General features: G+C 37.5%; 5 protein-coding genes and 1 pseudogene across 17 annotated transcripts; 3 read left to right on the top strand and 3 right to left on the bottom strand.

Annotated features, from left to right (window-relative positions):
* The first annotated feature begins 67,923 nt into the window (after window positions 1-67,923).
* On the top strand, window positions 67,924-69,123 carry HTR1F (5-hydroxytryptamine receptor 1F). The gene has a single exon (XM_063630524.1). It carries the CDS (start codon window positions 67,924-67,926, stop codon window positions 69,028-69,030), a length of 1,107 nt encoding a protein of 368 aa, XP_063486594.1. The 3' UTR covers window positions 69,031-69,123.
* Window positions 69,124-129,635: 60,512 nt separating this feature from the next.
* On the bottom strand, window positions 129,636-133,597 carry CGGBP1 (CGG triplet repeat binding protein 1). The gene has a single exon (XM_055260367.2). The coding sequence runs from the start codon at window positions 133,595-133,597 to the stop codon at window positions 133,094-133,096; it is 504 nt and encodes a 167-aa protein (XP_055116342.1). The 3' UTR covers window positions 129,636-133,093.
* On the bottom strand, window positions 129,636-136,999 carry LOC129471596 (uncharacterized). Of its 2 annotated transcripts, XM_063630525.1 has the most exons (4): window positions 136,740-136,987; window positions 135,933-136,137; window positions 135,132-135,233; window positions 129,636-133,620 (listed from the first exon to the last, which is right to left on the bottom strand). In XM_063630525.1, exons 1-2 carry the CDS (start codon window positions 136,970-136,972, stop codon window positions 136,053-136,055), a joined length of 318 nt encoding a protein of 105 aa, XP_063486595.1. In that variant the 5' UTR covers window positions 136,973-136,987; the 3' UTR covers window positions 129,636-133,620; window positions 135,132-135,233; window positions 135,933-136,052. The 2 variants fall into 2 exon arrangements, with proteins under 2 accessions (XP_063486595.1, XP_055116343.2); XM_055260368.2 differs by lacking the exon at window positions 135,132-135,233 and having other exon boundaries at window positions 136,740-136,999.
* Window positions 136,968-227,956, top strand: ZNF654 (zinc finger protein 654). Of its 11 annotated transcripts, XM_063630518.1 has the most exons (10): window positions 137,146-137,427; window positions 139,399-139,446; window positions 163,771-163,916; window positions 192,915-192,996; window positions 209,457-209,592; window positions 212,122-212,324; window positions 212,999-213,138; window positions 218,379-218,520; window positions 222,024-224,364; window positions 224,957-227,956. In XM_063630518.1, the coding sequence occupies exons 1-10, from the start codon at window positions 137,242-137,244 to the stop codon at window positions 224,962-224,964; spliced, it is 3,432 nt and encodes a 1,143-aa protein (XP_063486588.1). In that variant the 5' UTR covers window positions 137,146-137,241; the 3' UTR covers window positions 224,965-227,956. The 11 variants fall into 11 exon arrangements, with proteins under 11 accessions (XP_055116335.1, XP_055116334.1, XP_063486588.1 ...); XM_055260360.2 differs by lacking the exon at window positions 139,399-139,446 and having other exon boundaries at window positions 136,968-137,427; window positions 224,957-225,385; XM_063630517.1 differs by having other exon boundaries at window positions 137,151-137,427; window positions 222,024-227,956.
* Window positions 172,890-173,612, bottom strand: LOC129471594 (chromobox protein homolog 5-like; annotated as a pseudogene).
* A 4,687-nt stretch (window positions 227,957-232,643) lies between the features above and the next one.
* On the top strand, window positions 232,644-241,325 carry C21H3orf38 (chromosome 21 C3orf38 homolog). 2 transcript variants are annotated; one of them, XM_055260366.2, is made up of 3 exons: window positions 232,644-233,442; window positions 236,480-236,721; window positions 239,381-241,325. In XM_055260366.2, exons 1-3 carry the CDS (start codon window positions 233,310-233,312, stop codon window positions 239,990-239,992), a joined length of 987 nt encoding a protein of 328 aa, XP_055116341.1. In that variant the 5' UTR covers window positions 232,644-233,309; the 3' UTR covers window positions 239,993-241,325. The 2 variants fall into 2 exon arrangements, with proteins under 2 accessions (XP_055116341.1, XP_055116340.1); XM_055260365.2 differs by having other exon boundaries at window positions 232,886-233,442; window positions 239,378-241,325.
* Window positions 241,326-288,358: the final 47,033 nt, after the last annotated feature.

The raw sequence follows: 288,358 nt of genomic DNA, 5'->3' as shown, positions 1-288,358 counted from the left end.
AGTAGCACCAGTCAGAATGACTATTAATAAAAAGTGAAAAAATAACAGATGCTGGTGAGGTTGCAGAGAAAAAGGAGCACTTATACACTGGGAGTGTAAATTAGTTCAACCATTGTGAAAGACCATGTGGCAATTCCTCAAAGACCTAAAAATAGAAATACCATTTGACCCAGCAATCCCATTACTGGATATATACGCAAAGAAATATAAATTGTTCTGTTATAAAGACACATGTATCCATACGTTCATTGCACCACTATTCACAATAGCAAAAAAAAAAAAAAAAAGGAATCAAGTGCCCATCAATGGCAGACCGGATAAAATAAATGTGGTACAATAAATACACCATGGAATACTATGCAGCCATACAAAAGAATGAGATCATGTCCTTTGCAGCAACATGGGTAGAGCTGGAGACCATTATTAGGAAACTAACATAGGAACAGAAAACCAAATATCACAGGGATCATGGCAGACAGGAGGCAGGACTAGATTGCAGCTCTGACTTGCACGGACAGAGCAGCATGTGGAGGCTCGCATCATGAATTTTTGCTCCAGAACGACTGATGGAATAAATCAGGAAACCTGAGAGGCTCCACAGACCCCCCTGAAGGAAGCGGATTGCTCCTGCAGGACCCAGCAGACACCACAAATACTGTGATGCCCAAACTGTGGAAGTGGGAAAGGGAGATGGCCGGACGCTGAAGGCCTAGATTACAAGAGAAGATTTTGACCTTACCTGGAGCTGAGTCAATTTAGAGAGCCCAGCATAATACAGGGGTAGAGGAGGCAGCAGGAAAACCCCCGGAAGCTCGCTGGGTCCCCTACCAAGCCGTTTTTGCCTGACCTCACAGAGGACCTTCAGGAGGGCGGCCAGAGGCACTGGGAAAAGGCCACACGGAGAAGGAAATCTCCAGCTGAATTTTGTAACAATTAGAACTGATAGAAAAGCCTCCTGGCCAGAACTCCGCAGAGGTCATGAATCCGATATGCAGATTCCACGGGCAGGGGAAGAATCAAAGCCCTTTTCTTTCAAAGCTGAGGCGGTATCCTGGGGCAAGTTCTCAAGCCCTGCTCACCCACGGCCCAGAAACACACAATGCTGTTAGAGGAAGCAAGGTGCAGGTCAGACCAGCCTTTCTGATTGTTTTGGAGACAGGTGAGGCCTGTAACTGCCAGCTTTCCCCCCCACTTCCCTGACAACCTGCATGACTCAGCAGAGGCAGCCATAATCCTCCTAGGTACACAATTCCATTGACCCGGGAACCTCACCCCCATCCTCCACAGCAGCCCCAGCAAGACCGTCCAAGGAAAGTCTAAGTTTAAACACGCCTAGCCCTGCCCCCACCTGATGGGCCTTCCCTACGCACCCTGGTAGCTGAAGACAAGGGGCATATACTCTTGGGAGTTCTAGGGCCCCACCCACCACTGTTTCCTCCCCATACTACCACAACTGATGCTCTCTGGAAAGCACCACCCCCTGGCAGGAGGCCAACCAGCACAAAAATAGAAGATTAAATCACCTAAGCTAAGAACCCTCACAGCCTATTTCACCCCCCTACCACCTCCACTAGAACAGGTGCTGGTATCTGCGGCTGAGAGACCCAAGGATGGTTCACATCACAGGACTCTGCTGTGCAGACGACCAACCCCCAGTACCAGCCCAGAGCCAGGTAAATTTGGTGGATGGCTAGACCCATAAGAGAGACAACAATCACTGCAGCTCATCTGTCAGGAAGCCACATCCATAGGAAAAGGGAGAGAGCACTACTTCAAGGGAACATACTGTGGGATAAAAGAATCTAAACAACAGCCTTCAGGCCTAGACCTCCCCTCTGACAGAGCTACCCAAATGAGAAGGAACCAGAAAACCAACTCTGGTAATATGACAAAACAAGGTTCTAAAACACCCCCCAAAAAATCACACTAGCTCACTAGCAGTGAATCCAAACCAGAAAGAAACTCCTGATTTACCTGAAAAAGAATTCGGGAGGTTAGTTATTAAGCTAATCAGGGAAGCACGAGAGAAAGGCGAAGCCGCAAGGAAACCCAAAAAAATGATACAAGAAGTGAAGGGAGAAATATTCAAAGAAATAGACAACATTAAGAAAAAACAATAAAAACTTCAGGAAACATTGGACACACTTACAGAAATGCAAAATGCTCTGGAAAATCTCACCAATAGAACTGAACAAGTAAAAGAAAGAAATTCAGAGCTTAAAGACAAGGCCTTTGAATTAACCCAATCCAACAAAGACAAAGAAAAAAGAATAAGAAAATATGAACAAAGCCTCCAAGAAGTCTGGGATTATGTTAAACAACCAAACCTAAGATAATTGGTGTTCCTGAGGAAGAAGAGAAATCTAAAAGTTTGGAAAACATATTTGGGGGACTAATCAAGGAAAACTTCCCCAGCCTTGCTAGAGACCTAGAAATCCAAATACAAGAAGCACACAGAACACCTGGAAAACTCATCGCAAAAATATTATTGCCTAGCCACACTGTCATCAGGTTATCTAAAGTTAAGATAAAGGAAAGAATCTTAAGAGCTGTGAGACAAAAAAACCAGGTAACCTATAAAGGAAAACCTATCAGATTAACAGCAGATTTCTCAGCAGAATCCTTATAAGCTAGAAGGGATTGGGGCCCTATCTTCAGCCTCCTCAAATAAAACAATTATCAGGCAAGAAATTTGTATCCAGCTAAACTAAGCATCATACATGAAGAAAAGATACAGTCTTTTTCAGACAAATGATGACAGAATTCACCATTACCAAGCCACCACTACAAGAACTGCTAAAAGGGGCTCTAAATCTTGAAATAAATGCTGGAAACACATCAAAAAGGACCTCGTTAAAGCATAAATCACACAGGATCTATAAAACAAAAATACAAGTTAAAAAGCAAAAAAAAAAAAAAAAAGGTACACAGGCAACAAATAGCATGATGAATGGAATGGTACCTCATATCTCAATACTAACATTGAATGTAAATGGCCTAAAGGCTCCTCTTAAAAGATACAGAACTTCAGAATGGATAAGAACTCACCAACTATCTGCTACCTTCGGGAGACTCACCTAACACATAAAGACTCACATAATCTTAAAGTAAAGGGGTGGAAAAACACATTTCATGGACACCAAAAGCAAGCCAGGGTAGCTATTCTTATATCAGACAAAACAAATTTTAAAACAACAATGGTTAAAAGAGACAAAGAGGGACAGTCTATGATGGTAAAAGGCCTTGTCCAACAGGAAAATATCACAATCCTAAACATATATGCACCTAACACTGAAGCTCCCAATTTTACAAAGCAATTACTAATAGACCTAAGTAATGAGATAGCAACACAATAACGCTTCAATACTCCGCTGACAGCACTAGACAGGTCATCAAGACAGAAAGTCAACAAAGAAACAATGGATTTAAACTATACCCTGGAACAAATGGACTTAACAGCTATATACAGAGCATTCCATCCAACAACCATAAATACACATTCTATTCAACAGCACATGGAACTTTCTCCAAGATAGACTACATGATAGAGCACAAAACGATTCTCAATTTTAAGAAAACTGAAATTATATCAAGCACTCTCTCAGACTACAGTGGAATAAAACTGGAAATAAACTCCAAAAGGAACCTCCAAAACCATGCAAATACATGGAAATTAAATAACCTACTCCTTAATGATCATTGAGTTAAAAATATATCAAAGTTAAAATTAAAAAATTCTTCAAACCAAATGAAAGTAGTGAGAAAACCTATCAAAACCTCTGGGACACAGTCAAGGTGGTGCTAAAAGGAAAGTTCATAGCCCTAAATGCCTACATCAAAAAGTCTGAAAGAGCACAAATTGACAATCTAAGGTCACACCTCAAGAAAATAGAGAAACAAGAACAAAAGAAACCCATACCCAGCAAAAGAATGGAAATAACCAAGATCAGAGCAGAACTAAATGAAATTGGAGCAAAAAAAAAACAAAAGTTAAATGAAACAAGCTGGTTCTTTGGAAAGATAAGTAAAACTGATAGATCGTTAGCAAGATTAACCAAGAAAAGAAGAGAGAAAATCTAAATGAGGTCAATAAGAAATGAAACGGGAGATATTACAACTGACACCACAGAAATGCAAAAGATCATACAAGCCTACAATGAACAACTTTATGTGCATAAACTAGAAAACCAAGAATAGATGAATAAATTCTTGGAAAGATACAACCTTCCTAGCTTAAACCAGGAAGAATTAGATAACCTGAACAGACCAAAAACAAGCAGAGACTGAAATGGTAATTCAAGAATTAACAACAACAACAACAAAATGTCCAGGACCAGATGGATTCACAGATAAATTTTACCAGATATTCAAAGATAAATTGGTACCAATCCTATTGACACTATTCCACAAGATAGAGAAAGAAGGACCCCCTCCCTAAATCATTCTATGAAGCCAGTATCACCCTAATACCAAAAGCAGTAAAGGACATAACCAAAAAAGAAAATTACAGACCAATATCCTTGATGAACATAGATGCTAAAATCCTTTACAAAATACTGTCTAACAGAATCCAACAACATATCAAAAAGATAATTCATCATGAACAAGAGGGTTTTATACAGGGATGCAAAGATGATTTAACATAAGTCAATAAATATGATATACCACATTAACAGCATTAAAAACAAAAATCACATGATTATCTCCATAAATGCAGAAAAAAGTATTTGACAAAAATCTAGCATCTCTTTATGATTAAAACTCTCAGCAAAATTGCTATATAAGGGACATACGTCAATGTAATAAAAGCCATCTATGACAAACCCACAGCCAACATATACTGAAAGAAGAAAAAATTAAAGCATTCCCTCTGAGAACTGGAAGAAGACAAGAATGTTTACTCTCACTACTCCTCTTCAACACAGTACTGGAAGTCCTAGCCAGAGCAATCCGACAAGAGAAAGGAATAAAGGCCATCCAAATCAGTAAAGAGGAAGTCAAACTGTCGCTGTTTGCTGATGATATGATCATTTACCTAGAAAACCCTAAAGACTCCTCCAGAAAGCTCCTAGAACTGATAATTTAGCAAAGTTTCCAGATACAAAATTAATGTACACAAATCAATAGCTCTTCTATACACCAAGAGTGACCAAGCTGACAATCAATCAAGAACTCAACCCCTTTTACAATAGCTGCAAAAAACATAAAATACTTAGGAATGTACCTAACCAAGGAGTCTAAAAACCTCTAAAGGAAAACTACAAAACACTGTTGAAAGAAATCATAGATGACACAAACAAATGAAAACACATCCCTTGCTCATGGATGAGTAGAATCAATATTGTAAAAATGACCATACTGATAAAAGCAATCTACAAATTCAATGCAGTCTCCATCAGAATACCAACCATCATTCTTCACAGAATTAGAAAAAAAAAATCTAAAATTCATATGGAACCAACAAAGAGCCCACATAGCCAAAGGAAGACTAAGCAAAAAGTACAAATCTGGAGGCATCACATTACCTGATTTTAAACTATATTGTAAGGCTGTAGTCACCAAAACAGCATGGTACTGGTATAAAAATAGGCACATGGATCAATGAAACAGAACAGAGAACCCAAATGAACTCAAATGCTTACAGCCAACTGATCTTTGACAAAGCAAACAAAAACATAAAGTGGAGAAAGGACACCCTTTTCAAAAAATGATGCTGGGATAATTGGCTAGCCACATGTAGGAGAATGAAACTGGATCCTCATCTCTCACCTTATTTAAAACTCAATTCAAGATGGATTAAGGACTTAAATCTAAGACTTCAAACTATAAAAATTCTAGAAGATAACACTGGAAAACCCCTTCTAGACATTGGCTTAGGCAAAGATTTTATGACCAAGAACCTAAAAGCAAATGCAATAACAACAAAGATAAAATCCTGGGACTTAATTAAACTAAAGAGCTTTTGCACAGCAAAAGGAATAGTCAGCAGAGTTAACAGACAACCCACAGAGTGGGAAAAAGTCTTCACAGTCTATACATCTGACAAAGGGCTAACATCCAGAATCTACAACGAACTCAAACAAATCAGCAAGAAAAAAAACATTCCATCAAAAAATGGGCTAAGGACATGAATAAACAATTCTCAAAAGAAGATATACAAATGACCAACAAACATATGAAAAAATATTCAACATCACTAATAATCAGGGAAATGCAAATCAAACCATGATATGATATCACCTTACTCCAGCAAGAATGGCCATAATAAAAAAAATCAGTAAATAGGAGATGTTGGCATGGATGCGGTGAACAGGGCACACTTCTGCACTGCTGGTGGGAATATAAACTATTACAACCACTATGGAGTACAGGGTGGCGAGTCCTTAAAGAACTAAAAGTAGAACTACCATTTGATCCAGCAATCCCACTACCGGGTATCTACTCATAGGAAAGGGAGTCATTATACGAAAAAAATACTTGTACACGCATGTTTATAGCAGCACAATTTGCAATTGCAATAATGTCGAGCCAACCCAAATGCCCATCAATCAATGAGTGGATAAAGAAATTGTGTGAGATATATATATATATATATATGATAGAATACTACTCAGCCATAAAAAGGAATGAATTAACTGCATTTGCGGCGACTTGAATGAGATTGGAGACTATTATTCTAAGTGAAGTAACTCAAGAATGGAAAAGCAACATCCTACATTCTCACTCATAAGTGGGAGCTAAGCTATGAGGATGCAAAGGCATAAGACTGACACGATGGACTTTGGGGACTCAGGGGAAAGGGTGGGAAGGGAGTGAGGGATAAAAGACTACAAATAGGGTACAGTGTATACTGCTCAGGTGATGGGTGCACCAAAATTTCACAAATCACCACTAAAGAACTTACTCATGTAACCAAACACCACCTGTTCCCCAATAATGTATGGAAATTAAAAAACAAGCATATCTCTGAAGATAAGCTACTGCAGGACCCCGGAGAAAATTTAAGAAAAATATTCTGCATGCCTCCCAGGATATAGGACATGGCACCTGTATTTTTTAAAAAAGAAATGATATGGAAAAAAAATCATGACATGTAAGACAATAAGGTAGCTTTTGAGGGGAGTAGTTATTGGAAAGGAACATAAAAGGTGTTTCTGAAAGATTTTTAAAAAAGAAAACCAAATATCACGTTCTCACTTATAAATGGGAGCTAAATGATTGCACACATGGACACAACAAGAGTAAGAACATACAATGGGGCCTACTTGAAGGTGGAGAGTGGGAGGAGGGAGAGGAACAGAAAAAATAACTATTGAATACTAGGCTTAGTATCTCAGTGACAAAATAATCTGTACAACAAACCCACATGATGTGAGTACCTATATAACAAACTCTGAACATCTGCCCCTGAACTAAAAATAAAAGTTTTTTTAAAAAATATACTTTTTCTAACTAAGATGATACTATGTCCTCTTGCTTCTCCTCTTTCTTTCTGAGTATCCTTTCCTTAGGTTTTTAATTTACTATCTTACTATCTCACATATCCCCCTAAAGCTCAATACTTGGTCTTTAATGTAATTCTACATATTATATACATGAGTCAGTGTTTCATTATAACTGGAGAAATGAGCTTATCTTTCATATTTGTCGAACATCTACAAGTAGATGTCTATTGCTAGAGGTCGGGGGTGAATCATTAAAATTCAGATTAAACCGTTTAACATATCAGAACATAATTCTGATTCTTGTGTTAACAGCCTATATCAAAATTGGAAATGACAGGGCATCTAATGTTTAAATATATTGATTGGATTTACCTTACACTCTTTCATGTGAGAAGTAGATTATAATTTATCACAAGAATTTAGTTTCTGTTTGATATTAGCCACAAAAGCAAAATATTAACTAATGGATTATTGTATAGTTTATGTGCAAGGCAAGTTCCAGAAGGTCATGAAATTTTAACTTAAAATATAACATGCTTTTTTTGATACATGATATAATTGTACATGTTTATGGAGTACAGTGTGATAGATATATCCATACACATATATAATCTGTAATGATCAAGTCAAGGTAATTAACATATCCATAACCTCAAACCATTATCATTTCTTTGTGTTGGGAAGATTCAAAACCATCTCTTTAGCTATTTGAAACTATATAATAAATAATTGTTAACTATCATCATTCTATGGTGATATAGAACACTAGAATCCTCCTATCTAGCTTATTTTTTTATTTGTTAACCAACATCTCCTTATCCTCTCTCCTCTCCACCCTTCCCAGGCTATTATAACAACTATTCGAATCTCTACTTCCATGATCAACTTATTTACCATAAAAATATTAAGTGAAAAAAACATGGCATTTGTCTTTCTCTGCCTTGCTTATTTTACTTAACAGAAAGCCTTCAAGGTTTATCCATGTTGCCAACAGTGATATAATCCACTTTTTAATGAATTTTATTTATCCATTCATCTTTTGATGGACGCTGAGGTTGATTACATCTTTGCTGTTGTGAATACTGTTGCAATTAACATGGGAGTGCAGATATCTGTTTGACATACTGATTTCCTTTCTTTGGATACATACCCAGTAGTGGGATTGCCGGATCATATGGTAGTTCTACTTTTAGTTTCTTGAAGAAAGTTCATACTGTTTTCCATAATGGGCATACTAATTTACATTTCTACCAGCAATGTATAAGAGTTTCCCTTTCTCTCCATCCTACTTAGAATCTGTTATTTTTGTTTTTTGTGTAATAGCCATTCTAACTAGGATGAAATGATATGTCATTTTGGTTTTCATTTGCATTTTCCTGATTAGTGAGGTTGAGCATTTTTTTCATATACTTCTTGGCCATTTATAGGTATTTTTTCAGAAATTTTATTTATATCAGTGCCCATTTTGAAATCAGATTTTTTTCTTTTGAGTTGTTTAGGTTTCTTCTATATGGTAAATATTAAGCCCCTGTCAGATGAATTGTTTGCAAATATTTTCTCCCATTCTGCAGATTTCCTCTTCACTCCGGTAATTGTTACCTTTGCTGTGCAGATGTTTTTTAGTTGTGTAATCCCATTTCTCTGTTTTTGCTTCTGTTACCTGTACTTTTGAGATCTTATTTATAAAATTCATAAAGTTTTTGCCCAGGCCAATGTCCTGCAGCATTTACTTTATGTTTTCTTCTAGTCATTTCACAGTTTTGGGTCTTACATGTAAGTCTTCAACCCATTTTGAGTTAATTTTTATATATAGGGAGAGATGGGGTCTAATTTCATTCCTCTTCAAATGAATATCCCGTTTTTCCAGCAACATTTATTAAGACTGTCTCTTCCCCAGTGCATGTTCTTGGAGTATTTATCTGTCCGTTGGCTGTAAATCTGTGGATTTATTTCTGTGTTCCCTATTCTGTTCCATTGGTCTATGTATCTTTTATTATGCTAGTGCTATGTTGTTTTGGTTACTATAGCTTTTTAGAATATTTTAAAGTCAGGTAGTATGATGCCTCCAGCTTTGTTATTTTGCTCAGGATCCCATTAGCCATTTGAAGTCTTTTGTGGTTTCCATATGAATTTTAGAATACATTTTTATTTCTGTGAATCATGTTATTAGTATTTTAAGAAGGATCACATTGAATCTGCAGGTCTCTTGGGGGACATGATCATTTTAACAATCCATAAACATAAGATGTTTTTCATTTTGGGGTCTTCATCAATTTCTTTCATCAGTGTTTTATAGTTTTTATCAGAGATTTTTTTTGGTCCTTGATTAAATTCATTGCTGGATATTTTTGTAGCTATTATAAATGAAATTGCTTTCTTGTTTTTTTTAACTAGCTTGTTAGTGGTTTCTAGAAATGTTACTGATTTTTGAATGTTGATCTTGTACCCTGCAATGTTACTGATTTTTTCTCAGTTATAAGAGTTTATTGATGGAATCATATATGACCTTCATTGTTTTGAAGTATGTTTCTTTCATACCTACTTTGTTGAGTTTTTATAATAAAGAGATATTAAATTTTAGCAAATGTTTTTTCTGCTTCTGTTGAGAAGATCTTATAATTTTTCTCCTTCCTTCTATTTATGTGATATATCACATTTATTGATTTGCATGTGTTGAACCAATCTTGCATCTTTGGGATATATCCCGTTTGATCATGGTGTATACCATTTTTGAAATGCTGTTGGATTTGGCTTGTTAGTATTTTGTTGAGGATGTTTGCATCGCTGTTCATTGAGGATATTGGCCTTTAGTTTTCTTTTTATTTTATGTCCTTGTCTAGTTTTGGTATCAGGGAATGCTGGCCTTGTAGAATAAGTTCGGAAGCATTCTCAACTGTTTGATTTTTTGAAATAGTTTAAGAAATACTGGTAGTAGTTCTCCTTTAAAATTTTGGTAGAATTCAGCAATAAAGCCATTTGGTCCTGGGCTTTTCTTTTTGGAAGACTTTTTATTAATGATTCAATCTCATTACATGTTCTTGGTCTGTTCAGGTTTTCTGTTTCTTCCTGTTCAGTGTTGGTAAAATTGTATGTGTCCAGGAACTTACTCATTTTAACTAGGTTTACCAATTTGTTGATGTATGGGGAATTTAATGTTTACTTGTAAGGTTCTTATTGATAGGTTAAGACTTGTATAATTTCATTAATTGTTTTTAGTTTGTTTTGCATAGTTTTTTTTCTTATTGCTTGTCTTTGCAGTTTTGTGACTTTCTGTAGTGACAAGGTTTGATTCTTTTCTTTCTCAGTTGTATGTCTGCTCTACCAGTGAATTTTATATTCTCATGTGTTTTCATGATGGTAGTTATTGTCCTTTTGCTTCCAGATCTAAGAGTTTCTTAAGTATTTCTTGTAAGGCTGGCCTAGTGGTGACAAATTCCCTGTTTTTTCTTGTCTGGAAAAGACTATTTCTCCTTAGTTTCTGAAGGATAGCATTGCTGGGTACACTCTTCTTGGCTGTCAATATTTTTCTTTCTGCACTTTGAACATATTATCCATTGTCTCCTGGTATGTATGGTTTCTGCTGAGAAATCTGTCAGTCTAATGAGGATTCCTTCATACGTGATTTGATGCTTTTCTGTTGCTATTTCTAGAATTCTCTCTTTGTCTTTTACTTGACAATTTGACTACAATGTGCCTCAGAGAGGACATTTTGGGGTTGAATCTATTGCAGAATTTATTAGCTTCTTGGATCTGGATGTTTTTAACTCTCTCAAGACTTAGGAAATTTTCAGCTATTATGTTATTAAATAGGTTTACTATGCTTTCTTAAATTTTTTTTATTTTTAGTCTCTTCTCCTTGGAACTCTTTTTTTTTTTTTTTTTTTTTTTTTTTTTGAGGCGGAGTCCTGCTCTGCCGCCCAGGCTGGAGTGCAGTGGCCCAATCTCGGCTCACTGCAAGCTCCGCCTCCCGGGTTCACGCCATTCTCCTGCCTCAGCCTCTCCGAGTAGCTGGGACTACAGGCGCCCGCCACCACGCCCGGCTGATTTTTTTATATTTTTAGTAGAGACAGGGTTTCACCGTGGTCTCGATCTCCTGACCTCGTGATCCGCCCGCCTCGGCCTCCCAAAGTGCTGGGATTACAAGCGTGAGCCACCGCGCCCGGCCGGAACTCTTATAATGTGAATATGGTGATCCCTAAGTCCCAAAGGTTTTATTCTTTCTTTTTTTTTTTGTCTCTTCATGATTTCTTCAGCTGTAATCAACATCAGTGGTAACTGTAAATGCCTCAGTGACCTAGATTGTGGGTGTTTGTTGAGGCAGCAGTGTGGCTTTGTGAAGGAATAGGACTGCTGAGCAAGCCAGTTCTTTGGCTCTGGAAGACTCCACTGGTCAAGGGAGTGGGGCCACCAGTGGTGGCAGATGCTGGGCAGAACAGTCCTTGGGCTCTAGGGGGCACATACAACAGCTTTTCTGGTTGTGGAGGCTGTTGTGGGTGCTGGGTGGTCAGTTCTTGGGTTCTAGGGGATGTCATGTCAGTTATGTGGGTCTTGGAAATGACCTCCCAGCTGTACTGGACCACTTCTTTTTGGGGATGCAGGGCACCGTGTAGCCTTAAGTGCTGTGGTCACATTTGTACCACTGATCTAGCTAGGGTCATGGTGTTCTGGCCTTTGGCATGGGCATAGTGAAATAAAAGGAGGCTCTTGGGAATGTGGAGATGCAGGGGCTCCCAGGTTACAATGCCCCATAACAGTGTCTCTGTTCTCAAAATAAAGTCACACCATAGCAGCTTACATCTTGGAGAGTAGTAAGCAGGACCCTGCACGGGTTTCTTCTTTGGAGTAATGCAGCCACTTGGACTCCAGGGATCTTCTTATATGGCTCAGGGCCTGCGTGGAATGTGATCTTTTTCTGTAGCTATGATTGCAGGTATTGGTAGTGGTAATGAACACTGCTAGAGATCTCCCCTTTACCATTTCTCTATAATCCTGGCTTGGTGCTTTACTTCTCTCTCTATGCTGCCATCTTGAGTTTTTGTACTTCAGAAAGCTGTGTTGCTTCTTGCTGAATTCCAGTGTTCTCCCTTAGATACTTTACTTGAAATGTAGTTATGTATTTGTTGTTTTTGTCATTTTTTAGTGAAGAAAGACGAGCATTGGACACCTCCAGTCAGCTATCTTGATGACATCCATTACTTACACTTTGCTTTTCCTAAAAGCAGATATTTGTTTCATATTTTAAGACATAGGCTTAAATCAATCTTTTTTTTTTTTTTTTTTTTTTTTGAGACGGAGTCTCGCTCTGTCGCCCAGGCTAGAGTGCAGTGGCGCGATCTCGGCTCACTGCAAGCTCCGCCTCCCGGGTTCACGCCATTCTCCTGCCTCAGCCTCTCCGAGTAGCTGGGACTACAGGCGCCCGCCACCACGCCCGGCTAATTTTTTTTGTATTTTTAGTAGAGACGGGGTTTCACCGTGGTCTCGATCTCCTGACCTCGTGATCCGCCCGCCTCGGCCTCCCAAAGTGCTGGGATTACAAGCATGAGCCACCGCGCCCGGCCTAAATCAATCTTTTTTTACAGAAATATAATTGTATTTACATATTCACATGCTTTTGACATTACTGAAGTGAAAGTATGTCAGTGGATAAAGTTGGTATTAATAAGTCTTCTACCTTAAGTTATATACAAGATCCTTTAAAAAAATACTGCAGTTCATTCAGTATTGACTCTCAAGTTTAATAGGGACTTTAGATTAACTAAATATTTTAGACAGTAGGATATGCACAGAGATAAAACTCCACTTGGAACATATCTTTACTATTTCACACTTGTCAGCACAGCATCATGTAGATGACTCTCCTATATGCTCCCACAGCATTCTATTTTTCTTTTTATCAGAACACTAGTAATAGCCTAAAGATTCATTTATTTACATGTCCCCTAATCTGTGAGCCTATTTTGATGAGATATTGTTCATTAATCTTTGTATTTTAGACAAAGCATCAATGCCTAATACCTAGTAAATTTCAAAGAGATCAGTAAATGAAAAAGTATTATTAAATAACATTGATTTCTTCTATTTTAGTCCCTGGGAAAAACATTGCCCTCATATAGTATATACTGAAAGATCGTTTTATACTGAAAGATCTTTAAGCTAGAAAAAAATCATTGACCTCTACTGGTAAGATTTATTGTCACTGTACTCACTTGGGTTCATATTACTAAATTTTATAAAATGAAAAAAATATTGTTTCACTTAGGAAGAGTCGCTACCCATACCTGTTCAACAATCGGGAAGACAGGGTGATAGGTAGGGTATCCTGGCACTGCTGTCTTCTCTTCTGAAGATTAATCAGTAACATATTTCTCCTCAGGATCTACTAAGAAACCTAAGTTAGTTAAAATGGCCCAGAATTAAGTCTGAGAATTGGGACAGGTGACAAGAAGGGCAACAATTGCTGCTTTGGTAGAATCTGCTGCCACTGCTTTGATGAAAAGAGAAAAAATGGCAGGGGAGTGGTGGAAAGCCACAGTGTGGCTAGAGGACTCTCAGAAGACTTGCCCACACTCAGAGATTCCGAACTGTCAAACAAAAAACTAGTACCATGGGTATATGCCACAACTTAAGTGTAGATCATCACCAGTGAGTCTGCAAAAGATGTAGTTACAATAAGTGCCTGAAAAATAGCTGATGGACTAAAAGACAGTTATCTCCTGCAGCACTAGAGAAGACTGTGAAAGAAAGGGAAAAACAATACCCTTAATGTTGATCACATGTTGTTTCATGTTGACTACAGAAAAATATTTATTCATCTTAGTTTTAAATGTAAATATAACTTCTTAATTTTTTAAAAATATGCTCAGCAGTCCATATTTTGAATGTTCCCAGTGAAAAGAAGTGCATGTAATACAGATCCAGAAAATGTGTCTTAGAAAAATCAGGCTTCAATTGATCTCTATAGTCACACCAAAAAAATGTATATTATATTATTTGGGTTTCCTAAATGGTATATTATATTTAGAAATCTAAATAATCACATTTTATAGAGCTACCTTTATTTGAAAAATGAAAGAAAAACAGAATATGAAGCTTGTAATATAAATTTATTCTGGCATTTCTTTCTAATCATTTGTACCACCTCTACAAATACCAATCAAATATCTCAACTAAATTATTGCATTTATTTATTTATGCAACACATACTTTTTCATGACTACCTGTACAAAGCATAGTGCTAGTTACTGGAGATACACAAGTAAATAAGACAGATGCTATCATTCTTCTCACAGGGAACAGTACATAAATATTAATACTAGTTAAATAATTTTACAGAGGATGATTCTACAGTGCATAAAAATTTTTATATCATGGTAATCAAGAAATGTGTAAATAATCTCCATTGGTGGCTTAATAAACTTAATAAATGATTTCATAAATCACTCACTGTGCCTTAAATTGCCTGCCTGTACAAATATCAACAGTTCAATATCTTTATTTGCTTTTTTTTTTTTTTTTTTTTGAGATAGAGTCTTGAGTCTTGCTCTGCCACCTAGGCTGGAGTGCAGTGGTGCAATCTCAGCTCACTGCAACCTCTGCTTCCCAGGTTCAAGTGACTGTCATGCCTCAACCTCTGAAGTAGCTGGGACTACAGGCATGCACCACCACACCTGGCTAATTTTTGTATTTTTAGTAGAAATGGGGTTTCACCACATTGGCCAGGCTGGTCTCGAACTCTTGACCTCAAGTGATCCACCTGCCTTAGCCTCTCAAAGTGCTGGGATTACAGGCATGAGCCACCATGCTAGGCCCTTAATTTACTTTCAATTGAAAAATATGTATGGTTTCTTCAACTATATGATGAAATTTGTGAATTGAACATTTTATTTGGACAGCTCTAGCATTTCTAAGTAATAGTATAGGCGATTTTCTATCACTTGTTCATATACTATTTTATATTTTTTATTTCATGATTATATATGATTTTGTGTGTCCCTAAAAATCAGTATTTTCACTTAGACACACTCATTTGCACAATCTATACACCAGACCCAAGTCCTGCTATTTGCCATGGTGCATACATAATTATGTGAAGCATTACTATCAATGCTGAAATGAACCACCTTCCACAGCTTTTGATTCTCCTACTTTACGTTTTGGTTTTGGACCATTCATTCTATATGTATCCATTTGTCTTTTATTAGCTTACTTTTATCTCTACAAGATAACACAGAAACTAAGCAAGACCACTGATAAACAGGAGAAGAAAAGGAAAACACTAACTTTTAAAGAGGGAAAAAGAAATATACATTCTGTGTGTAAGGGTACAACATTTCAGTTCTAGTGTAATCCAGGTACCAAGAAAGCCATCAGTGAAAAAGAGCTGTCTAAGTCTAAAAGCTAGTCTAAGCAACTCAACTGGTGATAATGTGGTAAGAGCATATCCATTTTTATTTTCAAGAAGGTAGTGTGTTAGTTTGGAGAAATGAGACATTTTTCTCTTCACATCACCTGTCAGCTGGAGGTAAAGAAGGACATAAAGTATGACAGATTTAGATTTGATGAGTAAGAAATCAAGTCTGACAGGAATTAGCTATTGTCTGGAAACAAATTTAAATAATTAAGATGTTCCCCCCTTACATGATGTTGGTAGCTGCAGTGAGTGTAAAAGTAACCAACAGCCAAGAACAGAAAGGACATGGCACCTGGCATGTCACTAGTAGAGAAAATGCATTGGTTCTCAGCAAAACAGTTATGAAGTTCTTCATCAGGGCAGAGCCTCTTTCCGTTGCTGGCTCCATAGTAATATAATTGTATACAAGCACCATACAACATATATGGCAACCAGATTACTTATATCTGGTTTCACCTATTTTCAGATGAAAATCAGCTTCAAAATTTAGTAGCTGTTTAACCTTGAACAATTCACTTAACTTCTCTGTATTAGGAATAGTAATAATAGGATATACTTTATAGACTCAAGTTTCTGCATATGGGTAGCCAGTTATCCCAGCATCATTTATTGAATAAGGGGTTCTTTCCCCATTAATCCTTTTTTGTCAACTTTGTGGAAGATCAGATGATTGTAAATGTGTAGACCTATTTCTGGGCTCTCTACTCAGTTCCATTGGTCTATGTGTCTGTTCTTGTAGCAGTACCATGCTGTTTTGGTTACTGTAGCCTTGTAGGATAGTTTGACATCAGGTAACGTCATGCCTCCAGCTTTGCTCTTTTTGCTTAGGATGTCTTGGCTATTTGGGCTCTTTTTGGGCTCCACATGAATTTTAAAATAGTTTTTTCTAGTTATTTGAAGAATGTCATTGGTAGATTGATAGGAGTAGCATTGGATCTATAAATTGCTTTGAGCAGTATGGTCAGTTTAATAATATTGATTGTTTCTACCCATGAGCATGAAATGTTTTCCCATTTGCTTGTATCATCTCTGATTTCTCTGAGCAGTGTTTTGTAGTTCTACTTGTAGAGATCTTTCACCTCCCTGGTTAGCTGTAATCCTAGGTATTTTATCCTTTTGGGAGTGCCTTTCTGATTTGGCTCTTAGCTTGGCTATTGATGTTGTATAGGAATGCTAGTGATTTTTAAACATTGATTTTGTATCCTGAGACTTTGCTGAAGTTGTTTATCAGCTTAAGAAGCTTTTGGGCTTAGACTATGGTGTTTTCTAGATATAGAATCATGTCATCTGCAAACAGTGATAGTTTGACTTCCTCTCTTCCTATTTGATGCCCTCTGTTTCTTTCTTTTGCATGATTGCTCTGTCCAGGACTTCCAATACTATGTTGAATAGGAGTGGTGAGAGAGGGCATCCTTGTCTTGCACTGGTTTTCAAGGAAAATGCTTCCAGCTTTTGCCCATTTGGTATGATGTTGACTGTGAGTTTGTCATAGGTGGCTCTTAATGTTTTGAGGTATGTTCCTGCAATACCCAGTTTATTGAGAGTTTTTAACGTGAAACGATGTTAAATTTTATCAAAAGCCTTTTCTGCATCTACTGAGAGACAATCATGTGGTTTTTGTTTTTAGTTCTGTGTATGTGATGAATCATATTTATTGATTTGTGTATGTTGTACCAACCTTGCATCCCTGGGGTGAAGCCTACTTGATTATGGTGAATAAACTTTTTTATATGCTTCTGGATTCAGCTTGCCAGTATTTTGTTGAGGATTTTTGCACTTTATAGACTTGGTGAGGATTAAATGAATCAGTCATATACGTAAAATATTCAGAACAGTGCCTAACACATAATTATCACTATATACATATGAACTACTACTATTACTATTATTTGTTTACATACATACCATACATATACACTCATTTACATACACACCTATACTATTGTTGATGTTTTACAAGAACAGAATCATATTACACACTTTTACACATCTCAGTTTTTCACTCGAGAAGTGAATAAGACCTTCTGGAAATTCCTCCAAGTCAAATAACTCTATGTCATTCTTTTTAATGACTGCATACTGTGCCATAGTCTTTCTTTAAACCAACACATAAAGAGATTAATTCCATTCCAGGTTTTTGAAAGTCATGGGCGGTAGCATGCTCTGCTAAGATACTTTCCAGCCTATAATGAGAAGATAAGACTTCCTGGGATCAGCCTATACATGTATTCCACTGGCATCATTTTCTGTATTGCCACCTCAAATTTCTATTGGCCAGGTTTTCCAGTCCCTGGGAAAACTGTTCCTGCTGTGTGTCACTTCATAATATCTGGCTCATCTTTGGCCCACATCCCTAGTCTTCTTCCCCATACTTCTTTCTAATCCACAAGCTATTCATCAGTGAGCTATCTTGACCTACATGAACCCCTGTACAGTAACTGTTAATCAAAGCATATCAAGAAAACACTAGGGAAGTAACAGTAACAGAGAATGAATGAAAGAGAAAGATGGTGTGAAAAATAACAATAAGGGTTAGCACATGCTGAGAGTTTAACATTGCCAAGCAGTGTGCAAAGTTGTAGCATACACTGTTCGTGTTCCACCTTAATCCTGTCATATCACTAATACCCACCCTCTGTCCCCACTCCAACAGTCCACATCTATGACTCTCCATGGAGGACTGCCCTTGACCACCTGGAACTGCTTTGTCTCTGTAAAAAGAACCAGAAGTGCTTGGGAGTTTTTATTCTCTCATCTCAAGGCAAAAGCTAATGACTGGCTAGTGCAGTCATGAAACTCCAGCTCCTGTGCATCAGTCATGACAATTCTAAGGTGCTATTTAGGGTCATGCAGAAACTAACTTCAGTGGGACTTTACAAGAAGTCACACCTTTGCTTGACTTCGTCTCTGACTCCTTTGTTGATTTCTCCCAAGATGACTTCAACAATCACTTCCATGCAAATCTTCATTCCAGGATCTGTCTCTGAGCAATCAAACATAAGACTGAAGCACTTTGCAATGCTGTATCTCTTTTAATCTTCACATCACGCCAAGAGGGAAGTTAAGCAATTTACCTCACAGCCTAAGAAGTACAGAGTTGCATTAAAAATTCAGAATGTCTGAATTTAAAGCTCATACTCTTAACTGTTTTTGATTTTCATTTTGAGACAGAGTCTCATTTTGTCACCCAGGCTGGAGTGCAGTGGCACCATCACAGCTCACTGCAGCCTTGACCTTCTGGGCTCAAGTGATCCTCCCACCCTGGCCTCACAAGTAGCTGGGACCAAAGCCCTGTTCCACCAGACCCAATTAATTTTCTTCATTTGTTTATAGAAACACTACATTGCCCAGGCTGGTCTTGAATCCCTGGAATCAAGTGATCCTCCTGACTTGGCCTCCCAAAGTGCTGGGATTATAGGCGTGAACCACCATCTCTGGTTCTTAACTGTTACTTCACAAAAGCTGGACTCTAAAAGCAGAGGCAACAACATGAGAAGCACTAACAAGGACCCAAAAATTAAGAGAAAAGAGAGGGATTGTGGGTAGCATCCTACTTCCTCCATACTCCCATCATTGTCTCTCGCCAACAGGTTCCATTGTTGGTGACTCTGCATTGCACTGGCTGCTCTTTGAGAGTCAATTTCAGTCTTATTTCCTCTCAAAGGAGAGCAGGGAACTTATCTCCATTTCCCCCAGTTTTTACCTAAATAATTCCACCAGGGTGAGGCTCCTGCAAGTGTCTTATCCTCATTAAAGATCTTCCACTAAATGACAAAGAAAAAAAAAGGTCTTCCACTAAATGAAACTGCTTCACTCAGCCAAAAGACCTACCTCCAAAATTGGAAATCAACTACTTGAAAATCCTAACTGGGTTAAAATTTTCTATCTAATGTACTCAAATTAAAATTTAAAGTTAGAGAATAATCTAAAAACAAACCATTTCACTGTTTCATTAATTTTCCATTTTGTTGAAAAATATTCTGAAATCATAAAATTATGAGAGGTTTTATTTAACATCTCTGTGTTAGAAGTTTATTTAATGGGCAGCAAGTGAAATGCTTTGGAAAAAGAAATTATTTTCTCTGAAAAAAATTTGGCTTAATAACATTTCCCCACATTTTTAGGATTTTTTTTTTTTTTTTGATGGAGTCTCGCTCTGTCACCCAGGCTGGAGTGCAGTGGCATGATCTCGGCTCACTGCAACCTCCGCCTTCTGGGTTCAAGTGATCCTCCTGCCTCAGCCTCCTAGGTAGCTGGGATTACAGGCGCCCACCACTACGTCTGGCTAATTTTTCTGTATTTGTAGAGATGGGGTTTCACCATGTTGGCCAGGCTGGTCTCAAACTCCTGACCTCAAGTGATCCTCCCACCTTGGCCTCCCAAAGTGCTGGGATTACAGGCATGAGCCACTGCACCTAGCCTATTTTTAAGATTTTTTAATATTTGTTGATGCCTTCGGTCTATCACACACCCCAAATAATATATTTATACTTTGAGAAGTTTTACACAAGAATAATTTTCTAAAAGAATACAATTGTGCATTCAGTATGCTAAAATTAAGTTTTTGTCTTCTATTGTAACTTCTTAAATATAGGAAGTTAAGCAAAGATTTGTAAATGGCACTATAGAATACAATTGTGTTCAACTGAAGGATTAATAATTTTGCTTTCTTCCTCTAAGCCACTTGAGTCTCCATGACTGCTTTAGGACTTATCTTTTTAAAAATTTTATCATCTAGTTATTAACCACATTGCAGAATATAATAAACATTTAATTTTTTAATAAATGAATAAATAAATTAGAAAAAGATAATTTTTGTAACACTCCAATAAGATACCACAGACTGGAGGTAAAATCTGTGATGTTTCTGACCACGGTTTCAGCAAAAGATCTGTAAGATGGTAAATTATGAAATAAAAAATAAGAGCTAGAGTGAACTTTGGAGCACAACAATCTATAATTTAGTTGATTTCATACATTAAATCACGGAGCATAAACAACTGAAATATTTTGTTTGGGGATTCAGGACAGCCAGAGCTCTTAGTAGCAAGCCTGTTTACTACCCACTAGGAGATTTACACACACAAGTCCATTCATTTGACTGAGATACTCATTTCATCTCTAAACACCTCTATGCACACAAACTAGAAAACCTAGAAGAGACAAATAAATTCCTAGACTCTACACCCTCTCAAGACTGAACCAAGAAAAATTGATTCCCTGAACAGACCAATAATGAGCTCCAAAATTGAATCAAAATAAATAGCCTACCAACCAAAAAAATCCCAGAACCAGATAGATCCATAGCCAAATTCTACTAGATGTACAAAGAAGAGCTGGTACCATCCCTGTTGAAACTACCCAAAAAAAAATAAAGAGGAGGGACTCCTCCCCAACTCATTCTATGAGGCCAGCATCATCCTGATACCAAAACCTGCCAGAGACCAACAAAAAGAGAAAACTTCAAGCCAATATCTTTGGTAAACATTGATGCAAAAATCCTCAACAAAATACTTGCAAACTGATCCCAACCAGCTAATGCTGGGAGTTGAGGACCACAGCTTTCTGCCTCTAGTCGGCCCTCGGCTTCCCCAAGAAAATTGAAAGTGGAAGCTCGTTCTAGGCAGACAAATGCTCCCAACCCAGAAGGGTTGGGGGTTTTTAGAAAGCCCTGAGTCTTAAGTCTAGCAGGCATGCTAATCGTTTTTAACTGGCTGACGGGTGCCCAGTATTTTCCTCGAATTCTAACGAAGGATAGGACAGAATAGCAAGTGAAAGTGGTCAAATATTACTCACCACTTTAGAGGTCCCTTCATTGTCGCCAAAATGTTACTGGGGGGGTCCTTGCTCCCAGAGCTCCCAAGATGGTGGTGGGCCACTTCCAAAATGGCGGCAGGCCACTTCCAAGATGGTGGCAAGCCTCGTGTTCTCTGATTTGGGGTTCTTGGCCTCACAGATTACAAGGAATGGAACCTTGCGGCATGCAGTGAGTGTTGTAGCTCTATTAGAAGCCATGGGTCACGGAAGAGAACCGTGGAACCCAGTGACTAGTGTTCAGCTCCATTAGGATGAACACAGGCACTTAGCCATGCAGGAACAATGGCAAGCCTTTAGCCAGATCGGGAGTGGCAATGGGCGCCTCGCTGGATCAGGAGCACAGCAGACACCCTGCCAGATCCAGAGGGGTGGAAGTCAGCGGCGGATGTGCGACAGCAGCAAATGGCAGTGGTGGATGGTGAGCAAAAGCTCAGCTCAATCCGTAAGAAACACGGACCAGAAGAGAGTGCAGTTGCAAGATTTAATAGCGTGAAAACAGAGCTCCCATACAAAGGGAGGGGCCCCAAAGAGAGTAGCCTGAAAAATAATTTAAAAATATAATCAAATAAAAGAAACTGAAGTCTTGTAACCAAAGAACATAACATTTTCTAATAGGCAAAAATCATTTATTTTTATTTATAAGAATAAAACAAATACAAGTTTTTCTAATTTTTCTAAAATCAAATGCTTATCTACACTAAAGAAAATTTAATGTACCTAATACATATAGATGAAAAGATAGAGGTAATTTACATATATATATATATATATATATTTTTTTTTTTTTTGAGGCAGAGTCTCACTGTCATCCAGGCTGGAGTGCAGTGGCACAATCTCGGGCTCACTGTAACCTCTGCCTCCCAGTTCCAAGCGATTCTCCTGTCTCAGCCTCCCAAGTAGCTGGGGTTACAGGTACGTGCCACCACACCCGGCTAATTTTTGTATTTTTAGTAGAGTCGGGGTTTCACTGTGTTAGCAGGATAGTCTCAATCACCTGACCTCATGATCCACCCACCTTAGCCTCCCAAAGTGCTGGGATTACAGGCATGAGCCACTATGCCCGGCCCATATATATTATTAAATCAGAGAAAGGAATGAAGAAGGAGCAATAGGTCTGTCCCTAAATATTCTGAAGAGTTAATTTTATTATTTAATCATTGTGTTGAAATGGTTGTGAATATTTTGAATCTAAGAATAAATTTTGCCTTTCTTTTCAAGTGTGTCTTTCAATGAGTATCTTTGAATTCTTATTAAAATAAAACATTTTAAACTTAGCAATTTGTGGTGTTTTAACATATTTTTGCCTTTAAAGTAATATTAATGCTATCATAATATTTTCTTCTCATCATTCATTCAGAGAAGTCTGAAATTTTTATTACTGGAAGGACTATGCTAAATAGAAGTCTTTTCTTTCAAATCTTATTAACTTAAATGTTAAAGTACAGGAAAAAAGTGGTTTGGGCAGATAAGATGACATCATTATATGTGGAATACTAGAATAGTTCTCTCTTAACAAACGAGTGAAAAATAAATTTTTCCTCTCAAAGTCTGAAGTTGTAATTTTTTAAGTGTAGGGGGGTATTGATAATTTCCTTTTTTTAATGAACTTTAAGAGAACTATTTTCATATACAGTATTACATAAAGTCATAACATTTAGAAACATAGAAATGTTACTGTTAGTTATAACCACACATGTCAAAGGCACAAAAAATATGAGAGAGCATCTATAGCATGGTATGTAAAGGCTTGAGTAGTGGACCCCAAAAGGCCAGCAATAGCCACTTCCTAGTTGTAATCCATTGGGTAAAATAAGATAATAACATCCACGGTGGAGGATTTTGGGGTGAAGATTAATTGACATAATGTATGTAAAAACTAAAATGTTTGACACAAAGTAACTGCTCAAAAATATTCATCATCTTTATATTTATTATATCAAAACTATTGTTTATTGATAAGCATAGTTATTAAATTTGATTAATGAAATGCTAATATATCTTTCTTAACACACTCAAATCGAATAATGTTGATATGTCACTTTAAATTTGTCTTAATAGTGCAAAATCAACATTTGAGTTTGTCAGGCTGAAATTTTCTGCTATTTTTAAAAATGTATTAAACCACTCATATCCTATGTTTTTGTCAAAGAGTGAAAAAAAAATCCTATCTAATATTACTAATCTTGGATGTTTATTCCATTGAAAAATATATATTCTGAAAAATTTTATGAAACATTAAGGCTTATCCTATCATCTTAGAAAAGTAAAGTAAAATAAAGTATTTAGCCTTCAATTTTAAAGATTCTGAATCATAAGTTTGACTATTTTCAGTGCCTCATTCACTTCGGCTGGCCTGCCCCCAATTTTCAGAGCATCCTAATTAATTATTATAATACCTTCTGTGAACTAAATGAACTTGAAAGACCAAAAGGTAGCTATAGTTAATTAGAAAGGAGAGGTCACTAAAATAAAGAGGCAAAAGGTAGCTATAGTTAATTAGAAAGGAGAGGTCACTAAAATAAAGAGGCTCCAAGACATTGTATTTTATTGTATCTAAAAATGTATTTATCCTGTTAAATTACTTCTTCCTAACATTTATGCATAAATTGAAACTCTCAAGTAAGAGGAAAGTCACATTTCAATTCTCCTGGCAGCTAGAATTCTTTTTTATACGTTTTTTTTTTTAAGACAGGACCTCACTCTGTTGCCCAGGCTGGAGTGCAGTCGCATAGTCACAGTTCACTGCAACCTTGACGTCCTGGATGCAAGCAGTCCTCCTGCCTCATCAGCCTCCCAAGTAGCTGGGACTACAGGCTCACACCCATATAAGCTAATTTTGCTTATTTTTTGTAGAGAGGGTTCTGCCATGTTGCCCAGGCTGGTCTTGAACTCTGGGGTTCAAGTAATTTGCCCACCTCGGCCTCCCAGCTTTGGGATTCCAGGCATGAGCCATCTCGTCCAGTCTTTTTTATATACTATTATTTTAATATTAGTATTTGAGAACTATTCTGAGAAGACTTTAATTTTTAATGTTATGCCATGTTTGTAGTACCAGTAGCCATATTATAGAACGTTGCTTTAGGAGTACTGACTAAAGCACAACAACCCTCTTGAATCTGTTAAACACTAAAATCTTATTCAGCAGTGTATTTATTTTCAGATCAGTTTCATAAACCATCCTGTTGTAAACCAAATCGCATATTTATTTATATTCTATCAATGTTTAGCTCAGCTGAGATTTTGGAAATGACTGTTTAAAAACATGTCTCAAACTAGACTTGAATTTGATAAAGTGTATATGTAAATTTGTTCTTCAAAGCCAAAAGAGTTTGTATATACACAGACAAACACACACACACACACACAATGATAGAAGTTAATTGTATTGCCAAGTAGAGCAAAGATCCTTTAGGGTAGTTTCTAACACTGTCTTACAAATAATTTCATTTTAACTACTTAGGCAATTATTAATTACTTAAGTATCTCTACTTCTGACAGCTCAGTCAGTTTCTAATAGCAGCAGCTTAAAAGTCTGACACTGCATATCTAGAAAAGGTCTTTGTAAGGTATAAATCACAGCTTCTTCTACCCAGTCCTTAGCAGAAGAGGACTCCTTCAGAAAGATGGGCTCTTTTAAAGGAATACAATTTTCCTTCAAGTCTGATGTATGCGTTAGGGAAAGAAGTGACATTGAGAAAGCAAACAGTTTAATAGCACGTTATAAAGTTCAAATAAAAGCCACAATTATCTCTCTTTTTTATTTCTTGAATCCAGAAGGGATGGCTGACGGTCTTTTTGTTTCTTATTGCCACTTCCACATCTTTGCCTTCTCACCATGACTCCAAAATCCCCTCCCTCTTGAAACCCACACCATCTCCTTCTACATCACCCTTCCTGTAACCACTCTAATTACCATCTACTGACCTAAATATCAGAGGCCATAGTTTTCAAGTAAGTCTTCATTTTCTTTCATTTTCTGTGAGAGCCCTTGGGAATTCAAAACATAAGACAATGTCACCTCACAGTTCCCAATTCGAGCAATGTCTTGGTCTACTTTATGTTGCTAAAAAGGAGTATCTGCAGCTTGGCAACTTATAAAGGAAAGAGGTTTATTTAGCTCATGGTTCTGCAGGCTAGACGAGAAGCTTGGGCTGGTATCTGCTCAGCTTCTGATGAGCGCTTTTGTGCTACCTCAAAACACAGCAGAGAAAGTCAAAGGGGAAGCAGGCATCTATGAGGAGGAGCTAAACTGAAGGCACACCCTAGCTTTGTAACAGTCTTCTCTCCCAGGAACTAATTCACTCCCTTGAGAACCAATGTATTCTTGCAAAAGCAAGAACTCTTTCACTACTTCAAGAATGGCACCAAGAAATTTATAAGAGATCTGCCCACATGACCCAAACACATCCCACGGGGCCCCACCTCCCAATACTGCCAAACTGAAAATAAAATTTCAACATGATATTTGGTGTAAACAAATAAACAATATGCAAACCATAGCAAACAACTTTTGTATATATTCTATTTTATCCTCTCACAAGTTCTGTCTTGGACTTCCTTATTACATCAATCTAATCCATTGAAAACCTAATTCCAAAATCTGGTACTCTAAAACCATCTTTTTTTCTTTCAACGCTTCATTCATACGTAACCAAGTCTTGACTCCCTCTGCTCCTTCACTTGATCAGGATGGCCTGATGTCATTTTTTTACAGATTTATCTTAGACCTCAATAATGATAGTGTCAACTTTAAAAAAAGGAAGGAATAAAGAGTATTATTTCTAAATATATTGAGTTTACTTGAGAATAAAAAGAATGATTATAATCTGGAATACATGGAATGGCAAGCCATCATTGCATTTGGTATGGGAAGGGGAAAGGGGAGCTTTTACTGCAAACAGAAAAAAAATTATATATGCTGCTTAGAAACAGAGTTCATTGGTTTCAGCGGTTCGAAGTCAGAGTTGTTGTCAATTCATTGGTGGAGATGTCATTACTGGTCAAGTGTTCTTTAAGAACACTGTCTGAATTAATACAGTCCTAAATAATGTCTAGTGATAAGCCTTATCAAAGCAGGAAATGCATTAAGGGTATTTAGACAGTCCTTGGAAACAAGTTCTTATCTCAGATATAAATGCAGCTCCTCTCTTTCTGTCCTTCCTGGCCCTATTTTGTCTGGGTCTAACAAAAGTGATTTCATCCTGGTATCTGCAACTTTCACATTAGTTCTGCTTTCAGAAGCCTCCACTGTTTCAAATTTCCCCATCCAACAGCCAACCTCCGAAACTTGGAAAACCCTAACAACTGTTTTACTCCCACTCCGATACTGCTAAGTGCAAGAGGATTCAGGTTATATATGATCTCTGTGATTTCAGACTGTAAGTTTTTGCATACCATTCTATCAAAGATATCAAGCATAATGTCTAAAACATATTATTTATAACAGGATTACCATGAACAACAATAGTTATATATTAAAGTTTACTATGTGCTAGACACTGTACAGTTTGATGTATCATTTTAGTTAATCCTCTTAGCAATCCTATGAGGTCAATACCATTACCCTTCTCATAATAAAAATAAGTAAAATAAGCATGAGGACGTTGACACCATTCAATAAATACTTGCTAAAGAAATTGAAGTGTGTTGGTACATTACCCCAGAATTGTTTTAATAGACTTTATTTGTAGAGCAGTTTTAGATTCACAGGAATATTGATTGGAAGTTACAGAAATTTCTCACATACTACCTGCCCCATACATGTATAGCCTCTTCCATTATCAACATCCCCCACAAGAGTAGGATATTTGCTACAACTGATGAACCTACATTGACACATCATCATCAAGAGTCCATAGTTTACGTTAGGGTTCACTCTTGATGTTGTACATTCTGTAGATGTAGGCAAATATATAATTACATGCATATGTATATGATGGATATATATATCCATCATTTTAGTATCATACAGAGTAGTTTCACTGGCCTAAAAATCCTCTATACTCTGCCTGTTCATCTCCTCTTGTTTCCTGGTAGTGATCTTTGTACTGACTCCGTAGTTTTGCCTTTTCCAGAATGTCATGTAGTTGGAATAATGCAGCGTGTAGTATTTTTGGATTGGCTTCTTTCATTTAGTAACATGCATGTACATTTCTTCCGTGTCTTTTCATGACTTGATAGCTTATTTCCTCTTAGCACTGAATAATTGTCCATTGTCTGGATGTACCACAGTTAATCTATTGACCTACTCAAGGAAATCTTGGTTTAGTTTTTTTTTCAAAGTAGCATTAACTCATATCCTCTCAAGTTGAGTCCTGATATCAATATTTAAAGTAGACAAGGTCACATTCTACATTGACTTAGGTAAGACTTGAATGAAACATGTTTATATTTTACTAACTTGCAACAACAAAATGTAACTATTTTAAAATTTATTTTTTAACAACAGCAATAATTAGACCTTTTTAATATTTATCAGTTTTTATACCTGGCCTTATAGTTTCTAAAGCATTTAATTCATCCCCAAAGAGGAACTGAGGCTACCAGAATTTCAGAATCTCATTAATACAATACAATACAGATGCTGATATGGAAACAGGCAGACTTGGGGAAACCTCTTTGAGCCTCACTTTTCTCATCTATAAAATGGGGATTAAAAATAGTGTCTTCCTCATAAAAATATTTTAAGATTTAAAGACAAGTACAAAAAGTGCTAAAACATTGTCAGCATCAGTAAATTGCAATCAGCCCTAAGGGCAATAAAGGAAATGATATCTTCATGTAGAAATTTAAAAACCTGTTTCTCAAATTGTTTTGCATCATTTGCAATTTACACGTGTAATTTCTGACAAAATTCTGAAAATCATTAACGCATAGAATAAAGCAAGTCACCAGGAACTTTTTTTAAATATTTGTAATCAATATAATGCAAGCTTTGTGATGGTGAAAAGCAATGGTCTAAATCCCAATTGCTTTCTCCAGAGGCAGCTACATCTATGCCTTTTTACTTGTTTTTTTCTCATGCTAATTACACTACATTTTCAGCCATACAAGGACACATAAAAGTTACCTCATGTATATTTTCTACAATTACTTGAGTATGTTTTTCATCAAAATAAGTAATAACTAAGAAAAATGAGTATACAGGCTTACAGAAATCATGTAATCAATCTATATATCTCAACGTATATAAAAATCAACTCAAAATGTATTAATGTATTAAAGACTTAAAACATAAGACATGAAACTATAAAACTACTAGAATAAATATAGGGAAAATATTTCAGGACATTAGTCTAAGCAAAGATACTATAACTAAGACTTCAAAAGCACAGGCAACAAAAACAAAAATAGAGAAAAATGAGGGTATATTAAACTAAAAAGTTTCTGCACAGCAAAGAAAACAATCACCAGATTGAAGAGACAACCTGTTGAATGGGAGAAGAAGTTTGCAAACTATTTATGTGACAAGAGATTAATACCAGAAAATATAAAGAACTCGATTTAACAGCAAAAAAAAAGAAAAGAAAATAGTGAGCAAAGGATCTGCATAGACATCTTACAAAAGAAAACATACAAATGGCCAACAGGTATATGAAAAACTGCTCAACTTTACTAATCGTGAGGGAAATGCAAGTCAATGAAATATCATCTAACCCCAATTAGAATGGCTATTACCAAAAGGACCAAAAAAAAAAAAAAATGCCAGCAAGGATGCAGAGAAAAGGGCATACTTATATGTTGCTGGTGGGAATGTAAATTAGTACAGCCATTATGGAAAGCACTGGGAGATTTCTTCAAAAACTAAAAATGGAACTACTATGTAATCTAGCAATCTCATTAATAGGTATTCATCAAAAGCAAAGAAAATCAGTACATCAAAAGGATACCTGCACCCCCATGATTAATGCAACGCTATTCACAATAGCCAAAATATGGAATCAACCTAAGTGCCCATCAATGGCTAAATAGATAAAGAAAATGTGGTAAATATACATAATGGACCATTATTCAGTCATTAAAAGAAGGAAATCCTGTCATTTGCAGCAACATGGATGAAAATAAAGGTCATTGGCCAGGCGTGGTGGCTCACGCTTGTAATCCCAGCACTTTGGGAGGCAGAGGTGGGCGGATCACGAGGTCAGGAGAGCGAGACCACGGTGAAACCCCGTCTCTACTAAAAATACAAAAAATTAGCCGGGCGTGGTGGCGGGCGCCTGTAGTCCCAGCTACTCGGAGAGGCTGAGGCAGGAGAATGGCATGAACCCGGGAGGCGGAGCTTGCAGTGAACGGAGATTGTGCCACTGCACTCCAGCCTGGGCGACAGGGCAAGACTCTGTCTCAAAAAAAAAAAAAAAAAAAGAAAATAGAGGTCATTATGGTAAGTAAAATAAGACAGACATACAAAGACAAATGTCAATGTTCTAACTTACATGTGGAAGTTTAAAAAGTTAATCTCATGGAGGTAGAGAATAGAATGATACTTACCAGCGACAGGGAATGGGTGGCAAGGTGGTGGGCAGGTGGAGACAGCATAGAGAGGTAGGTTAATAGATACAAATGAACAGTCAGCTAGAAGGAGTAAGTTGTAGTGTTTGATAGCACAGTGAGATGACTATAGTTAACAGCAATATATTGTATATTTCAAAATAGCTAGAAGAGAAGATATGAATGTTCCCAACAAAAATAAATGATAAATGTTTGAGGTGATGTATATCCTGAATCACTTGACTTGATCATTACACATTGTATACATTTATCAAAATATCACTTGTACCCTATAAATATGTGTAAATATTATGTATCAATTAAAAAGTAGGAAAACTAGAAGCTCTAAGAAAAGCAAAAGCTGATAAAGAGATGTATAATATTAGTAGCCACTGGTTCTGCAATAAATAATATTTACATAGACACGATTGTGTATTTGATTTACAACTTTTAGATTAAACCTGTTCTAAGCTATGTAAACTTCATAATGATAAGAAAATTGAGAAATATTATGAACTTCAACAATGTAAAAGTAGAAATTCTATAGTATAAAGCAAAAGAAAATTTAAGGGATCAACAGGGGTTGATGAATATCATTTCACACAGTACAGAGTCAAAAACTACATTTGTTGTTAATGAAAACAAAGAGAAAATTGATAGAGTGTTACTGAAAGCCACGAAGATAACCAATTAAAACATTTTAAATACTGATATAAACATGTAAGGAGAATGGGGCTTAGCAGGTGGAATAATGGAAGTAATAAACTAAGTCATCATCTATCACAGCAAAAATTCAATAGGTTATTTCTGACACAAACTTTTTTAAAGGAGTGAAAGGAACTTATTAAACTTTCAACTCATTTTTCTGTTTTCAACCCCATTTCAACGTCGCAAGTAGTGTTTGTAGATCTTTCTGGTGTCTCCAAGATAAACTTGCTCTATTTTATGCTATATTCTGCTTGGAGAATGTTCTGGACTGTAGCTACCCCTGCTTTATTGTCTCAGTTATTTGGTGTCCATCTGCTTTGTTTTTTGCCTCACCTACTTTATTGAGGAATAATTTGCATAAGATAAATTATATCAATTTAAAATGCAAAATTCTATGAATTTTAATGGTTGTGTATATCCTGAGGCCACCACCATAATCAAAATAGACATTCAAACCACCTTTAAAAGATTCCTCAGGTTTCTTTGCAGTCCTTCCCTGCCTTTGTCTCTGGACCCTGGTAACCATTCATCTGCTTTTTCACACCTATATTAGTTTCATTTTTATGTAAGTAATATAATACAAAATGGACTCTTTTTATGTCCAGCTTCTTTAACTAGGCATAAGGATTTTGAGATTCATCCATGTTGCATGTATCAGTAGTTTCCTGCTTTGTACTAACTGATAAGTAGCATTCAATTGTATGAATGGCACATCCTTTTTATCCATTCACCATTGATGAACTGGGTTGTTTCGAGTTTGAGGCTATTATGAATACGGTGAATATTCATGTACAGGATATTCTGTGGACATATGCTTCCATTCCTCATGGGTAAAGTCCTTGCAGTGGAATGGCTGGGTCATATTGTCAGACATCTTTGTTTAGCCTTCTTTAAAAATGCCAAATAGTTTTCCAAAGTAGTTGTACCATTTTATATTACTATTAATAATGCATGAAGATTCTGTATGCTCCATATTTCCACCAGTGTAAGTATTTTTAATCCTTTTATCATCAGCCATTCTAATGAATATAAACTGGAATTTCATTATCATTTAAAATTGTATTTCCCTGAAGACTGTGATGTTGACCATATTCCCTGAGATTTGGACTATTCAAATATCTTCTTTTGTGAGGTATCTCTTTAAATTTTGTGTCTATTTTTAAGTGAGTTTTTTATGAGTTATTAGTCTTATTGTTAACTTATAAGAGATCTGTATATGGTCCAGATACAAATATTTTATCATGTAATTAATTCCCAAGTCTTATGGGTATTGTCTCCCATTCTGTGGCTTGACTTTATTTTTTAACAGTTTTTTAGAAATCAGAAGCTTTATTACACTTTGGTAAAATCAAATTTAATGATTTTTCTTTCACAATAATTTGTATTCCTTTATACTAAAGGGACCTTTGCTTAATCTAAAGTAGCTAAAATTTTCTCCAGTGTTGTATTTGATATGTTTTATAGTTTTGACTTTTATGTCTATGATTCAAGTTAATTTTTGTGTATCTGTAAAGAATTGATAGTCATTATTTTTCATATGGATAACCGGGTATTTAATAGACTTTCCTTCACTCCAGTGGATTATCTTGGCACCGTCTTCAAATATCAATTGAACATATATTTGTGAGTCTATTTGAGGACTCTTTAAATATTGCTATGACCTATATCTCTACTCTTCACCAATACCACACTGTCTGTATTATAACTTTAGAGTAAGTCTTGAAATCAAGAATTGTGCATCTTAAACTATGTTCTTTCTTAAAATATGTTTACCTTTCCATGTAAATTTTGGAACCAGCTTGCCAGCTTCTAAAGACAACCCCACTTGAATTTTGACTGGGACTATGTGGAATCTATAGATCAATTTGGGAATAATTAACATTTTAATTATACTGAGTCTTTAAATATATGCCTTCCATTTATTTAGGTCTTCTTTAAATTTCTCTCAACCATGTTCTATAATTTTCAGAGCAGATGGTTTGTATATCTGAAAAATTAATTCCCAAGTACTTTATGATTTTAGTGTTCTTAGATATGACTTTTAAAAAATTCATTTACCAATTATTTGCTGCTATTATATAAAACTACAATTGATTTTTATTAACGTTGTATCCTGCAACTTGGCAAAATTTGCTTACTGTAATAGTTGACTTTTAGATTCCTGCAGATTTTCAAAGTAAATAGATTCATCATTTCCAAATGGAGACAGTGTTATCTTTTTTTTCTGATCTTCATGAATTATTTTCTCTTGCATTTTTAGCCAGGTCTATGACATACAATGCTGAATAGAAATGGTAAAAGTAAGCATCTTTGTTCCCAGTCTTAGGAGAGTACCGTTAAGACTTTCACAAGGAAACAGGACGTTAGGTGCAGATTTTTTATAAATGCCTCTTATCAGATGGAGGCAGTTCGTTTCTGTTCCTACTTTTCTCAGAGTTTTTATCAGGAATAGATGTTAAATTCAATCAGATGGATTTTTTTCTGATTCCAGTGAATTGATATCATGGTGTATCTCTTTCATTCTCTTAATATGTTAAATTATATTGATTGATTTCTTAATCTTAAGGTAACTTTGCATTCCTGAGATAAATATCACTTGGTCAGGATATGTTATCTTTTATAAATATTGCAGGATTCAGCTGCTAACATTTTGGTAAAGATTTTAACATTTAATTTCACGGGGAGAGTGCGTCTTTTTCTGTTTTTGTTTTTTGTGTCTTTCTCTGGTTTTGGTCTCAGGATAATTATGAAATCAGAAATTCAGATGAAAATTTTCTTTCTCTTCTATTTACTCAAAGCATCTGTATTAAATTTATATTGCTTCTTTTTTAACTATTTGATAGAATTTACCAAAGAAACCATATGGAATCAGAGTTTTCCTTTTGGATAGGTATTTAATGACTAATTAAATAAGGTTCTCCAGCTTATCTATTTTTTTTCAGTAAACTTTAGTACTTTGCATCTTTCAAGGAATTTGTCCATATAATCTAAGTTGCCTAATTTGTTGACATTAGTGTTCTTAATACTCTCTTTTTATCCTTTTAATATTCATATGATTTGTGCAGAAAACCCATTTTTCATTTCTGATATTGCTGATTTGGCTTTTCTAAATCAGTCTAGTTAGAATTCCATTACTTTTGTTGATCTTTTTAAAGAAACATCTTTTGGCTTTTTTCATTTGTCTGTTTTTTATGTCTTTGATGTCAGCTCTTATTTTATTATTTTATTTCTTCTACTTGGATTTAGTTTGCGCTCCTCCTTCTAGTTTATTAGGATAAAACCATAGGTCATTGATTTCTAATACAAAAATAAGCTCTAAATCCCCTCTAAGAATAGTTTAGTTGTCTCCCAAAATTTTGACATACAGTATTTTTATTAACTTTCAGTTAAAACTATTTTAAATTCCCCTTGTAATTTTTTATTGGAGTCATGGATTATTTAGATGTATGCTGTTCAATTTTCAAATACTTAATATTTTGTTAAATATCTTATGTGTATTCAGTTGTTGGGTGTTCTAAATATAAATTAGACCAAGGTGGAAAATTGTGTTGTTTAGATCCTTTATATCCTTACTGTTTGGGTGGTGGTTGTTTTTTGTTTTTGTTTTTTGCTTTGTTTTATTTTCTGGTCTAATTGTTCCATTATTAGCTTAGAGAAGAGTTTTTTAAAACTTCTAATATGTTGGAGTGACTGTCTGTCTCTCTTTAATTCTGTGTGCCCTTGAGTACACTGAATCCCCAAGTAGGGTTGTTAGCTCATTAAAAACATGTAAAACCCTTGAACAGTGCATGGTTTATAGGAAGCACTCCACAAACATTAACTAATTCTAAACAAACACTCTTTGTTTACTCAGGAAGCTAACCTAGTCTCCATTTTAGCCCTACAAGGATATTAAAATCATTCTTTAGAAGATTGCTAATGACCTTCTAACAGCCAAATCCAGTATCCCTTTACCCACACTTTATCTAGTCCAGTTCGGCTGCATTTGACACTGCTATCACCATTCTTTTCTTAAAAATGTCTCTTCCCTTGGTTTCTGTGATGCAGTCTCTTTGTTATTTTGCCATCTCTCTTGCCAATCCAATTGTGCCTTATCTGCTTCACAATTAGAGGTGTTCCCACAGGATCATATGTTAAAACTTTTTTACTTTATATTTCCTCCCTTATTTTATCCACTGCCACTTTCTCAACCACCACCACCATGCATTTGGTACTCCATCTTCCTCATCTCTGAACTTTCAACTGATTGTCAGATCCATATTGTCAACTGACTAATGAATATTTTATCAGGGTAAAATCCCTGCACCCAAATTAAATATGTCTAAGTATAAACTTATTACCTTGATACCTTACTCTGAAACTTTTAATTTACTTGAGTTACATATCTATGTTGTTTGATGTACTTAATCTCTTAGTCACTCAAGCAGAAAATATCACCATTCTGAGGAAGGCAAGTGCGTATAATGGTTAGTACCAACAGCTCTAGAAATAGACTGAGTTCAAAACCTACTCTCTGGGACTCAATTCTTGCATTTGTATGGTTGGAATAGTACCTAAATGCTAGTATTATTAGGAGTTTAATGAGACTGTGATGTATAGGGCAATTAGTACACCATACATTTTTGCCCTCCTTATAATATCCGAATTCTCCCTTGCTTCCTACATGTATTCATTGCCAAAGCCTGGCAATTGGGAGCGCTTTGTTTTCAACTGATTGTATGGTCACTTTGTTACTTTAATATTTTAGTGTATTATTTCTAGTAGAAATCTAATAGAGCCTCTTTTACTTCAATTTTGCCAATTAGAAAAAAGTAACATCCAAAATTAAAGAATGGTTTGAAAAATACTGTAGTTACATCAAGAAAGTGGTACTTAAATTCGCTTTGTTAAACCTCCAACAATGTCAATATGAGACACAAATATGAGATGTAAAAAGTGCACTGTTGAAAGGATTTAAGACGCTGACTTAGGCATAGCTCATGCTGTTCTGATAATGTGAATTTCTTAGTGTAATAATTAAATCTACACTGGGATATGATGTGAGACCACCATGGGTTTTTTTTTGAGAATTATGTGTTTTACAGATTAAATAAGCATGACTCAGTAATCTAACTAGTGAAATAAGCACATATTTAAACAGGTTCTCCAAATGAATACAAGTATCATTTATATAGAGAAAGATATCAAAATTTAAATTGTTTATTCTCCATCTGAAAAAAATCCTTAAATTCAGCAGCTATTCAAAAAATTAGGCTTGTTAAATAAATAGTAACATTATTTCTTTTACTTCTTTATGGAAATACTTATATTCTCATCTTGATCCCTAAAAAACAATAATTCTCAGCCTAGCTACACATTAAAATCACCTAGGTAGTGTTTTAAAATCCCAACGCCTATGCCATACCCCAATCAATTAAACTGGAATTTGTGGGGCTGAAAAGCAGGCATCAACATTTTTAAAGGTCACTAGATGATTCCAGTGGCAGCCAGCATATTGAGAACAGCTGCCTTTTCACTACTTGATGAGCCTTCATTTACCCCTATGAGTGGTTACTAATACGTAATTTGGAAAACATCCTAAATAAGTCACAAAAAGAAGTGGTTATTGTAAGTATCAGATAATAGTAGCCGCCCAGATGGTTTATAAAGGGATGAATCATTGCTTCTTTCGACAGTAATTCTCAAAACTGAAGGAGTAGTCTGGGTCCTTCTAGGAATAGCAAAAGCCAAAGGAAATTGACTTTAAGTAGATTTTGTGAGTAGGGAAAGAATATGGGTTTGAAGCCAACAGAACCTGTATTGAATTTCAGCTGTGCCGTTTTAACTGATTATGTTACAATAAACAAATCACTAGACCATTCTGAGCTCCCTCATCTACATAAGGCTATATTTTTGTTGTGAGGGTATTATGAAGTCAAAATTTATATAAATTATATAAAAGCATCTTGCATGGATTCAAGTACCATGGTAAGTGCACAACAAAGATTAGTTCCAAATTTGTCCTACCTCTATGCCTTTCCTATTCTCTGTTACTTGGACTTGGGTTTATTAAATTTAAATTAACTCATCTGTAATCAGAGTGAGCCGTTTGAAGTCTGTCATGTTTTATGCAGCCTGACTTATATTGTGGTAGACTGGTTACTAACGACTATCATGCTACTTTACTCTTTAAGCCACCTGTGACCTGGAAATCAGATGAAAAGTAGCTGGAACCCTCTTTAGAATTTCCTGTGTTTTCTAAAACTCTGAATGTCACAAAAAATGTACTTGGTATGGTGCGCGCACACGCGCACACACACACACACACACACACACACAAACTTTCTGATGTCAAATAAATTAGAGAAAAGCAGTATACTGGGGTTCCCCTATTAGAGATGTCCAGTGAAAAGTGAAATACTGAAGTTTCAGAGAAGTTCTTCAGTTGAGATGCCTTTTTACCCAGGATTTCCCAATTTTATTTGACCACCCTGCCCCACTGCAAGCACCAATCAACAATTATAGTAGTCCAAGTCCAAAGAGCATAGATTGAGAATACTAATGAATGATATTATTGATGACTAGTCAAAAGCAAGAAAATTAATTTGATATGCTCCTCCTTTGTCATTGCAAGAGACCTCATTCCGAGCCAACTCTAATCAAAGGAGGAAGCCAAAAAGGTGTGGGAGAGATTTTAAATTTTGAGATGAAATGTTAAATTAGAGATTTAAAGTTGAAAGTGTCATCAGTATCCTGGCTACATGTGCTGTTAAATTTTTTAGAACTTCAGCTGGGCTTCGTGGCTCATTTATAATCCCAGCACGTTGGGAGGCCTAGATGGGAGGATCACTTGAAGCCTGGAGCTCGAGACCAGCCTGGTCAACATAGTGAGACCCATCTCTATTCTAAATGAATGAATGAATCAATGAATGAATGAATGAATGAAACATAACTTTAAAAGTTTTTTTGAACTTTAATGTATTACATGTGAACATAGTATCTAATATCTCACCCAGCAAGGCAACTTCACTGTGTGACAAAAAATTATACAATCAAATCCATTGTTTTCTTATTTTGTAACCTGAAGAATGGAAAGTAATGGAGGTAGTATAAAAGAGAGGTGATAAGATCTAAAAAAAGCATAAAAGGTTTGCAGAAATTCTGCCAAATATGACAAAATGTATAAGGGTTGCCAGATAAAATATAGGACAGCAGGCTAAATTTGAATTTCAGATAAACAATACATATTTTTGTCAGTATAACCATGTCCCATGCAATATCATAGACATACTAAAAAATGATTCATTGTGTATCTGAAATTCAGATTTAACTGAGCATTCTTATTCTTTCATTTGCTAAACCGGGCAACCTCAATGTGCTATCTACATTGCATCAAAAATGACGTACATTGAATATAAGCAAAAAAAAAGATACTTTTTTAGTTTTCAAACATTGGCATGCCAAAAGTAATAAAGAAAGAGAGACAACTTGGATTTTTTGCAAACAAATGATAAAAATTAGGACCAGCCTGAGAATTCAGAATAGCTGATTTGGCTACTACTTAGGATAGTAATATTCAAGGGAGAAAACGGAAAACTAAAAAGCAAATCTTAATTAAATTTTGCATGAACTGCGTAGAGAAATAAAGATTGACAGTGTGAAAAATAGGTACAAAAGCTATTTCAAACTGCAATTTATTTGTGTTATGAATCAATAAATAGCTTTTATTTGAATAAATTTAAAATTCCTTTAGCATAAAACTGAAGATAAGCCAAGAGAGAAATTTATGCACAAAAGAGACAACATAAACTTCATTATACTTAAGTCAACATGTGAGAATTGTGCTGTCAGAGAACTATTTCTAAAAATAAAAAAGTTAAATGTATGCCAGTGTTATGAATTCATTCATTATAAATATGAGATGTTTTCCTTTTATGTTTATATTAGAAGGATATGAAGTAATCAGAAATTCATTTGAAAACTAAATTGTACAAATGGTATTGATTTGTATTTTATTTTAATATTTGTACTCTTCAGTTTTATATATACAGAATCTCTGAAGTATCTAACTAATGGGAAAAAATAGAAACACAGAATACAACTGACAATTTACTTTGTCCTTGCTTGGAAAGAACATTTTAAAATAATGAAAATTAAATTATTTCCAAATAACTCTTAAACAAATGCAGACAACCTTCTCCTCACCAGATATTCTCTCTTTGGTTGTAGTTTAACCTAGTGATACTAATAGACAATAAATATCATTTTAACAACCCTGAAAATTATGTATTTTTTTTACTTTCTTGATAAATTCTTAATAGAGCAAATAATCATGTGTAATTTAATCCTCTTCAGTAATTTGCTAAGATTAAAAATACTGATTTATACTCTGATAATATTTTACAAAATTTGTTAATACATGGAAAATTAATGGTCTTGGGCAAGGGTTAGTGACATTTTTAACCTTCTGGTCAAATAAATCTACCAAATGTCAATTATTGGACTTCTTCTTTATTGAAGCATCCTTGTTTTCTTGATTTGTTTTTCACAGTTGATAATTTAATGTACAAGCCAAATCTATCCTGATAATATTTTCCTGTGCTTCTGGACAATAATCAGAAACAGTTTATACTATTTCTGAAAAAGTATTGCACTATCAGTAGAGCAGTTCCTGCCACAACTATCTTTAGGAAAGCTTCTTATAATACATTAGTCAAGAAGAAGATGCTGAGTTATCCTGATGTGCCTAATTGCCTAAACATGAAGAACTTTTAAAACTCAGACTTACTTTCACTAAATCTTTATTTGTCCCAAAAGTGAAGCCCCACAAGGAATAAAACAATGAACCATTTGCTGTGTATTGTCCTCCAAGATGACAATAACTATCCTCTCTCCTCCAATGCGGCAACCTCCAGATTCCATGCCTTTAGACATTTCTGTGGGCCTCAAACGTTTTCTACAATATTAGGTCTTTGCAGGAAATCCATAATTTTATAGTTCAGAACCAAGAAGCTCTGAGTTTATGATCCCTCAACTTCTCAATGCAGGTGAAAGGATTTGAGAGAAAACATCTATGCTGTCACCTCAGGGTTAGAGATCTTAACTTTCTGTAAATTTGTGGCGTGGTTTATCCCAACCTATCTCGCAACATACGTGCTTTGTCTTTCCAACTGAGTTGTAAACCCTTTGGAAGCAAGGTCTATACTTCATTCTTACTCTTCAGAGCCCCAGAGCACCAGGTTTATACTTGCTGGGAGATCATTAATAATTCGGAAATTAATACTAAGGAGTCAAACGCATCTTTCTTTCATTTATCTCAGGAACTTTCTCCAGTCCAGGCCAGCTTTCCTTGCATTCCTTGCAGCAAGACTCAGGAACCCAAACGAGTGTCTTTTTCCTCTAACACCCTCACAAGCCCCTTGAGGCTCTTTTTCCCTAAAACTCGCTGCCGGGTGCTTTAACTCAATTATTACAGGTCTCCACTGACTTCCACTTAAGGATTTGGATTAACTATAAAACTGCTATATAATTGTCCTTGAATATTAGAATATAAAACTATAATATGTTCCTCACCCTTAATCTGAATTCTTTCCTTCTGGGTAGACATGGTGCCAAAGTAAATCACTCCTACAGCTCTATGTCATTTATTTACCCATAAGCATACCAATAAAAATAAGCAACATGGAGTAATTAGTAATAAAATTCTAAAATACTATTGATATTTAGAGTTAATCAACATAGTTTGGAGTAATCGCTCCTTCTTTGAAATTCCTTTTGCTGCCCTCCTCCTCCCTGAGCCACAACTCCTGACTCCACTCTCCAGATGACATCTGATAGCACCATACTCTGAAACCAATCCAAACCCTCTTCTCAGAGTTTACAATAGGACAGAGTGCTATTGAGTAAATTAACTGGGGTATGAAGCCAGGCAGTTGAACAGAAAGGTTATAAAACACTGGGGCCAGGACTGAAAACAGAAGGTTAGTAAAGGGAAAGAGGAGCAAAGAAAAATGTAGATGGGAGAGACCACTAGGATCTGGAAAGATAGTAAGAGATCTTCCTTTCCAGTCTCCTTTCCAGTCCTCTGAGTAGCCCAGCTATACTTTGTTTCCTGCCTGATATGATATGGCTGTGTCCTTACACAAATCTCATCTTCATTGTAGCTCCTATATTTCACAGGTGTCATGGGAGGGACCTGTAGGAGGCAATTGAATCATGAGTGTGGATCTTTCCCATGCTGTTCTCATGATAGTGAATAAGTCTTATGAGATCTGATGGTTTTATAAAGGGGAGATCCCCTACACAAGCTCTCTTGCCTGCTCCCATGTAACATGTGCCTTTGCTCCTCCTTTGCCTTCTGCCATGATTGTGAGGTCTCAGCCACACGGAACTGTGAGTCCATTAAACCTCTTTTTTAAAATAAATTATCCAGTCTCAGGTATGTCTTTGTTAGCAGCATGAGAACAGACTAATATACTGCCCCTGTGTGATGTGAAGTCACTTGTTGATGACCTCTTTTTCTTAAGCTGATTTAATTGAATTTCATTTTTTATAAACAGTCATGCCCTTCATAAACCCAGATTAATTCAGTTAATAACATGAACTTGCAGAAAGTCTGAATTGGTGACATATATTTCTAAGCGAATAATATTCTACATTATGGAGTCTAAAAAGATGTTTCAAAATCTGTTTGATACACATCTCCTATCATTTTTTGCACAGTTCACATACTTTTCATATATATTGCAAAACTAAATATCAATCCAAAGGATATAAGTATTGTCAAATTATGGAACAGGAGGATGAAAATTGTGAGATTAAATTGGACTACAGCAAGATTTGAAAATGACATATCATTTCCTTTTGGACGTTCCATACAGTTAAAAAGTCTTTTGATAGTATGCTGGCTTCTTAAAAATAAAGTCAATAGACATATTCCAGGGACACTAGATAATAATGTCTTTAGGATAATAATCGGCAACACACCTTATTTGGAACAACTTTTGCAAGAAGATACTAAACAACCAGAGGATTAACACAAATGCCTGAGATTATATCCACAAAGCACTAATTTTAGATGGCTTACACAACACAAAATTTAGCAAGGAGTATTAAGGCAAGGAATGTGCCTGTGAATTCTTCTTCAAGTCAATGCCAAAAGCTTATTGACTAAGGCTGTTTATACCCGGATTAGAGCCACATCAGCTGAAACTAACACTCCACCCTCTTCCCTTAGTTCCCTTGCATCTCAGATGGCCTATTAAATTCTTTACTAAAATGTCCTTTAGGGACTTCATATTATGTCTTCCTCCTCCTAGACATAATAGGACATTAGAAGAGTCTCTTATTGCATTCAGACTACTATAACAAAATTCCATAAACTGAGTGGCTTATAAACAACAGAAATCTATTTCTCACAGTTTGCAGGCCGGGAAGTCCAAGAGCAAGTCACCAACAGATTCGGTGTCTATATTCCTCATAGACAGCCATCTTCTCACTCTAACCTCATGTAGTGGAAGGAGCCAAGGACCTTTCTCAAGCCTCTTTTATAAAGACACTAATCCCATTCATGAGGGCTTTGCCCCCATGACTCAATCACCTACCAAAGACCTCCCCCCCTCCTAATACCATAACCTTGGGAATAAGGATTTCAATGTATAAATTTGGGTAGACATAAACAATTCACACTGTGGCAGAAAGATATCAGAACTGTTACATAACTAACTTCTGGATCAGTCTTTCCTACTTTTGTGAGCTTTTTCTATCCAAAGAAGAAAATTGATGGCTAAATGTGATGTCTTATGTCTGTTGCATGTTAAACTTCACCTTTGATAGAAAAATAATGGTCTGTCACATGAACACTTTTTGCATTGTGATTTCTTAACCTCATTTTATGACAATTAATATTGGGCAGAAAATGATATATTAGTTAAATTTTAAGTTGATGACTCAATTCAAGTGATTTTTTTCATCTTCATTAGTGATCTAAGAATTAAAATAAATACTTGCTGATTAATTACATTATTTTACATACTTCTTAAGACTCGTAAGATAAAAGATAACTGCTTTGTCAGGGCATGGAAAATTTCTTAAGTACATTAACTCATATACTCTTAATTAGTTAAGAGTAGAATACCATCACACATTTTACAAAAATACCTTGTGCTTCCCCACAACAAGACATATAATCCAACAATGTTCCTTTTCTACTCTCATACGGCTACGGAGGATTTCCAAGAAATAATTTGCATTAACTCATATACTCCCACTTTATACTCTTAATTAGTTAAGAGTATATGAGTTAATGCAAATAAATTAAACCTACAAATGAAGTTTGCTTACAGAATTATTTACATAATTTATTGACTTTGAAAAGTTCTACTACGTACAATGAAAATATTAAGTCTATCCTAATAGTAAAGAAATTTAAATAGAAATTGGTTGAATGACATTTGTTTAACTCTTTTGCTTATAGTACCTCTTCTGAATGAAAACATCAATACCTCAGCCAGGCACAGTGGCTTGCATCTGTAATCCCAGCACTTTGGGAGGCCAAGGTGGGCAGATCACTTGAGGTCAGGAGTTTAAGATCAGCTTTGCCAACATTTTGAAACTCTGTCTCCACTAAAAATACAAAAATTAGCCGGGCATGGTGGCACACTCCTGTAATCCCAGCTACTCAGGAGGCTGAGGCAGGAGAATCACTTGAACCAGGGAGGCAGAGTTTACAGTAAGCTGAGATTGTGCCACTACACTCCAGCCTGGGTGACAGAGTGAAACTCTGTCTCAAAAAAAAAAATACAGGGAAAGTGGTACCTCGAGGAGTGATATGGCTTGGCTGTGCCCACCCAAACCTCAAATTAGAGCTGCCATAATTCCCACGTGTCATTAGAGAGATCCGGTGGGAGGTAATTGAATCATGGCGGGGGTGGGGGTAGGTCTTTCCTGTGCTGTTCTCATGATAGTGAAAAAGTGTCACAAGATCTGATGGTTTTATAAAGGGGAGTTCCCCTGCTCATGCTTTCTCTCTTGCCTGGCACCATGGAAGACATGCCTTTCACCTTCTGCCATGATTGAGTGGCCTCCCAAGCCATGTGGAACTGTAAGTCTATTAAACCTCTTTTTCTTTATAAATTGCCCAGTCTCAGGTATGTGTATCAGCAGTGTGAGAACAGACTAATACAGCAAATTTGTACCGGTTTAGTAGGGCGCAGCAGTAAAGATACCTGAAAATGTGGAAGCAACTTTGGAACTGGGCAACAGGCAAAGGTTTGAACAGTTTGGAGCGCTCGGAAGACATTAAGATGTGGGAAAGTTTGGAACTTCCTGTAGACTTGTTGAATGGCTTTGACCAAAATGCTGATAGTAATTTAGACAATAAAGTCCAGGCTGAAGTAGTCTCAGATGGAGATGAGGAACTTGTTGGAAGCTGGAATAAAGGTGACTCTTGCTATGTTTTAGCAAAGAGACTGGTGGCATTTTGCCCCTGCCCTAGAGATTTGTGGAATTTTGAACCTCAGAGAGATGATTTAGGGCATCTGGCAGAAGAAATTTTTTTTTTTTGAGATGGAGTTTCACTCTTGTTGCCCAGGCTGGAGTGCAATGGCACGATCTTGGCTCACTGCAACCTCCAGCTTCCAGGTTCAAGCAATTCTCCTGCCTCAGCCTCCCAAGTAGCTGCAATTACAGGCACCTAACATCACACCCAGCTAATTTTTGTATTTTTAGTAGAGACAGGGTTTCACCATGTTTGTCAGGCTGGTCTCAAACCCCTGACCTCGGGTGATCTCCCACCTTGGCCTCCCAAAGTGCTGGGATTACAAGTGTGAACCACCACACCTGGCCAGGCAGAAGAAATTTCTAAGCAGCAAAGAATTCAAGAGGTGACTTAAATGTTAAAAGGATTCAGTTTTATGTATTCACAGGATATGGTTTGGAATTGGAACTTAAGTTTAAAAGGGAAGCAGAGCATTAAAAGCTTGGAAAATTTGCAGCCTGACAAAGTGGTAGGAAAGAAAAATCCATTTTCTTTTTTTTTTTTCTTTTTTTATTATTACACTTTAGGTTTTAGGGTACATGTGCACAATGTGCAGGTTTGTTACATATGTATCCATGTGCCATGTTGTTTTGCTGCACCCATTAACTCGTCATTTAGCATTAGGTATATCTCCTAATGCTGTCCCTCCCCCCTCCCCCCACCCCACAATAGTCCCCAGAGTGTGATGTTCCCCTTCCTGTGTCCATGAGTTCTCATTGTTCAGTTCCCACCTATGAGTGAGAACATGCAGTGTTTGGTTTTTTGTCCTTGTGATAGTTTACTGAGAATGATGTTTTCCAGTTTCATCCATGTCCCTACAAAGGGCAAGAACTCATCCTTTTTTATGGCTGCATAGTATTCCATGGTGTATATGTGCCACATTTTCTTAATCCAGTCTATCGTTGTTGGACATTTGGGTTGGTTCCAAGTCTTTGCTATTGTGAATAGTGCCGCAATAAACATACGTGTGCATGTGTCTTTACAGCAGCATGATTTATAGTCCTTTGGGTATATACCCAGTAATGGGATGGCTGGGTCAAATGGTATTTCTAGTTCTAGATCCCTGAGGAATCGCCACACTGACTTCCACAATGGTTGAACTAGTTTACAGTCCCATCAACAGTGTAAAAGTCTTCCTATTTCTCCACATCCTCTCCAGCACCTGTTGTTTCCTGACTTTTTAATGATGGCCATTCTAACTGGTGTGAGATGGTATCTCACTGTGGTTTTGATTTGCATTTCTCTGATGGCCAGTGATGAGCATTTTTTCATGTGTTTTTTGGCTGTATAAATGTCTTCTTTTGAGAAGTGTCTGTTCATGTCCTTTGCCCACTTTTTGATGGGGTTGTTTTTTTCTTGTAAATTTGTTTGAGTTCATTGTAGATTCTGGATATTAGCCCTTTGTCAGATGAGTATGTTGCAAAAATTTTCTCCCATTCTGTAGGTTGCCTGTTCACTCTGATGGTAGTTTCTTTTGCTGTGCAGAAGCTCTTTAGTTTAATTAGATCCCATTTGTCAATTTTGGCTTTTGTTGCCATTGCTTTTGGTGTTTTAGACATGAAGTCCTTGCCCATGCCTATGTCCTGAATGGTATTGCCTAGGTTTTCTTGTAGGATTTTAATGGGAAAAACCCATTTTCTTAGGATAAATTTAAGCTGGCTACAGAAATTTAAAATAACTAATGTAGAGCCAAATATTACTCTCCAAGACAATGGGAAAAATGTCTCCAGGGCATGTCAGAGACCTCTGTGGCAGCCCCTCCCTTCACAGGCCCAGAGGCCTAGAAGGCAAAAATGGTTTCCTGGGCTAGGCCAAGGGCCCCCCTGTTGTGTGCAGCCTAGGGACTTGGTACTCGGCATCCCAGCCACTCTAGCCATGGCTAAAAGGGACCAAGGTACAGCTTGGGCTATGGATTCAGATGGTGCAAGCACCAAGCCTTGGCAGCTCTCACGTGGTATTGAGCCAGCAAGTGCACAGCAGTCAAAAATTGAGGTGTGGAAACCTCCACCTAGATTTCAGAAGATGTATGGAAACACCTGGATGTCCACCCAGAAGTTTGCTGCAGGAATGAAGCCCTCATGAAGAACCTCTGCTAGGGCAGTGTAGAAGGGAACTGTGTGATTGAAGCTCTCACACAGATTCCCCACTGGGGCACTGCCTAGTGGAGCTGTGAAAAGAGGACCGCTATCCTCCAGACCCTGAAATGGTAGATCCACCAACAGCTTGCACCTGTGTGCCAGGAAAAGCCACAGACACTCAGTGTCAGCCTGTGAAAGCAGCCAGGAGGGAGGCTGTACCCTGCAAAGCCACAGGAGCAGAGCTGCCCATGGGAACCTACCTCTTGCATCAGCATGACCTGGATGTGAGACAGGGAGTCAAAGGAGATCATTTCACAGCTTTAAGATTTGACTGCCCTGCTGGATTTTGGACTTACACAGGGCCTGTAGTCCCTTTGTATTGGCCAATTTCTCCCATTTTGAATGGGTGTGTTTACCCAGTGCCTTTACCCCTACTGTATCTAGGAAGTAACTAACTTGCTTTTTATTATATGGGATCACAGAAGAAGGGACTTGCCTTGTCTCAGATGAGACTTTGGCCTGTGGACTTTTGCGTTAATGCTGAAATGAGTTAAGATTTGGGGGAACTGTTGGGAGGGCATGATTGGTTTTGAAATGTGAGGACATGAGATTGGGAAGGGCCGGGGTGGAATGATATGGTTTGGCTGTGTCCCCATCCACATGTCGAATTGTAGCTTCTATATTTCCCACGTGTTGTGGGAGGGACCCAAAGGGAGGTAATTGAATCATGGGGGCACATCTTTCTCATTCTGTTCTCATGATAGTAAATAAGTGTCAAGAGATCTGATGGTTTTATAAAGGGAAGTTCCCCTGCACATGCTCTCTCTCTCTTGCCTGCTGCCATGTAGACATGCCTTTTGCCTTCTGCCATGATTGTGAGGCCTCCCCAGCCACGTGGAACTGTGAGTCTTTTAAACCTCTCTTTCTTTATAAATTACCCAGTCTCAGGAGGTATGTCTTTATCAGCATTGTGAGAACAGACTAATTCATGGAGGATGAGAGGTAAATGTAGGTTGCAACATTAAGCAGAGTAGTGGGAATTTGAGCAAAGATTTGAAGGAGTTGGAGTTAATTAACCAAGTGGTTATCTCAGGTAAGATATAGGGGAACAGCTAGAACAATAGTTCTAAGTTAAGCATGTATCTGAATCCTCTGGTGGGGGCAGGGGTTGAAACACATTGATGAGTTTCATTCCCAAAGTTTCTGATTCAGTGTCAAGGATGGGGACAAGAATTTACATTTCTTAAAGTTCCTAAGTGATGCTGATGCTGTTGATCCAGAAACTACACTTTGAAAATTGCTGAGGTAGAGGAAAAGCCCAAAGTGGGAAAGTACATGAGAAATACAAATGTTTCCCTGAGCGAGGGCCACGCAGGGAATAGCTGGAGCCATTCTAAAATAATTTTACAAAAGAGGGCTCCCTTCAGAGCCTGTGGGCTGAGAACCAAAAAATTGTGTACTAAGGGCAGAGTTTTTGTGATCAATTGGAAAAGATAAGACTCTGCCTTGAAATTCTCACTTTTCTCAACTAATGAAATTCACCCTTGTTTTCAAGACACGGATTCCTTCCCTTATAATCTAAACTTATTTCCCTATTGGTGTCTTTATTTACATTTGACTTTAGCTACTTTTCTGGTAGAATATCTGCAGCTCCCTAGTTACCATGTGCTTCCCCACAGCAAGATATATAATCCAACAATGTTTCTTTTCCACTCTAATATGGCTACTGAGCATTTCCAAAGAAACACTGCACAGTAGTATAGACTGATACCTATTCAACTTTAAATGATACACAGAATTTGTTTATCTACCTTTGTTCACCTTCCTTCCTATAGCAACTGTGCTGAATGTTCCTCTTACCTTCCTGATCCCTGCCTCCTCCCCTTCCACAGATGACACTACCTTCCATCCAAAGAGAAAATATAAATGATGATACATGAAGTTTCTGCCATTTTCTACCAACACCGTAACACATACATGCTCACATAGTCACCAGCTGTAAATTTACTTCCTTCACTTACCTTCTTCTTTCTGGCCTCAAATAAGACAAGGCAAGATACTTGGAAAAGTGTTTGACATCAACTGAAGTATTCAATAAATTTGATTGGTTCGTTTCACTCTTTTTTTAAAAATAGGTAACGATGGCCAGGCATAGTGACTCACACCTGTAATCCTAGTACTTTGAGAGGCCGAAGCAGGAGGATCACTTGAGCCCAGGAGCTTGAGATTAGCCTGGGCAACATGACAAAACCCCGTCTCTACAAAAATTAGCCAGATGTGCTGGGGAGTGCCTGTAATCTCAGCTACTAGGGAATCTGAGGTAAGAGGATCACCAGAGCCCAGGAGATTGACTCTGACACGTGCTGTGATCATGCCACTGCACTGCAGCCTGGGTGACAGAATGAGACCCTATCTCAAAAAATAAAATAAAATAATAAAAAGTAAGTAACAAATGCATAATGGGTGCAAAATTTTAGAGTCTGTCCAAACTGTTTTCTTAGACACACATTCCCTGGAGATAATCATAGTTAACCACCTCTTGTGTATCTTTCTAGAAATATTCCATATACAAATAAGCAAGTACATTTATAAATTGTTTTTACATAAATAGTAAACTGCCATGTACACTTTTCAGCATTCATTTTCGCTTTACATTTTCACTTTAAAATATGTTTTGGAAATTCTTTCATATCAAAATATAAAGAGCTGCTTTGTTCATTTTATGTATATACAATAACTTATTTGCCTACTTCTACTGATATACATATTCATTTCTACCACATGCAAATATACTTATAGGGAAAGTTCTTAGAAATGGAATGACTGGATAAAAATGATTGCCATATTGTCTCCATGGGGTTACCAATCTATGTCAGCAATGTGTAAGTGTGCTTGCTTTTCCTCACCCTCAATTAACACAAAGTGTTTTTCATTCACCCATTCATTCATTAAATAATTTTTGAGTGACTAGCAGGAACCAAATTTTGTTCTAGGCCCAGGGATTAAAGTCTCCGCCCTTCTAGATCTTACATTCTAATGAAGGAAGACATATAATAAATTATAAATGGTGGTTAAATTTGTAATTCAAATTTTTACTTTGCCAGATTTACATATATCAAAGTATCTTTGTGTTTTACAAAAATCAATTTTCTCAAAGTTTCCATCTATTGCTTGCCTTTTTTAAAATTTCTAAATTTTAAGTTTTTTTATTAGTAACCAAATCTTTTAAATGAGCACTTCACATACATTTTCCCAATTTCTTCATCTTTTCTTCATCCTTCAATATATTGTCTTCACCAATCTCTGGTGACTATAGGTGCACAAGGTTGTGATTAATCATCTATGTCTTTTAAATTACATTTCAATCCAAATCTGCCATCTAGACAATTCCATGTGGGCTATCTCATGATACCTTAGTCTCAATGTGTTTGAAACTACTTATTACTTTCCCCTCAGCCTATATCCTTTTCAATCCCTTCTAAACCTCCTTTTCTTGTGTTCCCAATCATGTAAATGACATTATCATCCACTAGTTGCCCATCAAGTAACAGAGGAATCAAACCTTCTTCCTCAAGTCTCACCTCCTCCCCTCCAAAAATAAGCTATAGAATCGTGTCATACACTAAAGAAGCTTAAACCTGTTTTCTTTCAATCACCTTGTTTCATTTTTTTGTCTAAAGTCTCGCTGTCTCACATCTCAACTACTTAATAATAATACCTGGCCTGGCGCGATGACTCACACCTGTAATCTCAGCACTTTGGGAGGCCAAGGCGGGCGGATCACCTGAGGTTAGGAGTTCAAGACCAACCTGGCCAACCCCATCTCTACTAAAATACAAAAAAAAAAAAAAAAATGTAGCCAGGCATGGTGGTGTGCACCTGTAATCCCAGCTACTCAGGAAGCTGAGGCAGGAGATTGGATTGAACCCAGGAGGCAGAGGTTGCAGTGAGCCGAGATTGCACCATTGCACTCCAGCCTGACAAGAGCAAAACTCCATATCAAAAAAAAAAAGTAATAATAATCCCTATCATGGTCTCTAATCTTTACCTATTCTGCTTCATCTTCAGTGGCTCTCCATTGCCTCCAAGATTGTGGTATGTAAAGAGCTTCCTTTCCATTCAACTTTTCAATCCTCGACTGCCATAACCTATTCAAATTATTCTCCTACCATACTCTTACTGGTATTACAACTTTGCAAATTCTACTTCTTCTCCCAAAAAGGCTCTCTCTGCAGCCTACCCCCCCCCCCCAACCATCTACTGACTCAATAAACTCATTATTCAAGCCTAGCTTAAATTTAAAACTCCAGTGTAACATCTTTTCTACTCCTCCCAGGCAACACTGCTATAACCATCTATGCATAATAATGGCTTTTAAGAAACACATTCACTAATAAATATAATGCATAAGCTACTTCAGAGTATAAATTGTGCTTTGTATCTCATGTGGATGCAAGGGATTTCAAGAGATCCAGGCTTAAATACTCACTGCCGCCTGTCCAGTGAGAAAATAAAAATAAAAATTACTTCCTGAAAACTCCTGTAAAATTACTAGGATTCACTTGCCTTTGAACACATGCCCTACTAAACTAATCATTATTATTAGTTAACAGTCATTGCCAGGGAGTTATGATTTTTATTATCCATCAGGTTCATAATGGGAAATACCGACAGCATGCTTAAATTAGGATAATGCAGAAAGAACATATTGATATAAGAACTATTTATAAAGATGTGGTGTGGGGAAGGGAGCTTAATCAATAGTCTAGGCAGGTTGCCTGTTCACCATGGCCAGGTATGAACTTAGATGTCAGAATTACACATGACCAGCACCCAGAGACAAGTCCCAAAGAACCACCAGTGCCAATCTCGTGTGAGAGACAACTCTTAAGCATCAGATGATAAGTGCTTATGCCACTGCTGAAACCTCGTCTGCTCATCAGGCAACCAGGGAAACTAATTTCCATGCAGAAGCCATGCCCAGATCCTATTACCCACCTCATTGTTGCCAACGGGCAACATCTTTGCAGAACTTGTGGCCTCAAGTAGAGAAAATGTCTTAACAACAACTATATTATTCATCATGCTGAATCCTCCCTCAGCTTCTGCTGATATCTCAGCAGAATATTTTAAAATCTGCCAAGATTTTTCCATATTCAGTATTTCTGTTATCAATGCACGTTAAAGAGAACACTTTTTCCATAGTTTTGACTGGCTCATACTAATGAGTCTATTTCAGAGTGCATGTTATTAAATTTACTGCTTGTTATAGTCTTAATATTTTATGTACCAACTGGTGTAGAAGCATTTCTATATTTTTATCAACAAATATGGCCGCTAGTATCTCTACTAGTATAAGAAAAAAAGGTTTAGATGCCTGGCAATCTTTTTTTAAAAAATGACTACCAGAATGCATTTATCTCATCATATTGCAGTGATTCCTATATGTAATAGTGAGCTATTTGAGAAAATGTTTTATGGCATATTCATTTTTATATCCAGAGTGCCAACTATAATGCTGGAACTAAATAAATGTTTGCAGAGTAGGTGTATATGTCTTTTCCTGAACTACTGATAAGCAATATTCTTCTTGATTGCATGAGCTGCATCTTTTATGCATATGTACTACATATAGAAACCAATACACACTGTATTGCTTAATAAACATTGATTGATTGATGCTCAAAACTTAGGGAACAAGTTCGGAGGTTTAGCATTTATGTTCTCCAGTATTTTTTAATTCCATTCAGATGACAGTTCAGATTTGTTCTGTGCTAAGTCACAAATAGGGAATATATAAATCCATCATCCTTTAACCATGTCATTTCTGAAATATCCAACATACTCTATATTTTATAATTTTATCTGAAACATATGAGTTTTATTAGTATCTGTCTCAAGTGTACTTATTTATTAAAATACTTTCAACCTAGAGATAATAATTGCTACTCTTATAGGAGTAACCAAAGTCAATGAAGTCTAAAGGTAATCAGAGTAACTTAATCAGAGTAACTGAATAAGAACTTCTTAAGTTTAAAATGCTAGTCCACAAATCTTGGAGAAAACGAACGCTTCAAAAATCTCCAAAAAGGAGAAAAAATCCAAATCTCAAAAAAAAAATCCAAATCTTGCAAAAATCCAAACTTTGGAATCCAAGATTTGGATTTTTCTCCAAAAATCTTGGAGAATTGATACTATTTGGTATCAATTTCAGTACTCTCAAATGGTAAAAAGAATGTTAAGTCAAAGTACTTAAAGAAAGTTCTCCTTTCTTATCATTCAAATATAGACAAATGTGTCCTAATTATCTTGGAGCTGAATCTCAATATGTTAGTATGTTAATTATGTCCCATCCTTCAGTGTGTATCTTTGCATTCCATGATAATTTACTGTATAAAACAGGAAGAAACAAGAGATTTTATTCTACAGCATTAAGTAAAGCCAATAAAATAAAATAAAAATAGAAAGATACCCTTCTTATTTAAAATCATGGACTTTTTAAACTTTAGATAAAGCCAGTGTACATTGCTACTAAACATACTAAACAAGTCTCAGCCAATCACTGCCTGCCTTATCCAAATTTAAAAGGTAAGTTTTTTCTCATGTTTTAGTTGATAGCCTTGGTTAGTGAGCAAACTGGAAGACCAGATTGCATTTGAGCAGAGCTCCAAATCGTGGCCATATAACATCTGCCTTGTGTTGAGTGCTGAACATTCTGTAATACCATTAATTGAAGATGACAAATCAACTGCCCAATTTCAACTGACAGCAATTAGCACTCACACTATGTTACTAGGCTTCTGCTTTATGTACCAGCCCCACCAAGCCATGAGTGCCCAATAAATGTCAGTATTAATCATTTGTCTTGTTTATACTACTCATTTAATCAGCTGGTACTTATTAATCCTACCTGATGTAAAATGTACGTTAAGTATAAAGCTTAAGAGAATCAAAAGAGAAAAAGTAGATTAAAGATTAAAGAAGAGAATGAATACTTTTAATTTAACATATTTACAAAAGAAAAAATAGAATACAATGGAAAAGCATACATTATGATCAGGTGAAATACCTTTTATTCCATTAATTACATTTGTACAAAATATAAGTAACAGTCTAATTCCTGGTGCTAGTAAAAAAACAAAAATAGAGGAGAGAGAAATAAATATGTTGTACTTGAAATTGCTTAAACTGTGCCAGCTTAGCTTGGTTAACTAATTATTATGGATCAAAAAAAAATCTAGCTGGACACCATGGCACACACCTATAATCCCAGTTATTCAGGAGGCTGAGGAGTTCAAGTCAAGTCTGGGCAACATAGCAAGACCCCCATCTCTTAAAAAAAACTGAAGCTGTTAAATCAAATATCATTACTAAAATTAATTTTCTTTTGAACATCACAACAGCTATCAATAAGTTTTAACACACCCTAAGCACGTTATATTTTTCTAAATAATTTAACATAATGTTTTTATTCACGTTTAAGAAAAATAGCTATTGTCACCCCCCATTTTGAGATAGAACTTGTCCAACCCAATATTTTTCCCTAGATTAAGATATTTATCAGATAGCTAACTTTACAAACAAAAGTTTTAAAATATTTTTCATATCATGCACATAGTTAAATATCAACTTTTTAGTAATTTTCCAGTAAGGGCACAGAATATCCAGATTCTTTGTCTAGTTCCTGGTGATAACCACTTACATAATATATTACTATATCCAGTGTCACTACGGAGCGAACTATTTGCCTTGTTTATTACTCAAGGAGAGGGAATGGTAGTCAAGGCGGAGGAAAAGATCATGACCATAATCTTTCAAAATTTCCATCTCTAGCTTGCTAACATATTACCTGTTTTTCATTTTAACTTACATAATAGGAGAGTACACCATTCCTCATTTATGGTAATTGTACATTATTTCCTCCCACCATCCCCTTACATATTGTAGAATTAGAAAACTTGATATTAGACAATGATGGTACTATAGATACCGTCAAAGGAAGACTGGGGTAAAAATTAAAATGCTTTTTACCCAGCTAGACTTATTTCATAACTATTATCAACATTAACCACAATCCTAAAGGTAGAGTTGCTAGCCCTATACTCCAGATGACAAATAAAAATATTGTTTTTTAGAAGCCAGGTACCTAACAGATTTATATATAATCTTCAACAACCCTTCATAATGTTTGACATTTATTTTTTCCCTCTACAGAGAATGAAGCTGTGCCTTTTTTTTTTTTTTGAGACGGAGTCTCACGCTGTCGCCCAGGCTGGAGTGCAGTGGTGCGATCTCAGCGCACTGCAAACTCCGCCTCCCGGGTTCACGCCATTCTCCTGCCTCAGCCTCCTGAGTAACTGGGACTATAGGCGCCCGCCAGCACGCCCAGCTGATTTTTTTTTTTTTTTTTTTGTATTTTTAGTAGAGACAGGGTTTCACCATGTTAGCCAGGATGGTCTTGATTCCTGATCCACCAACCTTGGCCTCCCAAAGTGCTAGGATTACAGGCATGAGCCACCGTGCCCAGCCAAAGCTGAGTCTTTTAAAGCTGAGGTGACTTTCCTGAGCTCACGCTATTATGTGAGGAGTCACTTCAAATGAATTTTTCTTGAAATCTAGTGTCACAGGATCCTTAAGGTGTCACTTTTCCAGCCAGAAGCCAATGTGGCTAGTGGTGCCTTTGCCTTAGTTTTTACTCAGACCCATTGGACTTGTTCTTACCACTCATCCTGGAAGGCTGCACTTAGCTCATGCTACTGGCCCAGATCCCATGCTTGCCAAGGGCGAACTAGATGCATAGAGGCGAGAGGTATGTGAGTGAGTGCAGCGTCCAGCCACTGCACAGAGCCAGGCAAGCTGGCAGCTGCAGAGGGGCGGGCAGCTTCAGGAGTTGGCATAGGTGCCAGCTTCATGCAAGCCTGCAGCTGGATTAGATGCACCACAAGCAGGTTCCACTGTGGGCATCCACCTCTGGATGAGGGGAATATAGTGGCACTCAGAAGCTTGAAGACTCCAGAAATCTGAGAGACCCCAAAGAGGGTGTCATCTCGAATGCACCACTCCCTGAGCTCCCAGAAGGGCCGCAGCTCTTCTTTCCTTCTCATCACCCACAACTTGATGAGTTGGGGAGCTGTGTTTCAGTCCTGTTTGTGTTACAGCTCTTTCATTTGACGGGTCCCGAGTTCTTGGAAGTTCAGGAAGAATGATAACTAGAGAGTGAGCAAGGTAAAGGGCTGCTTTATTGAGCAACAATACAGCTCTCAGTACAGTACAGCTCTCAGTACAGTACAGCTCTCACTACAGTACAGCTCTCAGTACAGTACAGCAACAGTACAGCTCTCAGGAGACCCGGAGTGGTTAGCTCCCATCCGCAGGCAGGTTGTCTGTGGCCCTCAGGGGAGAAGAGACCCGGTACCTACTATTTGCAGGCAGGTCATCCTGACATTTGTGTGGTCCTCAGCAGAGAGGAGTCCAGGAATGGACAGCTCCTTTCCACAGGAAGGTCGTCCCAATGTCTCTGTGAGTCTGGCTGAGTCCAGGATTTTTATAGGCTTCAGAAGGGAAGAAGTGAGTGCTGATTGGTTTATGGGTGGGCCTGGAAGGAGAGAGGGAGGGAGGGAAAGAAAGAGAGAGATGGGAAAGACTGAAGGTCCTATTGCTGCACCCTAATGGGCAATCAGGGACTGGAATGGAAAGGATGGAAGGGAGGGAGGGAGGGAGGGAGGGAGGGAGGAAGGAAGGAAGGAAGGAAGGAAGGAAGGAAGGAAGGAAGGAAAAAGAAAGAAAGAGATGGGAAAGACTGAGGGTCCTAGTGCTACACCCTAATGGGCAATCAGGGACTGGAGGGGAAGGGAGGAAGGGAGGAAGGAAGGAAGGAAGGAAGGAAGGAAGGAAGGAAGGAAGGAAAAGAAAGAAAGAGATGGGAAAGACTGAGGGTCCTAGTGCTACACCGTAATGGGCAATCAGGGACTGGAGGGGAAGGGAGGAAGGGAGGAAGGGAGGGAGGGAGGGAGGGAGGAAGGAAGGAAGGAAGGAAGGAAGGAAGGAAGGAAGGAAGGAAGGAAGGAAGATGAGAAAGACTGAGGGTCCTAGTGCTACATCCTAATGGGCAGTCAGGGACTGGAGTTAGCCCAGGGGCCTTTGGATAACACCAAGGAGTAGCCTCAGCCAGATACCTTCAGTTGCCCCAGGACCACCTTCCGATCCACACAACCACTAGACCTCCATGAAGGGAAACTGGATTGGAACACAGCCCACATTCCCAACACCTGAGGGTGATGGGGGATTGACAGTGTTCTTCCTGGCAAGCCTGTCCTCTGTGTCCTAAGTCCAGCAGCCACGATAGTCATTTCTAGTTGGCCAACAGAGACCCAGTATTTTCCTTTCATTCTGTTGATTGTGGAGTTTAGGGACTCTGAAAAATGAACAGAAAGCAGCAAATCCACTAGTACTCACCCTTCCACAGCTCCTGGATGAGCCCCCAAAAATGTCACAGGATCCTTAAGTTGTCACTTTTCCAGCCAGAAGCCTCTGTGGCCAGTAGCACCTTTGCCTGAGTTTTACTCAGCCCACTGGTCTTGTTCTGCCCACTCAGCCTGGCAGGCTGCTCTCAGTTTGGCTGCCAGCCAAGACACCATGCCTTTCAAGGGTGAGCCAGGCATGGAGTGGAGCAGCAAGGGGTGCATGAGCAAGTGAGCATGTGATCCAGCTACTGGCTGCTGTGGCAGGGCAGGCAGCCCCAGGTGCCACCTCTGTGCAACCCTGCAGCTGAATCAGATGCTCTGCAAGCAGCTTCTGCTGTGCACACCCACATCTAAATGAGGAGAATGCAGTGGCACCTGGAAGCTTGAAGATGCCAGGAACTGCAGAGCCCCACAGAGAGTGTCACAGCCCTGGTTCAGGGAGCCCTTAGGTCTGGGCTCCTGGAAAGGCCACAGCTCTTCTCTCCTCATTGCCCACACTGTGGCAAGCAGCAGGGTGTGTTTCAGCCCTGTTTGTGTTACAGCTCTTTCAGTTCTGCCATTCAGTGGGTCCCAAATTCTTGTCCTGCTTCAAGGAAGCATGAGGCATATGGACAAATGGAGAGTGAACAAGGCGAAGGAGTGCTTTATTGAGCAATATTACAGCTCTCAGGATACCTGGAGTGGGTAGCTCCTATCTGCAGGCAGTCATCCCACTGACATCTCTCCACCCCTCAGCAGAGAGGAGACCTGGAGTGGGTAGCTTCTACCTGTAGGCAGGTCATCCCAACATCTGTGCAGCCCTCAGTGGAGAGGAGACCCAGCGTGGGTAGCTCCTATACATGGGCAGGTCATCTTGTCATCTTTCCAAGTCTGGCTGAGTCCAGGGTTTTCATGGGCTTCAGAAAAGAGGAAGTGCATGCTGACTGGTCCATGAGCAGCCATGGGCGGGCCTGGAAAAAGCACCGTAAGTTTTCACTCCTGGCTACGGAACAGGCAGCCCAGCCTCCAGGCTTCAGTCCATCCTTGGCTTGAGTGTGGGGTTTCACTGGGGGCTTGCTCCTTTCCACCTAGGAGCCTGCCTGCCTCCTGCCACCATCAATTACATCACCCATGGTGCTCAGGCTGTTCATGCTGAGGGGCGTCTGCAGGCCTGCACCTAGCTGCCCTCAGTCCCCCCTCAGCCTCTCTCCCATTCTTGTCAGTGCCCGAAGTCCAGAAGATGCCAAGGCAGCAGGGGGCTGACATACCATCACTGCTTCAAGCGCACACAAAACACTCGGGCTCGGCTTCAACTTTGCTCCTAAATGAGAGTGGGTGCTGGGAGTGGGGAGAGATCAGGCAGCGAGAGTACGCACTTCTGAGCCCACAGGGGCAGGGAGGGTTCCCATGACCCTGAGAGCACAGGAATGTCCAGGTCCACAGCTGTAGCTGGGGGCCTGCTGCTGCACCTGGGGGGGTGGGGCTCCCACCCCACCAACTCAGAAGGGTACAAGGTTCTCACCTGTTCCCAGCTCCCGCCAGCTCCCTGAAGTGCACAGCCAAGCCTTCATCTCACCTGCCACAGCTAGTGTGTTTGCAGCAACCTCTCCAGATGGGCCACCACTGCCATCACTAGCACTTACAGGTTTGTTTTACGTTTTGGGTTTTTTTGTTTGTTTGTTTGTTTTTTGGAGATGGAGTCTCGCTCTGTCACCCAGGCTGGAGTGCAGTGGTGCAATCTCAGCTCACTGCAACCTCCACCTCCCAGGTTCAAGCAATTCACCTGCCTCAGCCTCCTGAGTAGCTGGGACTACAGCCACACACCGCCATACCCGGCTAATTTTTTGTATTTTAGTAAAGACGAGGTTTCATTGTGTTGCCTAGGCTGGTCTCGAACTCCTGAGCTCAAGCAATCCACCCACCTCAGCCTCCGAAAGTGCTAGGATTACAGGTGTGAGCCACCGTGCCCGGCTGCAATTGTGGGTTTTATTCACAATAGTTGATACTCTTAATTAGTTGAAGTCATAATCTCAGGAATAAACATCAGTTTCTATTACCTTCACAACTCCACTTCTGCCCTGTCTCCCCACCCTTCCTTTACATTCCACCCCACACACTTAACTTCTTCTCTCCTTAGGCTTCAGCAACAGTCAAAGCAAATAGTACAACCTACTGAGTCTGTACATGTGTATTTCCTCTCTTTTCCATAGCAGGTGCTCCTGTAGCTGGTTTCAGTGTGTTCATTGAATGTAGTGTCATTTTCTCTAACATTGTCATTGTTGCAATTTAATTATTTTCTCAAGTGTAGCAGACTAACAAGCAGATGTCTCTTGAAAATGATAACCAGATCCATTTAAGCAATGAGGTGTGCATATATGTAAATTCCATTTAAAATCAGAATGCCTTCTTCTAATTTTTTTTTAATGTCTCACTCTGTCACCCAGGCTAGAGTTCAGTGGCAGATCTCAGCTCACTGCAACTCCACCTCAAGCAGTTCTCATGTCCAAGCTTCCCGAGTAGCTGGGATTACAGGCACCTGCCACCACACCTGGCTAATTTTTTGTATTTTTAATACAGATGGGGTTTCACCTTGTTGACCAGACTGGTCTCAAATTCGTGACCTCAAGTGATCCACCCACCTTGGCCTCCCAAAATACTGGGATTACAGGCATAGGCCACTGCGCCCTGCCCTTTCTAAATATTTTTAAATATCGAGATATTTTTAAATATCAAGATATTTTTAAATGTCTCAGATATTTTCTACATATCTAAGCTAGAGAAAGGGACTTCTAAAAATCTTAAGGGTGTTGCCCCACAGCCCTAATAGTCTAAGAATAGTCTGAAATAGTCTGAAAAAGAAGAAAGTCTGTCTTGGAAAGAATTATGCAATGACATTTGTGGCATGTAGTGACTGTCAATCTGATTCATAGAGAGACACAAAGTTTTGAAGAAAACTATACTAACTTGGACTAAAAGGGAAAGAGCTCAAAATGAAAAGACTTTCTGTAGGCAGAAAGCAGGCTAGGAAGGCTACTTAGCTATAATCCAGACTACTTTCCAGAGACCAGACAGGATCTCTTCAAGAGCAGAGTCAAGAGCCTGGAGGGGGTTTCAAGAGCCGTGGAGTGCAGTCAATTAGAGAACCAAATCAGGAAGCAGAAGTGGGCCCTAATGAAGGTGAACTTCTAACCCTCAGAGGAGAGCACTCTGGTAACATTTGTCTGGGTGAATTTCAGGTCAGTGGCCACTATGTGTTTCCCATTTCCTTATCTTTTTGAATGGGGGTGTCTATTGCAATTATCCTGCCCTCTACTCACCATTACATATAAAGGATTGGAGAACAGATAAATTGCCTGTTTAGTTTACAGCTCTCTGGGTCAAGATGCATTGCAGCCTCAAGGAGCCTCATCTGTTTCTTGACTTGATACATGAGATCATGGACTTCAAGACTGGTGCCATGATGAGATGAGATCCGGGGGAGCTTGGGGAGCACGTGAATGTATTTTGCTTATGAAACGGATGGAAGTCGTTGGAGCCAACAGACAAACTAAAGGGAACATAATTCACAAACTAAGAAAGAATAGGTCAGACATCTAGGAAACACAAGCATACCCCTAAGTTGGACATGGACAGTTAAAGCAAGACATGCTGGGGAGGGATGAGTATTCAAAGCCAAAAAGTTAAGTGTACAAATCTGAGAAGTGTGTATCAGGCTCCTGGAGGCCAGATCCAGCAGGCAGTGATTTAAAAAAATAGGGAAAAGAAAATGTATACATATACATGGCAAATATAGGCAAGGTTCCATTGACTGAAGTGCTGTAAAAGCCTTGCATAGTTTCCCATCTCTCTCAGTAAGCAGGGCTTCACTGATACAGAAGAGTTATAGAGAAATCCTATACATTTTCATACTCCAGCCCTGGAATCACTCCCTAAATTCAACACTCTACAATCCCAGGCTCAGAACCTAACCGCAATCTCATCTTTTTTTCATCCTCACACATTACCTGAGCCCACTTTACACATGCTCCTGAACCTCATCAGGACCTCAAATTACTCAATGCTGGCCTATTTTCTCAGCATGTTGCCCTCTCTGGCCTGCTGTTTTATGAAACTAGTACTGATCCAGCACACCAACCAACATTTTCCCTTGGCCTCTGACCCCAATCTGCATCCCAATTCCTGATCCAATCCTGAATAAATTGAATTATCTTTTACTTGGCAATATAAACCCTAAATTTCAAGCACTAATGGAAAAGTAAAAAAATATAGACCATTTTTATTCCAGTTACCTTTTGAAGGTTATAATGTCAGCTGTATTCTCAAAAGCATTCTTTAATCTTTCTGCTTATGCCTTTTCCCTGGAGCGGCAGCACTACTCTCTTCAAGCTGTACCTTGCCACCTGCACACCTCACTCTGCCAAAACTCAGATATCCTTTCACTTACCTTCTTAAACATTTCTAAGACTTCTGACTGCCTTCAAAATAAAACCTGGTGTCCTTATCATGGCATGCAAGCCTCCTCTTTGTCTTCCTCAGTTAATTTTCATCTCTCACCTCCAACTCTAGCCCTAAAGTGCCTTTGCAGTAAGTAGGTAGCACATCAGACTGATTTCACATGTCTGATGCATCCTGCATTTTTATGCCTCTGCTTTTGCTCATACTTATGCTTTTTCCTCTACCTGCAAAGGCTTTCCCTGTTTAACCATGGTATGACTAATTAATTCTCCTTCACCAGTATTTCCAGGATACTTTATACACATCTCCATAATGCCCTTATTGCACTGTATAATTGTATTATAATTATATGTTAAGAGGTTTCATTGCCAAAGCTGGCTTCTTAATGACAAGTACAAAGTGTTGTTTTGTTTTGCTGTTTTGATTTGATTTGTTTTGTCCAGGGATAGATTTTTCTTGGTGGTGGTAGGAAAGAGGTTTTTTTGTTTGTTTTTGTTTTTGTTTTTCTTTTTGAGACGGAGTTTTGCTCTTTCGCTTCTCCTGCCCAGGCTGGAGTGCAATGGCACTATTTTGGCTCACTACAACCTCTACCTCCCAGGTACAAGTGATTCTCCTCTCTCAGCCTCCCAAGTAGCTCAGATTACAGGCATGTGCCACCACACCCAGCTAATTATTTGTATTCAGAATAGACGGGGTTTCACCAAGTTAGTCAAGCTGGTCGCAAACTCCTGACTTCAGGTGATCCACCCGCCTTGGCCTCCCAAAGTGCTGGGATTATAGGAATGCGCCACCACACCCAGCCAAAAGAGGTACTTTTATAAGTCTCAGATTTATCAGCACAAAAATAACACTAAAAAAGTTCTTAAAGGAATAAATGAAAGCAAAGAAATATAAGAGCAAAAGGGAAGTCTCAGAGTTGAAAAGGCAGTAAAAAAATTGGAAAGCGCTATGAATACATTCCTACTGTTATAATCAACAACACATGTAGATCTGGTTGCTACCTTAAACATTAATTTTATTGGATATTTGCTTACATTTGAACACCTTTCTCACTTTATAACATAATCTTTATTTTATAGAAAAAGTAGTTACTTGAGGGCCGGGTGCAGTGGCTCACACCTGTAATCCCAGCACTTTGGGAGGCCGAGGCAGGCAGATCACCTGCGGGTGGGAGTTTGAGACCACCCTGAACAACATGGAGAAACCCCGTCTCTACTAAAAATACAAAATTAGCCAGGTGTGGTGGTGCATGCCTGTAATCCCAGCCACTCGGGAGGCTGAGGCTGAAGAATAGCTTGAACCCAGGAGGCAGAGGTTGCGGTGAGCCGGAGATCACGCCATTGTATTCCAGCCTGGGCAACAAGAGCGAAACTCCGTCTCAAAAAAAAAAAAAAGAAAAGAAAAGAAAAAGTAGTTACCTGATAAGCCTCATGACTGAAATAAAACTATTCAGTAATACATCTCCTAGAGAGAGAGAAATGGTGGTTGGAAGAATAGATTTGTTCTACCAATTATTTGTTGTGTTGTCACTGTAGAGATTATTTAACATCTGTACTTCAGCTATCTATGAAAGAAAGACAATAATTGTACCTACCTCAAAGGTTAACTATGAGGATTAAGCAGGTTAATGTATGGAAGGCACTTAGTACATTGCATGCAGAAGTAAACACTCAGAAAAGATGAATGTTATTGTTATTCTAATTAAAACAGCCAACTTGTAGGTATTCATGAGGTCTCGATAGAATTGAATTTTACTTCACAATGTTATTATAAAAACTATTTGTGTATGACAACTGTCCCAGGCTATTTACAATATAAAATGAATTAAACTACGTGGCTAGGAGCTAATAATTTAATCTTGAGGACAATATAATTGGATATCAAGATCAAACAAACACCTGAATATAAATAAGCATTAGATTTTAAAAACTGAGGAAGCAGAGGAGTAAATGCATCAAGCCGCTAAATCAACCAATTGGCAAATATTCATGTTGAATAAAACCTGGGGAAGTTTTCTTTCTCTGTTATTATCAAGAAGGCTGTATGTAACACATGAGACTGCAGGCTGTACTTACAGACTAATCTTCATTTTTTTCCCAGTGAAGACATTCAAATACAGAATGCAGTCTATGTTCTAAGAGTAGGAGGGACATATGTAACATACTCTATGTCAAGTAACCCGGAGGTGGTCCTTAGCACCATGAAGATGCACAGTAGGAACTTAAGATATAAAGGAACAGAAAAACACCTGGTCAGAGGCCATGTCTAAATTAATAAAGGTAGATGGTTTATTACATTTCTCATTGTAAATGGCAAGAGAAATAGGAGAAAAATAAAAATAAAGCCCAATGCCATTGGTTGCCTTTGTTTTTCTATTTGTTGTCTATAAATACAACTATCAGAAGATTAATTACAGTTCTAAATTTAACATTAAAAAGATTTCTGGAAAGCTGCAATATAAGTTATGTGACAGATAAATTTCTTCATATAATTCTAGAATATAACCCAAAATTTTCATTTTTTTCTTGGCATTAGGTACCATTTTATTGAGCTTAATTCAAATGCTACAACTTGATGCTTAGGGAAATCCATTGAATTATCAACCAATTCACCTTCTAATTTTAAGCTTGTCAATTTTGCTACATAATTAATTTTTATTATGGAAACCCACATAACTCTTTCTGACACTTTCTCTTGTTTAAAATTCTATTCAAAAGGTAATTTCAGAATAATCTCTGGAAGAGCTCTTATGCCAAAATTGTTTATCAGGCAAATTAAAATGGAAAGTTATTTTTGCTCATATTATGAAAATTGTCAGCACTTTTAAATGAATTCCCATAACACTAAATAAACAGCATTGCAGGCCGGGCATGGTGGCTCACACCTGTAATCCCAGCACATTGGGGGCCATGGTGAGCAGATCACCTGAGGCCAGGAGTTCTGAACCAGCCTGGCCAACATGGTGAAACCACGTCTCTACTAAAATATAAAAAATTAGCCAGGTATGGTGGCACATGCCTGTAATTCCAGCTACTTGGGAGGCTGAGGCACGAGAATTGCTTGAACCTGGGAGGCAGAGGTTTCAGTGAGCCAAGATCATGCCACTGTACTCCAGCCTGGGGTACAGAGTGAGACTCGCCTCAAAAAAATAAAATAAAATAAAGTAGATAAACAAATAAACACCATTCCGAAGGAATTAACCAATTAAAAAGTTATTCGGTTCTTTAAATTTAATATTTAGTGCAAATTTTATGATAAGGGAATAGGGGAAATATTGGAAGTAAAGTAGAAATTAATTAATTTACCATGTTACTAATACATCTTGTTGGTTTTGAAGTAAGCATTTTACATGTAATCACTGACCTTCTACAAATGTTTCCAGGGAAAATAGCTAAAGACTGTGAGGTTCACTGATACTAAAAACACATATCAAGAATTTTAATGGCAGTCCTGATGGTGCCTAAGCATACCATTACATCATAGGCCCTGTGATCCAATACTGACTTTAGGAAATATGGTCATAGCATAACTTTCATATCAGCTGAAAAGAATAGAAACAATATGAGAGAAGGGGAGTTAAAAGACCCAGAACACAAAGTCCAAGAGCTGGATGAAGATAGCAATAAAAATAGGGAAATATATATATATATGTATTTTATATATATGTATTATATATGTATTATATATGTATACGCCAGTGTAAGATAATTTATTTAAGAAACTCCAAGAAATAAGAATGTAAAAATGATAGACACTGAAAAAATTGTATAGCACGAAATTCAGAGGACAAAAGTCAAAAGAGAGAAACTCATAGATGTGGCAGCATTGAAAAAAAAAATAGATGAGAAACAGCCTGTTGATTATGCCCTAACTCCCTGGACCAACAGCATCAGTATCACCCTGGAACTTGCTAGGAATGTAGATTTTAGAGCCCCAAGCTCATCAGACTTGCTGCGTCATCATCTCGAGAGGGTGGGACACAGCAATCTGCTTTAACAAGCCATCCAAGTGATTCTGAGGCACTCCAAATTCAAGAACCACTTTTTCAGAGTTTCTAAGACTTTAGCCTCCATTCTTTACCAGGAGTTGCCTTAGTTGCCCTTTATAACTGGCTAAATGTTGACATAAAAAAAATAGGCAACTACTTCTCAAATACACAATAGACAATCACTTTTTTTCAGGTATTCAAATACCAGAAAGGTATTCAAATTTCTTCTGCCACTCAATTTGCTTAACAGCACTTGCCTTCAGTGAATGCCTGAAAAGAAAAATTAAATGTAGTACTGTTAACCCAAACAGTTACTAAAAATTAAATTTAGTACTGGTACCCAAAGTAGAACAGAATAGAAAATATGCTGCATTTCAAAGCTTTTTGTTTTGGTTTTTGTTGTTGTTGGTTGTTGTTGTTTTAAGATGGGATATCGTTCTGTCACCCAGGCTGAAGTGCAGTGGCACGATTTTGGCTCACTGCAACCTCCACTTCCAGAGTTCAAGCGATTTTCCTGCCTCAGCCTCCGAAGTAGCTGGGACCACAGGCATGTGCCACCATGCCCCACTAATTTTTTTTTTTTTTTGTATTTTTAGTAGAGACGGGGTTCCACCATGTTGGCCAGGATGGTCTTGACCGCCTAACCTCAAGTGATCCGCCTGCCTCAGCCTCCCAAAGTGCTGGTATTACAGGAATGAGCTACCAGGCCTGGTTCAAGGTGTTTTATAATATACCTAACCACATTATATGTATGATTACTCATATTCTTATGAAGTACTTGATATAAAAATTAAGTATTTTAAAGTATTAATTTATCAGTTCCAACAAATAAAACAGAACTACTTGAACATTAATTTAAGCAATATGAAAATACAGTAATAGCTCTAAGAATAAAATATCAGGCCTCCATATTGTCCTCTCCTAAAATATTAGTAACTGCTAAAAAGTTATGAGAGAAGAGGATTGATAAAAAACAATATGCTATTTATCAAAGATATTAATCCTATTTTATTATACTCCAAATGTTCTTAATTGACTTGTAATTAATATAATGGACTAAAGCAAAACTTATAAGCCATGAATGGAGAGTCCTGTTTCAGAAGCAAGGTAACCCGGTCATTACAATGGTGACTTATACAGAAGAATAATTTCCATTTCAGAGTGAGTGCCATTAGGAGCTGTCCTTACTAGTAAGTTTCTTTGGTAACTGACTTGTTTGGTCATAGCTATCATTATTATAATGGGTAGTGTTGCACGATTATTTGATTCCAACTAATCTTATTTTATCTTTTTAAACCAAATTACTTATATCCACAAAGACAAGTAAGCACTCTGACATTTTCCTAATTTCATACAACGATCATGGAATGCTAAGGATATACTAATTTTTTTTGCTGTTTCTCTTTATATAACCTCCATAGCTTGACATAAAATACATTAAAAGTTCCTTTAGTCTCCACAAGCCTAATGATAATGCTCTCAATGTAACTTTCAATTAAGTACAAAATTATTTATTATTTTGAATACTGTTTTTAATATAATATTTTCTTATATTGCATCACACAGTGAGCAAATGGCGTGTGCTTTTGCTCCCGGACCAAACCGAGGGTCAGGCTGCTATTTTTCGCAGCCCAATAACGAGATGCAGATGAACTGGGGAGAAAGAGACTTTTTATTTCTGTAACCGGTTACCGGGAGAAGGCCTGGAAATTACAAAGTTTTCCAGAGCTTAAATACCTTCTAAGCTATATGTCTTCGTGTAAGTGTGCATTCATCTAAAGACAAAGATTAACTTCTTTTAATTTATAACTGAGGTCTGAGTCCTGAAGGCCTTCTTCTGGAGCCTCAGTAAGTTTACTTAATCTAAATGGGTCTAGGTGCTGGGGTGATTACCCTTTTCTTGTCTCCTGCTAAATCATAAGATTCCTTTAGACACCAACAAACTTGTTTGTGGAGTTTCTTCAGACCCCCAATAAAACTTGTTAATCCTAAATGGATCCTGTTAAGAATTCCTTTGTTATTTTGTCATGCTTCAAGCCTAGGAAAAGCCTAAGCAAAACTCTTGGTGGGCTCTTTGTTAAATTCCAGCCTTTGAATAAGGGCACTGGCTCTATCAGCTTTGAATATATAACTTAACTACTCAGTCGGTAGTATTGAGACAGTTGTTATGGAGGCCTGCGTTAGTGAGACCGGGCCTGCCGCACTTTTAAACTTTTTCTGACATGGACAAAGAGAAAAACCAATTCTATAATGGCAGAGATTTCACTGAGTAACAAGCTAGACTATTCATTAAAAATTGTTGTATTTAACCTATATTTTAAGAAATGTTTTGGAAGTTACTGTTTTTTTTTTTACCGTTCTCATTAAATTTCTTAAATAAAAAGGAAAACTAAAACCTTCAATCTGAACCTCATTTTTTTAATCTATAGAATATTCTGGGAAAACATAACATATACTTTTTAAAAATTATTCTGAAAGGAAGAGAAAAGTTCTTGAAGCCTTCTCTGAACTGTTTTTTCTCTTCCCTTGTTACAGGTATCCATTTTTCAGCTATATTAATCTTTTAAAACAAAGAAAATGGATTTCTTAAATTCATCTGATCAAAACTTGACCTCAGAGGAACTGTTAAACAGAATGCCATCCAAAATTCTGGTGTCCCTCACTCTCTCTGGGCTGGCACTGATGACAACAACTATCAACTCCCTTGTGATCGCTGCAATTATTGTGACCCGGAAGCTGCACCATCCAGCCAATTATTTAATTTGTTCCCTTGCAGTCACAGATTTTCTTGTGGCTGTCCTGGTGATGCCCTTCAGCATTGTGTATATTGTGAGAGAGAGCTGGATTATGGGGCAAGTGGTCTGTGACATTTGGCTGAGTGTTGACATTACCTGCTGCACGTGCTCCATCTTGCATCTCTCAGCTATAGCTTTGGATCGGTATCGAGCAATCACAGATGCTGTTGAGTATGCCAGGAAAAGGACTCCAAAGCATGCTGGCATTATGATTACAATAGTTTGGATTATATCTGTTTTTATCTCTATGCCTCCTCTATTCTGGAGGCACCAAGGAACTAGCAGAGATGATGAATGCATCATCAAGCACGACCACATTGTTTCCACCATTTACTCAACATTTGGAGCTTTCTACATCCCACTGGCATTGATTTTGATCCTTTACTACAAAATATATAGAGCAGCAAAGACGTTATACCACAAGAGACAAGCAAGTAGGATTGCAAAGGAGGAGGTGAATGGCCAAGTCCTTTTGGAGAGTGGTGAGAAAAGCACTAAATCGGTTTCCACACCCTATGTACTAGAAAAGTCTTTATCTGACCCATCAACAGACTTTGATAAAATTCATAGCACAGTGAGAAGTCTCAGGTCTGAATTCAAGCATGAGAGATCTTGGAGAAGGCAAAAGATCTCAGGTACAAGAGAACGGAAAGCAGCCACTACCCTAGGATTAATCTTGGGTGCATTTGTAATATGTTGGCTTCCTTTTTTTGTAAAAGAATTAGTTGTTAATGTCTGTGAAAAATGTAAAATTTCTGAAGAAATGTCCAATTTTTTGGCATGGCTTGGATATCTCAATTCCCTTATAAATCCACTGATTTACACAATCTTTAATGAAGACTTCAAGAAAGCATTCCAAAAACTTGTGCGATGTCGATGTTCGTTTTAAAAATGTTTATTATTGAAGGATGGGGGTTTTTGAGGGGAGGAGTAACTAGATGAATGCCAAATAATACAACACTTAAGCTTTTAGAGGGAAATACATGAAAACTGCTAAATTGATAAGGCTATAATTTATATTTTAATAGCAATGTGAATATAAAATGTATTGATCACCATTATTCTAGGGTACTCAAAATTAGAAAATAATTTATGTAGGTTATAAACAATATTTTGCCTATGCAATGTTCCTAAAAAGCTAACTGAAAAAAATAATATATATATATACAATATTAATGACAGTGATTTTCCATGTTTATGTCTTAAAATAATTATAGAGGAGTTTTCAATTAAGAACATACCTCCCTCCATAATTTCTATCTAGTCCTATTGTTTTATAATATAATTCTATTATTTTGTAGAAGAAAATATAATTCACCACAAAGTACACATTTCTCCTGTCTCCATTCTCGTCCCTTCTCCATCTTACCCTGAGCAAAAGGGATGGGGAAGGAGCAACTCTTACTTAGTGTGACTGGAGAAAATGTAAAAAAGTCAGAGCTTGAAATTGTCCTTGTGTTTAGGTAGTAAAGAGTAATCACAAAGTGGGTTAGGTACAGCAAAATAATTCAATACTGAACTTGTGCGTATTTAATATATTATGTTTGTTTGATATAAACTTCTAGAATAACATTATCTTATCCATATATTATCAGCATTTGAAATCAAAGCCTTACCTTAGTAACAATAACTCAACAAAGGGGCATGGGTGACGTTGTTATAATTGCTCCTTGTTTACTTAGGAATCAAATTTAAAGTACTAAAAATATCATAGATTACTCACCACAGCTATTATACTCTTAACAACTTTTTAAAAGTCTAAAATGTATTTCGTTTCTGTTAATGTTAATAAGCTCAGTTACTAACTAAATTGTCTGTGGTACTTTGCACTTCAGTATTTTCCATACCTTTGATTTGAACGTTATTTCCCATTTACCAGAGAGAATGTAATGGAAATTTTTAGAACTTTCCCTTGACTTTAAAATATTTCTACTTTTCCAATTGGTAGAAATGAACAGGCAAAAAGACTCATATTACACTAATTAATAAATGTACACACATATATATTTTTGTAATTAGTCACTCTACTAGTTCAGTGAGCCAAAGCAATTCCGTAAGTTTTTCTTCCATATTTATATAAGGATTTGAAAACAATAGAACCATGAGTTTAAGAGGATTTTATTTTATTTGAACCAGTGAGGTCACAGACTACCTTTGGGAAGACATATCATCAACCAAGATCATTTGAAAAAAAATATATACCTTTTTTTAAGTTGCACCTTTATGTGCATTGTAAATATTCCTTCCTGATGGTGTGCTTAAGAGTACATTACATCAATTTTATGTATATATAGATCTGTGACAAATTACTCTCAATCTAACAAATATTTACAGAGTTCCCATTTTATAGAAGGCATTGAGACATATACTAGATAGAAGATACAGGAAATAATAAAATACAGTTTTTTTTTCCTGAATATGTTTACATTCTAAAAGGAGAAACAAGAAAAGTTAAAACTATAATAGAAAAGAGCAAACTAAAATCTGGCATGGAAGTTGTTTACACAGTTATGATGGTGCAGAGGAAAAATTGATTGCATCTTGTTTAGAAAAATCAGAAATATTTCACAAAGAATGTATCTAGAACACATGTCAAATACACAGCACTGGGGCAAGAAAAATGGAAGAGCACTCTCCAGGTTGTGACAACATCAGGATACAAACTGCACCATGCAAGTATTTGGTGGGGCATGTTCATGAAATAGCAATGAGTTTGGCAACTATTTAGAGCAATAAGAGGAAAAGGAGATTAAAAGAAACATTGGGCATTTTTGTGGCTGACTTTGAACGTCAGAACAAAAGTCTACAGTCAATTTTATTGCTAAGGATGAGTAATCACTGATACTTTTAGCAAAAATATTACAAGTTTAGAGCAAATCTAAACAAAAAAGAAAGAAAAAAATGGATCTGTCTCAATTCCATCAGAAAGAAAGCAGAGTTATTATTGAGATAATGACTTCCCATTAGAAAGCAAATCAGTAATCCAGGCAAGAGGTGATGAAGTCCTGAACTTGATTCTAGCAATGGGAATAAAAAGAAAGAAACAGATGAAAGATGGTACGAAGAAGTACAATCCTCAGGTTATAATAAATTCTTTAATAAGCAAGCAGAGGAAGAGACATGAGTCCCTGAGATAACATCCTTAACCAAAATGAAGAACCCAACAGAAAGGGCCTATTGGTGAAACGGTTACTTCTTTTTTGGGTATGTTAAACACATAAAGATATGTCAGAGCTCATAGATACTAATGACCACGTCTGACTCAAGCCACACTGACAGGTAGATGAGGTTTCTCTCTGACCTCAAAACTGACAGGTAAACGAGTGTCCCAGCCATCTCTTTTGTCCTCACTTCACTTGACCACCCAAGGGCCCTTATGCTATGTTGACAGGCCAAAGTCGGCCATAGTCCCTGTCATTCTCTGCTTACTTCTCTTTCCCTTCTCTTCTCACTTACCAAAATTTCATTCTGTGATTTCTTCATTCAATGACTTGGCTAAAGTTAAAATTATCTGTTAATTTAATTTATTCATACTCATCTCAGAAATTTATATATTTGTATTGGGAAACTAAGAGACACAACCAATCAACAACCCAAGGAGAGTGAGGCTCACCCAGATACAGACACTGCCCTCTGATCTGAGTTGGACTGAGACCCAAATCTAGGAAAATAACACTGTAAGTGACAAAGTCATAGACCCCTTCAGAACTCAGAGGAGAATCAAGTTTATCATTACTGTGTATGATCCAAAGAACCACAACAAATTCCAATTATTATCACTTCATCTGTGTGTTTCCCCTACATGCTGAGGGTACAGAGTATCACGCCTTCCTTCCTGAAAAAATATGAATATTTAGTTATTTTATTTTATTTTATTGAGTCAGGGTCTCACTCTGTTGCCCAGGCTGGAGTGCAATGGTGTGATCTTGGCTCACTGCAACCTCCGCCTCCTGGGCTAAAGCTATTCTCCCACCTCAGCCTCCCAAGTAACTGGGACTACAGGCATGCATCACTGCACCCGGCTAAGTTATCTGTCTTTTGTAGAGACGGGGTTTTACCACGTTGTCCAGGTTGGTCTTGAACTCCTGAGCTCAAGTGATCCTCCCACCTCAGCCTCCAAAAGTGGTGGGATTATAGGTGTGAGCCACTGCAACCGGCCTATTTTATTTTTCTAGAGATAAAGTCTCATTCTGTTGCCCAGGCTGGAGTGCAGTTGTGCAATCACTGCTCACTGCAATCTTGAACTCCTGGGGTTCAAGTGATCCTCTCGCCTCAGTCTCCCAAGTAGCTGGGACTACAGGCATGCACCACCACCCTGGGATAATTTTTTTTATTTCTTACTGTTTGAAGAGATGACATCTTGCTATGTTGTCCAGGCTGGTCTCAAACTCCTGGCCTCAAATGATCCTCCCACCTTGGCCTCCCAAAGCATTTGGATTACAGGCTTGATCCACCACACCCGGCCTCTCTTTAGTGTCTTTAAAGTGGTAGGGTCAGGTAGGTTATGTAGAGATTAATCATCTACAATTTGTGCCTTCTTTGAAACTTACGAAGGACAGATTACAATTAACATGATATATTTCTCTGAATACGCACGATTTCAATGAGATTTTTCTCTCATTGAAAAATCCTCCAAGTTACTAATAGCTAAGCATTTTTACAGAAATATATATATATATATATTTGGCACCTATGACAAATGTAGCAATATAAGGATTTATGTATTTAACTGATAAGGTAGAAAAAGAAAATATAAATATCATAGAAATAGTTAAATACTAGATAAGGAGGAGTTACTTCCTGCTAGAATTTTAAACATACTGGCACTAGAAAATTAAGTGAAAATTTTATTTTTGCTCCACTCCTCTAAAACTTATCAAGTGATGAAAGGCATGGAAAAGAGACCAAAGAAAGAAAGTCGCACTACTAAAAACGAAATTCACTCCACTACTCTACCATTAGACATACCTATGTAAAAATTATGCTTGAAAACTCACTTCTGCTTGTGAAACATGGTCTTAATTGTAGAACTGCTTTAAGTATATGAATTGTCTAGGTTAACTGAATTTTTTTTATTTTTATTTTGTTCTGTTTTACAATAAACCCACAGGGTCAAATCTATAGCACAGTTTATCCAAGTCCTGGCAGTCGATGGGTCCATCCTTAAGTAGGGCCAATTTCCATTTTGAATCTCCAAAACCAGTTTCCTTTCCCTTTTGTAGTGATTTTGATTCTCCACCCACCCATCCCCAGCTTGCCCTAAGTGGTAATGTCCCTTGTTTATATCAGTGATGTCAGCTCCAAATTTTAAAATTCCCTTAGCACAGCATAATCCCCATATTCACAGGCTCAAAGTTAAGCTTGTCCCTCTGTACCCAGAGAGTCCTCTGTCAAAACTAAATGGAGAATTAATTGGAAGTCAATTACTAGGCAATGCATTGATGTGCTCTACCAAACAGCATAAAAGTCGAGATTATCATAAGCTTATTGCTGAAATGCATTCCTCTACTTCAAGGAAGAAACCATTTTCTCATGACTTTATACCAGATTATTTTTAACTTATAGGTCAAAGAATTAGGTTTACTGCTTTACAGTACAAAGGAAGCAAGAAAAATATTTCCTTAACATATCCTAAAGTCCTTCGAAAGTAATCCTGCTCAATTCAAAATGTGTCCATATTAATTTGTTTCAGAAAATGTGTTTCTAGACTCTAATAACTAGATAACTAAAATGATTATATTCAGACCTTTATTTTGCCAGAAAATATTTCTAAAAGCAAACTAATATTTTTGTCATGAATAAAGTAAATATTTTCTTATGATATTGTGATAATTTTTCTTGCTCTTTTGAATCAATATGCTTTCTCTCATTATTTAAAATGAGGAACTTACTGTTGAGAGAAATATTTTCCCACATTATAATAAATACTGAGTTATTCATACAGAATACCTTCTCTGTACAAAATGTGGCATGCTTGAAGTCGATCTGGGAACAATAGAATTTTTTCAAAGAATTTACACACTCTGGTTAGGGCAGAAACTATAAACATATTGTTTGGGTAAAAAAGATATTATTTTACCAACAGTAACAACAATAAATCTTGTCAAAGCAATCTTTCATCAAAACTTGTTTTTAGTTTCAGTTCCAATTTTTATCGCAGAGTTTCTTCCTCTGCAAGGACACTAAAATTACCTTATTGACTTATGCAGACATAGAAAACCAAAGCGATGTGCATAAGAATCACCAAAGATGCTTGTTACAAAGGCAGATTCCAGATTTGAAATCAGAAAAGGCTGAAGTTAAATCCTGGTTCTTCTGCTAATCATTAACTTGATGCTAAGCAACTTTCGTCTAACCTGCTTTCTTCAGATTAGAGATCAAAGACTACAGAGATAGAGTGAAATAAAGCAAATGCTCTTGAAAAAATGCTAAAAGACTACAAAATAGAAATTTACATTATTTACCATTATTCTCCATACTAAGGAGTGAGTCAGAGGGCATTTGACATGCAACCTGGTGTTCTGCATTGTGGGTTTCCTGTTGCTGAATGTGGAGAAGAGCCAGTAAGTCTTCGATGGCCTTCCGCTCCTGGCTCTCCACAGTAGAACAGTAACTCCCAGTAACCCCATCCACAGCCACAAATACCACCCTGTGGGTCCTCACAGTCTTTCCCTTTGCTCTATACTGCCATCCTTATTACTAAAAGACTGGCATGCTCAAAGCTTGTTTAGCTTTCCAGAAAAATGTAATGCAATTCTTCTACCCTATTAAATTCATAACTGCAATTATTCCAGGAGTAATTTCTTCTATTGATGTATTCAGAGACATTTTTCCATATATTCTAGATAGGGTATTATTTCAATCCTTTAAACAATAAAGGTGAAACTTTCATTTGAAATGAAAATTCTAAGTTGATGAGCACAAGACTAGAGGTGTAATTTTAGGTTTTATTAAGTATTAGAAAAATTACTAATTTATATGCAAATGTTTATACTTAAGAAACTACTCAATATCAATGTCTCCCTGTTGCTTATTTCACTGCATCCAGACTCTTGCTGGCTTTTAGGGTCTTCATAATCAAAGTACCACTCTCTGGAAAATCTCACTTCCCACCATCCTCCTTAGTCCCAACAAATGCTATCTTCTCCAATCCGGTCCCTCTCTCCACTGTCCTCACTATGTGCCTCCCTCATTCTTGTCTCTATTGCCCTTTAGGCTTTTCGTTTTCTTCTCTCGCACAAAATGCCCTCTACCTCCTTGATGTTAAGCAACTTATCCTTCAAAGTACAGACTCAATTTCACTTCCTCCTTGAAACTGAATCCATACTGTGCTTGAAGTCAGTATCCCTCAATATTATTTCCAATAATTCCTTATTTGTTTTAAATATCTCTAATTTCCTCATGAGTGTTTGGTTTTTATACCAACTATAAACAGTACTGTAAGTTACTTAAAGGACATGTGTTTATTTCTGTCCCCTCCACATTTATCCCAAATATTTATCTTCACTTCTATATGTAATAAAAGAAATACAAACGTGTTATTATCAAAAAGGAAACTGAGAGGTTGCTAAAAATAAAAAAGCAGTGCTTATTTTTCAATGATTAGCAAATACCTTACTGATAATGAAATACATAAAATTCATATGACACTAATTTTATGGAAATGCCTATGTATAATGATAAATTTCAAAAAGCTGTTTGCTAATTATACATTATTAATCATTTATACAATATATAAATATGCTTTAAATCACCTATTTTAAAGACAATATTTTGGTTATTATTTTAAAACAGATAATAAATAATCCACTTGGTCATATTAAAATTAAGCTATTGGCTTCTAGCTCACCTAATGTAAAATTACTTTTCTTCATAACTTCTTTACTGGCCCCAGCCCCCTCTGTTTCACAATTTTTGTGTGGATGAAAAGAGGATAGCATTTTAAAGTAGGGAAATATCTCTGCAATGAAATAGGAAATGCAATATGTTCTTCAGCTCAAAAGGAATAGTTCTTACTTCCTGAGGAATTATAGAATTCACTGTATGTATTTTTAAAAGCTAAAGAAGCAACTTATCAGTTTCTTATCAGTTTCACTTAACCCAAGCATCTTAAAAGATCAAATCTTAAAGATATAAAAAATTAGATCTTTTACATTTAAAAAAATTAGATCTTAAATTTCTTAAGGACTTAAGGCCCACACCCATTTCACCGTCTTATATGATTATGGTACAAGCACTATCAGGTTGACCAAACATAGAAATGCCAACCCTTTAACACTGCCCAAATTTACAGCAAGCACCTGAGAACCACACCAATCACAGGAAACACACTATTATGTTAACTCTAGCAACTGAACTGGACTCCCCTTGTTCTCCAAGAAGCCTGTTTGTCATGGTTGTCCCTCTGTCCACAAACGTGTGGGAATAAAAAAAGGGAATAAAAGGTAAATTGCAAGTTCATAGATTTATTTATTATGTTTCTATTCATTTCAGTGTTTCAAAATATGAAACTGAACTCAAAAATGACTTTTTGTGTTAAGCTTTGGGGTTTTTTCCTATTTTATCATCCTATCAATCTGAAGGTTTAAATATTATCTATTCTGCTTGCCATACTTACACAAAAATAACTTCAATTATAAATGCATGTATATATTAGGAATCGACTATCCTTTTCCCTGTTCTTATTAGAATATCATATGCAAAATATTTAGAGGCTCAGGTTGAAGAATAGATTTCTTATATTTGTATTTTCTATTGAGTATTGTCTGAACGAGACTTGTGTATGTATGCTATTAAACCTGAGCCAAAATTTAAATGCATTTTCTTTCTCAAAATCTTCCCATTAATGAAATATATAGTAGTTGTTTTTTTATTTAAAAAAAGACAAGAAAAAACAGTCAAGTTTATTTTAACAATTTTAATACCAATTGCCCAAACTATAGAAAATGTTCAAACATGAATTTTAGTAGTCTATGAAGTAAAATCTGCTCAGTTTGTTGCTGTTGTTGAGGGTGGAAAAAATGTATGCTGGAATTTAATGTTGCTTAGCCCAAAAATATAATATAATATGAAATAAACCATGTTCTTCAAATAAGGAGTGTTGGCTTTAACTTAATGATTTCAAAACATCCTAGAGCATCCTATTAAGAAAACTACAAAGGAAGAATAATGGTGTGCAGTAGACATGAATTTTAAGTGTCCAAGTGTTTGTCCAAAGTGTTTGTGGCAGCCTGAACTTTAAAATGAGTCTCCTTCATTTGACCATGAAACCTACCATAACTTCACCTCTGGTCCTTCACCTCACTTCACTAAAATCAAAAGAGTTAGCATTCTCATTTTTAAAACTCAATATAGAACAAAGACAATTCCTTTTATTTTTCTGAAATTAAACAAAATTCAGTAAATGTAGTTACTGAAATATCATTACTAAATAATATTCTAGACAATTCCTTTTTTAATTTTAAAAAATAAGTAGACATAGTTACTGAAATATTGTTATTAAATAATATTCTGAGTTCAAATCTTGAAAGAACAGTTTTGAATGTAATCACCTAGAATTATGTATTAAATTTTGTGAAATAGTTTCCTTCAACTTTTCCTTCCCAAAATAAATCTTGACAGAGACAAAAAGAAAAAAATTGTTGGCATTTAAGAGAATGAGAAGAAAAGGTTATAATGAATGCTCTTTGAATAGGTATGTTTGCACGTATTCAATAGAGAAAGGTATACCTTCATTAATTATTAAGGGAACTATGTTTAAAAAAACTATTTTAAAGCAAATATTTGCACCTATTCCCAATTATTTGTGAACAGGTAATTGTACTTCCTCGAGAAAAGTGAGTTCTTTTGCTTTTGTTTCTTTGTAGCCCCCTTTTCTCCTCTCTCCCCCTCCTCCTCCTTATTTTCATTACAGTATCACTTTAGTATATACAGCTGCGATTTAGAGGGTGGCGCTTTGGAAGGTTCTTGCGACTTGATTGCTGAGATGTTAAATGGACTATTTACCTCTGCAGGCACAAAACCCACAACCACATCGGCCCCCTTGCGCTAGCGTTGGCTGTAGTCTTTCGAAGGAGGTTGTGGGCTTGGAGCTTAGAGCATGCGCAGTCACAGGAGCCTCACGGATTCCGTAACGACGCTGACCCCTACCCTTCACATCAGCGACTGCGCTCATGCAGAAGTAAACTGACTGTAGAATAACTGGACTGTTTATTGCCTATTACTCAGCTTGCTGGTAACCATTATGCCGTACAGCGGTTCTCTTTGTTGAATCTTCAGAGCAAATTATATCTTGTACTTTGTCAGCTTAGCTCAGCTGAATTTAATTTTGTGATACTAGCACAAATGTAATACCACGTTTACCTGTTTAAAGATAGAGGTGTCCATATCACGGCTTGACACTGCTCCAGAAACATCTAACAGGTGTCAACTAAGATAGAAGCTTTCTAGTTGACCCATACCCCCCAAAAAAACCTCTCTTTTTCTTTTATTCAGGAATAGGATTTACAGTACAGGTTTTTCCAGCTTTTGTCCAAGTATTCGGGGGAAAGAATAAGACAAATTATTTCTTAGGGACATGGCAGGAAACGGGATTTGGATAAATTTCTTACTCAGAAAAAATTCCATCAAACTTTTAAAAATATTTTCCTCTTTTTTTCTTTCTATTGTTTTTCTTTTTTCTTGTGTAATGATTTGTAATTCGGTGAACCTCAAACTTTCACTTCAAGTTATCCTTATTCACTGGAGTTCCTGGATCTAATGCTTGTTTTATTCCACAAGTTCTAAAAAGTTCTCAGTTAGTATCTTCAAATATAGCTTCTACTTCATGTTCTATCTCTATCTCTCTTCTTCTATAATCCTAACTGAATAAATATTAGACCGTCTTATTCTTTGTGTCTCTTTTGTATTTTCTATTTCTTTATAACTCTGGGTTTCAGTTACAGACAATTTTGTGTAAAATTGTCTGTTGAGTTTTACATTTTCATTATATTTTTCATTTCTACAACTGTTGGGTTTTACACATCTATTAACTCTTTACTCACCATTCTATATATTTGAAACATTTTAAACAAGCTTATTTTTATTTTTTCAGTTTTACAGTTCCTACATATGAAGACTTTTGAGCCTTAATATTGTTTATACTTGCTCTCATTCACGGTATCTTGTTTCCCTATATATTTATTGATTTTTTTCTCTTTACTTTGAGCTTTCTCGTTTTCTTTTTTTTTTTTTTTTTTTTTTTTTTTGACAAAGTCTCACTCTGTTGCCCAGGCTGGAGTGCGGTGGCACGATCTTGGCTCACTGCAACCTCCGCCTCCCTGGTTCAAGCGATTCTCATGCCTCAGCCTCCTGAGCAGCTAGGATTACAGGCGTCCACCACCATACCCAGCTAATTTTTGTATTTTTAGTAGAGATGGGGTTTTACCATGTTGGCCAGGCTGGTCTCAAGCTCCTGACCTCAGGTGATCCACCCACCTCGGCCTCCCAAAGTGCTGCGATTACAGGCGTGAGCCATCGCGCCTGGCCTGAATTTTTCTCATTTTCATTTGAACTTTATCTGTGGAAATTATTTGAGGCCTGAGATGAAAGTGGATTTCTTCATGGGAGGATTAGCATTTGCTTCTGTCAGGTATTTGTGGACATTATCAGTGCTGTATCAATTTAAACTATATCACTGGCTTCAGTTTTTTTGCTTGAGTGTGTGTGTTTCATAACACCAGGTGGTGTGAATTCTGGATACAAACTTGAATAGAAGCCAAATTGTGGTTGTGAATCTTCAGGAGAAATTCTTTCCACCTCTCATGAGAATCAAGGTTGAATAATCAAGTTTCAAGATAGGAAATTTTTTGTTCTGTTCCAGATTAATATCAGAGTTTATTTCTAATGCATTCTTAAACTAGGAGTATTAACAGTTTGGGGTTCCAGTTTTGTTTAGAAGGAATCTCCTGATATAATCTTGAACTTGAGTGGGTCATAGGCTTTGTCTTCCATCCATGAAACCTTAACAGCTAATGCTTAAGAACTTCTGTGCTCAGCAAATGCCACTAAAGCAAAAAACCAATGTCAGTGCTTTACTTATCTCTCACGGTTTCTGCCTTAAACTTATTTAAGTAAGCAGGTCGTAGCTGTCTAGAAAAAAAGCTCTAGAAGTACCAGAAGAATAAGGAGGTACCAAAAATAAATTTAACTACTTCTTTTTCACTGTCAGCCCAGCATTTACTTTTTTTTTTAAGTAGCCACAAAAAAATCTTTCTTACATCAAAAAAACCTTTCAGTATTGATTTTAAGTAACATAAACATGCATTCATGCTTATTGCATAATCAATTGCTACCACCAAACCTGAGGCCTAAGCATTTAAAGAACAGGGATTTGCACTACTATTTGCTGCCCTCTGCAGGTGAATCTAAAACTCACAGACAATATTGGAATTCTGGAAAAAACAAAAACTTCCATATTCTAATGCAGATGTACATTAGTGAACTTGAAATAAGACTGTTCATGAAATTGCATATAAATTTCATATATGCCATATAACTGGGAAATTTTACATGTTGGATGATTCAGAAATAGGTATTTCTCTTTTGAGAAGGTTAGCAGTAAAAAGAAGAGAAATATGCTTAAGATAGAAGTTATGTGTTGGTTTGATTTTGATTCTTAAATAATGGTGTAGTTGAACATATAGGTCAAATTGTAAATCATTACTTGATTGGTATTGAATCATTTTTTTCCTTTAAATTCCTTGTCATTAGTTGACTACCCTTCATTCAAGGAAACTTTCCTGGAATAAGTGCAAATATCAGCCTTCAAGTTCAAAAGCCTTGTAAAAGATTGTATATCTCATTTAATTCCTCCAACTATTAAGTTTCAAAGTGTAGGTATGGATAATAGAAACTCCCAGAATATATTAAGGACTGTAAAAGTGAACGGTTTCTGAGCCTACTTTACTTAGGGGACCCTGAGCAACTGAAATGTTCTATTCCACAGAATAGTTCCATATAATTTTCTTTTCTAGGTGAATATAGGTTCGATTTATTAAATATAGCCACATAGGATATAGGGGCAGTAAAAGATCTGATGCAGCCCCAGTGAGCATCCTATGGCCTGGTTTGGCTTGGGAATTCTGAAAGATTCCAGAAACAATGTAAAAGTCGGAGAGACAGAGAGAGAGAGAGAGAGAGAGTATGTGTGTGCACGCCCATTAGCTGCCCTGCAGAGGCCCTCTGGAGTGCCAGAAGTCATAACAGCAGATCACATCTTGGTTGTAATCACATCTTGATATTGATGTCAGCATGGAAAGAGAACTCACGAGTACCATATGCAATGAGTTATATTTCAAAGATTACAACACAGCATTGAGACAGCTCAAACAACAAAAGTTGTTTCCTAAACCTAAGGTGAAAGAGTGTTATGGAGAACAGATTCTGAATTTGAGTGAAGTGAAACACTCAGAAATCCATGGAGCAATGAAGTTTACTTGAAAATAATTAAGCTTTATCCTTCAGACAGAAAAGGGTATTGAGATAGAGATTTTTTCCAGATGAAAGAAAAACATTACATTTTTCACATCAGCATTCGTGATGGGAAAAAAATAGTGAAAGATTCAAAAGAAGTTTCTGAAGAAATTTTGCCAGCACAATCACTTGGCTTTTGTCCATCCTTTCACTAGCATCTTACTCTCTGTTTATGTCTGGTGTTCATAATTTCTTCTGTTCTACCTAGCCCCTCCCTTAGTTTGGATAACTTTCCCCTCCAAAGCAAAGTACCACAAGAGCAGGTATTATATCTATTTTGCTTATCGTTTGTCTCAAATACCTAGAATGGCCCTGGTTTATGGCACATGCTTGATAAATACTTATTAAAATGACATAAAAGTTTCTTTAAACTAGATGCCTAAAGCACAGATGAGAAACCAATCTTTTGATAGAAATATCGAATTAAGGCAAGATATTACTTTTACCTTCTCTTTCTCATTAGTGGACTGAATACGTTTTGTGGATACTTGGTTTATGGCAGTTACTAGGACCCAACTTAGAAAAGAAAGTCATCATTTGTCAGCATAAAGGACGGGCAGATTTTATCCTTTTCTTAGTATTGTAGTTTAGGCCGGGCGCGGTGGCTCACGCTTGTAATACCAGCACTTTGGGAGGCCGAGGCGGGCGGATCACGAGGTCAGGAGATCGAGACCACAGTGAAACCCCGTCTCTACTAAAAATACAAAAAAATTAGCCGGGCGTGGTGGCGGGCGCCTGTAGTCCCAGCTACTCGGAGAGGCTGAGAATGTCATAATTTACTCTTTTCCGTTTAGAATGTCCCTTTTATCCTCAATCTCTCTGACTTTATCATCACTAGGAAGAGTGAGAAAGGAGTCAGAGATTTATTCATTAAACAGAAGAAGAAAAGGACAGATTCCAAATTACCGTACGGTAATGGCTTAGTATTTCAAACAAACATTGTTATTTGCTGCCCCTTACTGGTAAGATAATACAATTGCTAAATCACACTTTAAAAGTGTAGTCTTTGGCCACTAAAATCCTATTTTGCAGGAAATAGCTCTTTTACCACAACAAGAATTGTACCAGTTGGTTCTGTCAAATAACAGAACACCGTATGGGAGGAGTTGCTTAATAGAGGCCATTTTCAGGCCATCTCTTGGATAATTTACAGAAAAGTTAAGTAGAAAAAAATACTAAAGTAAACCCCATATATATAAGGCATCCTCCCTTGCTTGAAAACTTGAAATTTATCATTGACAACAAATACTATCAGTTGCTTTCTTGAAGTAACAAGTTCATTTCATTCATTTTGGAGAAAGTATTTTCCAAATGCACACATCTGAATAACCATGGTCTGTCTGGCAGTCACTCTTTCAAGTTAAAAAAAAAAATTCCATGGTAAGAAGCAGATAATTCAGTTGCAATTCAAACTAGATCCCTAGTGATTTTCTCAAAATAACCATCATCGTACTCATTGTTCAGCAAAAGCCGCTTTATGTACACGTCCCATGTCATCACACAGAACATTAGAAAAGGGCAGGACTGAACTGCTGGAAAATGCCTTAGTGGGTGCTTCGGAATAAACCACAGTGTTCTGAGAGTTTCCAGAACTGTGGAGTAGGGCCTTTGGATGCAGAAACAGCAGTTCTGCCCTGGTCTCTATTACTGGTTATTGGGCCCAGGGATTCTGGTTTTAAGAGTGATGTTTTTTTGTTTCTCATGACAGGTTAGCTAGCCATGGGGGACTTCAATTTGCGCACAAAATGGCCTTAACTTTACCAAGAAAGTATCCAGAACTATAGGATAACAACCTAATGTGTAGTTTTTAGTAGCTTAACTTCAGTAAACAGCATATAGATCCTGGGACTGCGCTGAAATAATCCCAAGACAGTGTATCCCAAGAAAGTGTGTAGAAAGGACCTAATTTTTGGCTAACAAGTAGACAAGATTATAGATAAGAAAACAATGCTGAAAATCTAGTCTAAAAGGCAAGACGAGGTTGAAATGGAAAGTGAACAATGAACTCAAAAGTTAGTAGACAGAAAATAGGCAAAAAGACAAACAATTGAAGAATCGATGTGTGCAAAAGCTGAGGATATAAAAGCCTCCAACAGCACAGGAATCTGGCAGTCTTCTCTATGTGGTACCTGGTATTGACAAGAGATTCGAAGGTGGCTCCCTAAAGGAATTATGCAGGGCTGAAGAGGATAGGTAGGCAGGAAAAAAAAAAAAAACTACCTAAAATTAAAAGGAAATAGGATCAGAAAAAGTTGCCCCAGAAAGCATCAGTCAGATGACAATTCCAAGCAGAGACGTGGAAAATTCTATACTGTATCAGATATGCTTAGTGTCCTTCCCACCTGAGAGAGGAGAAACAACTCTCTCCTCTTCCCTTCCCAGTAAACTATTAGAAAGAATAATACTAGTCATGCACAGTGGCTCACACCTGTAATCCCAACAGTTTGGGAGGCTGAAGCAGGCAGATCACTTGAGGTCAGGAGTTCGAGACCAGCCTGGCCAACATGACAAAACCCCATCTCTAGTAAAAATACAAAAATTAGCTGGGTGTGGTGGTGCATGCTTGTAGTACCACCTACTCGGGAGGCTGGGGCAGGGGAATGGCTTGAACCTGGGAGGCAGAGGTTGCAGTGAGCTGAGATCCCACCACTGCACTGCACTGCAGCCTGGATAAAAAAGCAAGACTATGTCAAAAAAAAAAAAAGAATACTGTCTTCCCTTCCTCATTTTCAGCCAGTTCACTCAAACTTTATCCCCCACTCCCCACTGAAAACAGTAAAATAGAATATAAAGCCATCAATGGCTTTCTAACTGAAGCACAATATAGACTTAACTTATTTTAATCTTCATGTTGCTAATTCATTTCAATCCAGCCTCTTCTCAAAACTCATTTTCTAAGAGAGGCTTTCCCTGACCACCCTAACTAACTAAAACAGAACTCATTAAGGCTCTGTTGCTTTCCCTGACATTATCCCTTTTTTACTTCCATCATAGAGAATTTCAATTATAGAGAGCCAACAATGCCAGTCATTCACGCATGGTCAAGAATAGTGCTTATGCCCACCAGTCAGACTAGAAAAGCCTATGATTCATAAAGCATCGGGAATAGTACATGGAAAGGTCTTGTCTCAATGAAAGGGATTAATTAGCGCTAGTCTAAGTACTGAGCTTCTCTCATCAAAGAAATCTTACATTCAGGACCCAAAAGGTCAAACTGTTTTCAAGTAACATAGCTGTAACTCAGAACAAAGCTTAAAAATTCTTATAGGAATGCAAAAATATTCAACACCCAACAAGGTAAAATTTACATCATCTGGCAACCCATAAATAATTATTAGGAATGGAGAAAAGTAGGAAAATAAGTCACTCAATCAAAACCAAGCTAGAATGGTCAGCACATACCAATATTTTAAAAGTTATAGCTGTATTCTATATATTTGAAAAGTTAAATAGAGATGTAAAAGATATTTATAAGACCCAAACCAAAGTTTTAGAGGTTAAAACTACAATGTGTAAAATGAAAATGCTGAATGTAGTTAATGGCAGATTAGCATTTCAGAAGAACAGATTGGAAGATTAGTAAGTTTGAATATACAGCAATAGAAACTATCCAAAATAAAACCACAGAGAACAGGGAATTTTTTTGTAATGAACAGATCTGTGAGCTGTCACATAATTGAAAGAGACTAATGTACACATATTTATAAGTGCCTAGAGGACGTTTCAAAATGGAGGGAAAGAAAAATTATTTGAAGAAATACAACTGAAATTTTTCTAAATTTGATGAAAACTATAAAGCCACAGATCCAGGAAGTTCAACAAACCCCAAGCACAAGAATCATGAAGGAAAATACACCAAGGTACATTACAATCAAATTGCTCAAAACCAGGGTAATCTTTTTTTTTTTTTTGAGAGGAGAGTAGGCTTTATTATTCTTTATATTTTGCAAATGAAGAAACATCCATTCCTCAGTCAGTGAGTCAATTGAACAACATTTATCAAGCGTCGGTTCATTCATGATACAATGTGAATGTATCATGAACGATATATTCATGTATCATTCACATTGTATCATGTGATACATTCACACTGTATCATGAATGATCACATCTGTGAATACAGAAAAATAAAAAACATACCATTCTTGCCTTCAAGAGCTCATAGTCAGTCCACATTTTTCATTTTTTTTCTGAAAGGCAAATGTCTTCTCTAATAAATGGTGAATTGTGCTTGGGGTTTTCCGTAAGAATCTCAATCTAAACGCAGAACAGATGTCTAAATAGATTTTAAAAAAAACATAAAGTTTAAAGCCTTTAAAACCATGAATTGGTTTTAAATCATTTCATCTTTTATGAACAGGTCGTGATGTGTACATAGAGATGTTGGCTTCCTCGTTCATAATCAGTAACCGCAGAACCACCTGAAAACTGCCCAAGAATCTCTGATGGCATCACATCCAAAAAAGGAATAGAGGCAAAACTTGAGCAGAGAGAAATAGCAGGCCACACCTGCAAGTCTTTGGAGACATGAGTGTAACTGTAAATATTAAGGGTCTATAAAAAGTCAATGAATCAATTAGAGATAAAATTCTGTTTCATTAAGATCAATTCTTAATGATGGATTCAACCAACCACATTTTATTCTTTTATTCTGTGAGTTCCTTTCAAAAAAAACTTTTATTTTAGGTTTGGGTGTACACGTGCAAGTTTTTTATACAGGTGAACCCTTGTCACAGGGGTTCATTTACAGATGATCTCATCACCCAGGTACTAAGCCTAGTACCTAATAGTTATTTTCTCTGCCCCTCTCCCTCCTCTCACCCGCCACCCTCAAGTAGGCCCCAGTGTCTGCAAGGCAATCCTAAGCAAAAAGAACAAAGCTGGAGGCATCATGCTACTTGACTTCAAACTATACTACAAGGCTACAGTAACCAAAACAGCATAGTATTGGTACAAAAGCAGACACATAGACCAGTGTAACAGAATAGAGAGCCCCAAAATGAGGCCACATACCTATGACCATCTGATCTTCAACAAAGCTGACAAAAATAAGCAATGCAGAAAGGATTCCCTATTCAATAAACAGTGCTGGGATAACTGGCTAGCCATAGGCAGAAGATTAAAACTGGACCTCCACCTTACAACATATACAAAAATCAACTCAAGATGAGTTAAAGACTTAAATGTAAAACCCAAAACTGTAAAAGACCTGGAAGACAACCTAGCCAATACCATCCTGGGCATAGGAACAGACAAAGATTTCATGACAAAGATGCCGAAAGCAATCACAACAAAAGCAAAAACTGACAAATGGCAAATGGGATCTAATTAAACTTAAGAGCTTCTGCACAGCAAAAAAAGCTATCAACAGGGTAAACAGACAACCTACAGGATGGGAGAAAATATTTGCAAACTATGCATCTAACAAAGCTCTAATACCCAACATCTATAAGGAATGTACAAAAATTTACAAGAGAAAATCAAACAACCCCACTAAAAAGTGAGCAAAGGACATGAAGAGACACATTTCCAAAGAAGACATACATGCAGCCAACAAGCATATGTAAAAAAGCTCAACATCACTGATCATTAGAGAAATGCAAATTAAAACCACGATGAGATACCATCTCACACCAGTCAGAATAACTATTATTAAAAAGTCAAAAAATAGCAGATACTATCAAGGTTGCAGAGAAAAGGGAACTCTTACACACTATTGCTGGGAGGTGTAAACTAGTTCAACCATTGTGGAAAGCAGTGTGGCAGTTCCTCAAAGAGCTAAAAACAGAACTACCATTTGACCCAGCAATCACTTAAATAGTGTCTAAGTTCATTCACTTAGATAGTGTCTATGGCTGCTTTCACATTATAACAGAAGAGTAGGATTTAGAAGGAAATTGGCACTAGGTGCCAATATTTTGTAACAAATGAATACAAAGCACCACTAAAGCAGTACTTAGAGGAAAATCGATAGTACTAAGTGCCATTATAAAAAAAGAGAAAGGGCCGGGCGTGGTGGCTCACGCCTGTAATCCCAGCTCTTTGGGAGGCCAAGATGGGTGGATCACTTGAAGTCAGGAGTTCGAGACCAGCCTGGCCAACATGGTGAAACTCCATCTCTACTAAAAATGCAAAAATTAGTCGATTGTGGCAGCGGGCACCCATAATCCCAGCTACTCGGGAGGCTGAGGCAGAAGAATGGCCTGAACCCAGGAGGCAGAGGTTGCAGTGAGCCGAGATTGTGCCATTGCACTCCAACCCAGGCGATAGAGCAAGCGCGACTGTCTCAAAAAAAAAAAAAAAGAAAAAGAAAAAGAAAAACATCTTGAATAAACAATTTCAGCTTGTACTTTAGGAGGAGTATAATTTGACACAGCCTCTAGGGCCCACAAAGCCTAAAATATTTACTATCTTCTCTTTAAAAAAAGTTTACTGATACATGATATAGAATATTAGAATTTGACCTAATAGATATTTATAGAGTACGCCATCCAACAATAGCATAATACACATTCTTTTTAAGTGCGCATGGAACACTTATCAAGAGAGACTGTATTCTGAGCCATAAAACAAGTCTCAATTCAAACGGATTAAAGCCACACAAAATGTGTTCACTAGTCATGATAAAATCTAATATCAAAAAGTTATCTGGAATATTCTCAAACATTTGGAAACTAATTGCTAAACTCTAAATAACTTAGAGGTTAAGGAAGAAAACTAAAGAGAAGTCAGAAATTATTTTGTATTGAATGTGAAAACAGAACATATCAAATTTGGTGAAATGCCAGTAAAGTATTACTTAAGAGGAAATTTATTATAAGAGCCAGTATTAAAGAGAAAAAGGTCTCAAATAAATTACTTTAGCTTCCACCTTAAGAAACTATTTTAAAAGATTAAATTAATTCAAAGTAATAGAAAAAAGGAAATCATAAATACCAGAGCACAAACTAATGACATAAGGGAAAAATCAATGAAACCAGAAGTTGGTTGTTTCAGAAGATCGATAAACTTGATAAACTGCTAGCCAGATAGATCATGAAAAAGAGAGAAGATACAGTGAGAGGGGACCTCATAAAAGAATCTACAGTTACTAAAGAATAATAAGGAAATACGAACAACTTTATGCCTATAAATTCACACCTTAGATGAAGTGAAAAAAAAAAATCGTGAAAGACAGAAACTACCAAAGCTCATGCAAGAAGAAATACACAACCTAATAACCCTATATCTATTAAGAAACTTGAATCTATAGTTTAAAATCTTCCCATGAAGAAAACCCCAAGCCACTTTGCTTCACTGTCAGTTCTACTGAACATTAAAGGAAGGAACAATACGAATTCCTCACAAGCTCTTCTAGAGAAATGAAATGATGTTCTAATCACTTCCTACTCACCCTGTTGGTTAAGGAGGGGTCCCCACCCTGAGTAGAACCAGATAGCCAAACACACAACACCTAACACTGTACAGATGAGACTAAGAGATTAAGAGATTAAGATTAGTCACATATACGGTACTCACAGGCCAGGGAAGATGATACTGCAAGCCACATGGCCACATGAAGCTTGCACTCAGGAACAGGGTAAAGCAGGAACTGTGGGAGGAAGACCATGTAGGGAAAACGGGGTGGGGTGACCACTGGTTCCTATGGGAGGATATGATTGGCTTCTTTGAATAATTTTACAAGCTGACAGGGAAATAAAACCTCTTAGGTTGAAGACTAGGTAGAGTGCAACTGGTCCAGCTAATAGAAGTAGCTGGGAAGAGAACCTTTCACACTGGTTGAGGGCAAATCTGATAAAAGCATGGGAACACACACTTAGGCCTTGGAAGCCCAGGAGGCTCGAAGATGTCAAGGCAACCCATGGAATCTCAGGCCTCACAGTATAAGGGAATGCATACCAATTCATTCTATGATGCTAGCATTACTATGACAAAAAAAAAAAAAAAAAAGATGTTACAAGGAAAAAAACTATGGGCTAATATTTCTCACAGATTTAAAATTCTAAACAAAATTTTATCAAATTAACCCAACAATATATAATAGAAAACTGCACCATTGTTTTTTGAATTGTTTGTTTGTTTGTTTTCTGTTGCCCAGGATGGAGTGCAGTGGCGCAATCTCGGCTCACTGCAACCTCTGCCTCCCAGATTCAAGTGATTTTCCTGCCTCAGCCCCCCGAGTAGATGGGGTTACAGGCACGTGCCACCACACCCAGTTTATTTTTGTATTTTTAGTAGAGACAGGGTTTCACCATGTTGGCCAGGCTGGTCTCAAACTCCTGGACTCAAGTGATCCTCCCACCTTAGCCTCCCAAAGTGCTGGGATTACAGGTGTGAGCCACTGCACCTGACTCACCATTGTTTTTCAACTGTGGTATTTATCCCAGAAATGCAAGGTTACTTTAACATTTAAAAAATCAAAGTTTTAAGAATTATATGTTCATCTCAATAGATTTGACAACACCCATTTCTGATTTTAAAAAAATTAATAAATCTTAGTCTTAGCCCAGTGGCTCACGCCTATAATCCCAGCACTTTGGGAGACCAAAGCAGACAGATTGCTTGAACCCAGGAGTTTGAGATCAGCCTGGGCAGCATGACGAAACCCAGTCTCTACAAAAAATACAAAAAATTAGCCTGTCATGGTGGCGCACACCTGTAGTCCCAGCTACTAGGGAGGCTGAGGTGGAAGAATTACTTGAGCCCGGGAGGCTCAGTGAGCTGAGGCTGTAGCATTTCACTGCAGCCTGGGCAATAGTGAGACTTTGTCTCAAAAAATAAAATTAAATTAAATAAATAAATAGTAATCAAATTAAAATTTTTTAAAATCTTGGTAAAATAGAAATAGAAGAGAAATTTTCAATCAGATATAGAGCATTTATTAAAAATCTATAACTGACATCATACTTAATGGTGAAAGATTGAATGCCTTCCTCCTAGGATCAGGAAAAAAAATCACAAATATTTTTACTTCTATTCAACATTGTGCTGGAGGTTCTAGTCAGTGTGAATAGGCAAGAAAAAATAAAGAAGAGGCACCTGGTTTGAAAAGAAAGAAGTAAAATTCTCTTTATTAGCAGTTGATTATAAATTAATAGAAACCCAATAAAATCTTCAAAAAATTTATAGAACAAATTAATTTATCAAGCCCATGGGATAGAGAACTACACAAAAACTGATATTTCTATAATCTCTAAACCACAGATGGGCATAACACATTTGCCAATTACATATAGAATAAAAAATTTGTATTCAGACAGTATAAAGAAACTCAATAGTAAGAAAATGAACAACTCAGTAAAAATTGGCAAATGATTTGACCGGATACTTTATCAAAGAAAATAGCAAATGGAAAATAAGCATACAAAAAGATGGTCAGCATCATTAATTATCAGGGAAACACAAACTAGAATCATTGAGATACAACTCTACATCTATAAGAATGGCTATATTTTAAATAAAATTAAAAACTGATCATATCAAGTGTAGGAGAGAATGTGGATGAACTGGAATGCTCTTAATACTGGTGGGAATAATAATAGTGGGAATGTGGGATAGTACACGCACTTTGCGAAACAGTTGAGGCAGTTCAGTTGCTTTAAAAGTTTGTCATACACCTACTCTATGATCCAAACGCTCCACACTCCACCCAAGAGAAATAAAAGCATATATACATACAAACACTTGTACATGAATGTTGACAGCAGTTTTATTTGTAAAAGCCAAAAAGTGGAAACAACCACATTCCATCAATAGGTAAATTTGCACTAAAATGGAATGAACTATTGATAAGCACTCCCATATGGTTGAATCTCAATATAATTATTCTGAGTAAAAGCCAGAAGAAGAGTACGTACTATTTCATTCATACATACAAAATTTAGAAAATGAAAACTAATGTGTAGTAACAGCATGGAAGTGGTCTCCCGGGGTTGGGGACCAGTAGGGACCAGCAGGAAGGATTACCAAGGGGCTTCAGAAAACTTTTGTGGATGATGGATACATATGTTCATCATGTTCATGGTCTCATACGTGCACACATACATCAAAGCTTAGCAGACTGTACATGTTACATACGTATAGTTTATTGTGCATCTGTTATACTCCAATAAAACTGTGCATCTGTTATACTCCAATAAAACTTTTTTTAATGGGTATTAAAAAGTAAGCTGGGTGGTTTGGCTTCTCTAGGCTGAGCTTTGTTGGTCAGCTGGCAGCTGGCTGGTCTAGGATGGCCTCAGCTGAGATGACTTAATTCTGTTCCGTGTAATCTATTATGGGCCAACAAGCTAGCCTGAACTTTGTCACACTCTGGTGACAGTGTTGCAAAAATGAGAAAGCAACATTGTATAAAAGAGTAGGCAGAAAGCACACAAGGCTTCTTGAGGACTATACTCAGAACTGGTATGGTGTTTCTTCTGCTGCCTTCTATTCATCAAAGCAAGTTATAAGGCTAGTCCAGGTTCAAGGGATGGGGAAAAATACCTCTTTATGGAAGGAGAGGCCAACATATTATAACGAACATGAATAAAGGGAAGAGAATACTTTAGGCTATTTTTGCAGTCAGCCTAACTTAAGATCATTCTTCCAATTATCAGATCATTATTCTAACATCATTATTAACTCATGGACTTGATTGTATGATGTATTTGTCAATTGCGGTTATTATCTTCATTGATATTCAAGTTGTCCACATTTGGAGAGTAGGGTCCAGTGTTTACTTGAGAATTTCCTGACACATCTTCTGTGGCTGGAAACTACATTTCCTAGAATTACCTTCCCTATGTGGCTTTCAGTCAGATGTAACTTAGGCAAGAAGTTGGAAGTGGAAGCAGATATTCAGTGGCTTCACAGACCTCTCCATGAGCTACCATTTTGCCTGTGGGAGGAAGACTAAAAGCTTCTCACACTCTTCTCAAATTCTTGCCTTTCAAGCCACTTGAAGCTTCAAGCTAAAAACTTTAATGATGTGATCCTCTGGCTTCCTTCCCAGCCTTTCCACACTCATATAAATTCAAATTCTTATCATAAACCTTTCTGTTTCCATAATAGTTGTCATGGCTCCTCTCTTGTCTGAATCTGAGTTGATAAAGACTTTCTTCAAGTTGGCCCTGACTCCTTTGGATATACACAATATTGTAGTCTTTGGTAACTCACTTGCTTTCTGGAATAAGAAGATACTATAAGGTTATCTTCTTGTATTCCTGTCTAAAATCTAGAACCAGCTATTTCTTCAGGGACTCTGTTTTTTAAGTTACTTAGAATAGTTCTTCTCCATCTGACTACTTATTTATTAATTATAGATGTATTAATAATAGCCTATACTACTATCTGCCATTAAATCCTCTCATTGCACTTATATTCTAATGGAGAAGACAGAAAATAAGCAAATAAAATGAGCAAATAAATAACAAGCAAGTAAAATGAGCAAATAAGTATTTTCTCCACTAGAATGTAAGTCCAGTGAGATCAAGGATATTGATTTGCTCACCACTGTACCCCTAGTGCCTAGAAAAGTGCCTGGCACATCACACGCACTCAAAAATTTGTTAAAGATTAAATGAAATGTTTGTTCCTAGTTCATATCCTTTTCTGCCATTTAGATCAATGACATGGCCACCACTTATAACAATACTCTGCACAAACAATGCTCTGCACAAAGAAGGGAGCAACATTCACATTGCAGTTAATGAAAATGGCACCCTAGGATGGTGGACAACCTCAATAACAGTTCACAGCAGCTCTGTGACCAGCTTAATGGACATCTCTAACTGAATGCCCATAGGCATTTGAAACTCAACATAAAAATCTTATTTCATTACTATTATTTATTGCCCCATTCTCCTCTTCTAAGCTTCCCTATCTCTGTTTTTTTTTGTTGTTTTTTTGTTTTTTTTTTTGAGACGGAGTCTTGCTCTGTCGCCCAGGCTGGAGTGCAGTGGCGCAATCTCGGCTCACTGCAAGCTCCGCCTCCCGGGTTCACGCCATTCTCCTGCCTCAGCCTCTCTGAGTAGCTGGGACTACAGGCGCCCGCCACCACGCCCGGCTAATTTTTTTGTATTTTTAGTAGAGACGGGGTTTCACCGTGGTCTCGATCTCCTGACCTCGTGATCCACCTGCCTCGGCCTCCCAAAGTGCTGGGATTACAAGCGTGAGCCACCGCGCCCGGCCCCTATCTCTGTTTTAATAGTTCCATTACACTCCCAAGAAACCAAACTAAACCGGAAACCTGAGAAGCTTCCTCAATCCCTCCTTTCCCTTATGAGCACATCAAATTAGTGTGTACCTTGATAGTGAGAGGTGACAGCGTGATGGCAGTCTTCACAGCCCTCATTCGCTCTCCGCGCCTCCTCTGCCTGGGCTCCACTTTGGCGGCACTTGAGCCCTTCAGCCCGCTGCTGCACTGTGGGAGCCCCTTTCTGGACTGGCTAAGGCCGGAACCGGCTCCCTCAGCTTGCAGGGAGGTGTGGAGGGAGAGGCGCGAGCGGGAACCCTGGCCGCGCGCGGCGCTTCCGGGCCAGCTGGAGTTCCGGGTGGGCGTGGCCTTGGCGGGCCCCGCACTTGGAGCCGCCCGCCGGCCCTGTCGGCCCGGACAATGAGGGGCTTAGCACCCCGGCCAGCGGCTGCGGAGGGTGTACTGGGTCCTCCAGCAGTGCCAGCCGACCGGCGCTGCGCTCGGTTTCTCGCTGGGCCTTAGCTGCCTTCCCGCGGGGCAGAGCTCGGGACCTGCAGCCCGCCATGCCTGAGCCTCCCACCCCCTCCGTGGGCTCCTGTGCAGCCCGAGCCTCCCCGACGAGCGCCACCCCCTGCTCCAGGGTGCCCAGTCCCATCGACCACCCAAGGGCTGAGGAGTGCGGGCGCACGGCGGGGGACTGGCAGGCAGCTCCACCTGCAGCCCGGGTGCAGGATCCACTGGGTGAAGCCAGCTGGGCTCCTGAGTCTGGTGGGGACATGGAGAACCTTTGTGTCTAGCTCAGGGATTGTAAACGCACCAATCAGCGCCTTGTCAAAACAGACCACTGGGCTCTACCATTCAGCAGGATGTGGGTGGGGCCAGATAAGAGAATAAAAGCAGGCTGCCTGAGCCAGCAGTGGCAACCCTCTCAGGTCCCCTTCCACGGTGTGGAAGCTTTTTTCTTTCACTCTTTGCAGTAAGTCCTGCTGCTGCTCACTCTTTGGGTCCACACTGCCTTTATGAGCTGTAACACTCACCGCAAAGGTCTGCAGCTTCAGTCATGAGCCAGCAAGACCACGAACCCACCAGGAGGAACGAAGAACTCCAGACTTGCCGCCTTAAGAGCTGCAACACTCACCGCTAAAGTCTGCAGCTTCACTCCTGAGCCAGCGAGACCATGAACCCACCAGGAGGAAGAAACTCCGAACACATCCGAACATCAGAAGGAACAAACTCCGGACACGCCGCCTTTAAGAACTGTAACGCTCACCGCGAGAGTCCGCAGCTTCATTCTTGAAGTCAGTGAGACCAAGGACCCACCAATTCCGGACACAATAGGTCTCCTATTCATCTCCTTCTCTCCTTTTCTCATTACTATGTCTCAAGTTTAAGATTTCATTGTCTTTCCTTTGGTATCTCTACATCCAACTCCATCCAAGTGCAATTTGTCCTCCATAAAGATTTTGGAAGTCATCTTTTACATCTCAAGGGTGGTCCAGGTTTTCTCTTGTTTACATCCTTCAGTGGTTCGCCACTACCTGTGTGGGATCAAGTCCAAGTCCATGCTCCTTAGCAAGATGGAGAAGACTGGTCCCCACCCTCCTCTCCAACTTTATTTTACACTCTGCCCCAAGTTCTTACACTTAACTTGCTTGTAAATTAAAGCCCATAATCAATTTTATTCATTCTTTTCTTTTTTTTTTTTTTTTTTGATGGAGTCTCACTCTTTCGCCCAGGCCGGAGTGCAGTGGCGCCATCTCGGCTCACTGCAAGCTCCGCCTCCTGGGTTCACGCCATTCTCCTGCCTCAGCCTCCCAAGTAGCTGGGACTACAGGCGCCCGCTACCGCGCCCTGCTAATTTTTTGTGTTTTTAGTAGAGACGGGGTTTCACCGTGTTAGCCAGGATGGTCTCGGTCTCCTGACCTTGCGATCCGCCCGCCTCAGCCTCCCACAGTGCTGGGATTACAGGCGTGAGCCACTGTGCCCGGCCTTATTCATTCTTTTAAACTCAGATCAGGTAATACCTCTTTCCTAAAACCTCTCTTAGTTTTCTCCCCTCCAGATTAGCATTCAACTTCTTCTCTTGCTGTATCCTGTATTATCTTGAACACCTATTTTCTCTATGGTTCTTGTTTTCATTTTCATCTCCAAACCTCTTAGCTCCTTGACATCAAAAGCCATACATATTTTTTCCTGTTTCCTTAGCTTGTAGCCTAGCAAAGTTCTGGGACAAATATTGTAAAGCTTGATAAATGATTATAGAAGGATGAACAGATTTATAGATATCTTAGAAATGTTTTTATTTAATAGAGTATTAGATTGAAACAATATTACAGGAAGTACTACAAACTGAAACCCAAGCTACTAGTATTTCCACACAAGTGTTTATAAAAAGGCCTACTAACACTTTAACACCTCCTCCCAATGTCTTTGTGATGAGCCTGAAAAAGACTGAGGTCATGGACTGACATCCTTGCTACCACTTTCCCCAGAATGTGCCTGTATGGTTGATACCACCTTTGAATTTTCACCATGCATTTGGGGGAAAAAGAGACTGAAGAGAGTTAATGACATAGCATGTGGATAGAAAAAGCAGAATGGTAACTAGCCAAAGTTAGAGATTTCATCTTCATATTTGAGTAAGCTTACCAAGGTCAGGAAAATTCCACCATGACTACAAATGATCACTGTGGAAAGACTAGAAGATCTAGACTCATCCAGCATATTCATAATTCTTAGATTGAAAGGGCCTTTTCATTAACATCTGTATTTATTGTTTGAAAGTAAAGCCAATACCAACAGTATAGAGAGAAAGAGAGGAAAGAGAGAGTGAAAAAGAAAGAAGAAAAAGAAAGAAAGAAGAAAGAAAAGAAAAGAAAAAGAAAAGAAAAGAAAAAAGAAAAAGGATTACGAAGAACACCAGGTGTGGTGGTTCACACCTGTAAACGCAGCATTTTGGGAGGCCAAAGTAGGCAGATCACCTGAGGTCAGGAGTTTGAGACCAGCCTGGCCAACATAGTGAAACCTTGTCACTATTAAAAATACAAAAATTAGTCAGGTGAGGTGGCACACACCTTTAGTCCCAGCTACTCAGGAGGCTGAGGCATGAGAATCGTTTGAACCTGGGAGGCAGATGTTGCAGTGAGCCGAGATGGTGCCACTGCACTCCACTCCAGCCTGGGCAACAGGGTGATACTCTGTCTCAAAAAAAAAAAAGAATACAAAGAAAGAGTTAAATTTAGGCTGAAGTTATTACATAGCACCAAGAAATTTAATCATTAATAATAACTAATAATTTTTAAATTGTTTGAAAAGTACTCATTTTTTGCTCCTATTTTTAACTTTTAACAGGTATGCTTGTAAGCCATCTATTATTTAACTTCTAAGTATTATGGAGTATTAAAATGCAAATTGAAAACCAAAATATCAGACCTTGCACTCAAAGAATTTCAAATGAATTTAAGATGACTGAGATACACACACACACACACACACACACACACACACACAACAAGAAGATGGTATAATATAGAATGTTTTTCTTGCAGGAAAAGCCTTGAAAATTTTTGGAATACATATAGTAAGAATGCACTTCACTGCAGCAAAAGTAAGTGTGGCTTTGAACAAACGTTTGCTTCAGTATAGCTGTTATGTGACACCTAGTAGCTCTGTGGTTTTTGTGGACCTGTAAAATCTACTGAACTCTGAAAAGCATTTCCACAGTAGTCTATTTTACATAAGTACACTGGTGACAGACATTTAAGGCAAACCAGAGAGTGAAAAAGGCACCATGCATATAAATATATAAATAAAAATTGATATGTAAATAATCATAATCACATCACTGCAAACCACATGTTTTTCATAAAATATCTTAGTTTTCAAATTGGCAGGATGATCACTTGTAATTGGAGAAAGGCTTCAAACTAAATAAATATAATCTATTATAAATATAAATGATTTGAATTTATTGGGATAGGGGAGTAGCTATAAATTATTTGATATTTTATCAACTCCAAATTACCACAGCTAAGGCCGGGCATGGTGGCTCATGCCTGTAATCCCAGCACTTTGGGAGGCTGAGGTGGGCAAATCACTTGAGGTCAGGAGTTTGAGACCAGCCTGGCCAACATGGTGAAATCCCATCTCTACTAAAAATACAAAAATTAGCTGGGCGTGATGGCACACTCCTGTAATCCCAGCTACTCAGGAGGCTGAGACACGAGAATCACTTGAACCTGGGAGGCAGAGGTTGCAGTGAGCCGAGATCGCACCACTGCACTCCAGCCTGGGTGGTAGAGCGAGACTCCATCTCAAAAAAAGAAAAAAATATTACCATAGCTAAATTTAAAAAGTGTAGCCAGGGAGGTCCTTTATGCTTCGCTGAATCAGTATGCTTTAATATAAAAATACAGATATTGAATGAAACTGGAGGACACTATGCAAAGTGAAAAAAGCTAAGCACAAAAAGGCAAATACTATCTAATCTTAATTACATGATGAATCTAAGAAAGATGATTCATGGAAACAGAGAGTAGGAGAAGAGAGATTAGGAAAAGGAAGATAGTAAACAAAAGCTACAAAGTTTCAGTTAGACTGAAGAAATAAGCTTTAGTAATCTATAGCACTATATGGTGAGCACAGTTAATAACAACGTATACCTCAAAATTGCTAAAAGAATAGATTTTTAACTTTCTCACCACAAAAAAAATGCTAAGTTGGTCAGGTGGTGGATATGTTAATCTTTCTATAACGTATACATAGATCAAAAGATCACATTGTATCCTGTAAATATACATAATTACCATTAATCAATTAAAAGAAAATTTTATTTATTTATTTATTTATTATTTGTTTTGAGATGGAGTTTCACTCTTGTTGCCCAGGCTAGAGTACAATGGAGCGATCTCAGATCACCGCAACCTCTGCCTCTCGGGTTCAAGCTATTCTCCTACCTCAGCCTCCTGAGTAGCTAGGATTACAGGCATGTGCCACCACGCCTGGCTAATTTTGTATTTTTAGTAGAGATGGAGTTTCTCCATGTTGGTCAGGCTGGTCTAGAACTCCAGACCTCAGGTGATCCACCCACCTCGGCCTCCCAAAGTGCTGGAATTACAGGTGTAAGCCACCACACCTGGGTTAAAAGTAAATTTTAAAAATAAACAGTTTATAAATTAGAATTAATAAACAAACATTGAAATTGTATTTATAAAGAATGTTTCCAAATACAAAGGGTTTAAAAAATCAGTTCTCTATGTGATAAAAACCCTCAACAAACTGGGTATAGAAGGAACATATCTTAACACAATAAAGGCCATATATGACAAGCCCACAGCTAATACCATTTTGAAGGGGGAAAAGATTGAAATCTTGTCCACTAAGATCTGGAACAAGACAAGGATGCCCACTTTCACCACTTTTATTCAGGATAACACTAAATGTTCTAACCAGAGCAATTAGACAATAGAAAAAAATTAAGTGCATCCACATTGAAAAGAAAGAAGTCAAATTATCCTTGTTTGCAGACGACAAGGTCTTATATTTAGGAAAACCTAAAGACTCCACCAAACTACTCTTAGAGCTGATCAACCAATTTATTTAAATTGCACGATATAAAACCAACATACAAACATCATCTGAAAGGGAAATCAAGAAATTCCATTTACAATAGCTACCAAAAAAATAATAAAATGTCTAGGAATAAATTTAACCAAGACATGAAAGATCTCTACAAAGAAATCAACAAAACACTGATGAAAGAGAGTGAAGAGACCAAAAAAATAGAACAGATATCTGCAATAGTTTGGACATGTGTCTCCTGTAAATCTCATGATGAGTTGTAAGCCCTGGTGTTGGAGGTGGTGCCTGGTGGGAGGTGATTGTATCATGGAGGCAGATTTCTCAGGAGTGATTTAGCGCCTTCCTATTGGAGTTCTTGCAAGATCTGATTTTTTCACAGTGTGTGCCACTTCCCCTACCTTGCACCTGCTTTCACTATGTGACATGCTTGCTCCCGTTTCACCTTCTGCCATGAGTAAAAGCTCCCTGAGGCCTCCCCAGAAGCTGAACAGATGCCAGTGCCAAGCTTGTACAGTCTGCAGAAACATGAGCCAATTAAACTTAATGATTGACAAGTCTCAATCATTTTAGGAGGTTTGTTTGCCAAAGCTAAGGTTTGTTTGCCAAAGCTAAGGACAGGAACCCATAACACAGCCTCAGGAGGTTCTGACAACATGTGCCCAAGGTAGTCAGGGCACAGCTTGGTTTTATACATTTTAGGGAGACATGAGACATCAATCAGTATAGGTAAGAAGTGCAATGGTTTCGTCCAGAAAGGTGGGACCAACTCAAAGCAGGGAGGGGGCTTCCAGGTCACAGGTAGGTGAGAGACAAATGGTTGCATTCTTTGAATTTCTGATAAATCTTTCTAAAGGAGGCAATCAGGATATGCCTCTATCTCAGTGAGCAGAGGGATGACTTTGAAAAGAATGGGAGGCGGGTTTGTCCTGAGCAGTTTGCAGCTTGACTTTTCCCTTAGCTTAGTAATTTTGGGGCCCCAAGATTTTCCTTTCACAATATCAATGCAAGAAAAGACTAAAAATATCTCATTCTCATGGATTAGAATAATTAATATTGCTAAAATGTCTATACTACCTGTATTAGTTCTCACACTGCTGTGAAGAAATACCTGAGACTGGGTAATTTATAAAAGAAAGAGTTTAATTGACTCACAGTGGAAGCCTCAGGAAACTCACAATCATGGCGGAAGGCACCTCTTCACAGGGCAGCAGGAGAGAGAATGAATGCCGAGCGGAAGGCACCTCTTCACAGGGCAGCAGGAGAGAGAATGAATGCCAAGCAAAGGGGGAAAAACCCCTTATAAAACCATGATATATCATGAGAATTCATTTACTGTCACAAGAACGGCATGGGGGTAGCTTTCCCCATGATTCAATTAGCTCCCACTGAGTCCCTACCACAACATGTGGGTATGATGGGAACTGCAGTTCAAGAATGAGATTTGAGTAGGGACACAACCAAACCATATCACTACCTAAAGCAATCTACAGATTCAATAAAATTCCTATCAAAATATAAATGACATTCTACACAGAAACAGAACAAAATAATTCTAAAATTTATATGAAACCAAAAAGAAACACAAATGGCTAAAGTAATCCTAAGCAAAAAAAGAATAAAACTGGAGGTATCGCACTACCTAATTTCAAATTACACTACAAAGGTATAGTAACCAGAACAGCATACTACTGGCCTAAGAACAGACATCAACCAATGGAACAGAAGAGAGAACCTGGAAACAAATCCACACACTTACAGCCAGTTCATTCCTGACATAGATGACTAGAACACACACTGGGAGAAGGACAGTCTCTTTAATAAATGGCATGGCAAAACTGGACATCCTAATGCGGAAGAATGAAACTATATCCCCATCTTTCACTATATACAAAAATCAATGCAAACTGGATTAAAGATTGAAATGTAAAACCTGAAACTGAGAAACTACTAGGAGAAAACATGGAGTAAATGCTGCAGGACTTTGATCTGGGCAAAGATTTTGGAGGTAAGACCTCTAAAGCATAGGCAATAAAAACAAAAATAGACAAATGATATTACATGAAACTAAAATGCTTCTGCACAGCAAAAGAAACAATTTTAAAAAGTGAATATACTCCTACTGAATGAGAGAAAATATTTGCAAACTATTCATCTGAAAAGAGACTAGTAACCAGAATATATAAGGAACTCAAACAACTCAATAGCAAAAAACAAAAATCCACTTTAAAAATGGGCAAAGGATCTGAATAAACATCTCTCAAAAGAAGACATACAAATGGCCAACAGGTATATGAAAAGATGCTCAGCATCAATAATTATCAGGGACATGAAAATCAAAACCATAATTAGGTATCATCTTACCCAGTTAAAATGGCTATTACCAAAAAGACAAAAAATAATAAATACTGGCAAGGATGTAAAGAAAAAGGAAAATGTATACACTATTGATAAGAATGTAAAATAGTACAACTAGTATGGGAAACGGTATGGAACTCCTCACAAAACTAGCAACAGGCCTACCATACAATCCAGCAATCTCACTGCTGGATATATACCACCCCCACCACCACAAAAAGGAAATCGGTGTATCAAAGAGACATCTGCACTCTTGTGTTTATTGCAGCACTATTTACAATAGCCAAGATATGGAATCAACCTACATTTCCATCAACAGATGATAGGATAAAGAAAATGGGGTACATATACACAATGAGCTAGTATTCAGCCATAAAAAAGAATGAAATCCTGTCATTTGCAGCAACTGGATGGAACTGGAGGTCATTGTGTTATGTGAAATAAGCCAGGCACAGAAATACCAATTACCACATGTTCTCACTCATATGTAAGAAATAAAAAAGTTGATCCCATGGAGGTAGAAGATAATAATGGTAATTACCAGAGGCTGTAAAGGTAAGTGGGAGTAGGGAGGAGAAAGAGAAGTTGGTTAATGTTTGAAAAAATACCATTAGATAAAAGGAATAAGTTCTAGTATTCAATAGTACAATAGGAAAATTATAGTTAAGAATAGTGTATTGCATATTTCAAAATAGCTAGAAGAACTTTAATGTTTTCAACATAAAAGAATGGTAATTGTTTGAGGTATCCCAGTTACCCTGACTTGATCATCACACACTGCATGCTTGTATCAAAATATCACATACACCCCATAAATTTGTGTAACTATTATATATCTATAAACATATTTTAAATGAGTAAAAACAATGATTTATGTTTTGAACATGAATTATTCTGTCTTTATGAACTTGCTTGTATAATTTACAAAAATATTCCGCATTATTGATGTCTAAATTCTTAAATTTTAGTGTTTTATAAAGCATAACACACTAAATGTAGAAAATGTTAACTCTGAGTCAGAAACCACTCACAGATTTCTTAAAGCCAAGAAAGTAAACAGGAACAATGTAATCAGTACCACCAAATCTATATCCAAGTTGTAATCTACTGTGGTAAAATTGGTCAGTTTGGTAAACTGTGAATGGGTTAAAGAGATAATGGTAAGCATTTGCATTCTTGTTATACTATAAATATAAAATATGTCATGTCAATCCAGCAAAGGCTATAGTAAAAATAATCTATAATAAAAACACATCTATTTTTGATAGCCCCAAATTCATTTCACTGCAAGCCCTGATGGGGCCAAGAATAGGAAAAGTAGAGGATGCTGGATGATGGTGATGCAACTCCATGGCATCACGTGGAAAATTATCAGATTGCAAGTTCTCTGGGCTGGGCTTTCTACTTAAATACACAACATACACTCATTTATTCTTGTTAGTCCTGGTCCCCCAGAAGCAGACACCAAGATGTAGTCAGAAATTCAAGAGGTATAATGCACTTGTGCAAGACACGGAGTAGGGGGAGAAAGAGTAGGCAGAGATAGCCTACAGTCCACCATGCAAGTCCGACACCTGAGAAAGAAAAGGCATAAGGAAGAAAGATGGAGGGGGAAGAGCCTCACACTGTGGTATAGAAAATCTTTGTGGCGCGGAAAATCTCAGTGAGCCCAATGGGGAGCTCTAGTGCACAGATTGCTAACAGAGGAGTTTCAAATTCAGAGGAAATTGCCATGCCCTAATATCGCTGCTTTGTTTAGTCATCTAGCACCGCTGATGTGCTTAGTGTCTCCAGGGAGCTAACTGGAGAGAGTTGGAGGCTGTCAGCTCACTACTGTCAGCTCACTACACTCTTTGTGGTAGGCTCTCTCTTGAGGGAAGATCTAATATACCTCCGTGACTGTCACATTTCCTATTCAAATTATAATGGCCCTTGAAGTTTTCTTTCCCCATAATGATAACATAGCTTTTGAATGCCAAATGTAATATATACTGTCTTAGCAATATGTCATGTGGACAATTTGATCTTGCACTTACTGTGAAAGTAAATTATATACAAGAAAAGTTTCCAAGAAGATGCAACAAGACCATATACAATGGAGACAGAATTAAAACGACATCATGCTTCTCAACAGCAACAGCAGAAGCAAGGGGAAAACAAATCAGTATTTTTTAAGTGCTGAAGAAACTTTAAATTAGGATTTTATGTCTAGATAATCATTTAAATATAACGTAAGTTGAAGATGTTCTCAAGCATACGAAGTCTCAGAAATTTTATCACACTAAAACTAAAACCATTATTGAAAACACTTTTCAAAATAATGAACAACACTGTGTTTATTTAACCACTATCAAAAATAGAAAAAAAAATAAAAACAGAAAGAAACGAAAACAATGCATCAATAAGTGAAATGGGAGAGTTCTCTAACCCTCCTCACAGGACATGTGACAAGGGTGTGGCTCATCTGTTTGGCTGCTGCCACTGCATAAACCTTTCATGGGAGGGAGAGCACATAGACGGGCAGGTGCAGGAGCCAGGGTATGTGCTTTTGGGCTTTGACCCGACAGTGATGTCTAGGGATGTGTGCCTGTGACTCTCAAAGCCCCCATGGGTGTGCTACTGTGCTCTTTTAGCTCTGCCATCCACAGACAGCTTAAGTGTTAACCAGCTTAGTGCCCTCTTGGTACCCAGGTTCTTGTCTGGCATCCAGGAAGAAAAAGGTTACACATGGACGTGAAGGATGGTGAATGCAGGGATTTTATTGGGTAATGGAGGTGGCTCTCAGTGGGATGGATAGAGAGCTGGAAAGGGGATGGAGTGGGAAGATGATCTTCCCCCGGAGTTTGGCCGTCCAGCAGCTGATCTCCCCTCCGACCATCCCCAGCCAAACTTCTCTTCATATTCAGGCACTCCTTCTCTGCCATGCCTTTCTGCCACTCTTCTGCTCTTCTATTTGTCTGATTGTCTGCTCATCTGCTCATGGTGCCTGTGGTTTATGGTGTTTATGTGTACAGGATAGTGGGATGTGGCAGGCCAAAAGACAGCTTTGGGGCACAAAAACAGGAATGCCTGTTCCCATTTAGGTCCTTGGGTTTCCAGGCTTGAGGGTGGGGCCTTTGCCAGGGAACTGTCCTCTTCTACCCAGTATTTCCCTGTCCCCTGTTTGTATCATAAGGATTCTGAGATTAAACTAATAATAATGTCAGTGTAGTTGAAGGATGATAGAAAGATTGGTGAGAGTTAAAAGAGGGCTAAGATACTGATCTTCTTGGAAGGGAACATATCCATATTGTGTTAGGCTGGATTTTCCCAGAATCAGACCCTGAGGCAAGGATTTTAGTGCAAATTTTTGCATGTGTGTGGTGATCTCAAAAAGCACCAATACAGGACTGCAGAAATGAAATAGAGAATAACAGAAAACTAATCTGAATTCAAGATACCTTAACAAGCGGGTTACCACTTGCGGAAATTGGATTCGATCTCACTGGGGCCCTCCAGTAGATGTAGAATTTGCCTCAGAGTTGTTCCATTCAAGGGGCAAGAAAGGTAGAGATCGGCTTCTGGATGGCCAGACTCCAGGAGAAGACCAATTTCTACTCCTCATTGTTTAAAAGCTGTGCTCATGGGCAGTAACTCCCTGGAGATTATAGAGGCCAAGCACCCTCCACCCAGGAAACCCTCTGGCTAAGGGACACAGGTACCTCAAGTAAAGAAGTTATTGGCATGTATGGGAAACATAATTGCACAGGGGATATGGCTGTAACTGCTCTACTGTACCCACTGTACTGCACAGACTCACTCATGCATTGAATTAAATTCCCTCCATCTAGTCACTATTCTTCAATGTAGTGGCTACTCACAATTTTAAAATACAATGAAATTAAATACTAACAATAGGAGGCCAGTGGGACAAACTGCAGCCTCTGCTGCTGCAATTGGCCTGAGGCTATGACTGCTATTCATCATCTTACCTTTTTAGCAGACATTTTACATTTCACTCAACCTTGGTCAGCGCTTCTAGTCTAAGCTGCTTCACTTTAATGAAACTCAGACCCACATCCCTCAGGGATCTGATCCCCTTTTTGTTGTTCTCTAATCAGTTCATGGTTGCTGCAATTGCCTGTTCACTGTGATCATTAGACATAGAAGCACCTAGAGGAACCTAGTGAGTCCCCTAAATTCAAGGCATAATTCTCCTTTCTGCCATTAAGTAGTAGTAACTTTATCTCTCCACGATATTAAGGATCAATTACACCTTCTGCATAGCAATTCCGTTCTTTGTTTGCTGGCCTATTGGCCTGAGGAGCCAAAAATAGCCAGTGGCTGCCAGAGCTTGAAATTTAGTAGAACCTTACTGATCCCCTATAGTCCAGTATAACACAAGTTTTGCAGATGAAAGCACAAACTTCCAAAGTGGTGCATTGTGAGTAATAATAAGACCCACTCCTACTTCTATCCTTTGATTCCTGAAACCATATGTTCTAGCTGTCACAGTGATAGGATATATAATGGCCATTGGTTCAAAATATATATCATATCCTAAAAAACGGCACTCAAAAGCCACAATGTCATCCACAAGCCTTATTGTTAAGAGGCCATTTCAACATTCTATTGAAACAGACAAGAGTCAGGGAAACACTAGGCAGAAAGGGGCGGGGTCCCTAGCAAAGACCCACCCTCATGCCTGAACCCATGGCCCAAAGTGAGAACATGCATTCCTGTTTTCCCACCCAAATGTTGCCTTTTCCAAAACCACGTCGGCTCACCCCAGCCGCCCATCCTGTACCCATAAAACCCCCCAGGCCCCACTAGCAAAGCAGCAGATTGGCAGAGAAACAGAGAAGAAGCAGCTTGACATCAGCAAGAAGCAGCTTGACTTCAGAGGGACAGCTTAACGGCTATACGTTAGAGAAGAGTTCAGCTGGTAACAGTTGAATTCCAGGGCAAGACCACCTTCCCACTCCATCCCCTTTCCAGCTCTCCATCCTGCTGAGAGCCACTTTCGTCAGCAATAAAATTTCCCACATTTACCATCTTCAATTTGTTCGTGTGTCCTGATTCTTCCTGGATGCCCAACAAGAGCTCTGGATACAGAGGGCTGTCAAACTGAGTTGTTAAACACTTAAGCCATCTGTGGATGGCAAAGCTAAAAGAGCATTGTAACACATGCCCTCTAGGGCTCCAGGGGTCATGGGTATCCCCCTAGATGCTGCCACAGGGCCACACAGAGTTCTGCTCCTGCCAGCACCCAAAAGCACTCATCCCAGGCCCTGCACCCGCTCACCTGTGTGCTCCCCATTCCACGAGGGGTTGAGCAGTGTGGGCTGAGTAAACAAGCCAATCCCTTTGCAAGTCCTGTGAAGGGGTCCAGGGAACAATTCTGTTTCACTATCAGACTTACAGATTAGGGTAATGTGGTATATGGTAGGACCAGTGGATCCTGGTCGCCTGCTATTTTCATCTCTCCTTCGACATAAAGGGGCCCAATGCAACCAACTTGCCACAAAGTTGATCTCTATTTGAGGACTCAGCATCAGTCTCTGCTGCTGGCAGATTTGATGTAATCAATAGCTGCAGTAGTTACATTAATGCTGGTAGGAGGAATCTGTACTGTTGAGCCCATATGTAGCCTCCATCTCCACCATCATGACCACACTTTGTGGGTTCATTGTGGGCATTGGAATGGCCAAGATAACAGAGGCTAGCTAACTCAGATGAGTTATTCTGTACACTTGATTGTTTGAATCCTTTGCTTTATTTTATGCTCATCCCAAAGATGTATCTACAAGACTCTTCCCCAGTCTTTTTTGAATCTGATCTTCCAATCTTATTTTGAGCTCCTGACCCACCAGACAACCTACATGGTACTTTCCAAAATATTATGTATAGTATTCTTTCAGCCCACTTCTCTATCCACAAAGGTGCTGACCTAGTGTGCTGCTTGAACCCCAGCCCTGGAGGATTTTCCTTCATCATTGTTTTTCAGGGCCACACCTGAGTAAGTCTATAGTCCAGCAGCAGCTCATTTTTAGCTCATTCCAACATATTAAGCCAGCTCATCTACAGAACTAAGCATAAAAGAATGCCTTTAATAATCCCATATGTTTGGAGATTTTAAATAGCATACTACTAAATGACCCTTTGGTTAACAAAAAAAAAGTGGAGGGGAACTTATGAAATACTTGGTACTATACATCAAATCTATGGAACATTACTCAAGTAATGCTTAATGGAAACAGTATAGTTTTGAATACATCAGAGAACTGGAATAATTAAAAATAAATGAGCTATGGGTTCAAGAAGCTAGAAAGGACAGAAATAAAAAAGATAGAGACATCATAAAATAGAGAACAGCAATAAAACAAAATAAAAAATTTTTAAAAATCAACAAAACCGGGTTCTTTGGGAAGACATATAACATGGACATATAAATATTGATGACTTAGAACCTCTTCTAGGTAAAATGCCCAGAGACAATCTTATACAGGCCCATAAAGGAACAGATACAAGTTTCTCACATTATTACTTATGAAAGTGAGGACTTGAAGACACCTTAGTTGTTCATCACCTAGATAATAGATGGGTTAAATGTGATGATGCATGTTGCAGAATGCTATGAAGCAGTCAAAAATAATGAATTAGACGTAATCAAAGCCAATAGGTAGATCTTGAAAATATGCTGTTAAGTAAAAACAAAACAAACAAACAAGAAAACCCTAGTGGAATATCATTTGTGTAAATTAAAAACAAGTGAATACAAAAAAAAATTATGAGTTTTTTAAAGATACAAAAAATCTCCTAGAATATATCCTGGGGAGAAGGGACGAGATATGAAACGGAATAGAATCTGAAGAGGAAATATAATAAAGTTAAATTAGACAAAAATCAAACAAGAGAGGCCTGTACAAATAGTCACAGCATAGCGTGATCCAAAAGTGAAAGTAACAACTATTTTTGCCAGAGGTTAAAAAAATAGTGTTATATTACTATTTACTATTAATCACGTGAAATGGAAATTGTATTTCACATAATATAAAGATCACACTCTTTCATAGAGCCAAGTTAATGGGCATCTCTCTTGGAAAGATTTTGGGATTTGCTTTCTGAATCAGGTTTTCCCTTGGGCTTCATTTTGCTTTATCTCTGAGCAAACTTTAGCCATAACATTCTCAATCCCCTATTTGATAATCCAATATTATTAATTTAAATTGAATAAGTGTTTATCCAATTTAAACCTTTAGATTATCATTCCAAATGAGTCAATTAAAATAATAACACGCAATGAAAAAAGTCACTAGTATAATTTGTAAACAGAAAATACAGAAAGCGTCTTACACTTAAAGTTATCTAAACAAAATATATTTATTCTTATGTATCAAATGTATTAGGCCGATAGTTCTAGATTTTGAAATTCTCATAATCCAATAAGAAATGTTTTTCTAGTAAACAGCAAAATAAAATTCTAAAAACAGCTATTCAGCAGAACAAAAAATTTTATTGCATCATAATCAATTTTATAATTATAAAAATGTTTTAATTTTATATTTAAATAGGAAAGCTAGGAATCATGGAAAAATGTAGTTAGCCAAACATTAAACTATTCTAAAAATAACTTAGTATATTATCTAATCCTAAAGTCTTAGCTTTTATCACATTTTAGTGTTTTAATTCTCTTTTTTACTTTAAAATATTTTAATGATCTTTAAAGTAGCTGTACCTTAAGGCATTTTTAGATTAGTATCTAAATGCTTATTTACATATGCTCCAACAACTGACTATCCTTAATGGAGATATTGTTTATCTCTGTTTTAGATACTTACAGAATATAACAACCAAATTATCTATTCATGCATTTTCCATTGTATTGAAACTGGTGATAGCTTCGTCTTAAGCCAAACATAGTTTTGTACAGAAAAAGACATACTTAAATTTGGTGATCAATTTTGGAATCCAGAGAGAACAGAACTCTCCTTTATGCAAAAATAATTGTCCCAAAGAAATCTTGGCTTCAGGACCTCAAGTTATCAACGCTGTCAGAGGTCTTATGATAGATAGTCCATAAAAACTATTTGCTAAATGAATCATTTGTGTTGAAAATATAATTTACATGATTTGGTATACTGGGAATATAGCTGGTACTCAAGTAATACTTTCGATGGAATGAAGAGCCAACATATACAATTATAGCATACCATTTTTATTTAAATAGGCTTCATTGAACTCTTCTGTCTGGAATAGTAACAGGAAAGTTCAAAAGACAGGAGGTAGGGCCTGGAAGGTAGTGCAGATGGGGCTGAGTGTGAGTTTTGTCTATAAAATGCCTCTGGCTGAGTATGGGTGGGAGGTGTTATATGTCCTTGAACGTGAGCCTAGGTGACTTTTAGAACAATTGTAGATCAGATGTAAACATGCATATGCATGCATTCATGTTATTTCGTGGGCTACTGAGATTTTATTGCAATTAGTTTCACTTTCAGTTTCTCCGAGTGAAAGAGTCTAGTTTGGCAGTGTTGCCTTAACAGGCACTGCTGCCTTACTGGCATCAACTGTTCAATTTAGCTCCCATTAAACCTCTTTAACAAAGGACTAGCATCCCATACTAAACCTTTTACAACCTTTTACCAGACCTTTTTCTGATCTGTGCCGATCAGAAGCTTTTGCTAATTCTGCATGTTTAATTCACCTGGGTTTTTTTTGCCCAGGGTTTATTTGACAATAATTTTCTTGTTCTCAATATCTCCTCTCACTGTGATTTTCAGAACATGATTTGGCTCCTGTCACACTCGGTGCTTTTGGGGAATCTCTCCTATTGAGTTCTACATCTTAATAACTTCCCTAGATTTTGTGTTTTGTTCTTAAGGCAGCTGTGATGTATAAATAGCCCTTCCGATGCCTCAGTTGTTGAGCTATATGATTTTACATATATGATTTAATTTCCAAATCCCTCTTTGATCTGTGAGCTCCTCAAGGCCAGAGCTGTGACTTATCCATCTTTCTATGTCCAGTATCTAGATTACAGCCTGAAATATGGCAGGTATTCAGTAACAGCTGAAATGAACAGAAAGAGAAGCAGAATGGGACTTGAACTTGAAAGAAGTTTAGAAAATGGCCAAATCCTTTTCATTCTATATGTCATATCTATTGCCAAGTTGTTTTATAACACTTTCTTTTCATGTAAATACTTGCTGCCAACCACACAACAAAGTAGAAATTACTATCCTCATTTTATTAAAAAAAAATAAAATAGCAAATCTAGTAGTTTGCTTGAGGTGAAACAGGATTAGTTTAAGTAGAAAAATTTAATTACATTTTAAAAGTCCTAGCTCTTCTATCCCAATTCAACTGATTAAAAAATAAATATAGAATTTCTCCCAATTCCAACATGTTATCAACCATGGAAGCAGAAATATATGGGGGGAAATTGCCTGTTTAGAATAGGAGTTTGGCTGGGCAAGATGGCTCACATTCCTAATATCAGCATTTTGGGAGACTGAGGCGGGAGGCTCACTCAAGGCCAGGAATTCAAGAGCAGCCTGGGCAACATAGTAAGACCTAGTATTAGTTCATTTCCACACTGCTAAAAAGAACTTCCCTGAGACTGGCTAATTTATAAAGGAAAGAGGTTTTATTGTCTCACAGTTCCGCTTGGCTGGGAAGGCCTCAGGAAACTTACAATCATGGCAGAAGGGGAAGCAGGCATCTTCTTCACAAGGTGGCAGGAGACAGAGAAGTGGAGGAGGAACTTCCAAACACTTATAAAACCAACAGCTCTCACGAGAACTCACTCACTGTTATGAGAACAGCACAAGGAAACCACCCCCATGATCCAATCACCTTTGCCCTCAACACATGGGTATTACAGGTCCCTTCCTAGAGATGTGGGGATTACAATTAGAGATGAGATTGGGTGGGGACACAGAGCCAAACCATATCAGACCTGATTTCTACAAAAAAAAAAAAAAAAAGAAAAGGAAAGAAAAGAAAAGAAAAATCAAATGAATAATAAATAAATAAGTTTTAAAAAATAAATAAGAGGCTGTTGGATCTTACCTAATACGGCTTGGATTACCATTCAAGCAGACCTAAAGGAATTCTATACCAACCCAGCCACCCAGAAATAGAAAGGAGAAGGAGCAAAAAAGAGTATAGGCAATTCTGTCTATATTTAACATTCAAGAAGTCATCAAAAAAGACCCAAGATTAGAAGGTCTGATTTCATAAACTGTCTTTACAGTATACCACAAACCAAATAAAACTTCAGGGAAAAAAGTGTCTATTTTCTGGTTATCTATTGCATTTTATCATTTTATTCTGGTTTTCTATTGCTACATAACAAATTACCCCAAGATTTAGCAGTGTCAAACAACAATTTTCATTATATTATATCTCACAATTTTGTGGGTAAAGAAGTTGAACAGATCTGAGCTGACAGACTCTTCTGCTCCATATGGGACTGATTGAGATCATCACTGGCACCCTTGTTAAAAAGTCTAAAAGGCTGACTTCAGTTGAAACTACTAAACAGAGCACCAACATGTGACCTCACCATCATGGCAGTTGCAAGATAATAGTTCTTATATGACAAGCTACAGCTCCCAGAAAGAGTTTTGTAAGTAACAGTTAGTAAAAGCTGTGAGTTTCTTAAAGCCTGGTCCTAGAGACTGGCATAGCATCATTTCTGCCAAAATCTATTTGTCAAAGTAGTCATTGAGCCCACTGTGATTTAAAGTGAGGGGACATAGATCTTCATGTTAGGATGGGAGGAATGTCAGTGAATTTGGGGTCATATTTAATCCACCACACAGCTCAATTAACTTTTAACATTTCTTGCTTGTAGATGATACTTTTCGCAATTTTTTTTTTGCAAAATCAAAAATGAAGAAAGCAAGCTTTTTGTTCCTCTCTGTTCTCAGAGTACTACTCTTATAGCTGTACACCATTCTACCTTATATTATGGCCACTGTATGTATTTTGTCACCACAACTAAAGTTGACCCTAAGATATTTTTACATTTATGCTTAAGTTATTTATACACCAATATAAATGCGTAGTTCAGGAAGAAATTTCATAATACCCACAGCTGTCTGCACTCTTTCCTTCTTGGCCTCTGACCGTTTAAATACCTCCAGGCTCTGCTCTTCGAAGAGCAGGCCGAGTGTTCTACCATATCAGCACCTCAGCATACACCAGAACTTCTCTCACCATTGTTAAGCCAAAAAGTACTTTGGGGACCAGATAGACCAAACTTGCCATTTCACAGAAGTTAAAACAGATTCAGAGAAGTTGATACGAACTCACCGAAATTATGCAAACAGTGTATGCACAAGCCAGAACTAACATCCAGGACTTGTTGAACATCTTCAGTTGTATTTATAGTATATGTGTTTTGTGTTGGAAATTTTATTAGGAAACAAATAAACTATCAAAAATGACAAATTAACTAAATCCAGAACACCAAATCATAGAAACTATTAAATTTCCTGAAAGCAAGTTTTAAAAAAAAAATACTTAATTAAAACTATTAATCATCAGTCAATGCCTGTCTCATGGTTCCGTCTGATTAGTATTCATGACTTTTTTTTTTTTTTTTTTGAGACGGAGTTTCGCTCTGTTTCTGGGGCTGGAGTGCAGTGGCGCGATCTCAGCTCACTGCAACCTCCGCCTCCACCTCCTGGGTTCAAGCAATTCTCCTGCCTTAGCCTCCCTCCCAACTAGCTGGGACTCAGGCATGCACCACCACACCCAGCTAAATTTTTGTATTTTTAGTAGAGGCAGGGTTTCACCATGTTGGCCAGAATGGTCTCCATCTCTTGACCTCCTGATCTGCCCACCTCCGCCTCCCAAAGTGCTAGGATTACAGACGTGAACCACCATGCCCGGCCGACTCTTACTTTTTTAAACTAACTTTCCTTCCTCAGCTGATCTTGCTGCTGCTTCTTTTTTTGTACACCATAAATGTATAAAAATTTTACCTGTCAATTTAAAAATAAGTAATAGAAAATAAAAAACAAAAAAGACAATAGAGAGTCTCAATAAAGTGAAAAGTTGGTTCTTTGTAAATATTAACAAATTAATAAATTTTTAGCACGACCTGCCAAGAACAAAACAGACAAGACATAATTTATTAAAATCAGAAATAAGGACATCACTCAGACCCCATAAAAATTAACATTAGGCGGGCAAATCATGAACAACTTTATGCCAACAGATTAGAAAAAGTAGATGAAATTGAAAAATTCCTAGAAAGACACAAAAATGGCATCAGAAAAAAATCAGATCAGAAATATAATAGATAGAGTGGGTCACCCATCATAAGGAATTGGTTACACACACATATACACACAAATATACAACAGAACAATTCACACATAAATAACATTAAGAAGAAATTTAATCTCTCATAAGTATAAAAACGGAACTTTATTTGGGACTAGTTGGTGAAAGATCAATTTAAATCAGTAAAAATACTTAATTTGTAATTTTTTTAATGTGGTTCCTTTCTTTTCCTTTTTTTTTTTTTTTTTTGATGGATTCTCACTCTGTCACCCAAGCTGGAGTGTAGTGGCACGATCTCGGCTCACTGCAACCTCCGCCTCCTGGTTTCAAGTGATTCTCCTGCCTCAGCCTCCCAAGTAGCTGGGACTACAGGCGCCTGCCACCACGCGCAGCTAATTTTTGTATTTTCAGTAGAGGTGGTTTCACCAGGCTGGTTTTGAACTCCTGACCTAAGTGATCCACCCACCTTGGCCTCCCAAAGTGCTGGGATTACAGGCATGAGCCACCGTGCCTGGTCTATTTATTTATTTCTGTTATGTATTCTCAATTATTTCAGAGAGGTTCTGTAGGTGATAACCTTTGGAGACTTTGCAGGTCAAAATATTTATTAATTTTGATCTCACATCTAAATTCTAGTTTAGATAAATATATACTTTATATACTTGCGGTTTCAAAATAATACATACTCAGCATTTCAAGCATTTATCTATTGACTTCTGCAGTACAATACTCATCCAATGCTACATCACTGCTCAGCTTCAGGGAGCATTTTCTGGCCCCTGGGACACAAAGCCAGGGAATATCATGCTCATGGGGCTGCCTGGAGTTTGCAACAGCCAGTTACTGTGCAGAGAGTGTTCTTTCTTTCTGGAAGCTTTTAGAAATTTATTTGAGTCCTAATAGTTTTGAAATTTCACAAATAATTGTCTAAGGCAAAGGTTTCTTTTGTTTGTTTTTGTCTTAACATTTAGAGCTCTCTGAAATCTCAATACTTGTGGTTTAGGGGATTATGGGAAATTTTTTCGGTTACATATTTGTTTATTTATCCCCTTCATGTTCCCTTTTTTTTTTTTTTTGTCTTCTTGGTACTACTAACTGATAGTGTTATGTATGATGAATTGTCCCTTTTTTTTTTTTTTTTTTACTTTTTTTTTTCTTGTGGTAACCATCTCTTTGCCATTTGCTCTATAGTTTGGGGGAATTCTGTAACTTTGTTTTCCAAATCTTCCACTGGTATTGACTGTTTCTTAAATTTTACTTTTTTTAATTTGTAAGAACTATGTTTTCCTCTGATTGCCACCTTGTCATTGCTGTCTGTTCTTATTTTGTGGATATTTTATCCTACTGTATGACACCTTCTCTGAAGATAGTCAATTCAGTTTTTAAATGTTCTCTTATGGTTACTTGGATCACCTAATTGCCTATGTTAGTGAATGCCTTTGGTTTTGTCAAATATGTGGCAAACTATTTGACTGATGCTCCAAGTTGATGAGTGAAGGTTCTGTTATGGATTGAATTGTGTCACCCAAAAAGATACTTTGAAATCCTAGACCCCATCCCAGAGAAAGTGACTTTATTTGGAAATACAGTCTTTGCAGATGTAATCAAGTTAAGATGAGGTCATTAGGGTGGCCCTAATTCTATATGACTGGGGTCCCCTATAAAAAGGGAGATTTAGATCTATATACAGAGGGAGAATGCCACGTGCCAACAGAGGCTGAGACTGAATTCCTGCAACTAGAAACCAAGGAACATCAAAGATTGCCCACAAACCACCAGAAGCTAGGAAGAGGCAAGGAAGGATTCTGCCCTACAGGCTTCAGAGAAGAATGACCCTGCTGCACCTTGATTTCAAACTTATAATCTTTAGAGCAGTGGGAAAATATGTTTGTATTGCTTTAAGCCACCTAGTTTGTAGTGCCCTGTTACAGCAGCCCTGGGAAACTGATACAAGTGGATTTCCTGGGTTTCATTTGCAGCTGTGTGAGTCCTTTTCCTCCCATCTTCTCCCCTGAATGGAAAAACTTTATAAGTGAGGCAGTACTCGAAAGTCTACATAGGTGAAGAGCAAACAAACCAAAACAACAACAACAACAACAAAACAAACAAACAAAAAAACAAGGCTATGCCTCCCCATCCTCCAGAAGGAAGGCTTTACTTGAGTGATGCATGAGTCAGGGTGTTATTTAGGGGTCGCTCGCATTAGGAAGGACAATCTTCTTTCCTCAGTCCACCAATTCAAGTGTCAATTTCATCCTAAAACACCTGCATAGACACACCCAGAATGAAGTTTGACCAAATAGCTGGCCACCCCATGGCCTACTCAATTCACACATAAAACTATCATAAACCTACCCCTTGTCAACTTGGTACCCATATACATGTCCTTAAACCATACGCAATCTCAAAAAAGACAACAAGGTCATATTTGCTCCTATCATAATACAATTATTCTGTGTACAACCAGAAACACACTAACATTTTAGAAGAGGTGATAAAGTCCTGAAATGATGGTAACTCTTCTCCCTGATGTCCTGTAACTTACACACAATGATGTAAAGTCAACACAACTTATATTTACATGATGAGGGGGTACGAGGGAAGAAAACAAAAATATTTGCTTTATCCATCTATCTACACACACACACACACACACACACATTTGTAACAAAAGAAGGAGAAAATATTACAATTATAGTCCTCATTTCGCATTTCTGTAACTGGCCATTTGGCCATAGCTGGTATTTTTGACTACCTTCTTTCACTACCTAATCTGTATTCCCTTTGCCTTCAGCAAAAACTTAAGCAGCCATAATTCTTTACATAGTGGGTAGCCCAAGTTTTCCTTCCTGAAAAGTCTGAGCTATTAATAGCCCTGCCTGAATTGGATCGTTGCAGTTTTACATTGGCCTTAATCACAGAGCATAGCAGTAATAACAGACACCCTAAGGGACCTCTTGTAGACTAGACATACTCATCCTTACCACAATTTTTGTGTGATGGTTCTATTCTCCTTGGTAGTCAGGATCGGTCACCCCCATCAGAACACTAACTCCCTTCTTTGCCTGGTGATTCATAGGCATGATGAGCCCAAAGGGCCCAAGAGGCAGTCTTAACTTCCAGTTAAATGGACTCACTGTGTCTCATGGTGGAAGCATTCCTTTCTTTGGAACTAAGACTTCTAGACCAGCAGAACGTAAGGCTGAGGAATCAGGAAGCAAAAATTTTGCTAGTGGGTCATTAGGGGTACCAGTGAATGGTGCTTCTCCCATTTTCAGCCCTTGATTCTGGGACTCATGAATCCTGGCCATGGGAGAAAGAGCACCATGTATTGAATGCTGGTCCAAAGAATATAAAGCCTTCTGAAGAGCCTTGTCCTAGCCTTGAAAGGTAATGCCACATAGCTGGTTCTGGAACTCTGTCTTTAGAAGGTCATTTCACCACTCTGTTAAGACAGCTTCTTGCAGATGATGAAAAATATGGTAATACTAGGGAACGCATGAGCATGTGCCCATTGCCATACTTCGTTTGCTGTAAGTTGAGTTCCTTGATGAAAACAAATGCTGTATGGAATACTATTATGGTATATAAGACATGATGTAAGTTCACAGATGATAGATTGGGTAGAAATAGTGTGTGCAGGGAAGGCAAATCCATATCAAGAGTGTCTATTCCAGTAAGAACAAGATGTTGCCCCTTCTATGATGGAAGAGGTTCAATGTAACCTGCCACTAGATAGCTGGGTGACCACCCCAGGCAATTGTGCCTGTTAGTGTTAGTCTCTGCCACTGGCAGATTGGGAATTTAGTGGTGGCTATAGCCAGGTTGGCCTTGGTTGGTGGGATTTTATACTACTGAACCCATACATAACCTCCATCCTGCTGAAACAGGAGAGTTCCCTGACCCCCTCACGGGACGTGCGACAGAGGTGTGGTTCATTTGTTCAGCCACCATGCACTCAAATCCCTTATGGGAGGAGGAGCATGCAGGTGAGCAGGTGCAGAGGCCAGGGCAAGTGTTTTTGGGATCCGGCCTCACAGCAGTGTCTAGGGGTGTTACAGTGCTCTTTTAGCCCTGCCATTGGGGACAGTTTAAGTGTTAAACAGCTCAGTAAAGAGGCAGTGTGACAGCCTTTTGGCTTCCCACACCCAGTACATCCCAAATTCTTGTCTTGCATCCAGGAAGAATCAGATCACTTGGACTTGAAGGATGGTAAATGTGGGGATTTTATTGAGTGATGGAGGTGGGGAGCTGGAGAGGGAATGGAGTGGGAAGATGATCTTCCCTTGGAGTTTGGCCGTCCCATGGCCAATCCCCTGTCCAACTGCCCCCAGCTGAACTCCTCTTGATGTTTAGATGCTTTCTCTCTTCTCTACTTCTCTGCCACACCACTCTGCTGCTTTCTGCTCATGGATCCTGGGGTTTGGGGGTTATATGGGCAGAGGATAGGGGGCTGTGGTGGGCCAAAGGCAATGTCTGGGGCAAAAACAGGAATGCCTATTCTTATTTAGGGCCACAGGTCTAGGCTTGAGGGTGGGGCCCTTGCCGGGGACCCTGCCCTCCTCCCTCCTGCCCGTATCACTGCCACCATGGCCACTTTGTTCACGAGCCCACTGGACAATGACAGGGATGGTTGGGGAAAGAGGCTGACTAGTATCCACAGAACAGGCCATCCTGTCTACCTAACTCCTAAAATCCTGCTCTGCTGAGGTCGCATGTTGGTGAACATTCCCATGGGATACAAATATCTCCACATTTTTTGCCTATTTAAAGAGGTCTATCCACATATCTTTTCCTCAGATTTCCTTGTCACCAATTTTCTAATCACGTTCCTTCCAAGTGCCTCGCCATTTAGCCAAATCACAGGCCATAGCCCATGAATCAGCATATAATTGCATGTCTGGCCATTTCTCCATCCATTCAAAGTGAACAACCAGGTGCACTGCTCAACATTCTGCACACTAAGAATTCCCTTCCTCTTGGTCCTTCATAGCCTCCAGGAAAGGGCTGTATTGCTGCAGCTGTTCACTTTGGGCTAGTGCCTGCATATTATGAGAAACTATATGTAAACCGTAACTGAATCTTACCTTCCTCCACCAAGTGAATGTAGAGAACTTCCCATGAGGCCATAGGTGCAAGCTGGGAGAGAGAAGGTAATGTAGCAGGTATGGAGACCATGAGCATTTGGGCCACTTATTCATGTAAGATACTTATGCCTGATTTAAATATTTACCACTTCTATTGGATGATGGAGTGCTACTGTACACACCTAACTTTATGGCTAAGTAGATCAGATATCACTCCATTCATGATGGGCTACTCAGCTCATATGGTAACTTAGTGGTTGCCCATGGCTAAACAGTCAGCCTCTGCTAAGACTTAGTAGCAAGCCAAGAGCTATTTCTCAAAAACAGAGTAGTTACCTGCAAAGGATAGCAGTGCTTTGCTCTAAATCCTAAGGGCCTACACTGTGACTCACCTATAGGGGCCTGCCAAAGGCTCCAAATGGCATCCCTATCTGCTGCTGACACTTCCAACACCACTGGATTGCAGGATCATATGGCCCTGGCAAAGAAGTTGCAAGGCAGCCTGGATCTGTGGCAGAACCTTCTTTTGTTCTGAGTCTCAGACAAAACTAGCTCGTTTTCCGATCATTCACTAGATGGGCTGGAGTAACATATTGAAATAAGGAATGTATTGCCTCCAAAATCCAAAAAGGCCCATGAAACATTGTGGAATTTTTTTTTTTTTTGGAGGAGGGGCCATATGCAACAACTTATCCTCCATCTTAGAAGGAATATCTTGGCATGTTCCACACCAATAGACCCTGAGAAATGTCACTGAGGTGGAAGATCACTATTTTTCCCCTATTTTGTTTGTATTTTGTTTTCTTGACTTTATGGGCCTTTAATTTGTGTCTGATTTATTTCTCTGACATACAAATGTCTTACCAATACATCTAGGGTGGTGGCTACTTCTTGTCCACTAGGTCCAATTAACATACTATCATGGACCAGTGTGATCCCTTATAAAAGGGAAAGACAATAAAATCTCTGTGAACAAAATTATGACATATGGCTGGAGAGCTGATAGACCCCAGAGGTAGGATCATGAAGGTATATTTCTGGCTTTGGTAGCTAAAAGCAAACCGCTTCAAATGGTATTTGTTGACAGGTATGAAGGAAAAAGCACTCTTTAGATCAAGTACCAGGGGATGTGTTCATTTGCTCAAGAAATTAAACCACATCTGGTATAGCAGTTGCAATTGGAGTGACCACCTGGTGAAGCTTACAATAATCCACTGTCGTTTTGAAAGGTCCATCTGTCCTCTGCACCGGCCAAATAGATAAGTTGAATGGGGATGTGGTGGGAATCACCACCTCTACATCTTTCAAGTCCTTGAATGGGGGCACTGATCTCTGCAATCTCTTTAGGAATGTGCTCTGGCTTTTGTTTTATTGTATCCCTAGGTAGAGGTAATTCTACTTGGCCTTTGCCACCAGAATAGCCCTCACTCCACAGGTCAGGGCACCAATGTGGGGATTCTGTCAGCTGTTGAGTATATTTATGCCAATGATGCTTTCTGGAACTGAAGGAATAACCATGGGCTAGGCTTAGGGACTCACTGGACTCACTGAGAGATGGACCTCAACTAAAACTCCATTGATTACCTGACCTCCACAGGCCTGATTCTAAGCTGCAACATTAAATGCAGAATCTCTGCTTAGTGGGCTCATATTAATAAATTTGGCCTTATCCAACTTTATATTTCTTCCACTATTATCCCACACCTTTAGTAACTATTCCCACATATGTTGCCCCTGGATTTCTTCTTGTGTAAATTAAAAACTCAAGTAATTCTTTTGGAGTGCAGCACTCCAACTTATGGACCACACTTTGTACCTCACCTCTAGGAACCTCTAGGGTCTTAAGTCTATTTAAGGGTCAAGAAGCAAGGAAGGGTGGTGGGAGTGAATCCTGAGAAGACTCATGGTTGTCTTGCATGGCAACTGCTACTGCTTTAGTGGAGGACATTGCAATTTCCTCAGCTAATGCAGTGAATCTCCTCAGATGGGAATGGAGAGGCAGCTCTCAGTCAAGGTGGAGTGGCTTCTTCTACTGGGGTTCAGGAGGGACCCCATTGACATTTAGGGGTTCAATGGCACTGAGGTTCATCAGGGCCTTCCCACACATGCCAATGCTAACTTTCAGGATACCATTCCTTCCCAATCAATGTCCTCATTTTAACAGTTCACACTTAACAAGGCTGGGAGTTCAACTTGTGTTGTAATTCAGCAAGTCACAGAAAGAGAATCTGGATTTGATTCTCAGCAATCTCAGCCCTGCAGCTACCAGAGCTAAGGGTCTTCTTCAGGGCACACATAGAAGCTTTTAGATCATTTATGCAGCACTTGAGTTGGAAACTCAAATGCCTGAGCTCGTTGTTTTCTTTTCTTTCTCCACTATATCCAGTGACATTAGAAGCAACCAGCCCATCTCATTATACTCATTAGTTTGCCAAAAATATTTCAAAGTATCTTATACATAGTTAAACAGATTCTTGCTTCTTGTAAGTAGTTGAGTATTCAATGGTGATATTTTGTGTTTCTCCATTGTTACATCATGCCATGAACTATTAGTGCTCTTTTTACTACTGAAAATAAAATCATTAGTGTTTATAAATTTAATCAGCTTAGAGATCCAATTCCAGATATCCTAGAATTAATTCCTAAAACTCATCCTTAAAATTCTATTCTTTTGGAATCACTCTTAGTGCCAAAATTTGTATTAGTTACCATCCTATATAAACAAATAGAACCAATAGGATGTATATATTCACAGAGAAAAAGATCTATTTATCTGGGTGTGAGAGAGAGATTTATTATAAGGAATTACCTCACACGATTATACAGAATGACAAGTCCCAAGAGGTGCAGTCAGTAAGCTGGAGACACAGAAGAGTTGGTGGTATCATTTTGGTGAGTCCGAAGGCCTGAAAACCAGTCAAACCAATCACGTGGCTTCATTCCAATTACTGATAGGCTCAAGACCCAGGAAGAGCCAATGTTTTGGCTTGATTTTGAAGGCAGAAAGAAACCAATGTCCCAGCACAAGGCAGTCAAGTGGTAGAAGACTCTCGCTTACTTTTGGAAGGGTCAGCCTTTTTATTCTATTCAGGCCTTCATCTGATTGGATGGGCCCCCCATGCCCCACATTAGGGAGGGCAATCTGCTTTACTCAGTCTTCTGATTCAAGTGTTAATCTCATCCAAAACACCCTCATAGACATACCCCTAAATAACGTTTGACCAAAACACCCTCATAGACATACCCCTAAATAACGTTTGACCAATATCCAGACACCCATGGCAAGTTGACACATAAAATTAACCATTACAGATAGTAAAGGAGTTTGCTGCACTTACGAGCTGGGCAGATACTTGCCTCTTTTCTTTCATTGACAGTAGTCTAGACATCACAAATTCCTCTTTGGAATGATGTTTTCTAGGCCTTTCTATGTTATAACAGAAGCCATAATAGTGATAATAAGCAGTTCATTTTATTATAATGTAGTTTATAGGTTTTATATTCTACTCTTAAACCATTAAACAGTGCTACCTTGTGCTTAGCATATGGAAGAATTATAGTAAGACACTGTGTAATCATTTACCCTGATGATTATTCAGAGACAACATCTGCTCTTCATTTTTGTTCACTTTCACTTGCCATTTTTCTGAATCTGCTCTGAATTCAGAAGTGGTTTTTTCAGAAAGTGTTTTTCTTTGAAGCATTTTGAGCTTTGGATTTTCTCTGTTCTCTTGCTTCTCAATCAATTTAATACAATCTACTTTTCATCATTCATAAATCAACCTGTTCCTTGTCCAGAAATTCCTCAAGATATCTTATCTGCTCATAGTTTCCTTTCTTTCCTTTTAAGGCTACTATGAATTTCTTCTCAGTTATTAAGGTATTTGGTACATAGGAAAAGTTGTAATGAGGATGTGTGTGGAAAATGTGTTTCTGATAGGAAAGAGACAGACTAAACAAGCAGTCAGAAATAGTGGAAACAGAGATGATGCAGAAATAGAAGAAGGCTTTAACAAATTATAATAGTTGGCTGGGCGCAGTGGCTCATACCTGTAATCCCAGCACTTTAGGAGGCTGAAGTGGGCAGATCGTGAGGTCAGGAGTTGTAGACCAGCCTGGCCAACATGGTGAAACCCCATGTCTACTAAAAATACAAAAATTAGCCGGGTGTGGTGGTAGGTGCCTGTAATCCCAGCTACTCGGGAGGCTGAGGCAAGAGAATCGCTTAAAACTGAAGGCGGAGTTTGCAGTGAGCTGAGATCATGCCACCACACTCCAGCCTGGGTGGAAGGGTGAAACTCTATCTCAAAAAAAAAAAAAAAAAAATTATAATAGTCACAGAGGGATAACAGAATATATTGTAATCATAGACCTAAAATGGGATCCTATTAAAAGTAAATGTTCTGAAAAGAATAAAGATGTCCTAGAAATTCAAAGCAGGATAAAGTTAGTGTAGGACAGTACATTATCAAAGCGATAATACAATATAACACAATATATATTACATTTATTTTTCTGAAGGTCTCTCTTCTCAGGCCTCTTTTCTCTTTCTCCAATCTGAACTTATATTTCTTCAGGTCTAATACAGCAGTCATCCTGGGATATCTCTTTGCTTTGCTCTTTCTGAGGTGGTTAATATTTATATTATAAATATAATATAAAATCACATTATATATTTAAAAACAATATTGAGAAAAGCATTATACTTCATAATAAAACTCTAGATACCAAAACACCAAATAGTGCACTGTGATTTATATTTATGGAGCAATGCCTTCATATTATTAAAGAAAATTATTTTCAGTCTACTTAGCCAAACTTTTAATTAATCATTAGGAAATAATGAAGTTATTTTCAATCATACAAGATATTAAGGAATATCCCTTCAACACCGTCTGCCTCAGGAAGCTTTTGGAGGATATGCTTATGCCAAGCAATGGATTAAGCGAGGCATAGGATCTGGGATACAGAAAAGGAAGGATCTGGCCAGTAAAGCAGTAAAGCAAAAGACATCCCAGGATAACCACCGTATTGGACCTGGAGAAAAATAAGTTCAGATTTAAGCAGGAGGAAGGAAGGCTGGGACAGGGGGCCTGAGGAAAAACAAAAACAAAAATGAATCTATAGTTTATTTGACATATATTAGCATTTGGAAAGATTATTTATAGGTATTTGCCATATCTATTGGTGTATTTGGAAAAAAATAGAATGCAAAGCAAAGAAAAAAAGATAAAATTATTAGCTTTAAGAGAAATTCAAGCCTACTTGAAATTTAAGCCTACTTCGGAGGCTGAGACGGGAGGATCCCTTGAGCCCAGGAGCTCAAGGCTACAGCGAGCTATCATTGTGCCACTGTATTCCAGCTTGGGTGACAGAGCACAAGGACCCATCTCCAAAAAGAAGGAAATAAAAAGTGAAAGTATCAGAAGAAATAGCAAAATGAGTTTAAGATAGGTGAATGGTGAGGCAGGGATTACTGATTATAAGTCATTTAGCATTATCTGATTTTTTAAACTGTGTGCATGTATTGTTTTAGCAAAAATATAAAATCTAAAAAGAATACAGATGCAAATAAAATGATACCAAAATATAATGAATATAATTTTAAAACATATTTGTAAATCTTAGTTCTTTCCTAAATGTGGCATTGATGTGGTTTGGCTCTGTGTCCCCACCCAAATCTCACGTCAAATTATAATCCCCACATGTCAAAGGAGGGACCTGTAATCCCCACATGTTGAGGGAGGGAGGTGCTTGGATCATGGGAGTGGTTTTCCCCATGCTGTTCTTGTGGCAATGAGTGAGTTCTCACAGGATCTGATGGCTTGACGCTTCCTCCTTCCTATGCTCTCTCTTGTCTGCTGCCATGTAAGTGTGCCTGCTTCCTCTTCTGCCATAATTGTACGTTTCTTGAGGCCTCCCCAGCCACGCGGAACCCTGAGTCGATTAAACCTCTTTTCTTTATAAATTACTCAGTCTCGGGCAGTTCTTTATAGCAGTGTGAATACCGACTAAAACAAGCTAATGCTAATACATTGATACTTTATATAGCCTTAAGGAAACAAATAAATTGATCACTATATATATAGATAGATAGATAGATAGCATTAGCTTCGTGGTTAATAGCAGTTAACAGACACAAAAGTCAAGGTGACAGACATTAATATTCACCTCATGAGTTTAAGGTTAATTGACTAACAATAGTGGCAAAAAATTTTATTGTAAAATCTATTTCTATAGACATGTAGAATCCAGAGACATGAACATGTATGTCTTGATGAAGATACTAGATGCAGCATTCTGGCAGTATTTGAAGGCTGAATTACAAAAATCTGCTTCATTTCATGGATGTACCTAAAACTTCAGGCCAAAGGTGCAGCATTTAGAATCTGCAAGGGAGAGGAGGAGACATTAGGAGAGAAAGAAGAAAGTAATATAGGAAAGAAAGATTAAGAACAGATGGCCATTAGTATAAGGAAAGAAGGCACCTTGGCTGTGTTATATTACTACTACTACACTGAGTAGTAAAGGAAGTAGTATTTTTTCATTAAGCAAGGAGATGCTAGGTGATCCCTCAGCAGGAAGCAACACTCAAAGGACTGTAAATTCTGGATTAGCAACCTTCCTGGAGAGGAAGATGACAAATGATTACCAGGCACGAAGTTCCAATCCTTATCTGATGCTGGTTTTCTGAAAAAGGAAATTAAGGTGGCATATAGAAATTGTCAGAAGTTATAAAGATAATATGTATACCATTGATCTTATTCCCATTAACTAGCAGATTTTGAAACCTGTCTACAGGGTTTTAGTAGTGATTAAATTTATGTTTGTTATAGGCATTATTAAAGCACAGTGGAGTAATTTACACAATTGCTGTAAACATCTAGAAGGCATAAGCTATTTTTAGAGTAAAAATGCAGGGATAATAAAGTCATAGCTTTGAAATTGACCCCCCTCCCCAGTTACCTGCTTGGTAATGAATGACTTGGAAAAAATAATGATGACTTAACTTTATAAATGTGCAACTTAATTTTATAAAAGAATTCAAAAAAGATATTAAAAATATTTGCTAGGCCGGGCGCAGTGGCTCACGCCTGTAATCCCAGCACTTTGGGAGTCCAAGGTGGGCGGATCATGAGGTCAGATCAAGACCATCCTGGCCAACATGGTGAAATCCGTCTCTACTAAAAATACAAAATTTAGCTGGACATGGTGGCGCATGCCTGTAATCCTAGCTACTCGGGAGACTGAGGCAGGAGAATTGCTTGAACCTGGGAGGAGGAGGTTGCAGTGAGCTGAGGTCGCACCACTGCACTCCAGCCTGGCGATAGTGAGACTCTGTCTCAAAAAAATAATAATAATTAAAAAAATAAAATAAAAATGTTCTCATCAATTAAAATTCTTAAATGAAAATTAAAGAATTAAAATGATTTAATATTTTCATAAATAAGGGAGATGAATTATGTCATATTGCTGTTCTTTACAGTTTGGATATAACTATTGTGTGAACAGGTTTCAATAAAAGTCTACCTTATATTCTGTGTGTGACAAAAATAATATATAATTGGTTTAAATAAGTCAACCATACAAGAATGTGTAACAAGGCAGATAAATATTCTCCCCCTTGCCCTATTCAATGTCACAACTTGTCTGTGATTTTAACATTCGGCGTGTGTCTGCTCATCTGGTACAAATATATTGCACTTATATAGCATTATTCTATTTTTTTCAAAAGTGAGAAAATACACTGTAATTTTTTAAACTAGCAATTACTGTAGACATCTCTTCTGATCCATAATTTTAGGTCACTTAAACAGCTCATAACATAGATGTGTTAATGTTTTGAGCATTGCCCTACTGAGAGACATTCAGAATATTTGTAGTTGTTTACTACTATATTAAAATGAACCTCCTTTTACATGTATCTTTATATATTGCTATTTCATTTCTGTCGGATATATTCATAAAGGTAGAATTTGCACTTTGGGAGGCCGAGGTGGGCAGATCATGAGGTCAGGAGATCGAGACTATCCTGGCTAACACAGTGAGACCTCATCTCTACTAAAAATACAAAAAGTTAGCCTGGTGTGGTGGCACAGCCTGTAGTCCCAGCTACTCAGGAGGCACAGGCAGAAGTTGCAGTTAGCCGAGATCGCGCCACTGCACTCCAGCCTGTGCGACAGAGAGAGACTTCGTCTCAAAAAAAAAAAAAAAAAAAAATTTGCTAGATTAAAAATACATAATCGTCATTATTATCATCATTATCACTATTGAATAGGTACTACATAAGCACGGTAAACAGAAAAACATTCAAAAAGGAAAAAGGGATATAAAAACAAAGTCTATTACACACTGATTCCTGTTATGTTTAAAAAGTTTGGAGAGGCTGGGCGCGGTGGTTCACGCCTGTAATCCCAGCACTTTGGGAGGCCGAGGCGGGCGGATCACGAGGTCGGGAGATTGAGACCATTCTGGCTAACACGTGAAACCCCGTCTGTACTAAAAATACAAAAAATTAGCCGGGCGTTGTGGCGGGCGCCTGTAGTCCCAGCTATTCCGAGGCTGAGGCAGGAGAATGGCGTGAACCCGGGAGGCAGAGCTTGCAGTGAGCCAAGATCACGCCATTGCACTCCAGCCTGGGCTAGAGAGCGAGACTCCGTCTCTAAAAAAATGTTTGGAGAATATATCATCTAATATACATACTAACCCAGAAGACTGAATGATGATAATCATTAATGTGTGAATAGATACACCGGTGACTATCTTGATATCAAATATTCAATGAAGTTCCTGTCTTTTCAGTAAAATGTCTGGCAGGTTCTTACTTTACAGGCATTTAAATTGGTCAGCTCCATCACCTAATAGATTCCAAAAATTGATATTTTATGGATTATATAGACCACCAGACTTTCAAAGGATAGGCAGATCTTTTTAAAAAATCTGCAAATTTTGAACTTTTATTGCTCTTCCTACACAAAACGAGAATACAGATGAACCAGTGATAACTATTTACTGGCAACAAGTCTGATGAATGCTTAAAGGAGTTGCCTAAAAAAAACAAAGACCTCCCCCTAATCACACCCACCCCCCAGGGTCACTATAAGATAACAATGGCTCTTAAGTAGAATGCATAATGCATGCTCATTGAGGGCTGGGATTTTTTTTTCTGCTGTATCCCCCAGTGGCTAGTGTCAGAGATAGGGATTCGATAAATACTAGTTGATTGCATATTATTCAAATTTGGCCAAGAACTTGAGGACATGGGCTTTCAAATGATCTGATTCCAACCTTTAAGCCAGGAAGAGCTAAGAAGCATTCACTCTACATAGTATACATAAAAACAATTGAAAGCAAGTAACATATGGGAAGGATAATTCGTTAGAAGTGATGTTATACATATGATGCAAATCACACATCACATCAAAGTCTTGTTCTACTTCCTAGTTTTAGCTTTTTAGCTTTCACAGTGCTAGGTTAGCTAGTCTGATCCCAGAAGTATCCTTGCATCATCACATATCACAGGTACATAATTCAACTCAATTCACACATAAATGGGGGAAAAAAAAGAAACTCAATTCACACATAAATGGGGGAAAAAAAAGAAACTTATGAGACTCAGAGGCACCTTCAATAGGTTTACTTTTAATAAAGGTTGTGGCGAGACACTTTAGGAAAAGTGAAGACAGAACTCTTATGGTTTGGCAACATTAAACCGGAAGCAGGGCCGGGCGCGGCGGCTCACGCTTGTAATCCCAGCACTTTGGGAGGCCGAGGTGGGCGGATCACCTGAAGTCAGGAGTTCGAGACCAGCCTGGCCAACATGGTGAAACCCGTCTCTACTAAAAATTAGCCGGGCATTGTGGCACACACCGGTAATCCCAGCTACTCGGGAGGCTGCGGCAGGAGAATCGCCGGGAGGCGGAGGTTGCAATGAGCTGAGATGGTGACATTGCATTCCCGCCTGAGGGACAAGAGCGAGACTTCGTCTCAAAAATAAATAAATAAAGAACTGGAAGCAGAAGTATTGACTTAAGGCCTTTTCTGCCATTCTGATTCCAGAAAAAATAAAAACTGCCTGATTAACTTAACTTTTTGCCAAACAGAAGTGATTAGTAGCAGGATTATTTTCCCTCAAAATTATTTAAAATTGAAATATTTTTGATTTGTATGCATTTTTTGTTACAAGTGGTAATGAGAATATAGCAGTGAAACTTATAAATTAGGTCCTTTAATAACTAATACTTCCAAAAGTAAAAAAAACTAAAATATTCCCAATTAAAACCAATCACTAAGCTTAAATATTATCTATACAACTTGGGAGCAAAAGGGGTATCCGTAGCTATGATGTGAATCTGATTTGACAGATTATATACTTTTACATCGAGTATAATGACTAATTATAAAAGGGAGCTATAACTAGTAGAAAAATAACTCAGTAAGATTCTGCTGTTTTGGAATCAGGAAATATATTTGTCATTGACTCACAAAACAAAATGTGCTTTCAAAATCTTTTGAAACAATTTTTCTGAAATTTATTTCTAAAAGTCAGAGACAAAACTTTAGAAGTGACACATTTATACTAAGCATACATGCGTGAGCAAAAAAATAAGCACGGAATACAAAAATGAAATAGTAAAATTTTAATACAGTATTCTGAATACAAGTAGAATACCACTAGATAAGAATTGTATTTACCTAAGGAATCTATGATAGTATAGGTGGAGATAAACCAGTTTAGGATAGCCACTTCACTATTCACATTTTAATCAGTGCTGACCAGAAGCTAAAGCAATTTCTTTTAGGCTAAGATTGGCAATAAAATCACAGACCCAATTTTCCTTGTCATGAATCAAATGAACATGTTTTAAGGTGATTTGTCCTCATTTAACGGTAGCTGGGGTTAAGTCAAACCACAGAGAGCCCTTACAAAGACTAAGCACCAAATGATGAACTGTTTGTGGCTTTTGTTTTGGGCCATCTTAAGTTTTATTTTGTGTTTTCCATTAACATTCATGTGCAAATTCTTACAGGCAAAAGTTTTAACATGGAAGTTTCAGCTTGGAGATCTTGCCAACTGTACTTACAACAGTTTTAAAGCAACTGATACTTTCAGAACAATCTCAAGCTTAATTGGTTACCATTATAAGATGCTGAACTTTTTAATGTTTTCTGGTCCCTGAAAATTCAATAGGGCCAAATGCATTAACTGGAAATAGTATTTTTTTAAAGTCTTAATCAAAGATGATAATGGATAAAACAACTATATAGGCTCTCATACACAATCTTTCTAAATTTTCACCCTGTAAGAAATGATTACAATGTCCTTCAGGTTTGTTATACACCCCCACAGAATCAAAAAGAAAGCCAACAAAGAATTTAACATTTCAACAAGCTAGGAACTATTTACTGTAAGCATATCGTGAAATTCTGGAAGACATACTATCAATACTTTGAGAAAACACTATTAACATGTGTTGAAGAAGGCAGTTTATAAATGAAACATTACAAATCTTATGTTTATGCATACAACTTATAAAATAGAAAAAAGTTGCTATTTTTCCAATAGTATAGCATCGCACTAACACTATATGGTTAAGATTGAAAACTTCTGTACACACGTTCACTACACCTCCAAAGCAGCATATGCCTCTTCGACATCCTCATTTGTTATCTAACATATGCCAATCATAGTTTCGGGGATTTGTATCAGTTTGAGCAGGCTAAAACAATCATTCTGCCTTATTTAACTTTAGACACAGTTGACTAGCTTCAGGGAACAATAGTTTCATAATCAATGAAGAAACATTAATACCAAATCCCCACAACAGGATGGAAAACATTTCTAAGGAGAGGATATAATCCTAACAGAATGGACTATGCCCTTAGGTACAGTGAATGTGGGAATTAATTAGGAGTCTGAAAAAATACATTAAGATATATAAAATTAAGTGATTATCAAATCAGTAGTAACTACTAGAAACTTAAATATGAATTATTGATGTTTTTCTAATGCAACATCATCCAGTTTACTGCTTAAGACCACTCTCAAAGCTGATCTGCCATTACATTTTGCCATTAGTGCAAATTAATACCCAAATAATAGGGAGCAGTTTGAATCACATGGAATTTCAGAAAAACAGAATGATTGTGTATCTAACTTTTTGTATTCTGAAAAGTGCTATAAAACTCAATTATTCCTAATTTCTAAACTCTACCATCTTAGATAGTTCAAATTAAACATTGTTGCCTGCAAATTCTTTTCTAGAGGAAGTAAACGCAAAACACATATGGTTGTTTTGCTGCTGGTCTCCTCATACATGTGCTTAATCGATGACAGCACTACTCTAGGCATACATTTATCATACTACCTTAACGTAACTGAACATGAGGAAAACAGTTCACATTTTGATAAGTGATTTGTTTTGGTGGCAGGCTTATTTTTTAATGAAAACAAATCTCTGAAGTCAAATGGCCAGTGTGACAACCTGAATTAGAAACTTGTCTGTAAAAAAATCTTAAGACATGGAAAGCTGTTACTGAAAAATACACAATCTAACTTTTTCCACTTTGGCTTTTTCTTTTATAAATGAAGATTTGTGGTAAAAGTCAAAGATAACTCCAAGTCACACAGGGCATCATTTGTCACTGCTTTGTAATAGAAATATATCTTTTAAGAAGTATTTTTAACTTGAATTTCAAAGAATTTAAGATTTTTTATTAAAGCTCTAGTCCGAGTTTCCAGCTGTTAAATTTTTAAAAAATATAATTTGGGTCTCTGATAGAACTTAGCTGGGCTAAGCTACTCGGATAACTTTACAGGACAGTGAGGTTCAAACAGAGATCATTTCCTGAACATGGCTGATCTTTAAGAGAACAATTTCCTCACCCAAACAGTTATGCAGGATACTGCCAGATCTCCACTACAAAAAACCTGCCAGAATTTCTAGACAATTGTTTACCATCCATGTTAAAAACCTTGTACCACCAGAGGCAAAGCAGATAAAGTAAACTTGTTTCTAGTCTAGACTATTCACCTAAATAAACTCATAAAGTCGTATAGAAAAATTAATAGAAAGTAATTTAATCTGATCTGTCAGCCAAAAAAGTCATTACTAATTCTCTATAAAAAACCATAAAATGTCTGTTTAAATAAAAATGCCAATCTTGAAGTCTTTTAACACCAAGACACAGAAAAAAGTTTGCAAATTCGAGATGATGCTTAAAATGAAAGCTACGGTTCGAAATCAGTATTCATAGTAAGAGACTAAAATCTTGTCACTGCAAAATTCCCTTGGCTTTTGGCATTGACATAGAAAGATTTTAGTCTTTTGGTCACTTGAAGCTGCTACAAAATACAACAATAAGCCTTCAAAATGGGGGCGGGGGAAGTATGGAATTGAAAGATAGTTAAGGTAACTATGTCATATACAAGTAAAACATAGTTTGAAATAAACAGTCATTTCTGCTAGGGATCTGAAGATATAAGAACAGTTTTCCACTATCCCTTCCTTTTTGAAGAGGATCCTGTAAAGAAAATCATTCCTTTAAGTTACTGTTAAGTGGTGTTGCCTGGCAGCAGCTTCAATAGGCTAGTCTTCAATCCAAGTAATTAAGCAATTTCACAAGAAATAATCATACATGGCAACAGGGCAGAAAAGCAGGGCAGTTCTTCCATGCACAAACATTTCAGGAGAAAAACCATTAATTTTAAAGATAACCACCAGGTTTCAGGTATCCTAGCACACTCTAAACCTAGGTTTTGCTTTAATACCATTGGTGACTAAAATTAACAATAAGTTTTGCAGTGAGGTTTTTTTTTTTTTTTTTGCCTGCAACTATATACACATTGCAAAACTATTCTGCGTCACATGATTTTAAATGAAATAAATACAAAAATGAACCACACAATCAACACATAACTTTAATACTCCACATTTATCTTGATCACAATGGTGGTAACCTCCTAGTCAACAATCTTGTGAGTTGAGGAGTTGATTCTCATTCTCATATCCATCAGGAAGATATGCCCTCCGTAGCTGGTCTGACTTAGGTATGGAGCCTCCATTCTTCACATGGCGAGATAGGAAAGCACGGACTGCTGGGTGATCAGCCTTCTCAAGTGGGATGTTGGCTTCCAGGCACATTTTCACAAAGTCCTGGATAACACTGACTTTCTCTGTTTGCGCAGTACTGTTGCACTGAAGAGATGCAGTTAGGGGCCTCTGCTTCTTTCTCACATTCTGCTCTTCAAATTCTGCCTTCCTCTTGGTATGAGTCTTTGACTTGAGGTGGTCACTAATGGCAGACTTGCGAACATGATTCAGAACCACATTGCAAGAAGTGCAGAAGAGTTTTCCTCCATCTTCATGCAGCTCACCTCCAAACTCAGTGACTCGATCCAGGGGAGTCACATACAAAGCAGTCTTAGAACGGTTTCGAGCAGGTGGTGCTGTTACTACAAATCGCTCCATTCTGACTCTAAATAAATATGGTTCTTTCAAGACAAAAGAAACAAAGATGAGTATTATAACAACAGTTCACTCTGGAAGTAATTAACCATAAAAGGCAGTATATAAACACTTTAAATACTTCAAAAAACTTAATTCAAATTAGTAGACTATGTGTCTATTAATCTTAACTTACCTGAAATATATAAGGGAAGGCAAAACTAGAACAAGTTACTAACCAGTAGCAATCAGGTCCATTCCTTGATTTTTATGAAATTCAAATAAATTAGACTATAAAGAAAGAACTCAAACTATCCCAGATGTCACTATTATTTAGGGAAACCTAATCACAGTTCAACATTTAGGATATAAATTACATTCAGGATATAAACTGTATTAATCTCATCCAATTTAGATATGCATTCAAGTTCAAAAGAGCTTCTTTCCTGTCACAATTCTGGGACAACTGATTTTAGGAACACAACTGTGGATAAAGTTTTTTCAAACAGGTGGGCCTATAAACTGCCATAATTCTATATGAAGATGAATATAGTTTCCAAAATTGTTCTGAGGAAAAACCACAAAAAAAAACCAGACCAAATATAATTAACAGCAACAATGACATTAAATTGTAAAGCCAAAATACACAATTCAAAGTTATTTTGTAATGCATGTATACCTCTGTTTTCCAAAAGGTGTTCAGATATGCAAAGTCTTACTTCTCTAATACTTTGTTTCCGCCGGGCGCGGTGGCTCACGCCTGTAATCCCAGCACTTTGGGAGGCAGAGGCGGGCGGATCACGAGGTCAGGAGATCGAGACCATCCTGGCTAACACAGTGAAACTCCGTCTCTACTAAAAATACAAAAAATTAGCCGAGCGAGGTGGCGGGCGCCTGCAGTCCCAGCTACTCGGGAGGCTGAGGCAGGAGAATGGCGTGAACCCCGGGGGACGGAGCCTGCAGTGAGCCGAGATCGTGCCACTGCACTCCAGCCTGGGCGACAGCGAGACTCTGTCTCAAAAAAAAAAAAAAAAAAAAAAAAAAATACTTTGTTTCCTTTTCTCATTAAAATTAATAATTACATTTGTTAACACTTATTTCACTTATTAACTAGTAAGAACAAAATCAAGAACATGGTGTCTAGTATACTGCAGAACCTCAATTAAAATTTGATGGAAAAAGTACATATCTTCACTATTTGTCCAAATATTTATATTTATTTAATCTAGAAGCAGCTTAATTGATCTCTCAATTTATCCTAATAACACACTTTTATGAGCACTGCACTAAATACCAAAATCACAGCCTTATGGGCATTGAAACCTTTAGATAATGAACATACTTTGGTAGGTGACAAATCATCAAGTCTTAATTGTTCCCTGGGGCCATACCTTTGGGCTCCTACAATAACGAAGACTTAAGTTAAAGTGAATTTCATAAAATTCAAGATGGAATTCTGTCTGCATAAATATGTTAGAGAAATAATTCTAAGTGTGCTCTGAAGAATTATGCTTTATAAGTGTAATCAGAAACGATGGAGTATTCCATGAATACATACTAGAGAATAGCTGGGTAACATGAATTCTCTTTCAAAAGGACTTTAAATTGCCAACGTATCAGACACTCATGGATCCAGAAGATTAAACATTCCACAGAAATTCTGAAAGGTACGATAAAGTCTAGGTTTTAAAAGACTTAATTTTATTTTTTCCTTTTTTTTTTTTTTTTTAAGTGCACAGCTCTCATTTGCCAAATATTGTGTTAGGCTACAGGTTTGCAACGGCAGAGAAGACAGTTATGATTCCTACCTAGTACTTACCATTACAAGTTTATACTTAAAGTAAATGGTATGTGTTTTACACTCCCACGACAAATCAGTACCAGTTATGATTAATGGTTCTAACCTAGTTGTGGTAAATATGTGATAAATATACCAAGTATGGTTAATGGTTCTAACCTAGTTGTGGTAAATATTAAATATTTGTGCCCCGTAATACTAAGTCTTACTTTCTATGTAAAAAGTCTTGTATCTTTAAATATTTAGATTTCAAAAACAATAAGCATGTAATTCTTTATAGCATAAAATGCTCAATCATTTGTGCTAATGTGAAAGGCCTATACTTTCCAATGTTCTCGTAATTTCAAAGAGTCTGTGTTACTGCAGAGGCAAATTTCCACCCAGTAGAGGATGCTGGGGTTTACGTACCCGAAGAACAAAAATGTTTTCAATAGAAGATAAAACATTTTCAACAAATGAAGAAATTAAAAAGTGCAGGAATTAACCAACAAAAGAGAAAAAGCAAATCGTTTACTAGATCAAAATAAAACTCATCATAAGTTTTCAAGTTTAAATGTTTACCGGATTAGTTTCCAGTTTTTTTCGTCTTGATACTTAGCAGGGAATGGTCTCCAGAGCGAAACCAGAGACGCATCAAATCCTGGCACTTTCCGTTTGTTCAACCCCGGAGATGCCTTCAAATCAGTTTTTCAACAAGTGGTGGTGGGGAAACAGTTTCTGGGCTTGCACCCGATTTTCCCTGCGGTGCCAGGAAGTCATGCCTTTACTGTAAAACACGAAAAACAAATGGAAGGAAAAAATGGGGGACGGAAGGAGGGTGACTGAAGAGATGAACAAGAACGTCAACAACTGCCACCACGCAGGTGTTTCTATCACTTTATAGGTAACTCCACACTACAAAACCGATCCCAACGTTTACCCTAACACTTCCCCCTCCCAGGTCCTCCTCGGGGGTCCGCCCGCTTGGCACCTCCTCCAGCTCCCCAGGCCCCAGGGTTCGGGCGGGGGCGGGGGCGGGGGAGAGGCGGGGTGCGGGACGTTCCCGGCGTCTGGGCTCTCTCCTCGGGCGCCAAGCCCAGCACGCCGGCGCCCAGCCGTCCCGACCCCGCTAGCCGGGCAGGGCCGAGTCCCAGGTGCCAGCTGTGGGCCCGGGAACTCGACAGCGCACTTGGCGGCAGTCTCAAGGGAGGCGGCGGCAGGCGCCTGGCGGAGGCGGCCGCTGTCAGGCTTCCCGTCTCCTCCCTCTTCCTCCCGCCGACAACTGTGCCCCGGCCCCGCCCCCGGTTCCAGCTTCAGGACGGAAGGCCCCGGGCCCAGAGCCCGCACCAACGGCCGGGCCCACCCTCGGCCTCCCTAGCTCCTTGGTACCGTAGGATCGAGGCCGCCGTTAGGGAAAGTGGACGAGGCCTGGCCGGAAAGCAAAAGAGAAGGAAGAAAGAGGAGCAAGGGAATAAGGGAGGAGGAGGATCTGTCGCTGCCGCCGTCGCCGCCGTCGCCCGATCGAGCCCCGCGGCGGCCGCCGTGTCCCCCGCCGCGCCCCGTCCGCCTGCACCGCCTATGGTAGAGCCCGTAGGCGGTCCCCAGCAACCGCCGAGCAGCATTGACCAACAGACGGCCGGTTTATCAAACGGACTGCCGACTTCACCAATAGTAGTGGAGGGGCGGGCATGAGCATGATTGGCAGCTTGCGTCTTCCAATAAAAGCTGGGGGCGTGGGTGGGCGGAGCCGGAAGTAGAGCCCAACCGAGAGGCCCCTGTCCGGCTAGGGAGGAGGGAAGGGGGAGGGAACTAGAGAGGAGGAGGAGGTTAGCCTAGGCAGCTACAGCGGCGGCGGCGCAGGGGCTGGTACGCGCTGGGCGGCGAGAGCCTCATGGCGGAGGAAGAGAGCGACCAAGAGGCCGAACGCCTCGGAGAAGAGCTTGTGGCCATTGTGGAGTCCCCGCTGGGCCCTGTGGGGCTTAGAGCTGCGGGCGACGGCAGAGGCGGCGCTGGCAGCGGCAACTGCGGCGGCGGCGTCGGAATCAGCAGTAGGGATTACTGCCGACGCTTCTGTCAGGTGAGGCGTCCGTTGGCCGCCCCGACTTGTCACCCGGGTCCTGGGCCTCTCTGCGTCTCCTGGCTTTCTCGTCCATGAATCTGGTCTATGTCCAGTGCCCGCTCCTCCCCAACAAGGAGGGTGAGGCTGAAGCTCCCTCCTCCACTTATCCGGCTTGGGGTGGGGGGCGGGGAGCAAGGCGAGGGTGACCCACGGGCTTAAGGTTGCTGAGAAAGTGAGTTTGTCGGGGATGGAGGGGCTGGAAAGAAGGAAGGTCGGCTGTCGGGAAAGCTCTGTCCTGACATGCCTTCCCTACCCCAAACACCTTCCTGCCCGAGAGTCCCGCCTTTCTTGTTTCCTACCCTGGTCTTTCTCACCTTATCTGGCACCTCTGGTAACATTTGCTGCCTTCCCCTCTCCGCCGATTGCCCCCCATGTTCTCCCCTTTTTTCCGGGATGGGAGACATGCCATCATTCCTGTCACTGCCACTGTTCCCCCTCTTCTAGGGTCTCCTGTCATCTACTCACAAGATCCCGCTGGGCCGGTTCTCCAGTTGGCGTAGACGCTGACCCACGGTGATTTAGTTACTTTTTTCGGACAGAGGGTGCGTTAAGGCAGTGTGATTGTCATTTTTTTTTAACCTCCTTCCGTTGACACACGGACTCTTTTCTAATTAACTGCTCATAATGAAAGTAATTTTCCTTAAACTCTTGCTCCGGTTAACATCACCAACCCCCCTCATCCTTCAATTTATAATGTATTTTATTTAGCCTGTAAAATACAGTGTCTGAACGGTGACATTAAATTATTTACTCAGTCGACCGTCACAGGGGTTTGATGTTGTGAAAAGTGTTTGTAATCAAATATAACAAATATACTCCTCCTTGTTTAGGGGTAAAGTTTGTGTACTCTCCATTCTCATCTACTTGCATTTGTAATTTAAACGGTTTGTTCCCATTTACAACAGTCTTTTTTTTGCAAGCTATTTTGGGAAAAAAAAATTAACTGCTCCTTTTCCATCCTATCCCTTTTAAAATGTGTCCATTATTTTGGATGTATAGGGTTCAGATTCTGGCTCCACTATCTCCTGGCAGAAATTATTACCTTGGACAAGTTACTCTGTGCCTCAGTTTCCCCTTCTGTCAAAGAGGAGTAATAGTTAAATAAATATGTGAAGGGTTTGAATCAGGTAGCTATTAATTTCATTCTGATAACAAGTAGGAAATAAAGTTAATGAGAAATGGGCATCATGTTTGCTGACATTTCTTTCAGTGCTTGTAAGGGAAAGCTTGTAAGAATTCTCTTACAAGCATTGAAAGAAAAAGGATGGAGTTGACATTTTTCAGGTAAGTTTTTAATGCTTTAATTTAAATTGCCTTCTGATTTCATGTTTTCCCCCAGTGTCATAAAGAAGTTGGTTTGAAGAGTGTGTCAGTTTCTTTGGCATTGCTATTTAATGACTTTCTTGAAAATGTATTTTTATTTTGATAATTGGCATTCACTTTTATTTTGATAATTGGCATTCACTGAATTTAGAGGTTCAGTGTCTTGTTTTCAGAGCACTTGTTTTCTAACTATACCTTTTACATCTAGAAACCACGCTATTGGTAGATTTTTTATCTATAGGAATTGTAAACTTCTGAAAATTAGGATACAATTTATATTTTTAATATATTCAGAGGCTGAAAATCTATTTAATTGTTTTGCTTTTTATATCAATAACGAGCTACTAAAATTTTAGAACAAATGACAAATTTAGCCTGCAAAACACAGTGTCTTAATAGTGACAGTACAATATTTTAAGAACAAATGAAGTTGACTACTTTATGACTTCCCTACCTCCTGTATATCCAAGGAAATAAAACAGGAAGAACTTAATGAACGTTTATTTTCTATTGCTAAATTATGTTAGACTGACATACTTTCATGTTACCAACTTTTACCTGAAACAGTTTATTACCTGAAACTTTACATATTTTATAATATTCTAGGTTACTGATAGATCTGCTCTGAGGTTTTGTCCTGATTTTACTTTGCAGGTGAGCTTTGTGAAGTCCTTTTTTATATTAAAGCTTTTAGATGGAATAAAATATTCCTTTATTAAGTTGAATTTTATCTACTGAGAAATAAAATTCTACCATAGTAATTGCTTCATTCGTCAGTAAGGGAAGCAGGGGATTATTTAATCTAATTCCTAGTCAAAGATTTCTTTTTAAAAATTTGGTTTTCTGACACTGAGGCTAATATTAAGTATAATTGTTTTTATTAGTGAATGACTTAATCGTGAGTAATGAAATGGATATTGTGCAGTTGGGGTATGTGACAGTTAACTAAATACATGAGTTATACAGACAGGCTAGTGGTGTTTCAAAGAAAGGCTCTGGTTTATCTTCCTCTTTTTAGAGGGAAATATGAATCAAAATTTCTTGGCAGTTAGTTGTGTGGGCAAAGGGAGAGAGGAAGGAACACTTCTTTTCCAGAGGGGTTTTTGTGTCTTTTACCATAAGGAAAAGTAAACCAGAAGATAACAGTGTAATGTTGGACTGGCCCTATCACATCCTCCCTTGGCTCTTGTTAGCTCACTCAATAAATGCTTAAATAAAACTGGCCCTTAACTAATACTTAATTTGCTTTGAGGATGAAAGATAGGGGAAAGTAACTTTTATGGAAGGCCTACTAACTCTTAAGCTTCAGACAGCAAGTAACATAGTTGAAATTGAGGCATGAACAAGTTAATGTGTCTTAGTTTCCATTATGTAGACATGCTGGGATTTGAACTCAGTCTTCAGTTTCTGCTGAAAAGCAGTAAGTAAATCCTCAATTATAGAGGGGAATTTTTTTTTTTTTTTTGCAAGTGATGTGAAAGGAAAAAGAAGTTACTGGAAATAACTTTGTATTATGTGGATGAAAAGTTTATAAAGTACTCTTTCATTATGACACAGTAGTAAGAAATATTTCAAGAAGCAGACTGTTATTGTCTGACTTGTTAAGTGCTGTAAACATTCCTGAAAGTTTTAATGATTCAATTTATTTTGTCACCAAATACACTGAATTTTTTTGTCATAAATTGATTGTAAACTAAAGAAGTTAAGATACTTTCTTCTTAGTTCAGTGCCAGAATGAATATAATGAGTAATAAAAAAGGATTTCTGGAACCACTTTGATATGTTGATTAAAATATAATTTAAAATTATTTCATACTACAGTGGGGTTAATAGTCATGCCACGAGGACGTCATGAATATAAAAAGAGAGAAGAATATAAAGTACTTAGTATTGTAGCACACAGATAGACTTAAATAGGTAGATGCTATTAATATTTCTCTCTTGTAAAATCCTCTGAGGATTTATGAGGGACATTGGAGATAATCTGTAGGTAGCTTATAATTTGTGTTTCGCAGTAAACTTGAGAGAAAATTTAGAAATGTTACAATTCTTAAATTCTGTTATTCAACTAGAAAAGCTGAATGCTCCTGGTGAAACACAATGATTTATAAAACAACTATGGCAGGGGTTCTCAAAGATTTTGTTTCCCTTAGGAGACATTTGGCAATGTCAGGAGATACTTTTGATTGTCATGATTGAGGTTTGCTGCTGACATCTAGTGCATGGAGGCTACAGATGCTACTGAACATCCTACAATGCACAGGATGGCTTTAACAACAAAGAATTATCTGGTCTGGAATATCAGTAATGCCGAGGTTGAGAAACTTGGCTGTACCCTTACTTTGGGACTCTCAGTGGGTACCTTACATGTGTAATGCTGATATAAATGGCAGTAAAGTTTTTAATGATCCTCAAATAGTTTTTAAGTAACGACTGTGGGCCAGGCACTGTGATAGGTGCCCTAAGAGATGGTATTCACAGAAAAGAGAGTTTGTCTCATTGTGTTATAAAATACATTCTAATGTCTCGTAATTTAGAGAAATTAAAATTTGTCTCAGGAAGAAACAATCTTTATTTCTTGGTCTTGATATAGGATTTACATCATACTTATTACAGCTGTATGAGTAGTTTTCTAGGGTATAATACATTTTTACTAATTCTTGCTATTAATTGGGATTATTTTTAGTTTATCTTTAATTTTTATTAATGTACTTAGTTTTAAGAAGTCATATAAGGCCTAAGTACCAGGAATTGCATTTTGGTGCTAATGGAGACCTGACTTAAGTTGTTTAAACAAGGTGGGCATTTATTTCTTACGTAAAAAAATCTTGAATAGACAGTGTAGGGATGGTACAGTGGCCATACCATCATTTGCTCTTTCTTACTAGTCATCCTTGTCTTAGCATCCCGAGTTTGTGTCATGATCCAAGGTAGTTACTTGAGTCGCAGCTATCACATCTGACTTCCCCAGTGGCAGGAGCTGGTTGTCTCTGTGGTGTAAACCAAAACAACTTGTCCATCCTACATAATGACCCACTTTGATCTTGTGAGTTATCCCCATCTGAAAAGAATGTTAGGAAATTTTTCTAGATTTTTATTTCTTGATAAACAGATGCCTATGATTCTGTCAGTATGGAAGAAAACAAGAATGGATATTATTGAAACAACCAGCTTCTTTCTTTTTTTTTTTTTGCCACAGTTTATAACAAAAAACAGCAGTCATGCCCTGTCCTCTCCCTTTCCTACTTCTTATTCTCCAGAGGCTATCACTGGCAACTCTTTCAGTTTTGATATTTACCTCTATATTTATAAGTAATTTTTTCCCTAGTTGTTTTAGATGGAATCAGTTGGTCTAGTACAGGAAGGAGATAGGGACTACCTTACTGTCTCACTATTGATCTCACTATTGAGCATGTTCACTATGTACACTTTGATTATACCCCGTTTTTGTTTATGCCTTTCCTTCCTCCTACCTTCTTTGTGTCCAAATGTTCAGTGTCTTCAGAGAATTAGGAGTTAGTTGCCATTGTTTTGTTAGGGGAGGGATCTGGGGGAGATTTTGAACTGATCTTTTTGTTTCTGACTCTGTTCTCACATCTTTTGGAGGTATGTGGTGCCTCAAATTCCTGAGATGTTCTGGGGTTCTGGGGTAGATTCAAGCACACATTAGCTTGTTCCCAAACACCCTCGACTGATGGCTCGGCTTTCAGTTTCTTGGGTCTGTTAAGCCAGTTACCACCCATCCATCTGATTTCCAACTACCCATCTGTAGGTATCTCTCCTTTTTCATTGCTTTGTCCTGTGGGTTTAGCTCTTTTAAAACACAAATATTTTACTGTTATTTTAGTGGAGTTTTCAAGTAGGATCAGACGTAAATGTGGTTCAATCTGTCACATTTAACTAGGAGTCTCAAATTAGTTTTCTAGCTCAGTAAATAATAGTATGAAAGATGAAAAGGAAAGTATTAAAAATAATTTGCAGTCACTTACTTTTGAAAAAGAGTATCCTATTTTCTGATCTATTCTGTAGTGAATATCCAGAGCTAGAAATAATTTAATTGCATTGATTTACGTTATGTGTTCCTTTTGGCAAAATTATTTTTATTTCTCAATTGCAAATGAAAATTTTAGCTTTTTAAAAAGTTTTCAAATTTTGGCACATTTGGGATATTTCAAGTCTTCGTAAAAGGTGAATTCCCTGGAAAGACATTAACTTGTTTATTATAATTAGGAAAAAACAAAACAAATGAAACTTAGATGTTGATGGCTGTTATTTGGGGAGCTAAATCCTTTTTTTTTGTTATTGTTGCTCCTTAATGCCTTTGTAGGTTGACTTTCAGAGTTGAGTTGAACTGATTGTTCATAATGACATTATTTGTAATAGCAAATCATTGAAAACCACCTAAATGACTATTGTTAGGGGAGTTAGTACATATAATGTAATCCTATGTCCCTTTTCCCTAAACAATCTTGTATTTAAAGAATATTCATACGAGAAACTGTTTATAGTATAACTACTGAAAAGACACAGGACACAGGTGATTTCACCTTTGTAAATAAAAGGACTGAAATATACCAAATTGTTGTTAACTTTGTAGTGGTATGCTTATGGCTGAATTTTATTTTAGTTTTTACATTTGTTTATTTTTTTAGATTTTTAAAAATTAAACCTACTTTATAATCAAGGAAAAAATAAAGTATATAAAATAAATTTCATTTTCTTTTCCTACCTCACAGATTGTTCATTATTATTATTTTTTTGAGACAGGATCTGGCTCGCTGTGTCGCTCAGGCTGGAGTGCAGTGTCTGCCATCTAGGCTCACTGCAACCTCTCTGTCCGGGGCTAAAGCGGTTCTCAGCACCCATCAGCCCCCAGCCCCAGTAGCTGGGACTTCAGGTATGCACCACCATGCCCGGCTAAATTTTTGTAGTTTTAGTTTTACCATGATCTGCAGGCTGGTCTTAACTCCTGAGGTCAAGCGATTCACCCACCGTGGCCTCCCATGATGCTAGGATTACAGGCGTGAGCCACCGCGCCTAGCCCTAGATTGGCTATTTTGTACAAATAGATACAAGATTATTTTGAGTATGATGAAATTTTAATTCTTTGTTTCCCCAAAGCATGTGAGATGCTTTTTTAAAAAAATGAATTGGTTAAATAAACTTATGAACATCATTTTAGAATGACCAATGAGATTCTAAACTTCAGTGACTTTTTTATACACAGTCTTTCATTAGATACATGACTATTATTGCTTTCCAAATAACCACTCATTACATTGCTTCAAAAAATCTATCCCTGCCAGGGTGTGGTGGCTCACACCTGTAATCCCAGCACTTTGGGAGTCCAAGGCAGGCAAATTGAGCTCAGGAGTTCGAGACCAGCCTGGGTAACATGGTGAAACCCTATCTCTACAAAAAAAACAAAAATTTAGCTGGGTGTGGTGGCACACACCTGTAGTCCCAGCTACTTGGGAGGCTGAGGTGGGAGAATGGCTTAAGCCCAGGAGGTGGAGTTTGCAGTGAGCGGAGATCTCCACCCTGGGTGACAGAGCGAGACTCTGTTTTAAAAAACAAAACAAAAAAAAAAAAAACCCTCAATTTAAATTTTGTAGATAAAATGGCAGGAGGAAATATATTTAAATGGAGTCATTGCTTTTAAGTTTTTTAGTTATATCATCTTTTCACAGTTCTGCCAAACACAAGTAAGGTACCATTTGTACTGTTATTATTGGCACTGAATTTTCTTGCTTTCCTGCCAAAATGTGCTAAACTACACCTTAAAAATTACAAACAGAAACAAAAACAAGAACTTTATGAAACCTGTAGTAAAATATGTGTCTGGTAAGATATGTGAAGAAATAAAATAAGATCAATTAAATCTGGCCCATTGAATGACACGTTAATTGTATATTAATATGTAATGTTAAAGATATTAGGAGATGGTGGGACATTGTGGCAAACTAAATTTGAGAGGAGGTTGAATTGTATAATTTATGAAATCCTAAAGTCTAGTACATTAACACTCTATACTGTCAACTTTTCAAAGCAGTGGTGAATACAAAAATAACGGAAAGACTCCATCTAAACGGTAAAAAAGTCACTAATGTGAAGGTTGAAGCTTGTCAATTATATAAGGCACTGGGGATACAGTGGTAAGCAAACAGACATTGCCCAATTTTGTGTGCAGTTATAACTTTGGTAAGTGCTGTGAAGGAAAGGTATGCAATACTATAAATGGGAACTAATAGGCTTGACTATGTATATTTGGATACGTGGGCAAGTTCTGCTCTACTGAGATCCTTTGGTTTGATTTGATATGTTGAGTTTAAGGTGCTTTTGCCTCATCCAAGGAGAGATCTTAGAGATAGCTGGACTTAACAGAAGCCAGAGCTCAAAAGGGAGGTCCGGTTATCATAGCTCTGTGGATGGTATTCGAAGTCATATGTGTGAATGAGCTCACATGGGGAGAGAAAGTAGACTAGGAAAAGGAGGACCTTAAAACTAAAGCTTGAAGAGCCTCAAAATTAAATGTCTCAGTAGGAAAGGATGAGTCTTCAAATAAAGTTTGAGAAGGATTGAAGAGGTTTCAGAAACCCAGAGAACTGTGGTGTCACAAAAGGCAAGGAAAGAGAATGTTTTAGGATGGGCTGAATGCTAACTGGCATTGCAAACTATTGAGATCCAGTCATTGAATTAACATGGAGTCTTGGGTGACTCTAAACAGAGCTGTTTTGGTGTAGTGATGGGATCAGGAGTCAGGCTGGAGTAGTTCTAAGAGTGGGAGGTGAAGGAATAGACAGTAAGTATAAATAACCTATAAAGGAGAAGGAAAGATGGTGGTAACTGGAGGCATTGTGGATTGAAGGTAATAATTTTATTTTCTTTTTTTTTTTTTTAGTAAATTGGTGTGAACTGTGTACACTTAAAATCTGGTGAGAATGATCCATTTGAAAGGAAGATACAAACCTACAAAAGAAGGGATTATCTATATTATAAGACCCCTGAAGGGGAGGAAAGACAACACTCAAAGCACAAGTGGAGGGGTGTTGCTTTATATTGGAGTTTTGTGGTAGGAGTAAAGTTCATCTGTTAAGAGTACATGGAGGTGGTTGTTAGCTGATTAGAGAGGTATGTTGAATTAACCCACAGAACCATTTGAATTTGATCATTGTGAATGCAGAGTGACCATTAGTATGTACCTTTGTTCATCAGTGCTTATTTGTCTCAGTGAAGGCATGAAAAATGAGTTACATTCATTCAGGATTAGGTGTAGACTATGATAAATCAGTTAATTAACTTTGAGAAAGAAAGGGACAGGTTCATTTTCGGGCTCCACTTGTGGCAAAACATAGCACAGAGAAGTGAAAGGAGAAGAAAAGTGGTTGTATCAGTACATATTAATAGGTGCACAAAATTGCTCTGTGTACTGTGAAAGTAAGTGTGCATATATAATGTCATAATAAAACATGTACAGTTTGTTAATATGTATTTCTACAACTAGAGTTTATTGACATTAACCGATATGTTTTGGTTACTCTAAAGTTGAAATATTATAAATACTCTTCCCAGTGGTTTGATGTGTGTATGTTAATGTTTTTAATATCTGAAAGCTATTAGGAATGCTTTGTATATGTATATGCTGTATATATGTATATAACTCATTTTGAATGGTTTCCATGAATCAGGGACTGTGATAAGTCGTTTACCTGTTTTAGCTCATTTAATCCACTACCCTACAAGCTATGTGCTATTATTCTCATTTTTATAGGTCAGGAAACTAAGACCAGAAGAGGTGGCTTCACCAAGTCCTGTACCTAGTATGTGATAATCAGACTGTAACCTAGCCAGTTTGACAGTCAAAAGCCAGCCCGTGCACTTAGCCTCTGGAGTGCAATACAATACATTGTATTGTATCTAGGAATAAGCATTTGTTATCTATTGTACCATCTGTGCATATATATTTGATATATACTGTAGCTTACTAAAGCAGCTTTGATTGAGTGGAAGCACTGCAATGGACACTGTTAAAAAGACTCAAAGCAGCAGAAACTAAAGATTTGCATAAATGTGAAGCAGAAGAAAAAAATCAGATTCAATCTAGCAGAAGTTCCCCATCAGAAGTGATTCTCAGGCCAGGTGCAGTGGCTTACACCTGTAATCCCAGTACTTTGGGAGGCCGAGGCAGGTAGATTACCTGAGTCCAGGAGTTCAAGACCAGCCTGGCCAACATGGTGAAACCCCATCTCTACTAAAAATACAAAAATTAGTCGGGCATGGTGGTGCACGCCTGTATTCCCAGTTACTTGGGAGGCTGAGGCAGGAGAATCGCTTGAACTCTGGAGGTGGAGGTTGCAGTGAGTCTAGATCGCACTGCTGCACTTCAGCCTGGATGACAAAGTGAGACTCTGTTCCAAAAAGAAAAAAGAAAGTAATTCTCAACTCTTAGTCCACCCCCCAACCCATTCAGGATATGCTTAGATGAGATAGTAACAGTGGCTCAGTTATAACTTTTCTTCATAGCACTTATCAAAGTTACAACTACACAAAACAGGACAATGTTTGCTTACCACTATATCCCCAGTGCCTTATATAATTGACAAGCTTCAACATTCACATCAGCGACTTTTCTACTACTTAGATGGAGAGTCTTTCAGTTATTTTTGTATTCACCACTGCTTTGGAAAGTTGACATTATAGAGTGTTAATGTACTGGACTTTAGTATCTCGTATAACTTATTATACAAATTATAGCAGTTCTTAAAATACCAAAGTTATGGTGACTACAAACCAGTAGAAGTTATTTTATGTTTATTATCTTGTGTTTTGAAAGCAGGAGAGTATGGGATATGTTTTAAATGTTTATCCTTAATGATTAAAGTTTGTCACTCTCTCCATATTTAGATTTAACCTTGAATATCTGGAAATCCTACCAGTCCCAAATACAATGGATGTGCTTTTTTGGCCTTCATCTGTCATACTGTCATTTGACAAATCTCTCAAATTACAGAATTTATTTTTAAAGTCTAAAATTTACATATATTCCATGCTCATGAGAGCATGAAGATCTCTTTTTCAGCTGATGGGAGTACAGATCACCATGACTTTTCTGGACTACAATTTACCAAGATATTAGAAACCTTAAAATAATTTGTACCTTTTGACTTAGTCATTTTTCTTATAGCATTCATTTCTGAGGAATTATAAATTTGGACACAATACTATTCTTCATAGCATTAATTATAATTAATGTAATGAATGAATTAAAATAGGAAACCAACCAGAACATCTAAAATAGGTGAATATCTTTTCATCTCCCATAAGTTAAAATTGTGTGCAGCCATAAAAATGATCTTTTCAGTGTCCACGTAATGATTTAGGTAAAGTTTTATTTGCATTTTCTTGGTGAGCAGATCTAAATTTCTTTCTTTTTTTTTTTTTTCAATCAGATTCTTTTAAGAATTTCAAAACTTTCCAAACTAATACAACCCAACAATAATCCAGACACACCAAAAAAAGTTATGAACCTTTGCTATACACCACTGTGGCAAATTTTTTTTTTTTTTTTTTTGCAAATAAATCATATTGGTGTTTGCCCATTTAATTTGTTTTTTTTTTTTTTTTTTTTTTTTTTTGAGACGGAGTCTTGCTCTGTCGCCCAGGCTGGAGTGCAGTGGCGCAGTCTCGGCTCACTGCAAGCTCCGCCTCCCGGGTTCACGCCATTCTCCTGCCTCAGCCTCTCCGAGTAGCTGGGACTACAGGCGCCCGCCACCGCGCCCGGCTTATTTTTTTTTTTATACATTTAGTAGAGACAGGGTTTCACCATGGTCTCGATCTCCTGACCTCGTGATCCGCCCGCCTCGGCCTCCCAAAGTGCTGGGATTACAAGCGTGAGCCACCGCGCCCGGCCCATTTAATTTTATATACTCTGTGATTGCTTTCATGATACAACAGCAGGGCTGAATAATTGGGTTGGAGAAAGTATGGCCCATAAGCTACTTTTTGGCCCCTTAAGAAAAAGTATGTCAGTTCCTGTCCTAGATTCTCGTTCATCCTTTGCAACAACTCTGTGAAATAAGTACTGTTTTTATCGTCATTTTATGAATGATGCAGCTGAGACTCAGATTAAGCAACTACCTTAAGACACACAGCTAGAAAAGGGATCAAGATGTTAATAATGGTTATATGTGGGCAGTGCAATGATGGATACTTTTTTTCTCATATATTATCCAAATTTAATATAATGAGTGTACATAACATAAAACATAATCAAGATGAAGGAAAGATATAAAACGTAGGTAGAAGAGAGTTGTGAGAATGTTAAAACTCATTCATCTTTTCTCAATTTATTACTTTGATTTCCTGCATATCATCCTGTCATCCTGTGTTTATAAACTTAGAGTACATATACAATTTTTGCTTTCCTTCCTGGCACCTAAAACTGTATTATGCAGTTCCCCAATTCTTGATTTTATTTAAAAGGTAAGAAATTATTATCTTGTTTCTTAAAAACTTCTGTATTGGGCTGAGTGTGGTGGCTCGCGGCTGTAATCCCAGCACTTTGGAGGCCGAGATGGGTGGATCACCTGAGGTCAGGAGTTTGAGACCAGCCTGGCCAACATGGTGAAACCCCGTCTCTACTAAAAACACAAAAATTGGCCGGGTGCGGTGGCTCACGCTTGTAATCCCAGCACTTTGGGAGGTCGAGGCAGGCGGATCACAAAGTAAGGAGATCGAGACCATCCTGGCTAACACGGTGAAACCCCATCTGTACTAAAAATACAACAAAAATTTAGCTGGGCACGGTGGTGGGCGCCTGTAGTCCCAGCTACTTGGGAGGCTGAGGTAGGAGAGTGGCGTGAACCTGGGAGGCGGAGCTTGCAGTGAGCTGAGATGGCGCCACTGCATACCAGCCTGGGCGACAGAGCGAGACTCCGTCTCAAAAAAAAAAAAAAAAAAAAAACCACAAAAATTAGCTGGGCGTGGTGGTGGGTGCCTTTAATCTCAGCTACTCAGGAGGATGAGGCAAGAGAATCACTTGAACCTGGGAGGCAGAGGTTGCAGTGAGCTGAGATCGCGCCATTGCACTCCAGCCTGGGCAACAAGAGTGAGACTCCATCTCAAAAAAAAAATCAAAAGAACTTCCGTATCAAACTTCACTTGTGAAGCCATTTTGCACTTAACTTTTAAGAGTTTTTATCTTCTCTCTTATATTCTGAAGTTAACTTCAACTATTAAATGCTCATAACTTCTAAGTGCTCATAAATTGCTGTATTTTTCTTGTCAGACAGTACTTTTTCTTAATATCAGTCAATTGAATATCCTTAGATATCTTAGGCATAAATCTACATATATAAAGTACAATAATTGAGTATTATAGAGGGTATTCCTTTAAGAAAATAATAGGTACTATGTGAAAAGCTTCATTTTAGTGATTATAGATAATTTAAAGGAAAAACCATCCTTGCCCTAAAGGAACTGAATTATCTAGTAAGGGAGAAAAGGCATATCTAACTATTATTTCTATCTGTTATGACCCTGATCCAAACCATAGTTAGCTTTCTCCTGTATTATTTTATTTCCCTGTTTCCACGTTTCCTCACTTTCAGTTTATTCTTTACACAGCAGTCAATATGATCCTTTTAAAGGTACGAGTGAGGTCTCTTCCAAACCTTCCATATTTCTGTATCTCAAAGCCAAAATCCTTAGAGTGTACCACAGGGCTCCATAATCCTGCCCCATCTAGCTTTGTGACTTTTTCTTTTATTACTATACACTCACCAGCACTAGTGTTTTTGCCACTCCTGGTATGTATCTGCTGCTTGGCTTTTGTTTTGTCTGCCAGAAACATGTTTCATTTGGATGTCTATATAGTTTGCTGTGGGATCCTGCTCAGATAGCCTCTTATTAGAGAGATAGAGGCCTTCCCTGAACACCCCATGTAAAGTAACATCCCATCTCTAGTATTCTTTCTCCCCCTTACCTGTGTTTTATTAATATTATATTTAAAGGTACTTAACACCATCTAATATGTATTCATTTACCTCTTATCCCTCCACAAAAAAATGAAAGCATCAGTGAACTTGGTGCACAGTAGGCACTCTAAGGTTTGAATAAATTAATGAATAAATATAAATAAACCCTAAAATAGAGAAAGTGTGATTAGTGCCACTATTTTAATTCCTATGCAAGTTCACATGGAGAGACCATTTCTGATAGAGATAATTTGGAAAATTTTAATGGATGAAATAGGATTTGACTTGACTCTTAAAAAAATTGTTAGTATTAAAATGTAGGCATGAAGAAAGGAAATAGTATGGGGTAGGTGGACATTTTAAGTAGAGGAGATAACTTGTGAAAAGATGGATGGCATGGCACATTTATGAATAGCAGTAGTTAATTGATTAGAACTATGGTTCCTAATGTGTGGATCTCCAGACCAGCAGTATGAGCATCACCTGCAAACTATTAGCAGTACAAATTATTGGCTCCACCCAGACCTACAGAATCTGGAACTGTGGGACTGGGGTCCAGCAATCTGATTGTCACATTTTCCCAATAAGTCTAATGCATGCTAAAGTTTGAGAGCCACTGGACTAGAATATAAACTCAAAAAAGTATTGGTAGATAATAAGATTGGAAAAATGGATTGAGGCTTGGCTTAGGGGTTTGAATTCTGTGGGATAATATAGCATTAAAGGCAAAGTCATGCCATTATTCATCTTAAAATATTGTTTTAAGATACCACAGGAGGTAAAGAATGAAAGTCTACATAAAAGAAAGTAAGCTATCGAAGTATCCCAGAAAAGGAATTGAGGGCCTGGCTGAATAATGGCAATGAAAATGGAGTGGCTGGAACAGTTTCAAGGAATATTATGTATAATAAAGTACTTAGCATTTTGCTAAAAGTGGAGACAAGGCACCAAAGAATTCTATGAAATTATACTGGGTTTCTAATCTAAATATCTGAGAGTATAGTGATGGTATTAACAATAAATGGTGGGAGGAACAATTAAGGTATCTAAATGAACAGTATAGTTTTGGTTCTATTGGGTTTGAAGAGTTAGTGCATTCTTCTTTTTTTTTTTTTTTCTTGAGATGGAGTCTCGCTCTGTCGCCCAGGCTGGAGTGCAGTGGCGCAATCTCGGCTCACTGCAAGCTCCGCCTCCGGGGTTCACGCCATTCCGAGCTGCCTCAGCCTCTCCGAGTAGCTGGGACTACAGGCGCCTGCCACCACGCCCGGCTAATTTTTTTGTATTTTTTAGTAGAGACGAGGTTTCACCGTGGTCTCGATCGCCTGACCTCGTGATCCGCCCGCCTCGGCCTCCCAAAGTGCTGGGATTACAAGCGTGAGCCACCGCGCCCGGCCTGTGTCTTACTTTCTTAAGAGTCTTGAAGATCACTAGGGCAAACATTTATTACTGCACTCAACCCAATACACATTAAATTTAGAAATATACTAATATTTCTGTCAACTATACTATGTACTAAATTCAGGGAATTACTTTTGCCAGTAAAAATTAGTGATATCAGAAGGATGATGGATGTACAGAAAACAGGATACCAAGTGAATTTTGGTTTAAACCTCACCAGGCTCACCAGTGTGCCAGTTAGTTGTGCCAACTGCCAGTGTCCATAACTTGTGCTTATATTTTACTAGGAAAACTCATCAAGTGGTTAATTGTGCTACTGTCTGTTTACCATATTTTGTGGAGGGGGCTCTTACCCTGACCATTTCCTCCTTCCTGAAAGTAGTATCCTAATTTCTGTCTTTTTGAAAAGTTTACAAATTTCCACGGACAGTGGCCCCAGGTACCTCATCTTAATTGATGTTTCCTACTTTATATTTCCATCATATTAAAAGCTTTTAATTTCTATTTCTTCTGTGTTTTCCTGGTACTCCTGGTGCTGAAATAAGTATAGAATCTGTTTTGTGGCACTGCTTCTACTACCTGTTATAAAGAGCATATCACTTACTTGTAGTTTGTAAAGCTTCGAGCATAGTCATTTCCTTGCAGTCTCCACAACCTGTGTTCTGCTCTTGCATCTGTATTTCTCTAGCTCCAAACATGTGCCAAGGCATTTTTAGTCTTGTGCTACCTGGGCTGTTGCCACGCCCCCTGAAAGTTTTAGGCCTATCATAAAAACACTCTTTTTGTGCCCCCATATTTGTATTATTTGGATAATAACCATTGAACAGGTACCTAAAGTGGAACTACTTTTGTTGTTTCTGAAGTCTGTGCTTTTGGGAGCCCAGTAAAGACAATATTTCTTCTGCTGCTTGCTCTTTTAGACCTTTTCTTTGCTCTGCTTTTAATTATTCTAGGCCTTGCATAATTTTTTCTACTTTATTGGCAGAGTAAACATTCCCTTTTGTCACATTTCTTTCAGCAATAGTAGGATATGTCATTTCAGATAAGCAGCTGGTTTTTGTGTTTGTTTACATTTGAGCCTGTTCTTAAATTTGCCTCGCCTATCTTCCTTTTCTTTTCTCTTGTTTTTTTTGTTCCTTCAGTTATCTCTTGTAGTGTCTTCCATAATGTTAGAGAAGGAAAGTCAAGGAGTTCCAAGTGCATCAAAAAGCACTCAATATCAAGCAAATTTTGCTCACTCTCGTATCTGACTTAAAAAAATCTTACCAGCACAACATCAAACCCAAGACTGACCTCTTAACTTTGTTTCTCTTCAGCGTAGCTTTTCCCATTCACTCCTCTGAGACCTAACTTTGACATTCTGGAGCACTTTTCTTTATGGCACAATGCCATACCATATGTTGTCCTTTGTAGTAACTATTAACCTGAAATGCACCTGAAATGCTTCAGATATTTTAAGGTAATCTCCCTGCTTTTTAACTTGTCAAATCTGTACAGATTTTATATTACTTGTATAGTAGTCTCAGTCTTCAAGGTGTGGTTTTTCAGTTGCTTTTATTATAGACTTTCTGTCTTTTAAAAAGCAAGCTTTTGCCATATTGCCATAGTTGGATCTCCAGTCTGGTTCACTCTTGACATTTCCATCCCTCAGGTACTTTTGTAACCAATCACCCTTCCTTTATTATGAGTAACATCTATAGTCTTTTTTTCCCCTAATTTCATCTTTAAGTACAGTTACTTCTGATATATATCTCCTTTTTCTGTTTTGATATCTGTCTAGTCTAGCCTCTAAGAGTGAACTCTTATTCCTAAGGAGTCCCTCTTTTCTTCTACCTTAATCAGTATGCCCTCCTTTTATGTTTCTTTAATTCTTCCACTGTTAATTGTGAGTGCATCATCTGTTTTGTTTTGTTTTAAACAAATTTAGTTCTCGAAACTGAGCAAACCTCATCCTGGAGTTGGTGTTTGTTCATCCCTTATTTTAATTTGATTGTCATGTACTTCTTGTGTGTGTATTTTGGGGTTCCATTGTCCATGCACCAATTTTAATATTTATGAAGGAAGCATTTAATATATTACTCTCAGCTCTGATTTTGGAATCAAATGAAAAATTGGCAGGAATCAAAATTCATCTAAAGCCTTTAAAATGACCTACTATTAATAAGAGGAAAGTTGGATCTTTAGGCAGATACCTAAGCTGCCATATGGAGGACTCTGACCTGCCTCAAAGGTGGTGGAAGTAGATAACTCAAGAGGGATATGAGAACCAGACCAATACATTAACCTTGGCCAAGAGCTGATAGACTCTTATTAGTATTGTTGATTTTACTTCCATGGAGTAAAAGAATTTTAGGGAAGGAGGAAAATCATCCTCTCACTGGTATTTTTTGAGATAGAGTAAGTTCTTATTTTATAAACAGGAATGTAGAGGGAAAGAGAAAACGTTTGCCCCAAACTTACCATGTCCAGAATTTAGGAAGAAGATAAAAATACAAGAATTAGAATAGAGGAGGAGGATTCTGAATGAATTTTTGTTGTTTAGCCTTCTCTACTCATCTCTGTTTCACTCACCAATATAGGCAGTGTGCTTTCCGTTTCTTTGCCCTGGCTTATAAAATGTTGCTAGTTACAAAAAAGAGAAAAAGTTACAGACTTAAATTTGTTTTTTTTCTTTTTTTTTTTTTTTTTGAGATGGAGTCTCGCTCTGTCGCCCAGGCTGGAGTGCAGCGGCACGATCTTGGCTCACTGCAAGCTCCGCCTCTGGGTTCACTCCACTCTCCTGCTTTAGCCTCCCGAGTAGGTGGGACTACAGACACCCGCCACCACGCTGGCTAATTTTTTGTGTTTTCTTTTAGTAGAGACGGGGTTTCACTGTGTATGGGGAATCATTGTTCTTCATTTAATTTATGAAATATAGCTATGAAAAACTTGCATTTGTGGGAATGTCAGAAAAATTATACTGCTTCTGAGATAGGGAAACCTTTTCAAAATAACACATAGGAAGGATAAATGAAACATGCTGTAATACTTACTCTTTTTATGTAAACTAACAATGCAATCTAACAGTATTTAAAAAAACTGAAGAAGTCACAACTGATTTTAAATATTAATGTCAAATATCTTGGTTCAAAGAGTTATTTACTGTGTGTTTAATGGAAATCATTTCTCAAAACCAAGGTCGTTTTTTAGTGTAGAAGTAATTCTGTATACTCTGTTGTAGCTTCACCGTATTTCCTGAGTCACCAAAGCCCCTTGTTTTGTATATATGTTGAATTTTAGGTGACTATTATGAATGTAAATAAAACTACTTCATAGGCTGAATTCCTTTGTAAAATGTTGTGAAATTTCTTTGTATTTAATATAAAACATGCTTAATATGCTAATTCTGGAATCCCTATATTAGCAAGTATAATACTCTACATTTCAAACTTTTGTGAGTATCCGACTGATTTCTTTGTTAAACTAGTTAGTAGGGTTTTGATATATATTCTTTCCTCTTGGATGGAATTAATTCCTATAACATTATTTAATTTCATTCCTTCTTGTGCATGTTCATTATATTCTATTAAATCAACTGGTATGAATGAAGGGGGTAGACCCTCTGCTTTGCATAGAAAAATAAAACTACTTCATTTTATTTTTGAAATTTCTAACAAGGTGAATGATTTTCAAATTAGTAACTAAATGTGGTTAAAAGTATTAAAGCCCAAAACAGGGAAAGCTGGTAAGGTATTTTTAAATAAGTTTAAATCTCATCCCAGGATACTGGGGCAGGGGGTGGGACAGGAAGCACTTTATTTAAGATTTGAAGATACAAATAACTGAAGACATGCTGTTATTTTAGATAGGGGCAAATATTCTGTTTTCCAAAAAGGTAGGTTATGGGAACAGATGGCCACTAAAAGTAGTATAATGTTGACAAAATTATTGAATGGTTAGAAAAGGAGCTCTTCATCGCTAGCCATCACTGTGGGTTCATTAAATCAGGTCATTCCAAATTTTTGTTTCTACTTTAAAAAAATGGATTACTGGTAATGGATATGAGAGATATGACAGACTCATCATATATGGATTTCAGCATGGTTTTGTATACAGAATTTCTCATGGTATTCTTATAGATAGATAGGGAGATGGGGGATGGATTAGTATTACTAACTGACTTAACACTGTTGACTAAAGAATACTGATTAATGGTTCTAAGGATAGCTAAGGAACTGAACTTGGTTCTATTATAAATACCTCTGTGTGAATTTTTTTTTGTATACAACTTTGATGATTAAAAAACTAACTTTTCAGATTTATAGGTGACACAAACTGGGAGGAAAAGCTGATGTATTGGCTAAAAAGGCAGTGTTGAAGGTTTGGGCTGAAACTGAGAATGGGAAAAGTGAGAGGATTAATGTACAGTTATACCATAAAAAACCAACTATAAAAAGTTATGGGATCTATATGAAAAAGAGCATTTTTGCTGACTCAACCTAAAGTAACTTCAGGCTACATTATTATCATAGAGTCAAAAACAGGGAGATGATAGTCCAACTAATTCTGACTAGAGTTGACTGAAGTCTTATGTTCCATATTGGGAGCTGTGTTTAAGAGGAACATCCACATTTTGGAGCACAGATATGCTAATGAGAACTGAAAATTTTGTAGACTATGGAGAAATAGTTAAAATGGATGAAAGGATAGCAGACATTTAATCTAGGAAGAGACTATAATAAAGATGTATGTGATAGCTGCCTTATAATAGTTGATGGGACATTGCATGTTTTGTTTATATAATTTTAAAACTTCAAACTAGAACTGATAGATGGATGTCACATCTATCTATTTTTGTTTCATAATGAAGAATTTTCTAATAAAGATATCTGTAAAGTTAAGTAAATTGTCATTTGAGATTGTGAATTACCCATCAGTAACAGTATTCATGTTGGTTAACTCTCTGGGAGTGATACTGTAATGGGTATTTTTGCTCTGGTTGGTAGGTTGGACTAGATAATCTTCAAGATTCCTTTTAACAGTATGATTGTATGGAACATTAATATTTAGAGATGCTTACTCCATTTCGAAAAGATTTTGTCTTATTACATTTACAGAACCTATCAAATACATTAATGTTGTATAAATATCAACTTTTAAGGAGTACTGAGTTGAACAGTATGCTTTACTAAGCTCCCAAAAATACCAGGTTTTAGGTTGTCTGCTACTGTAGATTATGTTCTTTGCAGATTTCAAACAACTTTTAACTTAGAATGTATTTCTAAACCATTTTGGTGTTTTTTTTTTAAACATGACTTTTAGATTTCCATTACATGATTATACTGATAGAAAAGGTCAAATTGACAAGTGACTCTCTTTTTTTCCAAACAATTTATCTTTTTCATTCTCCAGGGAGAGTTGTATAAACAGTGAATCTTCAGGTATCTGTTCAGGCATGTAGCATTTTATTTATATTGCCGTATGTAGGATATGCTTCTTTTGTCAGATGAGCATCGAACTAAATAGCTGAAACTCAGCAGTCGTTTTCAGATTGTATTTAGGAGTGATCTGTTTGCTTGCTAAAAGTGAGTAAAATTTGTTTTAATTAATTATACTTGGAAACAAATAATGAACCAGTTCATACTGATGTAATGAAATTGTCACTAAAGCAAGCTTAATTTTGTTGTTTTCTTAAAACAAGGTGCACTAGTAATGGTGCACTTTATAGCTGTACTGTCTATATATCTGATAGCTCTTGTTTGTTACATGCCAGGAATTATCCTATATTTTAATATATGTCTTATTTAAATTTTCAACAGGCCTGTGATTAAAGTGATATTAAATTCATTTTATAGGTAATTTAGAATAGAAGTTTAATGACTTTGCTAAGGTTACCAGCTAATAAATGACAGAGCTGGAATTCAAACCTAGGTCTGTCTGCCTCCAAAGCCTATACGCTTCCCGTTCTGCTGCCAATTTACCTGCTTTATTTTTCCATCTGACTCTTAACATAATACCTACAGGCAAGGGCAAATCTTGAGGTGCAAATAGGCAATAAAGTAGAGAAAGTAAATGCAGAAATCTGCTTATGTTATCAAATAACATCCAGAAAATCTATAACAACATTGAAATTTGAGGGAAAAGGTTGGAACAGATTTGTTTTTAAATTTTTTAAAACTGAACTAATTTTAGACTTACAGAATACAGTACAGCTATCAAGAACAGGAAGGTAACATTGGTACAATAGTCACAAAATTGTAGACCTTTTCAAATTTTTCCACTAATGTTCTTTTCCCATTCCAGGATGTTATCCGTGATCTCATGTTGTATTTAGTTGTTTCTCCTTAGTCTCTTCCAGTCTGCAACAGTTCCTCAGTCTTTCCTTGTCTTTGCTTGCCATTTTTTTGAAGAGCACTGATCAGTTATTAATATTTTGTAGAATATCCCTCAGTTTGGGTTTGTCTGATGTTTTCTCGTGATTGGAATCAATCTATGCATTTTTGGCGGAAGTGCCACAAAAAAGGCATTGTGTCTTTCTCAATGTAGTGTTATGAAGAGATTCATAATGTATTTTATTATATAGTTCACAGGTGATATTTACCTTGATGGCTTTAAGTTTATGTATGTGGGGGTTTTCCACTGTAATGTTACTGTCTTTATATCTGTACTGTCTTTATATCTGTTGATAAATGTCTTGGGGGAATACCTTGAGACTGCAAATCCTCCTTCTCCTCAAACTTTCACTCACTTAGCATCGATGCATGGATGTTGTCTGTAACATCTGTCATTGTGGTGTCTGCCTAATGGTGCTTCTCTGTCTTTTTCCTTCTTTCACTGTAAGAAACAGCTGTCTCATTGCTAACATTTATTTAATTATTTGTATCAGTATGGACTTACATATATTTAATTTATTGTATGGATTAAAGTCCAATGCTATCATTATTTTATAGTTCAAGTTGTGCCAGCTTTAGCCTTTAGGAGCTCCTTCAGGTTGGCTTCCATATTCTCATATCCTGTTGTTTTTCACAGCATTTCTCTACTTTCTGGCACCACAACATGTTCCAGGCTCATCTTGTGTTTTCCCTATTCCACCTCTGGAATCAACTGCTTTGTTCCTTTTATTGGAGAATGGTGTTTAGAGGCCAAGATTTGGGCACTAAGTGTGTTTACTGTTACTGTAGAGTCATTGCTCCTAGGATTTCTCAATGGATAGCTAGGAAATATTTTTATATATACAACTACATTACAAATGAATAACATAAGCATACTGAAGGGGGTAAGACTAACCTAATGTATTTTAAAGCATTTCAGGTATTTAGAAAATTAGCAAATTATCAATGCACAAATTGTATTAGTCTTTGTTCAACAAATTCATACAGGCATGTATCACAGCCATTCTTTGACACCCCTAAAATGGAGGGTAATTGTGACATGTCTTCTGGTTTGTTAATCAGTTTTTTTTTTTTTTTTTTTGAGACAGAGTCTCGCTTTGTTGCCAGGCTGGAGTGCAGTGGTGCAGTCTCGGCTCACTGCAACCTCTGCCTCCCGGGTTCAAGCGATTCTCCTGCCTCAGCCTCCCAAGTAGCTAGGACTATAGGCGCGCACCACCACGCCCAGCTAATTTTTGTATTTTTAGTAGGGACGGGGTTTCACCATGTTGGCTAGGATGGTCTCGATCTCTTGACCCCGTGATCTGCCTGCCTTGGCCTCCCAAAGTGCTGGGATTACAGGCGTGAGCCACCACACCTGGCCTGTGAATCAGTTTTTAAAAGTGGCTGGATTCGCTGTAAACGAATGATGAACTTAATATTAGTGAACAGCTTGAATGACACCTATGAACTGTGAGGTGTTAGAGGTAATGAAAGTTGATGACAATGGGAGTCTTCAGGGAGGAAAGAATAATACGCACGTGAATAGCCAACTAAGAAATAAAGACATGCTTGATGCTGTGTTAATGATCTAGTCTGTTAATAGGGGTTTAGATATGAAGATCATTGTTTGCTCAGTGACAAACTAATGTTTGGTAGTTTTCTTTGTTATATTACAAAAAAGGAGAGCTCAATTAAGAAACAGATACTCATATTTTCGTTGATCACTTTATATGTTTAAATAGTTGTGTATTACTTAGGCTGCCATAAGAAAATGCTTGGTGGCTTAAACAACAGGAATTTATTTTCTCACAGTTCTGGAGGCTGGAAGTCCCAGATCAGGATGCCAGCATGGTCATGTTCTGGTGAGGGCTCTTTTCATGGCTTGCAGATGACCTATTCTTGCTGTGTGCTCACATGGCCAGTCTTTGGTGCATGTGCATAGAGAAAGAGAGAGGTCTTTCCGCCTCCTTCTCCTTTTCCTCCCTCCCTCTCCTCACTCTTCCTCACTCCTCTCACTCTTCCTCACTCCTCCTCCCTCTTCCTCCCTCTTCTTCCTCACTCTTCCTCCTCCTCACCACCAATCCTACTGGAATAGGATTTCACCTTTATGACCTCATTTAAACTTAATTACTTCCTCAAAGTCTTCAAATACAGTCCCATTGGGGGTTAGGGCTTCAACAAATGAACTTTAGGAGGACAAAATTCAGTCCTTAACAATTTAGATGATATATTTTAGTGTTCCTAAATGATTTAATGTAATTTTAACTTAATAGTTTTATATTGTTTACATTTTGACAGTTTTGACTCATGAGTCTTTTCTCATTCTCACATTAATTTACCTTGGTTAATTAAGATACGACATTTCATAGTATATACTATATTCCATTTAGAGCAGAGTATATGCTCTTGAAAGTGCTGCTGGATTATTAGAATAGTCTAACATCTTTCTTTGGCATCAGCTTTGTCCTCTTCAACTCCCTTTATATCATAGCATGCTTCTGGCCTTGGCTATTGCTTCTGTCAGCAGTATTCCTATAATTTCTGTAAATACTCACTACAGTAATGTTTGTTATGCTCTTCAAAATGAGAAAAGGGTTTCCATGATCCATAAAAGATTGCTGGCCTTAATCTTCTGCTTAGACCATTTTCTTTAAAAGTTTAGAACTGTAGTAAGAGTGGGTTTTTAAGATCCAGGAAAACACTATTCTTATTTGTTTGCAGCAGCTTCAGCGTTATCTTGGCCACCATTATGTTAATGGCAACCTACTAGAATACCAAAAAAGAAAGAAAGTGAAAGATGTGGTGCTTACTGCTTTGTGGCCTGGTAGAACCACACAGATTAGCTGAGTGCGTATGATAGCACTCACAGCATAGGAGAAAATTTCATTTTAATAGGGCAATGTAATGTACTTATTATATATATATATATATAGAGAGAGAGAGAGAGAGAGAGAGAGACAGAGAGGGAGAAAATATTTCAAAGAGAAATAGTGTTGAAATAGTGTTATAATGAATTACAGTGCCTGACATGACATTAAACAATGTGAGACGGTATCTGAATTTCAGTTGATTTTGTTTATGTCCCTTTCAGGGTATTGTAGCAAACCTAATGGAGGTGTTGCCCACAAGGACTTTTATTGTGTTAGGTTTGGCCTCAGCTAGACCAGGCAATGCATTGGTAGCTGAATCTGGATGAGTGAAGGAAGCTATAATGAGAACAGAACCTGAGAAAGTAGAAAACTTCTCTTCTAAGGAGATAAACCCAACCCATAAATAGGGAGCAGATAAGGTTGCAAGTAAACATGGACTGGGAACAAGAAAAATGGGAGGCTGTTGGGTACCTATTTTTTATGTGGCACCGGAGTAGGGGTTTGGTAACCAGAGAAAGGCAATAAAGCTGGTCAGACTTCAGGGAAGAGAAAATTTAGAGCCAGGGAACCAGTGTTTTTTCTAACATTCCTCTTTTTTAGTCTGTAGTGATGACCGCATAGTTAGTAGTAGTTTTTACTTTCCAGCTAGTGAGAACTACAAGAGCCAGACGAGATACAAGTTCAGAGACAATCTCCTTTAGCTTTCTTTTGTATCTGTATGTGTTCTCAGAAACATTAGAAAGATGTATGAGTACCTGGTACTGCCATTTGGAATTGTCAAGAACTGTGAAGAGTTAGATTTTATCCAAGTTTGCCTGCCACAGTTTTACAGGTGCTGGCAAAGACACGAAACTCTTGAGTCAGAGATAATGGACTTCATTAATCATGGCACAGCAAGCAGCATGAGTTTCGTGTTTATGATGATGCCCCTTGCTACCTCAAGTCTCATACAGTTGACATGGTAGCCCAAGTGGATGCTACACTCAGTAGGTTTTCATCACAGTTGAGGAACCTCAAGTTTAAGGAACCCTAATCTTTTATAATGGTCTACAAGCATATCTGCCTGACCTTTGCCCTAGAGGGAGACAATATCTTTATTATACTGGCTATAAACAGGTTCTCTGCTCTGGAGGGAGACATCCTCTCTGTTTTTCGAGGCTGCTTCCTGTAAATACCTTTGAAAAGATAAAGTCGGCTAGGACTTTTTGAAAAATTGTAGAAATGTGAGAGACCCATGGAAAATTGTCTCCCAGTAGGAAGTGACTCGTGTGAAAAGTCTTTTGGGCTCTGAGTGTTCTTGGCTTTTGTATTCTAGTTTTGTTAGCTTATGTATCAGGAGTCAGCAAACTTTTTTCTGTAAAAGGACAGACATTAAATATTTAAGGCTTTGTAAGCCATATTCTTTCTGTCACAACTACTGAACTCAGTTGTTGTAGCAGGAAAGCAGCCACAGACAATACATAAATGGATGAACCTGGTTGTGTTCCAATAAAACCTTATTTTTAGATACTGAAATTTGAATTTCATGTAATTTTCACATATCACAAAGTGATTTTTTTCCAACCACTTAAAAATGTAAAATCACTTTTACCTCGTGGATGTACAAAAACAAGTGGCAGGCCAAATCAGGCCTGCAGGCAGTAGTTTTAGATGATGGATTTTGTTAATATAATATATTGTTTTAATACAGCATTCTTGCAACACAGCAATTGATGTTTCTAAAATGTTTTCTCATAAATTACCCCAGTTTGGCTTCAGAGAGCATTGTCATCTCCATTTTATGGTAAGGAAACTAATGCATTGAGAAGGAAGATGACCTGTTGACCTACCCAGATTCATAAAACTAGTTAAGTGACAGAGCCAAGACTGACTGTATTCTGGGCTGTTTTCCCCATAAATATGTACAGGTTAAATATTCATAATCAGAGTATCATGTCATATATCTTTTGTTGTCAGAATATTCATTTATTGCCAGAATGCTTAGAGCCTTATAAATAATAATGATAATAATAATGCATGATCGTTTCTAATTTTCTTTATTACTATATTCTACTCTCTAGCTATTTTAATATTGAATAATTGTTATTTTCACAAAAGCTGGATATGGGAGGTAAAGGGCATTAGTTAACAAAATTTGGTAAAACATTGGCAGTTGAATAGTACAGACATTCATACACTATATTTTCCATCTTTTCAAAGATAATAATTGATTTTATTTTAAGATATAGATCGTCAAAATAAACAGTATAGAAGATCCCTCCCTCCAGTTACCTATGTTCATGCTGAACTAATATTTTAATTTATCCAATAACTTTTATGCAAATTTTTAAACTCGATATGTTGAGAACATTTTCTATAGTAATGTCTGGATTGCTTCCCTGTCAGGTGGTTGAAGATTATGCTGGAAGATGGCAGGTCCCTTTGCCACAGCTTCAGGTTCTTCAGACTGCCCTTTGTTGTTTTACAACAGCCAGTGCATCATTCCCAGATGAATGTGAGCACGTACAATATGTTTTGAGTAGCCTTGCTGTGTAAGTACTTTTTACTTCTTATAAATGCATTATTTTTCTTGATGTGTTTGAGAATTTGTTTTTCATAATTTCTTCTGAAGAAGAAACCTTTCTTAAAGTATTCCCTCAAAAATAAATGTTTATTTTTTCACTTAAGTATTCAGGTTTAATTTTGAACATGTAACCATAATTTTACTTTAAGTTTTAATAGTTAAATGGAATTTTGATATACAGATTCTTCTAGTTACTACAAGCACTTTACTTTCCTTTTTAATTCTCCAGATTGCCTTGGGAAGCTCTAATGGTAAGTCCCAGAATACAGCAGTTTAGGCTATGATAGTTAGCAGAGAGACCTTAAATCGGGTCAGAAAGAGGTTAGGACAATCCTGTTTGTTTGTTTTGTTCTTTTTGTTGCCCAGGCTGGAGTGCAGTGGCGCTGTCTCGGCTCACTGCAAGCTCTGCCTCCTGGGTTCACGCCATTCTCCTGCCTCACCCTGCTGGGTAGCTGGGATTACAGGCGCCCACCACCATGCCCGGCTAATTCGTTGTATTTTTAGTAGAGACAGGGTTTCACCGTGTTAGCCAGGATGGTCTCGATCTCCTGACCTCGTGATCTGCCTACCTTGGCGCCTCCCAAAGTGCTGGGATTACAGGCTTGAGCCAATGCGCCCGGCCCATTGTTTTGTTTTTTTGAGACAGAGTCTCTCTGTCACCCAGGCTGGAGTGCAGTGGTGTGATCTTGGTTCACTGCAGCCTCTACTTCCCAGGTTCAAGTGATTCTCATGCCTCAGCCCCAGAGTACTTGGGACCACAGGTGTGCACCACCATGCCCAGATAATTTTTGTATTTTTAGTAGAGACGGGGTTTCACCATGTTGGCCAGGCTGGTCTTGAACTCCTGACAGGTGATCTGCCCACCTTGGCCTTCCAAAGTGCTGGGATTACAGGCATGAGCCACCACTCCTGTCTGAAAATCCTAGTTTTTAAAAAATGCTTATAGAGAACTTCAAATTAAAGATGAAAAGCTGAACATTTGTGATTATGCCTTCTGCCCTCCTAAGAACCCACTAAAATTATAGTAAAGAAGTAAAAGAGAGAAGAGAATGAAAATAAATAGAGAAAGATTATCAGTGAATGAACGATTTCTACAGTTTTCTGGGGGACAGAAAGCAGATAGAGGAATGGTCATTGCAATACAGCAGAGCAAGTCACAGCTTCATCTGTTATTTATTTATACCTCAAATTGTACTCACACCACAACAGTGGCTTATAAAAACACTTATCATTACAAAATTGCAATAGAAAGTATCAGAGTATGTCTCATAGGATAAGTATTATTATGTGAAACATTTATTTTGGGGAGAGTGCAGATAAAGAAATTAATTACAATTTTTTTATTTAGTTCAATCACCAGGCCTTACGGTCAGGTTGGGGTGGGGAAACAGCATTACAGGTTGAGTATCCCTAATCTGATAATCCAAAATCTGACATCTGAAATGCTCCAAGATTCGAAACTCTTTGAGTGCTAACATGATACTCGAAGGAAATGCTCATTGGAACATTACAGATTTCAGATTTCTGGATTAGGGATGCTCAATCAGTAAGTATAAATACAAATACTACAAAATCCAAAACCTGAAACACTTCTAATTCTGAGCATTTCAGATAAGGGACAACCTATACTACTTTTTTATTTCCTCTATATAAATTAAATAACCTTGGAGCAATGACCTTTGCATTCTGGCATTTACAGATTCCTCATTGAGACTACTAGCTAATTACTTAATTACGCTAAAGAAAAATTCATCAGCCAAGAAACTCCAGACTCATGCTCATAGGGCTCCCAATTATTTACATATGGGCTGGTTTTTTCATATTAACGGATATCTAAGAATCATCAGATATTTAAAAATGTCTTCAATATGAAAAAATGCAATGAAAAAGTGAAACATAATTTTGAAAGAAACAGTGTTAATGTTGAAAATAAAAATGAAATACAAAATCTATAATTAGCATTTTTAGAGAGAATTGAGAAGTTACGTACAACATTAAAAACATCAATATCATGCTGTGTGAAAGGAATAATGAGATGTGAAAAATGAATTTGAAATTAAGAAAATATGATGGTTAAAATTTAAAGTTCTGTAGGAAGGTTGGAAGATGTAAAGCTGTAGAAGGAATCCAGAATGTAAAACAAAACCAAAGAGAAATTTAAATGTGTGCGTGTACACTGTGCCTCTTTAAAAATTGATTTGTATATATTTAAAATTGTAGGAGGGAAGGACAGTTTAGAATATATTATTTAGATTTGTAAGAGTGAGGCAGTTTAAAAAAAAAAAAAACCTGTATTTATTTATTTATTTATGGATGGAGTCTGGCTCTGTGGCCCAGGCTGGAGTACAGTGGCATGATCTCAGCTCATTCCAACCTCCATCTCCTGGGTTCAAGCAATTCTCCTGCCTCAGCCTCCCGAGTAACTAGGATTACAGGCACCTGCCACCAGGCCTGGCTAATTTTTGTATTTTTAGTAGAGACAGGATTTCACCATGTTGGCCAGGCTGGTCTCGGACTCCTGACCTCAGATGATCCGCCCACCTCAGGCTCCCAAAGTGCTGGGATTACAGGCGTGAGCCACCACGCCTGACCTAAAAAAAACTGTATTAAAAAAATTATATTTATTTTGTGATGCCAGAAGGAATATGTGAATGTATTTGTATTTGAACTTTTTGATTATACCTGACAAATCTTACTCAAGCTTAAGTATTTAAAAAAAAAAAAAAGAAAAAAAAAAAAAGGCCGGGTGTGGTGGCTCACGCCTGTAATCCCAGCACTTTGGGAGGCCGAGGTGGGTGGATCACAAGGTCAAGAGATCGAGACCATCCTGGCCAACATGGTGAAAGCCTGTCTCTACTGAAAATACAAAAAATTAGCCGGGTGTGGTGGCAAGCACCTGTAATCCCAGCTACTTGGGAGGCTGAGGCAGGAGAATCACTGGAACCCAGGAGGCAGAGAGGTTGCAGTGAGCCAAGATCACACCATTGCACTCCAGCCTGGGCAAAAAGAGCAAAACTCTGTTTCAAAAAAAAAAAAAAAAAGGCAGAGTGTTTTATTAGATAACTAAGCCATAGAAAAGCAAGAACTGGGACTAGTTTCAGGATTTTCTGAATCTAGAGAATAAACAGTTGCTAGATGAGCTAATATCATCTAGAAACTGTTTCTTTCCATCTTTCCTCTTAGGGCTTTATTCTTTCAGGGCTGTTGACAGTTCTAGGATTAAGCTCAGTTTATTAATTAACCAAGGAGGAAGAAACCCCTTCTGCCTACTTCAGATCCCCAAAATCTTGAGATCTTGAGAAGAACTCTGGTCAGACCTGAGTTATGTTCCTACTGCTTAGATTAATCACTGTGTTGAGAATGTCATAAGATTTTGGGCTAGTCCATGGCTAGGGAAAAGGAGAATAAGTCATGCGCTGCATAAAGATGTTTCATATGAGATGGTGGTACCATGAGATTATAATGGAGCTGAAAAATTCCTATTGCCTAGTGAAGTCATAGCCACCATAATGTGGTGCAACACATTATTCGTGCTTGTGGTGATGCTGGTGTAAACAAACCTATGGCTCTGCCAGTTATATAAAAGTATAGCACATAGAATTATACATATAGTACATAATACTTGACAATGATAATATTATTGATTTATGTATATGCTGTACTTTTTATTGTTATTTTAGAGTGTACCCCTTCTACCTATTAAAAAAAGGTTAACTGTAAAACAGCCACAGGCAAGTTCTTCTGAAGGCATTCCAGAAAAAGACATTGTTATCATACAAGATAACAGCTTCATGCGTGTTATTGCCCCTAAAGAACTTCCACTGTGACAAGATTTGGAGGTGAAATAAAATTATATTGATGACCCTGATCCTATGTAGAGCTAGCCTGATCAGTATGTGACTTAGTTTTCAACAACAACAACAAAAATGTAAAATACAAAAACGAAAAAATTTTTAAAAATGGAAAAAATTTAAAGAATAAGGATATAAAGAGAAAATATTTTTATACAGCTGTACAAACGTGTTTGTGTTTTGAGCTAAATGTTGCAAAATAGTCAAAAAGTTAAAAATAAAAAGTTTATAAAGGTTATAATAAGGTTAATTGATTAAAGAAAAATTTTTTTATAAGTGTGGTATAGCCTACATATACAGTGTTTATATTTCTACATTAGTATGTAGTCATGTCATAGGTCTTTACATTCATTCACCATTCACTCACTGACACACCTATAACGACGCCATTCTTGCAAGCTCCATTCATGGTAAGTGCCCTATACACATAACAGCTTTTATCTTTTACACCAGGGGTGTCCAATCTTTTGGCTTCCGTGGCCACACTGGAAGAATAAGGATTGTCTTGGCCCATACATAAAATACAGTAACAATGACGACAGCTGATAAGCTAAGAAAAAAAAATTGCAAGAAGATTACGTAATGTTTTAAGAAAGTTTACGAATTTGTGTTGGGCCTCATTCAAAGCCATCCTGGGCTGCATGCGGGCTGCAGGTTGGACAAGCTTGTTTTATACTGTATTTTTACTTACTTTTCTGTGTTTAGATACACAAATACTATTGCTACAGTTGCCTATGGTATTCAGTACAGTAACATGCTATACAGGTTTGTAGCCCAGGTGTGTAGTAGACTATAGTCTACTACCATTTAGCTTTGTGTATGTACATTCAGTGATATTCACACAAGGACAAAATCACTTAATGATGCATTTCTCAGAACATATCCCCGTCGTTAAGCAACATATGACTGTACTATGTTGGCTGCCCCATCAGAACCATAGAAGTGTTGGAGAGAGAAGCAATTTCCTTAAAGAATTGGCTATGTAGACAAAAATAATAAAAAATAATAATAACACTACAAGGAAAATGTTTACATTATTTTGCAGATAACCAAAACTGTTTCAGTTATTCTCTACTGATTTTTGAGGAAAATAAGTATTAAAATAAATTATTCGTAAGCAAGAAGTATTACTGTTTCAGTGCCTATTGGAATTTTTTCCCTCTTTCATCTATATAATCTTTGTTAACTTTAGTGTTATGTGAAAATTCTTATATAACTTTCAAAGTTCTTTGGTTTAAAATGTCATTTATTGACTTCTCTTGCATTGCCTGCTAGCTGATATGGTTTGGCTGTGTCCCCACCCAAATCTCATCTTGAATTGTAGCTTCCATAATCTCCATGTGTCATGGAAGGGACCCAATGGGAGGTAATTGAATCATGGGGTCGGGTTTTTCCTGTGCTGTTCTCATGATAGTGAATAAGTCTCATGAGATCTGATGGTTTTATAAAGGGCAGTTCCCCTGCACACACTCTCTTGCCTGCCACCATGTAAGACATGCCTTTGTTCCTCCTTCACCTTCTGCTGTGATTGTGAGGCCTCCTCAGCCATGTAGAACTGTGAGTCCATTAAACCTCTTTTTATTCATAAGTGACCCAGTCTCAGGTATTTCTTCATAGCAATATGAAAATGGACTAATACACTAGCTTTTCTACTACTGCCCATGTAAAAAATAACATGTTAAGCAGAAGCAAATCTTATCTAAGATGTTCAATGTAAGGCAAAAGAAATATGTTATCTTGATGACTTACTAAGTAGTAAGATTTCTTAGAAGGAAAACTTTTTGCATTATTTGTATTTACTTTACAGAGAAGTTAATTATATTTTCCATACCAGCAGAAAAATGGAGAAATAGCAACATGTTGGTTCTACTAAAAGAGTAGTAAATCTACAGTAGTATGTTATTTTATTTAAATATTTAATCAAAAAATTTTTCTAACAATTACTGCATAATTATTTGGTCATTTATTCTGTAAAGCTCTGCTTGCTTCTAGGGATAAAATAGAATATAAGATAGATACATTCTCGTTCTCAAAGATGTTACAGAGCTAAGAGATATTATATTAAACAAGCAGTTATACTTTTATATAATCGTAGTTAGGAGAGAATTACAGGGTGCAGTGAGAGGGCATAACAGGGACTTGACCTGTCTTGGAGGTCAGTAAAAATGTGCTGGGTGAGCTAACTTGCTGTACTCTGAAGGAATGACAGGAATGACTTAGATGAAGGAGCGGAAGAGCCTCTTAGGGATGGCAAACAGAATGTTTAAGGCACCTGAATATTAACAGATTTCAATATATTTATTATCTGTTTTTATAGTTCTTTTGATTTATATCATGACTTTAAATTTTTTATTTGCTTGACATGAAGTTTATTAAATAATGTTATAAAATAATTTAAGGAGATTATGTCTTTTATATATGTATAACATTTACAAATAAAATATGTTATATGGAAAAATTGTAAGTTACTATATTCTCTGGCAGTATTGTCTGGTATATATGTCCACCTTAATAAAAGCCTTTATCTACTTTGTAATTATACATATGTATTGATCTGCCTTCTATCAGCTGGGAGACTTGAAAAATTAGAGTTTTGCTAGTGTTGTCTACAGGGAAGGAAAGTGGATTCTGCTTTTATTTATACCTGAGTGTTATTTCAGATGTTACAGAAATAAAAAGTCATGTAGTGAATTGTCTTAAATCAGCTAATTATAATTCTGTCTAACTTTACCTGGGTTGACTGTCCTTCTAAGACATATTTTCTAAAGAAACAGAGATTTTGCTTGTGCATATGGACCTCAAATTCATTCTTTGTAGATAAGAAAACCGAAGCCTGAGAAGTTGGGGGACTTTTGCAGATTGAGTTAATTAAGTTCTTACTGGTTTTTTCCTCTTGCCTTGTTTTAGATTGGTTAAATACTGATTCCTAAGTTAAGTTTCACAGGTGGAACAAAGCCAAACACCCTGGAACTAAGTGGACTTTCAGGCAGAAAACATAGACTTTATAAGTTTTACATAAAAGAAAAGCAAATTGTAATGCTGCCTTCACAGCCTCCTTTCACCCAACAGAAAGTAAATGTTCATAGATTTCAGCATTCCAGGTAGAGGTGAGTTATGGGACAGCAGGTATTTGCCTGACGGCTACTAGGTCCACAGGAATCACTGGAGGAGGAACTAGTTCAGCTAGTAGTATTTGGTGTGTGCACTGGCAAAGACTAAAAGGTGTATTGGCAAGCTGTCTAAGAGAAAAGACCAAAGGGTCTTGTCTTCATGGAGCTAAGTGGGTATAATCAGTCTCTTATTTTGAGTGGCTAGATCTTCTTGGACTAGTCTACACATGTAATGTTAGATCACTGATCCTTTCTGATTATGTTGCTAAATTGTACTGTATTTCAAACAGCATTTATGCCTAGCCTAACTTCAGTCTCTATAATCAAGTTTTACTTGATTGCATTTATAATTTAAGTCTAGGCTTTCAACTAATTTAGGAAATGACTTGAAAAATAAAGGAAGAAAGGCTAATTATAAAGGTACATTTGTTTTTTGCGGGGGCTGGGCTCCACAAAAGGTGTTTGTCTTGTAGGTCCCAATGAATATTGCCCATCTCCACAGCATCTAGCACTCTTACTACTTCCTGACTCTTTATACTGACGAACACTTATTCAACACCTTAACCAATTTTGTATCTATTGTCTTTACTAATCATTTATGACATGTGAACTTAGTCATTTTAGAGAAAAATCTAGGCCATCTAGCCTTCTATTTCTTTGTCTTCTCTCTCTGAGGAAGAGATAATATGCTTTTTTTTTGAGGCAGTTGGTGGTCTTAATTCTTTTCTCTTACTAAACTTCATGAGATGGTTTTGTTCTTCCCTATTACACTAGAATATTTTGTTTATAAGATTTGTTGTAGCTAAAGTAAATATTAAAAAACTCTTAGTGCATTTGTTTGTATTGGCCATCGTTAGAAACTTAGTATTGCATTTGGTCTTAGTTGTGACTAGCATCTTTTCTGGTAATTTTGGTCTTTATTGCTCCTTTTATTGATTTTGGAGTAAAGTGGTTGGGACTATAGTTGTTTTATGAGCAAAGAGATAGATTACTAATTGGTGTATTTGTGTTGGTAGGGATGGAAAGTGATCAGGGGAAAAGAAATACCCTGTTCCCACCCACATTAGTATTTATGTCAGAATCTAGAGGGCTGTACATGTGTAGTTTTGGAAAATGGTATTTATTGTTTTTCTATTCTAAAGGAAGGAAAGCTTGATAGTTCTCTTGGTCAGTGTGGATATACAAAAATTAGAGCAAAAAAGCAGTTGACTACAAGCTACTATTAGGAAGATCTTTATTCTTTAAAAGTTATTCTTTAAAAGATGTATATAGTCATTATGAATGGTGTAAGTACATTTGAATTTTTTTATTTTGAATGGCTTAATCTTGTGCTAAGTCAGATCATTAAAAAACTACAGATCTGAACTTTTTTTTTTAACTTCCTTCCCACTAATATTTTTGGTTTATAGAACTAGACTACAATATTATACTGGCAGCTTTTACTGTGGAATGAAGAAAAAAGAAAAAAAAATTACATGAAATGCTTCTGTAATTATAAAATTGACAAAATTTTGCTCACTGCTTCTTACAAAGAAAACTTACGAGAAATTATCCCAGGATTAAGGCACTGGAAGAATTTCTTCCAAGTTTGCTGTATAAGAAGCAATGAACAGAATTATAGAATTCAAAATATTTAAGCAAATCATATATTTTTAGTAATTTATTGGTTGAAGCTTATTAGCTATAGTTTTCTTAAGCTATGGTATCTTGAAAAGGTTTTCCCTTTTAATTTTGGAATTGAGATAAGAAACAGTTTGCTCCTTGTTTTGTAGGGAATAATTTTCAATGAATTCACTTTTGTTTCCTTTTTAATTTTTTCCCCCTATGAATAGGACTATCAGTTATGTTAAAGAGAACCAATACCATCTTTTCTCCTGTGGAGCACAGTGATAAGCATATTTTTTCAAGGATATGTTTAGGATATAAAGGGGTGGGCAGAAAGGAAGAGACAGGATTGTGAATGTATTATGTACTAAGAGAAGTGACAGGGATCACCCCCTTTTAGCCCTTTGCTGTTTTTTCCTCTTTGGTTTCTGCATCCTCAAGGTATGCATGCAACATCAGTCTCTCTTCATAAAATGCTGTCATAATTTGTAGACATTTCACATTAGCTGCTTTTGCAAGAACCAGGTCTGCTTCAACTGTCTTTCCATTTCATTAAAAACATAAATCGCCACAGGAATCTGTTGCCCCAATGATCTTTTCTGGTTCTAGTCTTATCTTGAAGCCCCGAGCAATGTCATCGCTCTGTTCTCTTTTTTGGACTTGATACTGTCAGCACAGTTTGAGAAACTGGATTTCCTTGCTACTTTCTGACTTCTCCCCAGGCTTGTTATTTTAACCCTCCTTCATCATCTTAAACTTTTTCGTAAACTAACAAATGAGCTAAAGGCAATCCAAGTTTTTCTTAGATTCCCAAGTATTGTGCTCCTCAGAAAAGCCTTTCCACTTCAGTAGATACTCCACTTGCCCTTTAACCACATGCCTGTCTAGCACCTTCTCCACAGTGTACTCCTCTTCATTCTCTAGTGAACTGTCAGCTGTGTGCTTGGTTTTCTTTCCCATGTTGCACTGTTCTACCTGAAGGACTAAAGCCACTGCATCCCAGATATCCCCAGTTTGTTCTTTCCCTCTGGGCTATCAGTAGTGGACTCCCCTCCCGGGTCTAGGGCTTGGCAGACTGACCTTCATTTTCTTTTTGATTAAGATCTATTTCAGTCAAGATTCAATTAGGTAAATGTAAACCAGCCTAGATAATTCAGTAGAAGGAACTTATTCGTAGAATCACTTTTAAAGGTGTTAGATGATCTGAGAGAATAGACAGGAGATGCTGAACCTGAACATTGGCAATTGTGGCAAGTTGCTGTTAGCGCTAGAAATGGAGGGACAAAGGAAAAAGAAAGTATTACTAGAGCCCACAGAGAGGAGATGGTTGATGAGAGGAAGCAGCACTGATGTGTGTGAGAGGGTACCTCTGAAGAGATATAACTACTGGTATAGAGGATCCTGAAGCAGAGGGATAAGGGGAGAAAGACCCTCGTTTCTCCTTCCTCCTGCCTTCTGATTTCTGCCATTGACTCCCTTTAGCCAAAATTAACCAGAACCCATAGACCTTTGTTTTGAAAGACATTTCCACTGATTATTGAATTTTAGATTGGCAGTTTTTTTCTTCCCATACTTTAAAGAAGTCCATCCAGTGTCTTCTGGCCACATTTTCTTCTGATGAAAAATCTGCTTTTTATCTGGTTCCATGTATATAATGTACCCTTTTAGGGGCTTGCTTTTAAGATTTCATCTTTATCACTTTTAATTTTTGAGTAGGTAATACATGTTCATGGTTCAAAATTCAAAAATATGGAGTATACAGTGAGATACCCTTGCCATTTACATTTGCCTGTCCCCTAGTTTCCTAGTTTCCGTAGCTGTAGCCATCCAGTGTACTTATTTTCATGAGTTTTCCTTTCAGATATATAATGCATATATAAGAAAAAAACTCATATTCTCACTATAGACAAATGCTAGTATACTATACACACTGTTTTGTATCTCTGTTTTTCACTTAGATGTCTTTCCCCATCAGCATAGAAAGAACACTGGTCATCACATTGGCTGTAGAGTATTTCACTCTTATGTGTATATCAAAATGTAATTAACCAGCCCCTTACTAATGGATAGTTGTTGTTTCAATCTTTTGCTGTTATCAACAACCCTTTAATGAATTACCATGTATGACCGGAATATGTACAAGGGTATTTGTATATCTTAGATGTATCCTAGGAGTAGAGTTAATTGCTAAATCAAAGAGTATAATTTATCACTTATACATTTATACAAAGAATGTAATTTTTCATTTTGGTAGATGCTGCCAAATTTCCTCTGTAAAGGTTGAATCAATTTATATTCTTGCCAGCAATGTAACAGAGAACCAGTTTTCTCACACCTTTGTCAACAGTGTTTTTTTTTTTTTAATCATGGGAGACTTTAACACCCCACTGTCAATATTAGACACATCAATGAGACAGAAGGTTAACAAGGATATCTGGGACTTGAACTCAGCTCTGCACCAAGCAGGCCTAACAGACATCTACAGAACTCTCCACCCCAAATCGACAGAATATACATTCTTCTCAATACCACATCACACTTATTCCAAAATTGACCACATAATTGCAAGTAAAACACTCCTCAGCAAATGTAAAACAACAGAAATCACCACATACTGTCTCTCAGACAACAGTGCAATCAAATTAGAACTCAGGATTAAGAAACTCACTCAAGGCCAGGTGCGGTGGCTCACGCTTGTAATCCCAGCACTTTGGGAGGCCGAGGCGGGCAGATCACGAGGTCAGGAGATCGAGACCATCCTGGCTAACACATGGTGAAACCCCGTCTCTACTAAAAATACAAAAAATTAGCCGGGCGTGGTGGCGGGCGCCTGTAGTCCCAGCTACTCGGAGAGGCTGAGGCAGGAGAATGGCGTGAACCCGGGAGGCGGAGCTTGCAGTGAGCCGAGATTGCGCGAGACTCCGTCTCAAAAAAAAAAAAAAAAAGAAACTCATTCAAAACCGCTCAACTACATGGGAACTGAACAACCTGCTCCTGAATGACTACTGGGTACATAACGAAATGAAGGCAGAAATAAACATGTTCTTTGAAACCAATGAGAACAGAGACACAACATACCAGAATATCTGGGACACATTTAAAGCAGTATGTAGAGGGAAATTTATAGCACTAAATGCCCATAAGAGAAAGCAGGGAAGATCTAAAATTGACACCCTAACATCACAATTAAAAGAACTAGAGAAGCAAGAGCAAACACGTTCAAAAGCTAGCAGAAGGCAAGAAATAAGATCAGAGCAGAACTGAAGGAGATAGAGACATAAAAAACCCTTCAAAAAAATCAATGAATCCAGGAGCTGGGTTTTTGAAACGATCAACAAAATTGACAGACCGCTAGCAAGACTAATTAAGAAGAAAAGAGAGAAGAATCAAATAGACACAATAAAAAATGATAAAGGGGATATCACCACCGATCCCACAAAAATACACACTACCATCAGAGAACACTATAAACACCTCTACACAAATAAACTAGAAAATCTAGAAGAAATGGATAAATTCCTTGACACATACACCCTCCCAAGACTAAACCAGGAAGAAGTTGAATCCCTGAATAGATCAATAACAGGCCCTGAAATTGAGGCAATAATTAATAGCTTACCAACCAAAAAGGGTCCAGGACCAGACGGATTCACAGCCGAATTCTACCAGAGGTACAAAGAGGAGCTGGTATCATTCGTTCTGAAACTATTCCAATCAACAGAAAAAGAGGGAATCCTCCCTAACTCTTTTTATGAGGCGAGCATCATCCTGATATCAAAGCCTGGCAGAGATAAAACAAAAAACGAGAATTTTAGACCAATATCCTTGATGAACATTGATGCAAAAATCCTCAATAAAATACTGGCAAACTGAATCCAGCAGCACATCGAAAAGCTTATCCACCATGATCAAGTGGGCTTCATCCCTGGGATGCAAGGCTGGTTCAACATACAAAAATCAATAAACGTAATCCAGTATATAACAACAGAACCAAAGACAGAAACCACATGGTTATCGCAATAGATGCAGAAAAGGCCTTTGACAAAATTCAACAACCCTTCATGCTAAAACTCTCAATAAATTAGGTATTGATGGGACGTATCTCAAAATAATAAGAGCTATCTATGACAAACCCACAGCCAGTATCATGCTGAATGGGCAAAAACTGGAAGCATTCCCTTTGAAAACTGGCATAAGCAGGGATGCCCTCTGTCACTACTCCTATTCATCATAGTGTTGGAAGTTCTGGCCAGGGCATTCAGGGAAGAGAAAGAAATAAAGGGTATTCAGTTAGGAAAAGAGGAAGTCAAATTGTCCCTGTTTGCAGATGAGATGATTGCATATTTAGAAAACCCCATCGTCTCAGCCCAAAATCTCTTTAAGCTGATAAGCAACTTAAGCAAAGTCTCAGGATACAAAATCAATGTGCAAAAATCACAAGCATTCCTCTACACCAATAACAGACAGCCAAATCATGAGTGAACTCCCATTCACAATTGCTACAAAGAGAATAAAATACCTAGGAATCCAACTTACAAGGGATGTGAAGGACCTCTTCAAGCAAAACTGCAAACCACTGCTCAAGAAAAGAGGACACAAACATATGGAAGAATATTCCATGCTCATGGATAGGAAGAATGAATATCGTGAAAATGGCCATACTGCCCAAGGTAATTTATAGATTCAATGCCATCCCCATCAAGCTACCAATGACTTTCTTCACAGAATTGGAAAAAACTACTTTAAAGTTCATATGGAACCAAAAAAGAGCCCGCATTGCCAAGACAATCCTAAGCCAAAGAACAAAGTTGGAGGCATCATGCTACCTGACTTCAAACTATACTACAAGGCTACAGTAACCAAAACAGCATGGTACTGTTACCAAAACAGAGATACAGACCAGTGGAACAGGACAGAGCCCTCAGAAATAATACCACACATCTAAAACCATCTGATTTTGACAATCCTGACAAAAACAGGAAATGGGGAAAGGATTCCCTATTAAATGGTGCCGGGAAAACTGGCTAGCCATATGTAGAAAGCTGAAAATGGGTCCCTTCCTTACACCTTATTCAAAAATTAATTCAAGATGGATTAAAGACTTAAATGTTAGACCTAAAACCATAAAAACCCTAGAAGAAAACCTAGGCAATACCATTCAGGACATAGGCATGGGCAAGGACTTCACGACTAAAACACCAAAGGCAATGGCAACAAAAGCCAAAATTGACAGATAGGTTCTAATTAAACTAAAGAGCTTCTGCACAGCAAAAGAAACTACCGTCAGAGTGAACAGGCAACCTGCAGAATAGGAGAAAATTTTTACAATCTACCCATCTGACAAAGGGCTAATATCTAGAATCTACAGAGAACTTAAACAAATTTACAAAAAAAATCAAACAACCCCATCAGAAAGTGGGTGCAGGATATGAACAGACACTTCTCAAAAGAAGACATTTATGCAGCCAACAGACATGAAAAAATGCTCATCATCGCTGGCTGTCAGTGAAATGCAAATCAAAACCACAATGAGATACCATCTCACACCAGTTAGAATGACAGTCATTAAAAAGTCAGGAAACAACAGGTGCTGGAGAGGATGTGGAGAAATAGGAACACTTTTACACTGTCGGTGGCACTGTAAACTAGTTCAACCATTGTGGAAGACAGTGTGGCGATTCCTCAAGGATCTAGAACTAGAAATACCATTTGACCCAGCCATCCCATTACTGGGTATAAACCCAAAGGATTATAAATCATGCAGCCATAAAGACACATGGACACGTATGTTTATTGCAGCACTATTCACAATAGCAAAAACTTGGAACCAACCCAAATGTCCATCAGTGATAGACTGGATTAAGAAATTGTGGCACATATACCCCATGGAATACTATGCAGCCATAAAAAGGATGAGTTCGTGTCCGTTGTAGGGACATGGATGGAGCTGGAAACCATCATTCTGAGCAAACCATCAGAAGGACAAAAAAACCAAACAAACACCACATGTTCTCACTTATAGGTGGGAATTGAACAATGAGAACACTTGGACACAGGGTGGGGAACATCACACACTGGGGCCTGTCGTGGGGTGGGGGAAGGGGGGAGGGATAGCATTAGGAGATACACCTAATGTAAATGACAAGTTAATGTGTGCAGACACCAACATGGCACATGTATACATATGTAACAAACCTGCACGTTGTGCACATGAACCCTAGAACTTAAAGTATAATAAAGGAAAACTTTATCATGACAATTTTCAAGTATACTTGAAAGTAAAAGTAGTAGAAGCAACTATCACCTAATTTCAACAGTTATCAGTATATTGTCAGTCTTGTTTCAGCTATATTTCCCCACTCCTTACCCATTGCTAGTTATCTTTTTTTATGTAAAGCTTTATTAAAAAGTATAAATTCCATATAATTCACCCGTTGTCAGTTTATAATTCAGTGATTTTTTGGTAAGTTTTATAGAGTTGTGCAACCATTACCACAGTCCAGTTTTTCATTTTCATTACCCCAGAAAGCTCCCTCATGCTCATTTGCATTCAGTCCCCAGTGCCTACCCAGCTCAAGGCAAATACTGCTCTGCTTTCTATCTCTATAGATTTGCTATTTCTAGACATTTCATATGAATGATATCATAGAATATGTATTATTTTGGATACTTTCACTTAGAGCAAGTGAAAATATTTTAAAATAGTCTTGCGAAATAGTCATGTAAAATAGTTTTTTAAATGACTTTTTCTTTATTTTATCTTATTATTATACTTTAAGTTTTAGGGTACATGTGCACAATGTGCAGGTTTGTTACATATGTATACATGTGCCATGTTGGTGTGCTGCACCCATTAACTCATCATTTAGCATTAGGTGTATCTCCTAATACTGTCCCTCCCCCCTCCCCCCACCCGACAACAGTCCCCAGAGTGTGATGTTCCCCTTCCTGTGTGTGTCCATGTGTTCTCATTGTTCAGTTCCCACCTATGAGTGAGAACATGTGGTGTTTGGTTTTTTGTCCTTGTGATAGTTTGCTCAGAATGATGGTTTCCAGTTTCATCCATGTCCCTACAAAGGACATGAACTCATCATTTTTTATGGCTGCATAGTATTCTATGGTGTATATGTGCCACATTTTCTTAATCCAGTCTATCATTGTTGGACATTTGGGTTGGTTCCAAGTCTTTGCTAATGTGAATAGTGCCGCAATAAACATACATGTGCATGTGTCTTTATAGCAGCATGGTTTATAATCCTTTGGGTATATACCCAGTAATGGGATGGCTGGGTCAAATGGTATTTCTAGTTCTAGATCCCTGAGGAATCGCCACACTGACTTCCACAATGGTTGAACTAGTTTACAGTCCCACCGACAGTGTAAAAGTGTTCCTATTTCTCCACATCCTCTCCAGCACCTGTTGTTTCCTGACTTTTTAATGATTGTCATTGTAACTGGTGTGAGGTGGTATCTCATTGTGGTTTTGATTTGCATTTCTCTGATGGCCAGTGATGATGAGCATTTTTTCCTTTTTTTTTTTTTGGCTGCACAAATATCTTCTTTTGAGAAGTGTCTGTTCATATCCTTCGTCCACTTTTTGATGGGGTTGTTTGTTTTTTTCTTGTAAATTTGTTTAAGTTCATTGTAGATTCTGGATATTAGCCCTTTGTCAGATGACTATTTTTCACTTAGAATAATGTTCTTGAGGTTTACCTATGTTATAGCATTTATCAGTAGCTCATTTCTTTTTGTGCTTCATAGATTTCAGTATATGGATATATTACATTTTATTTATGCATTCAGCAATTGATGGCTATTCAGATTATTTCCAGTTTTGGGCTATGAACATTTCTGTATGTGTCTTTTGTGGCCACATCTTTTCATTTCTCTTAGGTAGATACCTAGGCATAGAATTGTTAGATGTATGATTAGTTTATGTTTAGCATTTTGTAAAACTGCTACTCTATAACTAAAGTGACTGTACGATTAAAATTCTAACCAATTTCCTGTGGGGGTAGCAGTTTCTTTACATCTTCACTAATACTTTTTATCTTTTTCATAATAACCATTTTAATGGTTATACAGTAGTATCTCATTTTGGTTTTAATTTGCATTTCCTCAGTCCTGTCGTTGGTAAGCATCTTTTTGTGTGCTTTGCTATTTTATATTTTCTTTGGCAAAATCTATCAAATTTTTTTGCCCATTTTTAAATTGTATTGTCATCTTACTGCGTTCTAAGAATTTTTTATGTATTCTGGATATACACTCTTTATCAGATATGTGATTTGTGATTTATCTCATGCTATATCTTGTCTTTTCATTTTCTCATTGGTGTCTTTTGAAGTTTATTGCTGGTTTTAAGAAATTTGGTTGTAATGTGTTTTGTGTAGTTTTCTTCATGTTTCTTGATTTTAAGCTTCTTGGATCTGTGGGCTTACAATTTTTGTCAACTTTTGAAAATGTCCTCAAAAAACTTTTTTTAGTAACCACTATTGTGTTTTCTTCAGGGATGCTACCTGAAGGGGAACAACAGCTGTCCTGCAGCTCATTAATAGCTCTGGTCATTTTTTGTCTTTCTCTTTTATTTTAAATAGTTTTCTATTGGTATACCTTTGTTTTCCCATTATACTATGATCTTCTATAATGTCAAATTTGCTGTTAATCCCATACAATGTATTTTTCATTTCAGACATTATATTTTTTATGTGCAAAAGCTTGATGAAGGTCTTTTGTGTCTTCCATTTCTTTACTTAACATGGTTAATCTTTTCTCTATCACTGGGATTCACAAACTATCGCCCATGGGCCAAATCCTAAAATAGTATCTGGCAATTCAGTCTCTACTGTAAACCCAATATAATAGTGCAAGAATTTTAAGCCAGTGGTGCACTGAAGGTCATGATACCAACAACAAAATCCATATTCAGTTTAACTTCTGACTGGTTTTACTCATATGCTCCACAGTAAAGCCCTAGCAGAAGAAAAGACATGCCTCTTTCTAGGCATAAATGCTGTTTACCTCAACCTCTACTGTCTTTTTTTTTTTTTTTTTTTTTTTAATAATTTCAACTTTTAGTTTAGATTCTGGGAGTATGTGTGCCAGTTTGTTGCATGGGTATGTTGCTGAGGTTTGGGATATGAATGATCCCACAACCCAGGTGGTAAGCATAGTAACCACTAGTTAGTTTTTAAATCCTACCCTCTGCCCCACTAGTAGTCTCCGGTGTCTGTTGTGCCATCTTTATGTCCATGAGTATGAAATGTTTAGCTCCCACTTATAAGTGAGAACATGTGTTATTTGGTTTTCTGTTCATGCGTTAATTCACTTAGGATAATGGCCTTATATAATGAAGCCCAGCTTTCAAAAACCAGAAATTACAGACCCATTTTTTTTTTTTTTTTGAAAGAGACCCACTATTAAGAGATAAAGCAATCAGTAGAACCAGATCCAGATATAAAGGCTATAGTGGAAAAGAGAGATAATACGTTTGAGCAGATTGGAAATTTCGGCACAGAGACGGAAACGTTAAGATTCAAATGGAAATCTGGAAATACACACAGTAACAGATGAAGAATGGCTAAGACCTTCAGATTCCTTAGACTTAATGCGGCTAAAGAAAGAATGAATGAACCTTGAATGTAGATTCATAGAAATACCCAAACTAAAAGGCAAGGAGAAACAGAACAGAGTGTCTAAGAATTTAGGAAAATCTAAACTATATAACATGTCTACTGGGATCTCAGAAGATAAAATGAGGCAGAATAAATATTGTCAAAATAATGGCCATGAATTTTCTTAAAATAATGAAAAGGATCCAGCTACAGAAACTAGAACACAAGTAGGTGAAAGTAACAAGAGAAAAAAAATGACATTACCCAAAGAAGAATGAAGATAATGTGTAGCGGACATCTCTTCAGAAATTGCAAGCTAAAACACAATGAAGTGACAACTTTAAAGTGATGACAGAAGGAGATGTATTAACTTTTTTTTTTTTTTTTTTTTGAGATGGAGTCTTGCTCTGTCTCCCAGGGTAGAGTGCATTGGCGCCATCTTGGCTCACTGCAACCTCTGCCTCTCGGGTTCAAGCAATTCTCCTGCCTGTCTCCCAAGTAGCTGGGATTATAGGTTCCCGCCCCTATGCCTGGCTAATTTTTATATTTTTAGTAGAGATGGGGTTTTGTCATGTTGGCCAGGCTGGTCTCGAACTCCTGACCTTAGGCAATCCACTGCTTCGGCCTCTGCTGGGATTATAGGCATGAGCCACCACACCTGGCCAAACTTTCAGTTTGAGAAAATATATTTCTAAAGCAAAAGAGAGAGATGTATCTAATCAAAAACTGAGGTAATTCATTTCTGGCAGGCCTGAACTACAGAAAAATGTTAAAGGGAGTTCCATAAGCAGCATAAGATGCTAGAAGAAATTTGGATGTATCTAAGGAAATAGAGCTGAAAATAGTAAATAAAAACTGAAGATAAATATCAAATTAAATTTTTCTTATTTTTAAACACTGTAAAACATAACTGATGGTCTAAAGCAGGGGTTCACAAAACAGTTTTTAAAAGGGCTAGATATTTTAGACTCATGGACCGTAGTGTCTCTGTAACTACTCAACTTTGCTCTTGTAGCAAGAAAGCAGCCATAAACACTACATAAATGAATGGATAGGGTTGTGTTTCAACACAATTTTTATACAAACTGGCAGGCAGCCTATGGGCCATATATTCCAGATGCCAGGAATAAAGCAAAAATTGTAGTGAAATATTATTGGTTTGTAGCATATTTAAAACCAAATGAATGACAAAAATAGTACATAGGTTATTATATCTAAAGCACCATAATATTATTTGAGATTAGGCTGGGATTTTTAAAGACATGTATATTTGTAAACTCTAGAGTAACCGCTAAAAACAGGTGAATGTGTTAAGCCAAAGTGGACAATAAATGGAATCTTAAAATTGCTCAATCCTAAAGAAGGAGGAAGAAGAGGTCAAACAGAACAATGAATAGACAGAACAAAGAAAACTATTAAGATGATGGGGTTTAATCTAAGCATATTAAAAATCACATAAAATTTATCCAGGCACGGTGGCTTACGCCTGTAATCCCAGCACTTTCCAAAGTGGGCAGATTACTTCAGGCCAGAAGTTTGAGACCAGCCTGGCCAACATAGTGAAACCCTGTCTCTACTAAAAATACCAAAAATTAGTCAGGTGTGGTGGCACGTGCCTGTAATCGCAGCTACTCAGGAGACTAAGGCACAAGAATTGCTTGAACCCAGGAGGTGGAGGTAGCAGTGAGCTGAGTTGCGCCACTGCACTCCAGCCTGAGCAAGAGAGCAAGACTCCATCTCAGAAAACAAACATAAATTACATAAAATTCAAATGGTCTATGCCTATTAAAGACAGGAATTTGGTTGATAGAAAAGCAAGGTCCAACTAACAAATAACATATCCATGCCTCCATGCCCTTTTTTAGATAAACAGATACATACATTTTTCCACCCTGCTTTTTTTACTTAGTATTATATCTTGGAGATCATTCCACAGTGATACAGACTATTCCAAATTCATTTTTTACAATTTATAGTATTCTGTGAATTCTATGAATTCGGTTGTGTTGATGTAGCATAGTCAGTCAATTTGTCCTCTACTGGTATGTGTTTGAGTTGTTTCCATTCTTTTCCTGTTATAAATAGTGCTATGATTTCAAAATCATAGTATCCTTTTGGATAACTCTTTTTGAATTTTTGCCAGATTTTGGGGGTAGGTTCCTAGAATCTGGGTCAAAGGATGAACACATTGTAATGTTGCTAAATATGCCCAGTGTTCCTTCCATAGAGCTTGTGCCATTTTGCATTCCTACCCACAAAATCTGGCCTTGTATACCTCTGACTTCATCACAATTCATTCTGTCAATAGTCTGATTTTTTTTTGACTAAACTAATAAATGAGAAATGGCATCTTGGTATATTTTTAATTTGTATTTTTCTTATTGTGACTGAAGTCTGAATATCTTTTTTTCATATCATTTGGTATGTTTTATCCCCCCAAAACTCATGTTGCAATTTAATTGGTTAATTGGAATTGTAACAGTATTAAGAGATGGGACCTTTGAGAGGTGATTAGGCCATGAGGGCCTGCCCTCACAAGTGGGATTAATGCTGTTATAAAAGGGTGAATTTGGCCCCTTTTTGCCACTTGGCCCTTCTACCTTCTGCCATGTAATGATCTAGCCTTCCTCTTCTCCAGAGGATGTGGCATTCACCGTGCCATCTTCTCAGAAGAGAAGGGCCTCACCAGACACCAAACCTGTTGGCACTGTGACAAGCTGCCAGAACTGGAAGCCAAATAAGTTTCTCTTCATTAAAAATTACTCAGTCTCAGGTACTCTGTTACAGCTGCACAATGGACTAAGATGTTCTTGAAGCCCATCTGTGTTTGATTTTCCATGAGTTGTCTGATGATATGTCAATCCTACTTTCTATAAATTAGTTGGACTTTTTCTTCTCATTATTGTTATAGGGATGTTAAGCCCTTCCTGTGGTGTAAGTTGAAAATGTATATTTTTTTCATTTGTCTTTTTGTTTTTTTGGAAGACAGAGCCTCACTCTGTCGCCCAGGCTGGATTGCAGTGGTGTGATCTCGGCTCACTGCAGCCTCTACCTCCTGGGTTCAAGCAATTCTCCTGCCTCAGCCGTAGGAGTAGCTGAGATTATACATGTGTGCAGCCACCCCCAGCTAATTGTTTGTATTTTTTGTAGAGACAAGGTTTCGCCATGTTGGCCAGGCTGGTCTCAAACTCCTGACCTCAGTTGATCCACCCGCCTCGGCCACCCAGTGCTGGAACAGGCGTGAGCCACTGGCCTCGGTCCTTTTTTTCATTTATCTTTTGCTTTGCATGTGGTGTTAATTTGTTTAATGCTTTTTTAAGCCATGTAGATTTTTAAAATGTAATTAAAATATATTAATGTTCCCCTATTGCTTCTGAGTTTCTTATCATAGTTAAACATTTCTCAGTAACCAAGTTATATGAGGATTTTTTTTCTGATATTTGTACTGTATAATTTTTAACATTTGGCTGTCCAGTATGAAGAAGTGAATTTTTCCCTGATTTGAGATGCTGTTTTTATCATATACTAAATTTTCACATACTATTGTGGTCTCTTTTTGGATTTTCTATTGTTTCATTAGCCTATTTGTTCGTGTGCCAACACAATGTTGATTTAATTATAGAGGCTTTACAAAATGTAATACTGGCTAGTCCCTTTTCATTTCTCTTCTTTCATGTTTCCCAGATACGCAATTTTGTAATGAAATTGTCTACCCCCAGAAAAACTTGAAGATACTTTTACTGTATTTAAATGTGTAAATTAGTTAAGGGGAATTTAGCTCTTATTGAGGTATACACTTTATATACTTTATCTTCCTCCAGTAAAATGACATTGGAACACTAACGCTGAATGAATGCTTATATGTTATTGATGTCATGTGTTTTTGCTCTATTTTTAAAGCCTAGATGAGATTATTTTTATTAGTACTTCAGATTGTCAAAATTTGTTAGCCTGTATATTTACTGATTTGCATGTTAGACCTTTCTTTCCAATTTAATTTCCCATGTTTTTGTGAACAGTCTATATCTTTCTCTGTTTATCCACTGCTCTTTATTGGTATTTTATAGTTTATTATGATTAGCTAGATGTATAATTATTTTATTTATCTCTATTGGCATTTTCTGGTCTCTCCTGAATCTATGGATTTGGATTTTTCATCAGTTGTGAAAAATTCTTGTCCAGTTAATGTCTTTGCCACATTTCTTATTTCCCTTTTAGAACTGTGATTAAACATGTCTACTCCACCTCTGTGTTCCTTAACTCTTGCTTCTTGTGTTTTCCATTTCTTTGTCTTTCTGTAGGTACTCTGGATAATTTTTTCAGTGTACTGATTTTTTCTTCAGGTGTATCTAATCGTCAATAAAATCTGCCTGTTGACTTTTAATTTCAGTGACTTTATTATTTCTGGAAGCATTTTGACTACTGATAATTTTATCTTGTTCTTTATATTTTTAATGTCATCATTTCTTAAACTATATAATACCCATATTTTATATTCTGTATGATTTTAATAAAGTCTCTGTGACTAACGTTCTTTTGGCCTTGTTCATAGTGCTGTGTTTCCTTGTATGTTGTGGTTTTTATTGTTCTTATCATTATTATTTTTGTTTATATTGTGAGGTTGTATTTTCTAGAATAAATTTATTTGTGGTAATTGAAGCCTGGATTGAAAGAATTTGCAGTTGTTTTTGTCAGGTGCCTGGAGATATTACTAGCTTGGGACCAATATTAGCTCAATTCTTGGCTTGAGAATTTTTTGACCATGTAGGTATATGAATTCGGGTCACGACCTACGTGAGAAGATTTTCAAAGTAGTTTTTTTTTTTTTTTTTTTTCCTTTTTCTACTTAGCTCCAAGTTCACACTGGCAGTTTTCCTTCCAGTCTAGAAATGTGGGGAAGAATATACTGGTGTAGCTATTTGAATTTTTAGTCAAGGCAAGCTATTTTATCTAGCATTTTAATTGTTTACAGAGGGAGGATCATTAAAGGTACCTAGTGACTCATACTATGGAAAATACAATGTACAGTTTCTTTAGTTTTGTCCGTACAGTAGTCTCCCCTCATCTGTGGATTCACTTTCTGCGGTTTGTTACCCATAGTCAACCATGGTCCAAAAATATTAAATAGAATATTCCAGAAATAATACATTTTAAAATTGCAGGCCATTCTGAGTAGCATGATGAAATCTCACACCATCCCAACTAGGATGTGAATTATCCCTTTGTTCAGTGTATCTACACTGTATATGCTACCTGCCCATTAGTCATTTCGTAGCCCTCTAGGTTATCAGATCAACTATCATGAGTATCACAGTGCTTGTGTTCAAGTAACCCCTATTTTACTTAATAATGGCCCCAAAGCCAAGAGTAGTGATGCCGGTAATTCATATATGCCAAAGAGAAGCTGTAAAGTGCTTCAATTGAAAAGATGAAAGTTCTCAACTTCAGAAAAAAAAAAATTTGCATGCTCAGGTTGCTAAAATCTCACAGTGAACAAATTTCCTATCTCTGACATTGTGAGGGACAAAGAAATTCATGCTAGTTTTACTGTCACACCTCAAACTGCAAAATTTAAAGCCACACGGTGCATGTTAAGATGCTTAGTTAAGATGGAAAAGGCGTTACATTTGTGAGTGGGAGATATGAACAGAAACATATTCAAATTGATGAAAATTGGGTTAGGTACTATCCGTGGTTTCAAGCATCCAGTGGGAGGGAAGGGGTCTGGTAATGTATCCCCTGTGGATAAGTGGGCACTAGTGTGTGTGTGTGTGTGTGTGTGTGTGTGTGTGTATGAACAAAACTGTTAACTTTTTCCTCCCTCAGTAAGATGTTACTGAAGAAAATATTTTGAAGATTAAGTGCATTAGAATAGTTGAGTATGTCAACGTTACCCACAATCAAATGCTCTTTGTTACTATTAAGTAGGACTGAATAGAAATTTCTGTAAGATACCAAACCTTCAGTTAGTATATATAGAAAAAGTTCTTAAAAGTTGAGTGTTTTAAATAAAATGTGGGTAAAGGTTTATTATATTATTGTGTGACTCACATAGAGTAGACCTAATTTTCCTTTACTTAAATTGGTAAGTGGATTTCTTTTATTTGGACAATTAAGTATCATATTTAGTGGAATTTTCCTGTGGTAGATAAATGCACAAATCTTTCTTGTATTTTAGTGTAAAAATTACTAATATGCTACAGAAATCCAAAAAAGAATAAGGGTTAGCAGAAGTCTAAGAGTTTGTTTATAAGTAGACCTGCACAGTTTAAATCTGGGTTATTCAAGGGGGAACTGTAAATCATTTTGTTTGGGAATATCCTGGATAATTATTTCAATTTAGGTAAATAAATTGTACATAAAATTTGGACTAAAATTTTTTATAAATGTATAAACTGAACATATCCAAAAAAGAATAATAATTCTAGTTATCACTATCAAACACTATGTCTGTCTGTGTGTTTTAGGGAAGTCTGGTACCTTATTACCATTTGTAATACAGTCATGTGCCACAGAATGATGTTTTAAAGGTCAATGACCACATATACAACAGTGGTCCCATAAGATTATAATACCGTACTTTTACTGTACCTTTTCTGTGTTTAGATACACAAATACTTACCATTGTGTTACAGCTGCATGTAACATTCAGTATACAAACATGCTGAACAAGTTTGTAGCCGTAGAGCAATAGGCTATATACCATTTAGCTTAGACGTATAGTAGGCTACACCAGCTAGGTTTGTATAAGCACACTCTGATGTCTGCACAATGACACAATTGCCTAAGGATGCATTTCTCTAATGTATCCCCTTCAGTAAGTGAAAGGCAAATAAGTATGATTATGTATCATAGATTTTTTAAAATTCAAAACACATATCATTTAGTATGTATTTGTCCTACTACAAATTATGTTTGTCTGTATATACAGTTGACCCTTGAACAATGCAGGGGTTGGAGTGCTGACCACCGTCCCCCATGCAGTCATATTCACATAAAACTTTTGACTCCCCCAGAATTTAACTACTAATAGCCTACTGTTGGTAGGGAGCCTTACCAATAATAATAGAGTGTTGATACACACACATTTTGTATGTTACATGTATAATACACTGAATTCTTATAATAAAGGAAGCTAGAGAATAAGTGTTATTAAGAAAACCATAAAGAAAAGAAAATATATTCACTCTTCATTAAGTGGAAGTGGATCATTATAAAGGTCTTCATCCTTGTTTTCATGTTGAATTTGCTGAGGAAGAGGAAGAAGAGGGGTTAATCTTGCTGTCTCAGGGTTAGCAGAAGTCTGAGTTTGTTTATAAGTAGACCTGCACAGTTTAAATCTGCGTTATTCAAGGGGGAACTGTAAGTCATTTTGTTTGGGAATATCCTGGATAATTATTTCAATTTAGGTAAGTGAACTGTACATAACTTATAATTTGGACTAAAATTTTTTATAAATGTATAAACGGAACATATTAAACATGGTAAAAAATAATATATTAAACACATTTATTGTAGAAACATATTAAACATGTTCAACATGAAAAACTGCTAAATATTATACAATAATAAATTTTTGGAAAGAAATCTTTTGATGAGTTTAATCAGATTTTTTTTTAAATCTTGATAATTTAAGAATGATTAGCCTGTTACATTTCAACAAAATTGACATATGCATAGCTGAGCAGAACAAACCTCTGAAGATCTTGTGTTTCCTTATAGATTGTTAAAGAAAATCTGGATGGTGACACGTTAATAAATAATGGTTGTACTATGTTATTAATCAGCAAATACCTATGCACTAAGTGCCGGGAATTGTGCCAAGTGCTTTTCAAGAGGTGGTTACTATTATTACTTGTGTTTTATAAATAAACTGAAGCATTGAGATATTAAGTAACTTGCCCAGGGTTACTCATCAATTAAGTAGTGGAGCTGAGATTCAAACCCAAACAGCTAGACCATGGGTCTGTAAAGGACCAGATACTAAGTATTATAGGCTGTCTGCCTATAATAGGTCTGTGTTGTTACTGGTCAACTCCACCACTGTGGTATGAAAGCAGCTGTAGTCAATATGTAAATGATATGACTGTGTTCCAGTAATACCTTATATATTGGCACTGATAATTGAATTTCATGTAATTTTCACCCACCATGAAATACTGTTCTTTTGACTTAAAAAAATTTGAATATGGCTAACCATTCATTTCTCATGTACTATACAAAAACTGGCCTTCCTCGGGCCAGATTTGGCCTGTGAGCAGTAGTTTACCAGCCTTGCTGTAGGCTGTTACTTATATTTTGGGCTTCTACTTTATGCTATTTTGGACTCATTCACTCTGCACCCTACAGAGTTTTCTTCCATAAGGATAGCTATACAAGTTGATCTCTAAACATTTAGTTGATTATTTATTCAGTCAATAGGAAATACAACAGGTTGGAAACAAGAGGTTTCTAATTCTACATGTATTTCAGATTCTTATAGTAATTTCAGACTTTTCTTCATAAATACTTGCTGACTTCCTTAAAACTTCCTCTAAAGAAAAGGTTTGATGTGTTTTGCCTTTATTTACTGTTATTTTGCATGTGGTTTTTCTCTTTTTAATATCATTATCATGGAGTTGGACCATGTTATTTAGGTAACTGGTAGTGGGGCATGCACACTACCATCTGTGCTTTAGATGGTACAGTCCAAACAGCAGTTTGTAAAGTTGGTAAGTAGTGGGTTCATTTCTGTGTTTTAGGAAGATAATAACTGCTGTGTTGAACATGGATTTTGAGTAAGTATGGAATGTCAAGAGTGGAGGTCCATTAGATGTTTAAAGATGAGATAGATGTGAATTAGTGCTTTGTTACTAGGAATAGAGAAGATTCCAGAGATGCTTTTTGTTGGGCTTGTTTTATACTTACTAATAGTAAAATAAAAAATTACAAAACGATTAATAATGAAAAATAATTCTCCCTTTCATTTCTGACCCCTAGTTCTTATTTACCCTTTGCAGAGTCAGTTGCTTTGTTGGATATCTTGCTAGATAGTCTGACAATGTACAAACTTTATGTATTGGTGTATACGTTCCCTCCACCCTCTGACCCCTCACCTCCATTCCCATTTACACAAAGATAATGTAATGAATATGTATCTCTGGGTCTTTGCTTAACAATATATCTTGGAATTTTTTAATTCATATAGATGTAGCTATATTCTCACTAATGTTCCATTAATATTTGTATTATATTTCATTGTATGGATATATTTAATTTACCTAGTACCCTATGGTAGACATTCAGAATATTTCCAGTTTTTTGCTACTATAAACCATTTGTAATGTATATTGTTGTTTATGTCTTTGAGCTTATATATGTATATTTCGAGGATGAAATTTCTATAAGTAGAACTGCTAGGTCAAATAGTATGTGTACATTTTAAATTGTGATGAGTATAGGAACATTGACATTCCCTCCAACAAGATTATCAGGTCCTGTTTCTATACACCAAAGCCATCATAGAATACATCATCTCTTTTATTTCCATAAATATGAGAGGAGAAATGGTATTTAATCTTTATAATTTTGGCCTAATAAGGAATAAGAGCATGTTTTCTATTGGAAAACAAATCCACTTGCATTTATCTTCTGCAAAATATTCTCTTGCAGTTTTCTACTAGGTTATTGACTTTTTTTTTTTTAACCTAACTTGTAGAAGCATTTAAATTAAGGAAATCATCAAAGAGTCTTTCTCAGTGTATCAGTTTGCTTTTGATTGGTTTTACGTTTTGTGGTCTGTTGATATTTTAAAATTTGTAGTAGTCAAATTTATAAAAAGTCAGGTTATGGAGTATGGTGATTGTGCTATAAATGTGTAATTGTGTAATATTTAGGTCTTTTATATAATTTTAAAGGCATATATTCTCATATTTACATTTTATAATTTTAGTCTATTAGTGATTTGTTTTGATTAAAAGCAAAAAGTATTAAAAAACAACTTTAGGTAGTTACACTTGAGGATCTGCTAGATGAATTAAGATCTAAGATTTAGAGAGATTTGTCACTTGTACTACTTTAGGATTGCTAAATAATAAATAATTTTATAATTTTCCATGCTCATGATTAGGAAATCATTCATGTTCCTTTATGAATCATAAATTATTAAGAGCACATAAAGTATTTAGTAACAGTATTTCCAAATAATTTATTTAAAAAGGAGGAACTACAGAATTTGAGCAATCCTGTTATGAGTGGGATAATCAAGGTAAGCTTAGTGTGAGGAACCATGTGTCATTTATTAGATATGGTTGTTAGTATATGCTATAATATAAATGTTGGCCGAGAGTTTTATGGTGATTCTCTAACTTATGTTTTTGTGTTAATTTTGTTCAACTCTTGTATCACCCTGAAAAAAATGAGATTTTGGATTTTCTCTGGCGTCCCATTGTATTAGGGTGAAGCCAGACTTTGGGTTCATTTTAGATGATCCTTCTATGTATAGCTATCATTGTTGTGACCTTGTATGCCATTAAATTGTATTGCATTGTGGTCATTAGTAGGCATGAGTAATATAATTGTTTCTTTCTATAGTTCTAAAACAAGTATATTTCTTTGTGTTTTCCTTGAAGGCACTTCTTTTAAAATCTTACAGAAAACATAATATGAATTCTAGTGATCAGTACAATTTTTTTAAACCAAAATATTTTAAGTCAAATATTTGATATTAGATAGCTGATACTATTTGATAATCTTTTAATTGGAGCAAAACTCAAAGAAGCAATGAAAGTTATTCACTTATTCTTTCTAGGAGTTTCTTTGAGTTGCTGCTGTTCTTTGGAAGAGATGAGTTTTATGAAGAGCCCTTAAAGGATATTCTTGGATCATTCCAGGTAAAAAACAGTTTACTACTTCACATTTTGTCTACACTTAAAATAGACCATTATGCTCCCCCTAAATATAGCTTATTGGTTATTTATTGCTTATAAGTTTTTAATGGTTGCTAAGGTGACAGTGTTTAAGATCCTATTATTACTGGCTGATAAAGAAAACTCATACAGTTAATTTTTAACTGTATTCCCAAGCAGTTCATAGCTGGAATTCCTATTCTACATTTGTTAGAAAAGAGCCTGCTAACCACCCTTGTGGATTCCTAGAACTTAGCCCTGGTGAAAAACGATTCTTCTTTGCCAGACTTGAAGCAAGCTGTCTATCCCATGCCACTTTTTCCCTTGGCTGTACCTTGATTTTCTCTCTCATAATAGCTTTCCCAAGCTAGGAGACAGAAGATTTTTTTTTAATTTTAGGGCACCTGGTATAGGAGAGAAGAGAGTAAATTCAGATGGGAATGACAAACGATTCAAGGCCTCTCCTGTAGATGAAAGACATTTGATCTTTTTACTTCTTACTGGGAAGCAACCCTGACCCACTCGGCGAAGTAAAGGAAGATGTACTTTGAGCTCCCCCTAGGGGTGAAGTGTCCCTGATCACCCATTTAGAACTGAAATACACAGACAACTTATATTTGTTACCATGGTGTTAAAAGAAAGGCTTATAGACAACCAGTACTGCTGTATTAGGTACATTATATTGAACATTCTACTTTAACCATTCTTACCTTCAGCAAAAGAGGTAAAAATACCTGTTCTCATGGAACTTATGTTCCAATTAGAATATATATTCAAGTATTTAAAACTTATTAATTTTCCATTCCATTTTTCTTTTGATACTTGTATTCTTCGTAATCCATTCTTAAACTTTTACTCGGCAAATGTTTATTGAGTCCCCACAGTGTGCTGATGTGCTAAGGTCTGAGAAAAACAGTAGTAAGCAAAACAGAAAAAATCCTCCTATTGTGGAATTATTAATGATTCTGGTATAGGGACAGAAAGACAATCAAACCTTTATAAATGAAAAATTGACAGATTCCTTAGAGAAAAACAAAGGAGGACGGGGATAGTGCTGGCATGGTGATATTGGGGAAGGACATTTCAGTATTAAATGGGGAGGTAAAGAAATACCTCATGAGATGTTGGCTGACCACTGACAATGGGAACCACTGAAATGTTTGGAGTAGATGAGGAGCAATATTTAACTTCCACTTTAAATGTATGAAAAACATAACATTTGTGAAGGGATATATCCTTTATTGTTTCCCTTGTAAGCAGGGTGCCTATTCAGTTATCAAAATAAGAAATTTCTCAAGGAAAAATTAACAGTTTTGCATACTTTTCTATCTCCTGCTCTGACCCTTTGACGCTCTCTAATCCTGGCTGATTCTAAAGCCCATCTACTACCCCCCTCCCCCCACCTTTTAAAAATCTCTGCCATTTCTGCCACTTTTGTTACTGTGGCTTCTTCCTACTCTGAATTTCCTTGAGCCTCTAACTCCTATATTCTAGGATAGGTTTCACCTTTTGCTCTCATGTTATCTTTACCTAGAGAAACATCCTTCATTTGCTGACCTGAGCTTATGCTGTAGGTGCTTCCCAGGCCTGTGCCCTTAGGAACTCAGGAAGGGCCAACATGTAGTCCATCATGTATACCTCCCTAAAACCTTGTATTTTCCAAGCTTATGAATTCTCCAGGCTTTTGACTGACATTGATAATAGTGACCAATAGTGATAAGTGACTAATTCAGTGACAATCCCAAATGTCACTTTTTGAAATATTTTTAATCTATTGTCCTGTGCAAGTAAGTGCAAACCCTAGCTCCCTAAGTGGTTCATCTCCATACATCTTTCATACAGATTGATACTAGCATAAGATGGTGTTCTTTCTCATCTCCCATAAGTAGGACAAACACAGTCCTACTCATATTTTAATGTAGATAAAGATCACCTGGGGATCTTGTTAAAATTTAGATTATGATTCAGTAGTCGTGGGAGGGGGGCCTGATAGTCTGCATTTCTGATAAGCTCCAAGGTGATATTAATGCTGCTAGCCCCTGAACCACACTTTGAATACCAAGGTATTCTTTGTTGGATTTGAGTTAACTTCCTTTCCCCACTGTATTTCAACTGTGAGTTTACCAGCTTTGCTGCTTACACTGTGTCATCCTGGGCAAGTTTCATAATTTCTGTATCAGTTTCTTTATTTGTAAAATGGAGGCAATAACTATACTTGCTGCATAGTCACTTTATGGATTAAATGAGTAAAGTGCTTGGCATAATTCCTGGCAAAATGATCATGTCACTGTTTTTAAGGTAGGCAGTAGAGCCTGTCTGGTGAAGGGTATGGGTTGTCAGGTCTTACTACCTGGATTTTTATTTTTGCAGTAATACCAAAACCAAGCTATTAGATTTATTATTTTCTTCCATGAATTTCTGATCTCCTAAAATCTGAGTTGTTCAAGTAGAAATTTTTAACTCTTCTTACCTATAATTTTTCCTCTCCGTTATTTCTAGAAGAAACTTCATTCTTAGAGCCAAATATTCCATTTACTGGCCTCCGAAAGTTTTCTTCTTAGCCTTTTACTTCCAGTAGTTTTGTTTACATTTCTCATATGATGCATCTGCCTCATCATCATCATTATATCTAGCAATTTTCGAGATTCCCAATGAAGTGACAAAAATAATGTAAAATAAGGGAAAATAATAATGATAAATGCTGGAAATTAGGATGGGAGCTTTATGTCAACTGCTCAGGGATGAAGCCAGATTGATGGATGGGCCAAACAATACTTGATTGACTGAATGCGATGAAACAGGGAAATGTGTGAGAGAGGAAAAGATAATATAGAGAGAAAGAGAGAACTTCCAGTGGTATCGAGTCATGTCCCCCTCTATCCCCTGCTTGTAACAACAAGGGCCGGAGGAAATAGGTGGTAGGGATTTGGGGTGTGGTCAATTTCATTCTTGTTGCTGCTTCTCAGAAGTGCATCAGGCATGCAGCAGAGGCTAAAGGACAGAAATCCTGAGTGACTTTTATACCTACATTAAAAATAAGATACATGGGCCAGGCGTGATGTTTCACGCCTATAATCCCAGCACTTTAGGAGGCCGAGGCGGGCAGATCACCTAAGGATGGGAGTTCGAGACCAGCCTGACCAACATGGAGAATCTCATCCCTACTAAAAATACAAAGTTAGCAGGTCGTGGTGGCTCATGCCTGTAATCCCAGCCACTTGGGAAGCTGGGGCAGGAGAATCGCTTGAACCTGGGAGGCAGAGGTTGCAGTGAGCCAAGATCACACCATCGCACTCAAGCCGGGACAACAAGAGCGAAACTCTGTCTCAAAAGAAAAAAAAATACACGCACACACATATATTATATATATGTATGTATATATGTTGTGTGTGTGTGTGTGTGTATATATATATACATATATATATATGGCTTTTCATGAGAGTATTCTTTCCATTGAGAGAATGAGGGTATGATCCAAACTAAATGCAGCCAGCCCCATTACCCAGAGGTAAGAAAGTCTTATAAGAGAGGTGTGGTTGTCTTTCACCTAAGCTTCCTCTTTACTCTCTCATAGGCCATGATCTACCAAATTAAACTGTAGTACATATAAACTTTCTTCTCCTGTTTGGGCATGAAGGATTTGACAGAGATTTATTCACCTGCTAGTAAAACAGTTCTCTGTTCTAGATGTTGTAGGTAAAGATGACTAAAGAGGATAAATACCTCAGTTATCATCAGTTAACTGGAAAGATAAGACAGTTTAAAAATTTTTTTTCTTAAAGGATCTGTTACGTTTTTGCCGAGGTTGAGTTTATAATATCTTCCATGAATATAAGTGAAATTGCAAAGAAGGGACAACCCCAAAGAACATACAGAGGTAAAATATTATATAGAGATGGAACTATCAAATTGAAAGTACAGTGAAGGCAATTAGCAGATTAACTCCAGCAAAAACCAAATTAATGAAGGAAATAATATCTAAAATGTAATTTAATTTTCAACTCATAATTACTTGCAGACATAACTTGGTTATACTTTTTAATTTTGGGGATAAAGGAAAGTTCCTGAAAATGTGTAGGACTCATGTAGAACAAACAAGATTCCCACAAAGGAAAAAATCAAATCAGGCTGGCAATAAAATTCCCCATAGTAACAAATGCCAGCATAAATAATGTCTGGATTTTTTTAAGGGGAAAAATATGATTTAATAATATAGTTGTCAAGCCCTATAGTTTATAAGGTAGGGCAACAGAAATAAATAGTCTGAATACTTGGAAACAAACCAATGACAGGTCTTTTATCAGGACAACAAAGTAGTATGCCAGGTGATCAAAATAAAGAATTTACAAATGGGGTCATTACAGAATAAAAGAAATAGGACTGACCTGAGGAAAAAATAAGGCATTTTTATTACGGTTATCATGAATAATCCATTAATGTCTAATGATTCTAGAAAAGGAAAATGCAAATTGTAAAAAGCACACACAATAATCTGGAATTAAAATCTCAGATTATGGTATTGATTGGTTGGAGATAAGGAAGGTAGAGAAGAATCAAATGTATTTTTGGGCATCTATGTGGAAATAACTACAGGGTGGTGACATTTGTTAAGGGAGCAGTGATTATATAAGGGGAGGAGCAGCATATAGAAAGACGTTAAGTTTCATTCTAGACACACTGAGTTTTAAATGTCTGGAACTTACAAGTACTGTTGCCCAATAGATGGTTAGTTTAAGAAAAAAAACAACCAAGAACATTTACTACTTTTATAAATTAAGAGAAACATAGATGTTTTAGTTGTTGTTGTTGTTTTAGTAATAAGGGAAAAAAGCAACTGTGGGGTAGTAACTGAAATGCCAACTAAACCAGTAATCTAAAAGTCTTACTACCAAAGCTCTGCAAGTGTTTTAATGAGCCTGCCCTGACCTTAGAGAAAACTCTATCCTTATCCCGTGGAGCCAGTATATAAGTCACAAAGATCTTTTTTGTTCAGGCTATAAGTAGGCCTTAATTAAGCCTTCTTTCCGTGAGACACAACCTGTTTTTTATTTGCTTGTCCTTTGGGTCAGTCAGGAAAGGGATTTAGGAGGTGGTGTGGGATATCATGTCCCAAGCAGGAGGCTCAAGGCTATTTCACTGCGTAATATACCATAGGAGAAGTGGAAAAAATCATCAAAGGTAGAAGAGCCAGCCACATGAAAGGAGTTGAAAAGCCCACCCTGCTTTGTGGGGCAAGTGTTGATCTCCCCTAAGAAATAAGAGTGTATAGTCATCATAAACCAGCAAACCTCCCAGATTTTATTATTTTTAGCTAAGATGAAGACGTTTAGAACTACTGACTTTCCACTAAAACCTCAAAACCTGGACCATGGCCCTTCTCTAGAGTACTTGGAATAAGTTTCCCAAAGACTTAATTTGGGAAGGTCCTAATCTTGGTAGTCACAGCAACCTTTGTAGTGCTAGCTAAAAGGCATTAAAAGAAAACAACCATATCAGCTTAATAGCAAAGCATTTTTTGAGCAAATTTTCAAAACTGTGCTACCATATTTTCTGCTCAAATAGTTCTCTCCTGGGTCTACTCAACTGCCCTTTGACCGTGTGTGACTTTTCCCCCCTAAGTTTTTCCACCATCACTTACAAAGCACTAATCCTCATGTATTCTATTTGTGGTTAGATGTGTCTTTCACTACAACATTCGATCCAGTGGGCAGAAACTGATTTTCATCCTTGTGTCTCCAATACTAGTAGTCTTAATCCCTTAGTACGATATAAATGTTTGCCAAACAAATGAAAGATAAATAAATCCACAGTCATTTCTGAAGTTTAGACATTCCTCTCTTTTTAAAAAATTTCTTTTAGTGATGTATCATCCTTTCTGAACTTTAAAAAAACAAAAATACTTTAAGTTCCGGGATACAAATGCAAAACATGTACATGTTACATAGGTATACATGTGCCATGGTGGTTTGCTGCACCTATCAACCTGTCATCTAGGTTTTAAGCCTCGCATACATTAGCTGTTTTTCCTACTGCTATCTCTCCCCTCAGCCCTCCAACCCCCGACTGGCCCTGGTGTGTGTTGTTCCCCTCTGTGCGTCCATGTGTTCACATTATTCAACTCTCACTTATGAATGATAACATGTGGTGTTTGGTTTTCTGTCCCTGTGTTAGTTTGCTGAGGATGATGGCCTCCAGCTTCATCCATGTCCCTGCAAAGGACGTGATCTCATTCCTTTTTATGGCTGCATAGTATTCCTTGGTATAGATGTACCACATTTTCTTTATCCAGTCTATCATTGATGAGCATTTGGGTTGGTTCCATATCTTTGCTAGTGTAAACAGTGCTGCAGTAAACACACATGTGCATGTGTCTTTATAGTAGAATGATTTATATTCCTTTGGGTTTATACTCAGTAATGGGATTGCTGGGTCAATTGGTATTTCTGGTTCTAGATCCTTGAGGAATCACTACACTGTCTTCCACAATGGTTGAACTAGTTTACATTCCCACCAACAGTGTAAAAGCTTTCCTATCTCTCCACAGCCTTGCCAGCATCTGTTGTTTCTTGACCTTTTAATAATCACCATTCTGACTGGTGTGAAATGGTATCTTATTGTGGTTTTGATTTGCATTTCTCTGATGATCAGTGATGTTGAGATTTTTTTCATATGTTTTTTGGCCACATAAATGTCCCAGAACTTAAAGTAAAAAAAAAAAAAAAAAGAAGACATATAAATGGCTACAGGTATATGAAAAAAATGCTCATGATTACTAATCATCAGAAAAATTCAAATAAAAACTACAGTGAGATGTCATCTCACATCTGTTAGAATGGCTATTATAAAAGGCTGGGTGTGGTAGCTCATGCCTGTAATTTCAGCACTTTGGGAGGGCAAGGCAGGCGGATCACAAGGTCAGGAGTTCGAGACCAGCCAGACCAGCATGGTGAAACCCTGTCTCTACTAAAAATAACAAAAATTAGCCAGGCGTGGTGGCACACACCTGTAATCCCAGCCACTCAGGAGGCTGAGGCAGGAGAATCGCTTGAACCCAGGAGGCAGAGGTTGCAGCGAGCCGAGATCACATCACAGCACTCCAGCTTGGGTGACAGAGCGAGACTCTGTCTGAAAAAAAACAGAATGGCTATTATAAAAAAAAACAAGATATAACAAGTATTGTTGAAGTGTGGAGAAAAGGGAACTCTTCTACATTGTAGATGGGAATGTAAGTTAGTAGAGCTACTATAGAAAATAGTATGGAGTTTCTTCAAAAAAATTAAAAATAGAGCTACCATATAATCCAGCAATCCTACTACTGGGTATATATTCAAAAAAGAGGAAATCAGTATGTGAAAGAGATAACCTGCATTCCTGTGTCTATTGCAGCATTGGAATCAATCTGTGTCCATCAATAAATGAATAGATATTTAAAAATCTGGTATGAGATGAGTGTGTGTGTGTACATACTATACACAGACACACACAGAGTGAAATACTGTTTCATCTTAAAGAAGGCAATCTTGTCATTTACAACAACATGGATAAGCTGGAGGATATTATGCTAAGTGAAATAATCTGGGCACAGAAAGATAAATACTGTATGATCTCACTTACATGTAGAGTGTAAAGATGTTGAACTCACAGAAGCAAGAGTAGAGGCCGGGTGCGGTGGCTCACGCTTGTAATCCCAGCACTTTGGGAGGCCGAGGCGGGCGGATCACGAGGTCAGGAGATCGAGACCACGGTGAAACCCCGTCTCTACTAAAAATACAAAAAATTAGCCGGGCGTGGTGGCGGGCGCCTGTAGTCCCAGCTACTCGGAGAGGCTGAGGCAGGAGAATGGCGTGAACCCGGGAGGCGGAGCTTGCAGTGAGCCGAGATCGCGCCACTGCACTCCAGCCTGGGCGACAGAGCGAGACTCCATCTCAAAAAAAAAAAAAAAGAGTAGAATGGTGGTTACCAGAGACTGAAGGACGCAGTGGATGGAGAGATATTGGTTAAAGAGGACAAAGTTTTAGTTAGACAGGATGAATAAATTCTGGGGATCTATTGTACAGCAAGGTTATTATGGTTAATAGTAATGTATTGTACATTCAAAAACTACTCTGGTAATAAATCTTAAGTGTTCTCACTACAAAAAAAAATAAGTTATGTGAGGTGATGAATATGTTAATTAGCTTGTTGTGGTAATTATTTTACAGTGTATACATATATCAAAACATCACATTGTATGTACACTGTAAATACATATAATTCTTATTTGTCAATTAGAAATAAAAAAGATTGAAGCAGTAGAGGCCACTGTGTACATCAATGGAATTGTTGGTTGGCAAGTTTCAATTTAGGGTAAGGGACAGGAAAATTCCTAAAAACCAGAATTAGGAATGAGTGTATATAATCCACAGTAATGGATTTTTTTAAGAAAATTAATTAGGTTCTTTTTTTTAAAGAAAAAATGATCCTTTTTGTTGTAACATCCTTTCCTAATCACCTTTTAAAAAACAGTACCCCCCACACGCACAAAAAAATAGGTGTATTGTCTAAAACCGTTTATTTCATAGTCCATTGGTTACCACCTTGCAAAGTCAGGTGGAGGATGAATCAGTAAATGGATTGGTGGAACAAAAACATCAAACATTTATTTGTGGAGTCTACTTTGACAACATGCAGAAAAAATGAAAGTTGAAATATGCTCAACTGTGAGAAAAAGTATAAGGGAAAAGATTTCACTATCTATGAAAGAAACATATTTGACAAATGTACCATACATTTATCATTGGGAGAGGAAAGGACTGATGTTACAGTTTCAGATTCTGAAATCATTTTGTGAAGATTGTATTTCTTACATAATTTTTCTTAGATAAGCCTTGATATTTTTCCATTGGCTTTTATCTATTTGAAATAGTTGATCCTGTTTAATAATTCATGTATCACTATGTCAAAAAGATTTTCACTTTGTGTTTTTTCAAAATAATCTTCTGTTTAAGAAAGAAACACCTTACTTCAACTGTTGAACTTGTATAATTATTTTGAAGAGGAACAAGAGCCAGAGTTATTTAAAACAAAATTTGCAATACATAAACTTCAGACAGGTTAAGCCAAAGGGATCGAGATCAAGCTTCCAAAAGTTAGGACTGTCAGTGTCAATAAATTGAATATATTTCAGGAAAGGCCAGTCAGTATACCTTGACATGGGAATAATGACATAGAACAGTCATTTCAGGAGAGGGTATTAAGCATTGTGTATTGGTAGTTATTCACACATAGCATCCAACCATAAGCAGATTGTGAGCATCTTGCAGTCTAGTGTTGTCAAGAGTAGGCATGTAAGTGCTTTTAAAATCAGTGATAGGATTAACACTTTGAAACTAGCTCTGAGAACACATTAAAGCATTCATTGTTCACTGAAAGATCATGTAGAGTGTCCTAATACATAATAACTAGAATTCTCAGTGTATTGGTGCTTGAAGCAATTTATATTTTCCCAGATAAAATATATTATAGAAAATTTAAGCTGTAAGGAACTGCACAGGGCATTAAGTTCAATCTCATTTTTAAATAAGTGATGAAACTAAGGACCAGAGAGATTCATTCATTCATCCTTTAAACAATAATTATTGGAGACTAACTAGCCCACGTTGTAGCTTAGGCAGCACTGTGACCTGTTCCCTTGACTGACTCTAATGTTGTTTCTGCTAAATCAAATTTTATATTTATTTCTTTGTATGCAAACCTGTGCTCAAAAAATCTTGCATGCACCTTAATTCTGCTTCAAGGCCTGTGTTAGGATGATGACAGTAGTTAGAACAGTGACAATTAATATGGTAGCCATATTAATTCATTACTTATTTTAAAATGCTAATGATAGGGTTGTACTTCCATTAGCATGGCAACTACCAACTAATTTTGAAATATGACTATGCTGTTAGTTGATGGTTTTACTGTAGTTATGATTGGCTTCCTCTTCAGATAAAACTCTGCTAATTAAAAGTAGCATGTACATTTATTACTTTTTACTTATTAAACAAGGAATAATTATTCATATTTTAAATATTCTTTTTTTCAAGTCCCAAAAAGGATATCCTTAAATAGCTCAACAAATACATAATGCTACTTATTTTAAAAAAATCGAATAATGTAACTTATAGGCATTCATACGTTTTTATAATTTTGAGACTGAGAGTCATCTTAAAAATTATTAATCCAATTCCCTTATTTTACATATCTGAAAATTAAGCTGCAACAGAGTTGAGGTTTATAGAAGCAGAATGAGGGCCTAAGTCTTACTCTTAACCCAGCATTCTAATTCTTTCTATGCCATATTCCCTAATCTATTATAAAGATATGCTGATATGTTTACAGTAATGTATATGGCAAAAGAACAGGTTTAAATGTTTTATTTATACTGCTATCTTGAGAGCTTTATTGTCTAAGCTTTTAAAACCTTCTAAAGACTGTTTTATTAGGGATGGGGAGGGATGAAGAAACTTTAGTTTGGTGATCTGAGTGGTAGTCGATAAAGGCCTAGACTAGAATGGTAATTGTAGAAATGGCAAGGAAGAAGCAAATCAGGAGATGGTGAAGAAAATTGACATGATAATCAATAGAAGACAAACATGAGTTTTATATTCAGCCCCAAACACAAATATAAAAACAAATAATACCTAAGACCAGGGTCTCCAGACTTCTGATACACCATACAGTTTTTAAAATACATTTCAGCACTTATCCCCTTTATGCGTATATTACTTATGCACATGTACTCATACTATATACGTTATAAAACAAAAGTACATTTAAAAAGGATAAAACTAAAATAATGTTTTAAATTCAACAGTATAAAGTCAGTGACATTAATGTGATTATAGCGTATTTTTGAAAAATTTTCAAAATTACTGTATCACAGTGATATAGTAATTCAAAGTCTGATTTTAGGTTCAGTTTACTTCGATGCTTGGTCATAAGTTAAAAGGATACTTTTGATAGAAAATTTTCTTGTCTGAGCATTAGGACAAGTACCTAATGCATGTGGGTGCTTAAAACCTAGGTGATGGGTTGATAGATGCAGAAAACCACCATGGTACGTGTACACCTATGCAACAAACCTGTATATTCAGCACATGTATCCCCGAACTTAAAGTAAAATAAATAATAAATCCAAACAAAAATGAGCAAAATAAAAAAAAAGAAAATTTTCTTTTCTGAATCATGATGCCCGGTTTAAAATGCCTTCCGTGAATTATGCAAAATTTGACTACCAAATTTGTATTCCTAAAGTCAATCCATGTTTTCTTTAATACTAACCACTTTTAACAGTGAATTAAAAACTCATTAAATGTTCCAGTTGAAAATTTTTTCAACAGAAAATTCTTAAGTTTTTAAATGGCATAATAGAAGCATTATAGGTGACATACTGATTTTTGGCAACAGCAATCATGTAATAAATGCAAATACTTCCAAGTGTTCATTTTATTTTTATTTTTTGAGACGGAGTCTCGCTCTGTCGCCCAGGTGGAGTGCAGTGGCGCAATCTCGGCTCACTGCAAGCTCCGCCTCCCGGGTTCACGCCATTCTCCTGCCTCAGCCTCTCCGAGTAGCTGGGACTACAGGCGCCCGCCACCACGCCCGGCTAATTTTTTTGTATTTTTAGTAGAGACGGGGTTTCACCGTGGTCTCGATCTCCTGACCTCGTGATCCGCCCGCCTCGGCCTCCCAAAGTGCTGGGATTACACGCGTGAGCCACTGTGCCCGGCCTCAAACGTTCATTTTAAATCATTTTCTTTGTAAAAACTTTCTATTGACAAACAGTAACTTCTTTCATTGTTATAACTGTCCCCTTTATTTTATATGGGCAAGCTCAGAATGATTAATTTTTGAAAATACCAGGTAAATATTCCTCAGGAATCTGTCATAAAAAAAGAATGGCAAATTAAACATGATTGCCTTTTTGTAAAGGAAAAATGCATAACATCCTTAAATTTTATAACTTTATGAAGTGCTTTGCTATGAGATAACCAATGAACATGTAATAAGATTTATGATTATTCTGATCTCATTTCAAAGTATTATAAAGGCTACTGTATTTCAAAGATTATGTTTTTATAATATTAACCATATTGAAGACCTTTTACATTTTTGTCTTAATTTGCTGCAGTAACTTGCTTATGAGTGAGTTGGATAGGTGGTGTTCTGTAGCTTTATTCTAGAATCTTCATTTCATTCAGACTCCATAGTGCTTCCATTTACACAGATTTCCATAAAACCCTATTTTGATTAAAAAGTTACTTATTATTGAGAATGTATCTTCTCTGGCACACCTTTCCTTTCCTGTCTCTGTTTGAAAAAACTTTTAACCACCTAAGAAGATGTCAACACTTAAGATAGTAATGCAAGGTCTTCTTCTTACATAATAATGTAGCACAAATGTTCAGTATGGCAGGAGAAGAAATTAAGTTTATTATGGATTAAGGTAGCTAGCAGAAGCTTCTTGGGGAAAGTGGGATTGTGTAAAGATAGGATTTAGATACATTTATGGAAGTTGTAGGAGAATGACATGAGAAATGGCATAGACAAGAAAAGACAAGGTGAATTTTGGGAGATGTGGAAGAGACCAGACTGAAGAAAAGGATTCATGATGTGCAATAGGTGAATGGGTAGGCAGGTAAGTCCAGAAGTCCTTAAATTTGAGATTTCATCCTATGATAAACTGCTGACGGATCCAGACCAATTATGTAGAATGGCCAGAACACTGATCCATAGCTTCACAGACACATGTTGTAGGTGCCTTCTCTAAAATGGCAACCAGTTCAGGGAAAAGAAATCTTCCTTTTGGAGTAAAACATTAAGAAATGGATTCTGAAAGAAGTGAGGGAGTTGTATTTTCTCTCTACCTTTGGCCAAGACACAAAGTTGAATGGAAGTAATTAAGGGGATTATATTTAGCACAGTGTAATGTGGGCATCCATAATAGTAGACTGATGACTTAATAAAGGACTAAGTTAATATAGAGGCACAATTTATTATTTAATATTCTAGAAAAATACAATATGTATGGCTGGGTGTGGTGGCTCACGCCTGTAATCCCAGCACTTTGGGAAACCGAGGTGGGCAGATCACCTGAGGTGAGGAGTTCGATACCAGCCTGGCCAACATGGTGAAACCCTGTCTCTACTAATAATACAAAAATTAGCTAGGCGTGGTGGGCGGCACCTGTAATCTCAGCTACTCTGGAGGGTGAGGCAGGAGAAACACTTGAACCTGGGAGGCCGAGGTTGCAGTGAGCCAAGGTCGCACCATTGCACTCCAGCCTGGGCGACAGAGTGAGACTCTGAGTCTCAAAAAAAAAAAAAAAAAAAAAAAAGAAAAGAAAAATACAATGTGTATATATACCCTATACCCTAGGAGAGAATAAGTTGTGAATTCTACAGTAATTTAAGTGCTTCCTTATTCACTTTGGAGGTGTTAAATTGAATATCATCCAAAAAAGCCACTATTCTATTTAAGGAACGAGGAGCCAAAAAATACTTGTAAGCTTATTGTTCTTTCTTCCTTTGTCTTTTTAAATAGACCAAAATGAAATCTTTATTTCATCTGTTTCCTATCCTCAGCTGTTTTCCATAAGAGTGGTCTCCAAAATATGGTATTTTTGACCCACAAAGTGTACATACACAAAAACACCATTTATAATTAATTTTTATCTTAGAAAAATGAATGGAAGCTAGTTTACTAATTTTTAACAAAGATCGGCAAGAGTCAAGTATATAATTCATAATGTAATCATTTATGGGAGTATACACTAAATGCGGGAGGTATAATTTTAAAAGTGTCCCAAAGTTGCCTGTGGGTGGGAGTTGTTAAATATTCAAATTATCAGGGCTTTCCCCTAGAAATTCTGATTCAGTAGGTCTAAATTAGGTCCTAGGAATCTGTTTTTTAAAAAGAGCTCCAAGTGTTTCTTATTTTCAGCCAACTTTAGGAAGTTGGAAATACATCTTGACTTAGTCCTAAGTCCAGTTCTAAGTCCCATAGTACTGACTGATGCCTCACCTATCCTTAGACAACTAGAAAGATGGATTGTCCCAGGACTGAGCAGCAGAGCTAAGCTCACCAATGACTCAGGGACTAGTGTCCAACTTACCTTATTTCTTGTGCTTTGATTGGACCAAAAGCTAGCTTACAGTAGTTGAATTTTCGGGGCAGTAATCTGTATGTCTAGAGTAATTTGGGAGCTTGCTACCTTGCTTACCTTGGGAGGTTTCAGTTGATCATTGTTTTTACCCATGAAGCTGTTGCCAAGAATCATTACAGTGTTCCATGTATGTTAAATTCATGGCTGATCAATACCTTTATATTTACCCCATATTTAATGAATGCTTTAACATGCTGACATGTGGAAATGCAGAAATTTCATGCCAAGGAAACTAGATGCCCTAAAATAAAATATTTATTCAAACTGTTAAAATACTAGAAGAAATAATAGTTAATGTCTTTTGAGCGCTTACTAGGTACCAGGCACTGTTCCAGGCACTTTCCAGTACTGTATATTATTACTTCATCCTCACAACAATCCTATGAAGTAGGTGTTTTAGTATCCATTTTACAGAGGAATTGACTGATAGAGCAGAGAGGTTAAGTAACTTGCCCATTGTTTGTAGGATTTTTGTTTGCTTGATTGCTTAATTTGGGACCAACCTTAAATAACTTTTAGAAGATATTTATTTTCATAATGTTTGACTATTTATAAGTGATGTTTTGACTGGACTGAATGATTCTTTATTTTAAAACTTGATTTCTTCTGCTACTTTCTTCTCTCATAAAACAAGGAAAACCTCTTTTGTATATTTTAACCAGGAATGCAATGTGGCATATATAAATCAGTTTATAATCTCAGCAAATTATGAAAAAATGTGACAGTTTAATAAAAGCAAAGTGTTTGAATATGTAGACTTGATTCATCTAATAAGTAACATTTCTGAAGATACGTTTTTTAAATTCTGAAGCTTTGCTTTATAACTGCTACTAAGTTTTTAATATCTGAGAGATTTTGTGAGCACAGAATTAAATTCTGGCAATTGCTTGTGTTTTGATTGATGTACAATACTCAGTTTTTTTTTTTTAACATTGCCAGTTTCTACATCTAGTTTTTTTCTTAACGCTTTAAGCTCTATTTATGCATTTTTGAAAATAATACTTTTACTAGAGATTCAGTTAATCTTTTTAAATTGTCAAATTCGATTCTCTGAACCATTTTAAAAAACAATACCTTGGCGGGACACGGTGGCTCACGCCTGTAATCCCAGCACTTTGGGAGGCTGAGGCAGGCGGATCATGAGGTCAAGAGATTGAGACTATGCTGGCTAACACGGTGAAACCCTGTCTCTACTAAAAATACAAAAAATTAGCTGGGCATAGTGACACGGTGCCTGTAGTCCCAGCTCCTCGGGAGGCTGAGGCAGGAGAATCGCTTGAACCCGGGAGGCAGAGGTTTCAGTGCGCCAAGATCGCGCCACTGCACTCCAGCCTGGGCATCAAAGTGAGACTCCATCTCAAAAAAAAAAAAAAAATCTAACAAAGGATGTAATGAATCAAAAAGCATATTCAAACTAAACAGATCTTATAACTCTAAATCTAATAAAAGAGATTTATAAATTCAGTAAACTAAGATTCATTGCTTACAAACTTGTTACAAATTTCATGTTATAATGACGAGTCCAAGCAGATTCTCTGAAAAACATTTCAAATATCTTTTTTTAAAAACCCAGAAAATGTATGGACAAATTCACAACTATTGCCCAACTTAACAATACATCTTTATCTTAAATCTAAAGCAAAGTAGAGGTTGGATTTACTTATTTATAGATTTATTTCTTTAACCTGTCATTTTTTTAATCCCAAAACTGCAAATCTAATTATCCAACAAAGGGAAACAGAATCTCCATCTTCCAGCCTTCTACCACGACTTAGATTATATATTTGGGATCAGGACAGGAGACTTTTGTCTACCTGCCAGCCAGAGAGAGACTTTACATTTAGCAGGCACCCCACGCCCCCTGCCCTACCACACTCTCTTTTTCTTGTCAGGCTCTTGCCTGCCATTGTTAAGAGGAACTTTATGAACCTTTATATAAATTTAACTGAACATTTAAATTTCAGTTTTTTGCAACCTGGTTCTTTTCCTAGAAATGATGTGTCCTTTAGGTTACACGTCATCCCTGTTTGGGATTTTCTAAGTCCAATATACAGATACTGCTGTATAACCTTTGGCATTAAAGCCTATTTGTGTTCATGGGGTTTCGACACCCTACTTAGGTTACAGTAGTAACCCTTTCTCTTTTATAGTTTAATAGCTGCCTCACTGGCCATCAGTCATTTTATTGACAATGATGATCAAGTTTAGTTTTTAACCCCTTTAAATTCACAGAGCCAAAATGATTTTTCTCTCCTAGGAATGCCAGAATCACCTCCGCAGATATGGAAATGTGAATCTGGAACTGGTGACTCGAATCATTAGAGATGGTGGCCCATGGGAAGATCCAGTGTTGCAAGCTGTCCTTAAAGCTCAGCCAGCATCTCAGGAGATAGGTACTTCAGGAGATTCAAAATCAAACCAACATTTGTGAGAAGCAAATACACTTTCCTTTACTAACTAGAGCAGTAATAGTGATTTTTCTTCATTTTATAATACTGAATAATGGGAGTGATGTATTTTCACATGAAAAGTGTTTGTTTTTCTAACCTGGCCCAAAGTGACTTCTGATACCCAGATCGGTACATTTATTTCTCGTAATGGAAATTCTCAGTGGTAACACATCTACTAGATGTTATTTGCAGAGAGTATATTTTTGTCACTTCAGTTATATTTTTAAAATTTATTTAAGTAGGAACTTTTTTTTTTTTTTTAAAGAAACAAAAAGTCTGCTTTTCATGAAAGCACATGGAATCTCCCTTCCCTTACACAGGAAACTTAATGAGGGCTGGAACTCTGAATTTTTGTCACTACTACTGCATATCCTATAGCTAGCCCAGTGCTTGGTACAGAGTAGATGCTTAATATAAGTATTTGTTGATTGAATGAATGACCACATGATGAATGTGTGAGTGAGTAAGTGACTGACTGAATAAATTTGAATTCTAGAGCAGTATTTCCCAAACTTCATGCATTAGAAGTTTTGTCTCATACCCTTACTACCTGCATATTTCTTTGATATCACCTCCTGTCCAATCTGATTTAACAGTGGTCCTTTGTAGGCCAGAATTTCCTTTCAAGGCAGGAGGCTTTGTCAACTGCTGTTAATTCTTTTTTAAAATGTTCCCCATATTATTCCTGAACCCCAGAACATTTTGGATCACCAAAACTGTAGAATGTAAGCTCAGTAACAGTGAATAAGCACAAAAGTGTAGAAAACATTTAAAAGTGTGGAGAGAGCCAATGGAATTTAGTTATGAGACAGCCAACGGGAAAAAAACAAGACCTCCCAACCCTGGAACCAGTTAGACCTTGGTTTTGTGAAAAAGACATTTCATACCACAAATTTTATTGAGCAGGTTATTTCTGTTAGTCACAGGTTAAGGGGTTAGGGTGGGTTGTGAATGCAGTTAAGTGGGGGAGGAGCTGTGAAGGGATGGGAGGTGGGACAAGACTAGGTGGATAGGGCTAAGGTATATGTGACAGTGTTATGAAGAACCCAAGGGGTAAAAAGGACACTGGTGTTTGATGTGTGGATCTTGGAAAGGGAGTTAAAAAAAAAAAAAAACTGAAAAGGGAGAGAGTTGGAGCTGAGGAGGAAGAGTTGGATTACTGAAGAAGTATGAAGAGTCAAATATAGGGAAGGCAAGGGTGACAGACTGGAGGAAATTATGAGGAGAATGCATGTGCCTAGAGGGGAAGAAGCTAGAAAAGACAGAGCTTCAAGAGAAGTGAGGACAGAGGAGAAGAAAGTTTGAGCTTTTAAGGGATAGATTTAGGCTTCACTCATAGGATCTAGAATAAACCTGTTCTTGGTTGGTCTGAGGGCTGATGGCCTTTTAGGCTGGGAATTACATTAAAATAATAAATACTCCTTTGATACCTATACTAGCATACCTCAAACTTTGGGAAAAGCTGCTCTAGAGCCTCATTGATATGGATGACTTTTCTCTAGTTGGTGATCATTAGGGGAAAGACCAGAGTGAAGTTATCTTTACATTAACTATACAAATCAGTGTTTGCATATCATATATTGTAAACAGAATTGCAAGACAAAGTTTTTAAGCCAAAATAAAACATTTGTAAGCACTTTAGAAGCTACTGATTAAATATAAGTAATTAAAATACTTCTGGGATTCAAAATCATAAAAATACGGGTTCCAGTTCCTGCTCTGCCACTTAATTATTTGTCCTTGGGCAAGTCATTTGACCTCTCTGAGACTCAGTTTTGCAATCTATAAAGCTAGTATCATAATACCCATCATAAGGTTGTTGTTAGGTCTAAATAAATTTATGTAGCTAACGGTGTTTATATATTTTAAAATTGTGTAAAGTATTAATTAGTAATTATCCTTAGTGATACATAAATGTATATTAATAGGCAGCCCTATTTGGCACTACTTTTGGATTAATTTTATCTTTAAATAAAATATATTTTTCTTGTGATTCAGCTTTTTCATTCAGATTACATCTCTATAATTAATGTGAACTAACATGGTTTTAATGTGACAGATTAGGATTCAGCCTTTTAATCTTAAAGAAAATATTGAGCAGTAAGAAGATAAAGTATGTAATCTTAGACTAAAAAGACATAGACCCATGTTACTTGGAACATATTTTAACATATTGATGAACTGAAAGAAGAAAATTTTTTTTCTTTTAAAATTTTGTTTCTGTTATTTACTTTTTAGACTGAGAAGAAATCAACAAATATTTCTTGAGCACTGTTTTGGTGTCACTCTTATTTTCCTTTTTCCAACCATATAACTGAATATTCTTTTCACAAATAAACTCCTACTAAGGAAAATGCTATTTAAGTAGTTAAATCTAATTAGAAACCATATTTTAGTGGTAAAGTTTCAAAGAACAAAGTTTGAGAGAATCTTTTCTTGAGAGTAATAGAGTCTGTTTTCTTTTTAATATAGTGAACAAATATTTAAGTTCTGAAAATCCACTGTTCTTTGAACTACGTGCCAGATACCTAATTGCTTGTGAACGCATACCCGAAGCAATGGCTCTTATTAAATCTTGTATAAATCACCCAGAAATCAGTAAAGACTTATACTTCCATCAAGCACTCTTCACATGTCTGTTTATGTCACCTGTAGAAGATCAGCTATTCCGGGAGGTATTGTTTGAGACTATTTTTGCCTATTACCATTTTAACCCTACCAAAAAAAAAAAAAACCAAAAAAAATAGTAGCCCATGGTTGTTGTTAAATTCCTTTTACAGTAATGCCAAAGATTTAAGGATTACATTATCTGGATGTGTTTTCTTTTGGCACCATAACTTAAGGTCATGTTGAATTAGTCAAAATCTGATATTAACAAATGATGAAATCAATAAAATATACTCATTAATAAGTATTATTCACATTGCACTTTTGATGTGATGGAGAAGAGGTCAAATAAAAGTCAACAAGCTCACAGCTTGCCAGGAGTAAAAAAAAAAAAAAAAAAACTCAAGAAGCATTATGATCTTGCCTTTAAAATAAAGTACTAGAGGTAAAATGCTCATGTTTATTTGGTTTCTTAAGGTGAAGGAATTAATCTTTTCCTAATATGGATCATATGTACCTATAGGTTGTGGACATTAATGAGATTAAAAGTAGTCATTGTAAAATGTAGGTGCTGTACAGTGAAACTATGAAACCATGAAAATATTTCTTTACAAGTCATCATTGTCTTTGTAGAAGAAAACTAGAAATCTAAGCAATTTCTTTTGAATGTTTAAACATTTATTGCAACTAGCTTCTTAGATATTTTTAATTATATGAACTGATTTCTCTTTTCCTCTTACAGCATTTATTGAAAACTGATTGTAAGAGTGGAATTGATATCATCTGTAATGCCGAAAAAGAAGGCAAAACTATGTTAGCCTTGCAGCTCTGTGAATCCTTTCTTATTCCACAGCTCCAGAATGGGGATATGTACTGTCTCTGGTAAGTGTTCGTAAATAAAGAAATTGAAATGGTAAGATGGGCAACAGAAAGGAAATTGCAGTTTGAACTTTGTTTTTTACATTGTGTGAAAATGTCAAGCTACTTTTTAAAAAAAATCGATTGTGCAAGGAACAATAGTAGATTCTAAGAACTAGAGACTTTAAAAAGAAAATGATAATGTGCCACTAAACTGATAGTGTAAATGTTTAAGGGATGTGCTATAATGAAACAGTGGTTTGAAATTAAATTTTAATTTGGAGTCTGAGTTTTTAAAACATTTAAAAGTTGCTAGTAGAATATAGGAAGCAGCAGGTTTACCTAGCAATCATGTAATTTAAAATGTAATATGAGTGTTTTTAGGTACCTAAAATAAAATCACTCTTCAGAGGCTATTAAGAATTTCTGTTTCCTCAGCTCCAGTACACCCATATACACACATACACACAACTCTTACCACTTTGCTGTTTCATTAATTCTTAACAGAAAACTAGCTTTTATTTGCTAAACATAATCTGAAATGATCATGGGTTATAAACATTTTTTAAAATTCTCAATTAAATTAAAACAATAGCTTGACGGCATATAGCTGCAAATCATAATACTTCAATATTCTTGGTTATTTTTTGTTTTTGTTTTTTGGAGACAGGGTTTCACTCTGTCTCTCAGTCTAGAATACAGTGGTGCGATCACGGCTCACTGCAGCCTCAACTTCCTGGGCTCAAGTGACTTTCCCGCCTCAGCCTCCTCAATAGCTGGGACTACAGATGTGTGCAACCACGCCCAGCTAATTTTTTTTTTTTTTTTTTTTTTGGAGAGATGGGGATTCACCATTTTGCCCAAGCTGGTTTCGAACTCCTTGGGCTCAAGTAAATCTGTCCTCCTCAGCCTCCCAAAGGGCTGGGATTACAGGCATGAGCCACTGTGCCTGGCCCTATTCTTGTTTTATAGATTAAAATCTTCAGACTCAGAGATAAGAGTCAAATAGCTAGTTAGCAGGAGACCTGGATCTGGAAACAGGTAAATTTGTTTTCTAGGGGTGGGTTACAGTATACCTTTAGTTAGATTATGCTAATTTTTATTTAAAATTATATCATGTAAATTGGAATTTCAAATAGAGAAAGGGATTAGGAGATAGTGGTAAGACATACACACACCTTTATATACAGTTATGCAGCACTTAATAATGGGGATATATTCTAAGTAATATGTCAATAGGCAATTTCCTTGCGTGAATATTGTAGAGGTACAAACCTAGATGGTATATCCTACTGCACGTCTAGGCTATATGACGTAGCCTATTGCTCCTGGGCTACAAACCTGTACAGCAGTGTTACTGTACTGAATGCTGTAGGCAATTATAACACAATGGTAAGTATTTGTCTATGCAAATATATCTAAATATAGAAAAAGTACAGTAAAAATGATATTATAATCTTATGTGACCACTATTGTATACGCAGTCTGCTGTTCACTGAAATGTTGTTACACTGCATATAACTATAATTTTTGAAGTATTATCATTTTTTGATATGTGGTTATTTGGGAACTGAAAATAGTCATCACAGTTACAATAGATCTTTTCCTATGGGAATAGGAATGTTCTCTGCCCTGAGCTATATCACACTATTTAAACAGGGTATCTTTAGTTCTTTCATTGTAATATACTCATAAATAACTAGAAACAAGTATACACACACACACACACACAAAAAAAAAAACCAGAAAAGCATTTTATTTTCTTATTCTCTTGGTAACCCATTTCTACTCTTTAGGGAAGGACCTAAATATTATAATGCCTGTCTTCCGGCTCCTGGCCACAGAAACCTTCTAAGAATAGAAGCTCAGTGTCTCCAGCTGCCTAACCAAAAAGGAGTCTTTAGCCTTCTTTTTGTCCCTTCCTTCTAAATAGTGTGGGTTCTGATGGCCTACCCTCTTATTTCTTCTACCTCTTTTCTATATTTCTGAATGTTAAGGTTCCTTCTAAAAGTTAATTTTTACTGTAATTTGATGAGCAGGATTTTTTTTCAGCCTCCAAAGTGTGTGCTGTCCGTTTCATCCTGGCCTAGCGTATGAGTCAGCTTGTCATTTATCTCCCCTCTGTGTGAATAGAACCAGATCCACAGTTTTGCTGTATCCCAAGCCAATGGGGCAAGTTGCTAAGCCCATGTCTCCTTCACAATCATTAATAATAATAATAGCTGCAAATATTTGCTGAGTGCTTCCTATATTCTTTGCTTTATATATGCATATGTCATTTAACCCAACAAGCTTATGGAAATAATACTGTGTTCAAGCCATTCAATACTGTGTTCAAGCCATTCAGCTAGTAAGTAGTGAAGCCAGGATTCAAACTTAGGCAGTCTTCCAGCCTCTGCTATATTAAAATTACTTAAAATAAATGGGTCAAGTTTGAAAAAAAAAAAATCTGTATTGTAAGGGTGACTGACCTCATTATATAGGCTTTTTTCAGAAAGTAGATGACTTAATGGTAATACTAGTAGTTAATAGGGTCTTTTATTAGCTAGTTACCTGGGAAATGTATTTGTACACTGAATGAGTGCCGTGTTTTCTAATGCACACATTGAATAAAGGAAAACGTGTATAAGCTTCATTAAACCTGCTCTTTTGGTCTTCTAAAAGAAGACTATCAGTGGTTTTCAGGATTTTTTTGTTGTTGTTTTTTGTTTTCCTTCAGAATCCACTGTACAACTAAAATCTCAGATCCCATGTTTTAAATCCAATCAACATGGAGCTTCATAACACTATCCTAAGATTTCTGCTTTGCCTGCTTTAAAGCAAAAATCCATAGTGGTAGCCTTCTCTTGGCAAATTAGGATATTGCAGTGTACCTATTACAGGCTTTCAACATTTAGGGGAAGTATATGCCAGACATTTCACCTAGGTGTTTCAATTATCTCTCTTAATTCTTTTAATAAAGATGCTGAATAGGAATAATCCCAACCTTTATGTATAAAAAAACCGTATATAAAAGAGATAACAGTCATACAGCTAGTAAGAAATGGAGTTGGAATTTGTACTAGTTAGTTTGCAAGTGATAGCATCTGTGCCTAAATAGGAAAATATTTAGCGTGCAGTATGAGCTACATGAAAGCTACATGGAAGGCCACAGGTGGTTCTCAAAGATAACTGCTACCAGGGACACTGATATTGCTAATGTTTTTCAAAATCTGTTTCTTCTCTGTCATTTGGCTTCAGTCTCTCTTGCTGCAGACCAGCAGGAACATCAACAAACCTCAAGCTTAATAGTTCAGAGTTGAGAACATTCCAGAGATTCTGACTAGCCTGACTGGGATCACTTTCCCACCCCTGAATTAATATCTGAAGGGGAATGCAGAGGAGGGTCACATAGGAGACATGGCCACGGGTTTTCTACCTTTGTGTTTTAGGGCTTTTCCTAGAAAATCATGGCTCATTGAACTGGGTGTGCCACTCCAATCAGTGTATAATGCTGTATTGAGATGTAGGTCTCTCTTATTTCCAATTCCATGTTCTTGCCACTGCATCCACTAAACAATGTGTCATTGTGTATATTTACAATGTATTAATGGTTGGGGAAATAGGATCGATAAAATATAAACAAGGAAGTATATGATAGGCCTGAAATCAGTAAGAGGGATCTTTTCTGAAGTGTAGGTATCACTTTAGTTTGGGGTATTCATGAAGGCTTTCCTGAAGAGATACTTGATAGGGCCTTTGAAAGATAAGCTCATCTTAGGAATGAAGTACTTTCCAAGTACAGCAGTCAGCATAAACAAAAGTGAGAATAAATGAAGCAGTTTAGCTGAGAGCAAGGAGTTCCTAAGATTCAAATCCTGAAACTCCTAACTCTTAAAACCCACATTTCTATTGCTGTTAACTTTATAGCATAAGCACTAAATGAAATGTGATCAGGGAGGCTGAAAACAGATCAGGTTAGAAACCACTGTAGAAATACATGTGTAAAATTAAAGGGCCTAAAAGGGTAACATTGAGAAAGAATGATACAGCTGAGAGCAAAAGTATACTTGAAATGTAAAGACACTGCAAGATAAACAGGTTAGAACCAGACCAGAATAGAGGAATGTTTAGTGTCACTGACTGATCTAGGAAAAGATGATCAATTTTGCAGGAATATGATTAGTTCTGAGTGGGTTAAGGTGATGGAAAGCAATATAAATTGAAACACCCAGGTATGAAAACTGGAAAGCAGTAAAACTACAGATGTGGTAGGAAGGTATGAAACCTTGTGAGAGTTCTAAAAGAGTATGAGTTAAAAAGAAAAGGGGGGTAGTGGACTGAAACTTAATAAATAGCTAGTATGAAATGGAATTGGAATTTTGGTTTTACTTCTCATATGTTGCTTGCTGTCATTTTCTGTTTTGCGTTTTCTGTATTGTCTGAGTAGACTATGTGCACCCTCATGATGGTAATCAAGCTGTCCTTAGATTTAATACCTGAATATGCTGAGCTCAAAGTATATGCTCATCACTTTTAAAAAATATTTTCATTAATTATTTTAATACTTTTAGATTATGATGCTTTGTACACTTTTATGACATGTTTTAAAGAATTCTAATTTGCTAAAATGTGACATCCAAATATATCAGCTCTATCATATGATTTGCCTTTGCCTAAAAACCCACTGCTCCTAGCCTTGTGCATCAAATAACAGTGGCCGTATTTGAGAAAAGAATCTACCTATGGAATAGTTCAAATGGTCCATAGCCTGTCTGTTTTAAAAGTACGATATCTGAAACATACTATTTCAGAATCATTACTATAACATACTTACAGTTTTAATCGTTAGTACTTTTGATATCAATAAATTGAAAATGAAAAGTATGAACCATTTCTTTATAGAGAGTCTACAACATTGGTTTCTAAATTTACAAGTAAAATATAATTAAAGGCCAAAGTTTATTATTTTTAAGTAATATCAGTATTGGCACATTAGGATTAGAATTTCTGTTTTGATCCGATACTAGAGACATCTGAGGTATGCCAACATATTGCTGGAATTCATTCCTTACCACGGTACATTTGTGATTTCTGATATTTCTTCCTCTCCCAACTTCTTTTAGTCTGATATAGGTAGAAGTAGCAGCTTGGGGGTGAGCGTAATACATGTTTACACTCATATACATCCCAGCCAGGGCACTATGGAATCAGGGAAAGATCGCTAATGTCTGTATTTGAATAAACTGTATTTTTGATCATTCTCTTTTTTTTCTCATTTACAGGGAGTTGATTTTCCTATGGAGTAAACTACAGCTTAAATCTAATCCTTCAAAACAAGTTTTTGTAGATCAATGCTACCAGCTTTTAAGAACAGCAACTAATGTGAGAGTCATATTTCCTTTCATGAAAATCATCAAAGATGAGGTAAATAGGATATATTTGTCCCTTAAATTTAAAATTCAGTGACAGTTCACTGAAACTTGAATGTCTTTTGATAAAATTTATTTGATTTTAAAATTGAAGGAAAGGAGGATTTTAAGGCCACATTCTCCATACATTACATTCTCCTCTGCCCTAACTCCAAACTCTCAACATGGGAGGCTGATTTATTGTTACTTAAAATTTAACATGGAAGCAATTGCTTCCATTACAACCTTTTTTCTTATAATTAAATATTTGTTACTTTCAATATTATCCTAAATCCCATTTATAGAATCTTAACTAATTTGCAAATAAACTTGATATATCTATCGATAATACCAGTTCACTGTCACAGAGAAACTTAGTTCCAGTTTTAGGTCTGCTGTTTACGTGCAAAGGAACAATGAATTCTGAGGTGTTTTTGAAACTTAAGGACAAAGTTTTTAAATTGTTTATTTGAAGTAATTGTAAAAATGTGTTACCTCTTTCTAAAAATAGTCCTGAGTCAAATTTTTCTTGGGCCACTTGCAAGTGAGTACAATCCTACATGAGTCTTACGTAGACATGAACGTGGATCCTAAAGATCTTTTAGTTTTTCCCCCAAAATATCAATAGGACTTTGAGTAAAGATAAAGCCACTTTACATTTTAGGTAGCACCATTAAACTGAATCTCTCTATGTTGGTTACTTTTAAATATATAAGGAGGTGTCTATTAAGTAATACATTTTAATTTTTTTATGTATTTATGCATTTATTACATTCATTATCACATCACTCATTAGATGTATGATCATGTAGTGATCATATTCCCATGATAATTTTGCTTATTAAAATTCATGGTATGCTTACTAAATAGTGAAATATCATTCAAATGCATTCTCAAAGTAAACTTCTCCTTCCAGCAAAAGAGGAAAACTATGTTACAGAACACGTCTTAACATTTGATGTGCATCAGAATCACCTGTAAAACTTAATTTTAAACAATAAAGATGTATCCATATTTTTGTACATATGATTCTTATTCGTACCAAAAGATTAAGATATATTATTATAGAAAGTTTACAATGTAAGTGAGGTTTTGCCAGTCATCACAGAGCTTTCTTATTTTCATATGTGGGGTAAACCTATGAATATATTATAAAAGGAAAAATCAAAGATTTAGTAAGTATTAAAAATATGATGCTAAGCATTTAATAGTTTATACTCTACTAGAAAGACTTTTATTTTTGGAATAAATCATTCAATTGCCCCAGTACTGTGAAGAGTCATATATACTGTGTGAGTTCAGGAGACATAGATGGCATATCTAAAAAGGGTTCACAGAGGAAATACTTTCGGCTGAGTTTTCAATGGCACGAGGATAGTACTAACATTTGTAGAGAATTTTATAGTTTACAACAGAGCACTTTTTCCTCATTTTATTGTTTGTTTTTCGCAACCATCTGGTGACATTAAAGGGTAGCAGAGAAATATGGGGAAGTGGGTGGGGGATGAGACTAATGGCAGAGACTGTGTGGTAGGAAGAGTGGTTGTTGGAGATACTTAAAGGGATTTGAATGCACAATTCATTCATCTCATTGAACAAATTGAAAATTCATAAATATCCTGGAACCATCAAAAGATTTCAGGTAAGGAAGTAGCCTGTTCTCTTTTTTGATGATCTTAACATTTTTAAACTTGAGCATCTGCATACATTATAATTTTATGAGCCAAGATAGAGGATGTAGGCTGGGCGCGATGGCTTACACCAGTAATCCCAGTACTTTGGGATGCTGAGGTGGGCAGATCACTTGAGGCCAGAAGTTCAAGACCAGTCTGGCCAACATGGTGAAACCCCATCTCTACTAAAAATACAAAAATTAGCCAGGTGTGGTGGCTCACGCCTGTAGTCCCAGCTACTGGGGAGGCTGAGGCAGGAGAATTGCTTGAATCCAGGAGGCAGAGGTTGCAGAGATCGTGCCATTGCACTTCAGCCTGGGTGACAGTGCAAGACTGTCTCAAAAAAAAAAAAAAAAGGATGTAGATAGAAGTATGGAGAAAGAAAAGGAATTCTGTTTCGAATGAATGGATTTTGAATTGCTGTATCTGAAAAATCTAGGTACTAAAGTCTAATTATAATTGACATTGAGAAATTAGTAGTTGGAATTCAGAAAGGATTCCAAGCTGTAAATGATGGATTTATAGGAGCGAACTCAGTAAATGGAATAGGTCTGATTTTCACTCATTCTGCAAACATTTATTCAGAGGTTACTATGTACCAAATTTTATGCTAACCATAGGGAGATATAAAAAATGAGACACTGTCCCCTGTAATTTAGGAATTCAAAGTTGGGGGGTGAGGACATACACAGATATTTATAAAACAAAATTGAAATGTTTTTTAAAGATAAGTTATTCTTCGTGGAAAGAAAGGGGAATTCTAACTGTACCTCAGGGCAGAGACCAGGATAAGTGGGGAGAAAAACCTTTAGATTAGAACTGATTCTCAAAGAATGAATAGGAGGATCAGTAGGAATTTACTAGCTGGATAAAGTGAAAATCGGATGTGCTAAGTTAAAGTCTGCCTATGGGAACTGTAAGTAGTTCTTCAGGGTTACACAGCATGTAAAGGACTAAGAAAACGTGAGGCTGGCAAGGTAGTATTCCTCCCTGTAATCTATACTATACCATATGTAGGCAGTATGATATATATACATATATGTGATGTTAAAGACATTATTATGGTATCTCCTCCAATCAAAATAAGCCTTTAGATTATTCCAAACCACTAGAGACCCTATTCTAACTAAGATGGGTCGACAGTAGATTCCCAAGTAAAAGCTGATGCAATTATCCTTCAGTCATCAGTGAACGTTTCAAAGCTTGAGTACTATTCAGATAACTTCCAGGGGCCTCATTATTCTGAGCCTTACATACCTTATTAGATTTGGAAAGAGTATAACTGCCTTCTTTATGTGTGCCACATTTCCCCCCTTATTTGGATAAATAACATTACTTAATAAGCAAAATAAGTAATATTTTTTCATATAGCACTATAATAAAAGTTCCCGTAAGCAGTTTTTTTTAAGCCTAGTTTATTTCTTGATGTGGAAAATTGATAAATCTGTTAAAATACACATAATTTTGACCCTTATGTCAAAGAATATGAGATTTGTACCTAAAATAATAAATGGGGGTCTAGAATTGTAAGAAATGTTAATCACCATAAGTTTATGAATCACCGTTAAGTCTATTTTGTATTATGGATAGTGGGTCTTGTCAAATGTGAAAATTAAATAAATTAGAAGCTAAAATGCTATCTATTCCAGATTATTCTCAAGTTTAAAAAAAAGAGAAAGGTGTATATTTAAAAGAGTTAAACAAGGCTAGTAAATATGGAAAATTGCACACTGGAATACTGTGTTTATTCAGCTTTCATTTTAAGAGTTGTGTTTTTTAAAGATAGACTAGTATAACCATTTTTTGGAAAAAAAAGTATTTAGCACTAATATTTTTCTTTTTACAGGTTGAAGAAGAAGGCTTGCAAATTTGTGTCGAAATATGTGGTTGTGCTCTACAACTCGACCTTCATGATGATCCCAAAACTAAATGTCTGATTTATAAAACAATTGCACATTTTTTGCCAAATGATTTGGAGATCCTCAGGATTTGTGCACTCTCAGTATTTTTTCTGGAGCGCACCTTAGAAGCGTATCGTACTGTTGAAGAGCTTTACAAACGTCCAGATGAAGAGTATAATGAAGGCACAAGTAGTGTTCAAAATCGTGTTCGTTTTGAATTGCTTCCAATTTTGAAAAAGGGATTGTTTTTTGACCCTGAATTTTGGAACTTTGTAATGATTAAGAAAAACTGTGTAGCATTATTGAGTGATAAATCAGCAGTTAGATTTCTAAATGAAAGCACACTGGAAAATAATGCAGGTAATCTAAAAAGGACAGAGGAACAGCAAGGTTTGGATGAAGGGTTTGACTCTCTTACAGATCAGAGCACTGGAGAGACTGATCCTGATGATGTATCTGGAGTGCAGCCTAAAGGTCATATTAATACGAAGAAAAACCTTACAGCTCTTAATACTTCCAAAGTAGATCACAATGTCCCAAGGCATCGTTGTATGTTATGTAACAAGGAATTTCTAGGTGGTCACATTGTAAGGCATGCCCAGGCTCATCAAAAAAAAGGCAGTTTTGCATGTGTAATATGTGGTAGGAAATTTAGAAACAGAGGACTTATGCAGAAGCATTTGAAGAATCATGTTAAGAAGATACAGAGACAGCAAATTGCTGCAGCTCAGCAGGATGATCAGGAAGTCACTGCTTTGGAAGAAATAAATTGTTCTAGTTCTTCCATTTCATTTGAAAATGGGAATTCTGATAGTAAGGATTTGGAAGTAGAGACTCCTACTGCTTCTAGTGAAGGAAACGAAGTCATCCCTGAGCATGTGGCTGAATTCATTGAAATTCCCATAAGTGTACCAGAAGATGTTATTGAAAATGTTATTGAAAATGGCAGTCCTAATACTTCTTTAAATAATGTCTTGAAGCCTTTACCTGAATGTGGGGATGATTATGAGGAGGAAGAGGATGAAGAAGGTGATTATGAAGAAGATGATTATGACCTGAATCAAGAAACTTCAGTAATTCATAAAATCAATGGAACTGTGTGCCATCCAAAAGACATATATGCCACAGATCAAGAAGGAAACTTTAAGTGTCCTGCTCTTGGCTGTGTCCGGATATTTAAAAGAATTGGGTTTCTAAATAAACATGCAATGACTGTACATCCAACTGATTTAAATGTGCGACAAACAGTAATGAAGTGGAGCAAAGGAAAATGCAAATTTTGTCAAAGGCAGTTTGAAGATTCTCAACATTTTATAGACCACCTTAATAGACATAGCTATCCAAATGTGTATTTTTGTTTGCATTTTAATTGCAATGAGTCGTTTAAGCTGCCATTCCAGCTTGCCCAGCACACAAAAAGTCACAGGATATTTCAAGCTCAGTGTAGTTTTCCAGAATGCCATGAGCTTTTTGAAGATCTTCCTCTGCTATATGAACATGAAGCTCAGCACTATTTAAGTAAAACACCAGAATCATCTGCACAACCAAGTGAAACAATTCTTTGGGATGTTCAGACAGACTCAAATCCTAATCAGGAAAAAGACTTATCTAGTAATGAGAAACAAACTATTAGTCTGCCATTTTCTACTAGCAAATCAAGGAAAGAGTCTACAGAACCAAAGAAATGTATAGAAAGTATGGAAAAGAAAACAGACAGTTTAGTTCAGAATGGAAATGAATGTTCTGATGACACTGTTTCAAATATAAGCTTGATAGACCAAAAGATGCCTGACATAGAGCCAAATTCTGAAAATAACTGTAGTAGTAGTGATTTAGTCAATGGACACAGTGAAATAGAGCAAACACCTTTAGTTTCATCAGATCCTGCTTTGAAAATTGATACAAACAGAATCAGGACAGAAAATGGTTCCATTTTACCCAGTGTTGTACCACAAGAACACAATACCTTGCCAGTATCTCAGGCACCTTCCAAACCAAATCTGACAAGTGAACATACTTCATATGGCTTAATTTTAACAAAACCATACGTCAGACCATTGCCTCCCAGTTACCTTGATGAACGGTATCTTAGTATGCCAAAACGCAGAAAATTTCTGACTGATAGAGTAGATGCCTGTTCTGATCAAGATAACCTGTATAAAAAATCAGTGAAAAGATTAAGATGTGGCAAATGCCTGACCACCTACTGTAATGCAGAAGCACTTGAGGCTCATCTTGCACAAAAGAAATGTCAGACACTCTTTGGATTTGATTCAGATGATGAAAGTAAGTCTTCTGTCTTCTTAGTAGAGATATCTGTAGAAAGAGAAAATGGCATAAATAAAACTATTACAGATCTTTGAGATTTTAAAAATTGATATTTGTGTAGCACAGATAGTGAAGCATTACTCCATACGTTACTTCCTTTAATACATACAACCAGTATGAGGTGATATTAATATTCCTGTTTTATAGATCAAGCAACTGAAATTCACCAGTAATTTGCATAGGGCTTTGCCTATGAACTTGCGCAAGGCGGAACCTGAACACAGGTTTTTCATATTCTTTCATTATACGTATTCCACTGTATCAAAGGTTATTCTTCATTCCAAGTTTCATAAAAGTTGTAATTTTGATGGGAATTATGTTTCATATGCATTCCAGAATATAAATCAAGTGAATCTGTGTCTCTGTTACAAAAATAGAAGTAGAAAAAGAACAGAAAATAATTGAGAAACAAAATCAGAAAAAGAGCTTGTCTTTCTACTAATAGCAATATCCTTTATAATGACAGGGTATAAATCAAACAGGAATCTGACTTGGAATTCCGGTCGAACGTCAATAAAACTTGAATTAACACATGCGTTCTGTTTTACAGGTGCCTGATGAAAATGTTTCAGAAAGATCTGTCAATCAAGCAGTAGTGTGAAAAAAGCACTATAAGAAAATGCATCATCAGTTTGCTATTTCCCTGATGGCCTTAATTTTAGAGTGGTCTCGGATTACTAAAGATAAAGACAAAGCACATTTTCTAGAATGAACTCACAGAGATGTGCTGGCTTAGACTCCAAAAGGGTTATTATAAAACTCCCAAAGTACCAGTTTTCCAGAAAACCACATTTTAAAGTTTATGATGATTAATAGCAGCAGCATGTTCAGTTTCGCTTATTAGAGAAACATGTTTAGGCAACTAGTCAGAAAACCAGCTATGGCCTTACAGAAAGGGAAAAGTTAACCCATTATTAAAAAGTGTGTGTGGGGAGGGGGGCTGGTTTACAATAATAAACCATTTATTTTATTCTACAAATGGGGTTTGTTTTCTTGTCTTGTCATGCATAATCAGATTATGTCCCCTCCCTTGTTAAAAATGGTTTAAGGAACCGCTGCTGTTTGGTTTGTGGTATGATTTAGAAACTTATACATTAACTTACCATAGTGCTATCAATTAGATTGTAACTGGTTTCCAGATGATTAATTAGGTCAAAGTTCAATGAATGGCACGCCAGCATTGAAAATTAAAAAACAAAACAAAAAAAACCACAGTGCTTTGCTAATAAGCTCTTGATAGAACCTCCCACTAACCACTTTTGTGGTACAAATTAGTTACATTTAAAGGTCAGCAGTGTCAATAAAATAGAAAAAAACGGATCAATAACTCTGGGGACAGATGAAAGGAATCTAAGACTTCACAGGCTTTGTAGTTGAAGGAAAACACTGAATTGCAAATTATTCAATGTGAATAATGGTAAAAGCACACTGGGATATTTCTGTTTGTATATATGTTGGGACATTGCTTGATTCATAGTAAGGTCCTTTAGACATTAATTTGAGTTATCTAAGTACAGTCCTATTAAAATAACTGGCTCAAAAAATCAGCTAAGAATCAGGTTGAGAATTCATTCATTTTATTCTATTAGGAGAGGTAATTCCAAAATAAGCCATACTATTCCTGTTTTTTTAATTCATTAGTGATGACGCTGGTCTGAATAGTAATTTTTATATGTAAAAGGAAGTATTTACACAAAACATTTGCACAAGAACACAGAGATACATTCAAGCATTGTTTTCCTTAGTGATAAGTTATTTTCCTAAGATTTTAATAAAGTGTTAAAACAATAAATAGTTTTAAAAATACCCTCTCAGATGTTTTCCATTTGTCCATTATTGAAAGGAAGATGCTTAAAGACTTCCTTTTACCTAATAGTGTGTAAATCTAAAACAGGGATAAAAATAACAAAAAGGCAAAGTGTTTCAAAACGGATCTCCTAATGTCCCAATGTCAAATATTCCAGTTATTCTAAATAATAAAATCTTTGTTCAAGGCAGATAATCTCATCAGACCCTATTAGAGCTTCTTGAATGAGGCTATTACGGAAGTGGGGAATTTCTTCCAGGTAGCATCCATATTTTATTAAATTAGGATTTCCAGATCATGATAGAGCAGATGATTTTTTTTTAATTTCCTGGTTTTATTGGTTTATCATCAGCATTCACTACTATGCAATGATGGTCATAAGTCCATTCCAAATTTAAATTTGTTTCTATTATGTAGCCTACATTAGGCTGTGGAATTTACATTTAGGTAACTAAACACAGTTCATAATTAAAATCTTTTCTTTAAGGTCAGCTAAAAAAAAGTTTTCTGTATTTCTTGATACTAGAAATGTAATGATTTTTATTTTCATTCTAAAAGTATGTCTTGTAATAAAAAGTCTGGAAACTGGTTCATTTGGACAGTGAAGTCTTTTGAAATATTTCTGCTTTGTACATTTTCCAGAAGTTTAATATTTTATCACATTTTCCACAAGTTGTAACAATTGATATAAATCCATGCCCACAAAGTATTCCATTTTCATTACTTTTACTGTTCATGCCAAGATGTTTCAAATATATTCCATTTGTAATCTGTCTTTAACTTGAGGTTTATTTCTACTTTTGTGTTGCTAAAATTATTTCTGAAAGACTGAGATCAAACTGGTTTATATATAACTAAATCAAGGAATGTTTTATAAAATTCTATTTGACCACACTGTCTTAACCTCGGTTTATATACTTCTCAAATAGCTATTGAAAGAATGTGTTCATTTTATTTTGTCTGTCTTTTAAACCATAAACCTACATCATTTTGCTTTTATAGGGTGCATAAACTTCCAACAGTTCTAATTTGAGCTTCAGAAGAAAAGGAAGCTTGCTTCTTATTCCTCAGATTCTTCGTCTTTTTTTCTGTTTTGAGGATGTATTCATCCTACATGGACCAAGTTTCAAATCTTTGTTGTTAAATAAAAATTTCCTTCAAAAAATTAAATGTTAAATTTCTGCTATGTGTCAGTAAGGTCAGGAAAATAGCAAATCTGAATTTTTGCTGCTCAGATATTATGGAGGAGGTAAAAAGGGGAATCTCCGTGGACAAAGACACTGGTACTTTGGGCTTTAGCCATATTCATTTTTTTAAAACCACCAATTATATAATACTTAAATAATTTATATCATTGAACTTATGATTCTTTTCAAATCACACTGAAGGTTCAGCCGTACTCCTTTCATGTTTGGTTTAATACTGTTGTATGGATGAAAAACCTAAAAGGGATGATAGCGTTTATTTTTTAATTTATTTGGTACTGTAAAACACCTTTTCAGAATGAGTAAATGCTGCATATGCATTTTGGAGTTGTTAATATGTGAAAGATATTACAGATTCAGCAAGAAAGGAAATTTGTGCTTCCTTGTTGAATGTTAAATTATTTTACTTTGCATTTTATAAGAGTACAAATTAAAACTGAGCCATTGAACTGCAATAAATCAACAATAGTGTCTCATTTCAAGAAATTTTTTGTACTGTACATAGATTTGTTCAATAAAACGTTGTCCTTGTTGGTAATCAAGTGTTCAATTTTATGTAGTACATTGCTTTCAAAAGGAATTAGACTTATATAAGGTATCTATTAAATGAAAATGTCTATTATGTCTCATAAAGGAATGGCATTTCAGTATATTACCATATTTGGATTGAGTGATTTTTTTTTAAACATAGAAAATAGAAATATCTAAAATTTTACACAAAATAGGCATTTTTGGACATTTTAACGAATGCCTATATGGAGGGATAAAAGTTGACAGAATTCTGTTTTACTAAAGTCACTTCAGGTAAGTGGGTTCAGTGTGATATAGTACTTTCTGCAGACTTAGTAGGTGTTGTAGATAAACTTGTCTACATGGTAATTCTTCAAAAATGAAGAGCTTCTGATGGAACTTAAAAAAACAAAGACAAATCATTTTGAAATATTACAATATAAATGATGAAAATTACTTCCTAGGAAAGAATTTCACTGGGGAAATGTTTAAGTCAGTAAGCTCTAACCAAAAATGGTGTCCTTGAGCATGAGGGCTCCTACTGTTTTGGTTCACCAACAAAGGAAAACCCTCCAAACTATTTGCTACAACTTGGAAAAAATGGGGCTTTAAGTAGGAAAAAACTTTTTTGATGTGATGAGACCACAGTGCAAATAGATAAATGGGATAAAATGATTTGTGCGTGTTACAAGCATTATGCCTTGAAACACTATGAGAGTGTTATTGAAACATTCTAGAGCTGAGATCTAAAATTATCAGTCTGATTTATGGTCATACGATCTTAGACTCAATATATTCCATATTCAAAATGTATTGAGGTATTTGGACAAAGTTATTGGGGTTCAGATAACTTTTCATTTTCCTTTTCTGAAATTTGAAGAATTCTGGGAAGCAACTACTACTAAATAGGCTTCCAAGATAACCAAATTAAGCTGATTTTCATAGCATAATATCTGTACTGATTTCAAGAATCAATTGATAAAACGGACAGATGTTTTAACTGTACATCAAGATTTGAAATAGAGTCAATCCACTAATACTTGGAATAAAAATCGTAAATGATAGAAAAGTTTCATGCCTTATTGATGGGTACTGCACATTGAGGGGGAAGAAATGGCTTGTTTACATATGCTGCCTCTTAACTCACAACTCAAGGGTAAATATGAACACTGCTCTTTAGACACCAAAGCTCAGAAAAGTTAACCTGATTAAAATCACACAGCTAATAAACGCAGAGGGTGACTGAAAAATCAGATGGGTCCTAAAACCATGTTCCCATTGCGCCACACACTTTTCCCTACAAATGTAGACCATGAGTGGATCTAATAATCCAAATAGGGTCAGATTTGCCTGAGGATCAGTGATTTCAAAGTCAAAGGATGAAGCCTGGTAAGAGATATATCTGGTTGATGTAGTATCTTCTAGCAGTGATTATCTTAAAGTGTGGTTTCTAGAGCAGCAGAATCAGCATCACCTGGAAATTTGTTAGAAATGCTAAATTGTGGTCAGGTTGGAGGCCATCTGGCTTAACAAATCCTCCAGGTGATTCTGATACAAGCTAAGGTTTGAAAATCACAGATCTAAAGCAATAAGGTTCTTTGTATTTCCCTAGAAGATAAACTGTTTCCCCTTAAATTTATAGAACCCTCTCAAAAATTAGTTTCCAAGACGTTTAAAGAAGTCCCCTATTAATAGGTACTTAAATTGTTGGGTGAATGGATACTTTAGTAGTAAGATCTAATATCCCAAACTCTTCTAATGGGGAGGATTTTTTGTTGTTTTTTGCTCAAGTTGTATTCAGTAAATGAAACTACCAGAACAGAATTTGATGGAAACAGTGCAAAGAGGTGTGGGAATCGGTTATACTCAAATTCTAGCATGCTCGTTTTATCGTTGTGGAGAGTTATACATCCCATTGATACAGAATTTTGCTAAATTTCTCTTCATGTTAGGTATGACTCCCGTACCCTGTGTTTGGCTCCAGTCATATTTAAAACCCCCACCTACCCTCATCATGTTATTTTAGTCCATGCATTTTTCACTAGTATTCCCTTTTTACTGGTTGTTCACTTTTTTGCCTGTCCCATCTCTCATTCTTTGATTTAATCCTTCCTAAGCATAACCACTTTGTCAGAAAGCCAGATCTCTTGATTACTCCCCCAGTATTCGTCCTCTCAATAAATGGTAACTGGTTGCCCAAACCAAAACCTTGTAATCATCCCTGACTCTATCATGCCCTTCACTCTAATTCAAGCCACCATTTTCTCTAACCTGGACTATTAGTCTCCTAACTGGGTTCCCTGCTTCTACCCTTACCCTCCCTTCAATCTTCACACCAGCAGCGAAAGTAATCCTGTTCTGAGACAAGTCAGATAATGCCATTCCTGTTTAAAACCTGCCAGTGCCTTCAAAGCTCATTCATTTTTTCAACAAATATTTATTGGATACCTACCATGTGCGGGCCTCTGTAATAGGCAATGAAAGACAAAAATCCTTGCCTCACAGAGCTCATATTCTATCGGGGGACAACAAACATACAGTATGAGTGCTATGCAGAAAAATAAAGTGGGTAGGAAATGCATAAGTAAGCATGGTGTTGGTGGTGATTTTAAGCAAGATGATGAGGTAAGTCCTCTCGGATAAGGTGATTTTTGAGCAGGAACCTGACTAAAGTATGGGAAAGAGCCATTCAGATATCCAAGGGAAGAATATGCCAGGGGCAAGAGCAAAGGCTTTGAGGCAAGAACCTATGGCAAGTTGAAGGAACAGATGATAAGGGAACCACTGACTAGTCTGGAGAGATTGACAGAATAATAAGGAAGTCAGAGATAAAAAAATGAAAGCTAAAGTCCATATAATGGTCTACAAGGTTCTACATCTACACTATCCAAGACAGTAGTCACTAGCCATGTGTGGCTATTAAAATTTAAATTCAAATGAAACTTAAAATTCAGTTCCCTAGTTGCACTAAACACAGAACAAGAAGCTCAAAAACCACATGTGTCTGACAGTTACTGTATGGACAGCAAAAAGAACATTTTCACCATCTCGAAAAGCATCTTGACAGGTTTTATATCAATGGCTCTTAATTGTGGGTGATTTTGCCCTGCAAGGGACATGTACCAATGTCTGGAGGTAATTTTGGTTGGCACAGTGAGGGAAGGAGGTGCTACTGGCACCTAGTGGGTAGAGGATGGGGATGCGTTAAGCATCCTACAATGCACAGGAAAATCCCCTCGACAAAAGATTATCCTGCCCAAAATGTCAACAGTTCTACGATTAAGAAACCCTGCGTTAGATCCGTCTTGACTGCAACTCTAACCACATTGCTCATTGCCTCCTCCTTGCTCAAATGGGCTCCAGTCTCCTGGACTCCTTCCTCAAAATCTCTACTGTTGCTTCTTCCTACCATGCTTCTCCTGCGGTTCACTCACTTCTTCTGATCTTCAGTCACTTAAAGACGCTTTCTTTTCAACCTGTATAAAGTACTAACATCCTCTCCCATCCCTGTCCTCTGGATTTTTTTCCATAGCATCTCCTGGCCAACTATATAGTTTCTTACATGTTTACTGTCTATTTCCTTCCAACAAAATGCAAGCATTGTTTTTTGTCCCCAGTACAAAGAACAATAACTGGCAAGTAGGTGCTCAGTTATAATACATTTTTAATTAACGAATGAAATAAGTTGGACATGCCCTCCATGTGGTCCCATACCAACATATTTTAGCACTTATCTTGTCATCTCTTTATTAACAACACTCTCAAAAGCTCCTTGAAGAAAGGTCAGGGTCATGTCTCTGAACCTTCAATAGCTAACATAGCAGGCATTCATTAATACTTAATTTAAAATATGAAGAATTGCTGTGTTGAGTAAATGGTACCCCAAATAACATCCACTGACAATTTCACCATATTTTGAATGCCTTGTTTTAAGGACTACATGTACACCGTATGACTGATATTTAGCTATTATTTATTTTTGAGACAGGGTCTCGCTCTGTCACCCAGGTTGGGGTGCAGTGAGTGTGGCGCGATCTTGGCTAACTGCAACCTCTGCCTCCAGAGTTCAAGCGATTCTCCTGCCTCAGCCTCCGAGTAGCTGGGATTACAGGCGTCCGCCACCATGCCAGGCTAATTCTTTGAATTTTTAGTGGAGACGGGGTTTATGTTGGCCAGGCTGGTCTCGAACTCCTGGCCTCTGTGATCTGCCCGCCTCAGCCTCCCAAAGTGCTGAGATTACAGGCGTGAGCCACCGCGCCCGGCCAAGCTATATTTTAAACAAAGTTAAATTTGCTCACCAGGATCTGCAGATATGTACATTGCAGCTACTAAATGGCAATACACCAATTAAATGTCAACTGATCAAAAATAGGACTTAAAAATGGAAAGAGAAAAAGGCAAGTGACAATGAATTTAGTCTAACATTCCTGTTTAGCAGAGCATGACTGTTTCTCTCGTAAATGTGTGTTGCTACCATGCCAATAGCAATAACAGCTAAGTTTAGTAAGAGCTCTTTAGTAAGAGCCCCACGCACTGTTCACCCCGCCCCCACAGCCCCAAGAGGTAGGCATCTCCACTAGATCCACTTCCACTGGAAACTGAAGGGGAAAAGGCTAAGGAGCTTGCTTACAGTCAGGGTAAATGGCGGAGTAAAACCCTGGCAATCTGGCGTCCAGAACCCCCAACCTTAAATTGCGCGCGGCATCGCCTCTTCTAAAGCCGAGCTGGCAACAAGGGAAATGGAGGCAAGAGACGGTCCCGGCGTGTTTGAGAGGAAAGTCCGCTGGAAGGCAGCCGGGCACAGTGGATTATTTATTTTAACTTTTCATACTATAATGTTAAACAAAACTAAATTATTTTAATTTACTTAATTTAAGGAATCAAACTACCGGCTCACCCAACTCAGAAGTGGCCGCAGAAGACATTCAAGCGCTCCCGGGGGCCCGGCCCGCGGGCGGGGAGGAGCCGCCTCCATTGGCCGGCCCCGCGGCATCACGGGAGCTCGCGGTGCGCGGGGGTGGCGGGCTGCTTTCCACGCACCTGCACCTGCGCAGCCCTCCAAGGCGCTCTTTTGGAGGAGGGACTTCTCTTTCGGTAACCAGCTCCCTTGCGGAAAGTCTATGTTCTCCATATAAACCCAGCACTTCCCTTAATTGAGATACGTAGGACTTCACTCCGTCCCCAGCCCGGAACCACAAGTGGGAGCACTGCGTTCCCTGATTGACCTCTTTGGCGATTACTTCCGCCCAGGGGCCTGGAATACTGAAGGCCCTTCGACGGAGGACAACAAGAAAGGCACTTCCGGTGTCTGTTGCCAGGCGCGGGCCCAGTGGGCCGTAGGGGCGACATTGTTGCCGTCGTCTTTCCCCCCAGTCCCGGGGATGGAGATGTCGGGACTCAGCTTTTCAGAGATGGAGGGCTGCCGTAACCTACTTGGCCTACTGGACAACGACGAGATCATGGCCCTATGCGACACCGTCACCAACCGCCTGGTGCAGCCTCAGGACCGCCAAGGTAAGGGCGGACCCTTCACCTAGAAGGCTGCCGCCCCTTCCCCGGCCTCACCCCTACCCCGCTTAGGCAGAATCCTCGGGATGTTGGCGGCAGCCGCAGATCGACAGCTCTGGAACCACTACGCAGACTTGGGCTGCCGGGTCAAGGGAGGGAGGTGGTGGCGGTGATAATGGCGCGGCTTCCAGGTTTTATTCGTTGAATATTACGGGCAGCGCTTGTTGATTCAAGGATTCGGAATAAGTCATTAGTAATTTTTAAAAATTTCTGGGGAGCCAGAATGTTTTTCATTTTCAGTTTCGATCAGCTGAAGAGTCAGCTGCTGCTCGGGCTTTTTTTTTCAAGTTTGAGTGGGAGGAGGATGGCAAACATTTTGTATGTCTCTGATAAAAAGCAACTCCTGTAATTAAATGGCAGACACCTTGAATCCATGTCTACTTTTGGAGGCAAAATTTTTCTGAGATGATTTTCGTACTAGGAATACATACATGCAAGCGAGCTAAATACATATTCCGGTGGATTTTTAAGGGGTATTAGTGCTAAGTCTGATTGTGACTAGTCCATATAAAAATGTAAAGCGTTTGTTCATTTTGTGTGTCGGGTAGCTAGTTTTATTTTAAATTTGCTGAATTTTACTTCAAAACGTGAAAAATTCCAGATTCCCATATTAGTATATGATTATCTTTAAAAGATGCTGCCCTTATAAAACTGGGTTTTTCTGCTTAAGTCGGATTTCATTTTTGGCATTGAAGAAAGTCATTTGTCAGTTCGAACCATGGACACTAAAAGAGGAAATTCCAAATAAGACCGAAAATAGCTTTAGACTTATATTGTTCCTCAGCGTTTATTTTACATGGCTTTCACCTTCTTAGAATCATGGTGAGTGTGAATTTAAAATTATAATGGATACAATGCTGCATTTAATTGATAGGGTATCTAAAAGCAAATAAAAAAATTCCCAGTTCAAAAACGTTTAAATGACTTGAAGAAACATTCTTGCAGGGGGTGGGGAATAACACTTAAGCATATGAAAGTATACGCAGCATCTGTAGAAACTAATGAAATGAAAACCAGAAACAGAAGTTGTCTTTTCTGTGTACCAGATTGGAAAAAAAAATAAAAATATGACCTATAAACTTCAAATGTTCATGATCAGGTGAAGCAACTCGTTGACAACTAGTGAAGGAGTTTAAGTTAAAACTACCACTTTGAAAAAACAAATTTGACATCTCTTACAATGGCAGATTAGACACATACTCGAGACCTAGTCTTCTCAAACTTGAATATGCTTTTGAATCTCTCAGGGATCTTGTTAAAATGCAGGTTCGGACTCATTAGTTTTAGGGGAGGCCCAGAAATTCTGCTTCTAACAAGCTCCAGGTTGATGCTCATATTGCTTGCCCCTTTGAGCACTGGGAGATATGTATGAGAATGTTCAAAGTAACAGCGTTAGTAATTGGACACAGAATAGAAGTGTGTAAACAGAAGAATAGTTAGATACCTTGTGTACAGTCATATAACTAATTATGATATAGCAGTGAAAATGAGTTAGCCGTGTATATCAGATTAATCCAGAAAATATTGAATGAAAAGCTGATAACAGAAAACTACATACTGTATATGGATGGATTGGATTTATAGCACAATTTAAAACATACCAAACTAAGTATAGTTCAGGGATACGTACTTATGCTGTACAACTATAAAAAAGGGGGGAATTTTAAAGCAACATTTAGGATAGTAGCTACTGTGAGGTGGATGAGAAGAAAGAGGAATAGCATTAGGGAAGAGACGAAATGGGGGCCTCAAACATAGTAATTTCTTATGTCCTAAGCTAGGAGGTATGCATTTGGGAGTTCGTTTTATTGCCGTTCGGTATGACTCACACATGTCAAAATATTCTTTGGTCTGTGTTTAATATAAATATTTTAAAATACAAGTGGGCCAGGTGTGGTGGCTCATGCCTGTAATCCCAGCACTTTGGGAGGCCGAGGCACGCGGATCATCTGAGGTCAGGAGTTCAAGACCAGCTTGGCCAACATGGTGAAACCCTGTCTCTACTAAAAATAGAAAAATTAGCTGGGTGTGGTGGCACACACTTGTAATCCCTTGGGAGACGGAGGCAGAAGAATCCCTTGAACCCAGGAGGTGGAGGTTGCAGTCAGCCGAGATCGTGCCACTGCAATCCAGCCTGGGTGACAGAGCGAGACTCCATCTCAAAAGAATAAAAATTAAAAAATATAAAGATACAAGCCCTGGTTCTGCCACTTTCTAGAAATACAATAATTGGGCCGGGCGCGGTGGCTCACACCTGTAATCCCAGCACTTTGGGAGGCTGAGGTGGGCGGATCACAAGGTCAGGAGATTGAGACCATCCTGGCTAACGTGGTGAAACCCTGTCTCTACTAAAAAAATTAGCTGGGCGTCGTAGCAGGCACCTGTAGTCCCAGCTACTTGGGAGGCTGAGGCAGGAGAATGGCGTGAACCGGGGAGCTTGCAGTGAGCCGAGATCGCGCCACTGCTCTCCAGCCTGGGCGACAGAGCGAGACTCCATCTCAAAAAAAAAAAAAAAAAAAAAAAAGAAATACAATCATTGATACCTAATATGGCCTCAACTTTCATTATCTGTAGAGTGAGGAGATAGGACTAAAATTCTTTGATATCTAAAATATTGTTGTAATTGTCCCTATTTTTAGAGGTTGTACATGAATTTAGGACTGTTGGCCTTATTAGAAAAAATATTTTTTTCTGGCTTGAATGTTTTCTTAAAATGCAATTCTTTAAGAGAAAATGCTAAACTTTCACTATCACTTATGGGAAGTGAAAAGAAGAGATTTTAGGTAAGGGAAATTTAAAGCATAAAGATAGTAAAAGAAAACTGACAACGGACTTGCTATTTTTTAAAAATGATGACTATCATGCAACAGCAATAATGCTGTGACAAGAGTTTATAAACATTATTTGATAGAGTTTCTACTGACCTGGCACAAACTTGTAAGTGCCTCATGATTTTTTATTAATCTTTCCAATTTCTTTCTAGATGCTGTTCATGCAATATTAGTATACAGTCAAAGTGCAGAAGAACTTCTGAGGCGTAGAAAAGTCCACCGAGAAGTTATATTTAGGTACTTGGCAACACAGGGGATTATTATACCTCCAGCTACTGAAAAACACAATCTTATTCAGCATGCAAAAGATTACTGGCAAAAGCAACCACAACTGAAATTGAAGGAAACGCCAGAGCCAGTTACAAAGACAGAGGACATCCACCTATTTCAACAGGTAAAATAAATCTTATGGTTATATTCTGAACCTTTGTTCTGCCTGAAACTTTGTTGATAATCCTAGATCGTGGGGAACATGGTTAATAATGTTTGTGGGTTTTTTTTATTTTTATTTTTTAAGAGATTCTTGCTCTTTTGCCCAGGCTAGAGTGCAGTGGTGTAATCATAGCTCACTGCGGCCTTGAACTTCTGGGCTCAAGTGTTCCGCCCACCTCTGCCTCCTGAGTAGCTAGGGCTACAGGCATGCACCACCATGCCTGGCTAATTTTTAAAATTTTTTTGTAGGGATAGGTTCCCAACTATGTTGCCCAGGCTGGTCTTGAACTCCTGGCCTCAAGTGGTCCTCCCGCCTCAGCTGGAATTACAGGCATGAGCCATCGTGCCCAGCCTATTTTATTTATATTTTATAATTTTAACTTTATTTCATATCCTGTCAATCCTGAAGGAAGGAAGATACCAGTAAAGCAACTAAAAGCAAAAATATTTCTGACATATAGTGATGCATATATACTCATCTATTGATATGTGAGAGAGAAAGTATTTTTCAATATCAGCATCATCAAATGAGGACTATTGGATTTTTAGAGAGTAAACTGCAAGGTTAATTTTAACTTTAGATCTGTGTAATTTTTTTTCACTTTAGAAGAATTTTATTGCAAATTCTTTCTCACTTTTAAGACGTTTTTGGTATTGCAAAAATATCATGAAAGGAACCTAAAATTTTACTTTAAAAAAAAAATTTTTTTAAGTTCCAGGGTACATGTGCAGGTTTGTTAGATAGATAAACATGTGCCATGGTGATTTGCTGCACCTATCAACCTATCACCTAGGTATTAAGCCCAGCATGCATTAGCTATTTTTCTTGTTGCCCCCGCCCCCACATTGGAACCTAAATATTTTTTATACTTATTTTTTTTTAACTAGAAAAAATCCTATTGTAGAAATTTTCTGCAGCGGACATTGGCTGTTTCTGTTCTTTATATCTCCACTGTACATTTTAGATATTGCACAAATATTTAAGTGTTGCTTGAATTAACCTCTACGTAATTTGCAGATTTTTAAACTACATACCACATTTTTTGAATTAATGAGGTTTCACAGTGAGAAAGCTTTGCCTTCACATTAGGAAAGAATCTTTTAAGAGCTTTCTTACTTTATGTACTGATAAGAGCATTGACTTTGAAATCATACAAATATGACTTCAAATTAGGGTCTGCAATATACTAGGTGTGTTAACTTAGGCAAATAACTTGACCTTTCTGAGCCTTGTTTGTTTATCTATAAAATGATCATAACAATAATATCTATGTCCTAGGGCTTATTGTGAAGATAGGAAGAAGTAGCTCTTAAGTGCCACGCACAGTGCCCAGTATATTAAATAGCAGGTGCTCAGTAAACCTAAGATCTCATACATCTCAGTAAAGTACTGTGTTGTGGAACACATGGGTGAATGAGATCTAGTCTATCAGGTAGATTTTTTACAGTAACTTTTTTTTTTTTTTTTTTTTTTTTGAGACAAAGTCTGCCCTGTCACCCAGGCTAGAGTACAGTGGCATAATCTCAGCTCACTGCAGCCTCCGCCGTCCGGGTTCAAGCACTTCTCCTGCCTCAGCCTCCCAAGTAGCTGGAATTGCAGGCATGCGCCACTACACTCAGCTAATTTTTGTATTTTTAGTAGAGACGGGGTTTCGCCATGTTGACAAGGCTGGTCTTGACCTCCTAACCTCAAGTGATCTGCCTGCCTCAGCCTCCCAAAGTGCCGGGATTACAGGCATGAACCACCATGCCCAGCTTACAGTAACATTTTCTTTGAAAAAAGAGAAATAATAGAATAAAATTAATCCCAGTTACAGAAAATAACCTGTTTCAATCACCGTAAGGGATAATGAAAATGCTTACTTATATTAACTTTATATCATTTATATGCAAAATGCATCCATTTAAAGTGAATGTTTTGAAGGTTTTCACATATATACCTGTGATATACATATATACCTGTGAAAACACTGCCACAATCTGAGGAAACACTTACATAAATATTCATATAATTTATATATTTTTATATATTATATATTTATATATATGACTGTTCATACTGATTATCTTTTTTTTCACATGGAGTCTCGCTCTGTTGCACGGGCTGGAGTGCAGTGGTGCTATCTTGGCTCACTGCAACCTCCACCTCCCGAGTTCAAGTGATTCTCCTGCCTCAGCCTCCCAAGTAGCTGGGAATACAGGCACACGCCACCGTGCCTGGCTAATTTTTGTATTTTTAGTAGAGACGGGGTTTCACTATATTCGCCAGGCTGTTCTCGAATTCCTGACCTCGCCATCTGCCTGCCTCGGCCTTCCAAAGTGCTGGGATTACAGGCATGAGCCACCATGCCCGCCAAGTTCATACTGATTTTTAAATTGGCCTTACTAAACCTTACTCTCTTAGCTGAATTTTCAGCAATTTAAGCTGGAAATTTCTAAAATGATTTTTCTCCTTTTGAAAAAAGATTTTTACTATGCATAATGGGTTCAGCAAGTTCACATATAGTTCATTTCTCTCTGTTGTAATGGGTTCATTCAAACTTAATAGGCTAGAGAAAAATAGATATGAAAGTTAAACCTTGGTGTTATTTTGTATTTATTTTATTTGTTTCAATCAGCAGGTGAAAGAAGATAAAAAAGCTGAAAAAGTTGATTTTCGTCGCCTAGGAGAAGAATTCTGTCATTGGTTCTTTGGACTTCTTAATTCTCAGAATCCTTTTCTAGGACCACCTCAAGATGAATGGGGACCACAGCACTTCTGGCATGATGTGAAGCTTAGGTTTTATTACAGCACATCAGAACAAAATGTTATGGACTACCATGGAGCAGAAATCGTGAGCCTTCGTTTGCTGTCACTAGTAAAAGAAGAATTTCTTTTTTTCAGCCCCAACCTAGATTCCCATGGACTGAAATGTGCATCTTCTCCTCATGGGCTGGTTATGGTTGGAGTTGCTGGGACTGTCCATCGAGGAAACACTTGTTTGGGCATTTTTGAACAAATTTTTGGACTCATCCGTTGCCCTTTTGTGGAGAATACTTGGAAAATCAAATTTATCAACCTGAAAATTATGGGAGAGAGTTCCCTTGCTCCTGGAACATTACCGAAACCAGCTGTTAAATTAGAACAAAGTGATCTAGAGGCCTTTTATAATGTAATCACTTTATGTGGTACCAGCGAAGTACGACATAATGTAAAGCAGGCTTTGGATAGTGGAACTGGGGACCAAGTTTGATGTAGTGGAAGTGAGACATTGCTGGACAAAAGAGAACTGGGTTTACCTGACCCTCTAAAGTGCTAAGTACTGACAGCCTGAAAAAAATCTTCTATACAGAAACTCTTCCAAATACTATATCAGTAATGTCTGAATGATTTCAGATGTGAAAATTGACATATTTTAGTTGAAATACCTTTCTGGACTACAGACTTACATATCATGTGAATACTTAACCTATTTCTACCGAGTTGCAGCAAATACTCTGAAAGCTTAGTACAAATAAATCCGACTTTAGATCTTACAGCTAACTGTGTGCCTTAGAAACCAGGTAATATTTTCCTTTTACTTAGTGAATATTCTGCTAATATCTGCACTTTTCGTGTGGGAAAGGATTAATAATGGTCCAGGCTTCCCCTCTTTAAGATTCTTGTTTACTTTTGTCTAACTCTGGGTAATTGTATTTTACAAATCCATCTCACTGTAGTATATTTTTAAAACTATTAAATATTTTAGAGTTGTTTAATGTAAACTCAAAGTTCTCATTTTAGAAAATTTAAATAACATTCTTTTTGCAAAAAAGTCCAATAATTTAACAGTTGAAGAAAAACTTACTACCTCTTTAAATATTTGAGAAACATTTTTCAAAGTTATCAGCTGTAGTCCAAGCTAAATGTCCTTTGTAATCTGCAACATTTTCCTTACTGTTTTTGGGCAGTGATAAATGCTGTTCTCGAAACAGACTTTATTCTTACCTAGGCTTCAGCCAACAGTTTTATAAAGCAGTTACTGTAATACAATACAAAGGAAATACACTGTTGCAATTTTAAAGGTATGCCCAGTTCCTAACTTTTAAACGAATTACTGTTCTTCCTCTTGGCTGATCTTGGCAGAGGTGACAAACCCCAAAACAACCCCATGCATTTATAATGTGTGTATACACATATACATAAGTATACATATACTCCCACATTATAACTTAGAATGTTTAGTTTTTTACCTGTTACTAGGTTTGAGTTACATGGTTGAGTTGCCAAATTATTTACATGCTTTGAAGTTTAAATTCTTCATCACCTAGCAACTGTTTGCTGATCATGGATTTACTTAGTTACTGTAATTTATAAAGGTATCATTTGGAAAAAAACTCAATTGGAAAATGTGATGACGTATTGTACATGTTACTTTTTCCTTTGCTATAATCATCTAGGGAGACTGATAAGAATTTTGGAAATGGGAGGCTGAAAACTCATCTTTTTTTGTTTTTTTAATGCTATGCCTCTTACGAGGAATACGAATTGGTATGTCCTAAAATAAGAACTTAATAAAGGAGGGAAATCCCTTTTGTCTGTTATAAGAATAGTGTATCATTCAGATTTAATTTATAGTTGTGTTGCTGTTAAAGTTTTAGGCATTTAATGAGAACAAAGAAAATTTTATAACTGCTAGTTACACTATATTTTAATATAATTAAGTATAAAGAAAATAGTGTGCAAAATAATTTCCTCTCATATTTTTATAAAGGTACACAGTCAGGTCACAAGTCCATCTTTATCCATCCTATACCTCTGCTTGAGTTTTGAAAACTGGGTTATCTTTTATTCCTTAGTTTGAAGTTTGAAATATTATAAAGTGTAATAGGTAAACATCCTAAGTAAAGGATAAAATTAAAAACCATTCTTGTTACTACAGATACTCAAAAGGGGCAGGGATTTCCTCTAGGTACCTTTAGTATTGAACTTTTGAGTTCGTGTAAAGCCCAAATAAGGCTGGAATTTCTGCACATAGTTTTGAATCCTTAAAAATTTAAAATCTTTTTGATAGTCTTAAGATGCTTGAGGATTAATGCTGTTTTATTTCATGTTTATTTCATGAATCCCTAGCTGTGGGCACACTACAGCCTAATATTGGAGTGAATGCGTTAATGAATGAGCAAAAAGCAACTTATATACTGTATACAAAAGGCTTTTCTGCTTCTAGAGTTTATCTTTGGTTCTTTTCATCAGTGTTACTTTTTCAGTCACATAGTTTCTTTGAATTTCATACTTGAATAGGCAGAAACTTTTAGGCCCCCAAAATAACTCAGATTTGGGAGGAGAAAGATACTGACTTTAAAAGCCCAGGGTCAGTAAGAGACCCTGAGATTCCTGAGGCTACCTGGAAAACATTACAGGGGAAGTGTATGAAGAAACAGCATTTGGAGGAGAAAGACCTAGAGGAATTGAAGTCTATTAGTGAAGCTTGAAGCTTGATCAGCCTTTTGTGAGAATAGCCAAAGGCACAGTGCCAGGATTGAACTCTGCTTGTGCAGGATTGAACCCCATTAGTCTTTTTATGCCAGGGAATGGTGGAGAAAGAACCCAGCTGTAGTACTCTGTTTTGATATACCCAACTGGTATTTAGAAAGTCTGGAGTCAGTAGTAAAGAAGAATACAATACACATAATTCATCATAATTGGGTGGTCAAACTGGGGAGACCATCTGAACCTTTACTTGCTGTAGGCTGATTTGCCTAATAACAGGGCATACATAGTAAGTATCCTTTTTTGTTAAAATTTTTTAAAAATTGTAATAGGATACTTTGTTAGAATCTAGAATGTGAAATAACATACTTCATATGTCTTCTTACCAAAAATACCAACGATAAGGGGCAAAGCCATCTTCAATTTATTAAATCAACTTGAAAATGGCAAACAAGATAGCAAATCAGGAAATGTTCCTGGGTTTTCAGAAAGGTAACATACTAAAATAAGTTTAGTTACCTGGTACCAAGAAGAAATTGTAACAGTGGGCTGGGCGTGGTGGCTCACGCCTGTAATCCCAGCACTTTGGGAGGCCGAGGCGGGCAGATCACGAGGTCAGGAGATCGAGAGACCATCCTGGCTAACGCCGTGAAACCCCATCTCTACTAAAAATACAAAAAATTAGCCAGGCGTGGTGGCAGGCACCTGTAGCTGTGGCGGGCGCCTGTAGTCCCAGCTACTCGGAGGCTGAGACAGGAGAATGGTGTGAACCCTGGAGGTGGAGATTGCAGTGAGCTGAGATTGCACCACTGCACTGCAGCCCGGGCAACAGAGTGAGACTCCGTCTCAAAAAAAAAAAAAAAAAAAAAAGAAAGAAAAAAAAGAAATTGTAATAGTGTCTGAAAAAATATTTAAAAAACAGTGGCTTAAAAAAAAGTAAAAAACTGCGTTTTAACAAAATAGGTTGTACAGCTAAGTAGATCATAAAAATGAATGCAAATCCCACTGTAATGTTATCCTTAGGGTATCTCTGTTTTTTACAAACTTAGATGACCTTTTCTTCACTGCTTCATTTGGGTTGTGGAAGTTGGTCATACAAGTTGAGTGTTGTGTTCTTGCTCAGGAAAAATGTTTGCATGAATTTTTAGAGTTTTTACATATTTCATTGAGTCAGTGGGTTTCACTAAAACGTCTGTGTGTCTTATTCTCCATCTTTGGAAAATCCTGCCGTAATAATTACATTTCCCCCAGACGACTACTCTACTGTGTTAAAAAGTGAAAATATTTATAAAAGATTTTGTGGTATTTTTAAGTCCTTAAGTTAGAGGACTAAACCTTTTTTATGAAGGAAAGGATAATCTCTAGGAAATGTTAGTTTATGATAGTCGTAACTTGTGAATTTTGGTTTTTAAATATGGAGACAAAACCAACCAAAATACTGTCAAGTGGAATGTAAAAATATTAATTCAGAATTCATTTTATTTTGGCAAGATAAATTTAATGAAGAATAATTAACATGCTTTGGAGAAAGTGATAAAAACGTGAAAAAAAATTTAGAAATGATTCTCCAGACCTTTACAAAAACTTTTCCTAAGAAATTATTTAGAAATAATTGTATATTGCTAATTCTGATGAAGGATTTTGAAAACAGGAATATTTCTTCTTTACAAAACTTTTCCTAAGAAAAGACCTTTACGAAAACTTTTCCTAAGAAATTATTTAGAAATAATTGTATATTGCTAATTCTGATGAAGGATTTTGAAAATAGGAACATTTCTTCTTCCAGGCCTGTCTATGTATGTGATCTCACCTTATACCTCTTCTTCCTGCCTCTCCCCTCACCCCCAAAATCCTATTCATAACCTTTGTTATTTACCCAGTTTTGATGCAGATAGCACAGCATTCATGCTAGGAAACAACACTTTCTGGATTGGGATTCTCTTCAAGTTTATTTGACATATATTTATTGAGCATCTATTGGTAAGTCACTGAATCAAGTGCAAGACGAAATACATCAGTAGATTATTTACATAAACTTACACTGGATTCAGATCTCAGTCTCTGGGCTTAAGTTTTCTTAAGGTGGAAACTTTTAGGCCCTTTATCAAAGGATTAAGATCCTTTTATATGGTCTGGAAAAATTTTTAATTGAAATTTTAAATAACCATATGACTCTAGCTAAGCCATATGGATTTTTTTTTTTTGAGACCAAGTCTCGCTCTGTCATCCAGGCTGTAGCACAGTGGTGCGATCTTGGCTCACTGCAAGCTCCGCCTCCCGGGTTCACGCCATTCTCCTGCCTCAGCCTGCCGAGTAGCTGGTACTACAGGCGCCCGCCACCACGCCCGGCTATTTTTTGGTATTTTTTTTTAGTAGAGACGAGGTTTCACCGTGTTAGCCAGGATGGTCTCAACCTCCTGACCTTGTGATCCGCCTGCCTCGGCCTCCCAAAGTGCTGGGATTACATGCGTGAGCCACCACGCCTGGTCTTTTTTTTTTTTTTTTTTTTTTTTTGAGATGGAGTCTCGCTCTGTCTCCCAGGCTGGAGTGCAGTGGCACGATCTCGGCTCACTGCAACCTCTGTCTCCCAGGTTCAAGTGATTCTCCTGCCTCAGGCTCCTGAGTAGCTGGGACTACAGGTGGGTGCCGCCACGCCCGGCTAATTTTTTTTTGTATTTTTAACAGAGACGGGGTTTCACCGTGTTAGCCAGGATGGTCTCGATTTCGTGACCACGTGTTCTGCCCACCTTGGCCTCCCAAATTTCTGGGATTACAGGCGTGAGCCACCATGCCTGGCGCCATATTGATTTTATCAATACAAAATACAGGATATTTTGACAGGCCACTTTATTTAGAATTGGAAACAAAAGTTTCCAAATTGTTTGAATGTGCTAAATGCTTTTAGTTTTATTTTTCTAATCTGAACCTTTCTAGTAGCGTTTCAGTAAGATGTAAATATTGAAATTAAATGTAATATTTACTGTGGTATATAAAACCAGAAACTCCAGAACTGCTTGTGTTAGTCATAAAATCACTGGCCTAGAGTTTGGTAGCTTCTAACTTCTATTGCCAGTACTGCTAAATCTTCTTTTTTTTTCTTTTTTTTTTTTTTGTGAGTCATTTGGTGAGGCTCTTGATTAGTAATTTTCATCTTCAGTTTGTAGATATCCTAAGTCTCAGGTATACAATCGGTTATACTTGAATTAATAAATGTAAGGATTGGAGGAAAAATCACCCACTGCCAGCTGTTACTTGTCTGATTCAGTGTTTTCTGAACAAAAAAAACAGGAAAGCCTTTTTCTTAAAACATTTAGTTTGTAAGTTTCCATCTTTTCCATATCTCATCTTTTACTATACTAATCATTAGTATTACATTTAATTCTCAAATTGTTACATGTAAGTTACCTTTGCCTCCCTAAATTGTAAATTATTAGAACCGGTGATTCTTACTTATTTTGCAGTGCCTTGCACAGGATAAGTCAAATTTGGGGTGCTTATTACATGCCAGTTACTATTCCATATACATTGCATGTATTTACTCATTCCATCTTGTGAACAGCTACATGAGATAGATGCGATTATCCCTCTTTTACCTGAAAACAGGATTGAGTAACTTCCTAGGCTATCAAAGTATGTGATAAATACTGTGACTACACTATATTTCCTCATATGTAGTAGGGTTTTGAGGAATACTTTTTGACTGATTATCTTCAATGTGAAGGTTTTCATTTGCTGGCATTTATTTCCAAAACAAAGATTCCGTTAATCTATATTGCTTGTCTAAATACACAGTAGGAGTATTAATTCATATTGTATTCTACATGTAATTATATCTCGAGTTGCTCATTTAGTGATTTATAACATCTTGGAGAAAAATACAGAATATTCATGTAAAACAATATTTCATAAAGATAATTGGGTAACATACGTAACAATTTATATCAAATATCTTGAACTCACCACAATCTCTAGTCTTTTTCCCCTCCTGTTTATGACACCATTGTGCTTTTAGTGTCAGAGACAGTCTTTGTTTCATATGTTCAATTTCTTGCCACATCTGGATGTAGCCTATCTGTAGTATTTTCTGATTCAGCTGCTGCTGCTGTTAGGTCCTCTTTACCTAACCTTTCACTAATTTTAATCTTATTTCTCTGCTTTAATATTTGTTGCCTATTTGTGACATTAAAATTTTCTTAAAGTACAACTTTCATGTGCAGAACTTTCAGTGATGTTGCATTACCTCCAAAATAAAATCCAGATTTCATAATCTGCCATTCATCGCCACCTAGTTTGATCCACTCACTTTCACACATTGTTTGGTACAGTCAACATCTACTAAGTAGGCTTTCTCTTTATCCTGTACTTACTTAGCCCTCTGTTTTATGCCACGTATCCAAAATCATTGAACTTAATTTTTGGCCGGGCGCGTTGGCTAACTCCTGTAATCCTGGCACTTTGGGAGGCCGAGGCGGGTGGATCACAAGGTCAGGAGTTCAAGACCAGCCTGGCCAACATGGTGAAACCCTGTCTCTACAAAAAATACAAAAATTAACTGGGTGTGTTGGCACGTTCCTGAAGTCCCAGCTACTCGGTAGGCTGAGGCAGGAGAATTGTTTGAACCGGTACCCAGGAGGCAGAGGTTGCAGTGAGCCGAGATCGTGCCATTGCACTCCAGCCGGGGTGACAGAGTGAGACTCAGTATCAAAAAACAAAACAAAACAAAACAAAAAACCAAAACAAAAAAAACCTCATTTTTTATTACAGGCAATTGGATAATATATTGTAGAAAGAAAAGAACTATGATTCAAACAGTTTAATAATGAAATTTCTTCAATAAATCAAGCGTTTTTCCTCTGCAGGAGTTTTGTGTACATTGTCTAGAATAATCTTTCCCAAGGTTTTTGCGTGGCTGCTTCATTTTCACCTTTGAGGCTGCCTGCCTTTTATCTTGAATTAAATGTATTCTTTTATCTAAATTCTTAATATTTATCAGAGCACCTTGTTTGTTTGAGTCTAGCGCTTTAGATAGTATTTGGTAATTTACTAATTTATTATGTATCTCCCCCAGTAAATTTTAAGCTGAGAACAGGGACTGTAACTGTTTTACTCACATTATATTTGTATTGCTTTGCACAGAGACTAGATATTAAATATTTATTAAAGATAGAAATAAGGAAGTGATGCTACTTTGTATGCAAAGCTTTATATATTCCTAGACCTTTGCTTATCTGTTAAAAACAAGACCTAGCATATTACATATATTAGATGCTCAGTAAATATGTTTAATGAATAAAACCAAAGTTATCTTCTGGAATCATAGTACACGAGCTCTGATACACCCTGGTAGATAGAATTATCTAGTTCTTATACTTTTTTTTGTTGTTGAGATGGAGTTTCACTCTTGTTGCCCAGGCTGGAGTGCAATGACACGAACTTGGCTCACTGCAGCACCCGCCTCCCGGGTTCAAGCGATTCTCTTGCCTCAGCCTCCCGAGTAGCTGGGATTACAGGCGCCCGCCACAACGCCTGGCTAATTTTTTGTATTTTTAATAGAGATGGGGTTTCAACATATTGGCCAGGCTGGTCTTGAACTCCTGATCTCAGGTGTTCCACCCGCCTCAGCCTCCCAAAATGCTGAGATCACAGGCGTGAGCCACCATGCCCATCCTAGTTCTTATGCATTTTTTTTTTTTTTTGAGACCAAGTCTCGCTCTGTAGGCTGAGGGCAGTGGTGCGATCTCGGCTCCCTGCAAGCTCCGCGTCCCAGGTTCACGCCATTCTCCTGCGTCAGCCTTACGAGTAGCTGGGACTACAGGCTCCCACCACCATGCCTGGCTAATTTTTTCTATTTTTTAGTAGAGATGGGGTTTCACCATGTTAGCCAGGATGGTCTCGATCTCCTGACCTCGTGATCCGCCCGCCTCGGCTTCCCAAAGTGCTGGGGTCACAGGCGTGAGCCACCATGCCCGGCCCCTAGTTCTTATACTTCTATGAAAGACAAAGAAGCTGAAGTGCTCCCCTGACGCTCCAACCCCTAAAAAAGCTTAGTAACATGCTGAAGGTCACATAGTTTTGTTGTGGTGACCTGGCCTATTTTGTTTTTAACAGCAAAGCCCATGTGTTTTTCTTGCACTTTGTTTACAGTCTGACTACTGCCATTTCCTTAATTTCAAAGAATTTAAACTTGAATCCTCAATTTCTTCACATGAAAAAATGGACCATCTAGATTAGATGGTTTCTAAGGTCTGCTGTGATTTTACAGTTATGTAGTGTTGTGGTTGTATGTCTTCGCAGCAGTTCAAGAATATTGCTTTTAAAGGAATTTGTAGTTCTTTGTTAGGAAAATTTTCTATTCTTTTGCATCCTCATAAGTGATGCTCATTTTTTCAAAGAAATACAGATACATTTTTAAGTACATATGTGTATTTCTGTCTACAAAATTATAAAATGATGAAACTATTCTGTCATACCTAGAATATAAAAGGGAAAAAAGTGTGAATTCTTTAAACTATTTTTCTATGTCCTAATCACTGGAAGTCCTGTAGTTGTTTCAAACTGTTCTGTAAAATTTGTCTTGTTGCTTATGTTCAAAATATATTTCCATGTTTTAGTGAAGAAAAGCACAAAGTGGCTTGACAGAAAGTGAAATTAAAGACTGCTGGTAATCCCTTGAAGAGACTTAGTAATAGGAGTTGGCAAATATTTAAGAGTGGCATTGGAGACAAATGGCAGATTCAGGATAGGCTGTTTCTGTAGGAAGCATGGTTCTGGATGAGTGCTGCTCATAAAGTCATTGAAAGTTATTCTAGGAAGTTTAATATAAATGTTTGTTTAGCAAAGACAACAGATTTTGCTATTTTGACTGCAGTGATTGCATTAGTTCAGATTTATGAAAGAAAGAGCCTGGAATACAGAAATAAGATAACAATAGAAAATTTAAGCATGTCAAGAACTTTAATGCTGGAATTGTCAGAGCAACCACAAAATTACTGGGCATCAATAGACTCCTAAGAATTAAGAGAAATTGCAGAATGTGAGCCATAATTGTCATTTTAGGAACATTATGCTAGAGCACAAGTTTAGGATTGGGCAAAAGGGTTGATTTTTAAGACTGCTTTGGTGTTCTCTCTCTCTCTCTCTCTTTTTTTTTTTTTGAGACAGATTCTCATTCTGTCACCCAGGCTGGAGTGCAGTGGTGCAAGCTCGGCTCACTGCAACCTCCGCCTCCCAGGATCAAACGATTCTCCTGCCTCAGCCTCCTAAGTAGCTGGGATTACAGGCATGCTCCACCGTGCCCGACTAATTTTTGTATTTTTAGTAGAGACGGGGTTTCACCATGTCGGCCAGGCTGGTCTCAAACTCCTGACCTTGTGATCCACCCGCCTTGGCCTCCCAGAGTGCTGTGATTACAGGCGTGCACCTCTGTGACCAGGCCAGTGTTCTCTCTTAAATGTGTTTCAATATGGTGGACATTTATTGAGCACTTAGTTTGTGTTGGGTGTTTCAACAGGAGGCACTGGTACGAAAAGTAGCTTGTTCTAGCTCGTATATCATTTGCACTTTGCTTAACTTGTATAAGTACTTTTTACTGCTTAATAAATATTTTATTAGAAAATACTTCTCTGATCTCTCACTGATGCCCTTCTTACTATTTTAACCATTGTCATCTTTGGACATCTATCTGACTTGTGGGTAAGACCTTAACCTTTGGACTAGAGAGCAATGCTGCTTAAAAAATAATGATCGTTGGTAGTCTGTTCAACAGATTTGCAATTTCAAAAAGAAAAAAATGCAACTTTTTTCCACATACTTCACATATATTTTGCAAATCTTTATGCACATAATTCACATATTTTGCACATTTTAAATGTAAGATGATTTGCATGACAATCCCCTTAAGTTTTTAAGTGTTAGTTTATTGTAGGTGCATATGTACACAGTGAAGACTGTGTAGGTCAGTTTTAACCTCAGCCAACATGAGGTTAACCGGATGTTCACCTTACTAATGTTCTTTCGTGTTAATTTTAATGCTTGTTAAATTTGCATTTTATATTTGATACTCATTTTGCCAATTCACAAAATTGGCTTATTGAAAAATGATGAAAATAGTAACAAATATCATTCATAAAAATGCTCCAATGGAAATAACTTCAGTGTGAATACAGAATTAGAAAATGTATGTGCTTTTGGCCAGGCACGGTGGCTCACACCTGTAATCCCAGCACTCGGGGAGGCCTAGGTGAGTGGATCACCTAAGGTCAGGAGTTCAAGATCAGCCTGGCCAATATGGTGAAAACCCATCTCTACTAAAAATACGAAAATTAGGCGTGGTGGCAGTCTCCTGTAGTCCCAACTATTGGGGAGGCTGAGGCAGGAGAATCTCTTGAACCCAGAGGGTGGAGATTGCAGTGAGCAGAGATCGCGCCACTGCACTCCAGTGTGAGCGAAAGAGTGAGACTCCGTCTCGCAAAAAAACGAAAAAACAAACAAAAAATGTACGTGCTTTAGAAGAGATTCTGTGTGTGTGAGATGTTTTCACACATCAGCTGATACAGATAAGGAAGGATAATGACTATCTGAACTTGTTTTTTTTGGCCTGTATTCCATTCACCATTGGTCAGTACATTGCCTGTCAAATAGCTACATGTTACCATCAAAGTTGTCACATCATTTTTAAAGTACATTAATTTCTCTGGTAATGAATTTAGTTAGGTAATTACTTCATGTCTCAGTTTAAAATTTGTTATACAATATTATGGATGAATCCAAAATTACAGAAACATCACCCAGAGTTGTATTCCTTGAAACCAAGTACAAAATAAGACATTGTTGCTGAGAAGCTTGTAAAAAGTGTTAACAGTAATAACAAATATAATCAGGGAGAACAAATGCTATTGGAAAAGTATTGTTGATAAAGAAAATTACATAATTCAGTGACAATGTGGAAGAACAATTCCTATGATTTGCCTTCTGGATGGTATTAGACAAAACCACTGCTGTACAGTGTATGAATCATGATGTATGTTACGTATATCAGTGAGAAGTCTATAACAACTTATTCTGTTTATCCCTGGAAACCTTTAAATATAGACAGTGAGGCTATGCTGGGAAGTAAGTTTTGATGTGGACTAGAAAGGGTAAATCATGACTTTTAATGGTGGAGCACCAGCTATTTGAGCAGTAGTGAAGGTGATTGTAAATAAAAGGACTATACAAGAAAGCCAACCAACACATCCCTTTACAGAGCAGTTAATTATCAACCATAAACCATTCTAATGGTGATTTAGTGTTGAAGGGGCTAGAAAACAATCAAATTTTGATCTCTTGAGTCCAATCAGTTTTATAATGCTATATGAAAAACTGGGCAGGAAGTTACAAAACTCCTTCCTGCAATACTGCCTGTATAGAGGAAAAGTATTCACGTGAAATTTTTGAGATAAGGACATAAATTTAAAACATTTCCTTGAGACGGTGTTAATGTTAGCAAAGGGCTTTTCCTTGACTGTAGATACCTTGCTCAAGTGGCCTATCAGCCAGTCCAGTGTCTTGAAGAGCCATCACTCCAAGTCTTATGTGAATTTTAGTGGCAAAGAGATCAGATTATTTTAAGATTACACAACTCTCGTGCAAAGGCTTAGTCTTATAGAGCTTCATTTTTTCCCCCACTGTCTCATTATTTTTGCTTACCACAGAAACATAATGTACTTGGGGGCTTATTTAAAACCATATCTAAATACAGCATAAAAACATAATAATATAATAACATGAAAGAATGCTTCCCTGAGTTGAATGCAAAGGACAGATTGGGAACCCATTTAACATCGTCTACAGGTAGATTTTTGGTGACCTGAGTACAAAGATTATTTTGAGAGAAAGTATGTAACCCCCTCCGAAAAAAATGTACATGTGGATCAGTGAAAACAAGAATCTAAACCACATGTTTATTCGTAGAATAGCAGAAGAGTGGCGAGCTTCCTTTTTTTTTTTTTGTTTTTTGTTGTTGTTTTTTTTTAGAGACGGAGTCTCACTCTTCTGCCCAGGCTGGAGTGAAGGGGCACGATCTCGGCTCACTGCAACCTCCACCCCCTGGGTTCCAGTGATTCTCCTGCTTCAGCCTCCCAAGTAGCTGGGATTACAGGTGCCTGCCACTATGCCCAGCTAATTTTTTTTTTTGTATTTTTAGTAGAGATGTGGTTTTGCCCTGTTGGCCAGGCTGGTCTCGAACTCCTGACCTCATGTGATCCACCCGCTTCAGCCTCCCAAAGTGCTACGATTACAGGCATGAGCCACTGTGCCTGGTGCAAACTTCCTTTCTTTATGAATGTATTACTGTAGTATAGAACGACATTGTAGGAAAAGTAAAGCTGCTTATTTACAATTTTTATGAAGGTTCAAGAAGTTGTACACTAAAAGCTTAATGCTGACCTGACTTTATATTTTATATGACTTCTTTAAAAAAAAAAAACAATAATCACCCTTTTACACAACCAATTGAACTGGAATTGTGTACTTCTGCTTTTTAGAACCATTCGGCCGGGCGCGGTGGCTCACTCCTGTAATCCCAGTACTTTGAGAGGCCGAGGCGGGTGGATCACAAGGTCAGGAGATCTAGACCATCGTGGCTAACACGGTGAAACCCCGTTTGTACTAAAAATACAAAAAACTTAGCCGGGCGTGGTGGCAGGTGCCTGTAGTCCCAGCTACTTGGGAGGCTCAGGCAGGAGAATGGCGTGAACCTGGGAGGCGGAGCTTGCAGTGAGCCAAAATCACGCCACTGCACTCCAGCCTGGGCGACAGAGCGAGACTCCATCTCAAAAAAAAAAAAAATTCAGTGCCCCATATTTTATGTCTTTTCATCACCACTGTGCTATGGCAATTTAGTCAGTGATCACTGTCTGCTTTTACTTTCCACCCAAACAAGAATCAGTTTGAAACATTTTCAGTACTGGAATAAAAATTTTTTTAAATATTTTCTTTTGTTTACTTTCCATGACTTACAATTACTAACATTTTTAAAATGCCATGTCATCTGTCAGTGGTCAGTCTTCTAAAAGTGTGTAAAGACATGTTTTTGCACAATATATTTTGGGAGAAGGGGAGATTTTCATCAAATAATTTTTGTATTTTTTGTATTTACCATCATAATTAGTAAATGTATAAATATGTTATATTTCTTCTGTACCTAAGTTGAGATGGCTTGCTGCAATGTCTTTCTTCATTTTATAGGTTAGTCTTTCTAAGGCTGACACTTTTGAAGCTCTTGGACTTGCAAGTTAGGGAAAGTCCCAAGAGATGTACACAGATACCTTTAAAATAACCTTCTGGACTCAATTGTTAGATTTCGCAGAGTAATGGTGAAGTTAAAGAGATTAACATGTTTTTCCATTAAATGTATTTTTCTTTTTATAAGTTCATATTTAAGAGCATTCAGAGTGTTTTCAGAAAATTCTGTATAGTGCAAATTTTAATAATAACTATGACTTTAAAAAATTACTATTTGCAGCCAGGCGTGGTGGCTCACGCTTGTAATCCCAGTACTTTGGGAGGCCGGGGGGCGGGGGTGGATCAGGAGGTTGGGAGTTCGAGACCAGCCTGGCCAACATGGTGAAACCCCATCTCTACTAAAGGTAGAAAAAATTATCTGGCGTGGTGGCAGGCGCCTGTAATCCCAGCTACTTGGGAGGCTGAGGCAGGAGAATTGCTTGAACCCAGGAGGCGGAGGTTGCAATGAGCTGAGATCGCACCAGTGCACTCCAGCCTGGGGACAGAGTGAGACTCCATCTCAAAAAAAAAAAAAAAAAAATTGTACACACACACATATATATTTTGAATTTTGTGCTATGTGCATATATTATCTGGTCAAAACAGATACAGGTATAAACAAATAATGAAGGCAGTTGTTAGTGTATAATCAACCTTACCCAATGAGAGGTCTGACCTTTGCCCCTACCTCTAGGGTCTTATAATGTTCTGCAACATAAGAGTGTCACTTCTGGGGGCTTTGGCTGTGGGACAGTCTAACAATGTGATTTATGATAGGTTTTGGGCTGTGCCTTATCAGTTTTTACCTACCTCCTAAGGAACTTGAGTTCAAAGCTATCAGCCCAACTTCTGGGAGAAACTGTAGACTAAAGGTCATCCACACAAACAATAAATAGGTGATCAAGCCCTAATAAAAACTCTGAACACCAAAGGCTTGGATGAGTATTGTCCCACAATGTGACTGGAAAGAGATAATGCCATCTATGAGTCCATGGGAGAGGGACTGGAAGCTCCACATTGGACCCCTGCTAGACTCTGCCCTATATTCCTGTGATGCTTAATTTTAGGGGTCTACTTGACTGGATTCAGGGATACCCAGATAGCTGGTGAAACATTATTTCTGGGTATGTTTGTAAGGGTGTTTCCAGAATAGACTGGCATTTGAATCAGTGGACTGAGTATGGAAGATCTACCCTGATCTAATGTGGGCAAGCACCATACAATTGGCTGAGGGCCTGGATAGATCAAAAAGGCAGAAGAAAGGCAATTTGCTCACTTTGTCTCGTCTGGAGTTGAGACATCCGGCTTCTCTTGCTCTTGGATATCAGAACTCCAAGTTCTCCAGCCTTTTGGCATCAGGATGTGCACTAGTGCCCCTTGGTTCTCAGGCCTTTTGGATTTGAACCAAGCCATGTTACCAACTTCCCTCATTCTCCAGCTTGGGACTTCTCAGCCTCCACAATCCTGTCAGCTAATTTCTCTAACAAATCCTCTCTCATATTTATCTATCACTTATCTATCCTATTGGTCCTGTTTCTCTGAAGAATCCTAATACCAGGAGTGATTCTAGAGGAACAGGATTGTAAGGATGAGCTTCCTAAATTGGTTTTGGGACTTCTGGAATTGGCTGTCTAGTGTGATTGTATTTAAAAATGCTAAGGACTCTGTTTCCAATAGTACAGAGAGCACTGGTTGTCCATGGCATGAACTGTTATACAGATATCAACATATCTGCATTAGATACTCCTGATCAACCACTTATAAGAGGCAGGAAATCAATGACTCTGTATATAATACTTTTGAATGTTTATGAAAAACTGAATGTCTTAGTCTGTGTTGTGTTACTATAAAGGAATACCGGAGGCTGGGTAATTTATAAAGAAAAAAGATTTATTTGGCTCACAGTTCTGGATAGCTAGAAAGTTCAGCTTTGAGCATCTGCATCTAAGGGCTTCAGTCAAGGCAGAAGGTGAAGAGGAGCCAGCATCTGTACCTCACATGACAAAAGAGAAAGGGGGCAGTGCTGGGCTTTTTTTTAACCACAGCTATTCTTGGGAACTAATAGAGTGAGAACTCACTTACCCTTTTCCACCCACAGGGAGGACATTAATCTATTCATGGGGAATCCACCCCCAGGACCCAAACACCTCCCATTGGGATCCACTTCCAACATTGGGGATCAAACTTCAACATGAAGTTCGGAGGAGACAAATATTTACCATAGTGCTAAGGAATATAATGATATTTCTTGGTTGTTCCTAATGTTACTGCAGAAAGTAACGAAAGAAAAGAATGAGTTAAGGGATTCAAATTCCCAGCTCAAGCAATGCATACATGACCTCAGAGCTTCTAGATGTACCCTGTGGAAAAGTTTTCTCTACTGGAGCCATAGGGCTAAAATTGCTAAAAACCAAACACAAGTCCTCATCATACGATTGGCTGAATTAAATGAAAGTTGAATTCCTCGCCTCGTAGGGCATCTACTGTTAAAGTGAGGGCATTGATTGGGAAAGAAGGGGATCCTGTAAGTTGACTTGGAGACCTGTGGGGAGACATGATGAAGCTGGGGACATTGAACACTTAAATTTTGGTGAGTCTTTTTTGCAAGCAGAAGTTGCCTTCCCACCCCCAGAAGCAGTGGCATTCTTACTCACAGTGGTAGTGGCCTTTCTACCCTTAACCCTGCATTGTCTACGGAAATAATAATGCCCCCCCACCCGAGGCATTTGCCAAGAAAGACAATGCTGATTCTCACCATACCCACTTCTGTCACCTTTTTTTCTTTTAGGCTTATAACTAGACTCGAATCCCAGCAGGCTCCTAAAGGTGAGGTACAAAGTCTGGCCGATGAGAAGGTATACTACACTCCAAAAGGACTATTTGAATTTTCTAGTTCGCACAAGCAGAAATCCAGGGAACATGTGTGGGAATGAATATTAAGTGTATGGGATAATGGTGGAAGGAACATAAAGTTTGACAAGGCCAAATTTATTAATATGGACCCACTAAATAGTAATTCTGAATTTAATGTTGCAGCTTAGAGAGAAAGCATACAAACTGGTTGGTTCATTGGCTGAAACATTAATCAAAAGGTGGCTCACCATGAGCAAGTTGAAGATGCCTGAACTCCCTTGGCTTAATGCGGAGGAGGGAATTCAGTCTTAGGGAGATTGGAATGCTAGAGTGGATTGGTCACCTAAGACCTACTTACCCACACTGGGAGGGTCCGGAAAACACACCTTACCAATACTTTGAGAAATAGATTTGTGAGGGGAGTGCCAGCATCCTTGAAGAGCTCTGTGATTGTTCTTCTCTGCAGGCCAGTCTTTACAATGGGAGTCGCAGCCACTCAATTAGAAAACCTAAATGCAATGGAAGTCATTGGATCCCAGATGGCAAGGGCCAAATGCTGAAACTCAACTGTGAAAAGCAAGGTGGCTGTGGTACTGTTACAGACAGTAGCATCAAAGCAGCAATCAGGATAACCTAATTTATGCAACCTATGAAAGTGATTGTTTGATCATGATGTTCCTAGAAGTGAAATAGATAAGAAGCCTACTAAATTCTTGCTTCATCTGTATGAGGAGAAAAATTATAGGTCAAGTGAACAAGCAAACATTTAACCTGAATCATAAAAACATCATCATAACCCCTCAATCAGTTCCCAGTCTTGAGCAGATTTACAGACCCAGAACTCCTTCAATGAGGGAAAGCCAGGTCCCATTAAGGAAGGACCCTAGTGCAATAGCAAAAATTTATGATTTTAATCTTTCTTCCACCCTTCCCCAAAGAGATCTATGGTCTTTTATCAAGGTCACTGTGCATTGGTAAAAAGGAAATAATCAGACCTTTCAGGAACTACCGGCCAGTGTTCCAGTAGTTCCTGAAAGGTCTGATTATTTCCTTTTTCCATGAGACCAAAAGCATCACTGTGGCTCTCCAGTCAGAGTAGGGTCTTATAGATCAGGTGATCAATGGAGTTTTAGCTCAGGTCCAACTCACAGTGGATCCACTGGGTCCCCAAATCCATCCTATGTTATTTCCCTGTTGTGGAATGCATAATTGGAATAGACGTACTTAGCAATTGGCAGAATCTTCACGTTGGTTTTCTACCCTGTGGAGGGAGGGCTACTATGATGGGAGAGGCCAAATGGAAGCCATTAGAGCTGCCTTTACCTAGGAGAATAGAAAATCAAAAGCAATACTGCATTCCCAGAGGGATTGCAGAGATTGGTGTTATCATCAAGAACTTGAAGGGGGCAGGGTTGGTGGTTTTCATTACATCAACGTTCAATTCTCTTATTCTGTGCAGAAGACAGATGGAGAATGACAGTGGATTATTGGAAGCTTAACCAAGTGGTGACTCCAATTGCAGCTGCTATACTAGATGTGGTTTCATTGCTAAAGCAAATTCACATAGCTCCTGGTAACTGGGAGGCAGCTTTTCATCACGAGCAATTTTAGGCCTCCAGACAAATATTTAAGAATGTACCAAATTATTTCAGTCTTATGGCATAGTGTGGAGCAAAAACTATCAATGATAAACTTCATGCCAAACCACTGCAGCATACATCTTACATGAATGCATAAGACTGAGCCCTGTCAATCGAAATCTAAATCTAAAAGTGCATTCCTTCCAGCACTGCTCACAATAGCAAAGACTTGGAACCAGCCCAAATGCCCATCAATGATAGACTGGATAAAGAAAATGTGGCACATATCCACCGTGGAATACTATGCAGCCATAAAAAAGGATGACTTCATGTCCTTTGCAGGGACATGGATGAAGCTGGAAACCATCATTCTCAGCAAACTAATGCAAGAACAGAAAACCAAACACTGCATGTTCTCACTCATAAGTGGGAGTTGAACAATGAGAACACATGGACACAGGGAGGGGAACATCACACACCAGGGCCAGTTGAGGGGTGCGGGGCTAGATGAGGGATAGCATTAGGAGAAATACCTAATATAGATGATGGGTTCATGGGTGCAGCAAACCACCATGGCACGTGTATACCTATGTAACCTGTACATTCTGCATATGTATCCCAGAACTTAAACTATAATAAAAAAAATTAAAAAATAAATAAATAAATAAAAGTGCATTCCACTATGCCTCTTAGTAAAACTCATTGAAGAACATAAAAATCAGATGTTGAGACATAGTTTTTAAAATGTGGCTCAATTATTTAAAATCTATTATACTTTGACATACTACTATATAAATGATAATAGCTAAGATCGATGTAAGATAATATGTGCAAGACTTTGGCTGAAGCACTTTTTAGGTACTAACTCATTTACTCTTTATAACAACAGTATGAGGTAGGTACTCTTATTGTACTTATTTTATAGATAAAGAAACTTAGACATAGAGATGTCAAGTGACATACTCAAAGTCACACAGCAGGCAAGTGGCATAGCTTTGGTTTGTACCCAAGTGGCCTAGCTCTGGAGTCTGTACCCCTCCCTGTATTAGTTTGCTAGGGCTCCCATAAGAAAGTTCCACAAACTGGGTGGCTTAAATAGCACACATTTATTTCTCACAGTTCTGAAGGATAGACGTTCAAGATCAATGTGTTAGCCAGGCGGGGTAATGCCTGTAGTCCCAGCTACTCAGAAGGTTGAGGCAGGAGTGTTGCTTGAGCCGAGGAGGTTTTGTGTTTTTGTTGTTGTGTGTGTTTTTTTTTTCTTTTTTGAGACAGAGTCTCACTTCTTCACCCAGGCTAGAGTGCAATGGCATGATCTCAGCTCACTGCAACCTCTACTTCCTGGGTTCAAGCAATTCTCCTGCCTCAGCCTCCCAAGTAACTGGGATTACAGGCACATGCCAGCACACCTGGCTAATTTCTGTATATTTAGTAGAGACAGGGTTTCACCATAATGGCCAGGCTGGTCTCGAACTCCTGACCTCAAGTGATTCCCCCACCTTGGCCTCCCAAACTGTTGGGATTACAGGCGTGAGCCACCGTGCCTGGCCAAGCCCAGGTGTTTGAGGTTGTAGTGAGCTTTGATGTGGCCTGGCCTACAGAGTGAGACCATCTCTAAAAATGAACTAAGAAAAACAAGATCAAAGTGTTGACAGGGTTGGTTTCATTCAAATACCTGTCTCCTCAGCTTGCAGAAGGCTGTGTCTTCATTTTGTCCTAACATGGTTTTTCCTCTGTGCACACACATGTGTCCTAAGCTCCTCTTCCTATAAGGACACTAGTCACATTGGATTGGAGTTCATCCCAATGACCCAATGTCACCTTAGTTATCACTTAAAGACCTTACTTTAAATACCATCGCATTCTGAGTGGTATAATACATGAAGTTTGGAGAGGCATAATTCAGGTCATAAAAGTCCCTAACCTAACCTCAAGTGATCCACCTGCCTCAGCCTCCCAAAATGCTGAGATTACAGGCGTGAGCCACCATCCTGGCCAACATGGTGAAACTCCATCTCTACTAAAAATACAAAAATTACCCAGGCTCGCACCTGTAATCCCAGGTAGTCAGGAGGCTGAGAGGCAGGAGAATCACATGAACCCAGGAGGCATAGGTTGCAGTGAACTGCAATCACACCACCTCACTCCAGCCTGGGCAACAGAGCAAGACTCCGTCTCAAAAAAAAAAAAAAAAAAGTCCATAACCATTAAAATAGTGAATATTTTACCTATTATGTTTGTAATTATACATGTATGCACACATACCACACATTTGTGTTTAAGATAGTTGAAAATTGCTTAAAAAGTGGAATGATTTTCTCCCTGGCATACATTATTATATATATATAAAAAAATAGAATCTCTTCATGGCACTTGGTTGGATCTAGCTATTGTTCCATACGGTGTTAAATTAGATTTTGTTCTGCCTAAATTTATTCAAGTCAAAATAGTCTGTACCATAACGATCATCAATAACTCCCAAGGATTCAGTGCAAAACACCCGTCTGTAAACAAAAACAAAGACTTGATTTTTCACATTTTGGAAAACTTCCCACTTTGTTTAGATAGACTTCTGGGGTAATATCCATGAGTCAAGTTGAATGAAACTGCTACAAATTAGGACCCAGATGCAAATGTGGGCTTTATAGCCAGCTGACACAATGTACGACCTTGAAAATAAAACCAAGACCACCACGCAAGAAGGTTTAAAGCAAGTGGAAGAGTAAAGATAAAGGAATTTGGTTGGGAGCATAAAGTAGAAATCTGAATAAAGGATTTTGGTCTTCACTTAAACTGTGTGCAAGCCTCATTTCATTTAAATGAGGTAAAGAGGCAAATAGATATGGCTATAAAGTGGGAAGCCTGGGCCCATGTTGCAGTGTTTAGCCTAAAATATGCTAGCTAGACACCCTAAGCATATTGCTTATATTTTATAAAATGAATTTGGTACAAATTCTTAAATATCTAAATTAAATATCTAAAAGTAAAATTTTGGGGATTATTTAGACAATCCTCTGGCTAATTTCAAGTGCTTTTATGTTGTTGGTAAGAACAAAAAGCTTCCTTTTCTGTACGTCCCAAATTAAGACTCTGAAACTCATAAGCCCCCATAAGCAATTTGTTGTCATTTTTCATAAGACTTACATAATATTAAAATATGCACCTATCTTCAGTAGCTATTATCCAAAAAGTATATAAATAAAGACAAAGTTGGAGGCAAAAGTTACTGTCAAGCTATAGTAATCTAGATGGTGTGGTACAAATAAGGATCCACAGATGAATGGAATAGAATAAAGAACCTAGATATACACTTGCACTTACATAGACATTTGCTTTTTAACAAAGCCAAGGAGGAAAGAAAAGTCCCTTGGAATACTAAATATCCATATTTTAACAAAACCCCTTGACTCACACCTCATACTATACAGAAAAATCAATTTTGGATCATAGACCTAAACATAAAAGCTAAAACCGTAAAACCTTTAAAAGGAAATAGAATATTTTTATGACTTGGGGATAAGCAAAGGTACCATCAGGTACAGAAAGTAAAATCATTTAAGAAAAAATTGATAAATTATATTTCATCAAAATTAAAATTTCTGCTAGTTAAAATGCACATTAAGAAATAAATGGGGGCCGGGCGCGGTGGCTCACGCTTGTAATCCCAGCACTTTGAGAGGCCGAGGCGGGCGGATCACGAGGTCAGGAGATCGAGACCACGGTGAAACCCTGTCTCTACTAAAAACACAAAAAAATTAGCTGGGCGTGGTGGCGGGCGCCTGTAGTCCCAGCTACTCGCAGAGGCTGAGGCAGGAGAATGGCGTGAACCCGGGAGGCAGAGCTTGCAGTGAGCCGAGATTGTGCCACTGCACTCCAGCCTGGGCGACAGAGCGAGACTCCGTCTCAAAAAAAAAAAAAAAAAAAAAAAGAAATAAATGGATAAGCTAAGACTGGAAGAAATATTCACACCTGACAAAGGATGGGTATGCAGAATACATAGAGTACTCCTACAATTCAGCAATAGAAAGTCAAATAACCTAATTAAAACTGGGCAAAGTATTTGAATAGACAATTTATAAAAAAAGTACAAATTGCCAATAAAATCATTAAAGAGTATACAATATCATCTGTCACTATCGAAATACATATTAAAACCAGGAGACAAGACACCACCACCAGAATGACTGTAATTTAAAAAGATAAACATTACCAAATGCTAGTGATGTTATAGAAAAACTGGACCTCTCATACATTTCTTTAAGGATTGTATAATGCCACAACTAAATGCTAAATGCTAAAACTAAAGATATCCCTACACTATGGCCCAGCATTTTCACTAATAAGCATCTACTAAAGGGAAATAAAAGCATATATTCACAAAAAGACCTATCCAAGAATATTCATAGCAGCTTTGTTCAGAATAGCCTCAAAAAGGAAATAGCTCACATATCCAGTTAGAGATCAGATAAACAAACTATGGCATATATAGTGAAATACTCCTCAATAATACAAATAAATGAATTATACATTGCATTCAACATGAAGGCTTAGTGAAAGAAGATTTAAACAAAAGGGTACATACTTTGTGACTCCACTTATAAGAAAGTCTAGAACAAACAAAACCAATCTGCAGTGGGAAAATAACATTGGTTGCCTCTGGAGAGTTGTTGGGGTAGGAATTTACTGTGAAGGGTATGAGAACTTTTTTACAGGAAGGTCAGATTCTATATGGTGATATGGGTTTGAGTGTGTACAGATGTATGTATTTGTCAAAACTCAGTGAATATACACTTAAGAGTTGTATGTTATAGTATATGTGCATTTCACATAAACACACAAATATTGAACTCTAAAGTGCTTACGTAAATAACAGGGATTTAATGGATGGGGGGATGGATTGATGGATGGATATGATAAAGCAAGTATACTAAACTGTTAATATTAGGATCTTGTGGTAGATATACAGGTACTCATTTAAAATTCTTTCAATTTTGCTTTATGTTTGAAAATTTTTATAATGTTGAAAGAAAAATATCAAAAACAACAACAGAAATTAGTTTGTTCATGTTTCAGGTGAAATGACATTTTACTGACAGAGACTGTCAGAATATTATTTTAGTTTGACATTACTAAGTAGTTTGTCTACTTATGCCAGAGTTGGAATGATTAATTAAAATACCCTTAAGACACAGAATAGTGTGGTTTGAAACATTTATGAAACAATAATCTCAAAACTGAGGAATATGCTAATATTCACACTGAAAACTGAGGAATATGCTAATACTCACAACTTGACATATAATTTGAATAAGACTATATGTTTTAAAAATCTAGAATTTTGAGAAATTTGGATTTTTAATCCATATTAATCTGTATGAGGTTAACTCTCAACTATAATAAGTTTAGCATACCAATAATTAACTTCTCAACATACATACTGTACAATAAATACTATAAATATATAATAGTCTGGAATAACTAAGCAATAGGTAACATTTTCAAGACTAAGTAAACTTGAATAATAAAATGTTTTAGGGGCTGCATAGAGCTATGTATATGGATAAACAGATGCCTTTTATTTCTAACGCACATTTGCTCTGATGGATTGGCTTATTTTGATTGACAAGTTATCGATTTTCTCAGGATTTTAATAAAGTGTTCATTTTTACAATATTTTTTCATTTTATTTACTTTTTATTTAAAAAAATAGATTCCCAAGCAAATTAACACAAGATTTTTTTTTCCACCTTAGAGTGCCTACTTTAAATTGTTTAACTTTAATTTTATTTAAATGTGTTCATTGGATCACATTTTACTAGAAGCTAATTTGTTAAGGCCCAGATAACATGTGATAATACTGCAAAACTAATTTATTTTTCTTCATCCTCCCTTCTTCCCTATTGATTTTTTGTTCTTTTAAAATTAAGAATCAAAGTACTTTATCTGTCCCCCTCTTGTTCAAAACCCACATGCTGCTGCGGATCATTTTGAAGGAAGGAAGCTTGTAATAACACATTAAAGTAGAAAGTGGAAATTTAGTGACATCTTGTGGCCAAGGCTTTTCTCGGAGTGTTTCATGTCTATGTCTTAGAATTGGCTTTGTAGTAATGCAATTCCAACTGGTAAACTTACGCTTCTGAGGGTACATGGAAACTTTCTACAAAATTTGGCTGATCTAAAGAGTGTTAAGGCAATCAGTTTTCTGATCCTCAATGTCCTTTGCATTTTCCCCAACGAACTTGGTTTACATGCTGTACCATGTTTCCAGCCTTATTTCTTTTCTCTTCTCTTCTTCTTTCTTTCTCTCTCTCTTTTCTTTCTTTTTTTTTTTTCACAATTGCTGTTCTTCCATTTTACAAAATAAACACCTACTTCTCATCCCTTCTGAGTCTCACTATAGTGCATTGCCCTGTGGTATTAAAAACCTCTGGATGCTAGTCAAAGAGCATTTTCAATTATTAATGTTTGTAAAGAGAAAGGAAATCACTATAATGATTGTTCAACAAAAGTTTTGTTAAGTCAAGTGGTTGCTAAACTATCTTTTAAATTATTTGATTCTAACAAGATTAAAGAAAAACCATGCTTTGGGAGGCCAAGGTGGGAGGATTCCTTGAGCCCAGGAGTTCAGGATGAGAAGAAAAAAGAAAAAAATTAGCAAGGCCTGGTAGTGCATGCCTGTAGTCCCAGGTACCTGGAGAGCTGAGGTGAGAGGATGACTTGAGCCTGGAGGCCAAGGCTGCAATGAGCTGTGATTATACCACTCCACTCCAGCCTGAGCAACAGAAGCTGTGTCTCAAAACAAACAAATAAATTGAAATAAGTTTTCATCTGATGCTCTGTTTACTAAAAGTAAATCTTGACAATAAATTACCGATTATTTTTCTTTTGACGTAAAATTTGCATACATTAAAATGGACAAGTAAATTAGAAATGCATTTAAATTTGGATGATATTGTAATTTTGTCTCTACTTATAACCATGATTTGGGTATAAATCATGCTTATACCCAAAACCAACAACAACAAAAAATTGGAATGGAATTGATAACAAATCCTGACTTAAGCAATAAGAATATTAATTCATCTCAGTAAATTATGGATTTCCAGTAAAATATGTGAACTAGTTAGGTTGTTTTGATCAATCATATGACAATAACGATTGTAATAATACAATCTGGAAGACATTTTTTACCACTTAAAATATTGTGGGGAAGTTTTTAAAAATTATGATCACATTGTTGTTGCATAGAAATATTGTACAATGATCAATAAGTCTTTTAAAAGCACAGAATGGTGAGGTCACTTCCAAGATGGCCGAATAGGAACAGTGATGGTCGGCAGCTCCCAGCGAGATCAATGCAGAAGACGGATGATTTCTGCATTTCCAGCTGAGGTACCTGTTCATCTCACTGGGACTGGTGCCGAAGCAGAGCGGGGCATTGCCTCACCTGGGAAGCGCAAAGGGTCAGGGAATTTTCCTTTCCTAGCCAAGGGAAGCCATGACAGACTGTACCTGGAGGAAAGGTACACTCTCGCCCAAATACTGCACTTTTCCCATGGTCTTAGCAACTGGCAGACCAGGAGATTTCCTCCCATGCTTGGCTCGGCGGGTCCCACGCCTACAGAGCCTTGCTCACTGCTAGTGCAGCAGTCTAGATCGGCCTGCAAGGCTGCAGGCTGGAGGTGGGAGGGGCATCTGCCATTGCTGAGGCTTGAGTAGGTAAACAAAGTGGCCAGGAAGCTCAAATTGAGTGGAGCACACCACTGCTCAGCAAGGCCTACTGCCTCTCTAGACTCCATCTCTGTGGGCAGGGCATAGCTGAACAAAAGCAGCAGACAACTTCTACAGACTTAAACGTCCCTGTCTGACAGCTCTGAAGAGAGCAGTGGTTCTCCCAGCATGGCGTTCGAGCTCTAAGAATGGACAGACTGCCTCCTCAAGTGGGTCCCTGACCCTCACGTAGCTGGACTGGGAGACACCTCCCAGTAGGGGTCGACAGACACCTCATACAGGCGGGTGCCCCTCTGGAACAAAGCTTCCAGAGGAAGGATCAGGCAGCAATATTTGCTGTTCTGCAATATTTACTGTTCTGCAGCCTCTGCTGATGATACCCAGGCAAACAGCATCTGGAGTGGACCTCTAGCAAATTTCAACAGAACTGCAGCTGAAGAGCCTGTTAGAAGGAAAATGAAAACACAGAAAGGAATGGCATCAACATCAACAAAAAGGACAACCACACCAAAACCCCATATGTAAGTCACCAACATCAAAGATCAAAGGCAGATAAAACCACAAAGATAGGGGGAAACCAGAGCAGAAAAGCTGAAAATTCTAAAAACCAGAGCACCTCTTCTCCTCCAAAGGATCGCAGCTCCTTGCCAGCAATGGAACAAAACTTGGTGGATTTGACAGAAGTAGGCTTCAGAAGGTTGGTAATAACAAACTTCTCCGAGCTAAAGGAGCATGTTCTAACCCATCACAAGGAAGCTAAAAACCTTGAAAAAAAGGTTAGACAAATGGCTAACTAGAATAATCAGTGTAGAGAAGACCTTAAATGACTTGACAGAGCTGAAAACCACAGCACAAGAACTTCGTGACGCATGCACAAGCTTCAATAGCCAATTCGATCAAGTGGAAGAAAGGATATCAGTGATTGAAGATCAAATTAATGAAATGAAGCAAGAAGACAAGCTTAGAGAAAAAAGAGTGAAAAGAAACAAATGAACCCTCCAAGAAATATGGGACTAAATGAAAAGACCAAATCTACATTTGATTGGTGTATCTGAAAGTGACGGGGAGAATGGAACCAAGTTAGAAAACACTCTTCAGGATATTATCCAGGAGCACTTCCCCAACCTAGCAAAGCAGGCCAACATTCAAATTCAGGGAATACAGAGAACACCACAAAGATACTCCATGAGAAGAGCAACCCCAAGACACATATCTGTCAGATGCGCCAAGGATGAAATGAAGGAAAAAATGTTAAGGGCAGCCAGAGAGAAAGGTTGGGTTACTCACAAAGGGAAGCCCATCAGACTAATAGCGGATATCTCAGCAGAAACCCTTCAAGCCAGAAGAGCGTGGGGGCCAATATTCAACATTCTTAAAGAAAAGAATTTTCAACCCAGAATTTCATATCCAGCCAAACTAACCTTCATAAGTGAAGGAGAAATAAAATCCTTTACAGACAAGCAAATGCTGAGAGATTTTTGTCACCACCAGGCCTGCCTTACAAGAGCTCCTGAAGGAAGCACTAAACATGGAAAGAAACAACCAGTACCAGCCCCTGCAAAAACATGCCAAATTGTAAAGACCATCGAGGCTAGGAAGAAACTGCATCAACTAATGAGCAAAATAACCAGCTAACATCATAATGACAGGATCAAATTCACACATAACAATATTAATCTTAAAGTAAATGGGCTAAATGCCCCAATTAAAAGATAAGACTGGCATATTGGATAAAGAGTCAAGACCCATCAGTGTGCTGTGTTCAGGAGACCCCTCTCACATGCAGAGACACACATAGGCTCAAAATAAAGGGACGGAGGAAGATCTACCAAGCAAATGGAAAGCAAAAAAAAAAAAAAAAAAAAAAAGCAGGGGTTGCAATCCTAGATCCTAGTCTCTGATAAAACAGACTTTAAGCCAACAAAGATCAAAGAGACAAAGAAGGCCATTACATAATGGTAAAGGGATCAATTCAACAAGAAGAGCTAACTATCCTAAATATATATGCACCCAATACAGGAGCACCCAGATTCATAAAGCAAGTCCATAGAGACCTACAAAAAGACTTAGACTCCCACACAATAATAATGAGAGACTTTAACACCCCCACTGTCAGACAGATCAATGAGACAGAAGGTTAACAAGGATATTTAGGACTTGAACTCAGCTCTGTACCAAGCAGACCTAATAGACATCTACAGAACTCTCCACCCCAAATCAACAGAATATACATTCTTCTCAGCACCACATCGCACTTATTCTAAAATTGACCACATAATTGAAAGTAAAATACTCCTCAGCAAATGTAAAATAACAGAAATCACAACAAACTGTCTCTCAGACCACAGTGCAATCAAATTAGAACTCAGGATTAAGAAACTCACTCAAAACCACCCAACTACATGGGAACTGAACAACCTGCTCCTGAATGACTACTGGGTACATAATGAAATGAAGGCAGAAATAAAGATGTTCTTTGAAACCAATGAGAACAAAGACACAACGTACCAGAATCTCTGGGACACATTTAAAGCAGTGTGTAGAGGGAAATTTATAGCACTAAATGCCCACAAGAGAAAGCAGGAAAGATCTAAAATCGACACCCTAACATCACAATTAGAAGAACTAGAGAAGCAAGAGCAAACACATTCAAAAGCTAGCAGAAGGCAAGAAATAACTAGGATCAGAGCAGAACTGAAGGAAATAGAGACACAAAAAACCCTTCAAAACATCAATGAATCCAAGAGCTGGTTTTTTGAAAAGATCAACAAAATCGATAGACAGCTAGGAAGACTAATAAGGAAGAAAAGAGAAAATAATCAAATAGACCCAATAAAAAATAATAAAGGGGATATCACCACTGATCTCACAGAAATACAAACTACCATCAGAGAATACTATAAACACCTCTACACAAATAAACTAGAAAAGCTAGAAGAAATGGATAAATTCCTGGACACATACACCCTCCAAAGACTAAACCAGGAAGAAGTTGAATCTCTGAATAGACCAATAACAGGTTCTAAAATTGAGGCAATAATTAATAGCTTACCAACCAAAAAAAGTCCAGGACCAGATGGATTCACAGCTGAATTCTACCAGAAGTACAAAAAGGAGATGGTACCATTCTTTCTGAAACTATTCCAATCTATAGAAAAAGAAGGAATCCTCCCTAACTCATTTTATGAGGCCACCATCATCCTGATACCAAAGCCTGGAAGAGACACAACAAAAAAAAGAATTTTAGACCAATATCCCTGATGAACATGGATGGAAAAATCCTCAATAAAATACTGGCAAACTGAATCCAGCAGCACATCAAAAAGCTTATCCACCACAATCAAGTCAGCTTCATCCCTGGGATGCAAGGCTGGCTCAACATATGCAAATCAAACGTAATCCATCACATAAACAGAACCAAAAACAAAAACCACATGGTTATCTCAATAGATGCAGAAAAGTCCTTCGAAAAAATTCAACAGCACTTCACGCTAAAAACCCTCAATAAACTAGGTATTGATGGAACCTATCTCAAAATAATAAGAGCTATCTATGACAAACCCATAGCCAATATTACACTGAATGGGCAAAAACTGGAAGCATTCCCTTTGAAACTAGCTCAAGACAAGGATGCCCTCTCTCACCACACCTATTCAACATAGTGTTGGAATTTCTGGCCAGGCAATCAGGGAAGAGAAAGAAATAAAGGGTATTCAATTAGGAAAAGAGGAAGTCAAATTGTTCATATTTGAAGATGACATGATTGTATATTTAGAAAACCCCATCGTCTCAGCCCAAAAATCCTTAACCTGATAAGCAACTTCAACAAAGTCTCAGGATACAAAATCAATGTGCAAAAATCATAAGCATTCCTATACACAACAGACAAACAGAGAACCAAATCATGAGTGAACTCCCATTCACAATTGCTACAAAGAGAATAAAATACCTAGGAATCCAACTTACAAGGGATGTGAAGGACCTCTTCAAAGAGAACTACAAACCACTGCTCAACGAAATAAGAGAGGACACAAACAAATGGAAGAATATTCCATGCTTATGGATAGGAAGAATCAATATCATGAAAATAGCCATACTGCCCCATCAAGCTACCAATGACTTTCTTCACAGAATTGGAAAAAACTACTTTAAAGTTCATATGGAACCAAAAAAGAGCCTGCATTGCCAAGACAATCCTAAACCAAAAGAACAAAGCTAGAGGCATCACGCTACCTGACTTCAAACTATACTACAAGGCTACAGTAACCAAAACAGCATGGTAATGGTAGCAAAACAGAGATATAGACCAATGGAACAGAACAGAGTCCTCAGAAATAACACCACACATCTACAACCATCTGATCTTTGACAAACCTGACAAAAACAAGAAATGGGGAAAGGATTCCCTATTTAATAAATGCTGCTGGGTAAACTGGCTAGCTATATGTAGAAAGCTGAAACTGGATCTCTTCCTTACACCTTATACAAAAATTAACTCAAGATGGATTAAAGACTTAAATGTAAGACCTAAAACCATAAAAACCCTAGAAGAAAACCTAGGCAATACTATTCAGGACATAGGCATGGGCAAAGACTTCATGATTAAAATACCAAAAGCAATGGCAGCAAAAGCCAAAATTGACAAATGGGATGTAATTAGACTAAAAAGCTTCTGCACAGCAAAAGAAACTACCATCAGAGTGAACAGGCAACCTACAGAATGGGAGAAAATTTTTGCAATCTACTCATCTGACAAAGGGCTAATATCCAAAATCTACATAGAACTTAAAGAAATTTACAAGAAAAAAACAAACAACCCCATCAAAAAGTGGGCAATGGATATGAACAAACACTTCTTAAAAAAGACATTTATGACGGCCTCAGACACATGAAAAAATGCTCATCATCACTGGTCATCAGCGAAATGCAAATCAAAACCACAATGAGATACCATCTCACACCAGTTAGAATGGCAATCATTAAAAAGTCAGGAAACAACAGGTGCTGGAGAGGATGTGGAGAAATAGGAACACTTTTACACTGTTGGTGGGAGTGTAAATTAGTTCAACCATTGTGGATGACAGTGTGGTGATTCTTCAAGGATCTAGAACTAGAAATACCATTTGACCCAGCAATCCCATTACTGGGTATATACCCAAAGGATTATAAATCTTGCTACTATAAAGACACATGCACACATATGTTTACTGCGGCACTATTCACAATAGCAAAGACTTGGAACCAACCCAAATGTCCATCAATAATAGACTGGATTAAGAAAATGTGGCACATATACACCATGGAATACTATGCAGCCATAAAAAATGATGAGTTCATGTCCTTTGTAGGGACATGGATGAAGCTGGAAACTATCATTCTCAGCAAACTATCCCAAGGATAGAAAACCAAACACTGCATGTTCTCACTCATAGGTGGGAGTTGAACAATGGGAACACACGGACACAGGGAGGGGAGCATCACACACTGGGGCCTTTTGGGGGGTGGGGTGGAGGGCTGCGGGAGGGATAGCATTAGGAGAAATAACTAATGTAAATGATGAGTTGATGGGTGCAGCAAACCAACATGGCACATGTATACCTATGTAACAAACCTGCACATTGTGCACATGTACCCTAGAACTTAAAGTATAATAATAAAAAAAGCACAAAATGTATCACATTGGGAAAATATAATATGAGGCACTTGGAATAAAAGCACGTATTGAAGGAGTACAAAGAAAATTTCTAATTGTGAAAAAGGAACTTATCTGTAAATATGTAAATAGATACTGATGAATAGAGAATTCAACATTAGATATATTTAATCTATTATTTTTATTTATTTATTGTATATACTTAAGATGTGCAACGTGATGCTTTTATACATACATATATATATATATATATAACATTACTACAGTCAAGCAAACTACCTGGGAATTGTGTATATTTGGAATTTGGTAAATAAAAAGATGTTTAGTGCAATAGAGGAATCTAAGAAGCACAATGCTAAATCTTTCTGTGAAGTTCCTTTTGTTCCTGAGTCATGCTTCTCATGTTCTCTTTTGACTGACAGATCCACCGCAAGAGACAACTATGACTGGGATGAAAGGAATCATCTTTGCCAGGAGGGGCTGGCTCTGGGAGGACTTGAGGGAAAGCCTTGGGGCAGATGCCAGCCGTCAGAGTTCACAGCTGTGGTGATGGCTGCAGCAAGGGGAATTTTAATCATGACGCAGGAGGAGTCAAGGCACAACACTGGACCAGACACAAGGAGGTACACTGAATTCGCAATTTTTTTTCTCCCTGTTGTTATCTACATCCTGGTTTCTCTTTTCCAAATTGGTGTTCTTTGGATTGGCCTCTCAGTTCCTCTTCATTAATATTATACCAATGATGGGTGATGGCTATGAAGCTCTGGAATGCCACTCTGTCTGTTGCAAATCTAAAAGAAAGTGATTTTACTCACCAAATATAACCATTACTTTGCTGGAAGAGGGTATTCTGGAGGAACTGTGAAAAATTAAATGTGAATGAGGAAAGCTTTCATAGCTAGACAAGGTGGTGGAAGTGGAGAGGGAAAGTTTTGTAGAATGTAAATGTTTAATGGTCTACAGTAAGGTTGGCAAAGACTTGATTCCAAAACTCCTCCTCCCTCCTTCACCTTCAACCCATAAAGGACACCAGTCATCAATGTTCTCATTCTTTTCCACTGAACTCAAAGGAGGTCACACATTCTTGAATACATTTTTCCAGGCATCATTCCGAATCAACTGGTATTAGATAAAGAGGTAAAATCCAGTCATCATCTTGAGACAAGAAGTCTTCTCGCGATCAAAGGTTTTTCTTGATCCAAGGGTTCGTGGTCTCACGGGCTTCAAGGAATGAAGTTGTGACTGCAGTGGCGAGTGTTACAGCTCCATTAGAGAAACGCGCGGACTCAAAGAGTGTGTGGGGGCAAGATTTATTAAAGCAAAAGCGAAAGTAAAGCTTCCACGCGGTGGAAGGGGACCTGGAAGGGTTGCCGTTTCTGGCTTGGGTGTTTTAGGCTTCTATCCCCTTATGACCCCTCCCCTCTTCCTTTTTCTGTCCTGTAGAATTAGCTTATTTTCTATCCCCTTGTGGGTTGGCGTGCCTGATTGGTTAAAAGCATCAGCCTGCAGCTAGAGCTTAAACTCCCTATATGATTGGTTGAAGTTTCCATCCTTTAGTTTGCAGCTGTGACTCATTTTGGCTTAGGGGAAAGTCCCCTTAGGGAAGTCCCTATTAACCCAGGAAGTCAGCCAACTTAGCCACTTAGTCCCTCAATCTGAGGTCTAGGTGTCTTCTGTGTTTCATGGAAAATAGTGTTCTTATTATGTTCTTCAAAAAGACGTGTCCTTTGAAGCCGCAATGTTGGCTTTTGTTAATATGATACTGATACAGGAGGTAGAAAGAAACCAGGCAGACAGTGAGTGTAAAAGAGTCCTCTGCAGAGCTTCCCTTTTAACAAAAAGCAGACCTAGACATTATTTTTGTTTCTAACAAAGAGCAGCCTGAAAACTCGAGCTGCAAACATGGAGAAGCAAACTAGAAGCTTGCACGGGTGAATGCTGGCAGCTGTGTCAATAAAAAAGGGCTACCTGGTGGCTAGGCATATCCATTCTGGAGGCTCCATCTTCCTTTTTTTTGTTGTTACCACGTGCACAGTAAAGGAATAGGCAACATGGCACAGGCCAAGCACAGGACCAGCCTTGCGTAATTAAAGATTAGGGTGAGGGCGGTCAGAAATTCGTGCTCTGCACACTTGGTCCTAACCAGTTTTTCAGGCCCTATGCAAATGACACACTTGGTTCAACCAATCTTTTGCGCCCTATGTAAATCAGACATCGCCACCTCACCAGGTGTCTATAAAACCCCCTGCATTTCACCACGGATCCAGCAACCCATTTCTCTGGGACCACGCTCTCTAGCAGAGAGCTGGTCTCTTTTTTTTACCTATTAAACTTCCGCTTTTAACCTCAGTCCTTGTGGGTCTGTGGCCTTGATTTCCTAGACCATGAGACAATGAACCTCAGGTATCACCCCAGACAATGAGGCTGTTGCAATAAATTACTCAATAACATTTATTTTATATTCTGACTATAAATTTTATTGTGTTCCATGAGTATGGGATGTATCCTTCAATAGTTCGTAATGTAGATATATTTATATAGTGCCTCTATATTGGTAAAATATATGAACAAGAGTATACAGAAGAAGAAAGACAAGTGACTAATAAGCTTGTTCGACTATATGTATAATCTGTAAAGTATAAATTAAAACTACAATGAGAAACAAGTTGTATCACTCAGATCAACAAAAGTTCAGAAGCCAGGAAAATAGCAAGTTTTGGCGAAAAAGGGAAGCAATGGGAACAGTTTTCTGATGTTAGAAATGAATACTGAAACACATCTTACAACACAGTAATTTATCATCTAGTTATATAAACTCAGAAAAAACTCCAGAATGATGCACAAAGAAATAATTTTAGTGATATTGTTTGTAATAGAAAAAAAGCGGAAGTAATTTAAATATCCATCAAGAAAGTTTCTCTGTGTAGTTGTGTATAAGAAGTATGAAGAGGAATTTGTGTAGCAAATAAAGAATTTAAATTGTATACTATGACAATTTTTACTGTATTAGTAAAAATAAAAGAGTTAGGATTACCTGTATCAGTAAGGTTTAATGTTGAGTTAATCATCTCCCTGCCCCATCCCTCCTAAAATCCTCCTAAGCTGTAACGTAACATAGATAACGTGACATCATTTCAATAAGTTAAAAAAATTATATTGATAATTTTTATTATTTATAAATTTTATTATTTTTTTAAATTTATAAATTAAAAATAATATATTAAAATATATTATTTAGGGTATATATGTAAACAGCAAAATTATAAAGAATTCACATGAATGGAAAATATGAAAACTATGGTCATGTTTACCTCTATGAGAGAGGGAGAGAAATTATTTTGGGGAAGGGTACACTGAGATCCCCAACTGTGTTTTAAATTCTTTATTTGTTAGTTATATTCCTCTCTATAAAATATTTCAAAATATGTTTTATTAATGACTATTAGAGTTGGATGGTGGACACGGAGGCCAACTTTGGCTGGAGGGAATCAAGGAAGGCAACAGGCTGGTCAAGGAAGCAAAGGGATGAAGGCAGAGATGCGAGTGAAGAGGCACGATATGGTAAAGAGGCACCATGAGCTTCTGCCTTTGAGCAAACTCAAGGAATGTGAGAATGGCCCAGTTCCACTGGAACGTGGAGACTGGTAGAGAATAAGCTTTCAGAAAAGCCTCTAAGCATTAGGGTTTTCTGTTTTGTTCATATACAATGGGAAGACATTTAGGGATTTTTAGCCTAGAATTACATGAACTGGTTTGTGCTTTAAAAATACTTAAATGATATCCAGTAGGTCAAGCCTTGAGATGTAACAATGCTGAGTGTGGTATGATGCACACTTAGGGAACTACTGCAATATTCCAGGCAAGAGACAATGGAGAGGTAGCCGTGGCTAGAATGATGGAACCAAAAAGTGGGAAAGAAAAGATGGGAGTGAGAAAGAGAAATAGTATTGAGATAAGAACAAGAAAGATCAGGGTGTGGGAAAGACATGAGTATTAGTCTGTTTTGCAGTGCCATGCAGGAATACCTGGGGCTGGGTACTCTATATATTAAAAAAAGAGTTATTTGGCTCATAGTTCTGCAGCCTATACAGGAAACATAGTGCTGGCATCTGCTTCTGGTGAGAGCCTCAGGAAGTTTCCAATTATAGCTGAAGGCAAAGGGGCAGTGAGTGTATCACTTGGCAAGAGAGAACACGAGAGAAAGGAGGGAGGTCCCAGTCTCAAAACAACCAGCTCTCTCGTGAACTAACAGAGTGAGAACTCATTCATTACCATGGGAAGGCACCAAGCCATTCATGAACGATCCACTCCCATAACCCAAATATCTCCCACCAGGCCCCACTTTCAACATTGGGGATCTCATTTCAACATGAGATTTGGAGGGGACATACATCCAAACTATAACAGCATATAAGATTCATAGATAACTCTAAGCTTTGAGGTGAAATGGCAGAATAGTTACAGTGTTAATAGAAACAGAAATACCTGGATGCACTTGTTTTGAAAAGAAAGATAATGAGTTCAGTTTTAAACATAATGAGTTTGGTACAATCCCAACAGAGATATTGAGAAAGCAACTGAGAACCATGTATCTGCTCAATGGTGATATTAGAAGTTATATAGTTATAATTCCATCCAAAGGAAAAGTGAAGAAAATACTGGTGGGAATAGAATCCTCTGCAATGATTATCTTTAATGATTTGTAGGTCGCTGGTACTTATTGAGAGAGTGGTTTTAACAGAATGGCTAAAAATGTGATGTGCTGTTAAAAAGTACTAATGAAGTTCTAGTTGTAACTTAGTTTTGAAACAAAATTTCTAAGGCTATTTTAATTAATTGTGACATTTGGTTCCAATTTTTTATTGTTTTTTACTTCCCTTCCTATTTATCACTCTTTCAGAGATTTTTCTCACCTCCTGGGCATTTACCAAACAATTGTTTCCAGAAATAGTCACAGGATGAATGAAATGTATTCAAACAATCTAGTTTCGTTTTTTCCATTGACAGAGGCATCTTCCAAAGTTTCCGGGTTTTAATCACTTTGCTACAGTGAATTTAGTGACAATGCCTAATATATTTACTTGTTTTAGCTATGTCCATTGAATTAATGGAATTAGTTTACTTTTTTCTTTTTAACTAGTCATCAGTCTGTCAAGCACATAATGTAGGTAGTCCCGCAGATACAACAATATCACATTGGTATTTCAGGTACTGAAGTCCTGTATCTGGAACATTTATGTGATCTAATTCATGTCTTTACAGACATGCTTTCTCCTTAAAGTATTGCTCTAAAATTGTCATAATGAATCCTAAATATTTGGCATTTAGTTTAAACATTTGTATTTGCTCAGTTACAGGCCAGGTGCAGTAGCTGACCCCTGTAATCCCAGCACTTAGGGAGGCTGAGGCAGGAGGCTCACTTGAGCCCAAGGGTTTGAGACCAGCTTTGTCAACATAGCAAGAACTAGTCTCTACAAAATATTAAAAAATTAGCTGGGTGTGGTGGTGTGCACCTGTAGTCCCGGCTACTCAGGAGGCTGAGGTGGGAGGATCGCTTGAGCCTGGGAGGTCAAGGCTGCAGTGAGCTATGATGGCATGACTGTGCCCCAGCTTGGGTGACAAAGTGAGACCCTGTCTCAAATAAATCAATAAAATAAAAGATGAAAATGTATATTTGCTCAATTACGATGTTCACATGCAGAATAATCATAAAATCTTAAATCTAGAAGAGGCTTTGGAGAAAATTAATGCACGTCATTTGACACAGGAGGAATAAGAATCTCAGAAACATTAGGAGACTAGGTAAAAGTCACATGGCATGTTAACGCATGGTACATGATTGAATGTTATATAGTTACAAGGACAAACACGTAAGTTACTTGCCTTTTTCAGTCATTCTAAATACTAGATTTTCATTATGGACATCTTATTAGGAACTGATGAGAAATCATCAAGCGATAACATTGTTCTTGCCCTCTAGAACACATATACCTGGGGAAAATCTTTGCTGCGCCATCTGCAGAATCTAACACAGAGACTGGGCATGATGGCTCACACCTGTAATCCCAGCACTTTGGGAGGCTGAGATGGGTGGATCTCTTGAGGCCAGGAGTTTGAGACCAGTCTGGCCAACATGGTGAAACCCTGTCTCTACTAAAAATACAAAAATTAGCTGGGCATGGTGGAGCACACCTGTAACCCCAGCTACTTGAGACACTGACGCAGGAGAATCACTTGAACCCAGGAGGCAGAGGCTGCAGTGAGCCGAGATGGCACCACTGCACTCCAGCATGGGTGACAGAGAGACTTTGTCTCAAGAACATCAACAACAACAAAAAGAATCTAACATAGAAACTTGTCAGTGCTGGATGAAGGAAAAATGGTTAAGTGATTTTCATCAATGAAATGCCTTTTCTTTATAACATGATAAAATTAGCAACAGAAAAGCCAATCAAGGGATTTTATAGATTAATATATTTGAAATAAAGCAGTTAAACCCATTATCAAGTGCCAGTTGCTGTGAGAGTTCACTTCAAACAAAATAAATTGCTGCCATTTTATTGTCAAAAAGTTGTGATAGGAGGATTGGAAAATTTAGCTATTTTTCTCCCCTTTTTTTCTTCATTTAGGAAATGACTATACTTCTCACTCAATGCCAGAAAAAGAGGGTTATCTACAAAGGCACCTTGAAGCTAGCTAGTATATATGAAAACAGTAAATCTTAGATATTCAATCTAATGGCACAAGGTTTTGAAAAATACTGCATATGATTTAAGCTTAACTCAGGTTAGCATCTTAGGTTATTGAAGATCAGATAAATTTGGGGGGAAGTAAGTAATGGTTAATAAAGGAACGTAGTGCTAGAATAGCAGAAGAGAGATGTAGTATCGTTTCCCGTTGTACAGTGTAGTTTTCATTTTTTTTCCTTCTAAATAATGTATTTTAATTGAAAAATTGCTTTTTGGTTATGTGTGGGATAAAAGATATGGACCATTAGAAAAGAAACCACAGTAAACTGTGCCAACATTATATTAAGCCACCATAATTGAGGGACACGAATACAGTTTTGGACTAAGATTAATTTTCAGGGGACTATTTAAATCAGTTCTATTTAGTGTTGAGTAAATGCTTCGGCATTTACCCTTACGACCTGAAAAGCATGTGTTCCCAGAGTAGTAAACGATTCTGGATCTGGCCACAGTGTGGCGATGTTGCAGCACAGATTCACCTTGCCCTGCTGAAGGACTGCTGAGTTCTCACACTTGAAACATGAATTTCCACTTCCATTTCATAATACCTTATCATAAACTAGTGTTTTCATTTTCTAGCATAATTTCATAAGTGTGTGTGTGGCACACTTCTGTTGTTGTTGGTAGGGAACTTTAGAATTTGTATGCATCTGCACCTCTAAATGTTCACATGTAACATGATACCTTTGACTGTTTTGTCCTCCATACTCTAACAAGGAATCCATGTACCATCGCAGTTTCTCACTCATCTGTGGGATCTAAAAATCAAAACAATTAAACTTATGGACATAGAGAGTAGAAGGATGGTTACCAGAGACTGGGAAGGGTAGTGGGGGGCTGAGAGGGTGGCGGGGATGATTAATGGGTATAAAAAATAGTTAAAAAGAATGAATAAGCCCTACCATTTGACAGCACAACAGGGTGACTGTAGTCATTAGTAATTTAATGGTACATTTAAAAATAACTGAAAGAGCGTAATTAGAGTGTTTGTAACACACAAGATAAATGCTTGAGATAAATACCCATTCTCCATGGTGTGCTTATTTCACATTGCATGCCTGTATCAAAACATCGTATATACCCCATAAATATATACATCTACTATGTAATCACAAAAATTAAAAATAAAAAAATTTGAAAAACAAACAAGGAATTTATGTAATGCTAAATAAACCAATTTCAATATATAATGCTTTTGAAGGATCCACTTGGACATATGGAATAATAGCAAATACCACCACAGTTCGAGTTTCATCCAAGAATGAAATGACACTTGTTGTAAACAGCATTCATGAATTCATGTGCAAATCTAGTGTTCATTCACTCCACAAATATGAAGTGCCTACTCTGTGCCAGACTCTCTTTCTGGATATGCAGAGATAGACAAAATATACTTGATACTTGCATAGTGGAGCAGAGTGACATTAAAAAGCTATAACAACAAATCCATAATTACTACCTGCGGTTAACTTAATGAAGATACATTGAAACAGTATAAGCTGATTCGGATGAGAAGAGAGGAGAGAGGGAGGTGAAAGAAGGCTAACCAGGTAAAGAATGTTTCCAGGCAGAAAGAACAGCATTCGAGTAGGTTCTGAGGGGAGTTTGGCCAAATCAAGAAACCGAAACAATGTTACCAAGTTAATAGGGCTTAAACGTTTTTGAGAAGGGTGGAAAGAGAGTAGCAGAAGATGACTTTTTGGGTTAGCAGGGGCCAAAACAACCATGAGTGAAATGGCAAGGATCATAGATTTTATTCCTAGTCCTATGGGAAGATGGTGGAAGGTTTATGAGAAGGAAAGCAAGAAGATTAGGTTTTTTTTGTCCTACTATACACTACGTAAATTCCAATCCTAACATTAAAATTTTTAAGGACTTTTTATGACCTTTATTTTTTCTTTGGTTTTGTATTTCTTTCCCAAGAAAACCTCGGACATGGGATGCTTGAAGTGTAAGGTATAGAGCTTTTCAGATAAAGCGCATACACACACACACACACACACACACACACACACACACACACACAAACACACACACAAACACACACACACAAACATACACACACACACAAACACACACACAAACATACACACACACAAACACACACACACACACAAACAAACACACACAAACACACACACAAACAAACACACACACAAACACACACACAAACACACAAACACACACACACAAACATACACACACACACAAACACACACACACAAACACACACACACACAAACAAACATACACACACACAAACACACACAAACAAACACACACACACACAAACACACACACACAAACACACACACACACAAACAAACACACACACAAACACACACACACACAAACATACACACACACACACAAACAAACACACACACACACACTCCCTTGAAAATGTATTTGATTCTGGTGATAATGTTCTACTTTTATATTGCAACATCACTCGCCATTCACCATTGAGTTTGTGTAATTTGATAGTTGAAAAGAATTTACCTTTATCTAAAAAAAGAGAATTAGTACAGTATTAAACTGTATTTTTTCAATGTTTATTACATTTACCAATCAGGAGGAAAAAAGAACCAAAAACCCCTCAGACATTGTGTTCAATATATAATTGGAAGGAATATAGATCCTTTAAGCTCAACGGAATATCTTTTGGCACAGTGAAGAAGCCTAGGTCCCTCCCTTATCTAATGAATTTGCTACGTCACTCTGCGCAGACTATTTCCCAGGCTTATGCAACATCCGAGAATTCCAGTACATTTCTTTTTTTTTTTTTTTTTTTTTTTTTTGAGACGGAGTCTCGCTCTGTCGCCCAGGCTGGAGTGCAGTGGCGCAATCTCGGCTCACTGCAAGCTCCGCCTCCCGGGTTCACGCCATTCTCCTGCCTCAGCCTCTCCGAGTAGCTGGGACTACAGGCACCCGCCACCACGCCCGGCTAATTTTTTGTATTTTTAGTAGAGACGGGGTTTCACCGTGGTCTCGATCACCTGACCTCGTGATCCGCCCGCCTCGGCCTCCCAAAGTGCTGGGATTACAAGCGTGAGCCACCGCGCCCGGCCCCGAATTCCAGTACATTTCTTACCACCCAGTGTGTCTTGTAGAGTGATGGTTATGTGTTGAAGTGACTGAGGGTCCATCAGAACTGGTTACATGTTTTTTGGTGAGCTAAATACCATCTACACTAATCAGCTGCAGAGCTAGAACTTAAATGAACAACAAAGAGAGTAATGTATAGTAGATATTAATAATAAGAATAAAATGACTCCACTTGCAATCTACCACCAGGAGAGAAAGTAGATCATTTACAGAAATAGAGGCATGAGAAATTTGTTTAAAATAAACAGGTCTGGCCGGGTGGGGTAGGTCATGCTTGCAATCACAGCACTTTGGGAGGCCAAGGCCATGGATCGCTTGAGCACATGAGTTTGAGACCAGCCTTGGCAACATGGCAAAACCCTGTCTCTGCAAAAATATTAGCCGGGGGTGGTGGCTGTAATCCCAGCTACTTGTGAGGCTGAGGGAGAATCATTTGAGCCCAGGAGGCAGAGGTTACTGTGAGCTGAGATTGGGCCACTGCACTCCAGCCTGCCTGACAGAGCCAGACCTTGTCTCAAAAACAAACAAACAAACAAACAAACAAACAGGTTTAGGGTGATTAATTGATTAACGTTTTTTAAAACTATATTTTAAAGAAATTAAATTTGAGATAAAGGTCTTTTGTATTTGCCCACATATTTACTGTCTTCGCCCGTTTAGTATTTCTGTGAAGGAATCTCTAAGGCTGGGTCACTGTTACAAAGCAGAGAAGTTTATTTGGCTCATGGTTCTTCAGGTGTACAAGAAGCATGGCGCCAACATCTGCATGTGGTGAGGACCTCAGGCTGCTTCCACTCATGGTGGAAAGAGCAGGGAAGCTGGTGTGTGCAGATCATATGGTGAGAGAGGAAGCAGGAGAGGGGCGAGGAAGGCACGAGGCTCTTTTTTTTTCTTTTTGAGATGGAATTTTGCTCCTGTTGCCCAGGCTGGAGTGCAATGGAGCGATATGGGCTTAGTGCAACCTCTGCCTCCCGAGTTCATGCCATTCTCCACCTAGCTTCCGGAGTAGCTGGGATTACAGGCATGTGCCACCACGCCCGGCTAATTTTTGTATTTTTAGTAGAGATGGGGTTTCTCCATTTTGGTCAGGCTGGTCTCGAACTCCCGACCTCAGGTGATCCACCCACCTTGTGTAACCCATCCCAAAGTGCTGGGATTACAGGCGTGAGCCACCGCGCCCAACCTAGGAGGCTCTTTTTAACAACGAGCTCTTTAGGAACTAATGGAGCGAGAACTCACTCATTCCTTTCTCCTCAGCAGGGAGGGGACTTAATTTATTCATGAAGAAATCATCCCATTCCCTATACACCTCTCCTTAGGCCCCACCTCTGACATTGGGGATCAGATTTCAACATGAGGTTTGGAGGGGACAAACATCCAAACTGTTGCACTAATCACTTTCGATGCTCTTCTTGCCTTAGCGTAGATTCTAGTTTTCATCTAGTATCATTTTTTTTTTCTGTCTGTAGAGCTTCCTTTATCATTTTTTCCTACTTCATGTCTGTTCACTATGAATTTTCTCAGCTATTCTTTAAAAGAAGTTCTTCATTTCGCTTTCAATTTTGAAAGATATTTATTGTAAGTATAGAATGCTACATTAATTTTTTTTCTTTGGCATTTTAAAGAGGTAGCATCATTCTCTTATTTCTGGTAATTCTTATCTTCTTATCTTCCCTCTACCATCATGTCTTTTCCCCATCTTTGGCTGCTTTTAAGGTTTTCCCTTTATCACCTGTTTTCAGCAATTTAATTATAATAATCTCAGAGTAGTTTTCTTCAAAAAAATTTTTTTTTTGCTTGGGAGTTGTTAAGCTTTTTTTTTTTTTTTTTTTTTGAGGCGGAGTTTCACTCTCGTTGCCCAGGCTGGAGTGCAATGGCACGAACTTGGCTCACTGCAACCTCCACCTCCCAGGTTCAAACAATTCTCCTGCCTCAGCCTCCCGACTAGCTGGGATTACAGGCATGCAGCACCACACCTGGCTAATTTTCTATTTTTAGTAGAGTTTGGGGTCACACCATGCTTGCCAGGCTGGTTTTGAACTCCTGACTTCAGGTGATCCACCTGCCTTGGCCTCCCAAAGTGCTAGGATTACAGGTGAGAGCCACTGTGTTGGGCCTAAGCTTTTTGAATCTCTGGGTTTATAGATTTTTTTTAATCAAATTTGAGAAAAATTCTCCAGTTATTTCTTCAAATATTATTTTCATTCCACACTTCCTTTTTTTGAGACTCCGGTAACATGTAGCTTAGACTGCTTGATATTGTACCACAGGAAAATGAGGCTCTGTTCATTGTTTTTTTCCAGTTTAATCTGCTGTCAACCCTACCAGTGAAATTGTTATTACAAATAATGTACTTTTCATTTCCATCTCATTTGATTACTTTGTACATCTCCCTTTTCTTTCCTTATTATAGTTACGTTCTTTTAAACTCTGAGCATTTTTTTTTTTTTTTTTTTTTTTGAGATGGAGTCTCTCTCTGTAGCCCAGGCGTGATATGGGCTCACTGCAAGCTCCACCTCCCAGGTTCATGCCATTCTCCTGCCTCAGCCTCCCAAGTAGCTGGGACTACAAGGCACCCGCCACCACGCCTGGCTAATTTTTGTATTTTTGGTAGAGACGGGGTTTCACCATGTTAGCCAGGATGGTCTCGATCTCCTGACCTCGTGATCCACCTGCCTCGGCCTCCCAAAGTGCTGGGATTACAGGCGTGAGCCACTGTGCCCAGCCAACTCTGAGCATATTTATAATATTCATTATAGCTGTTTTAAAGTTTTTGTCTAGTAATTTAATCATCTCTGTCATTCCTTGGTCACTTTATATTGATTATTTTTTCTGGGTTAAGGTTTGTATTTTTGGCACGTTTAGTAATTTTTATTAGATGCTAGATATTGTAAATTTCTCACTGCAGAGTGCTCAATTTTGTTGTATTCCTCAAATAGGTTCTGTGCTTTGCTCTGGCAGGCAGTTACATTACTTACAAATAAGTGTCGTCCTTTAAAGGCTTGTTTTTAAGCCAAATTGTGGTGCATAAATGTAGCCATTCTCTAGGACTAGTTTATCCCCATTATGAAGAACAGTCTTTTCTGGGGATGCTAAAGAATGCCTAGTATATTAGTCTATTCAAGCTGCCATTGAAAAATACCATAGACTAGATGGCTTAGGCAACAGAGATTTATTTTCTCACAGTTCTGGAGTCTGGAAGAGCCAGGTGCTGGCAAGGTTGGTTTCTGCTGAAGCCTCTCGCTATGTCCTCACATGGCCTTCTCTCTGTGCACTCCGAGGGAGAGAGAGAAAGATGAAGAGAGAGAGAGAAAAAACTGCACAGCGTCTCTTCTTTTTCTTATAAGGAAACCGATCCCATTCAATTATGGATTATCACAGATGAAAAAGAATACTTCCTTACTTAAAATCTTTTAAAGCCTCCAGAGTTATTTATGAGGTGAAGTTCCATTTCTTTCTTCTTCTTCTTCTTCTTTTTTTTTTTTTAGTGTGGCATTCAGGTCCTTTTAGGGTGACCCTCTCCCTGTCCAATCTCTCTAATCAGTTTTATCTCCCAAACCCAATTCATCTGCTGTCCTATTAATGCTACAGGACTGTTGTGAGAATCAAATAAAATGATAAGGCAAATTTTCTATAGCTGTTAGTATTACATTCCTCTATCATTTAAGACTCAGCTTAAAATCTTCCACTATGAGACTTTCTCAGATATGTTATCTGTAATGTCTTCTGATCATCACAGCATGCTTACTATGTCTCTTACACAGTATTTAAGCAGCAAATGAATGATCTATTTCAGGGGATGGCAAACTATCGCTCAGAGGCCAAATCCCACCAGCTACCAGTTTTTTATTGGAACACATTTGTTTTCTATTGTCTGTGACTTCTCTTGTACTTTAATAGCAGAGTTGAATTGTTGGACAGAGATATTATGGTCTACAAAGCCTAAAATATTGACTATATTATTCTTTTTGGAGAACATTTACCAACCCTTGAATCAGGTACAAATGTGTTAGTGAAGAATGTAGATATAATGCATTTTGTTTCCAATATTTATTACATCTTTGAATTCTTCATCCTACAAAGCACGGTTTCTCCCTCTCAGTATTATTTACATTTATGGTTGAAAAATTTTTTGTTGTGGGGCGATTTTTCTGGACATCGTAGGATGTTTAGCCATATCCCTGGTCTTTTTCCTGCTATATGCCAGTAGTAGCACTCCTCCTCTAGTTGTGAATAACACAAATGGTTTCAGACATTGCCACATATCCCCTGAGTGGTAAACTCATCCCCCCCAATAGAGAAACAATGCTATAATGCATCATTAGATTGATCAAACATGAAGTATTTTTGTTAAACAACTGAACTTCACTGATCTTGTGAGTATTCTACAGTAATGCCACTCAACCTTTTGTGCAAGTGAGAATTACATAAATGCAAGGGTGGGAAGTGCATTTGAGTTTAGAGAGTTGTACAGTTGATACTGATGCACATCAAATGTTGAGAATTACTTTTCTAGAGCTCAGGTGTGCGTCAGAATCAGCTGGAGGCTGTGTTGAAATACAGATTGCCAAGGCCCACTCCTTGAGACTTTGATTCATTAAGTCTGTCTGGGCTTTAAAAATGTGCATTTCTAAAACTTCCCAGGTGATACTGCTGCAGCTAGTGCTGGAAGAATAACTTGAGAATCACTGTATATAGCATAGTTATTTGTGTTGTCTAATTCGGCAATAGTCTTCTTGCAAACAAAATATTATATTGATAGCGCGAAAACTATGAGATGACCATGTCGTATAATCCAAGAAGTATGAAAACTAGAATTAAAATGAAAACAAAACAAAAAGTCCCACCTTGGTTCCAGCCTTGCTCAGCTCTTACTGGAAAGTCATTTTGCATCTCCGATCTCAGATTCATTATCTGAATTATAATATGTAATTAGCTATCTTGTCTAGATAACATAATTAATTGATATTCAATAATAAACACCACTTTTACTTCACAGTTTTCCTCATATGCACTTCAGAAAAAAGAAATCATATTGATTATAGTGTATGGACTCCTTTTGTCTAAAAAGGCTCTACACAAGTAAAGCAAAAGTCACTGGAGGACCCTTTATCAGGGGAATTGAAACTTAATAATCACACTGATCTTCTTGGTCAATTCTAAAATAGGCTGTAAGAAGTACAGTGGGCCTTGAGTTCTGATTGGATAGATTATATCTTAGATTGGTTTAACCCCTTCTTGAAATACACAAATTCAGGATTTACTTTTTAATTAACCAAAACTTTTGAGATTCTAATAGTTTGAGGCAGAATTATGAATATATCCACTGTGATTATTTCAGACTGCACTGAAAACATTTATGTCTAGCTTATGGGACTTTCTGGTTTATTTTGTGGTCATTTATGAGAAATGAACGTGACTTCACTTAAGAATTCACTTGAAAGCTTTTGCTGGTAAGACACATCAGTTATTAGGAGGTTGCTTCTCAAGACAGATGAGTCCTGCAAAATTCTCTACCATGTTTTCCTGCTGGAAGGTTGTGTAATGTATGTTACCACTTCTGTCATTAAGGGTATGAATCTTGCTTAGCATGACATTTTGTGAGATCCTAGTTGTGTGGTATTTATGGGCATCTAACTGGATGAATAACATCTGATGAATTCAAAGCATACACATTAATGGTAATGTGGACATTTTTTGAATAAACTACAAAAACAAATCCAAATTCTGTGGTAATGCTTCCATCTGTCCTATGATATTCATTATTGTAGAATATCACACAGTGGTGGTGTCACAAATGTTATGTCTCTGGAGCATCATGTAACCTTGAGAGCAGAAATATCTAAAGAACCAAAGGAGAATAAAGGCTATAATTAAAAATAAGTCCCAAGAAATAGTTTCCATGTGGTTGTGAGAAGCCCTTGAGCACAGCTGGAAAATTTCAGGCTGAACTATGTTGGAACAATAGTTTACGGAGGAAAGTAGCTGGGTTTGTGGTTACACTTGGAAGTGAAATTTTCTTGCTTGGTCATAATAGCAAACTATAAAGTTTAGTAAAGAAGATTTTACTCCCCGAATTACAAAGAGAAACATAATAGATGATTTCTTAAGTGACAGTATGGGCTAATTAATACTTTAGAAAAAGTTGTATTATATACAAATGAAAGTAGGTTGCAAGGTGTAAAGAAAAATATAGACTTATTTAACAACAAAGGTTGAAGAATACAAAATGCAGGAGAGGAGATGAGGAGTCAGTATAAAGTTGTAAAACAAGGTTACACTTGAAATCTTGTGATACAAATCTTTCTTTTTAGTATTTGAATAAACATCTCAATATACACAAAACCAACTCATCATTTCCTTCCAGATTTGACTTCTTCTTCTATATATTTTGTTGTTGTTACAGGTTTCTTTCTTCAAGGCACCTAATCTTGAAATTTTAGCATTATTTTAAAATTTTCCCTCTACTCACCTTCCATATGAAATCAATTGTTAATTTCTTTTAATTCTACTGCTAATGAGCCATTCACATCCATTTTTATTTAATAAATTATATTAACACACTGGATTCATTGAACATAGTTTTCAAAGTAATACCAGGCAAGCAGAGAAGTTCTGTGAAATTGTAATGTCTTCAGGTATAGATAATCACTTGGAAATGGGAGGAGGGGATAGTAGGGTAGTTAATTTGTGGTTGATGAAATTTTAAAAGATCAATGACTTGAAGGTTGGTGTGGAATCCAGGGGTAAAGAGAGAGAGCTAAAAACCGATGTGTGGCAGGCAGATGTGGGTAATCAGGTAATCATGAATAGTACATTGGATGGAAGGGGTGCATTTTAAAACAAGAATCTATGCTGCTGCTGACAAGTAGTATTATCAAACTATAAAATGTGATTCCAAATATGGGTCTGGGGTGGAAAAGAATTCCCCTTTTAGGAGGGTAGTTTCAATCAATGCTTCTTCAATCTTCAGACATATTTTTAGTAAATTGTTTAGTTGTGAAAATAATGTTGAAATTTTGTTCAAAGTTTTTTTTCTCACATAATGGTAAAAATGTTTATTTTTATCAAAAAGGAAGTTTAAAAGACTAATGTAATTTCTAGTGCATGCTGGGTCAGTGGTTTGGATATCAACAGGTGATACATTTATATACTTTGTTGAGACCTAAGTCACAACTGTAAGTTCAGTGATTTGATGGCTGCTAGGGTTG

This window comes from Symphalangus syndactylus, chromosome 21, assembly GCF_028878055.3.
Source record: "Symphalangus syndactylus isolate Jambi chromosome 21, NHGRI_mSymSyn1-v2.1_pri, whole genome shotgun sequence".
In the NCBI taxonomy this organism is placed as follows: Eukaryota; Metazoa; Chordata; class Mammalia; order Primates; family Hylobatidae; genus Symphalangus; species Symphalangus syndactylus.
This window is presented reverse-complemented; position numbering and strand designations above follow the sequence as displayed.

What these genes read in the sequence shown, in the direction of transcription:
- C21H3orf38 (XM_055260365.2), top strand. Translation starts at nt 233,310, where the DNA reads ATGGAGATGTCGGGACTCAGCTTTTCAGAGATGGAGGGCTGCCGTAAC. An exon ending in GCAGCCTCAGGACCGCCAAG is followed by an intron (nt 233,443 to 236,479) that starts GTAAGGGCGGAC and finishes ATTTCTTTCTAG; the next exon opens with ATGCTGTTCATGCAATATTA. An exon ending in ACATCCACCTATTTCAACAG is followed by an intron (nt 236,722 to 239,377) that starts GTAAAATAAATC and finishes TGTTTCAATCAG; the next exon opens with CAGGTGAAAGAAGATAAAAA.
- CGGBP1 (XM_055260367.2), bottom strand. Translation starts at nt 133,597, where the DNA reads ATGGAGCGATTTGTAGTAACAGCACCACCTGCTCGAAACCGTTCTAAG.
- HTR1F (XM_063630524.1), top strand. Translation starts at nt 67,924, where the DNA reads ATGGATTTCTTAAATTCATCTGATCAAAACTTGACCTCAGAGGAACTG.
- LOC129471596 (XM_055260368.2), bottom strand. Translation starts at nt 136,972, where the DNA reads ATGCTGCTCGGCGGTTGCTGGGGACCGCCTACGGGCTCTACCATAGGC. An exon ending in ACGGCGGCCTCGATCCTACG is followed by an intron (nt 136,138 to 136,739) that starts GTACCAAGGAGC and finishes CGTGTTTTACAG; the next exon opens with TAAAGGCATGACTTCCTGGC.
- ZNF654 (XM_063630517.1), top strand. Translation starts at nt 137,242, where the DNA reads ATGGCGGAGGAAGAGAGCGACCAAGAGGCCGAACGCCTCGGAGAAGAG. An exon ending in GTTTTGAGTAGCCTTGCTGT is followed by an intron (nt 163,917 to 192,914) that starts GTAAGTACTTTT and finishes TATTCTTTCTAG; the next exon opens with GAGTTTCTTTGAGTTGCTGC. An exon ending in ATATTCTTGGATCATTCCAG is followed by an intron (nt 192,997 to 209,456) that starts GTAAAAAACAGT and finishes TTTCTCTCCTAG; the next exon opens with GAATGCCAGAATCACCTCCG.